The sequence below is a fragment of the Hibiscus syriacus genome, unplaced genomic scaffold (genome assembly GCF_006381635.1).
Source record: "Hibiscus syriacus cultivar Baekdansim isolate YM2019G1 unplaced genomic scaffold, ASM638163v2 tig00111005_pilon, whole genome shotgun sequence".
NCBI lineage: Eukaryota > Viridiplantae > Streptophyta > Magnoliopsida > Malvales > Malvaceae > Hibiscus > Hibiscus syriacus.
In genome coordinates, this window is record NW_024062949.1 from 341,466 (window position 1) to 589,101 (window position 247,636).

The following is a 247,636-nucleotide window of genomic DNA, read 5'->3' on the forward strand; positions in this document are numbered from 1 at the left end:
GTCACCAATCATTTTAAGGTGCGATTGAAACACCATAAAAACTAGGTAATTTAATAAAACATTTTATTTTTATCGAAATACCAAATTTGAGGTCTGTGAAAATCCAAAAAATAGTTTTAAGAGTTGGTTACGCTTGGGGAAGAGTTAGCACCCCACAACCCTCAAACTCGCAATCTTTCGGCATTAAATGCTCACACCCTTGGTGTCGCAACCAGCCCATTGAGGGAAAGGCTGACTAGTTGCAACGATGGGGTTTTGAAATGTTTTTGGAATGTTTTTAATGAAATGTTGAGAGTTGCCACCAATCATTTTAAGGTGCGATTGTAACACCATAAAAACTAGGTAACTTAATAAAACATTTATTTTTATCGAAATACCAAATTTGGGGTCTGTAAAAATCCAAAAAACAAGTTCAGGAGTCGGTTACGCGTGGGGAAGGGTTAACACCCCACAACCCCCAGAAATTGATATATAGTCGATTAAGAATTTAGAAATTTTGAGTTCAAAATTCATTTAATCTAGAAATAATTATTGATGCAAAGTTGAAATAGGTATTCATTTATTAAGGACAATAATATTCACCCCTAACATAAATGCGAAAGATTAATTATTGTCCCCATAAACAAACATTTCCTCGGGAATTGAAAATTTATGATGCAGTTTTGAAAAAGATGTTTACATACTTCAGAAATCACCAATAGTCACCCCTGAGCATGATTGTGGGAGATATACTATTGACTCCATAATAAATGAACATTGCCTTACAATTTAAATCGAATGCAATCAATAAATCGGTTAAAGACCTAATTACACTAGGTGAGTTAATTAAAGGTTTCTTCCTAATTTAGAGTGTCAAATTATGTAAATTGTAGAAACTAGAGGACTAAACTAAAATGGAGTCTCTAATATTGATCCTAGTTTATTTTAGCCAAGTATTGAATCGAATAATCAATTTGAACAATCGGGAATTTAATGCAAAAGCTCAAGTCAAATTATTCCCTAAATTAAAGGACTAAATTGAAACCTAAACCTGTAACATCCCAATCATCAAGTCAGTGACCATAATATAAGAAATTTTAACTTAGTGGTTGAATTAGAATAGTTGAAAAATTCCAGGATTTATGGTCCTTCATGCACTCTTTACTTTGCTAGGTTTTGCCTTTACCTACGCGTGAAATCAACACACGCTAAGTATTTACTTAGTGAGGCATGATAATGTAAATGAATTGTAATTCATACATAAGCATATCATGGCTATTGAAATACTAACTAAATCGTATAATTCATAAGAATCAGTTAACCATCTCAGTTAAACCAAGTTTCTTTCATATAGTCATCAAAACTATTCTTAGTATGCCCAGCATACCTGTTTTTTTGTATATTTTTCCCAATTATCTTTTATTTTGCCCAATGTATATCAAATGAGAATGTAAGGTACATGCATTGCGCCGAAGTGCCGAAATGGTCATTACCTTTTATGAATACCATGAGTGGCACCTTTTATGCCGATAATGCACTTTTATGCATTTAACTTTCATTAATGGCACCTTTTATGCCGAAAATGCACCGTTATGCATTTAACTTTCATTAGTGACACCTTTTATACCGAAATGCACCGTTATGCATTTAACTTTCATTAGTGGCACCTTTTATGCCGAAATGCACCGTTATGCATATAACTTTCATTAGTGGCACTTTTTATGTCGAAAATGCATCGTTATGCATTTAACTTTCATTAATGGTACCTTTTATGCCGAAATGCACCGTTGTGCATTTAACTTTCATTTTAGATCATTTTATACTCTAAAACTTATTCATAATATCATTTCTATATATGTTATGAAAATATACCAAAATGTTGTAAAACATACATTTAACAAAACATTCGAGGTTGACTCATCGTGAGTCTTCCTTCTTTTATTACAAGTACAATAAATGCACTCATCTGATATTCCTTACTAGAATGCTGAAATGATGTCCAACTACTAAACAACTTTATCATTGCCCTTTTTCTTACTTGACTCTGGAGCTTGGTCGCGATCTACACAAACATCCATTAAGTACACATACCATACAACTGTTAGTATATTCCCTGACATTTATACTTTAATCATACTCAAAAGTACTATTATTTTCAATTTCTATTAAAAATTCTTCATATCTTATAATTTTAGGTTCAATAGTATCAGTACCCCTACCATGGCATCCATACTTCTATATTATGGTACTGATACTCCCTTCAATATCGATACCATTTCTGCATTCTGGAATCCATGGTATCGATACCTTCCTCTTAATATCGATACTCACATCAATATCAATACTCACATCAATATCAATACTAATTGCAGCAGTATCAATATTGTTCATCGTATTTCTTCAAATTTAAACCTATAGTATCAATACCGTTCTTTTAGTACCAATACCCTTACCCAGATTTTCCATTTTTCAGCTCGATTTTCACCCTAATTTCATTTAAATCTCTTACTTTTACCTCTAACAATACCATTAAACTCACCATTACTTAACCCAACTAACTTTCCTCCATTTAGCTTCTTATAACACCCAAATTCTATAAAGAACACTCCAAACCAAGAATCATACTACTTTTTCTAACATGTTTTTAATCACATCCAAGGCTTTTAATCTCTTATTTACTTCTTTGACAACTCAAATATACTTGTAAACATTAATAAAAACTCACATTTCAACAAATCACTCAAAAACCTATTTTCTTCAATCTCAAATAAGTCATACATTTCTTAGTTTTAATATTCTTTAACCCTTCCTTAAGCTTAACTTAAGTTTTCAAGAACAAACCAGAAACGAAAATAAAAACCAGTTAGATGAAGCCTTACCTTTGGCTATAGAGGAGAGCACGAGAACACGGAAAGAATGAGAGAAGAAGGGAAGATGACTTAGTTTATTTTTTTCAACTTTTTCCTTTTTTCCCTTTCTTAAATACCCTAATTAAAATGAATTTTAAATATATTTCCCTCTAAAGGACTGAAATACCCTTTCATTCTTCCATTCTTACTAATTGGTCTTAATCATAATCTCTAAATCATTTCTTATACTTTACCATTTATTTAATTTAATCCTCCAAATTATAAATCCTTTCAATTATAGCCACTAACCTGATATTCAGGGTATTACAACCGGAACGACCTAGAATGAAAAATCCTGAGAAATTTAAAATTTTTGTTAATCCATTTAAAACTGTAAAATAATTTATAGATAAAATACAAGTTCGAAAAATCATTTATATATATAAAATAGAATTAAAAAATATCCAGTAATAAAACAAGTTTCAAACTCGAATATAAAACACAATACAACCTACATGCTCTCTAATTACATGCATCGTATTTCGCAAGCAACGCTGGATGAACTTCTTTACTGATGTCGATAAAAGCACAATGACATTTCCTATAACCTAAAATGGTAAGTAACAGAGTGAGCTTTGGAAAGCTCAGTAATACAGAACTACGAGATGAATGTAATAAGTCATCAGGTATATGGTAAAACATAACTTCCTTAGCAGGTCAGACATCATCAAATTCTAGCGGTGAATTCAGATTCCATTAGCTAAGTCTTCAATTACAAACAAGAAAATACCGAACATCGATATGCAATTCCCCATAATTGCATCTATAAGGACTTACCCTATTCCCATTGGGCGTAGGAGCCAACCTAAGGGATTATCTTGGGGCCTGAGAGCCTACCTAAGAGTGTATCTTGGAGCCTTAGAGCCTACCCAAGGAAATACCTTGGGGCCTCAGAGTCTACCCAAGTGTTACCTTAAGTCCATAAGGATTTACCAGCTTGATCAGAGCTGAACCTCCATACTCCAGAATCCTACCCAGACAATATCTCAATAAATCGATTGATACAGTAATCTAATAATTTCCATGATCCATAAATCATGCATAATTATATTTTATAATGAAAACATGTAACCAGAGAGCACATATCATGTAGACATAGTTCATAAACAATCAACAGTAAAATAATAAATTAGTAAATCATAACATTGAGCTGATAAAAGATTCAATAATTTCAGAAAATCACATATCAAAACAGATAAAACAATCATATAGCACATAAGGAACACACTAGAGGATCTAATTATTTTCCAGGGGTACTTGGTATTTATCAGGTAGGGAGCTGTGAAATTTCTGCAAACTGATGGGATTTCAGAACGAGATCTCTATAAAAAGGGAGTTTGATATCTAACGGATTTATCAGTCATTCGGGAAGTGATTTATCAAGATCATATGGTATTCAGATATATCAGCAAGGTATTCCAGAATTGTTGCATAAAAATTTATTTAGGATTCATACATTTCTAAAGTAATTATATCAATAATGCTTATAAGGGCATTTTAGTCATTTAATTCCTGAAAAATTTGATAAATCAATTTAATAAGGGCATGAAGTGATTTACAGAATTCCAGATTTCAAACATCTTAACAGGTTTTCAATTCTAATCGCACTGTACAATTTCCCAGCAAAGACGACACTTATTAATTATGTAGGTAGATAAACTTCACGACTATTCATTTCTTAAAATTATTTATATTTCATAATCGAATTGATCATCTTCATAACCCTCTTTGGATGAATCATGAGGATAAAAATAGGTATTTAAGTAGTATTTATTTAATTCCCGTATTGTAATAGTATTAAGGATGATCGACCTACTTATATCGTACTCTAAAACCCTCATGGGCGTTACATCATTTAAAGCTTCAACGGTATCTTCAGAAGTTATCTAAAGACATTTGCTTAATCCAATTCATGAGGGTATTCAAATCATTATAGTATTCGAGGTAGATTTATTCATTCCAGAGCTTAAGGGTATTTAGTCATTCCAGGGCTTAGGGGTATTTTTAGGTTATTTTACACTTCAGGGGTATTTTGGTCATTTTATAGTTTAAGGGTATTTCAGTCCTTTCCTTCCATCCATTTTTTCCATTTAATTCAAACTTGTCATTTATTTTAGTCATTTCAAACAATTCTGACAATAAGAGTACTTTTGATGAGTTAGTCTTCAGGTGTATGCTCATAAATAAAAAAATTCTAGGTCTAGTGCATTCTCAGAGGTTACGAACTGTTTATCAGAAATCTTTCGAACAAAATAGGAACTTAACAGTTAAATCATTCATTTATCCGATTAGATATGAATTTTTAGGGTACTTTCTCAATCAGGGTCAATCCGGACTATTTTTACCTCTCAAGGGTAATTTCATAAATTCTCATCTAGGTATTTTCAGTGTTTCAATTTTTAACAAGAGTAATCAAATTTTATGAGGTTAAATGCTTCATTGGTTAATCACAGAACTTGGAATTGTTCCTTATAAATCTTCTATTTTCTTATACGAGCCATCAGAGTTTTATTAAGTTGCTTTTATTAAAAGATATTTCTATGTCGTTTTTTATTAAAAGATATCGTTTTGATCAATAATATTATTTATATATCGTTTTACTAAAAAAATTTCTTAAAATAGTATTACTAACATACTATTGTCAATTTGGGATCTATAACCCTAATAAATACCCTAACACATTAGCTTTTTCTAATTAGTCCAACATCAATTAAAACTTAATCATTGATTATTTACACATACATAACACATATTTTATCTAATTATTAAAGTCAAATTAATATTTTTAATGAAAAATAAAGATCAATTAATATTAGGATAAAGTACATAAATGGTCCCCCTATCATAGGTGTTGTTTTTGTTGAGTCCCCTGACTATCAAAAGATACAAAATGATCCTCTGATTATAGGATGTTGCTTTGTTGAGTCCCCCTGACTATTAAAAGTTATAAAATGGTTACCCGACTATTCATTATGTTCCAAATTTGTCCTTTTTCGTTAAAAATTGGTGACGGTCTAAGTTGGATGTTAATTTGTTATAAGAGATATGATAAAATATGATCTCAGATTCTCAAACGGATATCATATCTCAAACATCATATTAACATCCAACTCAGATTACCGTCAATTTTTAACGAAAAAAATGACAAGTTGGAACATAATGAATAGTCGGGTAACCATTTTGTAACTTTTAATAGTCGATGGACTTAACAAAGCAACATCCTATAGTCAAAGTACCATTTTATAACTTTTAATAGTCGAGGGACTTAACGAAGTAACATCCTATAGTCAAAGCATCATTTTACAACTTTTAATAGTCGAGGGATTAAACAAAGAAGTATCCTATAGTTGGGGGACCATTAATGTACTTTACCCTTAATATTAATCATATTAGATCATTTTAATGATTTAATTTTTTTAAGATAATAAATAGCATAAAATTATTTATTTATTATATATGTCACATTCATACAATCTAATATTAGTTTATTTAATTTTGATATTAATTTAAGATCTAACATCAATAGCTCAGTGGTTGTCTGGTAGAGTGTTAGTCTCGAATGCCAAAAATAGGAAGTATGGTATTTATAAAACATAGAAGAAAACGTCACCACCAAAGACAGTTTGGCCGAGTGGTCTAAGGCGCCAGATTTAGGCTCTGGTCCGAAAGGGCGTGGGTTCAAATCCCACAGCTGTCATGTTTCTTAACCCTGGATTGATCAAACAAAGGAAATTTTTAAGACCTCCACCAGCATAATTTCTTTTAATTTCTACATGGACCCAACCAATAGGTTCGAGACGAAACCGTTTCCAGGCAAGTATTGCAACAAAGGTTGTTCCACACTCGAGTCCCTCGTGCTGTCCACAAGCTTATGGGGCGAGTAACTCCAAGGGTCGGAGTCGGTACACGGACCTAAGTGCAACGGCTCGAGCAATGATTTTTTTGTGACATAAAGCCCTGTTAAGGGATGGAAGATCACTTTGTGCAGTTTGGCTTCTGATAGACCCGGACCTGCATATGTCATTGTGGAATAACAAAAGATTTGCATAGAATTTTCAACTAACATCGATATCGAACGTAAAGGAAGTGTTATATGTTGGCTTATCCCGGAAAGGAGATTGGAGAGTTGAAATTCTTTGTAGGAAGCTTGAATTTCTTGTTTCGCACCAGTTATAATTCAAGACTCCGTAGTATTCGTTTAACCCTAAAACACCTTCTCTCAAATAATAGCTCCCAACAAGTGTCCACAATGCCCAATCCAGGTCAAGTTCAGCTGCCACACCCAAGAAGCAGTTCATGTAGTTATTGTCCTAGGCATTGATTCCTCTTTGGTCGATTCCAAACTCGCTAACGAACAACGGGTATCCTTGATCAACCAAGTACCCTGATGTCCTCATCACGTTTCTTGCCACTCTGCAGCACACTTCGTTCTGGTTGCCGATACCAATGCGCCTCGAATACTAGTTTCCCGTTGACTGTGAGTTTTACCGGTCATTTTGGATGAACGATAAGTCCCTATCGTAACACAATCCAGAGAGTATGACGAGAACATTCGGATTTGCCGAGCGCACTGCTTCTGCCCCTTTCTGCATGTACTTATACCAGTCGTTTACATTTTGTTTCTGGCCTCAAAGCTTATTCCTCAAACTCATGCCGACCACATTGGTAACACAGTTGAACAAGGTCGCCATTCGAGTCAGCCTGGTGATACATAGGTCCGGGTTGAAGTACTTGTCGCCGAAGAAACCACTGCCATCAAAGTTGCTGCAACACCAACCGGGGGTGCTTATGTGATTGCCAAGTATGACCATCACATTGTTTTCCCCTAAGCTTACCACTGCCTAGATATCGATATAAATATTTTTATTTTATAATATAGATACTGTTTTATTAATGTAAAAGTAGATTGATAAATAATATAGATTAACTTTAAGATAAATATTGTCTTCAAGTTATTGGTTTGCTTGAATAAACCTTAATTAATCAATGCCGTACAGATTAAGATAACATTAATGATGATATCTAGTTGTTTCAATGCTATAGTTTATTTGAGAGTGGGGTCTTTTAGGGGTTCACCTTTTCTTCTTTTCTAGGCAACCTAATAGTGGAAAACAAGGACTTGAATTCTGTTTTTCATTACCTGATAAGCTTTGACGAGAGTAACGTTGACGATGGAAGGGTTGTTGGCTTGGATTCCGGCGATGGATTCGAGGAGGCCGAGTCTCTGAAACGATTGTCGAACGGTGAGGGATGACAACGAGTCATTGGTGATCAAATAGCGTGGCCAAGTGAACCTAACGCAGTTGAACCCCATTGACACAATTTTCTTGGCCAACGTATTCACAGGCTGCCTGCTGTGCCCTTCGGCGAGTATCGGTTCGAGGTGCGACACCCAGTTTACGCACACTAGCTTAATGCGTCGGTTTCCTTCATCGACAATCCAACGTGAATTCGTCGATAGAGGGAGAGACGCGACAATGGGAAGGAATAGGAAGAGAAGGAAAATGGGCGAGGAAATGAAGCTTCCCATGGTTTTGTCTTGGAGGGGTTGCATTGGAGAACTTGAGTGTCTTTATATAGTTTGTGTATATATCGTTGTCAATTACAACAGCAAACACACAAGTCGTTTTTGGAGGAAGACTGAGCTTTTAAGTATTATTATTTTTATATATGTATTTTTATAGAGGAAAATATGTAAATCGACCTTTGATTATAAGGTATTTTTGTCGAGTTTATTGATTACGAAGAATTTAAAAATTATGGTTAAAAAATAATAAATTGATTATTTTTTAAAGAGATTGAACTAAATAAAAGAAAAATAAAAAGAAGAGGAATAGTTTAATAATATTTTTAGAAAAAAAAGGACACCAAACAACAATAAAAACAATGACAAAAAGGAGACGACAATCTAATAGACACAATAAGCTAAAACATTTTTATTTGTCATTGTTAATCGTCAGATCAATTTGAAATCGAATTATGTTGATCTTTTGACCAAACAAAATATTCCCACAAATGGAATTGACCGATGACCGCTCCATTCAACAAGAACTCAACTTTTGTAGTAATTGTCGATTTAAAAAAAAATTAGGTTTTTTTTAGAAATAGACTCCACATCAACAGTTTCTAACAACAATGATCATGATGAAAACAAATTAAAAGTTTAGTGATTATAATACAAATTCTAAAAATTCAATAATCAAAATAAAAACTTCCTAAAAGTTCAACAACTATTAATATAGTACAAGTTATTATTTTATCAAAAGAGTTTGATTTAAGCTACTTGGAACTTTTATGTTAATTAGAATAAAGTTATAAATTTTAGGGTTTAAGCTTGTAAAATTTTAAAGATAAAAACATATTATTAACAAAAACATATTAAAAACATATAAAAATTTGAAGTTTTTAAGAGACGATCATCCGTCGGTCCAACTTTGAGAAACAGAGAAATCTAAATGATACATCCCCACTTCTGCACTTAGGGTCTCACACACACGTTTTACTTTAGGATTAATATATTATTATGACTGGTGCAGTGCCTTTGGCACCCTTTCAAGGCAATGCATTCCCTTTGCTTTTCCTGTAGGCTATGCCATGTATGTGCGAGGGTCGGCAAAATCACATCCGTATTACGGGTCGAGTGATAAAGAGTTTAGTATTTATTAAGATATAACTTAAAAGAATATGTTCTCTCTTGAATGAAATACGACACAGTTCAATCCGACTTGATTTTATTTTAAATATCGATATTAATGGATTTCGGTTTGATGCAATATCAGAATCTCTTTCAAAATCTTGAAGATTTTGTTCATATAAATATTTCTTAATATAAAGTTCTAATTAAGAAAAGAAAAATATTATCTCGATCTCATTAATCACAAATCTCATCATACGTAAAAAGAAAATCTTCAAATACGGAAAACCAAAGAAGCAGCAGCAGCAAATAACCAATGCATTGTGTACTGTGCTCTTGTTTGCCTACGAGCCATGGTTCGTAGGCATGGACGTGGCCTGAGAATACGACGTCGGCTTTGTACCGGACAAACCATGGCTCGTGCACTACTGTCATGGTTCTCCATCCATGTAATGGAAGATGTAGTTGTTATACCACGGGGAATGTATAAGAACTATCAACCATGGCGTTCCGTTGCCGTTAACTAAGGGGTGTATGGCTTAAAAGGTTCATTTTCACCCTGCAAGAGGGACCATAATCATGTTGTTAACAAAGGCTAAAGTAGTTGGAAATCGAAACTGTCACGAGTCGGGCTGGGTCGTGATGTATGATCTAAAAGTTCTCTTTCGAGGTCCTCCAAGCTCTGATGCCGAAGGTTCATTTTTTGGTACTTCGGCACCGTTTACAAGGTCCGCCACAGGCGAACTTCAGAAATCTTCGTGCTGAAAATCGGTACACTTATTAAAGCAAATGACCCTTTCTACCAATCCTCAGTTGGCTCTCAATTACCTTCATGAATAGGGATGGTTATTTTTGAATTGCCCGTCTAGCTCAGTTGGTAGAACGCAAGGCTCTTAACCTTGTGTTGTGGGATCGAGTCCCACAGTAGGCAATTCATAATTCTGATTGCCGGAGGTCTTCCATGGAAGCTACTCTCAACCTGGCGTTGGGGGCAACCTACTATCTTACCTCCCCTCATCCCGTTACATATGAGAATATGGTCATCTAATTAATAGGGATAGTTATTTTGTTTTGAATTTGACAGTTCTGATTCGCTTGAATATTAGGGGTGATTATCGAACGAGTTAATCGCGAGTTGGATGGAGTTCGATTCATGCTCGTTAAAAAATTTTGTTGTTTAACTTAATTCGTTGCTCGTTAAGCTCAAAAAAATTTTGCTCGACTCGTGGTCGTTAAGAAAATTTGTTGCTCGTTAAGATCACCAATTTTTATTTTATTTTTTAATTATAAATAAAATCTACTAATACTATATAGAACTTAATATAAACATAAATTAATAAATTTAACCAAAAATTATCAAAAGAGTGTACGAAACAAATTTAAAGTCTAAACACCAAAATAACAATTTATTGATATATTAAAAATAATAATTAGAGTTTGATTTTTTGGTGTAGTAAAATAATAATTTAATATTTTTAATTATTTATTAAAAAAATATATTATTAATTTTTTATTATCTATTAGTAAGTTAGTAAATTTTTGAATGAAATATTTTTTTAAGATAACTATTGAAAAGTTATAAAAAAATTTACGAATTGTTCGCGAACTTATCGAGTGGAGTCAGATTTCGCTCGACTCAGCTCGTTAAGGTCTCGAATTGAGCTTGAGTTCGACTCGAGTCAACCTGAATCGAGCTTTTACGGAGTTTTGATCGAATCGAATTCGAGCTGATCACGAGTTACTCAATTCATTAAGCATCCCTATTGGATATAATATTATACTTATTATTTATATATTTAGGTCCTCTTTTACCTAATAAAAGTGAATTATATATATATATATATATATATATATATGTCAAGTAAGTGTAGGTTTTAAAATAATATATCATTTTTAAGTTCGAGTTGAGTGTGTATAACTTCAATTTTTTAATTGAGTTCGGGTAGGTTAAAAATTTGATCCAACCCAACTTATTACCATCCTATACATGAATTCGATATCGTTAATTTGGACATTAACCCTAAATCCGAATCAAATCAAAATCTATTGGATTCAGAAAATTGCTATTAATAAAAGTGTTAAATATTAAATACAATAAGAATCTAATTAAAAATAAAATAAGATACAATTATCTCTAAATATATGTGAGATAATTATAATATTACGTTAGTCCGATTGAATTAAAATTTTCACTTTAAATTCAAACCTAATTCGATTGGCTCCATTTTTAAAAAATCCGACTAAACTCGAACCCGAATAAAAATGATAATTGAGAATGAGTCACTGACTTATGGTGTATTTTATCCGATATTATTTTTTAATATTCCAAAAATATACCATCTGTCCCCAACGCAATACTCATCGAGAGAGAACTTGAGAAAGGCTAAACTCAACCACAGTTATAATTCCAACCATAGTTAATCGACCATTGTCAAGGGAAGAACAAAAATACTAAACAAATGAACGGTCCAGATTAATCCACCGGACAGATCCAGCCGCTCCCCTGAGAACCGAGATTAAGCTTGATTATTTCCTTGCTCAGCTAAATTACGATTCGTAGGAATTGTTCTCCTCACAGATTCGATAAGATCTAAAGAAAATTTAGGGTTTCTGTTTAGCTGGAGATGGAGATGGAGATGGATTATGTTACCGAGTTTCCTCATATTCACATGGATCGACGTCCCATGAAGAGGCCTAGATTAGCTTGGGGTTTTAATCAACCTCAGCAAAAGGTAGCTTTTTTTTAGCTTATTATCTTTTTCAATGTTTTGGAAGGTTAATTTACTGTCTGCTCCGTTAAATTCCCTGCTGGTTTGATCTGATCATTAGCTTAACTATGCGAGATTTTCGCAGAAAGGTGAATCTTTCATCTTTTGGGAGGTTATTTTTTTTGTTTTTTCAATTGGTTTTCTGGGTAAATTGATGATTCTTTTCAATTACTGTGTGGGGATTGTGATAACATTGAGGAATATTAGAAGTTTTCTGTTAACTTTTTGATCCTTTTGATTTTATGCTGTAATATTCATTTTTTTGTATCTCTATTATTATTGTTAGTGTTGATTATCTGAAACTTTATTTCACATGAAAGTTTGTTAACTTGAGCCTGCCGGGAGATTTGTTGCTCATGGTGAGACATCAAAGTAGGAAATTTGATGGAAAGGGGTGATAAGTTTTTGAATTACTATTTATTTTGTGGAGTGTGAATGGAATGGCTGTGTGTAGGCTCAGTCATGGGTGTATAATGGACAAGATGTTGGAAATTTGACGAGCTTTGGGCCTTCAAGGGCTCACCCAGACCACACTTCTCTCTTTGAAAAGGGATTAGATCAAACAGTCTCTCCCCCATGGCGAGATGATGACAAAGATGGGCATTACATGTTTGCACTTGGAGAAAATTTAACTTCTCGCTGTAATTACATTCACCTATTGAAGAGCTTAATTCCGCATTTTGTTGTGTTCTATGGGACTGTTTTATGATCTATTAGAGACTAGATGATATATCTGAATATAAACATTGTAGTATTGCCTCTCTTTCTTTTTGCCATTTTTCTTGATTTTTACTTCCTGAAGGTTTTTTTTTTGATTGATTTTAGAGATTAGCCCAGCAATGAAATTTCATATTGGTTTACAGTTCTATTTTTAAGGATGCTTAAATCTCTTTTATTTCATCGTGCCATAAATTTTTGGAGTAGCTGGACTCTTTTTAGAAACTACCTTCCTAATATGGAGAAAGTCGATTTTTAAACAGCACTAGTTCATTTTCTTTGCTGTTGCTTTTTTGTTCTATTCCACCTCCTCAAACTAATTCTCATTTTTAGAAGGAAAGAAAGGAGGGGGGAAATCTCTTCCCGATCCATGTACCTTCAGAATCTATCTGTGTTTTAGAAACCCAACATTATTACTTCCCTTCTACCGTCAAACTGTTTTTAACAAGATATATATCAACTTATTTTATGTGCACTACTATTGTTTCTTCCCAAAATCGAACCTTTTCTTACAGCTTATGGTTTTTGTTTTTGCAGACAAGATCTACCGAAAAGTTGGTGAAGGTAGTTTTTTACTTCATATCTTGTTATATTTGTTCTGTTGATATCTTTGTTAATGTCATTCACGGGCGGCTATTCATTTTTTTTATTCTACAGGAACCTTTGGTCAGGTTCTGGAATGCTGGGACAGGGAAACTAAAGAGATGGTTGCCATCAAAGTTGTTTGAAGTATCAAGAAATACAGGGAAGCAGCAATGATGGAACTTGAGGTACTTCAGTATCTTGGTAAACATGACAGGAATGGTGGTCGGTGAGTGTTAAATAATTATCTCCATTTTGTCTTGGCTTTTATGTTACCTTTGTCTCATTGGTTGAACGGACTTATCTTTTGCAGCTGTTTTCAATTACTCAACTGGTTTGATTATCGCAATCATATCTGCATTGTAAGTGTACCATCTAATCACAGTCTTCTTGCAACATTTTGAATAGTTTAGGAGTTAAGACTTGTATGTGGATTTAAATGTACTCCACAGGTATTTGAGATGCTTGGACCGAGCTTATACGATTTTCTTCAGAAAAATAATTATTGCCCCTTTCCGGTTGACCTTGTCCGGGAACTAGGCAGACAACTTTTGGAATGTGTAGCATGTGTGTAGATATTACTCCTGCCATCTCTCCTTTTCTTTTCAAAGTTGGTGGAAAGTAGCAACGGTTTTCTTGAGTTGCACATTCCGTGTTTTGCAATGAGAGAATTAGTTGCTGCTCCATTTTGGCACTTCTTTATTATTATTCATTCATTTATACATTTGGTAGTTTATAGCTTTATCTGTTATTACTTTATATGCGGACATTTATTTCCCTTGACGTAAGATGCACACTGTTTAGGTTAAGACTACTTTTTAAATAGTAATAATTGCTTTCATCCGATTCTTATTTGCTTATGTATGTTAATGCAGTTATACATGATTTACGCCTCATCCATACTGACTTGAAGCCCGAGAATGTACTCTTTGTTTCTCCAGAATATGTGAAAATACCTGACGAGGTATATTCAGTGATCTTTGCCATTTTTTATTTCCCCGTTGATAATTTTTTATGTTGACAACACAATCTTTGTCTTTGGCAATCAATTGCTTCTTCCTACCAAGGACGGGAGGTGTATGATGTTTATATCTAACAATCGTACTCTGTTATTTTCTTTGCTTAATCTATTGCAACAGGTTATGACCTGTTCGGCAATAAGGGAAACATGCTACAGTAGGTTACCAAAATCAAATGCCATCAAGGTTATTGATTTGGGTAGTGCAGCATATGAACATCAAGATCACAATTACATCGTCTCCACGAGGCACTATCGAGCACCTGAGGTTATTCTTGGTACGCTGGCATTATCCTTTTCACTGCCCTCGTGTTATCCATCTGTAAGACATTGTGTGAGCTTATCTATCTTTTCAGGATTAGGATGGAGTTACCCATGTGACATGTGGAGTGTCGGTTGTATCTTGGTGGAACTTTGCTCGGTACGTTTATTGTTTAAAAGTATATTATTGAGAATTCCATTCTAGATGGCAAGGAATGGCCCTAATATTGTCGTATACAGGGAGAAGCCTTGTTTCAAACACATGAGAACTTGGAGCACCTAGCAATGATGGAGAGGGTTTTGGGTCCTTTGCCCCAGCACATGTTGAAAACAGCGGAGTATGCACTCTTTTGGATATATATATATATATATGTATATATAACATTCTCATCCATAAAAAATATATATAACATTCTTATGGGTGATGCAAAATTTTATATTGTTTTTCTTATTAACTTAATGTGCAGTCGACATGCGGAGAAATATGTCAAGAAAGGTAAGCTGGATTGGCCAGCGGCTGCTACCTCTACAGAAAGCATTAAAGCTGTTCTAATAGTGCCTGCTAATAGTGCCTGCTAAGCATGTATATTGATGGTAGGCTTAGGCAAGAGGGGCTTGCTGTTGGCGATTGAAAATACTAAAACTCTTCTTATTGTAAGGGAAGACCTACACATGAACATATATGAAAAAAAGTTACTTCATTGACTTAAACGCATCATTAACTTTTCATTTTGTTTCGAGATACCTCTAAAAATTTTTTCGTCTTTGAAATTTACTTTATTCGCTCAAAAAAGTCAACTTTGTTAAAAAGAATTGATAACCAATCAAAATATGCCACATCATTACCTAATTTTTGCTTATTTAAATGCAACATTATTTCTTAGATTACGTTATTTTACGTTAATTGTGTAGATTATAATTTTACGTTAATTCTGTTAAAAATAATAAAAAACACGTCTCGTCACCACATTTAGTTGCTCTCAATCTTTCAGAGGTTAAAAAACAGTTCAGGAAATACACTTAAACCTGATGCTGGTGCTATTAATCAGATCCCATTCTGTGCTCTTAAGAAGCCCACAGTGGGGCCAAGGGCACTGCGTCTCAGGGCCCTATACGACCAGCCACTCCTCCCCGAGCTATCTGCTCGACTCCAACAGTCGTCTTTAGACAGCTCCGCCTTCTTTGCACTCAAGGCCTCGTTAATTTCGTCCCACACATTTACTGCACCATTAGCTGCTAAAGTACATGAAAACTTTACCCGAGTTGCAAATCCAAATAACCTGATATTTAACACGCTGTGCTTTATCCGTACCTTGTGCAGTAGGTGCGGCTGATACAATGGCTGCTTCCTTGCTACCATTTGGCTGTCTTGTTAAAACATCCCGATCCTGCACATGATTGTCATTGCTGACATCGGCAATTGTTTTTGTGGTATTTTGATTGCCATGCTTGACAAGGCGGACGTCAACTAGAGAGGAATAATCTATCTGAGAAAAGAAAAAGAAAAAAAAAGGCTACATTTGTAAGCTTCCTGCACTCTGGAAGAAAGCATAAAGGCAACAAGAATAAAACAGCAGCTGGGACACAACAGCCCTAGAGCATAATTTTTGCAATGAACCTTAATTACAGATACGTGGATCCTAAGATATCATGATTCCATTTATGATACTCAACGGCAATTACAGACATTCCCGGTCCTTTAACCAACCTACTTCACAGGCAGAGGAAAACAAAGGGATCCCTCATCAAATGAGGAATGTATAGTTCCAGTTACATACCTCTAATGACCCATCTTCTCCGTAAAGAGATGTATCTGGTAGCTCAGAAGCCTCCTGATCTATTGTCTCTTCAGAAGCAATTGGATATCCTGGCACCGGTATCAGCTTAATCATGTTGGATTCAGCATCATAATGTGATATTTCTCCAATCTATGAGCAGAATTAAGTAAATAAAAAATTCAATGCCAATAAGATTGGGAACTATAAAATAACTAGAGTTAGATAAGAGCATTACTCGGAAGGAGCAAAGCTCAGGGGTCCAAGTTGATGATAGCTCAATTAGGCGATATGCAACTAAATCTCCCTCCTGCATTTAAATATATATAACGAAAAAATATTGCTTCTATCTCTGAAGAATATTAATACAAAATAAATATATGGTAAAACAAAATATACCTTAGGCGAGATAGAATAGGGCGTAAGCTTGTCAAAGTCCATGTCATCAGTTACAGTGGCGTTTTTGTTATCATCCATCATTTCAGAACTCACTTGACTAAAACTGTTATCATTCCTTTTCGAACAAGGAGTTTTCTCCATACCCCATTTTTGACCCTTCTTCTTGCTGGTTATTCCATTCCATTGAAAGATTTTCTGGCCATGACCAAACAACAAATTTGACATCAATGAAAACATCACAGCCATCTGAATAAGAAGACTTGAAGGAAAATGACAGTGCATCTACAAATAGATGAACCAGATTAAGCAATATCTAAAATAATGGTTGTGAGAACAACTATACACTTTTAGGAAAAAGAAGGGAATGCTAAATTAGTTCTATTTCCCTCTTTTTCAAGTAAACTGTGCACCTGAGAATAAAGGAAAATGTTACGCGGATATATTCAAGATAAGATAACCATCTAATGGAAATAATCTCTGTGCCACCATCACTCTGTCCCCTGATTCCACTGGACAGTACATCTCCTCAAAGCAATTTCACAACAACAACAAAAAGAGGAGCTATGGTGAAATTCACAAACTATAAAAAGAAATACCAATAAAACATACCACTGGAATTTGACTTTGTTGGACAGCTTGTTCTGCATCTTCTGGAAAACAATACATGTCAGAACATTGGAAAGTGGAAACCATTTCTCAAGCTTTATGTTGTAATTCCAGAATGTAAATCGCTTATATCACCCAACTAAGCCTCAAAAACTAGAAAGATATGGAACCAATACCTTCTTCCAGGGGCTCAAAGCGAATGTGTCCTGCCCTAACTACTATTGGAACCACGTTATCCTCGACATCATTATTGCTAATTGGTTGTCGATGCTCTTCTGAAAATTTGAGGTTCTCTTTTGCAGGTGATTGCTGATCGTCTTTTTCATGCATCTGTTTTGATTGCAGCTACAAATCAGATCGAACATAGTTATCATCATAGTCAATGATGTAGGAGTTTCTTTTTTCTAAAGGCATACAGGTATGGACAATCAAACCATACAAATGCTTTATTACTTTACAAAATTTATTGCTTACCAAACAGGGAAAGAAATATTGCATACAAATGTCTGCATGCATTCATATACGAGAATATGTAAGCTGTAACTTTTAATTTTCACCTTAGTATAAATGAAAAATCACACCAACTCTGAATTACATCCATGTCTAGTTTGCTCATAAGCATATAAATCCAAAACAAGAAAAAAAGTATATTACTTGGCCATCTATCTATGGTAAACAAGAAAATTTCTGAATCATTAACTTGAATCATTCGTGTGTAGGCATTATTTCTCTATTGCTAGAACTGCTTGTCTAAAGATCAAAAAAGGCCCAAAATAACTTTACAATATTTCTAAAGACTAAATTACCTTTTCCTTTTCAAATTTGGCCTGCTCCCTCAACCATCGCCTTTTAGCCTTTTTGCGCCGTGCACTTCTACTAGGGAGCTGGACAGTAAGAATTTTTTTTTTTTTGATAAGATTTTCAGGCCTCGTTAAAAACCCCCTTCTTGATTAATAGAGCTTGTAGAGAAGCTCCTTAATCAGCGGAAGGAGGAAAAGAGTGCCTTAGGATTTTATTGAACAATAAAATTACATAAGATACAACCAACAATACAACCGACAAAACCACCCCAATAGAACCAAATAAGCTGGAAACACCCATAAAACACCCTAACTAAAAACACAAAATCAGCGAAAACAACACTAGTAATCCCCTTACAAAACACATAAAATCCAGACACCACCCTAAACAGCCATCAACAACTTTACTGACTCAGCCTATGCCTTCTTTAGCTAAGGCATCAACCTATAAATTGGATGTCCTACTAACCCATCTAACAACACCTTCAAAGGCCTTAAACCTATGAGCAATATCTTTAATCAAGAAGGCATATACAACAGGACATAATTCATCCCCCTTAATCCAATCCACAACCACCTTACTATCACTCTCTATAATCAGACGGTCCTTGATCCTCTGTCGATAGTTTGCAAAGAAAGACAACCCCATAAGAATAGCCTTTAACTCCATCAACGTAGGAGGTCCCGGACCAGCAGTTTCCTTGAAATAGCCTATAGTAGAACCTGAGGAATCTTTTAGAACTCCTCCTAACCCGCTTTTCTTCCAATCCCTTGTAGTGGCATCATCAACGTTTAATTTAACAAAACCCAAAGGAGGAGGAGACCAAAGTAAAGTAGGAGAAATCTGAGTAGAGCGAAGAGAAAACAAGTCCCCAAGAGAAGGATCGGAAATGAGTGAGTCCTTAGGAATAGACACATCTTTATACTTTGCTAAGAACCAAGAAGCAAGCCTAAACCTTGCTAAAAAGAATAATTCTGCCTTATCAAACTTCCCCCCTTCAAACACCACAAAATTCCTCATTTTCCAAGTGGTCCACAGAACGACCCCTGGAATAAAAGGCCAAATCAAAGAGTTAGACTTTAAACCATCCCAAGCTAGAAAGAAACTTTTAGCGTCCGCTGGTAAAACAGAACAAATCCTCCAAAAACTTTAAAACTTATTCCAAAGGGACCACACCATCGAACAAGAGAAAAACAAATGAGAGGGAGACTCATCCGACATCTTGCATAGGGGACAGAACACATCTTCAATTCCTTGAACACCTCTTTTGACAAGTTCAGTCCTAACAGCCAGCTTCCCATGAGCGATCTGCTAAAGAAAACACTCTACTCTTGGAGGTAGTAGACCTCTCCAAATGATCTTCTTCCAGAAAAAGACCTCCTCCGATCCCAAAGTCTCCAATGAACCTAGATTAACAACTAATCTAACAGTAAAAACCGCATCTCCAGTACCTTTCCAGATCACACGATCAGGAAATTCCGAAGAGAGTGGAAATTTTGTAATGATAGCTAACAAGTTAGACTATTGTTCAAGTTCCCAGTCATGAAGATTTCTTCTGAACTTGACATCCCAAGTCCAAACGGAAGAGATATACTCCCCAAATTCAGATAATTTCCCAAACTGATTTAAGGAAATAGAAAATAGTCTCGGAAAAATGACATCAAGTGGATGATCCATAAGCCCAAATATCTTGCCAAAACCGAATATTTTTACCATCACCAACATGAAAACTACTCATGCTTCTAAACTTAGTGCCAAAGAAATCTTCTTTAAAATAATTATTTCGCAGTGATCTCCAAATCCAGGATACCTTAGGTGGAAGCTTACTGTCCATAGTTAAAACTGAAGAATCGAGTCTATATTTGGCACAAACAACTTCCCTCCAAACTGAGTCCCTATCATTTGCAAACCTCCAAGTCCATTTCCCCAAAAGTGCTCTATTCATCAAGTTAAGATTAAGATTAAGAAATTAAACAGAAGGATTGATTGTGTTAGAATTGGAATAGGGATAGAGCAATAGGCTAGCAAGATCGGTTGACAAAACTGAAAATTATGATATTATCAAGCAATTAAGAAAGTAAAATTCTAAATTCTGAGCAAGGAACATTAATCATCAACATCTAACAATGTTATGTAGCATGAATGTGTGCATTAGGTAACTGCATGGCCTGGGTTTATTGCTCCTGCTAACAATCGTTCTGACTCTTCATGGAAAAAACAAACTTCATAAACCATTTTTCTAAAAGATATGATACCATCTCAGGGCATTGATGAATCTAACTAGAAAATACTAATTTATTCCATTCAAAACAATGGTGTCAATGATAACCTTTTTAACATCAGTAGTTGTCATAGGTTCATCGTCGCTCCCTTTACTAGTATTTTGAGGATGGGGGGACCTGTAAAACAGAATCAAGTGAATGAAAAAAAAAACCCTTCCACAATGCAGTAAGAGAAGCAGTGAAAAGGAATAAAAATTCCGATACGAGCATAGGAAGGGTATATCAAATTGGGTTTATTACACACAAACATTTTGGACAAAAGGTGAACCAAAACCAAAATGAGTGATATAAAAATAATAGAACTCCAAACAATATTTTAACTACATTATCAAGATAGATAATACCTCCCCAAATTGGTTTGATCGTCACTACTTTCATCAATATTCAGGCCACTTGTATTCTCTGGTTCTCCCTGTATGTCAATTGGCTTGTCCTTCTCAACAACCTTGTCATTTGAAATAACCTTTTGTTTATGAGATCTTTTCCTTTTCTTCGGACAAATATCAATTCCATCATCTCCGGAAACCGGAGATTTCTCAGAACCAACCAATTTGCTTTTCTTCTTCCTGAAAATAAATTTAGCATAAAGTCAAAACTAAAAACTATAAGCAATTATTAGAGCAGGTATCTAACAAACCAAGTAAAAGAGGAAGTTTAGTGAGATTGTATAAAGTAATTTACCTCGAGCTTGGAAGTTTATCCCGACCCTTCCTTTTCTTAGAAAACATGTTTTCGATTGGTGTGCTTTCAACTTGTGCCTGATTCTCCAATGGCACAAGTTCTCGTTCATCTTCTTCCGATTCACTTTCATATCCACCGGTTTCCTTATCAAATTCCTCATTAGCTAGAAGCTTGCCGCCTGTTTTCACAGCCAATTTTTCTACAAATTCCAATTCTTCCAAAAGGTTGAAATCATTAACACACTCGATAATCTCAGTCGATTTCCTTCCTTTCTTCTTCACACTATTTTCACAACAAACAAAAAATAACTATACAAGAGAAAGCATGCAAATTTACAAGAGCTAAAAAAACTAACCTGACAATATCTTTATCTTTTAAAATACAAATCGATTCGAAAGGAGGGAAAACAAAGCCATCCATCTGTAATGAAAAATTTATGGCGTCACAAAGCTATATATGAATAAATTAGGGTACGAACAGTGTGAGATGGATACAGAAACCTACGTAGAGGATGAGGCCGTTGGAGCATGATTCTCGGAGGTCGAAAATGTCGAGAAGATCGGAGGTGAGATCGGAGATGGTTTGATGTTGTGGTTTAAGGAGAAACCAGCTTCGTTTTAGGCCTTGTTTCTTCTGCGACTTGCTGAGAATGTTCGGATCCTCGAACACCAAACGGAGCCGTGCCGTCTCCATTTCCGATGATTGAGGAAATGCGCAGAGAAAGAAGAAACGTGAACTTTGCTGTTTGGCCTCCGTTTCATAAACCCTCCGCCGTGGTTTCGTGGTTTTTCTACTGTGAGTTAGCCACCGTCGAGAATGATTGACTCACGAGTTGTCTGAGTCCGCTCAAAAGGTTTTGGTTGATGGGTCACTGAGCTGGCTCGTGGATTTATTGTTTTTATTGGGCTGAAACTCAGTGTTCGAACTACGGCCCATATGGCAGAGGGTTGGTATTTGACAAAGGGATACAACTTAGTAAAATACATAAATGAACACTAAATTATGTTGAACTGATCTTTTGGGTCATTTAAGTTTAAGAAGCTAAAAATTAATGATTAAAATTTCCAAAATGATCATCTCCCTTTATCAAAATATTATAAAATGGTCCTTAAATTTTTTAAATTTTGTCACTATTTTATAATGTAAAATGATCATTTTATAATAGTTCATTTAATTTAGTGACCATTTTATAATTTCTAAAACTTAAGTGGTTAAACGATTATTTTAGTATAATTTGGTGAACAATTATAATTTTACCAAACAATTTTTTAGTCCCTAAACTTGATCAAATGAGACAAGACAGATCATAAGGTACTCGAGTTTGATTTAGTCAAAATTTGATCAATAGTCGATTCAAATGGACTCGACAAGTCAACTCGAGTAAAAACGAGTTACTTAATACCTAATTCAAAAAGTTCACAAACAACTTGAAAATTAATAATATTAAAATTTTATTTTTAAATTAAGTTATCAATAATATTAGCATTTATATGTTGCTTTTTTAATTACAATTTAAAGTTTTAATGTATTCAATATTTAGGTTCGAGTTTGAGTTCGAGCTACAACCGAACTAAGTGTAAGGATATTTTTAGTTCAAGTTTTTATTAGTTCGAGTAGAGTCTCAATTTTGATTTCAGTTTGATGTTGAGTTTGACAATTGCATTTATAGAATGCGTGTACATTGTTAATAGACTAACTTTAAAAAATAATGTATTATGATTATCTTAAGATATTTAAAAATAGGATAAACTATGCATTTAGTACATAAGTTATCAGTTTTGATCTGTTTTAATATTTAAATTTTTATTCTTTTTAAAATCATACCTAATGTGTAATTTTTGTTTCATTTTAGTACACTGCTGTTAAAAACTTAATAGACTGGCTGACGTGTCATAGCTCTGGTGGACAGACGACTAATCTGAACGATGAACCACGAGAGAATGACGAGTTGATCAACATAGTTCAGTTTTAGACCCATCAGACGGTGGACCATGGAAATTAAAAGATGAAGAAATTGAAGAGTTTATCGTCTAATTGGGAGATTGAGATGTTTCTTGGTGAAATAGAGGTCAAAGTCGCGTTCAGGGGTCAAAAAGTTACAGGTTGGAAAGTTTGGCTTTTATTAATCGATGGATGTGTCGGTCAACAATTGTAGATACGATGGTCGATGACTATAGATACGACGGTCGACGATTGTTGATACGACGATCGATGATTGTAGATACGACGGTCAACGACTATAGATATGACGATTGACGATTGTAGATATGACGGTTGACGAGCCTGCGCATTATGTTTTTAACGGCGGGTACTACTATGAAACAAAAATTAAACGTTAGGTGCAATTTAAAAAAAACTGAAAGTTTATGTTGAACAGATGGGCGTCTCCGATACTTCGAGAGACGGAGAGTATCCCGTGAACCCTCCACGCTTCGCGGTGAAACTCAACATATCCTCCCTATGTGCCACCAATGTCAACATAAACAGTTGGAATCACATCAACTACCTACCCAAATTATGTATTTTTTTGTGCAAGATATGTCACCTTGTTCTCAATTATTGTTCTTTCATCTTGTTGCTCAGCCTTATGATCTGCTGTAAAGGCTTCAGCTACTCCTCCTCTACTCAAAACAGCCCTGCAATCCCCCAAGTTTGAAACAACAACGGCATCACCTTCTATTAGTGCTGTCACACAGCAGGTGCCACTGACCATATCCTACAGTGGTAACATTCAACTCAGCAAGATTTGATAATTGTTAGCGATGTAAATAAATCGAGTTTGAATAAGTAAAATTGTGTTTATGTTTTTTTATTTTTGGAGATGTTCATGTTCGGTTTGTGTTTTTTTAAATCTTTAATATTATATTTGTGTTCGTTTATTTATCTTTAAAGATATTTATATTCGTTACTTTATTTTTATCGAACATATTCGTTTAACGTCAACAATTTTTAGAAAGATTTCTATATAAAATCATGCACACACGTAACTACGCAAACATGTTCATTTATATGATCCTAAATATATTCATTTAATGTTTACAAATATGTTCTTTATATAACCAAAAAAAATAAAATTACGCCATTAATCTTTTAACTTTTTAAATTCATAATTTGAATTTTAAAATTTGATTTAATCTCTATCTTTATTAATACATAAAATGTAAAAAAATAAAATAATAAATAATAAATAAATTTATAAATGAGTCGATAAATAATTTTTTTTAAATTACAAAACAAAAACCCACAAATTTTGCTCACTGGAAAGGCCGAAAAGGTTGAATTTTTTTCTTTTTACAAAACAAAAAAAGCCATTTACAAACAGTACCTTGTTCGAGTTCCCATGGAGACGAGAAACGATCTTGTGGGCATCTTCCATGAACTTACTCTTCCCCTTGACAGAGTAAACAGCCACACCTAACCGACTGAAGCAAAAGGCGTCGTCCCGTGGGGTAAAGTCTTTAACTTTGAGGGAGTTTGATTGGATTTCTTGTAAGACATTGGGGATCTCGATGGTCGGCGGCCTTTTCCGTTTCAGGGTACATGAAAGAATGTGTTGTTCGTGTGATTTCTCATTTGGCTGAAGTGGATCTGATGAAGGTTTATTGGTCATATTTTAGAAATAAAATTGAAGCAAACGGCTAAAGAAGAAGAAGAAGAAGAAGAACAAGAAGATGAAGAAGAAAGGGAATGCAATCTTGGATTTTCTCGATGTTTTGGGTTTTACTGCTGTTTCTCGAGCCGTTGGGGGCCTGGCGGAATGGGGGAGATTGGTCAAAAGCTTTGAGTCTTTGCTCGGTGGAGACTAGGATCGTTAATGTACGGTTAATCGTACCATTTAGTTTAAATGTTTGATTAAATGTTATAACGGTTATGAGAATTTTTTACTCGTAATCTAATCATTAAGAAACAGTTAATTGTTAATGGTTAATCGTTATTAACGTTTCAGTTACAGATTAACCTACGGTTAATCTATTACAATTATTTATCAATTTTTTTCATAATTCATACTACAAAAAATATATCACTTAACACATATTTACACCGATATAAATATTTATTTACGTAATAAAGAATTTTGTTAGGAGTATTTATTTACATTAATATTTATCTCTATTTATAAAATATGGTTTCGATATACTTTATTATTAGGATATTAATATCAATTAGAGTCAGTGTTTTATATGTACTCCTTATACTTCTAAATATGAAATTCAGAGATAATGTTGTATGCAATTCATATTGAGGTAATAATTAAGTTCTCTCTTTATCTTTATATCTCTTTTTCTTGTTATTCCTATTGCTTCATTTAGATAATTTTACGATAAATTTGATATTCTTAAGAAAGATTTGTTGGTAATGTAAAGAATCTTAGATTAGGTAAAGATTATTTCATTTAATTCGATTCGGTTCATGTGTACTTCTTTTAAATATAATCTTATCGTTAGAATACTTTATCATGATATATCTTTTTGTTATTAATTATTACAAAAATTTAAAATATTTTATGATCATTAAAATATATTTTTGATTAAATCATCAAAATAATGCTAATGATAATTAATTATCATTTAATTAATCCCGAGGTTATTTGGTTTGTACATTCTACAATAATATTAAATAAGCCATGTAATTAAAAAAAAGACATTTAAGCATATTAAAGGTAAATATGAATGAGTCTCAAATTTAGTATATAAGTTCCTTTCCAAGGTTAACAACTATCGCAATGTATTGGCATCATTTTTTTTTATCAATAATAGACTTGTTTCAATGTCGGTGATGATGTCGGTGTCGGTGTTGATGTCGGTTTCTGGTAAGAGCCATACGAGAATGATTGGACAATTTGGTACATGATAAATATCTTCATGATAAATTTAAACATTAAAAAATAATAAATAAATTATTCATCATTTGTTTTAATATTATTTGTGTTATTTTAAAATTTTATTATCTTTTAAAAATTAAAAAAAAAACTTCATTTTCTCCACGGAAGCTGCCCTCAACCTGACGTTAGGGACAATTTACCATCCTACCTCCCTCTTATCCCATTATATATGGGAATAAGGGTCACCTAAATTTTCATTTATAATAGAAAGATAATTTAGGTAATAAATGCATAGTATATTTTAAAAAGGATAAATTCTATGTTTAGTATTTAAATTATTAGTTTTAATTCGTTTTAATATCTAAACTTTTAATTTTTTTAAAAGTATGTCTAATATTTAGTTCTTGTTATGTTTTAGTACATCATCGTTAAAAACTTAACGACTGCATTTTTTATGGGTAAATTACATCATTCTTCACTCAACTATCTTCTCACTCCTATTTTGGTTCTAAAGTTTAAAAATTTCAATTTAATTAGTCAACTTTTAAATTACTCATATTTTAATCAATCTAATTTATTTTATTAATAGTTTTTGTGACATGACATTTTTTATTATTATGTTAGTAATTATAATTAAAAACAAATAAATTTGAAAATTAGAGAGATTAAATTAGAAGTAATTTGAAAGTTAATTAATTAAATAAAAAATTAAAATTTAGTGACCAAAATAAGAGAGAGAAGATAGTTGAGTGGTGAATGATACAATTAAATGATGTACTAAAATGAAATAAAAGCTAAACTTTAGATATGGTTTTGAAAATTTTGAAAGTTCAGTACTAAAATCTACTAAAATTGATAGTTTAAGTATTAATCGTGTAATTTACCTAAAAATAAGGATAAACTATGCATTTAATTCCTAAACTATCAATTTTGATCCATTATAGTACCTAAACTTTAATTTTTTCAAAACCTACCTAATGTTTAGTTTTTGTTTCATTTTAGTATTAAATCGTTAAAAACTTAACACTTTTAGGCCTAAACTATCAATTTTGATTTATTTTAGTACCTAAACTTTCAATTTTTTAAAAATTTAACTTTAAATTTTAAACATGAGTTCTAAAATGAAACAAAAACTAAACTTTAGATATATCTTTGAAAAAATCAAAAGTTTTGATGTTTAAACAGATCAAAATTTATAATTTAGGTGCTAAGCGTGTAATTTACCCTAAAAAATATTATCCTGTTCTACCCTCCCCCTCCCTTTGCCACAAGCTACCACCTCATTGGGCGTAATAACCGTTTACAGCACACGTGCCTTCTCTCCTTTAAGCACTGTTCATTCGACTGAAAACGCCAGCACAACCCAGTTCCTGATATTTCTACCCATTTTTTATTTTTTAATTCAATGATTAATCCTATCATCTTCCCCAAATCCCACACGTGTACCGAGTGAACCAGCCCCCTGGTTAGCACACTGGTTTCTTCCATTCCTCGTGTATATTTATGATTTCATCAAACTCGTCCCCGTACGTTGCTCCAGAGGAACAAACTTTGTTCATGTTTCATACTTCTGTCTTCCTCAGCTGGAAAATCTGAAATTCTTTCCAAGAAACCGTTCTTTTGGGAATTTTTTATTGTTCTTTAATTTATTTAACTTATTTGCTTTGGTGGGACAAAGAACACAACACCATGGGGTTGTCGAATTTCCCTAGCTCAGCCGAAGGTGTACTTCCGGTGCTGGTAGTGAACACGGTTCTCTCGGTGGCTCTGCTGAAAAACATGGCCAGATCTTTACTCCAAGTCCTGGGTTCATATTCTTCCTCGAATTTAGATATCGAGGATGGGAACCAAGTAGAAGAGACGATGAACAATGCAAAGGAGAGGAGGATATCAATAACCCAGTTCAAGTCCTTGTGCCACGACCGGTGCTCGCCGTCGTCGTCACGTGAAGGTTCGGTACCTGAAAGTGAGGCTTGCTGTGTGTGTTTGACTGGTTTCGAAGCAGACGAGGAGGTGAGTGAGTTGTCCTGCAAACATTTCTTCCACAAAAGTTGCTTGGAGAAATGGTTCGGGAACAAGCACAGTACATGCCCTCTCTGTCGATCTGTTGACTAGAATTTCTCTTTTGATTTCTTGTTAGAAGATTCGAATAACGATGTTTAATCGACTACTGAATAGATAGTTGATGTCTACTATAAACAATCTTTGGCTATACATATTTCTACATGTACACAGATATATCAGGTTGCATCAGTACTTATATAGTTAGAAGAATTGACTCGTTTTCTCTCAAACAATTTCCGGATAAAAGGAACTTGGTGTAGACATCCGTTTTTGTCCGGGTCTTTTATATTTAATTTTAATATTATTATTATTATTATTAACTATATTATTATTATTATTATTATTTAATATATGTTTGCATTTTGCAGGCCAATTCCCGGAGCCCACAAAGACAACACTTGAAGCCCAATATTGGACCCAACCCGGTTACAAGTCCAGCAGTCGGCCAACCCAACAACCAAGCGGATCCCAGATCATTGGACCCGATTTGAAACCCGAATCTGGATACTGACCCGACCTGATTGGACAACCCAAATAAATTAGGGTTTTACCCTTTTGTTTCAGCCGCATCTCTCCATGACCGTTGGATCAGATTTGATCCAACGGTCCAAATAGTCTAGATTAGGGTTTCAACCCTAATTTTCTTCCAGTTCAGCTGCCGCCGCTTATTGGCCTTCCAATTTCCCGAGTCACGTGAGCCGTCATCGATTGCTGTCGAGCCCTCTCAAGCCACATCTATCGCCCACAGTAATGTATATCCATCAAGTACCAAATCAATCAGAAAAAGCAGATAAAAATAAGGAATGAAAATATAAAGAACAACCAGAAATCCCGAGGCAATCGGGGGTTATCAATCTAGCCGAAATAGGGTATTCATACCCTATTTCTTTCTCGATGGCAGTAAGAAAATCATATCAAACATGCAAGGACAGCCATCAGCAATCAGAGGCAGAGGATAAAAGAAAGATATAGAACCAAAGTGAAGGGGCATTGGGGTGAAAAAAAAACAGAGAGAAGAACGAGAGAGTATTCGGTGAAAAAACCAGAGAAGTTCGTACAAAGAAAAAAAAGAAAAAGCTTTCGAACTAAAAAAACAAAACGTACCTTTGAGGGAGATTTGACCGTCAGTAGCTTCACCGGAGCTGTGGAACCCGTATCCTAAGGTAAGGGTTTCGTTTTGTTTTGTGGAGGGGGCTCGGTTTTAGTTTGGTGTTAGAGAAAGGCAGAGAAAAAAGAGAGAGTGTAAGGGCTTTTGTCGTGTAACCCCGTGGCCACCGATTCACGGTGGCCGGGGTTTGTGTTATACTCCTTTGGGCAGCGAAGGAAATGACGAGGAAGGAAGAGTGAAAGTCTTTTGGGGTTTAGTTCACTCCGCCGGGGAGCCTCGGGTTTCTTGTTTCGGCAAGGGAGAAGGGAGAATAGAGAGAAAATGGTGAGAACGGCTGTGGGGGGGCTTTGAAATGAGAATGGGTTTCTAAATAACCCTAAAATGAGACTATATCCCAATTTCAAAACGACGCCGTTCAATAGGGTTCAGGGAATGCTTGTTTTTTCATTTGGGATAAATAGCTTTGTAAGTCCCTTGGCATTTGTAAGGTTTCGTTTTAGCTATTAATGGATTTTCCTTTCCTTTTGACTTGGACTTCATGTTTATTCCTTGTTGCATTTTCGTCCTAATCTGTATGTTGATATTTATGATGGTGTTCCACTTTAACCTCCTTATTTGTTTCATGTATCATTTTAGTCCCTTATATTTGTTGTTATATTTATTAAATATTTAGAATTTATATGGTTAATTGTTGACAGTATTCGATTTGGTCACTTGACTATTATTATATATATATTTTTAATGTTAGACTTTGTTCTCATTGTTTATGAAAATTCTATTTTGGTCACAGCTTTGTATTTTTGTATTAAATCCTGAATGTAGCATGTATGTTTACTTTTAATTCATTTTAGTCCTTTATCATAATTTATGGGTTTTTTCCATTTCAGTACCTGTATTATTTAACATTTTCTACTTTGGCTCTAATTTATTTGTAATTAATGTTTTAGTCCCTAAATTTATGTTTCTTCTGTTTTTAACCTATTCAGTTGATATATTTGTTATTTAGTACCTTAAATTCTTGTATTTACTATTTTAGTACATCAAGTTTCTGTTTTTCTTCATTATGATCCTTGTAATTACAAATACATATCTCTTGATAATTTTATCTTGGTTTATGATATTTACTTATTTTTATTTTAGTCATTTATGTATGATTTTATTGTACTTATTATTCGGTTATTTGTATTATGTAAATAATGTTTTTAGTTTCATTTAATGTAAATATTTTATTTCGCATATTTTATTTATATTTATTCTTTGTATTTCTCTATCGTATATTATTCGAATAATTTCAAGAACAATGATTTATAGAACGGGCGTGGAAAACATCGCTTGATCGAAGTGGTGTAATCCGATACGACGTTCGAATAAAATGTTTACTTGAAATAAATCGATTTTATTTTTATAATTAATTCAATTTTATTTTAAGTTCAACATTGCAATGAATGACTCTAAGTGATAATTTATTTCATTTCATGCAAATTATCAATCTTTATTCTACAATGTATATTCGATTTATTTTTTTATCAATTTATTTTGTTGTATGTAAATATCGTTTTTTATATATTCCATTCGTATCTTTGTTAATGAGGGAATATTCTTTTATGGATAAGAAATAGTCGAAATAGCTTTCCTGACGGAGGATTGTTAATTTCGAGGTTTTTTTTAATTAAATAATTTTCCATAACACTCATTAATTCGAAGCAAATTAATTAAATTTCAATAAATGGATTATATTTTAACTTTATATTCGATTCATATTTTCCACCATTTACGACAACGTGTAAGCGATACAGTACCAATTTTGGGCGCTGTGGGGGTGCTAATCCTTCCCCACACGTAACCGACTCCCAAATTCATTTAAATAAATCTTTGGTAACGCAGATCGGATTTTGTCTTAAAAAATGATTTTTCTTAAAATTGTTTTGAAATACGATTTTAGGTATTCGACCTACCTAACCCAAAGGTCGATGGCGACTCTATTCAATTTAATCCAAATTAATCCAAAATACTCAATTTTCCAAAATAAAAGTCATAATCGTTTTAAAAATAATAATTAATTGTTTTACATAAAAATAGTTATTACAGCTTGGCGACTCCGCTGGGGACCTTTTTTAGAGAGTCAGGCTGTATGTCGTTTACATATTGTCATCTTGGTGGAAATTATGATTTCTAGTTTTTAGTTAATTTATGATCCGTTTATTGAAATTTTTAATTGCTTTGTTTTTTTCGTACTAACATTTTATTTTTGGCTTTCAGCTTTGTCAGGATTTTATCATTTTTCTTTGTTTTGTTTTCCTTTTGGGTCGAAGGTAGGTATGTTCCTCCTCACACACATCACTCGCATTGGCATAACATAAGCTCTAGACACGAGCTTCGATCCAAATTAGTTGGGGTGAATGCTTTACTCTCGTAAGAATTTATTCTTCGTATGAGTTTTAGCAAATAACCCATGGGATACATACCTTATACCTTCGTAGGGATTTATTCCTCGTACGGGTATAAGACAGTGAATCCCCTCGAATTGAACCCGTTCCGTTTGAAACCTGTAATGGGTGAGGATCGAGGGTCTGGCAGCCCAAGGGGGCACCGACATCAAGGACAATTCGAGTCCATTTTTTTCCGTTAGAGCCGAAACCAAGCATATAGTGAACCGTCGAACGATCACCCTAGGTATAGTCATACCGAACCTTTGTCCGTCAGTAGGTACCCAAAATAGGTGTACACGAAGGAGGAACGACTCTAAACCTTAACCTTTTAAATTTGTAGAATATTTTTTTTTTCCGAATAAAGCATGCGAACTAGATACCATGAGGTTAGGACCAATTTCTTGAAAATAGATCATTGTGGGTAGAAAGCATGTACGGGTAGGATTGATATCTATTTAAAGCATGTTCGGGTAGATATCATGATGGGGTAGATGTTATAACATTTTTGTCTGTATCAATTATTTTACATGTACTAACTCATTTTTCTCTTTTGTTTTTGCACACTAACTTATTTATTTTGTTTGTGTCGTTTTTCATCTTTCTTTGCATTGCATTGCATCGACATAATATAATGCGAAAATATTGATCCGCAAGGGGATATCCATGAGAAAATCTTCACAAGAATAGATAAAAGTTTTCAATCAAGCAGTCGCATACACAGACATGCATCGAAGGCTAAAGATGTCCAGAGTACAAGAATGAGATTTTCTCGAAGATCGTGCATCATTCGAGACTGATATGATAATCCACTGATCTAAGGAGTAATCCAGCAGTAGATTCTCATCCACAATTATTCCATCGTTAACCATCAGGGAGTGAAGCACAAACTTCAGCATAGCTGGGGTATTAATGGAGTTAGTTTACAGAGCATTGAGGGGCATCGGTTCCAAGTACAAAGATCCGAGACGAAGCAGTGAGCTCGAAGATCGCGCATCATTCGGTACTGAGATGATGATCCACTGATTCAAGGAGTAATCTAGCAGTGGAGTCTTATCTACAATCATTTCATCGCTAGTTATCAAAGAGCGACACACCGACCTCACTACCACCGAGGCATTAACGGAGTCAGATTATAGAGCGCTTGAGGGGCATCATTATTGAGGACGAAGATCCGATATGAAGCAGTGATACATTCCAGGCTCACCATCTAAGCGAAGACATGTCTGTAAAGTGGATTGTCTTGTGATGTGAAGGCTTTCATCTCTGGTGAAAATTATTCTAAGATATTCATCGTTGGGATCAACATTTTTGCATCTGCATCTGCATTTGCATCTTTGCATTATGTATAGGCATTTCATTTTTGAGCATTTTCATATGCATCATTCATAAAAACATGGGATCAATTTGTGGAGAAGTCAATGGAAGTGATCATGATCACGTGACCATATTGAGAATAGAAGTAAGAAGCTGAAATCAACACGATGGAAGTTTGTTCGACTGGTGGTATGATTGAGTCTTCCAGGGTGATCCGAGAAAAGAGTCTTCGTTCTTTGAGGTCCATGATGTTGACACCACCTAAGAAGCTCCATGCATTCCGCTAAGAACTGCAAGGCACTGAAGCGCAAGATCCAGAATCTGATTACGTCAGGGGTATGAACAATCGAAGAATGATGGGGCATTACATCTACCACTTCCACTGAGAGCATTGTTTTGTTTGAAATTGTTTTTGTGACGTCTTTAATATATTCTTAAATATTTGCTTAATGTTTGAGTTTATGCTACATTCTAAGGTTGAATACTTGAACAAATTTTAATCTTGAGTTCTTTGAATATCAAATGAGTTAGGAATTCTTTTAATTCTTCGAGAATTATAGATTTTTGACATATGGCAAGATTAGACCCTTTCTTATTCTGTCTAAACCCAAAATAAAATCTCTCAATTTTTACCCGAAATAATTCCTGGTCACTATCAAATAACCAATTTTTGACATTCTATCTCTTTGAGACCTTGAAATATTCTTTTCGACCTTGAAACATTCCCTCTCTTTGAGACCTTGAAATATTCTTTCCACCTTGAAACACTGTATTTATTTTTTTGAGACACAAAAGTCATACCCATACCTTTCTTTGAGCCAATAAAGTCACCATCGTCTTCTTAGACGTAAAACCAACATTTTCTACCAATAAAACCTACAGACATTGAGTACAAGATGTTCACTTGAACATAAACCTTCCTACAAAGAAGACACAGTGTGGGGCATCTCGCATCAATTTTCTGAAGACGAGCATGAGTAATTGAGACATGTTGAGAGCAAGAAGCGAAGAGAAAAAATAGAATTCATTCAAAATAATTCTATCATGCATTAATTACTGTTTTTATTTAAATAAAAATCAATCCTGAAAATCTATCCCCCTGGGGATACCTCTTCTGCAAGGACTTCTGTGTATGAGATGATGAACGGCTTTCTTTCTTTATCCCTTCAAAAGGAGAAAATATATCCCTTGTGTCCCCATTTGAGCCTGAATGATATTTTCTTCTGATTCAACCATAATCAAGGATCACCCTCCATATTGGGGGGCAAGTTAGAGGAAATCTGCTCGTATGAGTGAAGACCATTGATCCAGATAAGATACCCAAAGGTGAACCAAATACACAGTGCAAAGATCATATTAAAGCGAAGAAAAAAAAAACAAAGAGCAAAGAGAAAAATCAAAGCAAAAATCAAAGAAAAAGCAAAGAACAAAAGAGGACAAAGAACACAGACAAAGAGTCTCCTGACTTAAATGACGCATTGAGCTTCAAACCGTGAGATTAATCAAACACAATCACTCTAGAATCACTTGACTCGAAGATCATAAAACATCAAGAGAAGGACATGCGAGTAGATTCAAATTGAGCAAAATAAGATCGAAGGCATTAGAGTTAATTGATCCTTGGTTCAAATACCCTTAAAACACATGTTTGGGCCTTTTATCCCTTTCTTTCATAACCCTGAACCATGACCTACATTACGTGCCTTACAAGTCCCTTCTAATCATACATGGATTTCTAAGCGGAAGAGACTATCCTCATATTTCATCCCGCCTATCAGGATTAATATTTTACTTATAAAGATTTTCTAAAATCTTTAATGCATGATAGAGAAAAATAACAAAGGGGGGTTAAAGACGTAAAATTCTGAGTAACGTCTTGAAACCAAAGGAGGATTCGAGTTGAAAACCTGAAAGGGTGGCTCGAATATGAAGATTATTACATAGGAGACGATTGCTCAAATCCCTTGACGAGGCATCACACAACCTGAATAAGAACATGAGAGCTGGGAGTCCGAGAACACTTCCAATAAATGAGTACAGAAGCTACTCCATCAGACCAGTGAACATCAAATAAATGAGAACACTATACTTTTGACCAAAAATAACCACTTGAGACTTTTTTTATCCTTCCTTACTTAACCATCTCTCAAAGATAGCATTGATCTTGACACTTGTCAAATAGCTATAATTTATTGAAGGATTAAAAGAGTAATTAATTCTTTGATATCCAATGAACTCTTGTTCTATGATTTGTCAATTGTGAAACCTTAAAAGGGGCAATATTTTCAAATCTTTTGATTAAACATTTTTCAAAACTATTGATATTTTCAGACTTTTGAAAATAAAAGAAGAAGAAAAACATTTTCAAACAAGATAATCTCTCTGGAGGCGTATCTTGGAATTCAACAAATATATCTCTGAAGCTCAGAATCGAAGCTGGACAAGAGAAGCTATTTTGGGGCAAAATTTGATGGGGCAAAGAAAACAAATTGTCTCGGGTCAAGGTTTGAAAGAGTACACCCTGGTGGAAATGAAGACAAACCGAATCAAAGATAGAGTGAAGACTGCTCTCGCAACCATTCTCCTTACAGATTGAGAAACATACATCAACTCATACATACATATATACATACATCAACACATACATGCATGTTACATGATTTTGCATAGTTGCATTAAACATTTATCATCAGGTGCATTAAAGATATTTTTCTCTTGAGGACAAATTCAATAAAAAATCAAATAAATTTCATCTTGACATCCATCGTAACATCCAATATAGTCAGTCAAAAATGCATCATTTTGATCTTTTAGGAAATCAAAGCTCGAAAATGACCATATGTCTCTAACTTGAAGAAACCATGACATCCACAGATGTGACTTCCTGAAGTCAACAATTAGGACATTTCATCCGCCAGCAGGAACAAACAGACTATCAATATCCTTTGATATTGTTTCTATCGAAACAAAATGTTGTCTCACTATAGGCAATTTCTTTTGTAAAACAAATTTTGTCTCGCTTGAGACAGTTTTTTAAAAAACAAATTTTGTCTCGCTTGAGATAATTTCTTAAAAAAAACAAATTTCGTCTCGCTTGAGACCTTTTCCCTTGGATATACAAATTTCGAATTTGTTTCACATTAAGCAAAGTTAATATCACTTGAGATTGTTGTTTCTTTTAAAACAAACTTCGTCTCACTTGAGGTATTTTTCCTTTGAGATACAAATTTCAAATTTGCTTCACATGAAACAAAATTAATCTCACTTGAGATTGTTGTTTATTTCGAAACAATTTTCGTTTCGCTTGAGACATTTTTTTTCTGAGATACAAATTTAAATTTGTTGTACTTGAAACAAAATTAATATCACTTGAGTTTTTCAAAATCGATTCGTCTCGTGTGAAACAGTTTCCCCTTTAAAAATAAACACCTTTGAGATTGTTTCCCTAGAAACAATATCGACAATCTTTGAATCTTTTTCTCTTAAAACGAATTTTGTCTCTCTTGAGACAGTTTCTCTTGAGATAAATCTTTGAGTCTGTTCCTTTTGAATAAAAATCTTTGAGTTGTTTCTTTTGAAACAAATATCTTTGAGTCCATTTCTGTTAAAACAAAGTTTTGTCTCTCTTGAGACAATTTCGTAAAAAAAAATCATTGAGTCTATTTATTTTGAAACAAAGTTTGTCTCTCTTGAGACAATTTCGTGAAAAAAATCTTTGAGTTGTTTCTTTTGAAAAAAATCTTTGAGTCTGTTTCTTTGGAAACAAAATTTTGTCTCCCTTGAGACAATTTCTTTTGAAAATCATCTTTGAGTATATTTCTTTAAAAAAAAATTAGTCTCTCTTGAGATAGTTTCTAATGAAAAAATAACCTTTGGGATTGTTTCCTTTGAAACAAATTTCGTCTCACTTAAGACGTAATCCATCTTTGAGCATGTTTCTTTGGAAACAAAATTTTGTCTCTCGAGACAACTTCTTTTGAAAATACCCACCTTTGAGATCGTTTCTATTAAAACAAATTTTATCTCGCATGAGCCAGTTTCCTTTCAATGTCATCTTTGAGTCGTTTCCCTTGAAACGAATTTTGTCTCTTGAAACATTTTCTCTTAAAACAAGATCATCTTTGAGTTTGTTTCTCTGGAAACAAGGTTTTATCCCTTAAAACAGTTTCTTTTGAAGAAAAATCTGAGTCTCTTTCTTTGGAAACAAAATTTTATTTCTCTCGAGACAGTTTCTTTGAGAAAAATCTTTGAGTTTGTTTATTTGGAAAACAAAATTTACCATCTTTGAATTTGTTTCCCTTGAAACAAAACAAACATCTTTGAGATCGTTTCCCTTGAAATGAATTTTGTCTCATTTGAGACAGTTTCCCATGAAACACCGATATTTGAGAACGTTTCCCTTAAAAACAAATTTTATCTCGCTTGAGACAATTCCCTTTAAACGTCATCTTTTGAGTTGTTTCATTTGAAACGAATTTTGTCTCTTTTGAGACAGTTGCTTTTGAAATATATCATCTTTGAGTTTGTTTTTCTTGAAACAAATCTTTGGGTTTGTTTCTTTTGAAACGTCATCTTTGAGTCGGTTTCCCTTGAAATCCTTATCCCTAAATATGGCCAGCCGTCCTCATCACGTAGAAACCGTGTCATCCCCTGACCAGACCTCCTCATCACGTAGGAGCCGTGTCAACCATAGATAACCAGCCATCCTCATCACGTAGGAACCGTGTTATCATCCCTAAATATGGCCAGCCGTCCTCATCACGTAGGAACCGTGTCATCCACTGACCAGATCTCTTCATCACGTAGGAGCCGTGTCAACCATAGATAACCAGTCGTCCTCATCACGTAGGAACCGAGTTATCACCCTTCCTAAAGATGGCCCGAACTCTTCATCACGTATGAGCAGTGTCGTCCCCAACAACCAACATTATCCAATTTATAAGTTTAAAAGGGAGAGAACCAGACAAAAACGTGTTGTCTTGTCATCTTTGCCCTATTCTTGTTAACACGAGAATGTGCAAAGAGGGGCAGCTGTAGACACCCGTTTTTGTCCGGGTCTTTTATATTTAATTTTAATATTATTATTATTATTATTAACTATATTATTATTATTATTATTTAATATATGTTTGCATTTTGCAGGCCAATTCCCGGAGCCCACAAAGACAACACTTGAAGCCCAATATTGGACCCAACCCAGTTACAAGTCCAGCAGTCGGCCAACCCAACAACCAAGCGGATCCCAGATCATTGGACCCGATTTGAAACCCGAATCTGGATACTGACCCGACCCGATTGGACAACCCAAATAAATTAGGGTTTTACCCTTTTGTTTCAGCCGCATCTCTCCATGACCGTTGGATCAGATTTGATCCAACGGTCCAAATAGTCCATATTAGGGTTTCAAACCTAATTTTCTTCCAGTTCAGCTGCCGCCGCTTATTGGCCTTCCAATTTCCCGAGTTACGTGAGCCGTCATCGATTGCTGTCAAGCCACTGTCGAGCCCTCTCAAGCCACGTCCATCGCCCATAGTAATGTATATCCATCAAGTACCAAATCAATCAGAAAAAGCAGATAAAAATAAGGAATGAAAATATAAAGAACAACCAGAAATCCCGAGGCAATCGGGGGTTATCAATCTAGCCGAAATAGGGTATTCATACCCTATTTCTTTCTCGATGGCAGTAAGAAAATCATATCAAACATGCAAGGACAGCCATCAGCAATCAGAGGCATAGGATAAAAGAAAGATATAGAACCAAAGTGAAGGGGGCATTGGGGTAAAAAAAAAACAGAGAGAAGAACGAGAGAGTATTCGGTGAAAAAACCAGAGAAGTTCGTACAAAGAAAAAAAAGAAAAAGCTTTCGAACTAAAAAAACAAAACGTACCTTTGAGGGAGATTTGACCGTCAGTAGCTTCACCGGAGCTGTGGAACCCGTATCCTAAGGTAAGGGTTTCGTTTTGTTTTGTGGAGGGGGCTCGGTTTTAGTTTGGTGTTAGAGAAAGGCAGAGGAAAAAGAGAGAGTGTAAGGGCTTTTGTCGTGTAACCCCGTGGCCACCGATTCACGGTGGCCGGGGTTTGTGTTATACTCCTTTGGGCAGCGAAGGAAATGACAAGGAAGGAAGAGTGAAAGTCTTTTGGGGTTTGGTTCACTCCGCCGGGGAGCCTAGGGTTTCTTGTTTCGGCAAGGGAGAAGGGAGAATAGAGAGAAAATGGTGAGAACGGCTGTGGGGGGGCTTTGAAATGAGAATGAGTTTCTAAATAACCCTAAAATGAGACTATATCCCAATTTCAAAATGACACCGTTCAATAGGGTTCAGGGAATGCTTGTTTTTTCATTTGGGATAAATAGCTTTGTAAGTCCCTTGGCATTTGTAAGGTTTCGTTTTAGCTATTAATGGATTTTCCTTTCCTTTTGACTTGGACTTCATGTTTATTCCTTGTTGCATTTTCGTCCTAATCTGTATGTTGATATTTATGATGGTGTTCCACTTTAACCTTCTTATTTGTTTCATGTATCATTTTAGTCCCTTATATTTGTTGTTATATTTATTAAATATTTAGAATTTATATGGTTAATTGTTGACAGTATTCGATTTGGTCACTTGACTATTATTATATATATATTTTTAATGTTAGACTTTGTTCTCATTGTTTATGAAAATTCTATTTTGGTCACAGCTTTGTATTTTTGTATTAAATCCTGAATGTAGCATGTATGTTTACTTTTAATTCATTTTAGTCCTTTATCATAATTTATGGGTTTTTTCCATTTCAGTACCTGTATTATTTAACATTTGCTACTTTGGCTCTAATTTATTTGTAATTAATGTTTTAGTCCCTAAATTTATGTTTCTTCTGTTTTTAACCTATTCAGTTGATATATTTGTTATTTAGTACCTTAAATTCTTGTATTTACTATTTTAGTACATCAAGTTTCTGTTTTTCTTCATTATGATCCTTGTAATTACAAATACATATCTCTTGATAATTTTATCTTGGTTTATGATATTTACTTATTTTTATTTTAGTCATTTATGTATGATTTTATTGTACTTATTATTCGGTTATTTGTATTATGTAAATAATGTTTTTAGTTTCATTTAATGTAAATATTTTATTTCGCATATTTTATTTATATTTATTCTTTGTATTTCTCTATCGTATATTATTCGAATAATTTCAAGAACAATGATTTATAGAACGGGCGTGGAAAACATCGCTTGATCGAAGTGGTGTAATCCGATACGACGTTCGAATAAAATGTTTACTTGAAATAAATCGATTTTATTTTTATAATTAATTCAATTTTATTTTAAGTTCAACATTGCAATGAATGACTCTAAGTGATAATTTATTTCATTTCATGCAAATTATCAATCTTTATTCTACAATGTATATTCGATTTATTTTTTTATCAATTTATTTTGTTGTATGTAAATATCGTTTTTTATATATTCCATTCGTATCTTTGTTAATGAGGGAATATTCTTTTATGGATAAGAAATAGTCGAAATAGCTTTCCTGACGGAGGATTGTTAATTTCGAGGTTTTTTTTTTAATTAAAGAATTTTCCATAACACTCATTAATTCGAAGCAAATTAATTAAATTTCAATAAATGGATTATATTTTAACTTTATATTCGATTCATATTTTCCACCATTTACGACAACGTGTAAGCGATACAGTACCAATTTTGGGCGCTGTGGGGGTGCTAATCCTTCCCCACACGTAACCGACTCCCGAATTCATTTAAATAAATCTTTGGTAACGCAGATTGGATTTTGTCTTAAAAATGATTTTTCTTAAAATTGTTTTGAAATACGATTTTAGGTATTCGACCTACCTAACCCAAAGGTCGATGGCGACTCTATTCAATTTAATCCAAATTAATCCAAAATACTCAATTTTCCAAAATAAAAGTCATAATCGTTTTAAAAATAATAATTAATTGTTTTACATAAAAATGGTTATTACACTTGTACTTATCTGCATTCTGCAGATGATGCGATAGGAAGATGAAGAGCCGAGAAAATTATTAGAGGGCGTTTGATTCGTTAGAATCTATTAGTATTAGGGGAATTAGAATCTAATTTTGTCACTTTTTCATGTTTGGTTTAAATTTTTAAAGGGAAAATTGAAATCTAATTCCATTAAGTGAGGGAAAGTATATTTTATCCATAACATGATGAAATTGAAATTTTTGGATGAGTGAATGTGAAATTTGACTATACTACCTTCATCAATCTTTTGATATTCGGGTCGGATTTTTTAAAAAAAATTTGGGATCGGGTTGGGTCGAGTTTTTTTTAAGTTTGATATTCGGGTCGGGTCGGGTTTTTTAAGTGTAATATTCGGGTAGGATCAGGTTTTTTTAAATGTAATATTCAGGTCGGGTTTAGGGTGAAAAATACCCAACCCAACATGGAAAAAAAAATAATTTTACCTTATATATTTATGAATAATTATAATAATACACTTCTATATATAATTTTTTTTAATTAAATCACTGTTTTTATTGAATAAAAATAATTTTTATTATTATTTCGGGTCGGGTCGAGTTTTTAATTCATATATTCGGGTCGGGTTGGGTAAAATTTTATTTTGGTCGGGTCGGGTTGGGTTTTTTTAAGTGTGATATTCAGGTCGAGTTTGAGTTTAGGGTGAAAAATACTCGACCCGACCCAAAAAAAAATAATTTTACATTATATATTTAGGAATAATTACAATATTACACCTTTATATATAATTTTTTCAATTAAGTCACTATTTTTATTGAATAAAAATAATTTTTTATTATTTCGGGTCGGGTTTCTAATTCATATATTCGGGTCAGGTCGGGTGAAACTTTATTTTGGTCGGTTCGGGTCGAGTCTCGGGTGGAGGTTCCCTTGTTCTCGGGTTGGGTCGGGTGGACCAAAAACCCGACCCATGACCATCCCTAATTGGGATGATTTTAACTTATGATGTTTATTAGTATGATTTTTATAATTTATTGAAATAAATAATTAATCAATAAAATGAAAATTTAATATTTTTAAAATTTTTATAATATATTGCTACATGTAAGTTATAAAATAAACTAAAATTAAGCAAAAAAAAATAAGAAGGGCAATTATGTCATTTTATATTACTGAAATCAAATTCATCTAACATGTCTGCAAACCAAACAGAATATGAAATTGAATTCTAATTCAATTTCCTGCCAATCAAACATGTTTCATATTCAGATTCCAATTCCTTCAGATTCTAATTCCTTAACAGATTCTAATTCACTCATTAACATTCCAGCGAATCAAACGTCACCTTAGTATTTTCTTAGAAAATGGAGTGGTTAAAAATTTCAATGTGTAAAGATTTAATAGAAATTTTTAAAATTTTAATGACCAAAATAAGTGAGAATAAAAATTGATGATGAAATTTGCAATAAACCCTTAACATAATCGAGCAAATGTGTCCAAGAAAATCGTGCACCACTCTTGAAGCCCATTCCTCATTGTAACGGCGAGGGATCAATTTGGACATTTATAAAAGATTCAGTATCAAACAAACACAGAAGGCATTGCTCAAGGAGGGCCTGACCTTATACAAGTCTAGTTTAGCAAAACGTTGGGCCAACCCAACCACCGGCCTACACTTGATCTTCGTTACTTATATATTTTTATTAGGCTGAATTATATGATTCACGACTTATGTTTATTTTTTCTTATTTTTTAATTAATTTCAAAAAATATTATATATAGTTATTTTCGTTTTTATTTAGTTAAGATGTGGTATCACGAATCATCTATCGTTAAATATTTAAATATAATCACACATTTGATCTCTGTTAGTTATTTATTCTTTCAATCTAGTCTTATTTTTAATAAATTAAATCCACCAATTGAATGATATCACGTCACTGATTAAGTTGGAGGATTAATTTTATTTTATTTTAATATAGGGTTAACTTTATTTAATTTAAATTCAATTTATTTTAATATAGGGTTAACTTTATTTTAATAAATTAAATATATTAAATTAAAATAAAGTTAGTTAAATTAATTCAACCGTCTCTAGTGACCGCCTTCATACATCAGTAAGTTTTCTTTTTATATTTGAAATCCCCAATTTTCATTTCCACCAAATGTAATTTATTTTTTTAGGATCCATTTTTTTACAATGGCCAAATGTTATGTATATATATATATATATATCTCCAGTGGACAATTTTACTTTGTACCAATTGAGTTTTTCCAATGAAAATTTCTAAAGAAGAAATAAAGAACATAATTATTTAGATTAAGAAAAAAAAGTATTTTTTAGTATAAAGGTTGAGGCTTGGGACAATTAAATGAGAATAAAGTAAATACTATTAGTAAAACTTAATTCGAGACTTGAGATAATTAAATAGGATTAAAGTAAACGAATAAAGTTTAGCCTATCTATTGCAACCCTTTAGATACTAAGGGGTTGTTTGTTTGGCTCTGAATGGAATCATTCAGCGCTGAATACTGAATCGTTCAACATTCAGCGTGTTTGTTTCTCACCTCTGAATGATTCAGTGCTGACTGATTCAGTAAAACAGTGCTGAATGATTCAGCATCAAAGTACATTCTGAATGATTCAGTGCCATTATCAAACAACATGTCACATTCAGAGCTAATTCATACAGAGCCTCTGAATCATTCAACATTTGAATCATTCAACGCTTAATCATTCTGAAGTAAACAAACAACCCCTAACTTTTAAATTTACGAATTATTGTAATAATAATAAGTAGCATAATGTACTCAGTTTGTAAAGATCAAAATTTCATTGTATGTTGTGAATAATGATTTATGTACCCAGAAACGATTAAATGAAATTATGAGTTTGTTTATTATTTATTATGAGTTTGTTATTATCTGTTTATTATTTATCCTGGGAACAAATATTATGAATAACTTTTGAATTTATGAATCATTATAATAATAATAATAATTAGTATAATGTACTCAGTTTGTTATAATTTGTTTATTATTTATTATGAGTTTGTTTATCCTTAAACAAATATCCCTTTAGATTTTTATTTGTATTTTTTATTTGTATTTTCATATATGTCCAGTGAATCACAAAGTTCTTCAACACCTATTGGTATTTAAAGAGTTGAAATTTTGTGTGTGAATGTTGACGATGAACATAATGAAGATGATATTCTTAATGAAGATGAAAAGTGTAAAATAGAAGTTTCTGAATTTACTATCGACGCCACAACAAAAGAAGTTGAGGTTGAAAATCCTTTTCAAGCCTTTAAGATGAAAAGTGTAATATAGAAGATCAAATTCGGTTTAGCGGTACCTATTATGTTGACAACTAATAATGTTTTAGGTAGAAAATATGAAAAACTATTAAAAAATTTGGTAACCGGTAAACTTTGGTTATCGGTAAGTATCTATCATTTTTATAAAAGTGTCCATACTTTTAACATATCAAGTAAATTTTACCGGTTTTGTCATAATGAATCTGGTTTTGTCATATTTTTACCTGTTATATTGTAAATTATCTATCCTTTTTATAAAAGTGTCCATACTTATTTCACTGTGAAAATATATTTATTATTATCTTTAGTTAATATTGTTAAATTTAAAATCTAAATAATATTTTATAAAATATCAAAACAATCAAATAATTTTTTGTGTAAATGAAATTATTAAATTAATATTGTAGGTGGAAAACATGAAACACTATTAAAAAAAAATTGAAACATAAATTACATAACTTTCAAAAAAGTATATATCATTTTTATAAAAGTGTCCATACTTATTTCACTGTTGAAAACATATTTATTATTATATTTGGTTAATATTGTTAAATTTAAATTCTAAATAATATTTTATAAAATATCAAAACAATCAAATAAAATTTTGTGTAAATTAAATTATTAAATTAATATTGTAGGTGGAAAACATGAAACACTATTAAATAAATTGAAACATAAATTACATAACTTTAAAAGCAGTTATAAATCCTAAAAAGTGTCGATACTTTTAAAAAATATATCGATCCAAAACGATATACCAGGTAAAAATATGATAAAACCGGTAACAAAATGATAAAACCGGTAAATTTAAAAGTGTCGATACGTTATATAAGGATCGACACTTTGTGAATTTAAAAGAGAAGCAGTTATAGCGCCTATAATGTGTCGATACTTTAAAAAATATATCGATCCACAACGATATAACAGGTAAAAATATGATAAAACCGGTATCAAAATGATAAAACCGGTAAAATGATACCGGATATATTGAAAGTGTCGATACTTTCGTAAGTACGTGTAATAAATTATCGACACTTTCAAAGAAATAGGTAATTATCCTTTCGAAAGTATCGACACCTGACATAAAAGTATCGACACTTTTGTATTTGTATCGATTAAATATAAATAACATATCCGATGAAAATATAAAGGCCATAGCTAAATATCCTCTGAAAAAAGATAGAACGGACGAGTTTTTGAAATCGAAGAGTAATTGTTGCTGCATTTCAGAAGGCGTTTCTAAAGCGAAGTTTGTTTGTTTGTTGCTGCAGTCGAAACGAAAAGTATGTTGTCGAAACCCTAATTTTTATTTATTACAGTAATCGCGATAGGGTTTTTTATGTGTTGTTTGGGGTTTTGGAGTAAGGAAGCATTTGGGACCGATTGCAGGTAGAAATAGATATTCAAGGAAAAATATAAATGTCGATACTTTTATTAAATATTATAGGTAGAAAATGATATTATAGGTTGTATAAATGTGCCGACACATTTTGGTGTGGCCATTCAAATTCTTTTGAAGAAAACCGTTTTACCACAAGAGTAGTTATCTATATTTGTATATTGAAAAGTGTATGTAACAAAATAATTTGATTTGCGTAAACTGATATATGAAGGAAAAATGGAGTCAATGGGTTGGAAAATTGTTGGTGGAGCAGATGACTTTGAAATTGAGGCCGAGACTCGAAAGCAACCAAAGGGTGGATATATGTACTTCTAGTAAGTATCAATGTCTTTTTGTTATTATTGTTGAAATGGTAATTGGATTAAAGTATCGATAAACTTTAAATTGATTACAAATTTTAAATGTTAACAGTATGGCCGAATGCAAAAGGATGAAGGGAGATGGCACACAGAGCGATTCGGTATGTAAAATGAAATTGACATTGAGTAGTATTAGTATTTAGTGTTAATGTATTGATTAAGAAACGTTTATGTTTAATATTAGGTGAAAAAAGATGTGAGGTCCAAATGGAATTCAATGAGTGATGCTGAAAAGGAACCTTACATCACACAGTCAAGGAATGATAGTAAAGAATACAAAGAACGGAGGAAAGCACATGAAAATAAGGTATTCATTAAACTTGTAAATACGTTGATACAAAATATATAAGAACTATAACATTATATTGTTAAAAAATGTAGGAAGTGTCGACAAGATACAGCATTAAAAGGGTGAATTTATTAATTAAACACCTTAAGGAGAAGGGTCAGTTGAATGTGCTGGGAGAAATAGGTTTTGGATCGTTGATCGGAGTAAGGGATCGACCTATTCGGAGGGAATTGTGTCGATCCTTGATGGCACAATTTGACGTCAGTCAATGTATGGCTAAGTATGGTGATTATTCATTCCCTCTGGGGGTATCGACTGCTGCAGCCGTATTGGGGGTACAAAACAAAGGCAAAAGTGTTATAGAAGTCTGTAGGAGTAAGAACTGGAAAGCACTTGCCTCCAAATATGGTTTGAATCATAAGGTGACATATGCTGAAGTTGAAGAGGATATCAAAAGTGGATCTTACTGGGGGGATGAGCTGAAGGCCCGAGTTCTATTGTACCTTGTCGGGATATTTCTTTGTCCAACGGGTGATACGCCAACGAACAAGGAATATATGAAGCTCATTTGCGATGAAGGCTTGAAGGGTGAATTCAATTGGGCTGAATATATCCATTCGAGATTGATTGAATCAATCATCACCTTTAAAAGGGCAGCCAGAGATACCTCAAAGGGTGCATAGCAATCTTAGAGGTAAATGAGTTGAATCACTTTTTTGTGTTTTTATATAAAAATATAAATTTTATTATAAATGCAGGTTGCACTGTTCGATTTTTGGTCGAGCTGTGAGGCAGTGCTGGCTTATGAAAGAACCGGAGTGGCACGCATCCGTGCATGGGGGAAAGAAGAGGTGGTTAGAGTGATGGTGAAGTTGAAGTTGGATAGAGGGAAGAAGCAAGAAATGGTAATAAATGTAATTAAATAATATTAAGAATATAATCAATGTCTTACTATTGTAATTTAATTTTGAAGGTTATTGGCAAGGATGTAGAGGAGGCAGTGGAGGCAGAGGAGAAGAAAGGAGGGATGGTTGTATTGGGGGATGACGGTGAGTGGGACGACGGTGAAGCAAAACAGAGTAACTTCGACATTTTGATGTCTGAATTGGCTGATATCAAAAAAATCCAATTTGAAATCATGCAAAGACAATCAAGAGTCGAAGAGAAACTTGATCAAGTCGTAGAGAAACTCGAGAGAGTCGAAGATACACTCGAGAGGCATAAGGGGGTAGTGGAAGGAAAAATAGATGGAGTGGTGAAAGAAGTAGAGGTGTTGAGGGGTGAAGTGGTGAAAGAAGGTGGGGTGTTAAGGGGTGATATTAAGATGGTGACGGGAGAAAAATTTGAGGGAGTGGTGAAGGAGGTTGTGGATTTGAGGAGTGAACTTACGGGGGTGAAGGGGGTGGTTGATAAATACTCGGATGAAGGAGCTCAATTAAAGGGTGAAATAAAAGAGATGAAGAGCTATGTAGAAAAAAAGTACGATGAACTGAAAAAATATGAAGAAGAAAAGAGGGAGGAGGAAGAAGAAGAGATGGAAGAAATGAGGAGGAAGGAAGTCGATGTCATTTATACACCGGAGAGTGTTATAGCAGCAGTTTTGGATTCGGAATGTCCTGCACCCCAGAAGAAGAAGCAGAAGGTAAGTTTAATAAAAGAATACTTAATTTGATTTTTATTATGTTGTTGTGACAAAAATTTGTATGCAAAATTGTAGGTTGAAAAAGCGGATATTCCAAGCGGAATTGATGACATCGAAGCTGCAATTTGTGATTATTTATGGAATTGCGAGTTAGAATCGGGGTAAGTGAAATATATTGTTTTGTGAGTGATATTTAAATATTTCATGACAACATATTAATCCTAATGATTCATACAGATATTCTGTAATATCAATGGGAAATCAATTCGCTACTGTATACGACGTTGCAACGTTGAAGCCTACGGAATGGGTTGGCGGTGTGGTAAGTAGAAAGTAGAAAATGTTAAAACTTATTGAATATGTTCTGATTGTGTAATTAATTTTGTTAGGTTATCGATTTGCTCGCCTGGACCATATGCTACGATTCTCAAAAGTCACTCCGGAGGATTGGCTACCTTCCATACCTCTTAGTGGTGAGTTAAATTAATAAATATTGAAAAGTAGTGTTATAGACGGTAAATTAATAATGTTTGTTGCGTAATTACAGCAACAGGCGTTGGAAGCCAACAACAAAGAAAGTGTTGAGAGTATTTCTACCTTCTGGGGTGTCATATTGGATAACTATGTGAAATTCACCGACTGTGAGAAGGTAAGACACCATACCAATTGCAAATGATGTTTTCGGATATAGAATGTTGAATTTTGTCAAATTGGGTGTGAAATTTGTTGCAGATCATGATCACAATAAACTACCATAATTCACATTGGTATCTGTTGGTGTTGGATATGGTAGATCATGTTGTAACAATATATGATAGTATGTTTACAACTGAAGCAGCTAAACAGAGAGTGATGGATGCTAAGAGATTGGTATGTATGTATGTATGAAAGGACATTATGTAAATTATAATGCATAATTTTTTTGGTGCATAACTTCTTCTATTTTAATGCAGATTAAAATATTAGATTCTTATAATAAGAAACGCATTTGGGTTGAGTCCTGTGGATCTCTAGGAAAGTATCCCTTGAAAAATTTCAAATTTGTGGAGCATAAGAAGAATAAGCAATTGAATGGGTATGAGATGTTATCACAAATAGAAAGCTTAATTTATGCAGTATTCATCATAATTGACATGTGTGGTTTTCAAATTTTGTAACAGATATGATTGCGGCATGTATGTGATGATGTGGATGGAATCGATCGGTTCTACAGGGGCAACTGGTGATTTTGTAAGTGGATAGAAAAAATCGTTTGTGGTAAAATTGTTAAAAGTCGTATATTGAATGTTGTAGTTGACAATACTTAACATTCTGACAATTTGAATATAGGTTGTTGGAGACTGGGATCGATCGCGAGTATTAAACGATCTCGTAAGCCACAATCAAAATGAACGAAGACAGGAGATAACAAAAGCTGCAATATTACATAAGAATAACAAAAGAATGCAATGATGTAAATGTAGGGTTAATTTTGTATAAGATTTATAATTTTGTATACGATTTATATTTTCGTATGTGAATATAATTATGAATGAGATGAGAAAAGTTAGCAGTATGTTGTTGTACATGTTTCTTATACACATTAAGGGTCATGTTGATACTTGGAAGTAAAAGGCAAATTTACAATATGGCCAAAAGGATGTAATTTTTCAATCTAACCGGTACAATTATACCGGTTTTATGTGAGAATATGTCTAAATAATGTGTCGACACTAATATAGTTTGTGTCGATATTTTTTTTCCAGAATGAATGGAAAACAGGGTGCACCATAAAGTGTCGATCCATATATAAAAAGTGTCGATCCCAAAATCATCGAACCCAAAAGTATAATGTAATATGTAATTTTTCAATCTAACCGGTACAATTATACCGGTTTTATGTGAGAATATGTCTAAATAATGTGTCGACACTAATATAGTTTGTGTCGATATTTTTTTTCCAGAATGAATGGAAAACAGGGTGCACCATAAAGTGTCGATCCATATAAAAAGTGTCGATCCCAAAATCATCGAACCCAAAAGTATAATGTAATATGTAATTTTTCAATCTAACCGGTACAATTATACCGGTTTTATGTGAGAATATGTCTAAATAATGTGTCGACACTAAAATAGTTTGTGTCGATATTTATTTCCAGAATGAATGGAAAACAGGGTGCACCCATAAAGTGTCGATCCATATATAAAAAGTGTCGATCCCAAAATCATCGAACCCAAAATTATAATGTAATATGTAATTTTTCAATCTAACCGGTACAATTATACCGGTTTTATGTGAGAATATGTCTAAATAATGTGTCGACACTAATATAGTTTGTGTCGATATTTTTTTTCCAGAATGAATGGAAAACAGGGTGCACCATAAAGTGTCGATCCATATATAAAAAGTGTCGATCCCAAAATCATCGAACCCAAAAGTATAATGTAATATGTAATTTTTCAATCTAACCGGTACAATTATACCGGTTTTATGTGAGAATATGTCTAAATAATGTGTCGACACTAAAATAGTTTGTGTCGATATTTATTTCCAGAATGAATGGAAAACAGGGTGCACCCATAAAGTGTCGATCCATATATAAAAAGTGTCGATCCCAAAATCATCGAACCCAAAATTATAATGTAATATGTAATTTTTCAATCTAACCGGTACAATTATACCGGTTTTATGTGAGAATATGTCTAAATAATGTGTCGACACTAATATAGTTTGTGTCGATACTAATTTAAATATGAATGGAAAACAGGGTGCACCATAAAGTGTCGATCCATATATAAAAAGTGTCGATCCCAACATCATCGAACCCAAAAGTATAATGTAATATGTAATTTTTCAATCTAACCGGTACAATTATACCGGTTTTATGTGAGAATATGTCTAAATAATGTGTCGACACTAATATAGTTTGTGTCGATACTAATTTAAATATGAATGGAAAACAGGGTGCACCATAAAGTGTCGATCCGTATATAAAAAGTGTCGATCCCAAAATCATCGAACCCAAAAGTATAATGTAATATGTAATTTTTCAATCTAACCGGTACAATTATACCGGTTTTATGTGAGAATATGTCTAAATAATGTGTCGACACTAATATAGTTTGTGTCGATACTAATTTAAATATCAAGTGTTTTCCACCGTTTACGATATATAGTACTCTTAATCGAGAAACCCTAAACATAAAGGCAAGCAGGCAGATCTTCCTCTTTCTTCTACCGTTATCATAAGTGACGACCAGATATTCAGGTAAATTTATCGATATTTTATGGGTTTGATTGATTTCTATATTGGAGTTTTTATCCTGAATGTGTTTGTGTTCCATTGTAATAGGGGTAGCATCCAACCAAAATGGCTCCAAAACGTCAGCGTCAGAAGCGAGGTCTTTCTCAAAGCTCTTCTCAACCCAGTTCTTCTCAACCACCTCCTTCTGTAACAAACGATTCTTCTGAGGAAATCAGGTCCTTCGAAACTCTGAACTTTAGATCCGACATGGAGAAACAAAGATGGCAGACGAGTTTTAAAGTAAGGAAGATTCGTCCCGAACGTGTCATTGACCTGGGTTTCTTGTTTGATGATAAATATGCATTTAGTTTTAAATCCACATTTACATCTTGGGGTTGGCTTGAATTCCTTGGTGTAGAACCAAGATATTATCCCAACCTAGTTAGAGTCTTCTACAACAATGCTTCCTTACAGCACGAGCCTAATAAGACTAATATAATAGGAATTAATACACATGTCATGGGGAAGGATATATATATATCTCCAGAAACTATTGCGGAGGGTTTAGGTGTAGCGAATACAGGGGATTCAGATGAAAATGGTGTAGATTGGTCTACAATTAAACGGGTTACTAGAAATAGCCCAATTCACCTCGATGTAGAGTCGAGAATGTTTCATAAAATGCTCACATGGTATATCCGGCCTAGTGGGGGAAAACATTCAACGCTTCGAGACAGCGATTATTGGTGGATAGCAAAGTATAAATCCAAAACGGCTCCAAACATTGCAAAACTCATATTTAATACAATTGTATATATGGTCACAAAGGGAGCAACAATTTCAACTACACTACCATATGGATGTGTCATCACCCATCTGTTGAAGAAGAAGGAAGTTGATTTTTCGCATGACGCCCATGTTCGATTAACCCGCAAGATTGACATGGTATTTATTAAAAAAGCGGGATATGATTTTGTTGAAAAACTCGGTTGGAAGCGTGTCAAGGAGGTCGGATTAGATCAATAGAGGGAGGAAATAGACCCCGTTGGCCATGAAGAAGAGCAACCAAGTGGAGACGCAATGATGGAAGAAGCTCCAGTTGCAGAGGATGTCACAATTAAGACCGTGATGGAATACATGGTCAATTTTCGGGAGCATATTGATTCCCTTGTGAGTGGAATGCGATCCGATATTTCATCATTGCAACGTGAAGTCTCCATGTTGCGTAACGAATTACGTCAACGACATCAAACGAGTTAGGTAATTCATTATCTATGTTTCTTAACATTTACACGTTCTGAACTTTATTTTATTTTCTTTTAACAGATGTGGACAACCAAGCGGTCGCAGAAGATGAAGCTGACGATGAAGATGACGATGATGATGACGATGAAGCTGGCGATGAAGATGATGACGATGATGATGATGAAGATGATGATCCAAACAAGTATATCGTGTCTGCAACGCCACATTCAAGAAAACTTTTAATTTTTGATCTCAATGGTGTCCTTGCCTACATCCCAAGACTGCCGGCAGGTTTTAATTCTATTCTTTTGTATCCATTATTTTAACATATAAGCGTAGAACTTTAATCTCATTTTCTTCATGTTGTAGATGTTGTCCTCAGAAGAGGATTATTTGAATTTATGCAATTTTGTGTCGACAATTTTGTTGTTGCCCTTTGGTCTTCAAAGATGAGGTTAGAACATGTTTGAGGCAATTGAATTACTGTAGTCAAAATCGTTAATACACATTTGAATGTTAACATTCAAACTTGATTACAATCTCAGGCATAACGTCGACCATGTACTTGAGAAACTACCTGTATTTTCCGAGCATTTTCTATTCGTGTGGGTAAGATGAATGTCATTACAGTTTGCTGACTTTTCGTTGTCTATGATTCCTACATATTTATGTTCGACTGTTTGTGAACAGGATCAAAAAAATGCAAAACATACGATTCTGTTACCTACTGTAAAGATCTCAATGATGTTTGGAACGCGTGTCCAGATTTTAACGAGCTAAATACACTTTTGGTCGATGATTCAGCGGAAAAAATGATTTATAATCAAGTAAGTTGCATTTATGCAATATGTTTTTCCAGTTGAACAGGTGTTCAGACATTGATGATCCAAACAACTTATGTGTTTATATAGAAATACAATTACATATGTCCACATACCTTTGACGCTGCTTCCCATTCGAACGACAAAGCTCTAGGTATGACACAAATTTATTCATGCTTATGCGAATTTAATTTATTGTTAGTAAAATTGCACCTCATTAGTTTGATAATTGAAATTATTTATGTATGTCCTCAGAAAAAGGCGGAAACATACGAGAGTATTTGGAAAATTTGTTGAAGGCCTCTAATGTTCCGGACTTCGTTAGAAACAACCCTTTTCCATCGGATTAATTTTGTTTGTCGGTACATTATTTAAACATTCTTGTGTATTTATATTTTGGTGTGATTATATGGTGTGTATATTTTCATTAATTATTCCATATTTGCTTCTATGTGTACATATACATTTGAGTGTCTATACTTTTTTAATATATTGTAAAGTATCTATCCTTTTTATAAAAGTGTCTATACTTTTTCCACTGTGGAAAACATTAATTTAAGGTTATCTATTGAGTGAGTTTTAAGATATTAATTTAGTAATTATAGGCGTCTAATGATTTATTTTTTACGTTACGGTATATATTATTATTAAATTAAAAATTCTTAATATTATTTTATAAAATATCAAAACAATCAACTAATTTTTTGTGCAAATGAAATTATTAAATTAATATTGTAGGTGGAAAACATGAAACATACTTAAAAAATATTGAAACATAAATTACATATCTTTAAAAAAAGTATCGATCATTTTTATAAAAAGTATGGACACTTTCAACATATTATAATAAAATAGGTAAATTTGCAATATAACCGGTATAAATATACCGGTTTTATGCGCGAATAGGTCTACAACCTATATCGACACTTTTTAATATTGTGTCGGTACTTTATGTCCATATTGGAAGAAAAATGTGTCGATACGATTTAAAAAAGTGTCGACATTTACATCGGAACCCATAATTATAATGTAATAGATAATTTTGTAATATAACAGGTATAAATATGCCGGTTGTATGAGCGAATAGGTCTACAACCTATATCGACACTTTTTAATATTGTGTCGGTACTTTATGTCCATATTGGAAGAAAAATGTGTCGATACGATTTAAAAAAGTGTCGACATTTACACATCGGAACCCATAATTATAATGTAATAGATAATTTTGTAATATAACAGGTATAAATACCGGTTGTATGAGCGAATAGGTCTACAACCTATATCGACACTTTTTAATATTGTGTCGGTACTTTATGTCCATATTGGAAGAAAAATGTGTCGATACGATTTAAAAAAGTGTCGACATTTACACATCGGAACCCATAATTATAATGTAATAGATAATTTTGTAATATAACAGGTATAAATATACCGGTTGTATGAGCGAATAGGTCTACAACCTATATCGACACTTTTTAATATTGTGTCGGTACTTTATGTCCATATTGGAAGAAAAATGTGTCGATACGATTTAAAAAAGGGTCGACATTTACACATCGGAACCCATAATTATAATGTAATAGATAATTTTGTAATATAACAGGTATAAATATACCGGTTGTATGAGCGAATAGGTCTACAACCTATATCGACACTTTTTAATAATGTGTCGGTACTTTATGTCCATATTGGAAGAAAAATGTGTCGATACGATTCAAAAAAGTGTCGACATTTACACATCGGAACCCATAATTATAATGTAATAGATAATTTTGTAATATAACAGGTATAAATATACCGGTTGTATGAGCGAATAGGTCTAAAACCTATATCGACACTTTTTAATATTGTGTCGGTACTTTATGTCCATATTGGAAGAAAAATGTGTCGAAACGATTTAAAAAAGTGTCGACATTTACATATCGGAACCCATAATTATAATGTAATAGATAATTTTGTAATATAACCGGTATAAATATACCGGTTTTATGCGCGAATATGTCTACAACCTAAAATGTGTCGATACCATTTAAAAAAGTGTCGGTAATTTTAAGTAACGCGGTTTTTCTTCCTTCATTCAAAATATTTATATGTACATACAATAGGAGTCATGTTGATACTTACGATATATTATATGGAGATCGTTATCATTCCATTCCGTCTTCGAAAAAATCAGTTGATGTAGGCTGTGTGCTTGTACTCAAACTGAGCTTGACTTGAGGACATGTTAGTTTGTTATGCCCCTCACCGTTGCAGTACCCACATCGCCTAATTTTCTTCTCGACCTTGTTCTTCGGCACTTCTTTTCGCTTGCGTTGTTTTCGTTGAGGGTCACGAGCATTGTTTACTACAATGCTCTGGTTGACTGAATGATTCAAACCAAACGAGTTTTCTAATTCTTCTATTAGTTTTTTCATCTCATCTCTTGCGGTTTTGAAAGACTCGTCTGTCTTTGATGCAATGTAGCATAACCTACTTGACGTTGAACGTAGAGCAGCGAACCTTGCCATTCGCATCACTTCTGGAGACACATTCAAATCAACATAGCTGGGTGCAGAAGCCTTCGCATCATTAGTCCACCTACTTTGAATCAAAGTCCCGGGCAAATATGTGTAGTCCAATTGCTTCAAAATGTGAAGTTGATGGCGACACGGAAGTCCAACGGTCTCGAATTTTTTGCAGGAGCAAATTAGAGTTTTCGTACGAGAATCAAAACTAATTTCAAATTTCCTATTTTTTTCTGCGTACTTTGACAAAATATAATGTTGACATTCATCTGATAAGGACTTAATCTCTGCCTCAATCCGGTACAATGTCTCCCGTATAAGTTCATCTTGGAACAGACGAAAAGATTCGCGGGTAAAAATCGCAGCGGCATGGCTTTCAAGGTCGACCAGTTTTGTGATCTGGAAGGGCTTAGTATGGGAACTTAAGTAATCCGCTTTCAACTCGTTCATACGCATTCTACTAATTCCATCTTCAATTGCACGAACAACATCTAAATATGTCTTCTTGTGTTTCAGTGCAATAGCTAGTGAAGCATTCATAGACTCGCACCTTTGTGTTGAGCGAATATTGGCAAAGAAATGACCGGTTAGATATGCTTGTGCCCATAAGTGTCGTGTATTTCCCTTCTCAATCACCCATGGATGCTTGTGGACGTTGAATTCTGAAACAATCGAACGCCATTGAATATCAAATTCCTTGGTTGTCCACCAGGAAGCCATGCATTTTGAGAATGCTGCTGTAAACTTTGGGTCACCAATGTTAGCTTGTGCATTGCGAGAAAGATGCCAAGAACATAATCTGTGCTTAGCATAAGGGATAACAGATTTGATAGCCATCTGCATTGCCCTATCCCCATCGGTTACAACAGAAATAGGTGATTTATTCATCATGGCTTCTAAAAAATTCTGTAGCACCCACTCGAAAGATTGAGACGTCTCGTCAGCGATTATGGCAGTGGCAAACACAATTGTGTTATGGTGATGATTGACACCAACAATAGGCATAATTGGTCGACCATACAAATTATCTTTGTACGTTGTGTCGAACGCAATTACATCACCGAAGCATGTGTAATCCGATCTCGATGTAGAATCCGACCAAATAAGATTATACAATGCCCCCGATTTGTCTACCGAGTATGTCATAAAAAACCCGGGATCATCATGTTTCTTATAATCAAAGTAGGCAATAAGCGCATTCACATCCCCATCGACGATTTCCTTTGCTTTACCTCTTTGAAGTGCATTGTAGAGGTCTTTATGTGTAAATCCAACATTATGATAGCCCCCTTCCTGCTGCGTTAAATAGTTCATTACTTGTGACGTGCCAACACCGACCTCTTTCAATATTGTTGCCTCATCGATATCAGCCTTACTTACAGCTCTATTAGAACGCATAAATGGTGTCATAGCAGATGTGCACAATGCATGATTATGTTTCTGATCAGACTTACTTATAACCCACTGATCGTTTGTATTTGTTGCTGTAACTACGACTCTAGCCTTACATCCTGTTCTTGTGACTGGCGTATGAGCACGTTGGCGATCAACAGTATTGACTTTTGAGACTCGAAACCCTTCTTTGGAACAACAAAATTCTTGTGTCTTCACATCCCCTTCCACGTCAAGCCGTGTTGTTCCCTTACGTGCACTAAACCCATGTTCCCGTGCGAATCCCTTGTAAAAGTGCCAAGCTTGATCACGTGAACAGAAGAGCTGACCAACCAATCTGTCAGATTCATCAACATTATGTACTTCATGGCATTCCTCGGTTGGCTTAACATTGTCTACATCAGTATTATCCATGGCAAAAAAATTTTTGTGCAAGTTCAGTGCTCCAGGAGTTGATGGAGATGTAAGCAAAGGTTCATTTTGAATATGTTTCAGTCGTGCTGCTTTCACTATGATGTGGCATTGGTAGTGGTAGTTAAAGGGTGGGTACAACATTAAATTCGCAGTACATATTTAGGTATGTACAATAACTACAAGTATATAATGTAATAGGTATCGTTTATATAATGTAATAGGTAGCGCTTATATAATATATTGTAAAGTATCTATCCTTTTTATAAAAGTGTCCATACTTTTTTCACTGTGGAAAACATTAATTTAAGGTTATCTTTTGAGTGAGTTTTAAGATATTAATTTAGTAATTATAGGCGTCTAATGATTTATTTTTTACGTTACGATATATATTATTATTAAATTAAAAATTCTAAATATTATTTTATAAAATATCAAAACAATCAAATAATTTTTTGTACAAATAAAATTATTACATCAAATTACTTTATTCCAACCATGTGACAAGTGTGACAACTCCATCAACTCACAACTCAGCTTTGAACTCAATCAATATTGTCTTTTAGCTTGATGGTTCATAAAGCATGTTACTTGAACAGTATGAATCAATTATGCAATTTTCATGTTCAATTTAACACTGCATTTCAAATTCATTTCATATGTAATTGGAGTTTGAATTTAAATTTCAATTTGAGTTTGAATTTCAATATATATTTCGGCTCCACTATAAATATTAGCCCAAGCCAATATGCATGTTATCATTGATTATTCCTAATTTCAATTGTTTTTTTCTAACGTTTAAACGCGAGGGAAATCCAGACCATTGTATTTTTTGGTCAACTTTAAAGCGTCAGAAACGTTTCGGGCGTATGATCTGGGTGGTAAACAAATAGCAACTAAAATCTAAGTCCGAAATACTTCTGAGTACCACCCAAATCATAAGTCTGAAATACTTCCGATGCTCATCAAAATCCAAAGCTCATATGGTGCCAAGCAAAAGGAAATCAAAATTCAAATCTCATATGATGCCAAGCAAAAGGAAATCAAAATCTACAACTTGATTTTGAACATTGATATGATATGTTCAGTTGTTATCATGTTGGGATTTTCTCGTTTTTGATTGCTTGGATAGTTGTTCTCTTGCTTCTTCAAGTGTCCTTAGCTTGTAATTTATAGCTTGGAATGTGTTTGATGTTGTATATATTATTATTAAATTAAAAATAATAAACATATATATTACATATTTATTATTATCTTTGGTTAATGTTGTTAAATTAAAAATTCTAAATAATATTTTATAAAATATCAAAAAATCAAATAATTTTTTGTGCAAATGAAATTATTAAATTAATATTGTAGGTGGAAAACATGAAACACTATTAAAAAATTTGAAACATAAATTACATAACTTTAAAAGAAGTATCGATCCTTTTTATAAAAGGTATGGACACTTTCAATATAATAGGTAAAAATATGATGTAATAGGTAGCGCTTATATAATGTAATAGGTATCGTTTATATAATGTAATAGGTAGTGGTTATATTGTAAAGTGTCCATCCTTTTTATAAAAGTGTCCATACTTTTTTCACTGTGGAAAACATTAATTTAAGGTTATCTTTTGAGTGAGTTTTAAGATTTTAATTTAGTAATTATAGGCGTCTAATGATTTATTTTTTACGTTACGATATATTTAATGTTGTTAAATTAAAAATTCTAAATAATATTTTATAAAATATCAAAAAATCAAATAATTTTTTGTGCAAATGAAATTATTAAATTAATATTGTAGGTGGAAAACATGAAACACTATTAAAAAAATTGAAACATAAATTACATAACTTTAAAAGAAGTATCGATCCTTTTTATAAAAAGTATGGACACTTTCAATATAATAGGTAAAAATATGATGTAATAGGTAGCGCTTATATAATGTAATAGGTATCGTTTATATAATGTAATAGGTAGTGGTTATATTGTAAAGTGTCTATCCTTTTTATAAAAGTGTCCATACTTTTTTCACTGTTGAAAACATTAATTTAAGGTTATCTTTTGAGTGAGTTTTAAGATTTTAATTTAGTAATTATAGGCGTCTAATGATTTATTTTTTACGTTACGATATATATTATTATTAAATTAAAAATTCTAAATAATATTTTATAAAATATCAAATAATCAAATAATTTTTTGTGCAAATGAAATTATTAAATTAATATTGTAGGTGGAAAACATGAAACACTATTCAAAAAATTGAAACATAAATTACATAACTTTAAAAGAAGTATCGATCCTTTTTATAAAAAGTATGAACACTTTCAATATAATATAATGTAATAGGTAAATTTGTAATACTATCGGTATAAATATACCGGTTTACTTATAAATTAGGTAAATATAAGCACTACCTATTACATTATATAAGCGCTACCTAGTATGTTATTGTACTTTATAATATTTCCGTTTAATAATATAACATAACCGGTATAAATATTAACCGGTCACTTGTTTAACCGGTCACACCGTATATTAGCCGTTTTTTAGGCGCCGCACCGCAGAACTACCCCTCCTTTAAGCACTGTTCATTCGACTGAAAACGCCAGCACAACCCAGTTCCTGATATTTCTACCCATTTTTTATTTGTTAATTCAATGATTAATCCTATCATCTTCCCCAAATCCCACACGTGTACCGAGTGAACCAGCCCCCTGGTTAGCACACTGGTTTCTTCCATTCCTCGTGTATATTTATGATTTCATCAAACTCGTCCCCGTACGTTGCTCCAGAGGAACAAACTTTGTTCATGTTTCATACTTCTGTCTTCCTCAGCTGGAAAATCTGAAATTCTTTCCAAGAAACCGTTCTTTTGGGAATTTTTTATTGTTCTTTAATTTATTTAACTTATTTGCTTTGGTGGGACAAAGAACACAACACCATGGGGTTGTCGAATTTCCCTAGCTCAGCCGAAGGTGTACTTCCGGTGCTGGTAGTGAACACGGTTCTCTCGGTGGCTCTGCTGAAAAACATGGCCAGATCTTTACTCCAAGTCCTGGGTTCATATTCTTCCTCGAATTTAGATATCGAGGATGGGAACCAAGTAGAAGAGACGATGAACAATGCAAAGGAGAGGAGGATATCAATAACCCAGTTCAAGTCCTTGTGCCACGACCGGTGCTCGCCGTCGTCGTCACGTGAAGGTTCGGTACCTGAAAGTGAGGCTTGCTGTGTGTGTTTGACTGGTTTCGAAGCAGACGAGGAGGTGAGTGAGTTGTCCTGCAAACATTTCTTCCACAAAAGTTGCTTGGAGAAATGGTTCGGGAACAAGCACAGTACATGCCCTCTCTGTCGATCTGTTGACTAGAATTTCTCTTTTGATTTCTTGTTAGAAGATTCGAATAACGATGTTTAATCGACTACTGAATAGATAGTTGATGTCTACTATAAACAATCTTTGGCTATACATATTTCTACATGTACACAGATATATCAGGTTGCATCAGTACTTATATAGTTGGAAGAATTGACTCGTTTTCTCTCAAACAATTTCCGGATAAAAGGAACTTGTACTTATCTGCATTCTGCAGATGATGCGATAGGAAGATGAAGAGCCGAGAAAATTATTAGAGGGCGTTTGATTCGTTAGAATCTATTAGTATTAGGGGAATTAGAATCTAATTTTGTCACTTTTTCATGTTTAGTTTAAGTTTTTAAAGGGAAAATTGAAATCTAATTCCATTAAGTGAGGAAAAGTATATTTTATCCATAACATGATGAAATTGAAATTTTTGGATGAGTGAATGTGAAATTTGACTATACTACCTTCATTAATCTTTTGATATTCGGGTCGGATTTTTTAAAAAAAATTTGGGATCGGGTTGGGTCGAGTTTTTTTTAAGTTTAATATTCGGGTCGGGTCGGGTTTTTTAAGTGTAATATTCGGGTAGGATCAGGTTTTTTTAAATGTAACATTCAGGTCGGGTTTAGGGTGAAAAATACCCGACCCAACATGGAAAAAAAATAATTGTACCTTATATATTTATGAATAATTATAATAATACACTTCTATATATAATTTTTTTTAATTAAATCACTGTTTTTATTGAATAAAAATAATTTTTATTATTATTTAGGGTCGGGTCGAGTTTTTAATTCATATATTCGGGTCGGGTTGGGTAAAATTTTATTTTGGTCGGGTCGGGTTGGGTTTTTTTTAAGTGTGATATTCAGGTCGAGTTCGAGTTTAGGGTGAAAAATACTCGACCCGACCCCAAAAAAATATAATTTTACATTATATATTTAGGAATAATTACAATATTACACCTCTATATATAATTTTTTCAATTAAGTCACTATTTTTATTGAATAAAAATAATTTTTTTATTATTTCGGGTCGGGTCGGGTTTCTAATTCATATATTCGGGTCAGGTCGGGTGAAACTTTATTTTGGTCGGTTCGGGTCGAGTCTCGGGTGGAGGTTCCCTTGTTCTTGGGTTGGGTCGGGTGGACCAAAAACCCGACCCATGACCATCCCTAATTGGGATGATTTTAACTTATGATGTTTATTAGTATGATTTTTATAATTTATTGAAATAAATAATTAATCAATAAAATGAAAATTTAATATTTTTAAAATTTTTATAATATATTGCTACATGTAAGTTATAAAATAAACTAAAATTAAGCAAAAAAAAAATAAGAAGGGCAATTATGTCATTTTACATTACTGAAATCAAATTCATCTGACATGTCTGCGAACCAAACAGAATATGAAATTGAATTCTAATTCAATTTCCTGCCAATCAAACATGTTTCAGATTCAGATTCCAATTCCTTCAGATTCCAATTCCTTAACAGATTCTAATTCACTCATTAACATTCCAACGAATCAAACGTCACCTTAGTATTTTCTTAGAAAATGGAGTGGTTAAAAATTTCAATGTGTAAAGATTTAATAGAAATTTTTAAAATTTTAATGACCAAAATAAGAGAGAATAAAAATTGATGATGAAATTTGCAATAAACCCTTAACATAATCGAGCAAATGTGTCCAAGAAAATCATGCACCACTCTTGAAGCCCATTCCTCATTGTAACGGCGAGGGATCAATTTGGACATTTATAAAAGATTCAGTATCAAACAAACACAGAAGGCATTGCTCAAGGAGGGCCTGACCTTGTACAAGTCTAGTTTAGCAAAACGTTGGGCCAACCCAACCACCGGCCTACACTTGATCTTCGTTACTTATATATTTTTATTAGGCTGAATTATATGATTCACGACTTATGTTTATTTTTTCTTATTTTTTAATTAATTTCAAAAAATATAATATATAGTTATTTTCGTTTTTATTTAGTTAAGATGTGGTATCACGAATCATCTATCGTTAAATATTTAAATATAATCACACATTTGATATCTGTTAGTTATTTATTCTTTCAATCTAGTCTTATTTTTAATAAATTAAATCCACCAATTGAATGATATCACGTCACTGATTAAGTTGGAGGATTAATTTTATTTTATTTTATTTTAATATAGGGTTAACTTTATTTAATTTAAATTCAATTTATTTTAATATAGGGTTAACTTTATTTTAATAAATTAAATATATTAAATTAAAATAAAGTTAGTTAAATTAATTCAACCGTCTCTAGTGACCGCCTTCATACATCAGTAAGTTTTCTTTTTATATTTGAAATCCCCAATTTTCATTTCCACCAAATGTAATTTATTTTTTTAGGATCCATTTTTTTACAATGGCCAAATGTTATGTATATATATATATATATATATATTCTCCAGTGGACAATTTTACTTTGTACCAATTGAGTTTTTCCAATGAAAATTTCTAAAGAAGAAATAAAGAACATAATTATTTAGATTAAGAAAAAAAAGTATTTTTTAGTATAAAGGTTGAGGCTTGGGACAATTAAATGAGAATAAAGTAAATACTATTAGTAAAACTTAATTCGAGACTTGAGATAATTAAATAGGATTAAAGTAAACAAATAAAGTTTAGCCTATCTATTGCAACCCTTTAGATACTAAGGGGTTGTTTGTTTGGCTCTGAATGGAATCATTCAGCGCTGAATACTGAATCGTTCAACATTCAGCGTGTTTGTTTCTCACCTCTGAATGATTCAGTGCTGACTGATTCAGTAAAACAGTGCTGAATGATTCAGCATCAAAGTACATTCTGAATGATTCAGTGCCATTATCAAACAACATGTCACATTCAGAGCTAATTCATACAGAGCCTCTGAATCATTCAACATTTGAATCATTCAACGCTTAATCATTCTGAAGTAAACAAACAACCCCTAACTTTTAAATTTACGAATTATTGTAATAATAATAAGTAGCATAATGTACTCAGTTTGTAAAGATCAAAATTTCATTGTATGTTGTGAATAATGATTTATGTACCCAGAAACGATTAAATGAAATTATGAGTTTGTTTATTATTTATTATGAGTTTGTTATTATCTGTTTATTATTTATCCTGGGAACAAATATTATGAATAACTTTTGAATTTATGAATCATTATAATAATAATAATAATTAGTATAATGTACTCAGTTTGTTATAATTTGTTTATTATTTATTATGAGTTTGTTTATCCTTAAACAAATATCCCTTTAGATTTTTATTTGTATTTTTTATTTGTATTTTCATATATGTCCAGTGAATCACAAAGTTCTTCAACACCTATTGGTATTTAAAGAGTTGAAATTTTGTGTGTGAATGTTGACGATGAACATAATGAAGATGATATTCTTAATGAAGATGAAAAGTGTAATATAGAAGTTTCTGAATTTACTATCGACGCCACAACAAAAGAAGTTGAGGTTGAAAATCCTTTTCAAGCCTTTAAGAGACCAAGAAGATCAAATGTGTGAGATGATTTCTTAGAACCTGAAATCATAAACAAACAATAGAAAGTAAGATGTAAGTATCGCAAACATCCTCTTCCTATTTTGAAATCTAATAGCACTTTTCATTTGAAACGACTTTTAGATACTTGCATAAAGAAGTCAATGTTCTTTAAACAACAACAACAATTAATTAATTTAATACTATCTAATTCAAGACCCGACGCAAACCAATCTGGATTTGCTACTGCTTTACATGATGGTAAAATTGACATGTTGAAGATGAGGAGGGCTATGACTCATTGGATAACAATGCATGAGCATCCTTTTAATATTGTGTAGGAGGAATGATTTAATTTGATGATGAAACGAGGAATGCCAAAATAGATTAGTGTTTTTCGAGTTATTATAAGAAGTGACTCCTTCAAAGTTTATGAGTTTGAGAAGAAAAAAGTCAAAAGCTTTGTTGAAAAAAGTGGATCGAATTATTACATAATAATGATAAACAATCAAAAGAAATTATTATCCAGTACCTTTGAAAAAATCAATAATGTGACAAATTAAAAGGTTTAATGTTTGAATATGCTTATTTTTTTTACTCCATATTTATGATAATTTTATGCTTTTTATAGAATAATTTATTATTAATTATTGTCTTTTACTTTTTCTACATGTGGTATGTATGAAATTGTGATTTATGGGTATGTTGTCATTTTTGTGCACTTGGACATGTTGCTGCCATTATTTGTAAACATAGATATTGTTATCTTTTGTAAGTAAATTTGACATGTTGTAATTTTTCTGTAAGTAAACATGTTGTTGTTATATTTTGTAAGTAAACTTAACTTGATAATGTCATTTTTTGTAAGTAAATTTAACATGCAGTTGCCATCTTTTGTATGAAAAATGCAATATTTTTTTTGTAAATTACATATACTGTCATATTTATCATTTTTTTTTTATAAATTTAGATATATTGTCTTATTTTGTAAACTTTTAATATATTTTAAGTTTTAAACACTTCCAAACTTATATTAATTATCCTAAATGTCTTGCAATTTTATTTCTATCTTTTTTTTTAATTTTTTATAGCTCCTACATTTGCATTATAATGTATTGTTGTTGGTTGATTAAAGGGAAACTTATTTTTATGTTTTAAACGCAATATAAGATTTTATGTAGGTTTAGATTCGAGCTCGAAATCGAGTTCGAGTCTTGAGCTTCAATTGAGCTCTTAAAAAGTTTTTGAGTTCAAACCTTTTCGAGTTTGAATCGAGCTTTAATTTTTTATTTCAAGTTCAAGATGAGTTTGATGATTTTTAACTTGCGAGTTTTCGAGTCGAATCAAACCCAGTTTTAAACTTTTCGAGTTCGAGCTGAGCTCGACTCGGCTCGTTTACACCTTAAGAGGAGCCATTATAGAACTTTTACTTTCTTACTATGAAGAAGACAATTTGATTAGTAAAATTTTGTAGACATGAAATCAACTTTGGAATGAAAAATAAGTGGATCTTGACAATTGGGGTTGTTAAAGTGGCCTAACTTGGTTTGTCCTTAGTTTAGTAAAGTGGGGTTTGTAATGGCTTTAGTAGTGCTTTTAGTTTATTAGCATAGGCTTTGATGTTTGTGTTTGTTGCTTAGTGTGTTCTCTATTCATAGTGTTGGCTTATTTGTGGTAGTTATTATGTATCAGTTTGGGGCTTGTCGAAGGGCGGAGGTTCGGTCTGATTCATGTAAGAGTGTTATGTGTATTTGATTATTACCACCACAATATATACTCTTTTTCCTCCATTTATGATTATGGGTTTTTTTAATGAGGTTCTTAAGGTGGTGTACTTTGTTATCTTTCTTAATACAAAATACCATCTTTCAAAAAAAAAAATGGCCTAACTTGGAAAATCTGCATTTTACCTAAAGATTTTACTATAAAATATGTAGCTTTAGATTAAAGAAACGTGGCATTAACTAACGTGTTCAAATGTTGATATAAAGAAACAACTAATCTAATCCTTAAAATCTCTTTAAAGCGGCATTAGAAAATATAATTATATATGTACAACTATATAATATGTATATAGAGTTTGAATATTTCCATTTTTTTTTATAATTTATTGTTAATTATAGTAATTTTTTTATTTGTTCATAATTTTTTTAATATAAATTTATATTTGTTGATGAGAACAAAATGGATTGCGTCGACCTTTGGTAGTTCATCCTTTTGGTTGGGATAGAGAACCATGACTAGAGCAAATATAATAGTTAATTAGTGGGTTTTAGGAGCATGGGAGAGTGGATTGTTCCAAGGTCAAGAAAGAAGAGTTTTAGAGAGAAATAACCTCAATCATGACATAGAGATAATTATAATGAAATTAATTAATGATGTCATATATATATATATATGATAATTATGACTATTCATCGATTAATAGGCTAAAATTTTTAATTGCCAAAACTCAAATTTTTACTATGATAGATCGTATGGGCATATAAGAAATATTATTTATGCATCGTAAATAGTTCGGAGGCTATGATACTCATGTGTTCAAAACGAGTAGATTCCTTAAAAACTCTAATGATAATTGAAATAGTGTTTTTGAAAATCTCAACTGACAATTTTCGAATATAACTTCTGAAATTCATAATCTTTATCAATAAATAAATAGCGTATTAAAACTCGAAATTGTATCAAATAAAAAATAACCATTTGATCAACTTTTGCACCCAATTTGCTCAACTTTTTCCTTTCGCCTTCCATTTAAACTTTTAACTACAAATCAAGGATGTTGCTTATGAATAACGCAACTATTGATATCAAGAAGAAGAAAAGTTTCAATTTCAAACATCAAACCTTAAAATCAAGAGTCGAATGACACGTATTTGTTCTCACTTTAATAAAGTTGATATGAACTCACAACAACAAATCAAAAGATGGGTCAACCTCAGTCCATGTGCTTGCATTCACAACTAATTGGTGAAGTGAAAAATCAAGTAAATCAATACCCATGTAATGGAATGATACTTTATGTACCAAAATGAGAAGACGGGTATAATTTAAGGGCTAAATTGTATTTTTTTTTTGTTTTCAAGTCTTAATTATAAAATAAGTGTCCAAACTATAACACTTTTGACGAATATGTGCCTAAACTATTTTCTGAATGATCTCAGTGCCTAACTTTACAAATGTTACCACTTTATGTTCCTAGATCGTAAATGACGTTAATTTCTTCCATTAAATGACATATGTCGTCCTCTGGCAATTTTGAAAATTTTAAGTAAGAAAGCTTAAAATTATACATATACATATATATATATATATATATATTAAAAAAGTCCAAAGTTTTCAAAAATCTTTAAAACCTTCCCAAACTTTGAAAACCCTAAATCTAGTCTATATATATGTTCCCACCGTCGCTATTGTCGTCGATTGGACTTTCACCTGGTCGTGGCTCCACCAAAGACTAGTTACCCAACGAACAAATTTCATAATAGTAGCCGAAGACCCCTAAAATCAGGACGAAATTACGAGAAAATCTACCCTGTATACCCAATGAAATGGTGACCATCGCGACTCCACAACGTCATCCGACTACGAAGATTGCAAGGGAGGTGTCGAAGGCGGTGGTCGTGGCTAGAAACGGAGGTGGAGTTAGGATTAGGGTTAGCATTTGGGGCTTTTAGGGCTTTTTTGTAATTTAAAAAAAAATATTTTTTTATAAATATAATTATTTTTATTTTTAAAATTACTTGAACGTGACCCATGTCTATTAACGAAATTTTTTAACAGACGTTACATATCCCGTGTACTTATAGTGGTGACGTTTGTAACGTTCAAAAAATAGTTTAGACACCTATTTGTGAAAAACGCTATATTTTAGACATTTATTTTATAATTAATCCTTTTTTAAATTCGAGTTCTTTCACTTTTCAATAATGAGGTAAAGCTGAGAAATCAAATTTTGAGGTGTCGAACTCATCCTGCCTTTACCATGCGTTGCAAGCGAATCTTTTGACAAGCATGTGAAAGGTGGTGGGTTAGTTGTGCAGCTAAATCCCATCATTTAACAACTGCAATTTGTGTTTTTTCAAGCATTAAAACGCTGTCGTTCATTGACTAATTGCTGCTACTTGTCCATTAACCACAGTAATCATATTATTTACTTAGTAATTATCGTATAATTTGACTAAACAAAAGACATCAACTGCTCAAAGGCCATCATTTTGCTTTAGCATATGGTTAGTGGTCATGACTATTGACTAAGGATGCCGGTCCTTCACCTCTAAAAGTACCCAATTCTCTTCCTCACAATCATTTTCTTGAATTTATCTCTTTCCCTTTGGTTAATCACCGTTTACGATAATTTATACATATCAACAGTTTGGAACATAGAATCCCGGCAGTAAATGAGGAGGGACACCACATTGGAAAAGCTGAAAGTGACTTGGGGGGTTCCCCATGCAAAAGGTCAGGGTCAAGGCCGAGGCCGCTGGTAGTGACCACGCACCACTGGATAAGAGGTCCCCCTGCAACCCTGAAGTTTACACTTCATTAAGTCTCGAAACACAACAAGATTCCGACCACAACCAAGCTCTGGGGTCGTGCGTGTGCGTTTCTACCAATACGTACAAAATCCGAAGCAGGCAACAGACAGCGATATCACCACCACCAGCTTCCGGCACTCGCTCACCAGCAAATCACCAGAACCAGTCAGGTTACTCGATTTGCCTAAGAAAATCCCAGAAACAACAAATGAAACAGTGATGATTCAATTATAAAATTTCAGATTTTCAACAGGACATTTAATGAGGAGCTCAAAAATTCAACTTTTGAGTAAGTGGGGTGGGACGATGGTCCTACACAAGGAGGGTGTTGTCTGCTGTTGGGTAGCATACAAAGAAATATGACCATTGCAGTCTTTCTTCGTGGATCGTCCATTATCTAACGTAGGGTTGACATCAATTTATGCACCCCGACCAACACTTTACCTCTCTCCAATGCAATGCTCTCGTTTTATCCTTTGCTTTCCCTTGAAATTTCAAGATCACCAATCCTGTCATAAGAAAAAAAAATAAAATAAAATACTTGAAAAAAAGCTGCAAAAGAATGAAAAAAAAAGTCATACCAGTAAGAATCCAATGCAAAAAACATGGTTTTGAAGGTGACCGTCAACTGCCCAAGCTAACACATTTCATTCCCTCATTAGCTCATACTAACAATCATTGGACCATTAGGCTTAAATTTGAGGAAAGAATTGTTAAGTGATATTTGAGTGAAAAACATAAACTTTCAACGTCAATAATTCACGAGCTAATGCACTCCCAAAATTAATTGCTCAAATAGGGTGATTCACAGTGTTGGCCGTAGGTCGCCATGCCTTCCGGGCGACCTACTAGGTCGCCATGTCTTCCCGGCGATCTACAAGAGATTGCATGTTCCATGCACGTCCCAACACGTTGGGCATCCGAGGCCATCCGACCGAGGTCATCCGACTGAGGCCATCCGAACGAGCTATGCGAGGGCATCTGAGGGCAACCGAGCGAGCTATGCGAGGGAATCCTATGCGAGGGAATCCGCTACAAGGTCGCCATGCACTCCGGGCGACCTACCCTCGCTCGGTTGCCCGGATTCCCTCGCATAGCTCGCTCGGTTGCCCTCGGATGCCCTCGCATAGCTCGGTCGGAGGGCCTCGGATGTTCTCGGATGCTTTCGGATGGCCTCGGTCGGATGGCCTCGGATGCCCAGCGTGTTGGGACGTGCATGGCACATGCAATCTCTTGTAGCTCGCCGGGAAGACATGACGACCTACGTCCATCACTGTGGATTTCACCTTATTTGAACAATTAATCTTGGGAGTGCTTTATCTCGTGAATTAATTTTTTCCAGAACATTATCTCGAAAGTTTTACCTGATTTTGAAGGTGACCGTCAACTGCCCAAGCTAACACATTTCATTCCCTCATTAGCTCATACTAACAATCATTGGACCATTAGGCTTAAATTTGAGGAAAGAATTGTTAAGTGATATTGGAGTGAAAAACATAAACTTTCAACGTCAACCCGTACTACACTTAAACGCATTCGAATTTACAAGCACGAAACAAACTATCTATTGTTATTATTTTTTGAAGTCACGGATTTTGGTATTAAAATATTAGGAGTGTGATAAATTTTAAGCAAATAATGCTTTGTAATTACTAATATTAATAAAAAAATATTTTTTTCAATTTAATGCATGATATTTCATTATAAATTAGTGTTGGAAAATAAACAAATGGTGTTGCATTATAACAATCATGATTGAGAAGTGGACCACGCTTTTCTCACTACACGCTGGCATCGCATGGTCATAAGACTCATTGCCAAATTGACCCTTCAAACCATATATTCTTTTGGGTCAACTATACCACTTTTCAATTTTATCAATTATAACACTAAATTTTAATTTTCGTTTTAATTATATTATTAGACCGTTAAATCATTAACATCCAAATTAAAATAACTTTGTTTTGATGAGATATCTACGTCGACAACAGTTAATCATGTCGATTGTCGTTAGTCACGTCATCGTTCTATTAACGATTTAACGGTTCAGTGATATAATTAAAACAAAAATAAAGTTTAATGTTATAATTGATAAAATTAAAAGTTAAATAGTATAAACAATAGATACAACATTTAAATTTAGTGGTATCTGATGTAGTTTACCCTATTATTTTCTATGCTGCAAATATATAAAATAAACATTTTAATATTTTTTTCATGTTCATGTTGATGCTTTCTAATTACAGTACCTCAAGTAAACTAGCTTTGGTGAGTTTCTTTACTTGATCTTTGATTCTTCGTTTTGCATGTCAAAATCAGATTCTGCATGGGAGTTGACTGAAAACTCTTGCAAGCTTCTTCATTTGGATTTTTGTAACTATTGTGCTCTATATAAAACTCAGAGAAACAGAGAGAGAGAGAGTGAGAGAGAGAGAGTTTTATTTGTGTTTTCTTTCTTCTTGGATTTATCATCTCCGCCGGTATAATTGTACATTCCTTTTCCAGTTTATTTGTTTTATCTGCTAAACAAGAAGGGTCTTTTTGTATACTTTTCTAGAGTATATAAAGCCCTTTTCTTGGGGTGGTTTCTAGTTGGGAAATTTTCCTACAGGCAAATGGGTTGTCTTGTCTGTTGGGTTGGTCGGAGATCATCTTTTGCTTGTTGTTAGAGAAGAAGCTGTTTCTTTCCAGAAAACAACACCAGAACTGAGTCATGAAGTTTATGAAACTCGGGTCTCGGCCCGACACTTTCTACACAGCTGAGTCAGTAAGGTATGAGTCTCATGAACCGATCAAACCGGGGTTAAAGCTTTGATTTTTTTTTTCTCGAGAAAGATGGTTTATTTTTCTTGATATGCAGGACTGTTTATTGTGAAGTCCCGAGTGATCTTATAATCGAAGTTAAAGGAACCAAATATCTGCTTCACAAGGTAAGATTTTTGTTAAATTATTGAATCTCTGTTCTTGTTTTTTTGATGCAGTAATTGATTCTTTGAGAATTCGTTCTACATATGCAGTTTCCTCTGTTGTCCAAGTGTTTGCGGTTGCAGAGGTTGTGCTATGAAATATCCCATGAAACATCACAGCACCAAGTAATCGAATTACTCGATTTCCCCGGCGGAACCGAGGCGTTCGAGCTTTGTGCCAAGTTCTGTTACGGTATCACGATCACGGTCAGCGCGTATAACATCGTGGTGGCTTATTGCGCCGCTGAGTATTTGCAGATGACCGAAGATGTCGAGAAGGGTAACTTGATTGTCAAGCTTGAAGTGTTCTTCAATTCATGCATTTTACAAGGGTGGAGGGACTCTATTGTGACATTACAAAGCACCAAGGCTTTTCCTTTGTGGTGTGAAGACCTTGGAATCACTAACAGATGCATAGAATCGATTGAGTCGAAAGTTTCGTCACACCCTTCGAAGGTGAGCTTGTCGCATAGTCATTCGAGACGGTTTAGCGACATGTCATGTACCGGAACCGAGAGCCAGCGGTATAAACCGATGATCAAAGGTTGGTGGGCAGAGGACATGGCTGAGTTGGGTATAGACCTTTATTGGAGGACCATGATTGCTGTTAAATCAGGTGGGAAAATACCCTCTAATCTTATAGGTGAAGCATTGCAAATATATGCATCTCGGTGGCTGCCGAATATATCCCGGAAAGTAAAGGCTAACCGAGGACGAACATCCGATTCGGACTCGGCTGATGAGGTATCTTCAAAGCACAGGCTGCTGTTGGAATCAATAGTGAGTTTACTCCCATCAGAGAAAGGTGATGTGTCCTGCAGTTTTCTACTTAAGCTCTTGAAAGCAGCCAACATTCTTAATGCTTCATCGTCTTCGAAGGCGGAATTGGCTCGAAGAGTAGCACTTCAGGTAGAGGAAGCAAGAGTCGGCGATCTGTTAATACCTTCTCTATCGTACTCGAGTGATACCGTTTACGACGTAGACATCGTCCTCACCATTTTGGAAAACTTCATGTTACAAGGACAGAGTCCTCCGACTAGTCCCCCGAGATCGAAGCTGCGGTTAGAAAGGAGAAGAAGGTCCCGTTCGGCCGAGAATATCGATTTCGAGTTTCAGGAAAGTAGGAGATCCTCTTCAGCATCACACAGTTCCAAACTAAAAGTAGCCAAAATCGTGGATGGATATCTTCAAGAGATCGCTAGAGACAGAAACTTACCACTGTCGAAATTCGTTGCAATCGCCAAGACGATCCCGGATTTCTCACGGCTCGACCACGATGATCTTTACCGAGCTATTGACATATATCTCAAGGTAACCAACTCCCTTGAATCGGTAGCCTTTTTCATGATCTTGATCTATCAGTTCTCATTGTAGTTGTTATTTTTGAATGTGCAGGGACACCCGGACCTAAACAAGACCGAACGGAAAAGGCTGTGCGGCATACTCGATTGCAAAAAACTCTCTGCCGAGGCCTGCATGCACGCTGCACAAAATGAAAAACTGCCTCTAAGAGTAGTAGTACAAGTCCTCTTCTTCGGACAAGCTCGAGCCGCCACGGCGGGGGGCAAAGTGACCAATCTCCCTAGCAACATTAAGGCACTTTTAGCTGCCCACAACATCGATCCATCAAAACCTCCAGCGACATTAAGCTCTACTACCAGCATTCGAGCCGACGATCAATGGAGCGTTTCGGGCCTTAAATCTCCCAGGTCGAGAACTTCAACACTAAGGATGAAGCTAGCCGAAGACGACGATTTTGACGAACACAACATGGATCCGGATGGAATGGGAAGACATTCCAAGCTCAAGGCCTTCTGTGCTTTACCTACGGGACCTAAAAGAATGTTCAGTAAGTTGTTGTCGATCAATAGAAGTGGCAGTGAAAAGAACTACTGAGTGAAATTTGTTTCAAAGGGTAAAGGTTTTCTTTTCCTTCATTTTCTTGCTGTAATTTAAGTAAAAGCCTTGTAATTTTAGCTCAGAAACAAATAACATGACGGTAAATTCTGGGACTTAACCCTATCTGAAAATAATGATGGGATCAGTGAAATGATTAGGAATGGGAAGATAGGTTCAATGAAACCATATATCTGCATAGCTTAGCTGTTCGCATGGATGAAATGATTGTTCTCTCAACTCATTCATGTATATATTATTCTTGAGCATGCATCTGAATCATGAGATTAGATCATGATGACGACCCCTCTCCACATCCCAATAATCTTATGTGGGGATTATCAGGTACGAAAATTAAGGTAAACTATACTTTTAATAGTTTAATTATAAGTTTTGGTTCATTTTATTATTTAAATTTTAATTTTTTTAAAATAATATTTAACGTTTATTTTTTATTTCATTTTAGTATTTTATAGTTATTATTAGAAACTTAATACGTTTAGTATCTAAATTATTAATTTTAATCTATTTTAATACTTAAATTTTTAATTTTTACAAAATTTAACATTAAATTTTGGACGTATGTATTAAAATCAAATAAAAACTAATGTTTTTAATAATGATATACTAAAATGAAATAAAAATAAAATCTAAATATGATTTTAAAAATTTAAAAAATTAAATACTAAAATAAAACGAAATTAATAATTTATGTATTAAACGAATAATTTACTCAAAATTACAAAAAGTTATCTCGTGTTTGGTGCGAGGTAGAGAATTAAAAAGGTGTCTTGAGAAGATTTATGTGTGGCAGCGTAAACACAACAACAAGGCGGGTACGTTTCGTTTACAGAATGTAAGATTATTAATGTGAATTTAAGATTATCAAGGAATAGGATTACTGGAATGTTGTATTTTGTGTTTGGTTGGTTTAACAGGAATGTAAGATTACCGTGTTTGATTAAAGGAATAAAAAATTATTAGAATGTATATTTGACCAAATTATCCTTATTATATATTTATTTTTTAACAAGTTGGAAAATATTTATATATTTTCTTTAAAAAAATTAAATTCATAAAATGTATATATTTTTTTATAAAATTAAAAATATAAAAAGGTTTAATTTAAGGGTAAAATTTTATTTTAACCCCTAAACTTCATATAAAATTATAATTATAGATTTTTTGTAAATCTAAAATAGTTTAAGGATAAATTTGTAATTTAACATTCGTAGAATTTTTATTATTCAATGACAAAATAAGGATATTTTTGGAAAAAAAAATTAAGGGCATTTTAGTCTAAAGCGTCGGTAATCCAACAATACCTAAGGAAAGAGGTAATGAAATTTCTGGTAATATACCCCAAAAAATCCACTATTGGTAATGTAAGATTACCGGGAATGACATTTCCGGCCAACCAAACGGGAAATGTGAATTACATTCCTATGGGAATCTCATATTCTCCCAACCAAACACACCCTAAGAAGTGGTGAATGTACGTAGAATTAAGTAAGAAGTGATGGATGTACGTAGAATTAAGAGTGAGTATGAAATTATTACTTTTTATATTATTTATTTAATTTATTAAAAGCATTCATCTTATAATTTTATTCATGTTCATATATATAAAAAAATTTATTATTAATATATATATATATATTAACTCTAAAAAAATATTACTAAATTCGTCACTAAATTTAATTATAGGTATCTTTGGCGACGCTTGGTACTCCGATGGGACAAGTTTGGTTGTCCTGTCCACACCGCCATTATTGTAACATCCTTCGAACACTTGGGTTGTATTCGTGTACTACCTTTTTGCCATCTTTTCTTACCAATTTCTGCCCCATTTCCCCTTCGTCTAGTTCACGCTACTATTTACAGGGACGAAGTCAAGAGTTTCATGTTACACGAGCTGACATAAGTTAATGTAAACAATACGATAATTTAATAATAAATCCTTAGTTTGAAGTATCAAATCTAGAAGTATAAATTAATATAATGTTTGATGAATTATTCGTGTAAATCGATTATTAACGATTCCGATTTTACGCAGGTGGATTACAGTCTGCAACTCAACTTGAGACGGAGTTTTGGAGTTAGCACACCCTAATGAGATCGCGACCCTTTGTTACATTCATTGTAGTTAGGGTAAATATTAAGATTCATTAAGGGTAGAATTGAAAAGGCAAAGATGAAAATTAGAAAATGTGATTTTTTATATTTATTTTATGTTACTAAAATGGAGATAAAGGATAGCATAGGGTAAAGAGAAAATCGCCTCAGTGACCAAAAAAAAGTTATAATATACGATTTTAACCAATTTTTTTTGGATTTGCCAAAATGACCAACAAAATCGCAACGCGAAATAAAAATCGCAACGCGATCCCCAGAATCGCAAATCAGTTTCCAAAATCGCAACGCGATTCTTGAAAATCGCAATGCGATAGTCAAATTCGCATTGCGATTTTCCAAAATCGCAACGCGAATATGAAAATCGCAACGCGAACACATAAATCGCAACGTGTATCCGTAAATCGCAACGCGTATGGGTAAATCGCAACGCGTTTCCGTATATCGCACCGCGTATCCGTAAATCGCAACGATAATCCGTAAATCGCAACGAGAATCTGTAAATCGCAACGATAATCCGTAAATCGCAACGAGAATCTGTAAATCACAACACTGAAATTTTGGGTATATAACACTGAAATCATAAACTAAATCCCTAAATCGCAACTCATTCCATCTCCATCTATCACTCTCTCCGGCGACATCCGTTCCTATATCCAACGACATCCTTCCCAATCCGGCAACAGGTTTTAGTTTCGCAGCTCGTCTGTTTAGTAAATTAATTTACAACCATGAAATCATCTAATGTTGATCATGTTTGGATAGATTTGTGTTTTGGAGGGTCATGGGATAATGTTCATGGTGTTTTACAATATATGCCTTTACCCATGAATCTTCAACTAAAATTGTCTTTACAAAAGTTAACTTATGAAACTCTAATGCTACGTGTTTCAAATAAATTGAATTTAGAGCCCCTAAGTGGATTTAGGCTATCTTATCAGAGAAATGGTAAAGTTTATTTGTTAACCGACAATGAATATGTTGAACGATTCATTGCTTACATTAGGGTTTCACAAGATGATGTTACATTGTATGTTGTTGAACCTAGAAGTAGTATTGTTGGGTCAGTAGCGGGTAGTAATCAACTAAGTTTTTCTCAAAACCCACAACCTTTCTCTAATCCAAATCCCAATCAACTTTCAGCACCAAATTCCGGTTTTCGTATTGACCAGTTAGATGATGATGAGCCAACAGAAAAAATTGTGAGTACTAGTCAGTATTCGAAATTTGGTCTTGGTCAATATCCGGACTTTGATATTGGTCAATACACGGATTTTGATGATGTTTCAGAAGAAGAAACAGACCATGCGTGTAATGATATTGATATTGGTCAATACCCGAATTTTGATGATGAAACAGCCGTTGCCGAAGAATGTAATGTTGATGATAATGAGGAGGAAGTTACGACTGTGAATGAACATGTTGAACATCCATTCTGTAATTTATATAATCCTGAAGAAGAAAAAGAAGAAGAAAAAGTCCCCGAAGAAAAGAAAATGCCACGGGCGTATAACTGGAATATGCCAGAATTACTTCAGATACCGGAAGAAGAGTTGATAAAGAAAGCAGTTGATTGTTACACAAAAGTTATTCGTATCAAGAAAGATGATTGTTTTGATACAAAGGAAGACTTGAAGATAGCTTTATATACGAAATGTGTGGAAGATGGCTATCAACTAAAAGTTAACAAATCAAGCAAAGATCGTTTCGAAACAAGGTGTATGATTGACAAAAACTGTACGTGGCGTATGATTGCAAAGAGAATAAAAGATTACAAAATGTTTCAAGTTAGGACTTTTATTGATAAACATACATGTTCAAGAACCCAAGTTTTTCCTCACCATAGACAGGCAAACAAAAAGGTGTTGGGTGGTTTTCTGGCTGAGTTAATGTTTTTGAATGGCAGGGTATATCGGGGACATGAAATTATGACTGACATGAATGCTCGGTTCAAGATTAGTATATCATATTCTCAAGCTTGGAGAGCCAAATGTTATGCCTTGGAATTGTTGAGGGGGTCGCCAGAAGCATCGTTTGCCCAACTGCCGGCTTATTGTCACAATTTAAAGCTGAAAAATCCTGGGTCGGTAACTCATATCAAAACAGATAGAGATGGACGCTTTGAGTTGCTGTTTATCGCCATTGGTGCTACGGTTAGTAAATAAATATAATTTTGTTGACTCATTTTTGTTAGTTACATGCATTTCACATTTAAATGATTATATTTCTTGTGTATATTATTTTGTAGATTCGTTCGTTTATTACTTGCATGCGCCCAGTTATTATAGTTGACGGAGCACATTTGAAAGGTCGATACCTTGGAGTAAACTTATTAGCAGTAGCCATGGATGCTAACAATGGGATATTGCCAATAGCTTACGGGGTTGGCAAATCTGAAACCTCTGATTCATGGACATGATTCATGGATTTTAATTTATTTTTAATGGCTTTTTTAAGGAGGAATTAAGAGATATTTTTATAGAATGGTCAATAGTTCTCTTCTTTTTCATCAAACCGTGTATAGTCCATGGAAGGTGAGCAAGCTTTTCTTTTTCAATTTTTTTAATCATTTTAGTTGATTTTTTTTGCAGTAAAATGTTGAATAGAAAAATATCCCCCATTAAATTTTCTTTCATTTGGTATAGGTTTGTCATGGTTTTCATGCATCAAGTGTTGAATGGGTGTTTACGGTGGATGAAGGAGAAGTGAGAAATCAACTTTTAAGCTTGTATATAATTTCATAACACTTATAACATCAAAATCGCATAATCTACATCAATTTCATATTCTGACAGTTTGGACTACCTTCAAAGAAATATTATTTTGTATTAATCTAGACACTTAATAAGTATTATGTTTGTACCATTAGAAACTAGACTCAAATATGAATCTAACAATATAAGGAACTTCTTCTAGTTCAACTTGTACAATTTATGACGAATTTCCTAATCTAGCTTACAGAATATGTTTTGAGCATAATCTGCTGCCCAAATTTCTGATCTATCATCGGTTAAAAATTCATATCTTTTCAATCGATAGAATTTGATGTGGATCAGTGGAATTAAGTTGGTTTTTCATGTTGAAGTGGAATAGTGGAATTTAAGTGATTAAATTGAAATTTTGAAAAAAATTGAAAGGGAAAAGGTGAAAATTAGTAAATGTGATTTTTATATTTATTTAATATATTGAAATGGAGATAAAAATGATGGCATAAGGATAAATATTAAGATTCATTAAGGGTACAATTGACTTTTGGACTAAAATGATTTTTTTCATTAATTTTTAAAGACTTTTTTTAAGGAGGAATTAAGAGATAGACATTTCTAAAATGGTTATTAAGACCCAATGTGACTAAAACGAGTTTGAGGAAATGCCATTCGGGTTAAACAATGCTCTCGTAACATTTGTGTATTAAATGAATCAGGTCTTTTTTGTTATGCTTGGATCAGTTGTGGTGATATTTCTTATTAATATTTTGGTTTATTAAAGATAAAAGAAAAACATAATGCACATATTTGTATAATTTTTTCAGACTCTTCTAAAGGAAATAAGAGTAGTTCCCTAGGAAGTACAAGTTATTATTGAATAGGAAATCCAAAGGATGTTGTTGAGTTAATCGATTGACGGAATCAGCTAAGAGGGGGTGAATTGACAATTAAATTTTTTGTGGAAGCTTTTGCAGAAAATTGAAAGTAATTGCACAGCGATTTAGAGTGGTTCGACTTTCTCAATCAAAGTCTACGTCCACTACCTTAGCTATCCACACTAAGGATTTTCCAACAAATTCACTAATTTGTTCTTTCTTTTGAGGACAAAGAGTAACCTTACAAACCCTCAAGAATTATACCCCAAATTCTTGAGAACACTCTCTACCAAAGAGAACAATACAAATTTGCAAACTTACAAAGAAATCCTCACAAGGTAGATTATTTGCACAATTCTAGAACAAAGAAAAGAACACTCAAGAATGAATACAATTGAGTACAAGTAGTGTTCTTGAAAGAAAAATGAATATTGAATGAAAAATAGGCTTGAAATGCTCAAACTTGAGGTTTGATGCTTTCTCTTTGATTCTCTCTTGATTATATTTGCTTGTTGTTTATTGTTATTGATCAATGGCTCCTTGAATCACTTCTGAACGTTGGGATCATTAATGAAGCTATTGTAGCCGTTTAAGTGTGAAAACAATTAATATTTCTGCTTAGAGCGTGGGGGGAATCGGTTCCCTAAATGTAAAATTTAAATATTTCGACCGTTTAAGGGAGAATCGATACCCCTAGGGGGAATCGGTTCCCTCCGAGCATACTGGAATTCTCGGAGCCAAACCATTCAGGGGGAATCGGTACCCCCTTGGGGGAATCGGTTCCCTCTGAGCAATCTGGAATTTTTAGCTTTAAAATGGTTCAAATTATTTTGTAAAATCATTTTGAAATTATTTTAAGATTAAAACTTAATTTTACACTTGAGTAAGGATTTAAAATGAACTTTGAAATACTTTGAGTAATATTTTGATATTCGATTTAATATATCGAATATGCTTAGAAAAATCTTTTTCAAAATTAAAATTCTTTTAATTTAATTTGTTATATCGAAACATCAAAATGTTTTCAACAAATGTTATTAAGACCTGAGGATTTTTAGGGACTTGCTTGTCATTAATGAAGGTTCATGAAGAACTTCTTGATGATTCCCTCCCCACTTACTAAGTTATTAAAAAACAAGTGTCGTTTATTTAGACCGATAAATGACAAGGAAGCTAAAGATGCAAATAGGAAAAACTATCTCAAGAGTTTTGAAACTTTACCTAAAGTTTTGATACTTTGTGTCCAATGGTAAAGTTTTTCCAATGGCTCTTCGAAGAGTTTCGAAACTATCCATAGAATTTCTAAACTTTGTGTGTAAAAAGTCTTCCAACGGCTCCAAACCTTCCAAAATGGCTAGAAACGACTAGTAACTCATTTCAACATATAAAAACAAGTTCAAGACACTTGAAGAAGGTGACCAACAGCTATCCAAACAATCAAATACAATAGAAGAGTTCTTCAATCTTATTTTTCTTTCTCTTATAAATATTAGTGTTTTAATGACACATACATTGAAAAAGAAAGAACAAATTAGTGGATTTGTTGGAAAATCCTAAATGAGGAGCTTAGGTAGTGGATGTAAAATTGGTTGATAAGTCGAACCACTATAAATCATTGTGCAAATTTTCCTATCCTTATACCCCTTACTCCTTAAATAACAAAAAGCTTATTCACCCATTCTTGGATCATTTTCGGTTGATCAAACGAGCTTCATAGATCCTAATAGTAAAGGAACAATATACCCTGACCACCAAGCTAAACACAAACTTGTTTGTGTACTAACAACATCTACTTCAATATCATGCAAAAAAACCCAAGATTTACAGACATTCTCCATCATCGATCTCTGTAACTTTGTCTTTATAAAAAAACTACAGAGAGGTTAGCATCATGTAGAGAATGCTGGAATGACGAATTGTCCGAGGCATCCCCAAGCCTCGGACATTCCAGCTTAGAAGTTTCATTGTGTCCGGCCGGTTTGTACTCGCAGACCTATCGATATCTCAATATTACCAGCCAAGTTTTCACCCGACACAACCAAGGTTGACTGGTTACTCCTCAATCGTTTTGCAGTCTCATGTTTGTCCATAGGGTTTTCCTCATATACTGTCGTCATAGCAACGTCAAACCTGTCTCTCATGGAGACATCAGTTGTTGTTATCTTAAAAGTTTTTGCCACCCAATCTTTAGTTCGACCAGTCTCCCCCTTTGACGTCATTTGAGCATTCTCTCCCCCCTCTGCACGACCAGATGCCCCAACACCACTCACATCATCTTCGCACAACAACAGGTTAGATGCTATACCCCTTCTCCTTGCAGGTGCACGAAGAGAAACATCCCATAAATTAGGTAGATCAGTTTTTTCTTGTAAAATTCGAAGTGGGTAAAAGTTCTCCCCATGTCCAAACTTTTCATAGAGAAAACAAAATAATTTGAGTTTCTCATACTGAAAGTTTGCATAAGAAAATAAACCAGTCGATGATGCAAATTTCTTCTTCCTTTTCAGCGGTTTTCAGACATCCATACATACACGAATCCGAAGACTTCCTCTATGCCCCCAACGAGATCGTATTCGCATCATAATCAAGAAACGTACCAATGAAATTCCCAAACTGTTTGGCCACCAGTTCTGAAATAAAACCCACTGGCAGATCCTTCACCACCACCCAGAAATCAACCATATTAAGATCGACCAACATTGGATCTTCTCCAAGAGACAACCGATGCAAGAGCAAGAGGTGTGAGTTAAAATACTCAGGGCCTTGATGAGTGTTCTAAATCGATAATATTTTCTTGTTAAATCTTCGATCTTATGGATTTATTACTACTGATTTACTTATGTTATGCTTATTTTCGTGCATGATCTTATTTTCCAGACTTAGTAGTAAAAAGTGTGCATTCTGCATTTTTTTATTATTTGGTCACGGATGAAGACATGGGCACAACTCTAGGCATGTCAGTCTAACGTGACAGTTTCTAGAAGGTCTAGTCAATAGCAGTTTTCTAGAAGATATAGTCAGCACCTTCTGGAAGGTGGACGGGCAACGATATTTTACGAGATTTTTTTTTAATTTTAAAGTTTGAATTTAGAAAACATTTGGAATTATCTTTATGATTATTTTTCTTTTAATTTATATGTTTATCTCTAAGATTTTAGAGGTTATAAATACCCTCTTGGGGTAAGATTTAATTTATTTTTCTTTTTAAGTTTTCATTTTTATTTTATTTTAAGTTTTATTTTTAAACATGTTAAATATAACTTTTGTCATGCTTATCTAATTTTCTCATAAGTCGAGAGCTTAAGCGATGACTCAATTCCAACGTGAGAATTGAAAAACACTTGAATAACTTCAGAATATCTCTCTCAATCTTGAGCTTATTTTCAAAATTAAAATAGTTTTCAAAATCAAAGATTAACATTGGTCAAGATATTGTTGCAATTAAATGTGTGGGAGGAATGATCGAATTATTGAAATCACATTCGACTTCCTGGAAATACACTTGGCGAAATTGCCTTGCCAAGAGGGAATAGAGATCAGAATTAGTAGTTATTGAAACAACAATCTGAGTCAGTCTTCACGAACTTAAACAGTTATTGAGCTACGACAATTGATGTTGATCTGGTCAATTTCTGAAGCCGGAATCAAAGATTGCCTTTGGCATTCAGTATACAAAGTAGAGTCACGAGGATTACTCTTGTAGACAAAATAACTGACGTGATTCCCGAAGGAAAAATATAATTCGATAATCTGAAAGAAATTGAGTCAAAGAGAGGCTTGAGGTTGTTTTTACCATATTTATTTTCAACTTTACATTCTCTATTTTATTTATTTTTACTTTAAATTGCTTTTTCTTATTTAATCATTTTCATCAAAAAACCCCCCATTTTCTTTATTACATATCGCCTGGTTTAAGAAATTCAAACAGAAATTTGGAAATTTTCTAAGTCCCTGGGAATCGACCCTTACTTCTCTTTACTACGTATTTCTTTCTTATATATTATTGAGAAGAAGAAATTTATTTTGACATCAAAACGATAGTTGTCAGGCCCTCCGAAATTATCCTGTTCGGATCTATAACGTGATAGAGTAAGAATAAGTAACGACCCTCTCTTAATTCAGTAATTGAAATACCCCCAATGGATGCGTAGTCTATGATTGTCCAATGATTAATGCTTCGTCCTCCTCATCCAGCGTGAGACCCTCCAACTCCTGTTCAATGGCTCCTATAACGGGACAAAGGGTTCCACACAATCTGAAAAAACAAATAAACAAACAAGATACTGAGAACACAACCCAGGATACGTGCCAAAATGGCAGAGAACCCTAGCACAGAGGGTTTTATCAAACCAAATAGTGTTAAATGTTCTTGTTTGTTTTGTTACCGAATTAAATTGAATAGTTTTACATAGGCATACAAAAAATTGTGGATAAAAACTCTTTTTTTTTATGCTAGGACACTTTTGTATACATTTGTTTTTGGTTCGAATGGATATTTTGAACAAATTTAGATATAAAAGTTTAAATATAAAATGGCTCAAATTAGAAAAATCGTTTAAACTCTAAATCTAAAATAAAATTATCGATTATATTTCATTCCCTTCGGTTATCGCTCTTAAATATGATTGATAGTTGGTAATAAGGATGAGGTTTAATTATAAAATAAGTGTTTAAATTATATTATTTTTTAAAATAGGTGTATACTTTTTCTTGAAATATTCAGGTGTCTAACGTTACAAACGCTACTATTTTAGGTGTCTAGACCATCCGTTAATTTTCTCTGTTAAGTGAGGATTCTTAGCCTAATGCTTTCTCATCTCATTAGTCCTTTTCAGTCAGGCCTTTACATTTTGTTGGTTTTATTTAGATTGCTTCGGTTTGCGCAACAAAGAAGATACACAGAACATCCACCCACAGATCCTTAACCAATGCCTTTTTATCGTTTACACGATCACGTAGAACCCAAAAGCCCGACAACATTGGCCAGACACCTTTTCATGTTCTTAAAGGTCAACGCAGCTTAACCCATATGGCTCAAAAAAACTACTTTACTGTCGTTTTTATTGTTTTCCAAATAAGATCCCATGTTCATTACACCATGTAAATCAAACAGATGAAAGATGATTCGCGTAATTGTCCATGGATTGATTACATTTTAAGAACCCTAAAACTGAGCGTGGATTTACATTGTGATGTAATCTGGGAACTGACAGATATCATCCAACATGAAGTCTTGAGATTGACCTAGCTGTAGATGGTTCGCTTGTATCTCATTGCTGTATGGCACCACTTGATGACCTGTGACTCCATTAAAGCTCTCGAACTGTTGAGGAAGATGACCATGACGGTGATCTATATAAACGCCGAAATGTTCGTTCTTCATATGAGTTGGGGGTGGAACAATGGAATCTTGAGTGTAATGAGTGACTGAGTTTTTTGATGTGGGCTTTGGTAAGAATCCTTGAATTATCTCTTGCAACAAGCCTGAATCAGAAGACTCGTGTCTGAAGAACTCCATGGCATCAGCTTGAGGATTTGACATGGCAGCAGACGGTGGCGCCACGGCTGTTGTGTGAGTTGAGTTCTTTTCCTTGTGAGGAAGAGTCATAGTTGAGCCGATGAAAGAACTATTGATATTGTTGACGCTTGTTGGGGAAATCGACGTAGTAGAACTAGGCAGAATCGAGAAAGAAGAAGGAGCAGATGCTGTTCCATTGATCAGTGGAAAATGGTTAACCGGAGACGGAGGACACGCCGGAAAAGATGGATATGAAGGTGAGTTTAAGAAGTCACGTAATAAAAGCATGTCCAAAGAAACGTTTCTTTGAGGCCGACCAGACCCCACAGAGAATTCTCCCACTTGGGGATTAGTAAAGGGTGGCCATTTGCCGTTAAGATCCCTGATGGACGGCTGTGCTTGCCCGGAGAAGTTGAACGGATGAGGAAGAAGATGATCGTTGTTGGTGGAAGGAGGGTAGACAAAATTGGTCCGAGCCTTGATCCCCCGCATAGCACGAGCAGCATAATCATAAGCGCAAGCAGCCTCTTCAGCAGTGTCGAAAGTTCCAAGCCACCGTCTCTCCTTCGACTGCGGGTCTCGTATCTCAGCGGCGTACCGCCCCCAAGGCCTCCGGCGGACTCCACGGTACTTCATAGTCCCACCAGGGCCACCATTCTCTTCCAGAGACCTCTTGTTCGTTATCGCTGCCGTGCTGGTGGTGGTGCTAATCTTCGAGGCAGCGGCGAACTTCTTTGAATTCTGTGCGATAGAGTCTCGCCGATCCGACTCAGGCACACGAACGATGCCGTTTAGTCGCCTGAAAGTCTCCTCCATCAGAAGAACAAGTGAGAAAGTTAGCTGGGAAATCAAAAGCAGAAGAGAAGAAAGAATGCGATGTGGATAGTGGTGGAGCATATATGCTTGTATTTATAGCAGTAATAAATACTGACAACTGAGAAGAGGGTGAGGAGATACCTATTATTCCTCATATTCTAACCAAATAAAAGCTTAAATTTAATATTTTGTTATAGTTAATATTTTTTTAAATATGACCAATTAATAATTAAAGAATAGAATATGATCATGCAATGAAATTTTAAAAATTCAATCGTGATAGGTAACAAATTGACTTTATATAGATCAATATGATCCATATTGAAATTTTAAAAATGCAATGAAATTTTGATTTATTTGTGAAGATTGAGAGACTCTATCAATAAAAAATAATCCATATGAGAGTAAAGTATGAATAGATTTAGGGACAGAATCAGAATTTTAGTTCAAAAAGAGTAAAATATAATTAACAATAAAAAACAAAAGAGACAAAATCAAAATAAATAAAACTTTAAGGTCCAAACATAGATTATACATGTAGTTCTGTCACTGAGTATATCAATAATATAATATAATTTTATTTTTTTAATTAAAATATATTATGTGTCATGTAATATATTTTTAGAGCAACATATATCTTTCTTATAATAAAAAATTGAGTTGAATGATGTGTACCATATATGAAAAGTTTTAGAGTCAAATTGAAGAAAAAAATACTAAAATGATAATGATGCATAATTTTATGGACTAAAATATCATTTAACAAAAAATTGTATTTTAACGAAAATCTTTTGAGTAAGTTATGCATTTAGTATCTAAACTATCAATTTTTTTTTAAAAATCATACATAAACTTTAGTTTTTGTTTCATTTTAATATCTTGCAATTAAAAATTTTAGTTTTTCGTTTCATTTTAGTATCCCGTTCAAAATTTAACTTTGAGTTTTAAATTTTTTGAAAGTTTAGGTACTAAAAATAAATAAAACTGATAGTTTAGATACTAAACACGTTAAGTTTTTAACGAATGATACTAAAATGAAAATAAAATGTTGGGTATGATTTTGAAAAAAAAAATAAAAGTTTAGGTACTAAAACAAACTAAAACTGACAATTTAGTTATTAAGGGTGTAGTTTACCCAAAATCATTTTTGCAACTACAGGATGGACTCAGTTGATATTCGACAATAATTAAATTCAACTTTTTAAACATTGTTTATTTATAAACATTAATTAAGCAAACCCTAGTTTTGAAAAGAGGGATTAAATTTCAGTACCTTCCCCTACACGTAAAACGGACCACCCTCGTCTCTTTACGCAGACTTTTATCTCACAACGTTATTATCCCAATTCTCAACCATCTTTCCTTTAATTCCATTCTCAACGACATTTAATCCCTACTTTAATATTGCAGTGATTATTATAGGTTGATTGTGTTTGTAACCTCTAGACTCGGCCTATACGTTACGACCAAATCTAGTAGATTACGATAAAAATTTTCCAAAATATTTTTCAATAGTTTAAAACCATGGTACGAATAAACATCTTTAAAAATATAGTTGATAATATTAAAGTTCAATTCCAGCAATTAAAGTCGTAAGGGTTGAATAAAATATTCCATAATCAGTATCGAAGCAAATCTAATTTTAGTAACAAAAGCAACATACGTCGTAAAACAAGTATTTTCAAAATATAGGCACATGCCACCCAAAATAAATGCAACTCGGAAGATAAAAACATTACAACAAAATAATCCTGTATGAATGTATCGATCCTTCAAGTGTCAAGTCTGGGTCACCCATCAAAAAGTATCTGAAAGGGGCAAGTTTGGGGGAGTGAGATAGGGAGTTCAATGTGTTCCAGCAGTGCAAAATAAAAACATACAATTAAGTTTCAAAATCGGTTCATTATCAAAGTTATGAGAACGATAGTAGACTTGTAGTTTAAAATACAGAACAATCCTCCAACCATACACCATATGCAATTCCCCAGAACTACATCCATAAGGACTTATCCTAGGCCCAAAGGGCGTAGGTGCCAACCTAAGAGAGCACCTTGGGTCCATAAGGTCTTACTATAGCCGAAGTGTAGGTGCCCACTTGAGGGGTGTGCCCTCAAGCCCATAAGGACTTACCCAATGCACATAGAGAGGAGCCACCCTAAAGGAATACCTTAGGGTCCATAAGGTCTTATCACTAGGCCCATTGGGCCCAAGAGCCAACCTAAGGGTCGCCTTAGGTCCATAAGGAATTACCAGCTTGATCGGTGTTGAACCTATATAAGGAATTACCAGTTTGATCGAAGCTAAAAATGTAGAGACTTCATACAAGATCCTAGAGTACCCTGAAGAGCATAGTTTTCAAATAGTAACTAACAATAGCAAGGAAATCAGAGTTCAAACATATATCAATTCAGAAGAAAAAAACAATAACTAGAGAACATGAATCAGTCAAGCAGGCTTAAAATTCAATAAATAAAAAATCAGTCTTAAAACAAATAAATCATGTGAAATTAATTCATATCAGCTAGACATATTGCAAATCATGTAAAACAGTCTTGTGCACATGATATTTCAAACATGTATATAAAACATATATATGTATATAGCACACAAAGAACACACCTCACAAAAAGAATCAGTCTGGTAGATCTATCGAGCATCAGCTTCACTACGCTCTTCGACTGTACGAGAACCTAAGTCATATCATAATAAAATTATTATCGGAGTAGTACATTAAACTGAGTATTTAACAAGGTTGCAGAACTATACGAGTAATCACGAGCTCTCGCAGACGAGCGGGTCGGGAGGAACCAGACCGAGCAGACGAATGGTCGAGATAATCATGGGAACCTTAATTAAACAACATAATAATTTAGTCCTTGACCCTCAAATTAGATGCACTTAATTAAATCACTTAAATAAATACTTAAATTACATATGCATATTCGAGTTTAATGGTCAATTAGGAGGCTTTCAGGTTTGAATTTGGCATAACAGACTTCAGATTCAGACTCAGGACATTGAAAAACATAAAATATGATTTTTTGAGAATTTTGACTTTTTGGTCAAAGTCAACAGTCAAACTGGTCAAAGTTAACGGGTCTCGTCAACGATCAATGGGTCAGACTGATTTGGGTTGACTCGGGCCGGTTCGGGTTGATTCAGTTTGGTTCTAGTTGAATCAGGCCGATTCAAGTTTACTCATATCGGTTCTAGGAGGTTCCAATACCGGGGAGGAGCTCCACGCGTACGTGGCGGCGCGTGACAACGACGACGGGGTAAAGGGCAGTAGCAGAGCACTCTGAGATCACCAAAACATCATTCCCAACATATATCAGACCCAAATCAGTCATAAACCACAACCAACAATTGAGAAAAATAATATCGGGACTTACCCAACGGCAGACAAACGAAGAAACATCATTGGACGACCACCCCGGTTGGGTTTCGGTCGGAGATGATCGGGGAACACAGTGCTGGGAACGGTGAGGCAAACCGATGTCGGGTGCGACTGGATTCGAGGAAGATAAGATCGACAACGTTTTGGGTTTCGACAAACCCACGATCTATCCTCCACGGCGGACTACTAAGAAACACGACGAGTGTCCAGCTGGGTTACGATCGTAATGACCAGGCGTACCGTATGGGAGTGGCGGTGACGCTTCCCGATACATGACAACAGAGAACCACGATTGGGGGCCAAACAATTTTTCTCCTTCGTGACGATCGACTGTCGATTTGGGTAAACTAAGGGTCAGGGTTGGATCACGGGATGGCTCTGGTTCTACTGGTGGCGGGGGTGATCGCTACGGATGGCAGGAGGATAATGCTCGACGGTGGGGTGATTGTTTGAGGAGATGGGTTTTAGGGGCTTGGGGTTGGTTCACGAACACACGGGGGAGTGGGTTTGAAAATTGAGTTAACACCCAATATATTAAATATTAAATAAAATTTTATTATTTTCAATTAAAATAGTAGCCTAACTTGATTGGTAGGTGCATGGTCGGCCATGCAATAGGTTAGGGGTTCAAAACCCCTCAAATATACACATTTTCCATTTTCTATTTGAAATTAACCCAAAATTTTTCAAAACAGTCCATTTCGATCCCTTAATTAAATTAAAAAAATTAAATATATTTTAAAATAAAATTTGGGGTGTGACATTATTATAGATCAAATGCGTTTCTGTTTCATGCAATGAATAACCCAGATTTTCTGGGAAATTTCTTCCAAGTTTAAGAGCTTTGAGCTGATGGGTTGCTCGTGATAAAGGTACAGAATGGTTACACCGGCAGCGCTCAGAAGCTGTTGCTCCCTTTTGAGATGGCTCAGCGTTGACATTTATTTGCAAATAATTGGGTTTTCAAGGGCAATGACTTTCGGCTCTTGCTGGTTTAGGGTTTGAAAATCAAGGTTTTAAAGGGTCACATGCAGTTGTCCCACGTAGGGGGATTAGTAGGCTCTTTAATGGAGGGAGTCCCCCACACTTTTAAGTCAGAAAAAAGAAGGACGCTGTCCATTATCCCCCCTATTTTTCTATCTCACTTTCTCTGCTTTAATCTCTAACTTTATCTTTTGGTTTAAACTAATTGCACCTCTCGTTTCTTATGGTTTCTTTCATGCACTGTTCGATATATTATTCACGTAAATTTTTAAACACTACCTACGTCTATTCGGGTATTTATTAAACAAAGTTTAGAGTTTGAATCAATTTAGACGAAAAAGATTCAAAATCTTTTTCATTTAAAGAGTATATCATGACTAGATTCGATTCCAAATTTTAAAGACCACATTACTTAAAAGAACTTCATAAACCTAAATATAATAGTAGAACAACCTTAAATAATATAAACACTCAAACCCTAAATCATACACCATAGCATACTACGTTAAAATAGATAATATTAGACTAGTTAATAGGAGTTGACATACACTTTCACAAACAAACAAATATTATTAGTTAGAACTTTCAAAAAAATTATTATTAGCTAGAATAAATTTATTAATTGATCGAGGGATAAAAGATGGCACCAGAGAAACAAAATGTATAATGAGAAAACAAAGATTTTGTAACGACAGTATGAGATTCTGTCAGGTCCCAAAGGTATATAGAATGAGTTTAAAAACACTCGTTTTCGAGATCAGAAAATGCCCAGGCAATCCCTACAGCTCTGGTAATAACCCTACATACTTAGAAAACCTCAACATATACACAGTATATATATATATATACATATGTATCACCTCTATCACTGCATAAACCGCCTTCGATTCTTAATGCAAAAACTGACAATGAGCATGTGGCGAAAGCGCCCGGTCACAGGCAAGCCTACTTTAAACTACAACATAATAATACCATCAAACAGAAGCTGTTTTAATAAAGATGCATTAAAACTGGGCCTCTCTTGTCCCACTGTGTTTTTGAAACCATAACCAAATTGCCTAGCTATCCCCTAGTGTTCAGCAGCACTCGCGCACGTATCAACCCTTTGGCTCTTAAGGCATATTAATTAATGTTTACACGCTTCTTTCTTTCTTTCTTTCGTTTGCTTTTTAAGCACGTAATCTCTGGTATCTGCGACTCTTTTTTTTTCTTTTTCTTTTTCAGAATGTCGAAAAAGAGGTAATGCAGATGTGAGTTTGTTTCCTTATTTGTCTCTTGAGCATGAATATGTGGAGATATTTGTAAGATAAAGAGTGGAGGGGATATAGTGCTATATTGCCATGGGAATAGGATCATGGATGGGTCAAAATTGGATAGAGTCTAGATAGAGACAATACCATTGTCGTGGCTTTGATTTGAGATTATCGATAATTTTTAATATTGTAATTATTTTCTGGGACTCGTTTACTAATACAAATAGATATGTTCATATTTATTTTTGTTTAAATTTTTTTACGTGTTTCAAACATTTTCTTATATGATCTCAAGTGAATAATTTATTATATCAATTGTTTTGAACAGTTTTGTTCGGATATTATAATGGAACTATCTAAATTTACAATATACTAATAATGAGCATCTAAATGTGTAGAATTCATCAATGGATTATAAAATCCATACTACAAATAATGATTAAACACTTTAATGGAATATCAATGGCAACAATCCACTGATGATCATTCATCTATAATCGGGTAGGTGGCACAGTCGTCCCCTGAAAATTTAAAATAATTTTATATTTTATATTTTTTTAGTGTACTTTTTTTGTTAAAATTTATTTTCATCCTCTTCAATTTTTTTTAAATTTTTTAAACCTCATTTATAAATTTCTAAATGCAGCAGCAGCTTATTCTTCCTCAAGACAAAAGACCAAACTTAACCCAAACATCCACTTTTGTCTTCAATCCCAATCATCAACGTGATGAAACCATTTGCATCAGTCGTGCACAAAATCCCCAAAGCGAATTTGGCTTCTTTCAGATCACTAACCATGGTGTTCCAATAGAATAATGCGTCAGATCCAAGGGTGAGAATGCTTTCTTTCAACTCCCATCTCATGAAAAATTATATCATTGTAAAATGATTTAAGGTTTAATTATGAGTCCTGTTAGAACCAAATTATAGTAAATATGAAAACAAATCAAAATCTAATCATATCAAATCATCAAGAATAAAATAATAAATGGGGAAACGTACCTAAATTAATTAATTGATAGGGTTCCCTTACGTATAAACTCTCTTATGAGGATAAGAGTAAATACAATATTATCTATTTCTTAGGAATCATAACCCTTTATATAATTACTTTAAGAATCAATTATTGTATGTACTTATAACTCTTCCTACACTTTTATTTTCATGACACTTCTAATACCTTATGACTTTATAACATAATGGGTTACTTAATTTATGTCATATTTTATGATAACAATATACATTATAAATATGTGCCCATAATTATGGATTTTAATCCAACAATCTTCCACTTGGGCAACATATATTTCCTGATAAATGTATAATTTTATGAGCTCAAAATTTGTTATTATGCAATAGGTATTCTATAGCAATCTTGTCCATCAATTATATCCATATAGGATAAAAGCAACCTTTGTCATATCAATCATGACTAGACACATCAATAGTCATGTATACAAAAACAATCAAATGACATAGATCAATCATGGAGCGTAGCATGAAAATTACATGCATTGTGAACCGCACATGTCTATTTTCAATTGGTCCTCTTTAAACTTTAGTGAGATCAGATTTTACCAAAATCAGAGTGTCGATAATCCAAAACAAACTTTATTTCTGTAGAAAATAACTATAAAATAAATATCCTTAAATTGAAGTAATTGAAGTGTGTTTATATGAGCATTAAAATTACAAACTCCCACTAAAATCAAATATCCTTAAATGATATTACACCCACATGAGTAGTGTGCTCATGAAAGACATTAGGTGACAATTCCTTAGTAAGTGCGTAATTATGAGTTTGTACCAATATGCTCTATAAACACATAACTACTCTAAATTTTCTTTAACAACTAGAAACATAATGTTTATGTGCTTAGACTTAAGGTGTTTATGTTATATATGGAATAAAGGACTACAACTTAGTTGTCACAAAATAACTCAAGTGGTTTTTTTATCAATCCATAATTAGTAGTTCATGTGACAAAATTTTACATCTATATTCCAATAATTCAGAGTCCATAAACCTGATGATTTTTTACTTACAAGATCTTCGTTATGTGAACATGTGACATTTTTGTTTTTAAATGTATTGTATGAATCGATTTGGTTGTTATCCAACAATCCATACCCAAAGAGCTGAAATACCTATTTAATATCCTAAAACCATACACTATGTTTGAATGTGTATAAACCTAAGTATACATTTAACTCTTTATTTTATTTTGAAGCATAAAGAACCTTTCTTAGTTTCCTTAGTTTCAAAATCATCCTTAGGGTACTGATCAAGACTAAACTTGTTTCCTTTAGCAATAAGGGGTATTATTTGATTTACTCTAACTGAACTTATTGTATATACAATTGTCAACCAAATTTATCTCAAAACCAAACGAGATAATCCCTTGGTGAAATATGTTATATAATTAACGAGAGTTATACTTAAACTCATAAATGAATTTCCCTAATTTGCGTATTATTAATTGTGTATCATCAGACACAATTTTGTAATTGCACCTTATAAAACATTTCATCAATGTTACCATTTTGAAATCCAACTTATGTAACTCAAGATTAAATATTAGCAACAAATATAGAGTCTTTCAATGAAACCAAAGAGAAAGTTTCTACAAAATCAATGTCTCACTTTTTAGTATATATATCCTTTATATACAAGACATACCTTATATTTGTCAACATTACCTTTTGTATCCATCCTAATTATAAATATCTATTTATATCCAATCAGCTTTGCACCTTCAGGTAACGAGGTAAGTCCTCAAACTTCATTATCTTGTATAGAACTTATACTCTTCTTACATAGTATTAATCCACTTTTGAGAGACATAACTTTTATGACATGACAAAAGTTGATTAGACCATCTTTCATCATTTTTCTGTTATCCTTATTTCTTGTATAAACATAATAATCTAAAATAACATTTCTCCCATTTCGTGGATCTTACTAATGATACTTGCTTGTTCTTTGAGGTTTTTGAGTTTGTTCTTCCGTAACAATTTCTCATCTTACTAAGGAGTTGTTCAAAATAATATTGTTGGGACTCTATATTCACTTATTAATTAACGACGCGTATGAAAACATTGATATCGTCAAAAGTAATAATAGGAACTGAGTTATAATCCAATTTCTCCTCAAAATCAATTTCTTAAACCTTATTTTCCCTCCAAAATCAACATCCTCAAAAATAATATTATAGATCTCACCTTAAAATTATTCATAATTATGAGATCATAAAACTTATAACCCCTAAATTGCTCAAAATAACAAAAGTAGTTGCTTAATGTTTTAGAATTCAATTTCTCCTCATATTCCCTAACTTATCTAAAAAGATAATAACCTTTTGTAACATATTGTTGTCTCTTTTGAGTTGGACTCTTAACAACCACATTCTATTTTTTTTGTTCTTATCTTTATATGCACTTTTCAAGTGAGTATTTTCAAACTTATTATGCTTCAATCTTTCTTCCTCTTGCACATAATGAGAAATGAGCTCATTTAGAGTTTATTTCTCTCTTTGAAATATTAAACTCTATAGGGAGAGATATTGAATTCACAAGAATAAATAATTCTTCAAAAAAAAACTCGATCTTAAGTGTCTTAAGTCTTGAAGCAATATGAAACATATCCATAATATTCTCTCACATTTCTTTGACCCTTATACTTTATAGACATCAAAGAATCAAAAGTGGTGTCATTTAAACCTAATTGTTTTTGGAAAAATATTTCTCAATTTCGTCAAGGAAACTATTAGCCTCAGTAATATTTTCAGATTATGTGCCCCTAAATGCTTCTAAAATGTTGCGCTTTATGATCACTAGACTCATGCAATTTGAACAAATTTTACCTCTCAAAATTCCTTACACCAATTAAGGATGTTATCCCCATTATAGGTGAAAATTATTCTTTTCTAAGTGCAAAGTCTATGTGCATACAACCAAAACCTTATGTAAGTACCTTTTTTCATTACTTGAAATTTGTCTCATTAAGCATAAGAATAAAATTGATATTAGCAAAAACTGTGACAGCAAAAGAACTAGATGAATAAAATAAACAACAAACTCACGTAAACAAATAATAAATTCAAAATAATGATTAATTCACATCACAAGATATCAAACACTACATCAATATTAAGTCTTTGGATAGTAATATTAACATTAAACGATACTCTTGTTGTAATAATCAAACATTGACAAAAAGTTATGTCGAACAAAAGAATAATATTTGGACTTATGTAATGCTCACATAAAGTACTTCATAATTGTCACATATTATTACCACATGTGTCGTTTGAAATCCGACCAAATATTAACTTTCATTTGGGTCAATTAATAAACGCGTGAATCACAAGAAACACATAATCATTTTTATATTCTAAATAAATTAGTCTACACAAAATTAGTCACTTTGGCAACATTTTGTTTCAATAAATCTATTAATTTATTTCAAAATATATTCTAATAATCAACAATCAAAACTGAATTGAATATATATATTGCATTAACAATATAAATAAAATCATATAAATATTGTCAATCAATCAATTTCTCTTAATTTAATTAAATTAAAAGATAACCAAAATAAATAATAAATTTGAATACACTTAAATCTGACCTCAATATATCAAATGCTTCATTAATATTTCATCTTTAGATAAAATATTCTCTTATGTGATATCTGATGCGGTAACCAAACACTGATAATAAAAATATGTCAAGCAAAAATCTTCCTTTGGGTCGATTTATTACTCACACATCAAGTCGAATAATTATCACATGTTTATTACCAAAGTTGTACATACAATTATGTCAATTGTTACATAACCTTTATATTTTAAAATAAAATATTTCCACAAATAAGGTCAATCGACGACGTATTGCTTTAATTAAGTCATCTCAAAATAAATATTAGTATTCAAATTTAAATTTTATTATAACAATCAAAGGTTAAAATTAAAATTTCTGATTGCACTACAATATCCAAAATAACCCACAATTAGGTTATATAAATGGTGCTATCAGAAATCGAAAAACTAAATGCATAACTACATAAATTATCAAAAAAATAAATCAAATTAAAAATAATCAATATTTAACAAAAAGCCAAAAATAAAAGAGCATACTAATGAATTAAATTTTTTCCAAAGATTAAAAAAATATTTTTTTAATTAAACTGAATTGAATATATCAATTTCAAATATATTACATAATCCATAACAGTCAAAAGTCAAAATTGAATTTTCTAATCACGTCATGATTTCTGAAGTAAAGCATGATAAGGTTATCTAAACGATATTGTTAGAATCCGAAAATCTAAATCTTTTACTACTCCTCAAGGATATCTAATCATGGATTCATCAAATTAAGCCAAAACATGATACAAAAAACCAAAATACGAATCCATTAAAAAAATCAGACATAACCAAAATTCAATTTTATTTATTCTTGAATAATGTCCTTAATAATCAACAATCAAAATTAAAAATTTTGATCTAACCAAATTTAGAAGGAAAAAAAACTTAAATCAATGAATAATTCAATTGCATATGAAACATGATTCCCTTCAAATAATGGATTATAAAACTAAAATTAATATATAATCAAAATAGTAAATCCCATTATTGTCAGGAAAAATCACACAAAATAGAAAAAATAATTTTAAAATCCAAACTCAAAAATCTAAATATAATTGGATTATCCCAATTCATTTGATGTTACATAAAGTGCATGAATCAAAAGAAATTGAAGCAGTTCCAAATTCATATGCAAAAATTCCATAAACAATTGAATGGCAGTAATGCTTTTCCAAATCAATTAGCAAGTAAGAGAAAAAACATGCATTGAACCATCTTAATCTAAAAATTCAAGTATATGCAAAATCCAATGAACCATAAACTTAAGTTTATAATTTATAAGAATTATTCTAAATTTTTGTATAAGAGCTTTAATCACAAAAATTATGAATCTTAAAAATAATTGATTCTCAATGATTCAATATGACGAGGCGATGATACTACTTGTTAGAACCAAAACATAATAAATATGAAAACAAACCAGGATCTAATTATGTCAAATCATCAAGAACAAAATACTAGTTGTGGAAGCGTACCTGAATTAATTGATAAATTGAAATCCTTGAATCTTTTATTTTAATATAAGTTACTGATGACATTAAATTTATTTTTGTTAGTTATTAACGATTTATCCCTTTAGATTTAAATAAAGAGTCGTAGTTGAGAATAATTGTTAACAAATGATTGATTCTTTGTAAAAGAAAGATGGTCATTGAGAATAAATAGAGTGAGTGTGAATTGTAAATAGTTTCAAGTCCTCTAAACTATTAGTTTTGGTCTGTTTTAGTGCTTAAATTTTTAAATTATTTTTAAAATTAAACGTTACATTTTGAACGATGTTCTAAAATGAAACAAAAAAATAAATTTTTTAACGATGAAATATTAAAACAGAAACTAAACTTAAAATATGATTTTAAAAATTTTAAAAACTAAAACTGATCAAAACTGATAAATTAAATAATAAAAATGTAGTTTAGATACGTTTACATCATTACGAGTCGAGAGAAACAAGTTATGTTTATTACTTCATTTATTTGGATCAACAAAATATTACTTTATTTGTCACATTGAGACTTGAGAAGAAGGGTGGCCAATGAACATAAAAAAGAAGAAAAAAACAAAGGGGTTGTTCATGCACATGATAATATGATATCTAATGTATTTAATTTACTCTTGCAGTGGCTGTATGTCAACGGGTAGGCGCCGATAATTACTTAGGGGCCGTTTGGTTCACGGCATAAAGGATTATCGAGAGAATGGAATCATTATTTTTCTGTTTGGTTGGTCGGTAATCTTATTCTTAGTAATATTTTATCACCAACAGTTGATTTTTTGGGTATATTACCGGGACTTTGATTACCCTCTTTCCTTAGGTATTGTTAGATTACCGGCGTTTTGGACTAAAATGCCCTTAATTTTTTTTTCCAAAATTATCCTTCTTCTGTCGTTGAATAATAAAAATTCTAAGAAGGTTAAATTACAAATTTATCCTTAAATTATTTTAGATTTACAAAAAAAATCTATAATTAGAATTTTATATGAAGTTCAAGGGTTAAAATAAAATTTTACTCTTTCATTAAATCTATTTATCTTTTCAATTTTGTAAAAATAAATTTTATGAATTTTATGAATTTAAAATTTTTAAAGAAAATATATAAATTAATTATAGTAATATTATAGTAGAATTCAACTTGTTAAAAAACAAATATATAATAAGAACAATTTGGTAAAATATACATTTCAATAATCTTTTATTTCTTTAACCAAACACAAAATACAACATTCTCAGTAATCTTATTCCCTAGTAATCTTTTATTCCCACTGGTAATCTTACATTTCGTGAACCAAACGCACCCTTAAGGGTTACTCTTTATATTATCATTAAGTCATGGATGGATCTGAGATTCTAATTCGGGGACAAATAAATTAATAAATATATGTGATTGAAATAGAAAATAAAGTTATCAACGATCAATTGATCTAATGAGATGAGATATTAGATCTTTTAAGTAAAGTCAGAGGTTCGAATCCTGACGATTACTAACGGGACAAATTAGGTTGGAAGGGAAGCCCTTATCTCTGTAATATCAGATCCGAATTAGTCGATCAATAGATCAGATATCAATAGTTATACCAAAGTTAAAAAATATATTATTATTTCATTTAGCAACCATTCTATTTTCTAATAATTGATCGATTAGTTCACTGAGTTGAATATTTTGATAAGTTTGAGGTGAACGTTATTAATAAATGAGTTCTCATTTGTGGATTTCTTACTAATGTTATTGGATAACTATGAGAATTAATTGTTTAATGAGTTTTCTGATTTGTTTGTAGAATCTCGACGAACCAAAGGATTACTCTTGTAGCCTTTTTTTAATAAAAATTAGATTTAATTTTTTTTATTTAGGTGACGACTATTTGGTTAGACTTAAGGTAATTATCGCGTAGTGATAGATTCTCGTAATCATCTCAAATAAATCATGTTTAAATTGTGATAAAGATATTTGTCAACCTAATACTATCGCTATATTCAAATATATTTGTGTTTGTGGTACTTATTTTCACTATCGAGAGTGATGTTTGTTCGTGTAATCTATTTGTTCATTTATTCAGTTGAATTTTTAATTAATCTTTATTTGTGTGGTCCTATTTTAATTATTTAATAGTTATTTTGTATAATTTTATGGTCATAGCAGAAATAACAAGATAATAAAATTAAAGTTTAATTAAGGGTCACCTTTGTTCTTAGGGTGCGTTTAGTTCACGGAATGTAAGATTACCAGTGGGAATAAAAGATTATCAGGGAATAGGATGACTGGGAATGTTGTATTTTGTGTTTGGTTGGTTTAGCAGGAATGTAAGATTACCGTGTTTGGTTAAAGGAATAAAAGATTATTAGAATGTATATTTGACCAAATTGTCCTTATTATATATTTGTATAATATTACAAATTGTAAAATATTTATATATTTTCTTTAAAAAATTAAATTCATAATATTTATATAATTTTTTTTACAAAATTAAAAATATAAAAAAGGTTTAATGAAAGGGTAATTTTTTTTAACCCCTGAACTTCATATAAAATTTTAATTATAGACTTTTTTTTGTAAATCTAAAATAATTTAAGGATAAATTTGTAATTTAACATTCGTAGAATTTTTATTATTCAATGACAGAAGAATGATATTTTTGAAAAAAAAATAATAATTTAAGGGCATTTTAGTCCAAAATGCCGGTAATGTTACAATACCTAAGGGAATGGAGGTAATGACATTCCCGGTAATATACCCCAAAAAATCTACTATTGGTAATAAAACATTACGGGGAATGAGATTCACAGCCAACCAAACATGGGAATGTGGGATTCCCATCCCATGGGAATCCCACAATTCTTGAACCAAACACCCCCTAAATAGTAGACTCAATTTATCATTTTCGTCCCTATCATATTTTTGCATCAATTTAGTCCTCAAAGTTGTTTAATTAGATCATTCTATATTCTACCTCTAACTTAAAACCTTAAATATAAACCCGAATTAGGATTTAGAATTAGGGTTTATAGTTTATGTGGTTATCGTTTAGGGTTTTAAGTTAGAAGTAGCGTATAAAATGATGCAATTGAGTAACTTCGAGAGCTAAATTGATGCAAAAATACGATATGGACGAAAGTGATAAATTAGATCTAATACGGAAACAAAAGTTACCCTTTTGCCTAAAATTAATATATTTTAATTTTTGTAGACTTTTCTTTTGTTTTTGTGATTGTTCTTTATAATACGTCTCTTTTATAGGCTCATAGATATATATATATAAACATTCTACATTGATATATTCAATTAAGTCCATGGGGCAGCACTTAGTTGAATTATTGCTATTGTAACACATCATTTTCATCCAAAGAAGATAGTTTCTCGACACATTGGAACATAACAATTTGAGGCATTTTTAAGCTTTCAACTCAAAAGTTTCTTTGACCATCCGTCTTGTTCCTTCTTGCTTGAAGAACTCTTCAAGGAACTCTGAGAAATGATAATCCCTATATATAGGAGGATGCTGCTCATCAATCGGATCCCGAATCGGACCGATAACCGTATCTTTACCCGGGGTGTAGAACGTCGCCAACGAAACTCGAAAACGAGTTTCGTTCGTCACATCCCTGTGGTGCACACTCTTGAACCTTCCATTACTCAGCACCTTGAAGCATTCATACACCATGGATCTTTTTGCAGTTAGAATCGAGTTGAATTTACTAATGATGCTAAAGTTTTTGTAACATATAAATGGGTTTTTACCTGAATTTGATCGCCGATATTGATGACAAATGCATCGGGGATTGGTTCAACTTGAACCCAATTCCCATCTTTGATCACTTGTAGTCCACTTACCCCTTCCGATTGCCTAACGATTGTGAGTGCACACATATCAGTGTGAACATTTAGTCCCAACGTAAGCTCAGGATCTGGACATGGCGGATAGTAGTTCCCCTGTGCTTGAAACTTCGGCTTCTCGCCGATCTTTGTCTCGAGACAATCAGTTTCGAGCCCGAGTCCGAGAGATATCAAGCTCAATAGCCTTTTCATTAGAACATAAATCTCCTTTCCATATTCAGCAACAACCTCGCTGCACACAGTTGAAGATTATCAAATCATAATCATGAAATTCTATAAAGTACTACGATAAAATCATCACAATCAAACATTAAAAAACTAGACCAACTAACCGGTATTGAGGAGGATTTTGGGGCAAAGATGGAGGATATCATCCAATGGACGCCAAGGGTGAGCAAAAGATTCACTCCACATGGAAACCTGGTTTTGGCCATCGCTTTTAACATAATTTTTGAACAGCCTCACTTTCTGGCCTTTCTCGATGTGAGAGTTCAAAGAAAGCGGTGAGAACGGCCAACATTTGGTCGCATAATTCCCGGGTAACGCCATGGTTGATGATCTGAAAGAAGCCATATTCCTCACAAGCTTTCGAGATCTTGTCGACAACTAATGCAGACGGTTCCTCCATCAGGTCGATGACAGGAACCGAAGACAAAAGGGGTGTCTGGTTTAAGTTTGGTCTTTTGTCTTGAGGAAGAATATGGTCGGGGGAGACAGATAAAGGGCTGCTTCCATTGATGAAGTGGAATGTCTGAGCATCCATGGAGTCTGGAGATTTTCTGCAACTATGGTGAAGTCTCAATGTAAACGGAGGATTATAGAGATCCGGAAATGTGATAACAAATTGCAGATAAACAAATTAGACTTATTACTTTATTTAGTCAGTTGGAAAAAAAAAAATCATATTACTTCATTAATCACATGCATGAGATTTGAGAAGAAGGGTTGGCCAATGCCATATAAAACAAAGGGTTGTTCATGCACATGATATGGGTAAACTACGTATTTAATACTTAAATTATTATTTTTAGTCTGTTTTAGTATTTAAACTTTCAATTTTTTGAAAATCATCCAACGTTTAGTTTGCATCTTATTTTAGTATACCGCTATTAAAATCTTAACATGTTTTGGTCAGTTTGTTGCAAACTAAACGTTGGTCTATCCAATTTTTGGTCCAAAGTAAAGATGGAAACCCACCAAAAGTATTAGTTTTGGTCGGTTTTAGTACCTAAATTTTTAATTTTTTTAAAACTTGATGTTAAATTTTGAACGGATCACTAAAATGAAACAAAAATTAAAGTTTTTAATAGTATAGTACTAAAATGAAATGAAAACTAAACTTCAGGTATAATTTTAAAAAATTTAAAATTTAGATACTAAAAAAGACCAAATCTAATAGTTTAGATACTAACTCAGACTTTATCCTATTTTCATATATTTTAATTTATAATTTATATTTTTTTATTTTTTATTTTAAAACTTAAATTTAAATTTAAGTAATTCAAAGATGATATCATTAAATGTTTATCATAATGAAATATATAGTTTAATGCAATAATGTCTTTTCTTTGTTACTAATGTATTAACACAAAGGAAACAATTATTTAATGCATATGCACTCTTAAAAAGAAAAAAAAATGTAAAAAAAAATACATGGCGGCAGAGGATATTATATTAACGAGGTTAGTTTTTAAATATTATATTAATATAGATCATTTAAAAAAAATAATATTATTGGCAGAGGATAGGGTTTTAAATTTCATTTTCAAATATAACATTGTTTCCTCTCCTCCCTCTTTCCCCTTTTTTTTCTTTGAAATTTATATTATTTTCTGGAGATTAAATTAATTTTTTTCTTTGATTTTGTTTAATCGACGAATGCACTAATTTTGATATTGACTGTCGATTGTTAGTTGTTTTTTCTTTTTCTTTTTTGTTTTTAATGAATAATTATGTCTTTATAACATGTTTATCTCTACTTTTATGGCACGTTTATCTTTATCTTTTGGTAGATTTCGGTTTTTGGGTCGTTGGTTCGTTTGCTGATGCAGTTAGATTTGTTCGTATCATTATTTTGTTCGAGTATTTTGGTTAAGTTTTTTAACCTTTTTCTTCTTTGGTGCTTGTGTTATCTAAGTGGCTAGTTTTTGTGTCCATGATTATAGAAAAATATCCTAATTATAATTTAATTTACGATTACCGTTATAATTGTAAATCTTTTTTATAATCCTGATTTTTTTTACTTTTAATAAAACTAACGTTTTTTTATAAAAAAATCATTTTATATTTTAAAAGAACCATGCATTGTGATATCAAACATGCAAATATTTTAATCACAAACAACTTTAAAGCACAAAATTGTGATTTTGGGCCTGCAAAATGGCTACCAGATATTTTAATCAATAAATATCTTATTACCCAAACTCATAAAATTCTCAATATCGTAGGCGGGTTAATTATTTAGCCTAATGCGACACAAAGAAATTTATTTAGGAAACTATGATATTTTCTACATTGTTCTTGAAACTCGTCATGTCAAAATGACGAGTTCTATTAAAAATATACTTTAATGGACGTAGACGTTGGTTCTAATAATTTATTGACGAGTTCCATTAAAAATATATTTTAATGGATGTTGATGTTGGGTCTAATATTTTATTATATTTCATGGAACTCGTCATATCGACATGAAGAGTTTTATTCGGAAAAAAATTATTTTTTATTCATAATAATTAAAAAAACATAAAACTCGTCACGTCAATATGACGAGTTTTAATAGTCATACTGATAATTTTTACTAAATATAAAGTACTTAATGTTTACATTTGAAGCATTAACTCATACATTACATTATATCAGAAACATTAACTCATACATTACATTATAAACATTAACTCCTACATTACATTACATTACAATACAATAGAAGCATTAAGTTGTTACCTACACATCTTAGTCCTTATTAGTCAGTTGACTTGTCAGATGTTATGTTCTTCAATCCTCCTTTCTTTATCTTGTTTCCTTCCATATATAAATAGTTCAAGTTCTTGAAGTTCAACTTCTATATTGTCAAATACGTCTAGAGATTTTATTTTTGATGTGGAATGAGTTGTGGCTTGCTTGTGATACTTGACAAATAAGTCAACATTATTCATTGAACTGGTAATGTATGTGTCAATCATTGTTTGAACTACATCATCATTGTTCAAATATCTCATTGATAATTGTTGTGGAACTAAAGAGGTTGAAAACCTGAACTATAATAAAAAAAAATGTTAAATCTTCATTAGCTCCAACCTTGTTTAAAATTTTCATTATCAAGTCGAATATCTCCCTTGAAGGAGATGATGAAAATTTTCCCCTCACAATAAATTATTTTTGAAATTGTTGTCATGAAAATTTTCAAAATAGGAACTTGAACAATGAAATTGTGTCTCATATGGGCATGACTATATATAACACTGAAAAGTTATAGTGAAATAATCATGGTAGGTGTAATTTTTAAATATGGCCAACAAATTTAAAAATGAGGTGATATATCACTTAAAAGAAAATTGATGTTTTGAATTATTATGATGAGGTTTGATGATTAATATGATTAAAAGAAAATTGAGTTCGAATTTACGATCTGTTTTGTCAAATTCTAACTTGAAAGCCCCCAAATCGAGCATTGAACCCCAAACATGCATATGTATTCAATTATTTTATTTAAGTGCATTTAATTTAAGATCAAGGATTGATTATGTTATTAATTATTGAAGGTACTCTAGACTCTCCCGACAGCTCGTCAGCTTAACCCAGTTCCTCCCGATCAATCTGATCGTGAGAGCCCATGATTACTCGTATAGTTTCATAAAACCTATACATATTTAGATTTTAAATATTTCTTCATTAGTAACCTGAATTCATTGTGGTTTAGGTTCGAGCATTGATGTAGATCGTAGAAGGGATGGAGCTTAGTAGATCTCCCAGATTGATTTCTTTATTAGGTGTGTTCCTTATGTGCTACATATTAATTTAAATGTCTATTTTAAATTCTCGAGTGCACATGACTGATTTATCTAATTTGAAATACAATTGTTTGATTTGTTTCAAATATTGAATGACTTGGATGATATGAAAGCCTGATTCTGCATTACCAATTTATTGAATGTCTAATTTCTGGTTACTGATTTAAATCTCTATCGATTGATACATTCTCTCTGGTTTCCGATATGTACTGAAAAATAATTATGTCTGATTTATGATCTACTGATTTAACTAAAATTGTTTGAAATTATTTTTCTTGGGTTACATATGGGATCTGATGTGAAGTTCTGCAAGTTTAGCCCCAATTAGGCTGATAAATCTTTATGGACCTAAGGCGACCCTTGGGCGGGCACCTAGGCCCAAATGGCCTAAAGGTAAGACCTTATGGAACTCCCAGAGGGTGGCTCCTTCGCTTTGTGCATTGGGTAAGTCCTTATGGACTTGAGGGCCCTCCCTTCAGGTGGCTCCTACGCTTCGGCTAGGGTGAGTCCTTATGGACCCAAGGTGCTCCCTTAGGTTGGCTTCTAGGCCCAATGAGCCTAGGGTAAGTCCTTATGGAATCAATTATGGGGAACTGCATATGGTGTATGGTTGGAGGGTAACTAAACTATTTTACTGAAATCTCTATTGTCAATTTAATACTATACTATTGAACTAATTTTGAAACTTATCTATATATTTTTATTATGCACTTATTGGAACACGCTGTGCTCTATAGCAAATACCCCCAAACATTTCCCCTTTCATATACTTTTGGATAAGCATTCCCAAAGCTAGCACTTGGAGGATCGACACATTTCATACTATACTTTTTGTTGTAATGTTTCTATCTTCCAAACTCTCTTTATTATGGGTGACATGTGCCTATATTTTGTTATACTTATTATATGATATGTTATGTTTTACTACTGCTGTATGAATTTCTACGATACTAATTATTTGGTATTTCGCACGTGGACATGATGCTTTATATTAGCATCAATCGATTTGAATTTTTCTAAATATTTTTTTTATTATGTTTTGCATTACTTGGATTTAAAAGGGTTTGAGAATGTTTTAGAAAAGTCTTAATGTAATTCGCTAGACCTAGTCGTGACGCATATGCTGGATTTAGGGGGTTACATCACCTCTCTCTTAATTATACAAAATATTTATCAATAAGTCCGTTAGAACTCGTCAGGCCCACATGAGGAGTTCATCATCAATTAAAATCTGACTATTTCCCAATGACTATAAATGGCTAGTTTTTTAAACCAAACAAAACTCGTCAAGTCCGTGGTTTTTTTTTAACAAAAAAATATTTTTAAAAAAACTCTAAATTTAGAGGACAAAATAACTTTTTAATGGAACTCGTCATACAAAAGTGATGAATTCTAAAAAATATAATAAAATATTAAACTCGACGCATTTGTCCATTAAAATATATTTTTCTATAAAACTCGTCATATCAATATAACAAATTTTAAAAACAACATAAAAAAGTCATAATTCTTTAAATAAATTATTTTGTGTCGTATTGGACTTGATAAAAATCTCGAATGCCCTGTTGGGCCAATTTTGCCTGATACGGTTGGCTTCAGTGTACTTACAGTTCAGTCTACCCAACAATCCTATCATGCAAAAGGAAATTAGATATCATTTGGTCTTATTTAATGGACGACCCCTTTGTTTTTTATGTTCAGGCTTCTTCTCCATGTGATGTTGACTTTAATATAACTATACGTCCTAACATACTCCATCAATACTTAAATCAGCCCCCACGTAAGAGCACTAGCTATATACTAGATGGCATCACACTAATCACCTAACATACTCAACAAACTCGCCATACATATCGCTTATGCTAACGTGTGATAATGTGCAACTTACTACCACGTTTCTTGATTTTTACAATCCTCCGTTCACCTTTAGAAATCTCCAGACTCCATGGATGCTCAGCCCTTCCACTTCGTCAATGGCAACAGCCCTTTATCTGTCTCTCCCGACCATATTCTTCCTCAAGACAAAAGACCAAAGTTCAACCGGACACCCCTTTTGTCTTCGGTTCCTGTCATCGACCTGATGGAGGAACCGTGTGCATTGGTTGCCGATAAAATCTCGAAAGCTTGTGAGGAATATGGCTTCGTTCAGATCATCAACCACGGCGTTCCCCGGGAGTTACCGACGGAATGTTGGCTGTTCTCACCGGTTTCTTTGAACTCCCACCTCAAGAAAAGGCTCCGTTTGTAGCAACGGATCAAAACCAGCAAGTGAAGCTGCTCAATTTCAATGTTAAAGTGATGACCAAAACAAAGTTTCCATGTGGAGTGAATGTTTTGCTCGCCCTTGGCATCCTTTGGATGATATCCTCCATCTTTTGCCCCAAAATCCTACTCAATACAGGTCAGTCGTCTAGCTTTTTTTTAATGCCCAATTATGATAATTTGATCAATGATTGGATGATCTTCAACTGTGTGCAGTGAGGTTATGGCTGAATATGGAGAGGAGATTTATGTTCTAATGAAAAGGCTATTGAGCTTGATATCTCTCGAAACCAAGATCGGCGTGAAGCAGGCCTTTCGAGCACAGGGGAACTACTATCCACCATGTCCGGACCCTGAGCTTACACTGGGACTAAATGTTCACACTGATGTTAGTGCACTCACAATCGTTAGGCAGTCGGAAGGGGTAACCGGACTACAAGTGTCAAAGATGGAATTCGGGTTCAAGTCGAACCAATCCCCAATGCATTTGTCATCAACATCGGCTATCAAATTCAGGTAAAAATCATTTATATGTTACACAAACTTTAGCATCATTAGTAAATCCAATTCGATTTTAACTGCAAAAAGTCACATGGTGTATGAATGCTTGAAGGTACTGAGTAATGGAAGGTTCAAGAGTATGCACCACAGGGTAGTGACGAACAAAAGTCGAAAACAAGTTTCGATGGCGACATTCTACACTCCGGGCAAAGATACACGATTATCGGTCCGATTCGGGATTTGATTGATGAGCAGAAGCATCCTCTATATAGGGATTATCAGTTTTCAGAGTTCCTTGAAGAATTCTTCAAGCAAGAAGGAACAAGACGGATGGTCAAAGAAATTTGAGTCGAAAGCATAAAAATGCCCCAAATTGTTATGTTCCAAAGTGTTGAGAAAATATCATTCTAAATTTACGTTTATCTTTAAAATATAAAATATTTTATGTTAATATTCAAATTACAATTAATTATAAAATAAACCCCCAAATTTTAAAATATTTTATGTCAATCCTTAATCTAATCCAAGTTATTATCGTCCGCTAGTATTATGTCGTTTACATGTATATGTATCCAAGTTGTCCAAAAAGAGTTCATATGGTTTTCCTTCTCAATGGCAAGTTTCAATAATTCCAGTAATGGTCCCCTTATTCTTCCATAATTCATTGCCACTGCTTTTTCGGAATTTGTTCGTTTGGCATTTTATTAAAAAAAACCATTGCTTGCTTGCTTCCTTCGATGCTGATTTGCTTGTCCTCTCTGCAATTAAAACACCACAATCCGTTAAAAACGAAAGCCATTGATCAGGAGTTGGCCACGGCCCTATATAACTTAGCATAAACAGCAACATAATATCAAATAATATCGGACATCAACATCGTTGTACCGCTAAAGATCTTCCGGGCACACTAGCCATCAACAAACATCACAGTATAGCATAATTGATATAGCAACATGAATAGCTCCTAATCCGACTCGACTTTGGATATAGTCGGAATCCAACAACGACCGGACGCAGAGGATTTTGATGAAGACAGAGATATTTCCGGCCAAAGCCATAATCACCCGGTTCATGAAAGAGTTGATGTACCTGTGAATACGTAAGAAGATGGTAAAGATACAACACAAAAGACCCACATCAACTTGCCATTGTCTTCTTGCATGCAAAGTTCAAAGGATTCATTATCAGCTCTCAAGATGCCACAATCATCAATGGAAAAGAAGAAATTATGGGTCATCATCGATTAATATTTTCTTTTATACAAAATAAAAGTGGTTGCTTTATTTTTCAACTTGTCCATAAAATATTGTCTACTTCTCTAGTAAAGAAAACATGGCAGAAACCAACTTACACAACATCTCGCCATAGCTACCTCATATCATTCAATGGCCAGCTCGGTGTTTCGTTTCAGACCCCAAGTTTATCTTCACTTAAACCTGCAAAATCAATGGAATTATAAGCAAACTTTTTTTTAAAAAAAAGGAAAAATGGGAGGAAGAACGGAAAATGAAAAGGGTGAATGAAGACGACGAGCAACTGCTGAGGATAAGGGAACGGAACGTTGTATGCAAATACTGAACTGCTCAACGATTGCGTTCATATGACGTTTGAAAAGAACGGAGAATGGGGAAAAAAGCTTACCATTAAAAGAAAAGTATTGGGGAGATGATCCAAAACGAAACCTGAGTGAGAGAATTCATTAATGGCCACACATCATGTAGAGCAGTTCTCCTTAAAAAAGGATTTACGGATCAAAATACATCATAGTTTTTATTTTATTTTATTTTGCTTCTATGGGTATTATATTGTTTTGATGTTCTTCGCGAAATTCAAACAGGATCATAACATACATCATGACCCTTGATCTTCCTTAAACCTGCTGCTATTGCCAGTGATTCCTGTTATGAACAAGGTAAGCATGGCAAGGGTTGCCATGGTGAACATGGTAACCGTAGTAAGGAATATTCTTCCCCGCCGCCGAGCAAAGAGAGAAAGCAACGGGAGTCCCCGTGATCTGACGTACGCAGGGGAACCTGGGAGTACTCGACGGAGACGACGACGACGACTTAGAAGACGAAGCCGACGATGGAGGAGGAGAAATCGGTTTTTTGGCGGATTTTGGCAACGGAAGGAACGCTCTGATCTTCAAAGAAGACGGCGGGGACGCAAACCGATCGTATTCCTCGATTAGATTCGCGAGATCCTCATCGGAAGTGATCGAAACCAGCGCGTCCAGATCCTCCGTCGGAAGCTGGCAACGTAGAATCACCGATTTCCCACCATACATCTCTCCCATCTTCACCATCAACTCTGTAACGTCATATAGTATATTTGTACTCATTGTTTCAACAACGCGCATAATTTATTTTCTTTCTAGCACACAACTTTTGACCAGCTTAAACAACGAATACAAACAGAATTAATTAGGTAGAAGAAAAAAAGGTCCGAAGAAGGTACTGACCAGAAAAGGGAATGGAGCGCTCAACGGCAAGAACACGGGTTTCGCCACCTTGATAACGGAGTTTGCCATCAGGATAACGAGGGAGGATTTTGCCGCCGTAACTGCAGAGGAATTTGATGGTGGCGGGGCTAGTTTCTCCGACCATGTTTTTCTTTCCGGTGATTCGGTATGGAAGATAATAGTTGCAGTGTTCGGGAAAAGGGGCGGCGGAAGATGCTTCTAGACTCTGGACAGTGGTGTCTTCAAGCCTAGGCTTTGATATGTAGAATCCTTGTTTATAGACTTGTGGGAGGGAAACTGGGCCCCACTTAACTTGTGTCAAACACCGTATTCCCACGGTAAAAGTTCTCGCAATTTGTCTTTCCTGCCTTCTTCATGGTAACCACTCGGGTCGGATTAATTTTTTTTATTAATTTAATTTTATTGAAGAAATATATATATATATATATATATATATGGCGATTTTTTCGATATATTATCGGTGACTGGTAATATTATCGATCTAAAAAAAAGTGTTTTTGCACTGCGTTATACGATGATTTGGCGTCACGTGTAGTATAGCGCGCCCCTGCACCGCGCTATACGGTGAGCTGGCGCCACGTGAGTATAGCGTGGCCCCTGCAGCGCGCTATACGTCACGTAGGGGTATAGCGCGGATCAGGTACCACGCTATACCTTTACTGCATAATTTTATATAGCGCGTGACAGGTACCGCGATATACTTTTACTCCTGACATAATTTTATATAGCGCGGGGCAGGTACCGCGTTTTGTATAACTTTCCTCGCTATAAATACCATTATCCGCCGGTTAATTTATCACATCTCTCATCTCAACTTATAAATTAATACAACAATTCCGTCAACGAGTTAATAATTCTGGCAATCTTCTCATATTTTATTTAGAAGTTCGTGCGATTTTTCGTTATAAAGTAATTTTGTTATAATTTTTTATTATATTTATTGTTTATTATGATTATTTGAAAAAAATATTATACTAATTATTTTCAATTAATTTTTGTGTTTGTAAAATTGGAAAGCGGGAGCAAACGTCGAAATAGTTTTACGGTGCAGGTAATAATATTAAATTATATTATTTAATTTATTTACGTTGATGTATAAAAATTTTATTGTGTTATATGTTTGTTCATATATAATTTATTAAATTAGGTTTGTTTCATTTATTTTTTTGCAGATATAATAGTGCCGTACTTTTAAACTCAAATAATGGCGCGACTTTCAACTATTGTTTATTATGATGGTGAAATTCGAGAAGATGAAACCGGCGTTGTTTTCGTATCAAATGAGCGTGTTAAAATATCATTCAAGAGAAACATAACTCTTGAGGAGCTGATAACGAAGATTTCGAGGAAGATTCATGTTGGAAGTAGTAGAAGAGTGTCGTCGTTGCAATATAGATTTCCAACATCATTGTTGCCATTAACTTATACAACGTTCAAACTTTCGAACAATGATGATGTTGAAATTATGGTTGAAGCTCAAAGTAATTATTCAGACGCCGCTATTGAGATGTATGTACATTTTGTTCATGTGCGTGTTGTTCGGGGTCAATCATTAAGCTCCCATTATGGGCTGACTGAACAAGTTGATCAAGTTGACAGCCCGACGACAGTAATGTGTAATGATTTTAATGCCATAATGGGGAGACATTCATCCGCAACTCCTTACGATATGTACCGAGGTAGGTCGACGAACAATCCGTATGGCAACATCGCGTCCAGTTCAAGGGGAAGGCATTCATCTGCAAATCCCTTTGACCTTAATATGGAGACGCCATCGACGCAACCATCTGTGCAATTTCCATTTGACACGATGGCTTCAAGCTCTAGGGGGAGGCATTCGACTGCGAGCTTTTTCGATCTCAATGTCGATATGCCTTCCAGTTCAAGGGAAAGGCATGCAAGTAGTAAGTTCTTCGACCTAAATGTGGAGAGCATGGAGGAACCATCATCTTCACCAGAAGAACCGCTTCGCGAGCCTGGTGCGGATAGTGCTGAGACTGGACTATTCATTGACCCAGAATCACCGCAATTCAACTCCGATGATGATGAAGTTCCAGGAAATGTGGCACAAACTGACCCTCCTGCACACATGTATGAAGCTGATTATGGTGCAATGTACGTGCCAGAATTTACGGATATGCCTCATCTCGGTGACTATGGGTATTACTCATCAATAAATAATGGTATTCAAATTGAATGAAATTTGTTTAAATTCAAATTGAATGAAAAGAAATTGAATGAAATTTGTTTAAATTCAAGTTGAATGAAAAAAATCAATTTCGAATAAATAGAAGATTGGATTCAACTCGGATTAAATTCGAATAAATAGAAGATTCGATTCAAGTTGATCGATCATCAACCCTAATCTTTTCACATAACAAGAATATAAGGTATAATCTACCAGCTTGGAGACCATAAGCCCAAAATCCGAAAACCCTAGGATAAGGGTAAACTCGGAAACTAAAAACCTCACCTCCTAAATAAAAGCCCCTCAACAGCCCTACTTTCATTTTGACTCTCGCAGCCGCTCTGAACCATAATTTCCCCTCCCACAAAGCTCCATACCAATCCAGAAAATGACAACCCGCTTCAAGAAGAACCGCAAGAAGCGAGGCCACGTAAGCGCCGGACACGGCCGTATCGGCAAGCACCGCAAGCATCCGGGAGGTCGCGGTAACGCCGGAGGCATGCATCACCACAGAATCCTCTTCGACAAGTATCACCCTGGGTATTTCGGGAAAGTCGGTATGAGGTACTTCCACAAGCTCCGCAACAAGTTCTACTGCCCCATCGTTAACATCGACAAGCTCTGGTCTCTCGTCCCGCAAGATGCGAAGGCCAAAGCCAACAAGGATGCCGGCCCGATGATCGACGTGACTAAGTACGGCTACTTTAAGGTCCTCGGAAAAGGTGTCTTGCCCGAGAACCAGCCCATCGTGGTTAAGGCTAAGTTGGTTTCCAAGACTGCCGAGAAGAAGATTAAGGAGGCTGGCGGTGCTGTTGTGCTCACCGCCTAGGTTAGCATTTTTCAGTTTTCGTTTTGTTTTTTGATTTGAAAGACAGTTGTGTTATGTTATTATCTTTTGTTGTTTGGAGTTAAACTTGAAATGTGATTTTGAATTTATTTTGGCCAATTATATGTCAAGTGCTCGACTATTTGCATTATTGTGTTTGTTTTGCTGTGATCTACTTAGCTGAATTTTCTTGATTTGATCATTAATAGCTTCGTTTTATGCATGGTGGATTAAGTGGCTTGCTACGTTTGCTGAATTCATGCAAATTCTTTATCCATCATCGGGCTAGTTACTGTTTATTTGTTCTATAAGTTGCTTATGATTATGGTCCTCTGTAAGCATTTTTATGTTTTCTGATAGGCTATTTAGTTCCCTAAATGCATGGTTTTGTATTTGCATATTGGGAATGGGCAATTTGATGTTGGTTTTATATTTATTGTTAATAATTTCTAAGGCTACTGAAAGTGTAGGAAGGGGATGCTGGACCTCCTTACTATTCACTATCATGATTAATAAATAGTTTAACAAGAGGAATAGGGTACCCCGTGTTTGGTGGAGTTGTGTTTAAGTATGATATGAATACTATATGTAGTTGTTCAAGTCAATGTAATTACCCTCTACAATCATTAGAATGTATGTTTTAACAAAATCCCTTAAAAATATTACCTGAGAGAACAATGTTTCCATTTTAAGATTTTAACAGCTTCTTTAACTTGTGAATTGGTTCAAAATAAATCTGTGGCCACTTATCTAAGGGCGGTCAAAAAATGGACGAATCATTTCCCGCTAGCAATGCGAGTTTAGCTTGTCTCCGGTGCCAAAATATTCTGATGTTTTTTGTTCTAGCTCTACTTTAAGTTCATTGTCTACCTATCTTCTGAAACACTTATCCCTACCTTGGTATCCATCCTAGAATGTGTCAAGGCCATTCACACATGTTTATGAAGTGTTCCCAGAGATGCATAAAGAAGTTGTTAAAGTCGATCGATTTTGCTTTGTGACTCCAGGGGGACTCTTATGGTGATTGAAGCTCAAGTTAGATAGCCTTGGAGCTAATGGTTGGGAGGCATGGCCATGAAAAATGTTAGAAGGTGAAGAAAATGATCATTTTTCATGTCCATATATCCCATCAATTATCAATCTCAATTGGTCGTAAGAATCACGTGGGATCACGATTTTCAACCTAGGGTTTGAGGGGTATAAAACATCAATTCATCGTCTATTGGTCACAATTTCATAAGAGTTTTGATCGCCGGGGAGGTGAGGTCGGGTGGAGTTTCGTTGACGGGAAAGGGTGGTGGGCGACGTGGGTTTAGGGATTGAAATGAAGATTTTCAAAGTTTTGAGTTTATTTCAAAATTCTTGTATTTTATTTTTAAATTTTATACAACAATCTTTAAAATCACCATATTGTGACACGTGTCAATAAATGGGAGCAATTAACGTCGTTGACGGCCTGGACACCTAAATGGATAATGTTTGCAACGTTAAACACTTAGATGGGTCGAAAAATACTGTAGGCACCTATTCGTGAAAATAAGTATAGTTTGGATACTTATTTTATACTTAAGCCTTTAATTAAATGAACAAGCACAAATAAATGACTCAATCGTTCATTTACGTTCATGAACATTCGATAATTTGTTCATTTATGTTCATTTATTTATATTCATATCAATATCCAGACATGTTTGAAATATTAAAGTCTAATAAATTTTAACATGAATCCATTAATATTTTAAAACTCAATTAATTAAATCCAAATAAAAATACTCAAACCAATTAAAGAAATAATAAATTCTAAAATTATTTGGAAAGAAAAAAACTTTTCTCATATATAAATCCAATTAATTTTATGTTGGTTCGTTTACATTTGTTTATGCTCGTTTGTTTGTTTTCGTTTACATTCGTTCGCTTGCGTTCGTTTATCATTTTAGTGAATGAACATGAATAAGTAATTTCGTTCGTTTAATTGTTCGTGTTTGTCCGATTAAAATTAAACAAACGACTTATCCAAAAAAAATTCAATTAAACAAACGAACATGAACATACCCAACTTGTTTATAGGATTAAAGGTGGAGGTTGTTGCCCAAGGTATTGCAATTTCTTATCCACGGAAGCTGCATTAATCGCCATTTGAACTCTTTTTTGTTAATTTTTTATTTTAAAATACGGTGATCGGCCGTCGATTGGCCGGTTTCTACTCAGACAGTCCCCTATGCTCCATTACCAGAAGAGATTCTTACAACTGAAGAGTTCATGTCTGCTGTATAGCGGTAGCCATATTGTCTGCGACCATTATTATATGACCGCGATACTTGTCATCATCATAATAACATCCGTAATGTCCGTAGTTACGATAAACATGATCGACTAAAAAATACGACTGCAACCGTAACGTGAACAAATTGCGATGGTTGGAATCCATTGCTTTCACCTTTCACTTTCGGCCAGCGTTGATATCCACCAAACCCTCAAAACAAATTCATTGCCTTGTCATTCCCCAACAACATTCTCCATACATATAATAACAATATTTAATATTAGATTCGTTTAGGGCCATATTCTGTTTCAAAATAATGTTGCAACTTGCAAATATTATTGCCAATATTTAATAGCATATATAAATAACAAGAACGTGAACATATATGAGTATTTTTTATATAAAAATTATAAATTATATTTAAAAAAATCTCAACATTTAAAACTTTAAACTGTAAATTTTAAATTTTATAATCTAAACTATAATAAGTACATATAAATATGAAAAAGATGTAGAAAAAAAAAACACATATTTGAAACTGACAAGTGAAAAGATCAAATTTAAATAGTTTTCTGTTGAATTTTTTTAATTGAAATTCAAATAATTATATGCATAACTGATAACATATGTAGACTATCACCGTAAATATCTGGCACTCACTAATTAAAGATTTAATTTATTGTAAATTATATAAATGATCAGTAAATTATGATGAACTGATTTTTTTGATCATTGAATTTTCAAAAATTATAAAATAATCATAAAATTTATCGAATTATTATAAAATAATTATTAAAGTTTTCAAATTAGTAAATAGTCTTTAAAATTTGTCATTATTATACAACGACCGATTACTATTTTGTAATAACTTTGATAAATTTTATGATTATTTTATAATTTTTGAATCTTTGGTGACTGAAAAGATTATTTCATGCAATTTATCTTTAGATTTAGGGTAAACTTTGCATTTAGTACATAACTATCAGTTTTGATCCGTTTTAGTACCTAAACTTTTAATTTTTTTATAATCATACTTGAAGTTTAGTTTTTGTTTATTTTAGTACCCTTTCGTTAAAAATTTAACATATTTAGTACATAAACCAACGAGTTTGGTCCGATTGAGTACCTAAATTTTTAATTTTTTTAAAATTTAATATTGAATTTTGAACGGGGTATTAAAATGAAACAAAAACTAAAGTTTTTAACGGCGGGTAGTAAAATGAAATAAAAACTAAATTTTAGGTATGATTATGAAAAGAATTGAAAGTTTATATACTAAAAGAGACTAAAACTAATAGTTTAGTTACTAAATCCGTAATTTGCTCAGTTATTAATTGAATAATTGTATAGGAAGGAAAGATGACAATGATACAGCTAAAAAGTAAAACGAACAGAGTCCAATTATGTTCTTCACTTTGTCTTGTAGCAAAAAAAAGCAGATATGTTGTTCCGTGAAGATAATCAAAACACCATAACCATTATAACTAAGCCCACTTCTCCTTTGTCTTTGTCTTTGTCCCTGTCGTCGTCTTCTTCAAACCTAACACAATTATCTCTCCTTTTATTGAACCAATCCTTAACTTGAAACCCATCTTTATATTCCCCCGTTTCTTGTTGCTCGGGAAAAACCAAGGAAGCTTTCGAGTTTTGGAGTGAAACACTGAGAATCAGCACAGAAACATAGTATTTGCTGTATGTCAGTAGACAGCTGCAGTGTCAAATACTACGGTGGATACTGTGAGGTTGCTAACCCATTGCAATGGCCTCAACTCAGGAAAAAGCGACGCCTTGTTGTGTTCCCAAAACCAGCAACAACAACAACAACAACAACAACAAGAAGATGTTGTCTTCTTCTACTGAGGTTTTGGATAACTGGAGTCTTGCTGTCGGTTCTGGGGCTGGTCCGGCTGAGGATTCCAACCCCAAGACAGCTTCCATGGCTGCCATGATCCGCCCTGCTGAGACCATCGAGGATCCTCCTGCTACTAAGACCACCACCAGCAAAGGTTTAAACTTTGTACTTCTTCTATTCTTGCTTTTCCTTATTATATATATATATATAGATTGTTCATTTGTTCTTATAATATTTCCTTGATGTCGGGTTTTCATATGTATGAGGTGGCTTTTGACTTGCTTTTTTTGTTTATTTTATACACGATACCTAATCTTCAAACATGTTTATTTTATATATGTGTGTATTTTTGCACAGGAATTTCAATCATGACAAGGGCTCAGACCAGCCATCCTTTGGATCCATTGTCGGCTGCTGAAATCTCGGTGGCTGTGGCTACTGTAAGGGCGGCCGGAGCAACCCCTGAGGTAAGTAAAAGAAAGATGAATCTATGTTTGTCTTGAATTGTTGGTTTAATCTTGATGTTATGTTTTTTTTTTCTATGAATGGAATGGATTTATTTGTTTGTTTAGGTGAGGGATAGCATGCGTTTTATTGAAGTAGTTTTGGTGGAACCGGATAAGCATGTTGTTGCATTGGCGGATGCATATTTCTTCCCTCCTTTCCAGCCTTCATTGCTCCCTAGGACGAAGCGGGGACCCGTGATTCCGAGTAAACTCCCTCCGCGGAGGGCGAGGCTCGTGGTTTACAACAAAAGGTCCAACGAGACGAGCATATGGATCGTTCAATTGTCGGAAGTTCACGCTGCAACTCGAGGAGGACACCACAGGGGCAAAGTTATTTCGTCTAATGTTGTTCCGGATGTCCAGCCTCCCATGGTAAATATATGTCTTCAATCAGTTCAATTGAATTTCGTTTTATCGTTCTCATCAAGATATATTCCCCTGCTTTATTATACCCATATCATGTCCTCTATCATCGGATTTTTTGTCGAGTCCAGCTTATGTGTTTGTTTATCGATGTCCTTCTCGAATTATAGGATGCTATGGAATATGCTGAATGTGAGGCTGTTGTTAAGGACTTCCCTCCGTTTCAAGAGGCAATGAAGAAGAGGGGCATTGAGGATATGGATCTTGTGATGGTTGATCCCTGGTAAGCGTTCGTATATCGATTGTTATAGTTTGCTGTTCTATATAATCATCCTATGCAGGTTCCTTACCTTTATGCTTTTCTATAGGTGTGTAGGATATTATAGCAAAGCCGATGCCCCTAGCCGGAGACTTGCTAAACCACTTATCTTCTGCAGAACCGAGAGTGACTGCCCCATGGAAAATGGTTACGCTCGTCCGGTCGAGGGGATCCATGTCCTTGTTGACATGCAAAATATGGTGGTGATTGAATTCAAAGACCGAAAATTTGTTCCCCTTCCACCAGCTGACCCTTTAAGAAACTACACTGCTGGTGAAACACGGGGCGGTGTCGATCGGAGTGATGTGAAACCACTGCAGATTATTCAACCTGAAGGTCCCAGTTTTCGTATTAATGGGAATTTCATTGCATGGCAGAAGGTGCTTTCTTGTGAAACAAGTTATAACTTATATCAATTCAAGATGTTGTTCTAATATATTATTTTTTATTTCAGTGGAATTTCCGAATTGGTTTCACTCCTAGGGAGGGTCTGGTAATCCATTCCGTGGCTTACATCGATGGTAGTCGTGGTCGGAGGCCTGTGGCTCATCGATTAAGTTTTGTTGAAATGGTTGTTCCTTATGGAGATCCAAATGATCCACATTATAGGAAGAATGCATTTGATGCAGGAGAAGATGGGCTGGGGAAAAATGCACATTCTCTTAAGAAGGTTTGGCAGTTCTTTTCGGTTTTTCGCTTCCATGTCGAGTTTCGAGATTCCATTTCTTTAGTTTAAGTTGACATTTTCCCTGCTTTGCCTTTATCTCCTGTAGGGCTGTGATTGTTTGGGATATATCAAGTACTTTGATGCTCATTTTACGAATTTCACCGGAGGTGTTGAAACAATCGAGAATTGTGTCTGTTTGCATGAAGAGGATCATGGTATCTTATGGAAGCATCAAGATTGGAGGACAGGGTTATCAGAAGTCCGCCGGTCAAGAAGGCTGACGGTATCGTTCGTATGCACCGTGGCTAATTACGAATACGGATTTTTCTGGCATTTCTACCAGGCAAGTTGGTGTCTGCAATGATTTTGTTTGCTTTGCACAAATTGGCTCTTGTGCTCATCTTTAAACTGCTTAAAATTTCAATGATGGATTCTTGTTATAGGACGGTAAAATCGAAGCCGAGGTTAAACTCACTGGAATTCTTAGTTTAGGAGCTTTGCAGCCTGGTGAAACACGGAAATACGGCACAACCATCGCTCCCGGGTTATATGCACCTGTCCATCAACACTTTTTCGTGGCTCGCATGGACATGGCAGTCGACTGTAAACCCGGTGAAGCGTTTAATCAAGTAAGTTGTGTTATTGTTCCGTACTTCCATTATTATGGTTTAGTTTCGCTCCATTCATGCAAATCTGTATATACATTCTTATAGGTTGTTGAGGTGAATCTTAAAGTTGAAGAACCAGGGAAGGAAAATGTTCATAATAATGCATTCTATGCTGAAGAAGAACTACTTAGGTCCGAACTGCAAGCAATGCGTGACTGTAATCCATTGACTGCACGCCACTGGATCGTGAGCGATTTTTCCAACCCTTCGTTTTCGTTGTCTAATCCCGATGACCTGATCCCTGAACCGTACTTTGTATCTTCTATATTAGATTAGGAACACGAGAAACGTCAACAGGACTGGGCAGCTAACAGGATTCAAACTGGTACCTGGTTCGAATTGTCTGCCACTGGCTGGCTCTGAGGCAAAAATCCTTCGAAGAGCTGCTTTCTTGAAACATAATCTTTGGGTCACACCCTATGCTCCCGAAGAAATGTACCCGGGAGGAGAGTTCCCCAATCAAAATCCGCGTGTTAATGAAGGATTGGCTACTTGGGTTAAGCAGAATCGTTCTTTGGAAGAAGCCGATATAGTTCTGTGGTTAGTTTCCGACACGAACTTCCTCCAAGGACTATACCGATTGTTTTTGTTCGTATTTAACTATAAAATCACTTCAAGTAATTTAATGCGCATTCATAGACATCTTTGGTATGTATCACCTACGTTGTTTACCTTCTGTATTAGGTATGTCTTTGGAATAACGCATGTTCCCCGGCTGGAAGACTGGCCTGTCATGCCTGTGGAGCACATCGGCTTTATGCTTATGGTATGTACTCTGATCCTGATAAAGTTCACTCCTTGCATGAGTTTAACGCTTTTGCTTATGGTAAAGTCATTCACCGTGTTATCTAATTTGACGATGTTGTCGACACATTGTCCCCTTTAGACAACATTCACCGTCGTGATAGGTTTGCGTGTTAAATAAAATGCTCAAAACAAATAGCCCAGATTTTTGTGGAGGAGTGTAATACAATACCGTGCATATCAAGCCAGTTCTGTTTACATTTTTCTTTAGCAGCCTTAGTATATAGGAGGAGGTCGACTCACATTTTATAGCTTGGTTGACAAAAGCATGATTTTTTTAAGTTAATCCTTGCTATCTGCAATGCAGCCACATGGCTTCTTTAATTGCTCACCGGCGATCGATGTTCCTCCGAGTGCAACCGATCTGGAGCTCAAGGACAATGACATTGCGACAAAGCCTATCCAAAACGGGATGATCGCGAAGCTTTGAATTAATCTCTGCAGTCTGCAAAATATTCGCCAAACATCAAATGTTTGAGCCATTGGCCTAAAATTATTAAGTATGAATGTTTGTATTTTGTTTGTCCCCATATGAACTATGAATGCTTGTATTTGTTTGCCCCCATATGAACTGCCCTTGAAGTTTTGTAATATATTGAAACTCTTGTGTGATCATTATGTAATATATTTAACTCTAAATAATTGAATCAATAAATAATTGCGATTTTTCGTTCTCGTTGCCATTTGCTCGACTTTTATACTAGCAGTTGACACAGGTGACCTCATATATAAACATGGCTGGGGCAATAACCTAATGGTGGTAGCCTATGGCAGCCACACTTTCCTGTATAAAGTAATTTAAGACTCCAAATTTCATTTCTTCCAATGCAAGTAATGAAACATGAAAGAGTCGAAGAAGCAATTACAGGATCATACGAGAAAGAGAAAAGTTTGGTAACCAGTCAGGGTATTACCCATCGAGATGAAGGCAAAGCACGCCAATTGTCAGCAAGAAGCAGGGCACGGTTGCGAGAAGTTGCTGAAGGATTACATTCTTTGACATGAGTTGCAGCCATTTCACCTGAATGTAGAGCAAGTTCAAGGCGCACTATAGGTTTCATCATTTCCCCTTCCTGCTCAAGTATTATCATCGAAAGCTATATCAGTTTAGATTGCATAAATACGACAATATGACACGCAATCATGCTGTTGAGAAGTTAGTTATTGATCACAATACACAGACAAAAATGGTACACTAACAAGAAGCAAGCCCCTTTAATCCAACCAGAAGCTCAAAGATACAACTTGCCTTTGACTGAATATTGAACTTGCTTCACATTTTCATTCAGTGACTCAATCCAACAATCAGAAGCATAAATACTAGTATTTAAGCGCTTTAATCCTAAATCGTAAAATCGTCTTTAAAGCTCATATGATACTAAGGTGTTAACAAAAAATATGGAGTTTTATGAACAGCTGTGAATTAAATTTGGTGTGGCCAATTAATAGGAGTATTATTCCAATCAGCTATAAGAGGAATCTATCAAACTGAATGCTGCTTGCTTTCTGATATTATTTCTTTCCATCATTTCTCTAACTTCTGCAGCAGCTTCCCACTGTCCTGCTTCAACATACATATTATACAACAATATATATGCAGCTGAGCTTTCAGGTTCTAGTCTCATCAATGCTTCAGCAGCAACTGGAGCCAACTCCACATTATTATGAAGCCTACAAGCACTAAGTAATGCACCCCAAATTTCCTTATCTGGCTCAAATGGCATACTCTTGATTAAATCCATGGCTTCCTCAAGTTGGCCATGTCGAGCAACATTGTCTACCAGGGAAGCATAATGTTCGATGCGAGGCTCAATGCCATATTCACTAACCATTGACTTTAAATATGCCCAACCCCCACCAACTAATCCAGCATGGGTACATGCACTCAAAACATAAATAAATGTAATATAAGTTGGTTGAACATTACTCTTCTTCTTTGATTCAAATAATTCTAAAGCCTCTAAAGCATAACCATGTGATGCATATCCTCCTATTATTGCGTTCCAAGAGATTACATCTTTTGATGATTTCAACCCATCGAAACTGACGTGTGACTCAATCAGTGCCCCGCATCTTGAATACATTGTAATGAGAGAGTTCTCTATAGGTACATCTGGAATTACACTCTTGGAGACCAACTGATGAATCTGCATACCTAATTTCAGATCCACAAGCCCAGTAGAGACACTAAGAACTGAAGATAAAGTATGTCTGTCAGGTTTTTCACCTTCAGCTTGCATTCGTTTGAAAAGCTCAATTGCCCCTTTATAATCCCTGTTTTTCTCATACCCTGCTACCATGGTGCTCCATGAAACTAAATGCTTTTGAGGCATCATCTCGAAATATTCACGAGCACGTTCTAAGTTACCCATTTGAGCATACCCTGAGATCATTGAATTCCAAGACATGTTATCAGGAGTTGGCATCACATTAAAAAGATTTAGAGCCTCCTCCATATCTAGAATTTGAACATAGCCATTGATCATGGTATTCCAAGAAAAAGTATCTCTATCCACCATTTGATCAAAGGGCTCCCTAAAAAATATCAAATTCCATTGTCCTACTTCTATACGACCGATAGGCATAGTGAGTAAAATAGAGCCAAAGAAGGGGACATCAACAATGCATTACGAACTGAAAAAAAGAAGATTTTTAAAGCTTTCATGTGGCCCTCATTATTCAAATTTGCTTCTACTTTGTAGTCTTAGCTTGTTTTGTCAATTGTCATGCCTTGGGAATATTTTTGAATTATGGACCATTCTAGACGTATTCATATTAAAAGTATATATTTATTAAACATTATTAAACATTTAAATTTAAATATTACAGGGTTTAAAATTTAAATTAAATAGGAATTAAATTCATAGAGATAAAAGAAATATCGTTAAATCAATCAATTTGGAGATCGAATCTCTTTCATTTTGTATACAGATAAATTTATTCCTAACAATACACATGATCTGTCACATATATTATTATGTGATCTAAACCAAAACAAATTGACTGAAAATATAGGTTAAAATTAATAAGAAATCTTTAATGTTAATGACTAAATTTTGTGTTTATAGCATATTAAAATCTATAATAAAAGGATTCATGCACTTGAAATTGATCTGGGCCTTTTTGCAAATAACCAATTTATTTGGACCAAAAGAGTTGCTATAAATATCTGCAATAGCTCCATACTCTTTAAAGCCCATAAAAAAGAAGGTTAAAGACTAGAGACATGTTTAGCAAAATATTAGAGTAAGAGAGGGGAGGGTACAAGTAGATTTGGTCATATTAGATCATAGGGTAAATTAGGTGTTTAGTACTTAAATTACCATTTTTAATCCATTTTAGCACCACAACTTTTAAATTTTTCAAAATCATACTTAAAATTTAGTTTTTTGTTTCATTTCCGTACATCTGTTCAAAATTTAACGTTAAGTTTTGAAAAAAATATATGAAAGTTTAGGTACTAAAATAGAATAAAATTGATAGTTTAGGTACTAAATACATTACATTTTTAACGACAAGATATTAAAATGAAACAAAAACTAAATTTTAAGTATAATTTTTTTAAAATTAAAAGTTTAAGTACTAAAACAAATCAAAACTGATAGTTTAGATATTAAATGCATAATTTACTTTAGATTATACTCGTCATATATATAAAGAATTATCTTAATATAGAACTCGTTGAGTGACCTAAGTGATTAAAGAGAATAATTTTTCCCATGAGATCATGGATTTGAGTAAATGTATCTATAGGGTGTACGTGAGATGATAATGATTAAAAACAATTATAAACAGATACTATCATGTAATTATCCAAACCACATTGTTGTATACATAAAAAAATTTATCTTATATATATATATAAAAGGACCGACCTCATACATAAATAAACTTCCTACTTCATCGTCCAAACGATCATGTATCCATGGGATTCAGAATTTAGTTCTTGTGAGCATCCTCCTCGGCTATCTGATTGCACTTGGAACCCAAAGTTTTCAAGTAGGCGTCGTTAATGACGAAAGGAGAGGGCTTGGTGGTCACGGCGTAGACTCGATCGCACTCTTCGTAATCCTTCATGGCTTCCTTGACCTCGGTCTCGAATTCTTTGAACCCTTGGTGCGTCTTGATGCCGCCCTTGAGGACAGCCATGGCCTTGTTCAGGTGCTCATTCGACGCCGCGTAGAATTTATTGCAGTCCCTCACCATCTGGCTGTTGCCCACCGTGGGCACCCTCTCCTTCGCGCGCTCCGAAGCGCCTATCAAGTCCTTCAGGGAGGCTTCGAGTTTCGGATCGGATAGGACGCCGCCGCCTCCGCTCGGGACTTCCGCCTCGAGTTCACGTTTAACGGTGGTGTCGGCTTGAGTGACCAGGAGAATCGTGGCGAATGCAACGAAGGTTAGTGGAAATGAGATTTGTTTCTTGTTGGCCATGCTCTTTTCTTTTTATTATTATTATTTTGTTGTTGTGATGGAGGGGTGATTGGGAGCATTCATATAGGTAACCTGACCTGAGAATTTCCAGGGCTCGGCATTATTTTGGTTTATCTTTGTTGTTTTGTTTCCCAATTTTCTAAATTAAGGAGACCAAATTCAAAAGCATACCATATTATGTGCAGTTAAAATCGCTATTTCGCATCTTATATGCTTTATATTTTGGGGGTAAAGTACACAAATGGTCCCGACTATAGAGTATTGATTTATTAAGTCTATCGACTATTAAAAGTTATAAAATATCATTTGATTATAGGGTATTACTTTATTGAGTCCATCGACTATAATAAGTTATAAAATAGTCATTAGACTATTCGTTATGTTCTAAACACATCATTTTTATTAAAAAAAAATGACAGCATTCTAAGCTGGACGTTAACATACTGATTGTGATATAATAAAATCTTATCCCAGAATCTAAATAGCTATCATATCAACGTCCAACTTAGACGACCGCAAATTTTTGAACAAAAAACGAGTTTAAATATATAAATAGTCGGGGTGACCATTTTGTAACTTTTAATAGTCGAGAAACTCAACAGAGAACACTTTATAGTTGGAGAACCATTTTGTAACTTTTAATAGTCGAATGACTTATTAAGCAATACTATATAGTCAGGGACCATTTATGTACTTTACCCTATATTTTGAAAGATATAAATATGAATTAATTGCATCATATATCTTTAAACTTTTTATTATTTCATTTTCATCCTTAAATTATAAATCTCATTCTAAATTGATCTTTAAACTTTTGAACATTTCAATTTCATCCCAAACTAACAATATTGTATGTTTGTATAATTGGTAGACAATATTGTTTGTTTGTATAATTGGTAGACCAAACTATATTATGTATGTTAGAAAAAAATAGGTTAAATAATGATTGAAATTAATAACAAATTTGGATGAGTTTATGGATGAAATTGGAAGACTCAAAAGTTTGGAGACTAATTTAGAATGAGGGTCACAGTTTGGGGTGAAATTAGAATGTTCAAAAGTTTAAGGACTAATTTATAAGTAGATTCATAGTTTAGGGGTGAAATTAGAATATTTGAAGTTTGAGGATCAATTTAAAATGAAAGTTCTAGTTTGAGGATGTGAAACTAATTAACTCTAATTAATTTATAAATACAAATTTTATATAAATTATCCTACGTGTTATATAATTAAATTTATTCATGATACACTAATTCCATAAAATTTTAATTTAAAGCACATCTTACTAAAACATGTCTTGAACAAAATATGCTATAATACACTAATTCAGGTTATCTATATGTTTCAGAAAAAAAAAGAGAAAAGGATAAATTATGCAATTAATACCTAAAATATCAGTTTTGATACATTTTAGTACCTAATTTTTTAATTCTTTTCAAAATCATACCTGAAACTTAGTTTTATTTTGTTTTAGTATCCTATTCAAATTTATCGTTAAGTTTTTAAAAAAAATCAAAAGTTTAGGTACTGAAATGGGCTAAACTGATAGTTTAAGCACTAAATACGTTAATTTTTCAATGACGAGTACTAAAATGAAACAAAAACTAAACATTAGACATGATTTTGAAAAAATTGAAAGTTTAGATACTAGAACGGACCAAAACTGATAGATTAGGTATTAAATGCGTCATTTACCCAAAAAAGAAAAAGATGCATAGTTTTATGAACGAAATCTTAATATTATCCAACAAACGGGTCTTTGAAAACTATAACACAGCATTGCAGCTTTGTAGTTACATATATCATTCTTGTTTACCTTTTCCAAATACCTTTTCCAGCCTTCAGCAATGAAGCATACAGCAGCTCGTTCCAGGTATCCGGTACTCCAGGCAAACACCAATGACTGCAATCTTGAGCTCCGACCGCTCGATTCCGTTCTTCTTCGGTCTTGTATTCTCTTCTATAGATAGAAGGATGCGCGTCTTTCCGGTAATCCGTAAGCCTGCTTATGTTCAGATATATAACCGGAATTTTGGTTGTTTGAAGAACATGTTCCACGGCTCTCATTTTGGAAGGGTACTTGGTCAAGTGTGTTTCGTTGGTTATCGGCTCGGTTTCCTGGTGACATTGTCCTCCAGAGTTCCATTGGCCTCCCCTGCAACCAATATCCGGATATACATCGGACTGAGTATGCAAGATGAAGAATGCGAAACATAGCAATATAGCATATATTGCCTACTTCAACACAGACATGTATGATGATATGTGCTAACCTATATATATACACAAACAAGAGGTTCGTAAATCGTAATCTTACCAGAAATGGGTAACGGAATATCCCCTGAAGAACACCTGAGTTCGACTGATATCGACATTCTTGTCTACCCATCTCGACCAGGTTGCTAGTGCCTTCTGATAAGCTTTCAGGACTTTGAGCCGCGGGTAAACATAGTCACCCTCTTGGTAATAGTCTTCCCTGCATGATCACAGAAAACGGTTTTGCTTTCGCTTTTCCAAAAATAGAAGCTTATGGCATCATAATGTTGCAAGAACTAGACATTTCGAGTTTACGAATTACGAGTACTCACCCTTTGGAAGTTTTCTCATGAGTCCACCAATGACCTGTATTGAACACCATCAAATCCGCATCATGATACATTGAAGTTGCTGGATCCATGAGATCCAACCTTAGTGTCTCGATCGATCCGTTTTTGCGCTTGAAAGACGATTCTTTGACGAGAAACGGGGCGGCAACAAAGTCCACAGAGCAATTATAATCCTACAAGGACACATGTTCTTGTAAGAAATGCATTTACAGTTGGTGTAGCTTTTGTAACAAGCAACATTAACAAGTCCAAAAAACCAACTTGCCTCAAACCTGAATGCATAAATCCCCTTCTTCTTAAAGTCACTCCTACCGGAAATTTCGTAAACTCTCTTCTTTTTCTTGACGCTACGCCGGAGAATACACACCATGGATTCCCACATGTTCCGGTTCAACGAATCGCCGATGTAAACGAGCCTTTTCCCTCTCAGTCTCTCCAGAAAATCAGTTGCATTCAGCCTGTAAGGTCAATAATGAGAGTTAAAAAGAGCTGTTAAGCATAAGAACAACACTAAAAGCATCCCTTACCTTGGTAATTCACATCTATTTGGCTGCCATTTCCATTTGATGTAGCCATTATCAGGCCTCCCATTGCGCTGACAGTCGAAGTCTTTATCGATATAAGGACACGAACCCGGCCGATAATACGGCTTCGAACGACCATTCCACACCCATCTACCATCAAACAGATCACAAGTCTCAAATGAACCATCCAATTCCATAGCCTTATCTTCAACTGGTAGCACAGGAATTTCCCCTTGATGATTGTTATCTGCAATCACGTTACCAACGAATTCCCCTTCAGTAACATTGGTTGCATTCACATTTTCACCAACCAAAGTTACATTTTTTACAGTTTCATCTCCATTTGAGCCTAAAAGGTTACTATTTTCTTGGAAAACTAAACCATTTGCATCTTCAACAACAAAGTTTCCATCCATGTTAATATCCACACCATCCTCTAAATCAACCCAATCTCCCTCAATCTCCTCCAAAACGTCTTGCTTTTCTGCAACTTCCGACGCATTGTCGAGCCTTTTCTCGGTATCAACGGGCCTCGGCCGCGGTTCCTTGGTCACATTAGCAACCGAGGAACGAAGAGAAACGGCGGCGGCACCGGTGGTGACACTGTAAGACAAGACAGAACCTTTAAGGGAGCTGTTAAGCAAGAGACCGGTGAGTACTATAAGAGACGCCACCGACCCCCAGACGAGCCGCGAACCCGCCTTTCCCCTCGGGGACAATTGGTCTGACAAACCGTGCTTCTTTACATCCATCGAACTTGAACAAAAAAAGGAACCGCAAATGCCTTGAGGAGCAAAAGAGATAAGACCAGGGAACAAAAACAAGTGAACAAGTTGTGGTGGGGAAGAAGAAGAAGACAGGGGTAGTGTGGTCCAGAAATGACAAACGAGAACTGAGGAGAATAAGTTACAAGTGTTTAATTCACATGTGAAACAAATTTGCTGTAAATGGGTCTTTGGTGTGAGCTTCTACACTTGTGCTTGTTTCGAACAAGTTCAGAAGGGAGAGCAAGTTAAAAAGGGTAAACGGAAGGGGTAAATTGGTTTACTGTAACTGGATATCTTGATGCCATTTTCGAGTATTCAAAGTGCAGTAACTGGCGTCATTATCAAATGGTAATTTTCTTTTCGATTTTTACAAGGAATTATTAACAATTTGTGAATGATTAGGGTTTTTTTTAAAGAGAATTTTATATTTTTAAAAAAGTACAAATGTCGTAAAAAATAAGCGAACCAATGAATGAACCAGGTACAAGATTTGTCGGATGAATGAACCAATGGCTTTGATGTAAATAGTGCGACGAAGGTGAGGATATTTTTGTCCAAGTGCTGGGAAAAAGTAACTGCCAAATACATCGATACCCCTGGTGTACATGTTCCCGCTGACACTCGATGCAGACACGTGGCGGAAGACGGAGCTTATATAATCTCGATGGTTATGAAGAGGGTGGGTTAGCACGCCGCACGTGCTGATGTTTACAAAGCACCGCCAACCGCATCGCACTGAAATGATCACACGTGTCAAAACATTTTGATAGAGTGCAGACGCACTTGTGACAAATTCATCACTCTGTGTCCCTGTTTGCAGATTTGCGGTTCCATCCCACTCAAACGTTTTTACATTCTTCTTTTGGTATAGTGACAAGTTTAGCATTCATAGTTTATACTCTTATCAATTTAGTCCTTTATTTTGCCCTGATCTCAATTTTTTTTAATAAATATAATATAATATATACAAATGGTCTTATGATTATAAGACATTATTTTATTGAGTCATTCGACTATTAAAAATTATAAAATAATCTTTCGAGTATAGGATGTTGTTCTGTTGAGTCTCTGACTATTAAAAGTTACAAATTATCACCCGGTTGTCCATTGTGTTTTAAATTCATCTTTAAAAACTTGATGATTATTTGATTTGGACGGATGGTTGTTTAAGATTTTGATATCAAATTTTATCATATCATAGTTAACACGCAGAAATCACTATTAATTTTTTAACAAAAAAAAGATGAGTTTGGATAACAATTAATAGTCAAATGATCATTTTTTAACTTTTGACAGTCGGAGAACTCAACAAAGCAACACCCTATAGTCAGAGGATCATTTTGTAACTTTTAATAGTCAGATGACTTGATAAAATGTCTTATAGTCAGAGACCATTTATGTATTTTACCCTATAATATTTTATCTTTGTCTTAAAGTATTTAAAATATTTTTAAGAACAAGACTCGATAGTAAAAGAATTGTTGTTATTCCTTAATATTTTAGATTTGAACATTAAAAATGTCAGATGTGTGAGCATTCAAAGTTAAATGATTGAGAGTTGTCTTTGAACATATATTACTTTATACTTATCTCATATTAACAAAAAAAATAAATTATTTTAAAAACTTTATTAAATTTACCTTAAAAATAATTATTAAATTTAAAAATATAAATATAAAGTCAAATTTATTATTATGATTTTTTATTCTCGTTTTGTTATTAATTACTCTTATTTCTAAATACTTTACACCTGTATAAAACTTACTGCTTTAACTCGAGATTTTTCTTAGCAAAATTTCATTTTTTATATTATACAAAGATCGTGTCACCAAAGCAACAGTTTACGGGATTCGAGAAAAACTACGTCGTTCGCATGAAAAGGCTAACCCATGTACATTTCACGCCATATGTACAATGATGATTCGTGGGAATGTCTCACGTGCGGCGCCTTAGTATACAACTAAAATAAAGTGTTATCAGTTTTATTATTATTTTAAATAATAAAAATAGTATAAAATAATCGAAAACGTTATTATTTTTATCAGTTCAAATTAACTATATAGGTAAACGCGGTAGAAAAAATTCGATCAAAAAATAATATTTTTTCTACCGCATTTACCTATAAAGGTAATTATAACCGGTAAAAATAATAATATTTTCAATCATTTTTTACCGGTTTTGTTATTTAAAATAATAACAAAACCGATAACGCCTTATTTTAAACGTATACTAAGACACTGCACCGCATAACTCTCTATGATTAGTTAAAACTCTTAAGCAACCTAAAGGGGTCTCCTCATATAGGGTTGTGAGAAAAATATTTTTATTATATAAGTCATCTACCATATTATTTTTCGAAATATGATTTCTTAGTGGTTTAAAGACATCGTGTACTTCTAGGGTCTTCTTCATTTGCCTGAAGACGTTATGCAGTCGTGAGGTCTTTTTCATTTGTCTGAAGACGCCATGCAATCGTAGAGTCTTCATATTTGGCTTAAAGACGCGTGGAGCACCTAACGTCTTTATATTAATACTGTGCAATTCACTTTAGATGAGGAAATAATCCTCAGGTTGAATTATATTGGGAATTAAAAAATCACAGTTACATTATCTCAACCATTTTACCTAAACTTGGGTTTTGATGGTGAATAATATTTTGACAGTCTACCAGGATTATAAGATAATATTTATTTATAATTTTTTAAAAATTTTAATAACGTATATATTTTATCCAAACGTAATTGTTCGAATTTAAGATCTCAATAAAAAATAATATTTTATTTAATCACGAAATTATTTAATAGGTTCATATTAATAAAATATTAAATTATGATTAATTATTTTTTTGAAATTGAAATATAAGAACGAAACGATTGAAGCCTGTGGATAGCATGCATTAGGTATTATGTCAATTTAAGGTTGTGGTTAACGAGAATAGTGAAGTCCATTTCGAAATTAATGCAATACAAAACGAATGAATTAGCATGCATTAGGTATGAGACATTAATGTGAATGTATATGTATTACAAATGAAGATGTTTCAAAGTTGTGAACTAGATTTAATTATTTTGGGCCATGTTGATCTACTTATTAGGCTTTAGAGATCGACCAACCCATAAGGCCCGTCTTTGGTTTGTTTAGGGTTCAGGCTAAATGCGAAGGCAAAATTGACCCATTAGCCCAGACAGTATAATTAATTGACTCATTAGGTCACTTTGAATTTTATTTTGGGATTCATGTCAAATGCTACTGTAACGTCCTAAAATTAGGGTTAGTGACTAAAATGAAAGTTTTGAAACTTTGAGGTCTAATTTTAAAAGATTGAAAAGTTCAAGGATTTAATTAAGAAATAGTTTATAAAGGATTTAATAGTAAAGTTTGAAAGTTATATGGGTATAATGGTCATTTGATAAGAAAGATTTATATTTTTCCCTTTATAAAGGAAAATCACGTGAAAAATGAGAGAAAGGAAAAGTGAAGTCCGGAACTTTGTTTCTTCTTCTTCATCCTCTTCACCGTGAGCTCATTTCAAAGGTGAGTTGGATTTAACTTGAATGTTTCTTTAAATTTAAGGTTTCTTTTTATTCTTAGAGTGATAAGAAAGCTTAAAGGAAGTTTTAAGTGGCTTAAAACTTAAAGAATTTCAAGTTATGAGAGATTAAGAAAAAGAAGTTTTTAAGTGAATTATTGACATAAAAGGAGTTGATGGATTTAGAAACTGGAATTGACTTGTCAATAATTGAATTAAGAGATATGAAGTGATAGAATTGAAATTAGAACATATAGAAAATTTGGTATGATTCTTGATTTCCATTTTGAGCATGAGATTTTGAAGTTAAAAAGGTACTAAATGCATAGGAATTGGTTTGGGTATGTATATGTGAGTTAAGAGTATTAAATGGGTTAAGATATGAAGGATTTAAGTTCATATTGAGTAATTTTCGGGCTTAAAAGGGAAAATATGGGCTATGGGTATCGATACCGATTCATCAGGTACCAATACTTCAAGAGTAAAAACGAGGAAGACATTTATGAGGTATCGATACTTGAAGAACAGTATCGATACCAAGGGTACCGATACCTTAAGGACAATATCGATACCATCTTTGAAACGAGAATTACAGAATGCAATATGGGTATCGATACTTAGGCATGGTACAAATACCACAGTTAGAAAGTATCGATACCCTAAGAAGGGTACCGATACTACTTCAAGTAGAAAAGAGAATTAAACCTTTCTTCTAGCTTAAGAAATTAAGGAACTAATTATAGTATTAGGAATGTTGATATGTATATTATACGTATGATTATGTAGATATCGATCGAGAGCAACGTGCGGACAAATTGATAAGTAATAGTCATAAAAAAGAGATAAAGAATTGGTATTGACTAGTGAGGCCAGGTGAGTGCATTACATTATGTATATGATATGCCATGGAAATAAGAATTGCGATGAGTCTAATTTCCATATTATGTTATATGAATATGATTGCATGTGTTATACGTTATTGTGTGAATTACATGTTATACCATGTATGTTAAATGAGGTATGTGAATGAAGATTGGCGTGTTGATCTATGTTAAATGATATAATGGAATTATATAATGATGTGAATCTGGATTATAAGCTATATGATTATAAGAACAATATATGAGTTATATAAAATGATTATGTAATAATATAAGGATATAATAAAAGTGAGTTCATGAGAAATGATATGAGCTAGGTAAGCATGTGTAAAGGTTATATAAACAATAGGAACATGAGTTGGGTAAGTACATGGTTGTGTTATCATTTATGTAAAATAGTATAATAGAATTATATGATTAAATGAGAAGTGAGATAAACTAAGTAAGATTGACCTATAGGATGATATGAAAATATTATATCAACTAGGAGATTTGAACATAAGTGATGATACGAACATATAAGATAAGCTATATGGGGAAGATTCATGTGCTTAAATAAAATTATGACATATGGGTTATATGATAAAGATCTATGAAGCCATGTGAGAAGGTTATAGTAGCCATATGAAATTGAACTAAGTAAATAGATTAAATTAGTAGATAAATGAAATAATAGAAGTGATATATTTATTTATAATTTATGGCATATGTTATGTGAATATAATAGAATGAAGCATAAGCTGTATCATATGATATAAGTTATTATATACATATATGATACATGTTATTAAACAAAACATGCGTGATTATATGAGGAATGTGTAACACCCCAACCCGTATCCGACCCGAATACGAGTCCGAGATGTCACATTGACTTTTCAAAACATTTTTCTTACAAAATATCAAGACATTTGAACTCTTTTTAAGAAAATACGATAATATATTGTTGAATCATGTTTGTTATAACAAATTTAAGAAGATATACGTTTTATGAATAATAAAATATGGTATGAACATTGAACAATACCGTATGAACAGTAGTGAATAGTACCCCGAATGTTAAAATTTCCAGATTGTAATAGGGGAACCGATTCCCCTGCTATAGGGAATCGATACCCTGCTACAGTGCTGCTACAATACTCCTACAGTATTTCCGTAAAATACGTATAAATTTATAAAAATCTTAGTTTTCATCCGTATAAAATTTCCATTTACAAATACACCTTTAAAACATTACAAAATTCAATCATATGATTTTACAAAACCGGTTAGAACATATCATATTTAATCCTTTATTTACATGCCAACCACTATCCTTATTACAAAATACATACTATACATTTCTTTTCTGATCTGATCTTTGGAAAGGAGAAACTGACCTGTCTTGCATAACTTTTACCAATCTTCCTCTTCTCAGAACCTACGAGTGAAACAATCACACGCTAAGTCGTTGACTTAGTAAGGCATATAAAACATAATTATATGCTAATTGTAACTTCTATAATGCATGAACATTGATATTACCTTATCATACCAAAGCATATATTCTTTTCTGTAATATATACATACATGCACATATTATGTAACATAACATCATTAACATGCTTATCATTTCTCATTTTATCATCAATAATTTCTTTATATACCATATCATCATATAATGTAAACTATAAATCATACCATTGCATAAATAATTACCAATCTCATATAACAAATACATTTCACTTAAGAATACACACAATATCACATATAAATCTTGTAAATACTTTTGATATCTTTTATAGGCCCATGTATATTACTGAGAACTCAAGGTATGTGAGTACTGTGAGGTTGTGCACTATGTTGTCACCACAGCTCGTATAAATTTGCACCGTAGTGCCACGTAGAAATTGCACCAAAGTGTCGCGTATAAATACACTGTAGTGCCATATAAGATTGTCCATAAGGACCACATATAAATTCTTTAAGAATTATATACATATACCAATGATCAAGTAGGTGTCTCAAAAGACCTCATATATGTTCCAAAGAATACATATACGTCCCGAATGTCCACGTAGAATTTGTTTTGAAGGACCACGTAGACCCTCTACTCTTGGCATGCCGACTATACCTCTAGATCTCATGACACATAACATGGGCATTATCTTTCATATTTATTACATTTTCATAGCGGCACATAGTTCACTTACACGTAGAACATTTTTATATGATTCATATTCACATGTCACATAGCTTATACCTTGTTCTTATGTCTTCTCACAGACATATATTCTTTCTCACGTAGTCACATAGATCCATATCATATATCACATATGCATGTAATCATATAAATTGTATCATATAACTTATATTATATCTCATGTGTTCATGTAAACATGCATGCTATATTTTGTTCACATATGTTCATATATGCATCATATAATCCTTTCCTATAGTTCATATTTTATTTTCACATATGGCATATCCCATAAATCACAAGCATATATAAGCACATATCAGTTCATATAATCAAGTATACATACATTTCATGTCATTCACATCCTTATAATCAATACTCCATACACTATAACTATTGGAAATAGACTTATCACAAGTCCAATTCCTTATAATCCTATAAACTAAAATGCACTCATAAGAATCATATCAATCATATAACATTTTAGGAGTCACTTCTTACCATAGTAACTCCGTCACTGGCTCATCGCAAGCCAATGTTTTTCGATCGCATAAGTACAATTAAATTGCACTCACCTTAGCCTTGCTCTGATTGGATCCTAATCCTTTGATTATTCTGGAACTTGTTTAGGCTCAATATCTACATAAATATAACATTTCAAAACAACTATCAGAAGCCTAAACCTTAAACTTAATGTTAATAACTTAAGCCAGTTTAATGAACCAAAATTCTATTTTTTTCTTTAGGGGGAATCGATACCCCCCCAGGGGGAATCTGTACCCCTTGTGTAATCTGTAATTTTCGTTCAAGCCCAGAAAATCATTGTTCATGCACAAAAATTCACTATATCAACTTAAATTCTTCATATTTCATTCCCTTTCATATTCACTCAAATATTCATACTTAAACTAATTTATATTTATTTATTTCATCTTAAACCTCAAAATTCTATTCTCCATATAGAAATCAATAATCATACCAAATTTTTCCATGTTATCCAAACTTAATTCTAACACCTCTAACTTCTTATTCTCATAGATGACAAGTCAAATTCATCCTCCAAATTCATTTACACCTTCCTATTCAAAATTTTACTTCAAAACCCATTTTCTTTATTTTGTCATAACTCCTTTATTTTTGATTTTAAGATAACTTAAGCTTTCCTTAAGCTTAGTTATCATCTAATGATCAAAACCCAACCTTTAATTCAACAAAAAATCAAGAAACAAAGAAACTCTTACCTTTGCCTAGCTTCCACGGTTGGAGAAGAAGAAAGGAAGAAGATGAAATGTTTTCATCTCCCCACGTTTTTATCTCCTATTAAAGGATAAAAAAATATCTTTCCTTGTCAATTAACCATTTTGCCCTTTAACTCTTTGGATAATTCCTAACAACTTTCCGGAAATATTCCCAAATAAATCATTGAACTATTCAACTATTCTACTTTGATCACCAAATTCTGAAATTTTACAATTTAGTCACTAACCCATAATTTGGGATGTTACATAATGATACGATATATATAAGTTAAAATATATATATGATAATTTAAGTGACCACCTAAGATTATATGCCTATGTAAAAACATGAGAAAGTTAAATAAGTTCAATGATATTGATCTATATGATTATATGAATATAAGTACATGTGATATGATATATATGTCTATGAGAAGACATAAGAATAAGATATAAGCAATGTGACAAGAAATGTGAAATGATATGCAAAGTTGATATATGCTATTTGATTCATATGAATATACTGGCAACATATGTTATATGATATGAAATTGATGGTTACACATATATGTGATATGTGACAGAAGAGAGAAAACATGTGATTATAAGAGAAATGATATTAATATAATGCTCATGTTATGTGAAATGTGAGCTAGAGATATAATTGGCATGCCAAGAGTCGAAGGTTACCTATGTCTTTCGGGGCATATGGACACGTCCTTCGGGACATATATTTCATATGCCACTCAGTGGAATTATACGAGCTGTGGTGACAGCATAGGTGCACAACCTCAATGTACTCACATATCTTTAGTTCTCACTTGTGTACATGGGCTAAGACAGAGATAACAACAAATATCTTATATATATATATGTTGTATATGCTTATGTGACATGAGATGAATTATAGAAGCCGGAAGATGATATGTTTGATTATTTACGATTTGATTTATGTGATATATGATGTGCAAACCTAGTAAATGAAAGATCATATAATAAAAAGATTAATAATAAAGCTAAGTATAAAAATTATGATATATGTGCATGTGTGTACTTGTTATATAAAAAGGATTAGTGTTTGTGCATGATATACTCGTATTAAGTGTTCATGTATTATTAGAAACTAGAGTTTCTCTTATAAGTATTATATGTCTCACTAAGTCATCGACTTAGCGTGTGAGTGTTTTACACGTAGGTTACAGAAAGCGAGAAGAGAAGCGAAGAGGAGCAAGACATGTCAGCATATCCTTTACGAAGTTCAAATCAGAAAAGAATTTTGAATCAAGTGTACCTTGTTATATTTAGTTGGCATGTACTAAGAGAATTGTATTGAATATGTTCTGATAGGTTTTGTAAAACCAAATGTTTTAATTAATGAAAATTATTTATTTTCCTGAATTATGGATTTAAATTTTTACCAATTTGTAAATAAAACGTTTTGAAAAGTCAATGTGACACCTCAGACTCGGATCCGGGTCGGATGCGAGTTGAGGGTGTTACAGCTACAGTACTTGAAAAACTTGTACTACTAATGTGACAAGTTTGTTTAAATAATATTTTTAAATGGTCTTAGGTAAGTGGGTCCCGTGAGGTATAATATTATAATATATATTTCTACGAACTCGTCATATCTACATTAAGAAGTTCTTTGATTTTTTATAAATTCAATAATTAATTTATAAATTATAATAAAATTAAAAAAAATAAAACTCGTCACGTCGAGATGATGAATTATAATGGAATTTAAAATCAACTAGCCGTTTATAGATGTTGGCTAACATACATGTTTTAAAATTTAAAAAGTATAGACGTTGGAACTCGTCGCATCGACGTGACGAGTTTCGTCGAATATCATATAAAAATTATTTTGAAAATAGTTTATTATAAACTAATTTATTATAGATTTAAAATAAAAGTTTTATATCATGAGCCTCCTCAGAGGTTAAAAACTAATTGTCAGAAAATTTTCAAACAGATCAGGAACTTCACAGGTAAATCAATAGTCCTATCAGACAAAAATTTAATTCATAAGTTAATACCATCACCAGAGACAATCCGCGTCCTTTTTAAACATTAAGGATATTTTCTTTATTTCTCAACCAAAAATTTATGGTATTAAAACTCTTAACAAGAAAAATCAGAATTTATGGTAGAGAGGTTGACTTCACTCAATTTAAAGATCTATATTGGTCCTATAGTTCCTTACACAAGTCGTTTGAGTCTTAATCAGTTTACTAACATTATACTGAAATCAGAGTATATTTGAAATAATCCACCATAACTCATTTCCAAATCATATTCAATTATGCACTCATCAATTACCAACATGTACTAAATGTCATGCACATGGTAGTAAAGTATTAACTTGATTTCCATACTATATCGGTCAATAATTTAACACCACTTGATCATTCTTGAACTTGAATTTGACATCCTATAATATCTCGGATACATGACAAAAATAACTACATCAGAAATGGAGCTTAAATGCAGAAATGGAGCTTAAATGCAGAAATGGACTCAGAACGTCGAAAAATATCAAGATATGTGCTCTTAGAAAAAGTCAACACTCGGTTAATGGTTTATGATAGACAATGACAGTCAACAAATCGACTTGACGATTCATATTGGTCCAACCGATCAATAGACTTTTTAGGCGACGACAAACCCCACGCGCAACGACGACACCTGTTGCGCGTGCGACAACTCTTGGCATCGAAAAATTTTGTAAAAATTACTACAATTCATTTTAAGAGGTTTTGAGACACTTACCAAACTCGGTTCACAACGATGAATGACGGAGAGCTCGATATCGACTTATAGGAAACTTGTTTTTCCTCACCCCTTCACATGCCGACGGTAATAGTTACAAAACAGACACCGATGGACTCGGGACGACACAAAGATTCCAACGGTACATGAGGTGTAAAAAATGGAGCTTCGATCTACAGAAAAACATCGTTTAAAGTTTCTTGGCTAAAAGTTTCTAAAAAAAGGAAAATGAAAGAGAGAGAGAGAGAGAGGGGTTTTGCATTTTCCAAAAATGGAAAATTTTAGACTTTTGGGATTTTAAACCCATGCCACTTATGAATTTGTGAAATTACTCCTTGAGTCCATGATGTTTTATTATTTTCTAAATTTGGATTTGAATTTAATTAAAAATTCACTTTGGTCATAAAATTTAACTATAATTTCAATTTAATCCTAGAATAAATTTTAAAAAATAGCCCCTAAATTCGGGTGTGACAATATGAAGATATTTCGAAATCAAGATTAACAGATGTAATCTCAAAACGCATATGCAAATATAGATGTTGCTTATTCCATTGTTTAATGTACAAAGGATGATTCCTCGACCAAATCTCTTTATGCTTCCAACGTGTATCAATTATACGAAGCTCGTACATATGATATATTAGCATAGGAATCAGCTCACGGGACGCAAAATGGTGCAACACTCTATAGTGGGGCATACATCTCAACGATAAAAAAATGAAGCAAAGGCGTTACGACACACCACAACTCCAAGCCTTCAAAAAATCCCAATGATAGTAACTGATAGATCTCAGGCTCACAATATAGAATCCAAAAAAAATGTAAACATTAATTAAATTATAAAAATTAGAATAAATTATAAATAAATAAAAATTTAAATAATTTACTAAAATAATATTTACGGCATGTGGACTGGCAATATCGATCCTCATTTGCATATCAATTTTTGTTGCACACGACAACTTTGCCTTGTTAATTTTATGCCGCCATCTAAACAATATAATAAATAAAAATTTAAAAATTTTGTAGAAAATAAAGTTAAAAAAATTACCTTTCAGCCAAAGGAAACTCAATCGAGGCTGATGTAATTGTCATAAGAAAAGGAACCAATACCACACCTAGGACTGTAGAAAGTCTAGACAACCCGCAATATCGACTTTTGACCCCTTTCAACGATTGTACCCTTGCAAAGTTTCTAGTATAAAAATGTCAAAATCATTGAACCCCAACTAGTGTTACAACACTCAGTGAAATTATTCAATATCGGAAGATATTGAGTGTGCATTAAATTCCTAGATTTTATATGGTAACAATATCCCTTAAATCAATTGGAGAAGATACGATCGGACTGTAAATTTAACCTCATCATCGGTACAATCTTCATTCACTTGAAATTTGGATTCAAACCAAGTTATCCGTATCCGCGTCCCATCTAAGACATATGGTGGTGGCCTATTTCCTAAAACTTCCTAAACAATATGGAATTGGTTGTAATTGTCGTGCCTCACTAGTGTTGCACCATTAATGGGAACACCGAGTTGGTAAGCAACATCTTCCAACGTAATTGTTGCTTCACCACTCAGAAAACGAAAAATATACGTGTTTTGCCTTCAACATTCAATTAACGCCAAAATTAGTGTCAAGTTCACCTTAAAACCACAAAGAAATCTGGTTGGATACAACCCGGATTGTTGGAGATATATAGTAATTCATTCATGTGGATCTTTAAGTGTCATTCCTCGCGGATGAATGCTCCGTTTTTCTTCTGGAATAAGATCAATCTAGGAAATATGGACAACATCAAGGCGTAAAATTTCATTTCGGGTAGACACTTTCAGGAATTTTTAAAAAACATTTTTTCTTAAGAGTAATTTCTTATTCTTCTTAACAATATACAATAAAAACCTTAAACCAAAAATCCCTATTTATAACCTCAAACCCAACGATTATAAATGGCTGGATTTTCAAAAATCATGTGAAACTCGTCACGTCGAGGTGGCGAGTTCCAATATGATCGTTGCCCAATGACTATAAAGGACTAGTTGATTTTAAATTTCAATAAAACTCGTTACCTCAATATGACGAGTTCCACAAGATTTTTTTAAAATTTGTTATAATTTAAAAATTAATTTTTAAATTTTCAAAAATAAAAAATTTCAACGAGTCCCACTTACTTTGTACATTTAGAAATATTATTTGGTTAAACTTGTTACGTCAAGAGGACGAGTTTGACATGCACTGTAGCTATGGATGATAACGAGTCGGGTTAGGGTCATGTTTTTGGTCAAACCAATCCTACCCAAAAATATGCACCCTCACTCAAATCTGACCCGACCCAAAAATTTTATATCCTACATCCGACTTGACCCAACCGAAAAAATATATATCCTCCACCCGATTTCAACCCGACTTGATTTTTTAGAGTATAAATTCGACCCAACCTTACCCGACCTAGTACAAATTAAGGATTTAATTAAAAAATAATATTTTTTAAAAAGAAAATTACATTATTATCCTCAGATTGGGTTGGGTCGAGTCAGAGTTTTTTCACCTTCCACCCAAACTTAATTTTTTTTTTTTAAATCTGACCCGATCGGGTCAGAACTCGTCAGATGCGGGTGAAATTACCATCCCTAACCGTAACATTTACCGTAGATCCCGAAACAAAATTATGTGTGACCTAATGGGCCAATTAATTATATTGCCTGACATAATGGGCTAATTTTGCTAATGTATTACAAATGAAGATGTTCTTACTCATTAGGCTTTGAAATTTGACTAAAATCAAGCGAGTTCTATGGTTAAATAAATAATTGTTGTAGCTCTAGATTATGGGTTTAAGCACCAACGATCATAAGGTATTTGAATTTTTATTGTAAAATGAATTAATCACACTAGATTTATCCTATCTTTTTAAAGGGATGAAAATACTTAATTTTGGGGACTACGATATAGTATCTGTTTAGAATTTTCTTAGACAATCAATAAGGAACAGAACTTTGTAGACACACTTATTCAAATTTGAAAGTTCTAGAGAGAATAATATTCCTGTTTATTACTGAGGTCGCTCGATAAGATCATATATTTTATTTATTTTAAACATTTTCTATTGGAAAAGATATGAAATTGGAAACTTTGAGGCATATTTTCTAAAGTTAAAGATGGAGACCCGAAATGAATTTAATGATTCATATTCTACTTCTTGAGATATTTACAATGATATCTCATATGCTCAAAACAGTTGAGTGATGAATAATAAATTGATGCTCAAAATAAGAATACATGTAAATTGTGTTGAGTAAAGAAAACGAGAAAACACATCCCACATCGGTGAGATAACAACCATACAAATGGTTTATATACACCAATTCAGTTTTCATTTTCAGTTTGTTAGTTTGTTGACGTATGGATTCTCCCCCCTAAACTGTACTATTTATTTATTAATAATATATATATATTTTATCTTGAATTATTATACTTGTAACATTTTGTATTAATTTTTTCTAATATTACATAAATCATCGAACTTTTTAAGAAATTACTTAAGTTATTAAATTTTTTCCTCAAGTCCATATGCCCTATCATAATTTATTTATTTATTATTAAGTCCTATAAAATAGACATAATGAGTGATTATATTATATAGTAAACTTTAAAAATTATTACTCTGGAGGGCAACGTACGGCTACATTGGACAATTCAGAAGGTGAAAAAAAAGAAAATGACTGACAAAGGAGCAAAACAACACAATCTTTCCACCCATATCTGGAACCAACAATTGAGATCACATGAGATCTACGTTCTTTAATGCATCAAACATGTTTAACCGCGTGGTAACTGGTAATTAAGCTATTCTCCATGTCAAAAGTGAATTTTATAACTCCAGTCTCCATGATTTGAAGTTACTGTCTTTGACACATTCCTTTTTCGAACAATGGTTTGTGGGGACAACACATGAGATCACATGGGCTGAGACAGTCAAACAACAGGGTAAAAATGAAGTGAAAGCAAGGAAGAAGAAGAAGGTGAAACTGAAATAAATGATAACATGCATAGAGGATGATGCTAGTGCATGAAATTAGTTAGGGTTGAACAAAACTCGAGTTGTCGACACAAAATAATTTGATCTGACTTAATTATATTCAACTCGGGAAAAAAATAATTTTGAGTTGAGCTATAAAATAGAACTTGAATAATTCAATTTTTTAGTAATTAAATTCAAGCTGAATCCTTCAACTATTCATAATATATATATCATATATGAAAAATATGAAGAAATATATATGTATATTATATACGGTTATATAAAATTGTTAAAATTAGAATCAAATGATACCATAACATTATATATATTTACAATTAAATTTAAACATAAACTCAAACAATTTGAGTTCCACTCGACTTGGTAAATAAAGTTTAAGTTATAAAATATGACTCGACTTGACTTTTTAGATTTACATCCCGGTATAAATTCATGTGTTCGTCTCCGTAGGACAAGAACAAAGACACATCAGTGGAAAAGTTACAGAGTGAAGGGGGCATGCTTTGATCTTTGCTCATCAAGGCTCAACCAAAGCTTGCCTTGTTTGAGGAAAGACAACCTAAGATGCCTATTTTCCTTCTCCATACACTCTTCTAGAAACTTCCCCTCCTGTCCTAAATGGTATAAAAGAGCCTTAACTGAAAACAACACATGAAAACCTATAGTCACTGAGTCCCTTCGACAAAACTGGCTCTGCCGGAAGCTTTTTCCACCCTCTAATGGCAATGCCGAACATCAAAACGCCACACACAGAGGCTCAACTTTGCTCTTGTTTTTAGCAATTTAATTAATACAGTGTGTGAATCACAACGTTGACAGTGTTGCTGTGAGTACTGTTGTCAGAACATGAATTGGCAAGAAAGTTAATGTGATAATTTTGTCGAATATGAATCGTAAAACGAACATGAATGAACGGATTATTTAATCCAGAAACTGAATTCGCGTATTTAAATCTGCTGCAACAAGAAGTATCTGTCATACATGAATATCATTTATTGTTCCATGAATGAATGTACTTGTTTTTTGGTTAATCAACAATAATGGAAGCACAATGTTTAAGGTAATTAGAGTGTTTGAAACAATCTATAAATCCCACCCTCCCATGTAATATATCATCCTCATTGTAATCATCCAAAGACCTTCTTTCTCTCTCTCTGTGTCTCTATTTTCCCTCACTTTCTTACGGGAACAGACAGAAAAATGTCGACACTGAATCATCTCTTTGATCTCCCTGAGCAGATTTGCTATGTGCAATGTGGTTTCTGCACTACCATTTTGCTGGTAAAAAAGGAATATGGATCAATGCATGCATGTTGAAGTGCTTTGATCTCTCTTCAGCTGCTGATAATATGGTTTTTTTTTTTTTGAAAATTGCAGGTAAGTGTCCCTTGTAGCAGGCTGTCCATGGTGGTTACAGTGAGATGTGGGCACTGCACAAGCCTTCTTTCAGTCAATATGATGAAAGCTTCATTTGTCCCACTGCAGTTTCTAGCTTCCCTTGGCCATGACGATGAGGTGTATATATATATATATATATATATATATATATATATATATATATATATATATATATATATATATATATGGTTATTACTTATTAATTGATTATGCTTCTCTGAAGCAGCCAAAGGGAGTACTTTCAGAAGAACTGGGTGCCCCTAGGAAGACCTCAGACAGGCGCAGCCCGTCTTTGCTGAGCTCTTCTGATAATGGAGATGAAGATATAGTCCATGTGAATCCCACAGTGAACAAGCGTGCGTTTCGATTTTATAGCCAATGGATTCTGCTCGTTGCTTAACGTCAAACAAGAAACTGAAGTAGCTTAATTATGCATCAGAATTCTAATACTGGTTTGGTTTAAATTTTACAGCGCCGGAGAAGAGGCAAAGAGCTACATCGGCTTATAATCTCTTCATCAAGTAATAACAACTTACAAGCATTTCTTTGACTTAGTAGTTAGTACATTTATCATATATATAGATTCTTTCATTCTTGGTGGCTGCAGAGAGGAGATCAGGAGACTGAAAGCTCAAAACCCAAACATTCCACACAAAGAAGCCTTCAGCACTGCTGCAAAAAATGTAAGTTTCAGACACCCAAAAGAATCAACAATGCGACAAACCAATCCTTTCCTGCATATATTTTCTGATTTACATTTATATTTATGTATGAATATATATATATATATATATATATATATATATATATATATATATATATATATATATATATGTTTATGTCTTACATATGTCTTGATATTTCAGTGGGCCCAGTTTCCTCCCATGCACAAGCAGAACAAAGGAGAAGGAGAAAGTTGTGACCAGGAAGAGGGAGATGCATCATGGAACTCAGAAGCTGCTGAGGTTAATTAATTAGCTTTTCTAAAAGGTCTATTATGATTTAAATGCTTTACAAGTACATCTAGCTAGCGTAAACTGCTCAGACCAGTAAAAAAAAGTACTGTACTCTCAAGTTCATGAGCATATATATCAGTACAAGACAAGTTTCAGACACATGCATGCTTATCCTTCTTCATGCCTTATGATTTCTTATATATGGGAATCAATCTTACAAAAAGCAACAGCAATACATATTGATTTTAAAGGCTAGTTTCCCCATTTCAAAGGATAGGGACAGAGGGTAGTCCTTTAATTGCAGTTCAACTACTACATGTAAAAAAATTTAATAAGCTAGCCCTTTTAGGGACACTTGAGCACACTGTTGACACTTGGTTAGGTCCTAAATGTTTGGGGTAATCTATGCCACTGAAAAGGGTTGCATGACTTTATGGTTTGACAAATTTCAGGCTCACATACAAGGCAATGATTTCCGTGAAAGAAAAGCAACAAGGAGTTCCATTTGGGCCAAGTCACCCTTTGAGTGAAGTGAAAGAAGAGCTATTAATTTCAAGCCCTGGTTGATTTTATTACTATAAATTTTCTGATGCAAGCATATATATAGTTGGGTTTCAAATTTCAATATCATTTTGCCCCTTTTGTGGGAGATGCTCTTGGGAACGAAGAACCCTTTTCACTGCAAGCTGACAGATAGCTGTACCAGTGATTACTGACTGCCTTAAACCAAAGAAAAAACTTCAGTGTTTTCAGAGATTCCAACTTTACTACTGCTAGTATCTTAGCTGGTTCTTTTAAGATTTTAGTTGCCCAAAAATGAAGATTACTCGTATTATTACATCATGCAAAGTGAAATACTAATGATTATTTGGTTACCTATGAATTTAGACCCGTTTCTGCAATAATATTAACTGTCATTCAGTGCTTCCAGTACCGTTTCCTCCTTTCAAAACTCGGCCTCCTTTGAATGTACCTACCTGGGAAATCGAAAACCAAACAAGTTATAAACTCACCAATGCAATCAACAAAACTGCAGAACAATATAAATATATATATGTGTGTATGGATATATGAAAATGGTGAAGATAATGAAGGTTTAGGGTTGGGATTGTAGGGTATATGCTTCAGCACTTACACATCAAGGGCCTGTAGGAAGAGACACCATGAACATATGCTCTAAAGAAGTCCCTATTCTCCTTCTCTAGCTCTCTCCACACTGCAAAAACACATTAATATATGAAACTTTGAAATCCCAAACTCTCGTTGATCACATGTAATCGTCATCGTCATTGTCGAACTTTTTTTATTACCTGTGATTGTAATGCACGGCCGAATACTTGCGTACTGTGCCAATGCCTTGACGCATTGTTGTTGGTTCATGTGAAGAAGCAAGCATCTCTCTATCAGATGCTGAACCTGCAGCGCCATGCAAAACCAGAAAACAAAAACACAGTACTGGTTAAACAAGATGATGCTTCTTTCAGTGCACAAGTTGGACAAGAGATTTTCATTTCACTAACCATCCTGATGTAGCTATGTGGGTGGCAATGAAGACAAGGAACAACATGGCGGCACTTGTTGTGACAGTGTACCATTTTTTTTGGGAACAGAAATGGACAAAAACGAAGAGAATGCCAAAAGAAGAAAGTGAAAAAGGAAGAGGAAATGGAAGTGAAAACAAAGCTGCAAAGGGAAGGAGAGGGGGAAATAATTAGAAATTTAGGGACTTTATTTGAAGGACCAAATGTTGGGGGAGAGTGACTGTTATCCAGAGATAATCTGAGTGAAGGGTCAAAAGAGCATATGAAATCCAATCCCTTATCTTCACTCGAATACATGCACTGACTGCTGCATGCATTTTTGGTCCCTCTAATGAATGCTCTCAAGGCTTTGGATCCATGGATTCCTGACCATTCAAGCCGAGGGTGTTGCTCTTGTGTAGGAAACATGAGACACGTTGGTTCCATCGGTGACACAAATACAAGGACATTGTGTGCTTTTGAATTTGGTGTTTTACACAATCATTGACGCCTTGGAGTGGGGAGGCGTTGAAATGATAGGATTAAATTGTGACTCCAACGTAGTATAATGACCTTATTAATTTTAGTTCTTTTTAGTACCTAAACTTCTATTTTTTAAAAACTATACCTAACGTTTAGTTTTTGTTTCATTTTAGCACACCGCTATTAAAAACTTAACGGATGGGCTGCCATGACATAGCTTCGGTGAACAGAAGACCAATCCGAAAGGTAGACCACGAGAGAATAACGAGTCGAACAACATAGTCTAGTTTCAGCCCGATCAAACAATGGATCATGGAAATCGAAGGATGAAGAAATCAAAGAGACCATCGTCAATTTGGTAAGATTAAGGTGTTTCTCGGTGAAACGGAGATTAGAATCGCATTCAAGGGTCAAAAAGGTGCGAATTGAAAAGTTTAGACTTCATTGGCCGACGGATGCAACCGTCGACGATTGTACATGCGGTAGCCGACGAGCTCATCCGTTAAGTTTTCAACGGCAAGGTATCAAAATGAAACAAAAAAACTAAACATTAGTCATGATTGCAAAAAAAAGTTACGAAATTAAAACGTACTAAAATCTATAATTTAGATACTAAACAAACGCGTAGTTCACTCTAATTATTAATATTACCGTAACAATAATCACATCTATAATTTAAAATTATAATTATTTTTAAAAAATAAATTATTATGTAACTAGGAATTTGAAGGGTTGTAACCCTTTTCAAAAATTTTGATATAATGACATTTTAGATTTTTTTAATTTAAATATTAATTAAATAAGGTCTTCGTCCTTTCTAATTTTTAAATTTAAATATTTAACAAATTTTTTTCTTTTAATATAAAATAATTTTATCCCTTTAACATTTAATCATACCTTCGTCCCTAAAACCTGACATCTATAATCATAATTTAGTATAACAATTGAGATCTATTATTGGACTGCGCGGTCACAAAATATTATATTTGGAGATAAATATGATAATTATAAGAAAATATATTTAATCTTTTTATTGAGTAGAGATATATTATAATTCTTGACCAATTAATTAATTAATCGATCTCAAAAATATATTTACTTGCGCACAATTTGTTGAGACGCATTAATTAAAAATTAATAAAAAAACAAGTTCTAAAAATTAATTATATGTAATTATAGGCCTACTTCGATTCTGTTTTTAAGAATTAATGATGTAATTAAGATTTAAATAAACATAATTTAGATAGCCTATTAATTATAATAATATTCAAAATATTATATCCATATAATTTCACTTAAATTTAATTATTTACTAATTTTTTAAACGAACCCATAATTTTATCAGTCACGAATACGGTCATAGAATCCATATTCGACTAGTTATGACATGACACTATAGGATCAATATTTAAAAAAAAAATGGATCGAGGTGAAATGATTTTTTTAGAATAAATAAAATTAATTTAAATTTATAATAAAATCTCTAACCCGAGATAATAGTGTAATTATTCTTTATATATTTAGATATGGTTATATTAATATTATTTTCTCTATATTTTTTCTAATTAAGTTTCTATTATACCAAATGAAAATAAAAATTATATATATTTGTATCTAGTGGGTTATATATGAGATTTTATCTCAAAATTAGACTAGATAAAAAAAAGTTTGGAGAATAATCGTCCTACTAAGAACACTAAGCAATCTGCCTTATCAGATGTTTCCCTTATCAATACCAATATACCTTATACCATTAGGGGTGTAAATAAACCAAACTTGAACCAACAATGTTATGTTCGTATTCGTTTATTTATTTTTGAAGGTGTTCGTGTTCGATTCATGTTCGTTTAAATTTTCAATATCGTGTTCGTATATTTATTGTTCATGATCATATTCATTTAATGTTCGCGAACGTGTTTATTTAATGTCCGCAAACATGTTCGTTTAATGTTCGCAAACATGTTTGTTTATATGTTCACGAATGTGTTCATGAATATATTCGTTTAGCGTTGTTTTAGTGTTTGTTTATTGTTCATTTATATATTCGATCTTTAATTTCATTTGCAAACTAAAGAAAAATGATAAAATTACGTCATTAATGCTTAAACTCCTTAAAATTCATAGTTTAAAATGCAACTTTTATCATGTGTTCTATTTAATCATTATCTTCACCAATATTTAAAATGTAAAAGAATAAAAGGAAAAGGAGAATCAGGTAAACGAGTTTGTTCATGAACATAAATGAACGAGTTGATAAACAAGCTCATAAACGAGTTTATTCGAGAACATAAACGAACCGAACACACCTCTGTAAGTGTTCGTTCGTTTATTAAATGAACATAATTTTTTGTTCATGATCGTTTATTTAGCTTAACAAACAAACATTATACGAACGGTTCATGAACAATTCACCGAACGCTCTGTTCATTTACACCCCAATATACCATATACTCGAGCTCAAGCCCCCTATAAATTAAACATATGATTTTTATACGAAATCTACTCAAGATATAATTGGTACATGGGTCACATCAACATATGATGGACTGAAAAACAAGTTATCATTAACATCAGCAATGTTTTCAAATTCCCAAAAACAAGAAGATACAGCTATATGATTGATACAATATGCCGTATATGTTCGTATTCAACACGAGCGTCAAACACAAATACTTCAACCAAAATGAAAATTTCAATGCCAAAGATCAAACATGAAATTAACATATCGTACTTGTTCATACCCACGCCAAAAGTATGATCAGATTCTTCTTCTATTGTCCGCTCGTGGTTTTTTCGGTGTAGGCCCAGCTTGCAAATGCTCGGTGCTTGATTGAATCTAAAGCAAGCAAATACGGAGAATACATTACAAAGAAAATAAAACATAACTACTTGATACATTTCCCAAAGACAAGAAAATCATGTTCTGAGATTTATCACCTTATTGAGTTTGTCCCTGACCGTTTTAACTGTCTGATTCATTGACTGGGAGGGGAAGTACTCCTGAAAGCAGTCCCGATATCGGAAATAGAGCAAACAATTGTCAGACAAACCCCACAATCATGTATAGATACCCAATTCCAAAAGGTTCAAGTAGGGTAACGAAAAAAAAGGGATAGATCAAAATACTGACAGAAGGCATAAACTATAACCAGATGACACTGACATTCAATTTTAATTAGACATTGCCACCTATAACCATATGACACTGACGTCCAATTTTAATTAGACATGTATTCTGTCCTAAATTCATTCAACTTGGGTCAGCACTGAAAGTTGGTTAAGCTACAAGCTAAGCCTTACAAATGACTTCATCTTAGACTCAAACAACTACCGAGTTATACCATGTACTTCGAGTAAAGTTCACAAGTCAAATTGTAATAAAGGAAGAATAGAGAAAGAAAAGGAGCTAATTTTTATATTCAAACAGAAAACAAGTCAAAGCATGGGACAGCATTGTTAAAAAGTAATCCACACCTGATCAGATGAAACTCTTGTTATAGGAGCGTTCTTACTGTGAGACTCATACTCTGAATCTCCAAAATTCCTATGAAGATGAGAAACCACAGTTTATTCCGATAAAGAATGCAAAAAGGCAACGATGATGAAGATAACGGCACAAATTTGAACAGAGTGCTACCACAACCTTGAATTTATCTGATTTGGAATAATATGAGATGAAGCCGAAAGTGATGGAGCTTCATTGGAAGAGAGCAGGCGATGAACTGGTTGCCCCTTAGATCTTTGAGCTGATATCACAACATAACAACATAAAGTGTATGAGAATATTTAACCACAAATAGCACACAGTTCTATTTGAAACATGTAAATTCTTTTTTCCATTTATAAATAAAGATAGCTACATTAAAACGCTAAATTTTTAGAGTAATATAAAAGCTTACGATTCAATCTTGCAAGGACTTCTTTTCTTCTGCCTTCTAACTTATCCTTGGTGTCATCAAGGCTCTCAAACTCAGGAGCATATGAGACCTGTAAATGGTTCCCCAAGAAGACAAACTCGTCCAATTTTCTCTTTGCAAACCTAGAGGAGGCTTTATAGTTAATAAACATATAAACCCTATCACTAATCTACATGGTTAGCACTACAAAATAGCTTTCCAGGAGCGGTATATTCTCAACCAAGTACGTGAAAGAGTGTGATAGTTATAGATTAAAAATGTTCAAGAGATCAAGTTTAATAACCTGGCATTGCTGATGAGTTGAAATTTGATCCAATAAACATCGGTAAATTGCTCACAATCTTCAGCATCCATTGGTTTACATCTGAAAGGCAAAACAAAAATGGACTATAGGCATCATCAAAATTCAAATAATAAAAAGTTAAAAGGAAAGAGAACTTACTTACTCTTCAACGTCTCCGTAATTAGCAAAGAGTTTCAACAAATCATCGCCACATCCCAACGCGGGAACGTTCCTCACAATCAAATATCTATCGACCGAAAAATTCAATTTCCTTTCAAAAGGGATAAATTATTGTTTCTAGGAAGCTAGTTTTCGGCCTCAAACTATTTCAATTTTAGGGCTTTCTGATGATGAAATTAAACGAACTTCACATTCTTCCACTACATTAGTAAAAAAATCGACAAAACAAGTGGTGATTGAACAGTGAAAGGATTCACCTGGATTCATCGCAGACTGTGTAGACGCGAACGGCCGGCTGATCATCTTTGTAACGAGGCATGCTGGAAATCGTTTGCCTTTCTTTTTATCTCCTAAACTACCGACCCTCCGATTTCCCGCAATCTGAATGTATCTTTTTCTAAATATTTACAGAATACCATTTTCTCTTCGGCCTTTTTCCTTGACGAATGAGTAATGGAACTTAGGTTTTGGATCCATACTGAGAGGCCCAAAACTACGCCGTTTGAGGCAAAATGGGCATAATACAATACAATTGGCATAATACAATGCGGCCTAATTATTTACCCTAATATGACAAAAAGTAAATTATTTAGGGATCTATAAAATTTATTACATTAATTTGAAACTCATCATATTAATGTGATAAGTTTTAATAAAATAATTTTATTCAAATTTTTTATTTTAATATGATAAATTTTAATAAAAAATATATTACTAGAACTCGTCCGTTTACATGATGAGTTTGAATAAAAAATATTATTTAAATAAACTCTTCATGTGGGCGTGACAAGTTTTCCTTGCACCGTAACATTTGTTATAGATATCAAAATAATTTTGGAGATGATCTAATAGGTTAATTTTTTACCTGTATGGCCTATTGGACTAATTTCACGTAACTTGTTTGGTTTGTCTGAACCCGAACCGGTACTATAACAACAAAATTTAATTTTAGTTCGATCGATAATATCTTTATTTTTTTTTAATTTTGATTTAAAAATTTAACTCCGACTCAATTTATTTTAACATAAATTTTAATTCTCTACCTATTTTTCAATACATTTAAGTTTTCTAACCATTTCGCCCTTCTTTGCCATTACTTCACATTACCTATGGATGTCCTTTATTACCATATGTAATGGGGTAAAGGAGAGGTAAGATAATAGGTTGCTCCCAACACCAGGTTAAGAGTAACTTCCGTAGAAGACCTCCGAATTATGAAATGCCCTTCGTAAGACTCGATCCTACGAGCACAAGGTTCTTAATCTTGAGGTCGTAGGATCGAGTTGACATTTCATAATTCGAAAGTCTTCTACGAAAGTTGTTCTTAACCTGATGTTGGGAGCAACCTACTATCTTACCTCCTCTTACCCCATACATATAGAAAAAAGGACATCCATTCACATTACCTATGTTTTCTTTAATGAAATCGCATTTGATAAGTGGGTTTAATTTAATCTAACGAAATTGTTGCATTGTACTTTTAAGATGGGAAAAGTAGGTGCATTAAACTTGCATAATCGGCAAGTTTCTCTTTACATTTCTCATTGAATCTTGACTCTTGTTCTTGGATTTGGTCGGCATTTTGATGTAATTTGTTTTTACACGTTTATTGCAGTGAAAGGAAAGATCGAGAGCCGACCTTTATTTCTCAGCCTGTTCTCAAGTCCGATAAGCTAAAATAGCTAAAGGAAAGAACTTGATATCCAAGAATGTGGGTTCGTTCGATGGATAAGGTTAGTGCCACCTTGATAACGACAATTCCTGATCTTCATGTGTAAATCAATTCATGAATAAAATATTTCAATCAAATCGACAGTTATATGGTATGTCAAAATGTACCATGGCCAGTTTTGACTCTTTATATGCGTATGGTACTGTATGGCGTTGCTTTGAAGTTGTTTGATAAAATGGCTGATTGGCATTTAGCTGTTTGGAATTTGATATCAAGGGATTCAATCATTTTTGTTCCTTTTTTTTTTTTTGTAGAGAATGATTTGTTGTCTAATGACCTTCTATTATATAGGAGGATTAGCTTTTTTTTTTTTGAAAACATGGTTTGATTCAGGGAGTGTTCTGATTCAGTCAGCTCTAATGATATGTGTGGGTAGGATGTAAATAAACACAACGTTTGATTAACTGTTCGTGTAGTGTTCGTTTATTGAGTTAAATAAATGAGTATTAACAAATTTTATATGTCATTTAAAAAACGTACGAACACGAACAGAGGTGTGTTCGATTCGATTATGTTGGTGAATAAACGAACTCAACCTTGTTTGTTCAAGCTCTGTTCATTTGCACCCCTATGTATGGAAAATGTTGTGACGTTGAAAGTTGTCTATCTGTCAGTATATGAGAGTACTAAGATAACTTTGGCGTTTGTACTAAGATGCATGCATGGTGATGTTTCATTTTTCGATTTACAAAATTGAGTTATATATATATATATATTTCCTTTGCTGATTATTTTATGTACTTCTATGGTTCAGAGATATTTACTGAATCCATGAACATTTTGACTGGTTCATTGTGTCAACTGGTTGAAGAGTAAAGCAAAGAACATAAAAGTAAAATTTCCCTTGTACTTAAAGTGTAGGCATATAGAAAATGTATCACCTTCATCTACTTTTAAGCCAAGCCATATAGCCCACAAAACCATTCATTTCCAAAACTAATCTGCATATATAAATTAAACCAATATCTTATTGCATTTATACAATTTATACAACTCAATCAATCTTTAATAGAAAAAGAACAGAACACAAATCATGGCTAAATTGTTCCTTGTTTCCTTCCTTGGTTTGCTGATAGCGGCGTATGGGGTTGCAGGTAACATGGTATATGACAACTTTAACATACTCGAAGAGCTTGAAGACTTGGACTTGGAAGAAGAAGATACAGACTTTTTAGAGTCCCCATCTTGGACAAGTCAACATGGTGGTAAGGTTCTTGTGAATGTGGATAGCTTTAATGCAGTTGGAGATGGAGTTTCCGATGACACCGAGGTATATGTTTTTTCCCTCTACTCCCTTGCAAATTACCTTCATGATTCTCTTAGGACAACAGAAATCTCTCAAGGATTATATATCTGTGTGTGTATGTGTATGCTGTTAAGATTATTTTTTACTAGATTAAGCATTTGATCTGTCTGGAAATTCATGATTGTTGTATATTACTGTATGACCATATGTATTTTCTTTGTCATAAAAGGAAGCTAATTTCTCACTTGATGAACTGGAAATGTTTACATCAACAGGCTTTTAGAAAAGCATGGAACACAGCATGCTCTACTGAAAAATCTGTTCTGTTGGTTCCTCCTGGGCGCCGTTATTTAGTTAATGCTACAAGGTTTAAGGGGCCATGTGCAGATAAGTTGGTTGTTCAGGTAAATATCAATGTGCATTAAATTGAACACATGCGGAAACAACATCTCGCTTATCTTTACCTACGTTATAGATTAAATGGTAATATATTAGAACCATTATTGTTATTGTACAGATTGATGGAACCATAGTGGCCCCAGATGAACCTAAGAATTGGGACCCGGATCTTCCTAGACTATGGCTTGATTTTTCCAAGCTGCAGGGAGTGTCATTCCAAGGAAATGGGGTTATTGATGGATCAGGCAGCAAATGGTGGGCAGCTTCTTGCAAAAAGAACAAGTCAAATGTAATTCCTCACGCTTCTCTTTATAGATTCCTTCATGCTCAAGTTACAACTCAAAGAAATGAAAATGTGACTTATATTTCATCTTTTTTTGCTTTTTTCTTTGGCAGCCTTGCAGAGGGGCACCGACAGTAAGGATCTTTCTCCACGATTATAGAACTCGTGCTTCCAATAAGTAGCACGCGGTAACTGTGCATTTGAACTATTGATGCATCTTAAATTAGATTTAACTTGTGAGTTTGTTGCAGGCACTGACTATAGATTCGAGCTCATCTATTAATGTGAAAGGCCTTACTATTCAGAACAGCCAACAGATGAATTTCGTCATTTCTAAGTCCGAATCTGTTCGAGTATATGACGTTAAGGTCTCATGTCCGGGAGACAGTCCAAACACTGATGGTATCCACATCACTAAATCGACTAATGTTGTCCTTCAAGACTGCAAAATAGGAACAGGTTCTTAAACATTTTCTCTAGTTCTTAGTTCTTTTGAATGATTTTCTTTACACTTTCCATTGGGAAAAACAAAAACACCAACCGAACAAAGTCTAGATGAATCCTGAGAGGATTTCATCAAGAAATGATAATAGAAATTATTTCATGCATTCGTACCGACTGCCTAAATATTCATGGTGACTGTCCATATGAAATTCAGGTGATGATTGCATATCGATTGTCAATGGTTCATCTACTATCAAGATGAAGAGAATATATTGTGGACCAGGACATGGAGTCAGGTGTATTCCAAACTTCCAGTTAGATTCGACCGACTAATTTAACGGAGTGTTTCCCGATCGCCTCAACATAGTGCTTTTCTTACTGTTCCTTTCCGTACAATCTAAACTGATATACGTTTTACTTCTCTTTTTTTGGTTCTATTTTATGCAAAATTTGGCATCTTAGCATTGGAAGCCTTGGGGAGGGTAACTCAACAGGTATTGTCACAAAGGTGGTCTTGGATACAGCATTCCTCAGGGAGACCACAAATGGTCTCAGGATCAAAACTTGGCAGGTATTATTTTGATGACATGTCAAGATATTTCATTTAGAGGCACTTCGGGTTTGAGAATGACATCTGCCTCTTTGTGTTTCTTCGATAAAGGGTGGTTCGGGCTACGTCCGTGGCGTGCGTTTCGAAAACGTGATAATGGAAGATGTTTCTAACCCCATCATTATCGACCAATTCTACTGTGATTCCCCAAAAGCCTGCAAAAACCAGGTGCAGCATCCTAGTTATTTCCTGGCACTTCCAAATTTCTCTATATATGTATTACAATCGTGTCGGTCTGATTCTTGCGAGTTTCTCTCATCTAATGAGAACATTGATCACATTATTTCTTTGTTCTTCTTAGACATCAGCAGTGGATATAAGCCAGATTATGTACCGAAACATTATTGGGACGACGAAGAGCAAGGAAGCAATCAAATTTGCCTGCAGCGATTCTGTTCCCTGTAACAATATAGTCCTGAGCAATGTAAACTTAGAGGGGAAGGATGGCACAGTCGAGGCCTACTGCAACTCCGCACAAGGATTCGGCTACGGGATCGTGCATCCTTCAGCGGACTGCCTCAGTTCACATGACAAAGGCACTAGTTCCACTAATCAGAAAGACGATGCCGAGCTTGCCGAATCCACCGTAAATCGTATTATTCACACTGAACTCTAAGCTCCCTATAGGCATATCAATACCGATGCCATATGATTACTGTACAAAGGTCAACTACAACAGCATTGGCCCGGCGAGGTTCGAGTCACGAGTCGAATTTTTTTTTGGGAAATTGCGAATTTCATTATTGTTATATGCATAACATGCATTGGAATCGATTCATACAATATAACAAGGATATGTAAAATGCAGTTAATTGATATTGCAGTTTTAGATCAATCTAAAACAACATACGAATAACAGTTTCTTTTTGGGTCTACCCCTATGCTTTTTTCTTACAGTTTTTTTTTACTATATTTGATTGATTTTACAGTGTTATATATTGCTGTAATATTTTCCAAAAATTACTACACGAGTAATTATACCTGTTAGGCTTTGGTTGGTTTTTCAAAAATTAGGTAATTTTTGTTTATCAAATTCAGTTCATTGATTATGAAAATTAGGTTGCTTACATGTGATTTGTCTTATTTTCGTTTATGCCTATAGGGTTTAGCCACAAGCATAGCATGCTTGTTTTCAATGATTTTTTTTGATTGGATCCTTCGGTTTTAGGCAATGGCAGAATTTGGTCACAGAGTTTGGAGGGATCAACTTAAAATTTTTAAAAAAATTAAAGGTTTAAATTAAATTTCGGTTTAAACTAATTTTTTCCCAAAAAAGTAAGGTCTAACTAAAATTTTTTAGGCTTAACCAGAATTTTTAAAATTCATGGGAGGAGATTTATTTAAGAATATTCAAAATTTTTAAAGTTTAATATAAATTTCTAGAAATTTTGATGGGACTAAATTAATTTTTTTTGAAAAAATTAAAAGACTAAATTATATTTTTAAAATTTTAGGGGCCATGGCCCCACTAACCACCTTTAGTTCCGCCACTGATTTTAGGGTTAACGTTTTGCTAAACTCCGTATATTAGTTACTATTATTATGATTGTTTAATATTTTTTAATTATCTATATTTAATTTATTAATCGTAACACGGTGATTGCAAAAATGTTTGATAATAAAGCGTTAACCGCATGTATTTTGTTCGTCGTTTATTGATTTTAATTGATGGTAAATTCAGTTGATTGCTTTTATGAAAATTAGGTTGGGTACATGTGTGTTGTTCCGTATTATGTAATGAATCAGGATGAGTTGAAAGCACAAAATGTTCCTCTATTAAATTTATTTACTATATATAATATATATTCCATTAAATTCGTGATGTATTTCGAGTCTTTATGTATGTAAAAAAAATCTTAATGACATATTTATATATCAAAATCAAATATACTAGATCAATCTAAATTAGTTAAGGAAAACTTTGAAATCAAAATTCCAATATGTATTTTCTTTGTTTTCAATGAATTTGCTTAACTAAATATTTAAATTTCTAAGGAAAAAAAAAGTCAACGCTTGGAGTTCACGTATAATAGTATAAATGCATGAAGCAAATTCATCGAGATAGGGACAGATTTTATTGGGAATTAAAAACTATCACTTACATTATCTCAATCTTTTTTTCATCGAGGGCTTCTTCACCCATATAGGGTTGTGGAAAAAATTATTTTCCCATATAAGACATCCACTGTATTATTTCCTGAACTATGACTTCTTATTGGTTTGAAGACGCCGTGCATTCTTGGGGTCTTTTCAATTTGCCTGAAGACGTCATACAGTCGTGAAGTCTTCATATTTAGCTTGAAGACGTGTGGAGCACTTGGTGTCTTTAGGTTGATAGTGTTCAATTCACCCTAGATGGGGAAATAACCTCAGGGTTAGGAATGGCAAACGGGTACAATTTCATGGATTTCGCACCGTACCGCTCCAATTGGGGTAGGGATGGGTATAACTTTAGTGGGTAGTGGGCGGGTGTAGATTTAGAAAGTGGTACCCGTTGCGGGTAGTGGGCGGGTGATGGGTTTGAGACTTTACCCGCCCCGCATCCGCCCGCCCACATCCTCCCGCCCACTAAATATATATTAAATTTTGGATCATTATGAATTTATGTATAATTTTATAGACTAATTTATAAATCTCAATATTTTATAAGATATAACTTATAATTTTCGGATACCTAATCCGAACTATCCGAAAATTGAAAAACGGATCAGATATCCTAATTTTTGGATCGGATCAACGAGTCAACGGATCGGATCGGTTGGATCAGATTTTTTTGCACACCCCTAACTGTCAGACGGGTCTAGTCGGGTACGTCTCTAGTTGGGTAGTGGGTGTGGGGATAGATTTAAGAATGTACCCACGTGGGCGTGTGTGGATTTGAAATTTTTTACCCATCATAGGTGGTGGGCGAGTGGTAGATTGAAAAATATTAGGTAGGTATGGGGATGTGGGAGGGGGTATCCACACCTGACCCGCCCGTTTGCCATTCCTACCCGGGGTGAATTATATTGGGAATTAAAAACTCCCGCATACATTATTTCAATCATTTTGCCATTGAGATAGTGATGGATTTTAATAAAATAATTTAAACTTTTATTCTTTTAAAAACTAAAGGTTTGATTATTATTTAGTTTTTTTAGGGTTTTGAAACTATGCGTTAGGTGACTTACTCCTCCATTATTAGCCAACTATGCTGAATATTATTTGAGCCTCGTGATTTTTTGGATCAATATTTAGATTTTATAACCCTAGAACTCTAATATTATCCAAAAACTATAATCTTTATTAATATTTGGATTAAAATGAAATGATATTGGTAGTTTGAGGATTGATATAAAATATTTTAAAATTTAAAGATCAATTTAGAATGAAATATTTTAAAGTTTAAGGACCAATTTGAAATAGAGGTTATAGTTTGAGGACCTCCTCCAAGATTTATAATTAAATTGTAACCTGCTGTATTTGTAGGTAACAGAATATTATTTCTCATTCTAGTTGAAAGTTCTTACAATGCATGTGGATAATTCATTTGTAAAATTTTAACTCGTCTGTAAATTCAAACCATATATTTATTTGGTTAGGCTTATGTCTCAACCAAGGTTTTAAATAATGGTTCGTGACCGCGATAGCGCCCACGAAATAGCGGTAGCGCTGTCTTCTGATATACCCACTACACCCGCAATAGCGCCCAATAGTGTCCGCTATGGCCGCAATTGCGGTAAACACGACATGACCGAAAACGTGACCGCGGTTTGAATCCCTGTCTCAACCGTCCTCATTGCTTACCCTCTCCCCTATTTAAACCCCAAACATTCTCTTTGTTTCTCACATTCACAAATGCTAAAAGACAGAAGCTAAAGCAAAAATGAGTTATATTCTCTTGAAAAGGCTCACGTTTATGTTCTTGATTGCTTTTACAGTGTGGTCTTCAAGTTTTGAAACGTGCACTGCTAGAGGAGGCAATGACCGACGCGGAGGATCGAAGCCGAAGCCTCCTCGTAAACCTACTCCGCAACCCCGCCAGGCGCCTTACGAATTCGAAGTGCGGCGTTATGGGGCCAAGGGTGATGGCATAACTGATGATACCAAGGTCATGGTGTTGCTTAGAAGGCTTTGAAATGTTTGCTTAAAATTTCCATGTCATTTCAAATGTACTCTAATGCAATGCAGGCATTCCGAGATGCATGGATGGATGCATGTAAGGTGGTGAACTCGGCGGTTCTCGTCCCGGCTAGATTCACGTTCCTTGTGGGACCGGTTTCATTCGATGGTTCTAACTGTCAACCAAACATTGTATTTAAGGTAACAAAACACATGTGACGTATATGATAATGGCAGCTTGATGATCTGATGTGAATATGCCTGCTGCCTGCACCTTTGTGATCAGCTGGAAGGTACGATTATTGCTCCGGACCCTCGAGCCTGGCATAATGGTACTTCACAATGGATCGTATTCGCAAAGCTTAACCGAGGTGTCACAGTTACGGGACGTGGTATCATTGATGGAAGAGGCTTGGGATGGTGGAATAGGAAAAGCACCAGACCAACAGTAAGGATAAGTTGAAAAATTACAAAACAGAACCAATTAAGTCCATGACGCTGCTTGGATTCCTATGATGTATTTCTGTCTTGCTGTTGCACAGGCACTGAGGTTTTACGGGAGCTCCGACGTGAGAGTCGAGGGCATAACTATTCAAAACAGTCCTCGGTGCCATCTGAAGTTCGAAAATTGTAGGGGAGTCGAGGTGAAAGATGTGACTGCCTCATCTCCTCCGGACAGTCCTAACACAGATGGAATCCTACTGTCAAACTCCATGCATGTGCGAATTTTTTCGAGTAATCTTGCCTGCGGTAATTATTCCGACCATTCTTGCTAGTAAATAACATTGCTTCGATACAGCATTCGTCGTCCTTGTAAATCTCACGTTGCTTCGGCAGGAAGTAAGTTCTTGAACAGAATTATTCAGCTCTGAAGTGAACACTAAGCTAATAATTGGTGCAGGGGATGATTGTGTTTCCATCATAGCAGGATGCTCAAACGTAACCGTCGAAAATGTACGATGTGGACCAGGGCATGGAATCAGCATTGGAAGCTTGGGAGAGAAGGAAACCAGAGAGTGTGTCTCGGACATCATCGTCCGCAATATCTCTATACATAACTCGACGAACGGTGCCCGGATAAAGACATGGCAGGTAATATATATGTGTAAGATGTGCTAAACCTGCTTTTAAATCCAAAACTGGCTTCGGATACTATAATCTCAGACTATATTTGCAGGGTGGATCCGGCTCGGTTCACAATGTCCAGTTCTCGAACATAAATGTGTCCCATGTCGGACGTCCAATTGTGATCAATCAATTCTACTGCGACGTAAAGGACCGAAAGAAATGCGCCAACAAAACAGCTTCTGTCGCTGTATCAGGAATCACTTTCAGAAATATATACGGAACATACACGGTAAAACCGGTGGACTTAGCTTGCAGCGACAGTGTTCCATGTACAGGTGTAAATTTAAATGCCATTGATCTAAATCCATCGACGGGAAAGAAACCGACCCTCGATAATGCACCGTATTGTTGGAAAGCTTCCGGTGAGATGAACTTGACCACCCCGACGGTGCCGCTAAGCGGTGGTTGTTCAAAGACGGACAAGCGGTTAAACAAAAGAGTCCGACCTGATCGTGATGTGTGCTGATTGCTGAACTTACGGGATATTATACAAATGTATTATCCATCACATGTGCAACAATAAAATCAAATTATAATGTCTTCCTTTTGTTCTTCATATGTGACAATGAATCGGCCAATCAAGTAGTAGTTCAGAACTTCAAATTACATACATGCTAAACGTGTTCTTAAAAGCTATGGGTTCAAAAGAAATTGAGTTAAATAAATAGGGACTAAACGATTAAGGCTAAATTATGAGAGGATGAGGTAACCGAGATGACGGTGTAATTTATTGATTAATCAAATGACCCGTTTGTAATTTATTAAAATATAATGACCTATATATAATATTACTAATAATTGAGTTACATTATATAATTTACCATATATAATTATGGTAGTTCTTGAGTTGGACGCGTGCATATCGCGACAACAAGGCTTAGGGGCTGTTTGTTTGCCTCTTAATGGAAGCATTCAGCGCTGAATGTTGAACTGTTCAGCATTCTTTGCGTTTGTTTCGCACCTCTGAATTATTCAGTGCTGACTGATTTAGCAAAACAGTACTGAATGATTCAGCACAGAAGTACATTCTGAATGATTCAGAGCCATTATCAAACAACATGTCACATTCAGAGCTAATTCATACAAAGCCTCTGAATCATTCAACATTTGAATCATTCAGCGCTTAATCATTCTGAAGTAAACAAATACCCCCTTAATACACTTATAACTTCTTAAATTATTGTTTAAATTGAATTTTAGTGTTTAATATTTTTTTCTTCGTTATATATTTAGGTGTCTAATATGTATATACTATGACTAACATTGAATTTCAAGTATAATAGTAGTCGATATAAATGTATCATCGACAAAATACCATAAATAACTGATATCAAATTGAGTTATCTTTATTGATTTTTTAAGATCAAATGATAATATTATGGATCTGCTAACTAAAAGGTTAAATCAATATCAAATTGAGAAAACATATAAAGGAATAGGACTAAAGCCTGCAAAATTTAAATGCGTTTTGTGAAGGAAAATCTTATCTTGTTGACTAGAGATTTAAAGATTTAGGTTCAAAAAGACAATCTAATTGCATAACTCGGGTACGGTCACTGTGAGAGTTTCTTATCCCTATGTTTCTATGATGTAAACAATGATCAAAGTGATATATGTTGAGCAAAAGCTTTTGATGTGTAAAGTCAAAAGGGTAGGCCAAGGGAGGCCACCGAAAATGAAAAAGGGGGAGCATAACGCACAGGCGGATGATTTTTAACACAATGGGCACCGAATTTTTTATTTTTTTGGAAATGGATTAATTACATTTTAGTCACTGCACACTTTAGGGTATTTACAATATTAATCCTTAAGCTTCAACTATAAATACTTTAGCCCATTTAGCTTCAAAATCATCCCAAATCATTTATTTCTCCCAATACTAGAGAGCTTTCTTGTGAGTAGTGAATGTTTTGTAAACACCTACAAATTTTCTCTCTTAGTAAAAGATTTACAGCAGTCCGAAAACGTAGGCATAATTGGCTGAACTCCGTTATCAATTTCGGGTATTATTTTTCCGTTTTTATTTCGCATTCTCACTAATCTGGTTATAGGGAAATTACTCGTTTATTTCCCAACAACTGGTAATCAGAGCCTTTGGTTGTGAATTTTGTCAATTTTTTTGCGAGGTTACTATTTATTACTATTCACATGAATAGTGAATTTCGTGAATAGTAAAAAAAATTGTCGGCGATATGAATTTGTCGACAGAGGTGTTCTAATACATGGTGGTTCGCAAGAATAGTCAGCATCGATCCAAACGAAGCTAGATTCGAGTGGGAGTGATGGCTGCAGACGAAGGGAATGTGAAAATTGAAAAGTTCGATGGTGCGGACTTTGGCTTTTGGAAGATGCAGATTGAATATTTTTTGTACCAGAAAAATCTATATTAACCTCTCCCAGGAAAGAAACCAGAGGGCATGAAGAATGAAGACTGAGCTCTTCTCGACAAACAAGCCCTCGGAGTTATCCGACTGACGTTATCCCGCAATGTTGCTTTCAACATAGCAAAGGAAAAGACCGCGGCGGGTCTTATGGTGGCTCTCTCCAGTATGTATGAGAACTCATCGGCCTCAAACAAAGTTCACTTGATGATGCGATTATTCAATTTGCTACTGTTACAGTCCAAATACCTAAAAGTATAACGTTGAAAATGTTAGACACCTATTTTTAGCGAAAAAACTTTTAAGTACTAAAACATTTTTTTAATAATATATTATTCTTTCAAAATGATCAAATAAAGGTCTAACGTTTTTGAATTTATTCAAGTAAAGGTCTAACCTTTTGAAAAGTCAAATAAGGACCTAATGTTTTCTAATATGTTCAAATGAAGGCCATAATTTGCAAACATTCTCAAAAGGTTAGGCCTTTATTTTAGTAGACTCAAAAAATGTTAGGCTCTTATTTGATCATTTTGAAAGGTTATGCCCTTATTGGAGCAGTTACAAAAAAGGTCCTTCTTCGACTTTCTTAAAAGGTTATTCTCTTATTTCAGCAACTCTAACGATTAGGCCCTTATTGAACATTTAACTTTACCCAAATTTGGGGTTCATTTGTAATTTTTGTAATTTTGTGGGCTGAAATGAAACTCTCATAAACTTGTTATCTAGTTTGTAAAATATTAAAAATTAAGGACCAGGCATGTAATATTCCATTTAAAGCCTAAAAAATGAGATAAAGGAAAGATATCGAAACTTGTTGTTTGTTAATAAATTAATGGAGGAGTGATAAAAAAACTCATATATAAATTCTATTGTTTAAATTGTAAAAAATTGAATGAAATAAGAGATAATAAAATTTAGTAAACAAACTTTATCGGTCATTCACTTAGATGATGTGACACATACTATATTATTATCATTTTAAATAATGACATGTCATGTTATCACTTATGTGAATGATGTGGTATCAATCATGTCCTCCAAAGTGACATGTGGTAACGAATTTATAATATTTTTAAGGATTGACATATATATGTTAATATCATAAAAATTTTGAATGAAGTATGTACAAATAAAATTTTAAAGTAGACAATATTATCAAATAGATAACTAACCAAAGAAAATATAGATTTTAATGCAGGCACGTGTCCACCCTCGAATGCATATGCATCTGTCACCGATGACATAATATATATCATGTCATTACATTGAGTGACATGAGTGACATGACATATTTCACATATCATATTGGGTGACATAGTATGTATCACATCATCATCTTGAGTAGCCATCATCACCTTAAGCGACATAGTGTGGGACACATCAACAATTTAATCAACTAACAATTCCTATTCAGTAATAGTCATTTTAAATAAAAACCGAAATATTAAGAACTAAAATTGCTCCCAAAAAATAGAATATAGGTTAAAATGATCTTAATTTTTTTGGAAATTAAAAACTGTTTCATTCAAATGCCAATGGCATCAAGAATAATATTGTTTTTATACATTCCGGTTCATCAAAATAAAATAAAAAAGGACCATTCCTAGACAAAGCTCAATTTATAAGATTGTGAGTTGCTTGGTTCACTTCTCGATTAATATAGTGAACCTTGAGGGGTGGAGATTGAAGCATTAGTGTCCGTGCCTCGTCCAGCAGCAATCCAACGATCAAAATGTGATCTTGTTGGTTCGTTAATCATTTCACAATGGAGATTGCATCTCCTTCTATGACCCATTTAGTAAATTATGCGTAAAACTTATCAATTAGCTTTAAATATTTCCAAGCCAGTAGCCAACATACTGGCTTGAAGGTGACAACACAATGGTAAGCAAAGCACGTAAACCAATAACCTGCTGGGTAGAGTATCACCTTTTCTGGCTCCGTTTTCTCAACCATTACCTGCAGTGTCAGTAAAATCTCCATAATGAAGCCGAGGACATGAGGTACCGGATTTCCCAAGCATCTATGTAGACAATGAAGGAGTAACACACACGTATCACTCGTCACACTTGGTCGTAATGCACGATATCTGGTGAGAACGACAAGCAAGGTGTCTGGAAGTGCACTCCATATCCCATTTGAGCGCCTCAACTCCCCAAGTCTTGTGAAGATCTCCTTGGAAGAAGATTGCATCAACCATACTCTCAACAAGGGCAGACAAAAGTGAAGCACTAGGAAGCACGGTCCTCGTAACCGTAGAATCCTCATTCTCCCATATCATGCTCCTTCGCTTCGACTGAACGTACTTGATCAGATTAACGACCTGTTGCCTGTTCTCTCCATCGTGGTTTTGAACCTCGTACATCTCCAAATTCCTACCAGCAAGAAAGTATAGTAGGTTAACAAGCAAATGCCGGCAGTGCTCCAATACGATATACTCAGAGCTATCCATTGAAACAAATGTGACATGAAACAGAAGAGGCTAGTGCTCGCGAAAGTCTTCATCGTTCTCGTATGCAATTTCTGCAAGCAGAATCAGTGCTATATCTGCACGAGTCATTGAGTGCTGCTGGTTCCCTTGCAAAGCTGATTGGAGTTCTTTAGCATTGACACCAAGCATACCAACCCCAGTGTGCATTATCTCTTCGACGGAATTTGGAATGTCGATTAGGTAATGTCCACTGTCCCTGGAAGCATGCCCGCTCCGTAAACTTCCTTTGGAATTCCGAACCCCTCCTAAAGGCCCTGGCATGTTTACCAATCCTGGAAGGAGCTGAGCTGACCTGCATGCACTTCCTGGAACAATGCCTAGTTCAGGAGGCATGGGAATTAGTGGGCTTGAGGAATTTCGTCCTCCAACACCAGGTGGACGCCAGTTCAGGTTTCCGGTAGAATTTCTTAGAAGACCGTCCAATGAACCACGGATGAGTAACGGAGAAATATGTGGCAGGCTGTCTGCAAAAGATGCAATCTGGACAGCTGCAGGCCCCTGAGAGAACTCCAAAATAAGTCAGTATGGTTTGCAAATGGTCGAATCGGTTCAATGCTATCTTCCAACATCCGCTGAGACAGCTGATAAACTAGATGATCAATAGTTCGTTGTGGACATATACGTGCTAGATACAAACTTACTCGCTTGGCAACCGAGAAATACGCGGCAAAAGCACCACTTGTTTCAGCAGAGGCGTTTGAATCACAATCCTCAGTTCCTTTCGTAATCAAGAAATCTAAAATCGGCCTAATGTTCCGGGGCTTGCTGGCAATTGTGCTCCAGAGTTAATCGATTTCATTAGGAAACTGATCATCATGCCTCCATGTCACATAGTAAAGACTTTTTAATAATCTTTCACTCCAACCCGAGTCCTTGAGTTTCCAAAAATTCAGATTCTCAATCCATGGAGCATACACGTTAACACCTGATGCTGAGCGATTATATCTACAGCATCAAGCTGTCTCTGCATGATCTCTTCACAGCGGAGTTGGCTCAACTCAGGGTGGTCTTTGGCTAATTTGCATTACAGCTTGTACTGGAACTGTTGGTATGAATCAGGGAGATTATCAACAACAGCAGCTCGATAGCTACCCGATCCTTCGATGCCATCTTCAGCCCATTCATGTACCGAGAGTGTTTCAAGCATCTGAAGGGTATCATCACGGACAGGGCCGGTCCAATGAGTTTTAATGTCCTTGGCGAGATAATAATTTTATGCGCCTATACTTGTACCGTATAATAGACAAAACATAAATATTTTTTTTAAAATAAAAATGTAATAGAAATTATAGTCAAACAACATCAATACTAATACAAACCAAAACCTACAAGGCTACAAATATCAACTAAAATGATGATGCATTCGTCATTTTTTTAAGCAAAAACCTATATTCTTTATCAACAAATTCATTATTCTCACAATCTTTAGAATTATCAACCGAATCATTAGGTGAATCATTGGAATTTCTTATTAGAAGTATTAGGTGAATCATTGGAATTTCTTATTAGAAATATTAGGTGAATCATTGAAATTTCTAATAGGATTATTAGAAGTATTAGGTGAATCATTGGAATTTCTAATCGGATTATTAGAAGGTTTAACCGGTCTAACAATAAATCTATCTAAAGACTCATGTAAAGAATTAGCCATTTCTTGTTCTTGTTTTTTTTCGTTTTCTTTTTTGGGCACCTGATGGTTGTTTTCGAGGTAACATATTTAAAAATAATCAATAAAATAAATATAGTAGCAAGTAAATAATAAAATAGATATATTAGCAAGGAAAGATACAACCTGACCGGTGACCGAAGTTTATGTTGTTGACTTGATTTTCCTCACAATCAACTGATCTGGAAAATTAATGATGAAATCAAAATAATCAGAAGGAATTACTCTAAAAAATGTCTTGAACGGAAATATTTAGCCACTGTTTTTTTCCCCATCAAACTAAGTTTGCCATTGCACAATCAAAATTAAAACAATCAAACAAGCCCATAAACTAAATAATTAATCGAACTTCAGTTGAACTTCCACTTTTCTACATGTGCATCTAAACCCTCGATGTTCACGGATCACCAGTTGAACTTCAGTTTCCTTGTTACTCCATAACCACACTATCTGATATCGACCATAATCAACATAGTTGCATTGGCTAAGCCTACTAATTCACTTAAATAAAAGAAGATAAATTAAACAAGAAAGCTATCTACTGCTAGGCTGTTAGCAAAACATCAAATGCAATCTCATGATCCAAGATCCAGAAAGCACTTGCAAACATTAGCCAGCACTTGGTTGTTCATGGTCTTAACCAAACACGTTACGAATGGAGTCCAATATTGTGGATAACCTCACTCTGCAACATTCTAAACCATTTGGCAAGAACAAACTAATATCATTTCCAAAATCTTCAAAGTGAACATGATTCTTTAGACAAACAGGCCCCAAAGTAAAAAACATTGAGGCACATTCCAAATTCCTTGAAAGTATTTTGATAATGGAGTGCCAGAAATTCATTAATATCAAAATCAACAAGGACAATTAAAAAGAAACACCTAATTGCTTCAATTCAATGCTAAGAACAGGGAATTCATATTGAACATTAAAAAATAAACCCCTGATTTAAATAAAACTCAGATAAGAAAAATCCCGGTCATACAATAAGGTATCTAATCAATTCAACAAAAACCCATAATAACTTTAAAATCCATAAATAATGGGAATTATATAATAGACAAATGAGGGAATTTCGAAGAGGATAGATCAACCAAGTAGGCCCAAGAAATTTGTCTGCGAAGGATCTGGAACAACCGAAAACTAAAAACAACTCAATCTCGAATTTAGTTTTACAAGCAAAATGGGCGTCTTGTTTGGGGAAGCAAAAGAGGTAATAACTTTGGGGAAGGCAAAATATTAGAAACTGATGCCCTCAAACATGCTGCCCGATTTATCCAAAAAAAACCATGTTGTCCTGACTAAGGCCCAAAGGCCAATCTAACACATATATTGAGCCGGCCTGATCACGGATTTGTCTAGATGGATCTACTACCTTGTAGAGGATCAGACTCAAGAGCCTTTGAGTTTGACAATTTGGTATCTCTTGTCGCATGTAGACCTCGGCCAGTACGATGAAGTAACCATCAGCTATAGCAAGATCAGAGAAATAGCACTGAAAATCATGAATTGAAATGATTAAAATACAGAAACATAGGCTTATAGGATGATTCTGCATTCCATAAACATGATAGAAATGTGCTAAGACAGGCAGCAGGACATACCTGATCAATGCAAGAAGGAAATAGATCCAAATTATTAAGAAGATTTTTCAAAGCTAATTTGGCAGCAACACGATGATGGCCGCTTTTATTCCGATCACGAAAAGCAGTTCCGTCTCCTGTGTATTTGGAATAAGATGGAGTTATTTAACTAATGTTTTTCATCGTTAACCGTTATACTACTGACGTGACAGTTTATTATATTGACTTAGTAATCCACAGTAATTAATAACTTGACAGATGACATGATAGTTGGGTTAAACTGGTAACTCAAACATAGCAGATGAACTACTAGTTTAACATCATGGACTGTTATGTCAATATCATGGACTGTTATGTCAGCACCATAAACTGTCACGTCAATACCGTAACGGTCAAAGAAGAAAAATCATATTTATTTTTTTATTTTAAGAGTCATATTAAGAGAAAAAAATAATAGGAGGGTTATATTATTTTTTAAAAAAGTATAGGGACTTAGGATGCTTTTTTCTAAATAAGTAAAAACTCCGTATACGACACCGTTTTATATTTAAAAAACAGAAAAAGGGAATATGCTAACGTGTACGGCTACGATTTGCACAAGACCTATAGAAGATCCAAGAGTGGACATCGACAAACATGAAAGCCTTTGACTGCGCAAACCAGGAAACCACTGTTTCAGAATCCAAACAGATCTCTCTGTTGAGTCTTCTCTCCTATAATCTCAGTTACCTGAATTTCGCTAGCCAGATCTCCGAAGGTAATGACGAACCCTAATTATATATATATATATATTGTTTCAAATCTAGCCATTGTTGTTTTATATCTTCGTTCTTCCCAATTTACAGATTCTTATTATTTTTTGAATTCGCGTGCCTTTTCATTTGAAACATTTACACTCGTTTCCTACGATTCTCTTGAATTATAGAAACGAAAATCAGAGGAGATTGATTCATTAGATCTGATTCATGTAGGTCAGTTTTCTGCGTGTTTCTATATGCAAATCTGTAATTTTAGGCAGACGTTAGGGGTTTTACTGTTCTAATTTGAAATTACTAATTAGGGTTGGAGTTACGGTTCCTATAGATGGAATTTTCGAGATGCAAAAATGACAGATCGAAGTATTTCCTTTCTATGCTAAATTTAACTCTTTTTTTGTTAACCGAATAGTTTAGATCATAACTTTTGTTAAAAAAATCAATTAGAGTTTCTTACCTTTTTGAATTTGAAATGTGGTATATCTTTTTTTTAATCAAAAGAAATGTGGTATATCATCTGCTGTAATTGGGTGGGTTCTTTTATAATGCGTATTCTTTTCTTCTCTAAGATTTTTTTTGTTGTTGTAGTTTTGCTGATGATTTATAATTCTATGCTTTTTCTCTAGGTGCTAAAATGGCGGAATCAAAGCCATTGAGAAAACCTGTTTTCACCAAGGTGGACCAACTTCGCCCTGGCACCACTGGTCACACGCTTACTGTCAAAGTTGTCAGTACAAAAATGGTGTTGCAGAAGGGTCGTGCTGATGGTCCTCAAGTTCGTCAAATGCGAATTGCTGAATGCTTGGTTGGAGATGAGACAGGAATGATTGTCTTTACCGCTAGAAATGACCAAGGTATATTCTTTATAGTTTCTCCTAATGCAGCTTTGTTTATGCAATATTTTTACTTTTGTTGTTGCAACAGTTTTCACTTCCCATGCATCTTGCTGTGTTGCATTTAATCAGTTTTTGTACTCAATCCACACTCAAGAATAAAGAGAAAATATAGATGTGATTTTAAAGTTACCAATTTTTGGGTGTTGTGGGATGCTTTAATTTTTCCCAAACTAATCGACTCTTGGACTCAATTTTGACTCTGGATTTAAATGTAGATGTGATTTTATAGGTGTTTGGTCATACTTAACCTAAAATGACTGATGGGCGATGGCATACTCCATTTTTTCGAAACACAAACAATGATTAAAGAGAATATTTTTGAACTTAAAAACAGTTTCAGCGGCTTCCTTGATCATAATATTCATCATGTGGTGTTACCAAATAATGAAGGTGGCAAAACTTGTTTTGTTTTTAACTACTAACAGCATGGTCTTGTTTTCTGTAGTGGACTTAATGAAAGAGGGCTCTACTGTAACCTTTCGCAATGCGAAAATTGACATGTTTAAGGGATCAATGAGGCTTGCCGTGGACAAGTGGGGTCGAATTGAGGTTGCTGAACCTGCTAGTTTTTCAGTGAAGGAAGATAACAATCTGTCACTGATTGAATATGAACTGGTTAATGTTGTTGAAGAGTGACCCTTTGTAGATGGTGTTTTCTTTGCTTCTATATCGCGACTCAAGAATAAAATCAATGCCGGTAAACATGTTATTCCAATCTACACGACATCTCATCTTCAGAGAGGCTCAGGGAAGAAGAAATCTGGAAGCTAGTGTGGAGTTGCTTGTTCTCTTTGCACCAAATCCAGCGGACCTTGTTGTGGTTGGCTGTAAATTTTAGAGGTAAAAACATCTAGCTTTTGGAACTTGCTTTCATGTTTTTTATTTACTTCTTTTTTCTAGGCTTCAACTGTTTTGGCTTCTATGTTATACTGGAGAAGTTTAATGTGATGAAATGTATGATGGCTGCATGCTTCGACAACCCTTCAACTATTTTTATCTAATTGTTTCATATTTCTTCAAGTGATTTGACATCACACTTTAATTTCGATGACATAATAAATGAGTTATGTTTATGGTATAAGCAGAAGTGCTGCTTTAAACGCATTCTCCTCTCTAGTTTGTTGAATCGGATCATGGTTCACACCAACCTATAAAGAATTGTTTGTTTCATCAACCAGTTGTTACGATGTTGTTCAAAGCACGTCTCACAAGTTGAAATTGATATAAATATCAGTACTTCAAAATTATAAGATATCTCTAAATGTTTTGGATTCGAGTATGATATCTGCAGGGTTATTTGAGTGTTCAAAATTATAAGATATCTCTAAATGTTTTGGATTCGAGTACGATCCTAGAGGCTGCAGTGTGAGGCCCAAGACAGGGATGAAATTGAAACCTGCTGCTAATCTGCAAGTTCTTTTTTTCAATTAACTTAAATAATGTTAATTTACGAGTTATTATGTGTAAATACAAATTGCATGCATAAGAGTCGATGAAGAATTGGCTGACTTGTCTAGTGGATCAATTATAAGATAAGATCCAAGCAAATGAAAGCTATTCTTCAAGGTTTTGTTTGGCACTTCATTACCAAACAACTCCTAAATAAGATGAACCACTCAATCTTGATAAAAAGAAGTTTACTTTGGAATATTATTTACTTTAAATCTCAATTCATTATAATGGTGGAATAAGTTAGGATGAATCACTCAATTTTGATAAATTTTGTTGTGTTTTGGTTGGCATAGTCTAAAACTTCATCCTTAAAAGTTTGGTAAATAATCATTTTTGTTTATATGATGTTATGAAAATTGTTAATTAATATTATTTAATGTTTTTTTACTGGCGTGACAAGTCATATGCGTCTAAATCATTGTCGTAATAAATTATATCCATCCAAAGCATTGACATATGTCTGCAGTGATGACATGACATATATCAATGTTCAAAAGTAATGACATGACATGGACACGTAACACGTGTCACATTATTACTTTAGACATATGTATGTATCATGTCAAAACTTTAGATACACACGTAATAAGTGGTGTTGCGATTGTTGAATTACATGGGTGTGCTCGAGAAAGCTTTTATTTCTAAGGCTAGTTATGGGCTGTTTTGGGCATTTCTTTGAAGTGGAGTGTGCAGTGTGGTGTTGTTTGTTTGGGCATTGGTGAGTGTTGTTTACAGGGGAGTGGTCAGCTTATTTGGGTTACTTTTTTTTCGCTGTAGTTCCTTGTTGGTTCAGCTTTCGATCTTAAAGAGTATTGTTCATAGAGGAGTGGTCTTCTTAGTTAGGTGATTTATTTTTGATGTATTTTCTTGTTAGTCCTCTCGGGTAGAATGTACTCTTTTCCTCCTAGATTCAAGGAGGTTTTTAACGAGTCATTCTACTTTGGCCTTGATAGCCTAATTTTCTAATAAAAATTTTATTTGCTGAGAAAAAAAGTAACAAGCGTTGATTGTTATTCAACTAATGGTTTTCATCCAATCATGAATAATTTTTATGTTAGTGTTAATGGTGTTTATCTTTTATCGTCGATAATGATATTTGTTTGTACCAATAATTTCTCGAGTTGTTTAGTTGAAATTTTAAACATTCTCTTGTATGATCCTATTAAGATATGTGATTTCATGTGCTCTAATTTTATAGATATTTCTCATAATCTTATTATATTTTTTCTTCATCCAATATAACTAACTATTATCATTAGTTTAAAGTATATAGCAGAAGTCCAAAACTAAACACACAAAATCCCACTTGAACTCTCCTCTATTAAAAAGGATGTGTGTGTGAGAGATTAAGCTAAGGTGATTACAAAGTAGTATCTGTTCTAAATACTTTCAATTATTTGACAACGAACGCTTAATCACCCTTGCTACAGTCGTTGGAGCTCGAATCCGAGACCTCTAAGAACATTAACATTCCTTTAACCACTGATGTAAGTTGGTTCGTGCTTATATATATACAATGAGCGTAGGGATGAAAAGCTTTCATGACCAACTTGGTGTCTGCATAAATGTGGGAACCCATTATCGTTTTATGGGTGATCCAATGTGGAAGAAGACGACCGCTCACATGGCTGATAAAGAATCGAACATGATGATAAAGAAAGGGGATGAAAATGAAGGTCGTAATACTGTCGGTCGATGCCCTAATTAACATAAAATTAATATAGACATGAAGATCTTGATTCGGATTTCCATATATAAATGTGTGATATGATGCAACGTTGATAGATGTATCAATGGAAGACGACAAGAAAAACGTTGATACGGTTTGGCTACCCAAAATACTAGGACACTTGTCAATATCCAAGATCCTTTTGGGATAACCCTAATCTATAATTGTATGGATTTTATTTTTATTTATTTTCTATTAATAAAATCTTTACTAAAGTTAATATTACGAATTAACCAAATAATTCAATTAAAATGATAAAAAATATATTTATAAAATTTTAAAGCAAATTAGAAAAGGTTAAACATAAAAAATAAAATTTATGATTAATTTATTTTAATTTTTCTTTTTCTTCTAATTTTAAATATTCTTTATTCCTTTTGTAAACTATATAGGACAACTTTCTTGATTGAAAGGCATTTGTTTATGTAAAAGAGAGAAAAAGAAGAAGAAGAAAAATAAAAAGAATATAAAATAGAATAAAAGGACATTAAAGCATAATGGTTAGCTCTTTATTTTATAAAATTAAATATTTATTCAAAATCAAATTCTCATAATATTTAAATCTATTTTAACTAGAGTTTAGTGTAATTTTGTTAAACTTTAACTTTTGTTAAACATTAATTTATATTTAGAGCTTATTAAATGGTCTTTGATATAATCTATATTAAAATTAAATTTATCGAGTAAATTTATCAATAACTAATAAATTTAATAGGATGAATTATTAATTTTTTTAAATAATATTAATATTTTTTAAAAATTTAATATCAAGATTTATCGTCGTCGGTAGATGTCTTGACATAAATTTATTAGAATGTGGTATTATATGTTGAATTGTTGGTGATGATCTGTTTGGTTTTTGTGCGCCACTTGTTGCACTCACATCTTCAAAGATTTATTGATTGGATAATTTGACCATAACTAATCTAAATGATGGATCGTCCAACTTTTCTAGTCACAAACTATGGTTTACAGATAAAATTAAATTAGTTTATTCCCAAATCATGAATAAAGTTTGATACCAATGCTTCAAATTAGTTTATTCCCAAATCATGAATAAAGTTTGATACCAATGCTTCTTATCCAAAACTTGTAATTATAGGTATAGCTAAGCCAAAAGAGAATTTACAATTTCTTATTGACTTGCTATATATATATATATATATTGGACGGACGCAAGTCGTTAAAAAATTCAAGTTATTATATATTTTAGATTTTATTTTTTATTGATAATATATTTTTGTTCTATTAAAATTTTATAAGTATATCCCTTAATATAAAATCATGTATCCGTCTGTATATATATATATATATATATATATATATATAGTGTTAGGATCCGACCATTTACGTTTTGTGTAAAACTTTTAGTTTTACTCTCTTTTAGGATCATTGGATGAGGGGAATCAAAGGCTGAGATTAACTCATTATTTTTTTTTCTAGTGAATATCTTGTCATTTCCTACTGTTAATATCAGTCTTTGATTTTCCCTCACCCAATGGTTTTAAAAAGGTGTAAAACTCGTAACTTCACACGGAGTGTAAACAGATTTTGCACCATATATACGCAGGATTTAATTACACCGTGTAAAACTCTTTTAGTTTTAGTTTTACACCTTTTTAGACCATTGGATAAGAAAAATTAAAGACTAAGATTAACAGTAGAAAATGAAAATATATTCACTGAGAAAAAAAGTAGTTAATTTGAACCTTTTATTTCCCTCAATCCATAGATCCTAAAAAGGTATAAAACTAAAAGAGTTTTACACAGTGTAAGTGGATCTTATATATATATATATATATATATATATATATATATATATATATATATATATATATATATATATATATATTCATGGGAAATTATATCATACTGTTGTTGGAGTTAAGAAATTCCACAAATAGAATTGAATAAATAATATATGATATTATTGTACTATAATTTGGGGTTTAGGGTTTTAATATTTATAATTTAGGGTTTATGGACATATACATTGTTGTCGACATCGTTTTTTCGCCTGGGTGGGGGAAAATTTGTATGACTTGGGGGTTTTCTTTGAAAAGGTTTTGAAATATGATGAGTCACCACCAATCATTTTAAAGAGCGATTGGGACATTATAAAAATCGGGTGATTTTAATAAAACATTTTATTTTTATCAAAATACTAAGTTTATGGTCTACGAAAACCAGAAAATAGATTCGGGAGTCAGTTACATGTGGGGAAAGATTAACACCCCCACAACGCCTAAAAATTGGTACCCAGTTGATTACCCTATATTTAGAATTGAAAATTTCGAGTTCAAACTTTATCTAAGTTAAAAATCATTACAAATGCAAAGTTGAAAAAGGTATTCATTTATTAAAGCCTAAAGCATTCGCTCCCTAGCGTGAATGCGGGAGATCAACTATTGTGCCCAATAATCGAACATTGCCTCAATATTTTAGAAATCATGATGCGATCTTGAAAAGGATGTCGACCTATTTCGGGAATTACCAATAGTCACCCCCTAAGCATACTTGCGGAAGATATACTAGTGACTCCATAATAAGTAAACATTGCCTTAGGTTTTAAAACATGATACAATCAAACAATTTATTATTAACCCTAATTAAACTAAGAGTAAATTAAGGTTTTCTCTAGCTTAAAGTGACAAATTATGAATAAATAAAGAACCTAGAGGCATAAACCTAAAAGGTGTAGGCTCTAATATTAATCCTAATCATTTTTGGTAAATTATTGAATTAAACAACCAAACGGGAACCTCAAGAATAAGCGAAGACCAAATAAAAAAATTCTCTTAGATTAAAGGACTAAGTTCAAATTAAACCTAAAATGGAGGCTCTAAACATAACCCTGTTCAATTTGAATCAATTATGCAATTCAAGGAATTAAATTGGAACCTCAAGCAAAAGCAAGGACCAAATTAAGAATTATCTTAATTTAAGGACTAAATGTGAAATTAGACCTAAGATGGAGGCTCTTATATTAATCCTAATTAATTTTAATTAATCATGCGATATGAATAAATTAAAAGCTCAAGGGATTAAATCAGAAAGAATCTAAATTTAAAAGGTAAACTTAATGATATGATCATCTAAATTAGGACCAAAATGTAAGATAGTAAAATAAGGTACTCAATAAAAAAATATGAGACATGCATACATATTTACGGGACTAAAATAAAATAAACGAAAATTAAAGTGCAATAATTAAATGACTGAAATTAAATTGCTGAAAATAAGGGACAAAATAAATGATCAAAAAATTAAAGAAAATAAAATGTAAGGACTAAAACTAAATAAAGAAAAATAAAAAAGCATAAATTTAAAGGTGCATAAAATTGAATAACAAAAATAAAAGAGCAATAAAAATAAAACGTTAGTGTTAATTTTTATATTTAACCCATACCGTAAATAATGCGAGTTGTACCCTAGGGCGGGTAGTCGCAAGGTCGTACTATGGTTCGAATATAAAATAAATAAATAAATAAATAACAAGTTAGCAGTTAGTGGTTAGATGTTAATAAAGTTCGAACCATAATAACGTGGATCGTACCCATGATAGGGTCACCACAAGGTCGATTAATAATTGGAACAAATTAATAAAAAAGTTAGAGTTAGAAATTAGTAGAGTCATACACTTCAAAATCGAATCAAACATTAACTACAAATAAATTAATTAAGCAGTGGCTAAAATGCAATAAAATAAAGAGTCAGTGGTTAATTTGAAATAAATAAAAAATGCATATGTGGTGACTAAAATAGAAATGAACAAAAAATTATGCATGAAATTCGAAATATAACCAATTATGAGACAACCAGTGACCACAATGAAAGAAAACATTAAAGTGTAGGGACCTAAAGGTGATTTGACCCTAAAACTAGTGACTTAAATGTAAAAACATGGTGAATGTTGAATGGCTAAAGCGAAAATAAGCCAAAATATCTAAAAATAATCCTAATTAATAATCTAAAAAAACTAAATTAAAACATTTTTTATATTTTCCTCATGAGCTCTCACTCTTTAACCACGTGAACGATGCCCACAAAGACCTTTGTGGCCGCTGCCACTTACAGGCCACTCATCGGCGACCAAATGAGTCTCCAATCAGCGTTACCTCCGATTGAAGAAACCAAACTCGACCTAAAACTAAACTGAACCAGTCCCTCTCTCCTCTCTATCATACATCATTTCACAAAACGAGGACTATGTCGGCCACCACACTTGGTGGTCGTTTACTTCTCTGGTCGAGACAGGTGACATAACACCCGTCAAGACCGAAACCTCACCCCTCTATCTCTTTACTTTCTCCCTCTCCCTTTTATCGAAACCAACAAAGCTTATGGTGGCCGTTTAGACCCATCGATGACCGAAACAAAACCCCCTCCCCCGACGCTCCAACCACGACGATGCAACTCTGGCTAATGAATACCGACCAAATAAGGTAACCAACCCGACCCCTCTATTTTCTCTCCTTATTGTTTTGCTGCTTTGGTTTTTAGAAATAAAAATGGCTACCCGAAGAAAATGAATACCTTGATGAGAAGAAAATTTTCTTTGTATTGTTTCCTTGAATTGTTACAATTTTTTTTCAGAAAAAATGGGGAAATGCCCTATCTCATTCCTTTCTCTTGTGTTTTTATCTTAACACTTTTACATTTTTAAAAATAAATAAAAGATTGTTGCTGATTTTTTATCCTCTTGTTTGCATTCCTTGGTGATGAGGCCATGGATGTGGAGCAGGGGAGACCACGGGTGGAGCCGCTGATGTGGAGGCTTAGAGGTAAAAAATGGTGATTGTAGTTGCCCCTCTTTGTTCGTTGTTGTGGAACAGAAACGTAGCAAAAATAATAAACACCATTTTTATCCGGCCTGTACTGCTGCAATTATGGCGCTACAAGTTCTTCTCACCGGGCGAGTTCTTCTCATTATGACCTCTTTGCTGGGGATGTCAATCCACTTCCTTATGTGATGGGTAAGACCTGATTGAAAAAGTTATTCTCATTATGAACTTATTCTCTCAGAAATGTTAACTTAATTCCTTTGTGATGGTTGACCCAAGGTGATGTTGATCCAACTCTTTTTTGCGATGGGCAAGCGAAATGATGACGATGATCCAACTCATTATGTGATGGATGAGCCAAAGTCGGTGCTGTTCCAACTCCTTATATGATGGAAACGAACTAAGATTGAACAAGTTCTTCTCATTATGAAAGTTTTTTCCTCATCGGATGAGTTCTTCTCATTATGAACTCTCCACTGGAAATGTTGATCCATCTCATTCTATGATGGAATCGAACAAAGTGATGATGCTGATCCAACTCCATATGCGATGGATGAGCCAACTTCTTCTTCCTCATCGGATGAGTTCTTCTTATATGAACCCCTTCATTGGAAATATTGATATGCCTCCTTCTGTGATAGATTTGAATATGTAAAAAGATTATAATATATCAGTAACAATTGTGTTTGAAGTACCCTAAGGTTCAAGAATCTTTGTTGAGTTCCACTTCTTTCAAAAATGAATATGAGTATTAATTCTTTGCTAAAATTGTGAAATAAAATTTTTGTTGACTCTTTGAATTCTTGTCAAATATTCAAAACTTGATAAAAAATGAATGTGTAAGTCCTATTTTGCATACTCATAAATATGCATGCATGATGTCATTTTAGTGTTGCAAATCCTATTGTCTAGTGAATCTTTACCCCTTTTTTTTGCTGAGTTTTCATCTTCGTTAGGTCTATCTTGGAAACGACACTGCTTATTCGCATTGAAGTGATCTGGCCACTTTTGGGTAAATGTCTGACTTCTCTACACGAAAAAATCAAGTTGCAGAAAGATATCACTGAAAAGGTTTATAGGGAGACAATCCTAATAAGGACTCAAACGACATCCCAAAAAAAATGTCCTCAGAAGGACTCAAACAATTTTCTAGAAAATGATCCTAAGAAGGACAAAATAGTTTCTCAAAATAGATTTTACAGGCATCCTCATAAGAGGGAAATCAAAATTTATCACGTTTGTACAAAATGATGAATGTATGATGTAAAAATACAAATTTATGTAATATGTATGAATGTATGTTTTATTGATCTGTTAGGAATGGTTGCAAAAGTAGTCTTCATTGCTAAAGAAGTCTTCAAGCTTTTCCTTGTTCAGCTATCTTCCTTATCTGTCACACCTGAGTGCATTCTTGCAAATCTTGACTTGTGAACAGGCTCATCTTGCCCAGTAAAATTTGGCATTTGATAAAATTAGCTTTTCCATCGCATACCTGACAGAACATTTGCGTTCCTTGACAAGTTCTACGATACATCCATGCCAATGATGATAGTTCTAACCTTATAAACAACTGGAATTGAAGGTGCTTGCTCAATTGCTAACATCGAATTCAACCCTCCAAGCTTTGCATTGATTTTTCAAAGTTTTATCGCCTATTTAGCGAAAAGAGAACTTCCATGTTATCCACTTCTAACCTTGGAGCAGACAATACAAAACCTTTAAATTGGGTGAAATTAGAATTTATAGAAACCCCTCATGAACTCCACATTTGCTCGGCATCTTAACTACTGGTATGAGAAGCATTCATCATTTCTTATGGCTCTAATATTTATGCACAATAAATCACCATAATAATGCAACTGTATATTACGATGCCCGAAGGACTTACTAAGTAAAAAACTTTTGGAAATCGCTTTCTTATTTTTCAAAAAAATCAATTTTCAGAAAAGATTTAAATGAGAAGCTTTGGCAATAGCTTTCTCATTTTTCGAAAATCACATGAAAACATCATGCCCGAAGGTCTTATGGATAGCTCGAAGGACTTATCATCTTGCTCGAAAGGCTTATAGATGACCCAAAGGATTTAGGCATCATGCTCGAAACACTTACTGATGGCCCAAAGGACTTACTAAGTAAGAAACTTTGGAAATCGTTTTTTACCTTTAAAAAATCAATTTTCAGAAAAGATTTAAATGAGAAACTTTAGAAATCGCTTTCTCATTTTTTGAAAATCATGTGAAAACATCATGCCCAAAGGTATCATGGATGGCCCGAAGGACTTATCATCTTGCTTGAAAGGTTTATAGATGACCCGAAGGATTTAAACATCATGCTCGAAAGACTTACTGATGGCTCGAGGGACTTACTAAGTAAGAAACTCTGGAAATCGTTTTCTTACTTTTCAAGAAAAAAATCAATTTTCAGAAAAGATTTAAATGAGAAACTTTGGAAATCGCTATCTCATTTTTCAAAAATCACGTAAAGACATCTTTCCTGAAGGTCTTACGGATGGCCCGAAGGACTTACTAATCAAGAAACCTTGAAGATCAAGCTTAGTTTCTTAAATTTTTTTGAAATCATCATATTGGTTGAGTAATTGTCAAGAAACCTCTTAAAATCAGACCTAGTTTCTTTTGATTTTTTTAAAAAAACATCATGTCAATAAACATCTGAAAATCATACTTAGTTTCTTTAAAAATGCATTTGAAAACACTATGTCAAGAAACCTCTGAAAATCAGACTTAGTTTCTTTAAAGATATCATATCGATTGGGTAAAATGCCTCGCTTTAAAATAATGATCGTTTTATGGATTGGATTCCTTAATTCTTGAGGTTCTGCCACACTGAATGTAATTCCCTCTATCCGAGGCTTGAATTCTGACTTTCCTTTCTCTTATTTTCTTGGAAAATATGTAAGATTTATGTACAAATGTATGCCAATATGAATGCACTTAAATGTCTCTAAATGTAATGCATGACTTTTTTGTATGCAGAAATATTGATTATTATTCTTCTCGTATCAAAGTGGAGACCTTAGTATTTCTTCTCTTGATCATCTTTGTATGGAACTTACCTCAATACAGATGTAGTAACTTTCTAGCAAAGGTTTGCAATCTTTTGAGGATCAACCTGATCATCTTATGGTCTTTGTTTTCTGTCTTCATTTTAGAGGAAATGTTTTCTCTCTTTAATTCTTGTTATGAGCAGGTATATGGCCTTGATGCTACTTTTGTCTCTGGCTCGACCGCTCAATCAAATTTGTTTATTAGGGCATGTCTTCCATCTAAAGCATGAATGGTATGTTTCTCAAGGTAAGCTCTTTTTGTTTTCATCTTTTGACCCTGACACTCCAAGCAGTGAGGGTCATTCACCATGTCTGTTTGAATTGAATCTTGTTATCTCAGTGAGATCTAGTTTTGGTAATGCCCCAATATAGGTACTCATGGATCTTTTCATGCCAAAATCTTAATCTCGAATGGTCTCACTCTTGTGTCACTAATCATCAATGTTATCGAATAGCTTGAGGGTTTTTCTTCATGATACCACAATTAGATAGACACTTAACAAGTGTTCAATTCTTCTAACAAAAATAAATTGAATCTTTACTATGAATTGAGATATGTTCCCCTTTCGAATAAGGCGATCATCTTCTTCTTGATGGATTACTGAAAACGTCACAAGGAAGTGTTAGAAATTCTATCCTCCAGTCCTTCTAATCTCTCAGACTATTTACTTTCAAGATTGTGAAATGTTTCATTATTCTAGCATCATTTGTTCATTTTTCTCTCTCCAATTAAGGCAGAATGAGCCTCACCAGCTTCAAGAGCCCTTTTCACTTGAGATTGTCATGTTTTAAATATTTTCTTCCTATTTCAATTTTAGAAATATGAAAAAAAAATTGATGAATAAATTTAAAAAAATGTTTTCATTTTCTTCAGGCTCACAATCAAAACAAATTGTAAAACAAGAGTCCATTGAATATGAAATAAATGAACTTATCTTTCAATCATTCGAAAATCATATACATTTGACAAGTGTAAAGATTAATGCTGATATAAGGCTTAGGCTGACTTGGTAAGGTAATATATTTTAGGTTAATTTGAGGAGGTAATGAGTTTCTGGTTAATTTGGGGATGTAATATGTTTCAAGTTGATTTTGGGAGGTAATGTGTTTCAAGTTGATTTGGGGAGGTAATGTGTTTCAAGTTGGCTTCTTCGGTTAAGGTCTAGCTTTCTCTATTATGGTGTTCATTAATCTGATAAAGTAGCTTTTATGTTTATCTTCTGGAAATGTTCACCGGTTCCCAGCCCTCGTGAGTACCTTTGGGTTGTGCATTGCTTTATCAATAGATGTATAAGATCATCTTCTGTACAGTGGTTGACAATCTTCGTGTTCAAACAGTCTTTTTAGATTTTCAACTCAAATTCTCCTTTGGTTTCAAGACGTCATCTAAAATTTTACGTCTTGAACCCTTATTTTGTTATTTTTCCTATCATGAATTAAAGATTTTAGAAAACTATTTTTTTGCAAATAAATTTAACCCTGAGGGGAGGAATAAAATTTGAAGATAATCTCTCCACTTAGAAATCCATGTACGATTAGAAGGAACTTTTCAGACACGTAATATAGGCCAAGGCTCACGGTTATGAAAGAAATGATAAATAGGCTCAAACAAGTGTTTAAGGGTGATTGAACCAAAGATTAATTCTTCCCTCTGCCTTCAATCTTGTCTTGCTCGATTTGAATATTCTTGTGTGTCTTTTATTTTCCTTTGGTTTTCCTTGATCTTCGGGTTAATTGATTCTAGATCTTTGAACCACTCTTCTTGAAGTATTTGATCTGTTTTCTTTCTTATTTTTCTCTTTTGCTTTCTTTTCTCTCTCTTTTCTTATTTTTTTTTATTTTTTTATATCTTCTTTTTTCTCTCTATGCAGTCAATTTTATTTGATCTTTGAGCACTTCGTATCTGATCCACCTTGCAGTATCTTGTTATCTCACCATTACTTGCCTCTGTAACAAAATCTAGATTGATGGTTTTTATTCTTGGAAGAATATTTCCTTCACCTTGCCCCCCGGTGTGGAAGGTGATACTTGGTTAGGGTTGAATCAGAAAAAAATACTATATACTCAAATGAGGACAACAAGGGATATATATATATATATATATATATATATATATATATATATATATATATATAAGTATAAATGAAACAAAGACATTCATCATCTCATACACATAATTCCTTGTAAATGAGGTATCTCTAGGGGACGAGTATTCAAGATTAACCTTATTTACATGAAAACAATGTAATTAATGCATGATAGAATTATTTTAATTATTTTCTTTATTTCTAGTTAACTTTGCTCCTAGTATTCCCTAATTATTCGAATTATCTTGTGAAAACTTGATATGTAACACTCCATCTTTTCTTTTTGCAGGAATGGTTCTCGTACACACGACCATCTTGTACGTTGTGCCTCCAAGCTTTATTGAGGTTAGAAATGAATACTAGTTATGTGTCTAGGAAGGAAAATGTGTGACTTTAAAGTCATAATTATGATAATGTAATGTTATAGAAATATTCTATCTAGGAAAGTAAAAGTACATGTTATGGTGTCTCAGGGAGGATAAGGGCATGACTTTATTATTTCAGAGGGAAGTAATGTCAAGGTTCGGTATTTTGGTAGTAAATATATGTTATTTAGGGTAAGAAACCATGTAACGGCTCTTTCAGCTTTGGTTGGGGTATGAAAGGTCTAATTTTGCCACTTGTCAAAAGTATATAATTAATGGAGTAGTAAAAGACCCTTTAATTCATTTGATATTCAAATAATTGCAAGATTAAAACTTGATTTATTGCTCATAACCTTGGAAATCGACATAAGTTCAATCAACAAAATATTTATAGAGTATACAAAGAAAGAATAAAAAACACGTTCAAACAGGACAAAACCATTGCAATAAGGTTTCACAGTGGATGGAAGAACTTCTTTTTTAACTCGTATCAAAATGTTTCATTACTAAAGTTTCATGTTCCTAGGTCAATTGAATTATGGACCTTGCTCTTCGATGCCCCATATATCTCAATGATGTGACTTGAAAATCAGACGGTGCTAATATCACATCCATATCTCTCAATCCTTTTTATGTACGAATGGGATAATATCAATTTACCTAAAAAACTTCTATGTCAATATTCTCCACGAGTTACTCCCAGGATCTATGATTAATACACGTTGGGATGCAATGTATATCACACAATGTACAATGCATAGATGTGAATGCAAAGATGCACATTTAAACGCAAAAATACAGAAATGGGAATCCAAAAATTCAAGATGCAAATGCAACAAAGGAACTGATCCCAAAAATAATTATTTCTTGAACAATTCTTGAGAAATCGATAATTTATCAATACACTAGGGAAGTGAATATCCGGTTCATCTTCTTGTTGTCCAACTCCTGCGAGTGTTTGGGTATTGTGTCGTCTTTCATTAGATTTAGGCATATTGGAAATCTTCAAAGCTTCTACTTCATCTCCTACTTTCAGGAAAAAAAATTTGAACTGGTTCGTAACCTTCAATTGTTGGCTTCAATATCGAATCTTCTTAAGTCCAAATTGTTACCTCAGCAGGTAGATGTCTGGCTTGTCTACTTAGTAAGTGGACTATCTCTTGACATTTCTCGATCTATGTAGAGCATCTTCAAAATTCTATATACCCAATGAAAGACATTGTTGTGGGCTTTGTTTTTCAAGAACCTTCTAAAATATCAGTTATTCCAGGGATCAATACTTTTGAAGGATATGTCATGTTTACGTAAAAAATACAACAAAGCACAAGGCAAGACAAAAGGAAATCAAGTTAGTAGAAACAAGAAATGTAAGCTTAATAAAAATAATTAAATATAACTCAAAGTTGAGACTGAAAAATAAAGATACAAAGGAAATTAAGAGTCCTAACTACATGTGTTCTAGTTCTCCTAGGTTATCCACATGACTCTAGTGGGGTAGGTTTACTAAATTCTCTACATGAGGCTTGGTTCTAGCAGAGGATTCCCAAGCCATCTTTACTACCTGCTAAGGTCGACTCCAATTTTGGCCCATTACAGACCTGCGAATCAGATTTTGCTTAGGGGATCACACCGCTAAAAGCATGTCTTAGAACTGATATCTAGACATGCAACTTAGGATCCTTTCTAGGGGTAATTTGTCAGTACCACACAAGGAAGCCCAATGCTCCTCATGAGGTGTGACATTTCCCCTTACTTAAATAAATCGAGATTGAGCTCGGGTTTAGAGTTATGATATGCATTAATCCTAAATATTCACAGAAGTGTAAGCATTAACCAGAGAGATTTTTTTTTCTTTTTTGAAATAACATAATGAACTGTAAATTAAATAAGATCGAACTCATAATTTTCAAAATCCTAAATATAGGGTAATCAACTCGTGGCTCAACTATCAAGTTGTTTTAAAAAACAAGTTAATCCCCAACGAAGTCGCCAAGCTGTCGACACCGTTTTTCACCCGGGTGGGGAAAGAACTTAGTACGACCTAAGGGTTTTCTTTGAAAAGGTTTTGAAATGTGAGGAGTAGCCATCAATCATTTTAAGGAACGATTGGGACACCATAAAAACTGGATAATTTTAATAAAACATTTTATTTTTATCAAAATACCAAGTTTAGGGTCTATGAAAAACCAAAAAATAGGTTTGGGAGTCCGTTACGCGTGGGGAAAGATTAGCACCCCACAGCGCCAAAATATTGGTACCTAGTTGAAAAGGGTATTTGTTTATTAAAGCCTAAAGCATTCGCTCCCTAGCATGAATGCGGGAGATCAACTATTGTACCCAATAACCGAACATTGCCTTGATATTTTAGAATAGTAACCCCTGAGCATACCTGCAGAAGACATATTGTTGACTCCATAATAAGTGAACATTGCCTTAGGTTTTAAAACATGATACAATCAAATGGTTCAAACATAAAATAAATAAATAAATAAATAACAAGTTAGTAGTTAGTGGTTAAATGTTAATAGAGTCTGAACCATAATAATGTGGATCGTACCCCGAATCGGGTTACCACAAGGTCGATTAATAATTTGAACAATTTGATTAAAAAGTTAGAGTAATAAATTAGTAGAGTTTGGATTGTAATAATATGGGTCATACTCTAGATCGAGTCACCGCAAGATCGAATAAACATTAACAACAAATTAATTAATTAAACTGTAGCTAAAATGCAATAAAATAAAGAGTCAATGGTTAGTTTGAAATAAAAAAAAGTAATGGTGGTGACTAAAATAGAAATGAACAGAAAGTTATGCGTGAAATTCAAATTTTAACAATTATGAGACAACCAATGACCACAATGAAAGAAAATATTAAAGTGCACGGACCTAAAGGTGATTTGATCCTAAAACTAGTGACTTAAATGTAAAAACACGGCGAATGTTGTATGGCTAAAGCGAAAATAATCCAAAAAATCTAAAAATAATCCTAATTACTAATCTAAAAACTAAATTAAACATAAACTAAACCCTTTTTTTATCATCTTCTTTACGAATTCTACTTTTCTAACTATGCGAACTGCGCAAAGGCCTCTATGGTCGCCGCCGCTCACAGACCACTCATCGACGACCAAATGACGCTCCAACCAGTGTCAACTCTGACCGAGGAAACCAAACTCGACCCGAAACTAAACTGAACCACTCCCCCTCTCCTCTCTATTACACAATCGGCATCCTCTCACAAACCCAGGACTATACCGGCCACCACACTTGGTGGCCGTTTATTGCTCCGGTCAGCACAAGTGACGTAATAGCTAACAAGATCGAAACCTCACCCCTCTCTCTCTTTACTTTCTCTCTTTCCCCTTTATTGAAACCAGCAAAGCTTATGATGGTCATTTGGACCCATCGAGGACCGAAACAAAACCCCTTCCCCCGATGCTCCAACCACGACGAACGAATACTAACCAAAGATGGTAACCAACCCAACCCCTCTATTTTTTCTCCTTATTGTTTTGCTGCTTTGGTTTTTAGAAATAAAAATGGTTACCCGAGGAAAATGAATACCTTGATGAGAAATTTTTTTCTTTGTATTGTGTCGACACCCATTTTTGTCCCGCTATTATTATTATTATTGTTTTATTATTTGTGAAGAACCCATTACAACAGACCCAATCAGGCAAAACAATTTTTTTAATTAAACCCGGAGCCCAAAAGAATCTACCTAATCCTTTACAACCCAATCCTAGCTACCAAACCCAAAACTCAGGCCCAAGCAGAAAACCCTAGGCTCTCTTCTCCTGGCGCCGCACAAGTCACAACTATTGGATATGAGAGAGATCCAACGGCCCCGATCACCCTAGACGAAGCTCTACCACTGTCGTTTCTACCAGTCCACTGCCACCGTCGGTTCCACCAACCACGTGCAAGGCAACCCTGACACGTGAACCCCTGTAACAAGCAAATTCACACGCAAATAATGTAATGATGTTATTTTGTTAAAAAGGAGAAAAAGTTGTAAAATAGGGGTTATAAAACTCGAACCCTTGGTTATAAAAAGGGTTCCTCCTATTTCAATTTGACAAAAAGAAAAAAAATAAAAGCAAACAGTTTAAAGGTATTTTTCTGGTATTTGTTTCTCAGTTTTGAAACATAGTAGTAAAATAGAAAAAAACAAAAATTATTCGAGCCTTGCATGCAACCAAAACGAAGATAGGAGAGTAGATCCATACTTGAGAGTAAAGTTGAACCGTATGACCAGTTCACTTTCGCGGTGGCCGGAGAAGGCAAAAAGCCGAAGCTTTGAAGGTTTTTTTTTGGTCTTTTGGAAGCCTTTTTAGTTTTAGCCCTAGATTTAGGCCTAGGGATATAGATCTAAACTTTATGGGTTTTTTGGGTTGATTTAGGGGTTTCGACCGCCATGTGTGTTGGTCAAAACGACGGTCGAGTGGGGGTTAGGCCAGTCGGCAGTGGGTCAACCAAAACGAAATAAGGGAAAGAAATGAGAGAAGATAGAGGTTTTAATTTCTTTTAGAAATTTGGTTTAAATTGAAAAAAAAAACTAAAAAGTGGAATATATAGGAGGAGTTTAGGGTAAAATCAAGCGTAGGTCCTCCCATTCTTAGGGCATTTTTACAAAGTAGTCACCTTTAGGGGTCGGTTATGCAATTTACCCTTTTTATGTATATTTTATAATCTTTGGTATATTTTCTATTTAGTGCCCCTAACTTTAGCGTGTTTTTTTATGTTAGTCACCTGTAGGGACTGAATATATTAGCTATCCATTTTTGTGCATGTTATATATTTTTAGGGTCATTTGTTTTTTAGGCACACTATGTTTAGCGTGTTTTTACATTTTGGTCATGTGTAATGACTGTTTAATTTTATTTTAAATGTTTCTGGACTGATTAGGTAATTTACCCATTTTTCTTTAAAAGCATGTTTTAGGCTAAAAAAGGAATAATTATGAAATGGTCCTTGTAATTTCAACATATTTATATTTCGAACAGTAATATGTTTTTTATTTAACTTAATTTGGCCATGTAATTTTATTTTATTTTAATTTGATGACCATGTTTTATTTTTTATCTTTGAAATTTTTGCACTTAATATTAAAAATGTTCATTTTAGTCACTTTTGCACTTTATTTTTGTTTTAATTTTTGACATGATGATTTGATTGTTTATATTTTAGTCCTATTTTCATTTTATTTTATTTTAATTTTTGTATGTTGCTTGCATGTTATTTCATTTTAGTCATTAATTAATTTTGCATGATACCCTCAAAAGCATTTCTTGACTCGAATCAAAATAATTTGACTAAGGGTAATATTCATTCATTTTAATATTGTTGTAAAGTGATTGTCTTAACGTATAAGAAAGTTACTTTCGATTTTAAAATAAAAGTTTATCTCATTTAGTGACACAAAATAAATTGAATCCATTTTAAAATTTGGGGATTGGAAAAAAGATCATGTTCTTTTAATTAAATTCAACGAGAAAAGATTATTAGAACGAATTTAAGGTCTCGTCTCGATATATTTAAATAATTGAACATCTTTATTCTTATTAAATATTGGTAAAATAAATAATTAATTATACTTGGTTGATGTATGTTTTTAATTTGTTTTATTTTTCATGTATTTTTCAATGGGATTTCAAAATAAATAACACTCAAATTAATACTGAAAATAGTAATATATTTTCATTTCGGTTGGAGTAATAAATGATTGCTTAAAGGTATGAGAAGTCATTTATTCTTGGTTGGAAATAATTAGATATTGTGGTTTTCTTTCGAATCAATATTGAATTTTAAGACGAAATAGTGATATATCTTCCTTTCGATTGAAGTAATAAATGACTGCTTTAAGGCATGAAAGATCATTTATTCTCGATTGGAAATAATTAGATATTATCGTTTTCTCTCGAATCAATATTGAATTTTAAGAAAAAATAGTGATATCTCTTCATTTCGATCGCAATAATAAATGACTGCATTAAGGCATGAGAGATCATTTATTCTCAATTGGAAATAATTAGATATTATAGTTTTCGTTCTTAAAATTATTTTAGTGTTGTTATTTTGAATTAATATTGAACTTTAGAATGTAATTATAATATATCCTTATTTCGATTGGAGTAAGAAGCGTCTGCTCTAAGGTATAAAAGGTGGATTCTTCTCAATAGAAAATAATTAAATATTATTGTGTTTCGTCCTGAAATTCAAAAGAATATTACTTGTATGGGATCTTAAATTAAATTAAACTTGAATTCGTAAATTTCATTGTAAAGATAATTAATTAATCGACTAGGTACCGATTTAGGGCGTTGTAGGGGTGATAATCCTTCCCTATAAGTAACCGACTCCCGAACTCAAATTTTGGTAACGCATACCGCAAATTTATTGTTTTAATTAAAATGATTTTCTTTTAAAATGACAAATATTTTTTGGATTCTCAATCACACCCTAATCAAATATTGATAGTAACTCTTTAAACCACGTTTTATCGTTAACCAGTCATCAAATTATTTTGAAACAAAACCCCTTTTCAAAAATCGTTTCGACATATTGTTTCCTTTGAATTGTTACAATTTTTCTTCGGGAAGAAAAAAATGGGGGAAAAAGCCCTCTCTCATTCCTTTATCTTGGGTTTATCTTAACCCGTTTACATTTGTAAAAATAAATAAAAGACTGTTACTGATGTTTTGTCCTCTTGTTTGCATTCCTTGGTGATGAGGCCATGGACGTGGAGCAGGGGAGACCACGGGTGGAGCTGCTGATGTGGAGGCTTGGAGGTAAAAAAAATGGTGATTATAATTGTTACCAAGAACGTATTAAAAGCATTTTGCCTCAATTCTCACCAACTTTGCACGTTTAGGTCCTTAGGATCATTTAGATTCCCCTTGAGAGGGGCCAGAGCTGCACTTTTTTGAAATTAAAGGCAAAAAAAAAAAAGCAAAGCAATTGGCCAACATCTCTTAATGGATCATCATCGATGAAATGAACATGTATGTACATTCTTGGTCCTACGTTGTGGGAATGCAAAGCAAGATATATTCATGACGTTTCCTTCATGTAAACATATCGATATCGGTATCAAATACGATACATGTCCGATACGAATATATTTCAGATATTTTTTAATCGAACATGTTTAAACTTATACTCTGGATACTTGGCCACTACCATGTGTGACCAATGCAAAAAATTGCCGAGTGCATTGCAATTATCGGCATGAACATTGTGGGATCGGATCGAAAACCCTTTTTCTTTGTTGATAGAATCTTTTCTAAATTCAGCGTTTTAGTCCTCTAAGGATGGAAAATACAACCAATTTCCTTTGTGAAGAATTGTAGTGCATGTGAGAGCACGTGGTGTGATTAAGAAACTAATCACGGAAACTTTGACAATGGACTTCCTTTAATCAATTTTATTGTTTACCATACCAATCTCCCTCTCACATTTTTTTTTATATTTTATGCTTAGAATCTTTTATGTTTTTAGACGAGAGAATATCACTTTCAAACAAAGGAGTATCAAATATTAGGAAGGACAATATACTTAATTTCAAAAATAATAAGGAATTATTATGTATTTAATCTAAAAATTGGAGGAAAACCTAATTTTACTTAAATTTAAACTGATAAAGACTTAAAATGCTATTGAACTATGGCCCCTCCAATCCCTGTATAGCACCGTCCCTAGCTTCAAAGGAGAACGGAGAATAAATTCACTATGATCAACAATAATATTACATAAAGTACACTTGCATAACCCTATAAATCTTAGGTATATATATATACATGAATCTACGAAAAATAAACCCTAAAATAATTTTTATTTTCTCTCCATCTTATTTCTTCGTTAAATAAATCGCACCGTAAATTTTTCAGACTAGAATGGATCTATTAGAATTGGAATTGTAATCTCTTCCATCATCCATTCCAATCTCTAATGGATTAATTTTGTGTTGTTGGTTGTTTTACTACTACTTTTTAAGCAATTTTTTAGTTACTTAAAATATTGTACTTACATAATGAAGTTACTCCCACTAAAATAATAAATAATTATAAAGGAAAAAGAAAAGACCATCACATAGTGACATATCTAATGGAAAGAGGGTGTGTAGCTTCCAATATTAGTTTTTGCTGACGATTTTGTTTAACTCTTGATGTATGAAGAAGAAAAGAAAATAATAGTTCGGCATGGGTATGGACTGAGTTGAGTTGAGTCGAGTCGAGTTTTTAGCTTTATACTATGTAATTAAAATGTAATTAAAACTTAGCCCTATATGGGTTAGGATCCACTTATATTTAGTGTAAATTTTTTAGTTTTATACTATTTTAGGATCGTTAGATGAGGGAAAATCAAATGATGAGATTAACTTATTTTTTTTCTTTTCCGGTGAATATCTTTTTATTTATTATTGTTAATATCAACCTTTGATTTTCTCTCATCCAAACTGTCCTGAAAAGCGTGTGTCGAATATTTTCATCTTAAATCTAACTTGACTCAATACTATTCTTAAAAAATTCTATACGGATTCCACTTTTATTAGGATAAGGAATGCAGGATGTTTCGTTCACTTTAGGTGCAGTCACAAATAGGGTTGTAAATGAGACGAGATAGGTCTTGAGTTATTCGAGATCGACTCGATCAAAGTTTGATAAATACTCAACTTGAATAGACTCGACTCAAGTTCTTAACGAGCCGAAATGAGTTACTTAATACTCGACTCGAAAAGCTCGCAAACAACTCAAAAGTATAATATATTAAGATTTTTTTTAAATATTATTAATATTAAATTAATGTGTTGATATTTTTAAATGTAGTATAAAGTTTTTGTGTATTTAAGATTTAAGTTTAAATTTGAGTTTGAGGCTTTAATTGAGTTAAGTTTAAGATTTTTTTTTAATTTCGAGCTTTTTCAAACTTTAATTCATTGTTTCAAATTCGAGTCGAACTTGAAAATTTTAAGCTTACGAATTTTTTAACCGAGTCGAGCTTTATTTCAAAATTTTCAAATCGAGTCAAATTCAATGACTTAGCTCGTTTACGGTCCTGATCACAAATGGTGTGTGAATTCTACGTGCATTTCAAACGTGAAAGACAATTAAAAACAGAACATGGGTCGTCCATGGTGTCTGAAAATACGCACTTGAATGTCTTTTCTTTGTTTTTTGTTTTTTTTATTTGTGGGTCTGGCTTCGAACTTATAACAGTATGCTTAACTACTCATTTCATGTTCCCTACACATGGTTATGTGGTCCATCAATTTGACTTAAAAATGGAGTTTTAAAAAATAAATATTTTTAATAATAATAATGGAATAAAATACTAAAAATAAATAAATTTCCCACATTTCACCAATTGAAAGTCGTACTGGCGATATGATTACATGAGAAGTTTGAAAAATACCCACATGGCTCCCTATTACTTTTTCCCCTTAATTTTTTGTTTTATTTCCCTTTAAACTTGCCTAGTTGGCCCTTTTTCCTTTGGTAAATGGAATTTGGAATATTTTCAAATTAACGAAAAGACAAAACAGAGAATGTCTAGAATTTTGGGGAAATTCTACTACCGCAGCTTTAATATACGGATAAGAAAAATTATTATCAAAATTATTATTATTTTTTATATTTTCGATAAAAAATTACTTAAAAAATTAATGTTTTTTAACATTTTCGGTAGAAAAAATAATATTTTAGGTAACGTTTAACTGGATATGTTAACAAACCCGGTAAAACGTCCAATAATAATATTTTCGGTAGAAATAATAATGTTTTAAGTAATTTTTTATCGGAAATATTAAAAAAATAATAACATTTTCGATAATACATTTCCTTAACTGTATATTAAGTTGTCGCACGTGAGACTTCTCCAGAATTTTGAGATCTTCCTAAATTAAACTATTATAATAGTGGAAAAGTATCATGCTGGAAAAATTATATTAAATTTTTGAACCTTCGTTTATAGATTTCTAGATCCGTCACTGTTGTTAGTATCTTTTAAGTTGACAATTGTTTGTTAATCTTACAAAATTATCCCTATTTTAAACCTTCAAATTTTATTCTTTTGTATTGATAGGTGCTCCCAGTCACCTCGTATATATTTTATTTGAATAATTAGAACCAAACACGTATTCCATTGTACATGTGGTTCTATACCTGGTCACATATGAGATTGTACGAATTTCCTAGCAATCGTACTGCAATAAATTTGTTGAAATAATTCGAGTTAGATGAAGAAATTAATAAGGGATAAAGTTAACCTGCGAGTCGTAATGATTTACTAAGGCTCGATGGTGAAAGCATGCCCCGTATAACGTATTGGCTCTCATAATAACTATTACCACACCTGTTTCAGAACACCATTGATGGACCTGCAAAAGCACGCAACATGGAATTGGGTTACTTGATGTCGTGACCACCATCAGATATTGACACAAGATTTTGTTTTAGATATAAATTTGAACTTTTCAATTTTAGATGGTAAAGTTAAATTTATAAAAATTCGAGGGTGAAAACATATTTTTATTTGAAAATACATAGTAAAATTTAAAATATATGATAACTTTAAATGTTCAGATGGGACGACTGTCCCCACCCATTTCCTCTACGTCCATCCGTGCCCACCACACACACTCTATTTTCTTCCCTTAATTTTTTTCTAAGAAAATTTAATATCATACAAGAGCTAGAAACCCAACCTCCGTAGTAAAATTGAATATTATTCTCTAAGTTCTGAGTTTGAGCAGTTACGGACGTAGAAATTTAGTTTAATGAGCGCGACCTTAAGAAGTTATATTAAAAATTTTAACAAATGCGAAGGTATAAAATTATAGGGGTGCGAAATTAGATAATCAATTGAAAATATAAAGAAAAAAATTAAAGAAATTTAAAAATTCTCGTTGGATGACTCATACACTAAAATCAGATATACAATGTGAGTTGATCTTAATTAATCAGCACGAATGATTGAAATCGAGAGAGAGAAAAAACTACTAAACCGACAAGTGATCACTTTTGTACATATGAGAAAAGGAGCAGTTAGATTAAGATAGAGTCCCTATTTATAGCCGTTAAGCCCTTTAACATATTTCTCAACCATAATTGGCAGAAAGACAACCATAATTTTGACTTTATGAAAAAAGAGTCCATTATTTTTTACAATTAAAATAATAATTAAAGTAGTAAATAAAATTTTATTGAGAATATTGCTTCTTCAAAATTTGAGTAAATTATATGTTGTATCTTACACTAGTTACAATTAAATTAATAATTTAATTAGTAAATAAAATTTTATTTAGAATATTGCTTCTTCAAAATTTGAGTAAATTATATATATATATTGGATCTTATATAGTAATAGAATATGATGTTAATGACTATGATTTAAATAGGATAACAGTTTAATCAGGATTTAATATGTTATGATCTTATTTTATAAGGATATTTCCTTTTAAAGAAGGAGATGCGGGTCAATTAAGTTCATATTTTATTGAATATAAGAAAAATGATATTTATATCGTATCGAGTTAGATATAAATATAAACTAAGATAATTACGGTAAAATTAACATATGATTAAAGAATTAATTTATGTATACACTAACAGAAAAAAAATTATATCTAAAATGAATCGGCTCTTCTGTTCATGAAAAATGTGTTGTCTTTATATTTGGTCTTCTTTGAAGTTATAATAAGCTAAAGTTTCCATCTTAAAAGACCTTGTACAGTAGCAGTTGTTTTTTCCTTCTATAAATTCTGCTCTTTCAACGCACCCAAACAGCCACACAAGCATTCTCTCTTACTGGGAAATTGAAAAGAAAATAGATTCCCGGGAAAATGCTTCCTCTATGGAGTTTTCTCTTCATCTCCTTGCTTCGGTTCTCATGCTTCACTGTAAGCAATTTTCTGTTTCTTTTCTGTTTTTCATTTTGTGTTGTTTGTAATCTTTAGTTATTTCAACTCACGTCGTGTTATGTTTTCGGACAATGCAGGTGGCTTTCGCCGGTGCCGGAGATTCATCGGTGTCGGGAAATCCGTTTACTCCCAGAGCTTCGTTCGTTCGTTATTGGAACAAACAGCTCAACAGGGAAATCCCAGAGACTCATTTTTTACTGTCCAAGGTGTCCCCATTGACCGCTGTGGACTCCGCCAGCTTTTCCAAACTCGCCGCTGAAAACCACCTTGATTCTCGTCTCCCTTCATTTTGCTCCTCCGCTAAACTCTTTTGCTTCCCCGATTTATCGCCGAGTCTCGAGAAACACTCCAAAGACGTCAACTTCGCCGTCTACCTAGACAAGAACTTCACCAACTACGGCTCGGGCGGTCTAGGTGGAGCCGACACCTTCAAGAACTACTCTGAAAACGACAACGTCATCCTCGACTCGTTCCGCCGATACAGCCGGGACTCTACCGGTCAGAAGGAACAATTCTCCAATTACGCCAGTGGATCAAACGTCGTCGACCAGAGCTTTAAAACCTACGCCACTGCCGCCACAGGCGGTTCCGGGAATTTCAACAACTACAACCACGAAGTCAATGTCCCTAACCTCAAATTCACTTCTTACTCCGATGAATCCAACGGCCATGGACAGACATTCACCCGCTACACAGAGAACGCCAACGCCGGAGAGCAGTCTTTCTCGAACTACGGCAAAAATGGCAACGGCCTTCCTAACGAGTTCAGTAGCTACGGCAAAGGATCGAACGTGATGGGGTCGGATTTTTCCGGTTATGGAAAAACGGCGAACGGAGCTAAAGATACATTCACTTCGTACGCATTCGATACCAATAATCCGGTAAATGGTTTCAAAAGTTACGCCGAAGGTGGAAACGCCGCCGTCGATAGTTTCTCAAGTTACCGGGACCAAGCCAACGTGGGTGACAGCTCTTTCCAGTCTTATGCTAAAGGTTCTAATGCAGCTGAAGTTGATTTCAACAACTACGGCCAATCATCCAACGAAGGAACCGAGAAGTTCACCGGATACGGCCAAGGAGCCGATGGGCAGTCGATCGGATTCAAGATCTACGGAAGAAACACCACCTTCAAGGATTATGCAAAACAGGGTGTAACTTTCAAAAAAATACAACCAGAGTTTAAATTCAGCTGAAACTGGTCAAGTCAAGGCCAGCGGCAGCCGTGTAAACAAGTGGGTGGAGCCCGGAAAATTCTTCCGGGAAAAGATGTTGAAGCAAGGAACGGTGATGCCAATGCCGGACATTAGGGATAAGATGCCGGCGAGGTCGTTTTTGCCACGTACAATCCTATCCAAAATACCGTTTTCTTCTTCAAAGATTAGTGAAGTGAAACGGATATTCCACGCCGGAGATAACTCGTCGCTGGAGACCATAATGCTCGACGCTTTAAAAGAATGCGAACGTGCGCCGAGCCCCGGCGAGACCAAGCTGTGCGTTGGCTCCGCCGAGGACATGCTTGACTTCGCCACCTCTGTTTTGGGGCGGAACGTGGATGCTCGCACGACGGAGAACTTTAATGGATCAAAGAACATTATAAAGATCGGAACTGTACGGAAAATCAACGGCGGGAAAGTGACGAAATCAGTTTCATGTCACCAGAGTTTGTACCCGTATTTACTTTACTACTGCCACTCGGTTCCCAAGGTCCGGGTCTATGAATCCGATATTCTGGATCCGAAATCAGGGAAGAAGATTAACCATGGTGTCGCCATCTGTCATTTGGATACATCTAGCTGGAGTTCGGGTCATGGAGCTTTTCTGGCTTTGGGTTCGGGTCCGGGTCAAATCGAAGTTTGCCATTGGATATTTGAGAATGATTTGACTTGGACAATAGCCGATTCTTGATTAGGAAGATTTGGGGGTTTAACGTTTTAATTTAAGCTTTGGGAATGCCAATTAAATCAAGGATTCTAATTTAGTTTAAGATTATTATATAATGGTAATATTCAAAATAAAGTTGTTAACTTATGCATTTAATATTTATTTTGTTTTATTTTTCTCTGTCTTCCCTTAATTTTTATCTTCTTCTTTTCTAAAATTTAAGACCTTTTTTTAAAAGAAATGAACTTTCTAAGATGATTTAATCTTTTACGTTGATGGTAACAAATTTATCCCATCCGTTGTTGAAATATTTTTTAATTTAAATGTAGAACTGTAATTGATGAAGTAACGATCATTAATCGATGTTTTATGTGAGAGAGGAGAAAGCAAAATGAGAAAGATGCGAATAAAAAAAGAAAGTAAATAGGATTCTTCTCTTGGTCACAACTACGAGGTATTTATAGTGGTCATAGGTAATGATATCAGACACAAGATAATTATGACTACTCGTAGGTCAGTATGCTAAATGAATATGGTTGTCGGACCTTGAATTTTACTTTAACATATCATGTGAACCTATTGGATGTCTTGTCTATGCATTGTAGTTTACTTTGAGGCTATAAAACTCTTATACTTTGATGATATAGATTCCTTAAAAACTCCGATAAGAGAAAGAGTTTGTTCGAAAATCTCGATTGATAGAGAGTTGACAGATTTTTAGAGATAACCTCGGAAAGTATAATATTTTTAAATTTCTAAGAATAAGATTCTTCTCAATATTCATGACAACTATAAAACAAAACTCGCCATTTCATGAGTGAAAATGAGCTTTTATAGTCCACGAAAATAACACCATTTTAAGACATGAGGGTTCGTGCCTTAACTCGAGTTTGAATGGGATCTACTATAACATCTCTAATTTTGATAATAAAAAATTATTTAAATTCCATAACCATAAATCTAGGACTGTAAATGAACCGAACGAGAGTATGTTCATGTTCGTTCGTTTAACTTTAACCGAACAAATGAACGAACAAGAACATAAACGAACAAAAATTTTCTTGTTCGTGTTCGTTCGTTGAGGAATGTAGGTTGTTCGTGTTCGATCATTTAAATGATAAACGAACACAAATGAACGAACATAAACGAACGGATGTAAACAGACATAAACGAACACAATAAACGAACATAAATGAACACAAATGAACGAACGTAAACGAACATAAAAGAAAATATATTTTTTTCTTTCCTAACAATTTTAGGTTTATATTTTATTTAATTGTTTTGAGCTTTTTTTTATTTATATTTAAAATTAATTGAATTTTAAAATATTTATGGATATTAAATTAAAATTTATTGGGATTTAATATTTTAAATGGGTTTAAAGAGATTGGACTAAACATAAATGAACACACATAAACGAACGAACATAAATGAACATAAATGAACAAACATAAACGAACATATTACCGAACGTTCACGAATGTAAATGAGCAAACGTGCCCTCTATTCATATTCATTTATTTAATTAAACGAACAAAAAATATTATTCATGTTCGATCATTTAATAAATAAATAAATATAAATAAACTTCTCATCGAACGATTCGCTGAGCCTTCGGTTTGTTTACATACCTACACTAAGTCTAAAAATGAATTAAACGATTATGTACATTTTTTTCATTGATTTTAAAAAAAAATTATTAAAAAATATTACTAATCTGAGATGTTGACATTAAATATGTTTTTTTGGTAAAAAAGGAAAAGACAAAAACTTAGCAACACTAATTAGTAGCTGTCTCCTTCAACTGCTGCATCCAGTTCCGTTGGTAGTTGAAGTAGTCTGACGCAACAAGCTTTCCCTAGTCGGTTGAGTTTGGCCATGCAGTCCGCTATTTATGTTTTTTATTAATAATTAATGATATTATGGATAAAGGACTAAATTGCACTGAATAAATAATATTACATTTTTGTTGTAAGAACTAAAATGAATAAAAAGAAAATCAATAATCTTTACATGCTTATTAATCAAATAATAATTTATGGATGGTGAGTCACCTATACTAATTATATTATATTGACACTATATTAGTATTTTTGGTATTTTTAAAATAATAAATATTTAATAAAGAAATGAAGAAACATAATTTTGGTGTCTTAGCTAGTGTTAGGGATGAGCATGAGATCGAATCCAACGGGTTTCGACCCGACCCGACCCGATCGGGTCAGAGTTTTTATAAAAAAATCGGATTCGGGTCGAAACCCGTTTGGTTCGGGTCACGCTTTTTATTGAATAAAAAAATATTTTATTATTATTTCGAGTTGGGTTTTTAAGATATATATTGGGTCGGGTTCGGGTCGGGTGGAATCTTGTTTTGGTCTGGTCGGGTCGGGTTTCGGGTGGAGGATTCCATTTTCTTGGGTCGAGTGGACCAAAAACCCGACCCATTCTCATCCCTAGCTAGTGTCCACCGAATTTGAGGGAAAGAGATTTCCATGTTCTTCATCTTCTTCACCTTGTAAAATACTATTGTTGAGAACTTAAACTCTTAAGTGAAAAAAAAACAAAGAAATTAAGGGAAATTCATACATACATGTTAAACATTGATGAACAATTTGAGCAAACTTTAGCCAAACTTCAATTTGATACTAGTAATTATTATTAGGGTAAATTGCACACTTAGTATCTAAACTTTTAGTTTTAGTCTGTTTTAGTATCTAAACTTTCAATTTTTTTAAAACCATAACTAAAGTTTAGTTTTTGTTTCATTTTAGTACCCCTGTTCAAAATATAACGTTAAGTTTTGAAAAAAAAATGAAACTTTACGTACTAAAATGGCGTTAATTTTTTAACAGCGAGGTACTAAAATTAAATAAAAACTAAACGTTAGGTATGGTTTTGAAAAAATTGAAAGTTTAGGTACTAAAATGAACCAAAACTGATAGTTTAGGCACTAAATGTATAATTTATCCATATTATTATTAGACAAGGTAAAATTCTTATAATCTAAATTTTCATCTTTGAATGTATATACTATAAAAAATTCAAATAAAGAAGAAAAGAAAAGAAACTTGACAATGCTTGGTGATTGTTGATATGTTTTTTTATTTATTAATTTACCGTGATTATAAGTGAAAATATCTATTTTAGATATTCTCAATCATTCGACAATGAATATTTATATACTTTGCAGTCGTTAGTACTCGAACTCATGACCTATAGAAATAACAATAATTTCTTTAACCATTAAAATAATTTAATTGATGCTTTTACTATGTGAGTGTAATTGAATTGCTTGATACATGTTTTGTATATGTACATTTGTGGTTTGATATGTGTCTAATGTGAAGGTATGGTATAAATTTAATGATTTTGTGTGATCTAAGTGATATCTATATGTATGATTGTATGTTTGGACTATTAATCAACTATACGAAGCATGCATACCTTCTCTAAATGTGTTGATTGAAAGTTACAACTTATCTGATATTTTTCGAAATCGTTATATGATTCATTGATGTACTATGTGAATATTAAAAAGTATATGATACTCAGTAATCCAAAAATCTAAAATCATATCATGGCATTTTCTCGACTAAAAAGAGACAAGTATTATATATCTATCAACTTCTCTCCAGAAGTCATATCATATTATCATTCCTTCATCTATTGACCGTTGAGTACTTAAAAATTCTTCAAAAACCTTAAAACTTCTGCAACTCTACGCCCTTCAGACAAAATTATAAACAACCTATAATCGCCGTAATCCAAATATTACTATCAACATGTTCGAAATTTACAAAATGATTGTCCCTTGTTCCCATATGTAATGGGATAAGGGGGAGGTAAGATAGTAGGCTGCCCCCAACACCAGGTTGAGAGCAGCTTCCGTAGAAGACCTCTGAATTATGAAATGCCCTCCGTGGGACTCGATCCCAAGACCTCAATGTTAAAAACCTTGTGCTCTACCAACTGAGCTGGATAGCCATCTCATGCTCGAAATTTACACTTTTTGTTAAATTCGTTTTTGTTGATTACAAGCGTTTGAGCGAAGAGTTTCTTCACGGATAGTTGCGGTGAGGTGTGTAACAAGTTTCATGATTATTGTGTTGTGTTCATATTAGCTCTTCCATCCAAAAACCTCACTCTATAGTGTGCTACTCCTTTCTCCTTCTATAAATTCAGTTCTTCCAACGCACCCAAACATGCACACCAACCAATTGTAAAGAAAACCAAAACCCTAGAAATGATTACTCTATGGAGTTTTCTATTCCTCTCCTTCCTCCAATTCACATCCCTCGGTGTAAGCACTTTTCTCTCTTATTAAGTTTATAATCTTTGTTTAGATTGTTTCATAAATCTTAGGGTAAATTACACGTTTAGTATCAAAACTATCAGTTTTGATCCGTTTTAGTACCTAAATTTTTAATTTTTTCAAAACCATACCTAAAGTTTAGTTTTTGTTTCATTTCAGTACCTGTCGTTAAAAACTTTAGTTTTTGTTTCGTTTTAGTATCATGTTCAAAATTTAACGTTAAGTTTTGAAAATAATGAAAGTTTAGTTACGGATACAGACCAAAACTAATAGTTTATGTACTAAACGCGTTAAGCTTTTAACGAGGGGTACTAAAATAAAATGAAAACTAAATGTTAAGTATGATTTTGAAAAAAAATGAAAGTTTAGGTACTAAAATAGACTAAAACTAATAATTTAAATATTAAATGCATAATTTACCCTAAATCTTATTTCAATACATCTAATCAATCAATACGGATTTATACTAAACTTAGGGCGGACATATGTCAAGCTTAAATATTTTTTTAATTAATCACTTAGTTTATTGATTTTGATTATCTAAACATTTTATGGGTAAATTACACATTTAGTACTTAAACTATCATTTTTAGTTTGTTTTAGTACTTATATTTTCATTTTTCTTCAAAATTATACCTAAAGTTTAGTTTTTGTTTCATTTTACTACCTTTGTTCAAAATTTAATGTTAATTTTTTAAAACAATTGAAAGTTTAGGTACTAAAATGGACCAAATTTGATAGTTTAGGTACTAAACGCACTAAATTTTTAGTGGTGGATACTAAAATGAAACAAAAAATAAACGTTATATATGATTTTAAAAAACTTGAAACTTTAAATACTAAAACGGACTAAAACTAATAGTTTAAATACTAAATGCGTAATTTGTCTAAATTTTATTTATACCGAACTGTATAAATTTTTTATGTTATTAATATATGGGTACTAACCCTAAAAAAAATATTTCCTCCTATGTAACTAATGTCTTGTTATTGAACAATGCAGGTGACTTTAGGCAGTGTTGGTGGTGATTCATCAATGGCGGGAAACCCATTTACGCCAAAAGCATCGTTCATTCGTTATTGGAACAAACAGGTGCACGGCCAAGTACCCATTTTTTTACTCTCCAAAGTATCCCCATTGACCGCCGTCGACTCCGCCAGTTTCTCCAAACTCGCCGCCCAAAACAACCTCGATTCTAGTCTCCCTGCTTTTTGCTCCTCCGCTAAACTCTTTTGCTTTCCCGATTTATTGCCGAGTCTCGAGAAATACTCTGATAACGTTAACTTCGCCAGCTACACCGACGAGAACTTCATCAATTATGGCTCCGAGAGAATTAGTGGAACCGACTCCTTCAAGAACTTCTCGGAAGATGGAAATGTAGTCGTCGATTTGTTCAGCAGATACAGTATGGACTCCATGGGTCACGAGGATCAGTTCTCCAACTACGCCGGAGGATCTAACGTCGTCGACCAGAGCTTCACCAACTACGGCGCCTGGGCCAAAGGCGGTTCCGGGACCTTCAACAGATACAACGGCGACGTCAACGTCCCTGACCTCCGATTCAATTCGTACTCCGATGCTTCCAAGGGGCATGACCAGTCATTCACGCGCTACGCAAGGGGAGCCAACTCCGGCAAGCAATCGTTCTCGAATTACGCGAAAGAAGGCGACCGGGTTCATAGCGAATTCAGTAGTTACGCGGAAGGATCGAATGTAATTGGATCTGATTTTTCTAGTTACAGCAAAAGGGCAGTCGGAGCTGAAGATACTTTCACTTCCTACGCATTGGATTCCAATGATCCGTCGACTGGTTTCAATACTTACGGCCGCTCCGGCAACTCCTCCGTCGACAGTTTCTCAAATTACCAAGGCCAATCCAATTGGGGCAGTCCTTTTTTTTCTTACGCTAAAAATTCTAATCGGGGAAAGGTTGATTTCAACAACTACGTCCAAACTTTGACCGAAGGATCCGACGGATTCACCGGATATGGAATAGGAGCACATGATAATTCCATCGGATTCAAGACCTATGGAATAAACTGTTGACTAAGCACCGAAAGGTGCATATAATAAATGCACCGAAAAAATGAGTTGTTTTTGTTGATTTTTGGACAATGGCTAAATCATAATTTAATCATTAAACTTTAGGATATTTACAAATTAATCCTTAGGTTTCAACTATAAATACCCTAGTTTATTTAACTTCAAAATTATCCCAAAGCATTCTAGCTTTCTTCCAATACTAAAGAGAATTTAGAGAGTTTCTTGAGAATTGTTTTCTCCTTTTTATCAAGAGAAAATTATCATTGTTTTCTTCTTGGTAGATCGAGAGAGGTTGTAATTCCTATTTTCTCATAGTGAAATTCTTCTACCGTTACCCGTGGTTTTTACCCTATAATATTTAGGGGTTTTCCACGTAAATTTTGTGTCTCTTTTTATCTTCATTTTTATTTTCTCAAATTATCAGTTGCGATTTTGCTCTATCCTATAGCCGTCTTCCGCAACAACTGGTATCCGAGCTAGATTAGAGTGTGTAATATCTGCTTATTGTCTTTGTGGTTACCACCAAAAGGTGGATCCTCCAACATAAGAAAGTAAGAAGTTATTACCCATTCTTTGAAGGTTCCAGAGAACTATTAACGATAGTGAAATAGTGGGAGCTATCCGTAAACGAAGTAATGACAACGAAATTTGATATTGAAAAGTTCAATGGGAGAAATTTCTCATTGTGGAAATTGAAGATGAAGGTCATCCTGAGGAAATATGGTTGTCTAGCAGCTATCAGCGAAAGGCCAGTAGATTTCACAGACGACAACAAATGGATCGAATGGACGGAAATGCTATGGCAAACTTTCATCTAGCATTAGCAGATGAAGTATTGTCAAGTATCGAGGAGAAGAAGACATCTAAGGAGATATGGGATCATCTCACCAAACTGTACGAGGCCACATCGTTGCACAATAAAATTTTCCTTAAGAGAAAATTGTACACTCTCCGTATGCCAGAATCTACTTCAGTGACGGAGCACTTAAATACACTGAACACTTTATTTTCTCATCTTACATCCTTAAGCTGTAAAATAAGAGAACAAGAACGTGCTGAACTTCTACTTCAAAGTCTACCGGATTCATATGATCAACTCATCATCAACTTGACAAACAGTAATGTCACCAGTCTAGTCTTCGATGACGTTGCAGCTGCTGTTCTACAAGAAGAAAATCGGCACAAGAATAAGGAAGACAGACAAGTAAATCTGCAACAAGCAGAAGCGTTGACAACGATGACAACGATGAGAGGGAGATCAACAGAACGTGGCCAAAGCATCAGTCACAAACATGGTAGATCGAAGTCGAGAAGCAAGAAGAATTTAAAGTGTTACAACTGTGGAAAGAAGGGTCACTTGAAGAAGGATTGTTGGAGTCTAAATAAAAACTCCAATCCACAAGGCAATACCGCAAACACTTCAGATGATGGAGATGCTCTATGCTGTGAAGCGTCAACCACCGTGGAAGGAAGAAAACGATTTGCAGATATATGGCTCATTGATTCGGGAGCAACATATCACATGACCTCAAGAAGAGAATGTTTCCATCATTATGAACCTGTCTCAGGAGGATCTGTGTATAGTTGCAATGATCATGCCTTAGATATCGTTGGCGTGGGAACCATCAAATTGAAGATGTATGATGGAACAATTAAAGTTGTTCGAGATGTGCGACACGTGAAAGGTCTGAAGAAAAATTTATTATCCTACGGATTGTTGGATAATAATGCTAGCAAGATTGAAACACGGAAATGAATCATGAAGGTGTTCCGTGGAGCGCTTGTGGTGCTGAAAAGTGAAAAGATAGCTGCAAACTTGTACATGCTGAAGGGAGAGACATTGCTAGAAGCAGAAGCCTATGTTGCCTCATGTAGTTCAGATTCTGCAATGCTATGGCATAAGAAACTTGGACACATGTCAGGACAAGGAATGAAATTCCTTGTGGAGCAAAAGCTACTTCCAGGCTTAACAAAGGTATCACTTAATATATGTGAGCATTGCATAACAGGTAAGCATCACCGGTTGAAATTTAACACATCAAATTCTAGAGGCAAAAGTATTCTAGAACTGGTTCACTCTGACGTATGGCAAGCACCAGTTACATCCCTAGGCGGAGCAAAATATTTTGTCTCATTTATTGATGACTACTCCAGGAGATGTTGGGTGTACCCTATTAAGAAGAAGTTCGATGTGTTTTCAACTTTCAAAAACTTCAAAGCGCGGGTGGAACTTGATTCTGGAAATAAAATCAAGTGTTTCAGAACAGATAATGGAGGAGAATACATAAGTGAAGAATTTGATGACTTTTTCAGGAAAGAAGGCATCAAAAGACAGTTCACAGTGGCGAACACTCCTCAACAAAATGGAGTGGCAGAGCGGATGAACATAACCTTGTTAGAAAGAACAAGAGCAATGTTGAGGGATGCAGGCCTAGAAAAATCATTCTGGGCAGAAGCAGTCAATACCGCCTGTTATTAGGTGAATCGAGCTCCATCAACTGTAATAGAGCTGAAGACACCAATGGAGATGTGGACTGGAAAACCAGCTGATTATTCAAACCTCCATATATTTGGAAGTATAGTGTACGTGATGTACAACTCCCAAGAAATTTCAAAGTTGGATCTAAAATCCAGGAAATGCAAATTCTTGGGGTATGCTGATGGAGTAAAGGGGTATCGCTTATGGGATCCCACTGCCCGCAAAGTGATCATTAGTAGAGATGTTATCTTTGTAGAAGATAAACTACAAAGAAAAGAAGACGATGATAGTGCTGAAAAGTCAGAGACTACTCAGATACATGTGGAAAAAGAGTTTGAAGAAGGAGATTCTTCTGAAATAGAACCAGCACATGATGAACAAGAACCAGAGAGTTCTGAAGCTCCAACAACTCGTCAATCAGATCGTGTGAGAAGACGTCCCAATTGGCACTCAGATTATGTTATAGAATGTAATATTGTATACTGCCTTTTAACAGAGGACGGTGAGCCATCAACATACCAGGAGGCAATAAACAGCTCAGATGATTCATTGTGGATGATGGCGATGCAAGAAGAAATCGAAGCCCTTCATAAAAATAATACATGGGACCTTGTGCCACTACCACAAGGAAGGAAGCCAATTGGTAACAAATGGGTCTTCAAAATCAAGCGAAATGGTGATGATCAAGTTGAGAGGTATCGTGCAAGACTGGTGGTCAAAGGATATGCTCAAAAAGAAGGTATTGATTTCAATGAAATATTTTCTCCTGTGGTTCGACTAACAACAGTTCGAGTAGTTTTGGCAATGTGTGCTACATTGGACTTACATCTAGAGCAGCTAGATGTTAAAACAGTTTTTCTTCATGGAAATCTTGAAGAAGATATTTATATACTCCAACCTGAAGGTTTTGAAGAAGACGAAAAGAAGAACTTGGTTTGCAGGTTGAACAAATCTCTGTACGGTCTAAAGCAGGCACCGAGGTGTTGGTATAAGAGATTTGATTCCTTCATTATGTGCCTTGGATACAACAGTCTTAATGCAGACCCTTGTGCTTATTTCAAGAGGTCTGGTGATAACGATTTTGTTATATTGCTGTTGTATATGGATGACATGTTGGTTGCAGGACCCAACAAAGATCATATTGAAGAATTGAAGGCACAACTGGCTAGGGAATTTGAAATGAAGGACTTGGGATCAGCAAGCAAGATTCTAGGGATGCAAATTCACTGAGACAGAAGTAATAGGAAGATTTGGCTTTCACAAAAGAATTACTTGAAGAAAATATTGTCACGATTTAGCATGCAAGATTGTAAGCCAATTTTTATCCCTCTTCCTATTAACTTCAAATTATCCTTCAGTATGAGTCCTAGCAGTGAAGAAGAGAGGATGGAGATGTCTCGAGTACCGTATGCATCAGCAGTGGGAAGTTTAATGTTCGCTATGATATGCACAAGACCAGACATTGCACAAGCAGTGGGTGTGGTTAGTCGATACATGGCGAATCCAGGAAAAGAGCATTGGAATACAGTAAAGAGGATCCTGAGATACATTAAAGGGACCTCAATTGTTGCATTATATTATGGATGATCAAACTTACTAATCAATGGGTATGTAGATTCTGACTATGCAGGGGATTTGGATAAAATCAAATCTACTACATGATATGTGTTCAAAGTTGCTGGTGGAGCTGTAAGCTGGGTTTCAAAATTGCAGTCAGTTGTGGCTACATCCACAACAGAAGCAGAATATGTAGCAGCTACACAAGCCAGTAAATAAGCAATTTGGTTGAAGATGCTATTGGAGGAGCTTGGGCACAATCAAGAGTATGTCTCTCTGTTTTGTGACAGTCAAAGTGCTTTGCATCTAGCAAGGAATCCAGCATTTCATTCAAGGACAAAGCACATACGAATTCAATATCATTTCATTCGTGAAAAGGTGGAAGAATGGACGGTAGATATACAGAAGATCCATATAAAAGACAACATAGCAGATTTCATGACGAAGGCGATCAACGCTGATAAATTTACTTGGTGTCGATCCTCTTGTGGCCTTTCAGAGACGTAAGCAACATGATGGTATAAGGTAGAAAGAATGGTGTGAAGATATGATTGTTCCAATCAAATCTTCAAGTGGGAGATTGTTGACTAAGCACCGAAAGGTGCATATAATAAATGCACCGAAAAAATAAGTTGTTTTTGTTGATTTTTGGACAATGGCTAAATCATAATTTAGTCATTAAACTTTAGGGGTATTTACAAATTAGTCCTTAGGTTTCAACTATAAATACCTTAGCTCATTTAGCTTCAAAATTATTCCAAAGCATTCTAGCTTTTTTCCAATACTAGAGAGAATTTAGAGAGTTTCTTGAGAGTTGTTTTCTCCTTTTTATCAAGAGAGAATTATCATTGTTTTCTTCTTGGTAGATCGGGAGAGGTTGTAATTCCTATTTTCTCATAGTGAAATTCTTCTACCGTTGCCCGTGGTTTTTACCCTATATTATTTAGGGGTTTTCCACGTAAATTTTGTGTCTCTTTTTATCTTCATTTTTATTTTCTCAAATTATCAGTTGCGATTTTGCTCTATCCGATAGCCGTCTTCCGCAACATAAACACCACCTTCAAGGATTACGCAAAAAACGGAGTAACTTTTAGTAAATACAACGAGAGTTTAAATTCAAACGAAACTTTTCAAGTTAACGCCACCGGCGGCGACGTAAACAGGTGGGTGGAGCAGGGAAAATTCTTTCGCGAAGAGATGTTAAAGCAAGGAACGGTGATGCCGATGCCGGACATTAAGGATAAGTTACCCCCGAGATCTTTTTTGCCGCGGATCATTCTTTCCAAAATACCGTTTTCGTCTTCAAATATCACTGAACTGAAATGGATATTCCATGCCGGAGATAACTCATCGATGGAGACCATAATGATGGACGCTTTAGACGATTGCGAGCGTGCGTCGAGCCCCCGGCGAGACCAAGCGGTGCGTTGGCTCCGCCGAGGACATGCTCGAATTCGCCGCCTCCGTTTTGGGGCCGAAAGTGGATGTTCGCACGATGGAGAACGTTAACGGATCAAAGACAAAAATAACCATCGGAACTATACGTAATATCAATGGCGGGAAAGTGACGAAATCAGTTTCATGTCACCAGAATTTGTACCCGTATTTACTTTACTACTGCCACTCGGTTCCCAATGTCCGGGTCTACGAGGCGGATATTCTGGATCCGGATACACGGGTGAAGATTAACCGTGGTGTCGCAATCTGTCATTTGGATACATCCAGTTGGAGTTCGGGTCAAGGAGCGTTTCTAGCTTTGGGTCCGGGTCGGATCGAGGTTTGCCATTGGATATTTGAGAATGATATGACTTGAACAATAGCCGATAGCTGATTAAAAATAACTGGGAGTTTTATGGTATTAATTAAAGATTTGGGGAGCGGGTGGTAATTAAATTTCCAAAAGGATTCATTAAGTTTAAGATTATAATTATATATAATTATAATTTCGGAAAATAAAGAATAATGTATTGTACTAATAATTTAATCAAGAGGGACCAAAATTGAAAATAAAATATAAAACTATTCAAAAAAATATATAAAACTGTGATTAGTAGCCTCAGCCGATTTATTCATTTACCTATTAAAAATAAGTTTGACTTTCGTACTTCATTTTAATTTTGATTATTTATAAACTAGATTAACCTTGTTTTTTAAGTAATTAAAAATAATAATAATAATAACTCGACCAGATTTGAAAACCATTTAAAACAAGTGTTAGGATGTTCTAATCATACTGAGTTAATAACTCATTTTATTTGAGGTAGCTTAGCTTAAATATAATATGGGTATAGATTTAAGTATTGAATTTTAAAATATTTTGATTTAACATTAATTTTTTTGGTAAAAGAGTTGTCATGCTTTAAGGTCATAAGTTTGTGTACTATGAATATTGAGAGTATGAGCGTTCAAAGTTATATGATTGAGTTTTTTTTTAAAAAAAATACTATATTTTACTTACCCTATATTAAAAAATATTAAATAATAATCAATGTTTCAATTATGACACCAAGTTGTTAAATCGTTAACGACTTGATAACATGGTTATTTTTCCTTCATTTTTTAGAAAATCATTAATTTCTTTAACTGTCATTGTCAGTCAATCATCATCATTCACTAGTTACCTCTCACGACAACATCGATAATAAAATGTTAACATTTCACTCTTATATTTTTTTTTATCTCATATTGGTTTTTCATGAAACCCACTCAAAATCGATAATTGCATTAATTACCACATGTCCCCCTCCCCTCTCCCTATAAATACCACACTCAACACCCTCAAACCACACTCAAATCTTAAATTCTCTCATTCTTATTATTACCAATCTTTCTATTAAGAAGGTAAAATATTTTTATTATATTATAATTATTTAATAATTTATTATTTTATTCAATTTTATAGTACTAATTTTTTATTACTTTTTGCAGTTATAAAATGGAAGGCGGATTGCTACGTTTAGATGAGAATCATATTTCGAGGCATTTTGTCGATACAGTAATAATTTTAAATTGTGTTGTTATTTTAATTATTCTGAATTTTTATTTATTTATTTTTTAGTATTAGTTTATATTTTAATTTCTATACTATTTATTAAATTAGGAGAGAGACCATATATTAGATTCATTCAGTCGTAGCGTTAAGTTAGAGATACCTAGTCGTGTCTGGTCTTATTTAGCCGAGGATAGATTCAATTATGTAGCAAAATATGAAGGGCACTATAACCTTGGACCAACTTTATTTCTGCATTGGTTGAGAGGTGGAGACCAGAGACACACATTCCATCTTCTGTTTGGAGAGTGCACTATTATGCTGGAGAATGTTTTCATACATTTGGGGCTTCCAGTAGATGGAGATATGATTTTTGGGGTGGCGGTTGGTGACTGACATTCCTTGTGCGAGGAGTATCTTAGAGGTATCCAACCTAATTTTAACGGTGGTCGAATACCGTTAAATTGGTTGGATACAACTTTTCAACATTTGAGTCGTGATGCCTCCGAGGAACAAATTAAAATGTATACACGTGCTTGCATATTACATCTCATAGGAGGGATTTTGATGTCCGACAAATCGCGTAACCAAGTTCATTGTATGTGGTTGCGTCACCTCGCAGATTTTCACGTTACAGGTACACTCAGTTGGGGCTCCACAGTTTTGGCATTTTTGTATAGGAAAATGTGTCGAGCAACTAATTATCGAAAAAAATACTATCGGCGAACGTCTCTTTCTTATTCAGTATTGGGCATTGTATCGCATGACCTTTTTATGTCTGATCGTGAAAAACCTATTGGTCTTCCCACTATTGTCGAGATAATTTCAATATTGAATTCGTATATAAATAATTTTGTTGAGTATATAATGTTTTTTTTTCATTTAATAGGTGGTCAAGTGTGAGAAAAGATCATCGGGATTTACAAGATAAATTGGAATAAATTCGGCTACTCATTTATCAGAAGCCTGGTACAGAGGTATGTATTTAAATTTTATTATTTACTTTTAGTTATTGTTATATAATTATAATATAATTTTGATAAGAATTATATATATTTGTTTTAGTTTCAATGAGCTCATTATTCTACTAAATAAATGAGGATTTGCATCTCACATCACTTGAGAGGCCCATTAGATGTCTGGATGGCGGTGGTCCCTCTAATATGTTATGTTATTCTTGAGTGGCATCCTACTGATCATGTGATCCTCCAATTTGGTTTCGTACAATCTATTCTGGAAGCACCTAAGAATCTCGATGATATGCATATCATCGATAAACGGGGAAAAAAAAGAAGACGACTGGTTGTTGAAGCACATCGAGTGGGTAATGATATGAGAGGATCGACGTGGACGCATTCCCCGTACGAAATCCACTTATGTGGATCATTATTCGGTTATGAATGATTATTATGAGTTGTTCAACACGAACGGGAAACTGTTCCTACTTTTCGAGGAAGCATGAAGCAGAATCATTCATCGGTGTCAACAAAGACGTCCACCGTCATAACATCATCGTCCCTCGACTCGTATACAGAGAGCAGGCGCTTCCGACTCGTCCTTAGCTGTAGTACTGAAACCATCACAACAACCACCATCTACACTAGTGTACATTTTGTAACCGTTTCAGATGACACTACAGCTGGGTCACACGTCATCGTTTCCATATCAGATACCATTGTAGCCGGGTCAGATGCCACCGTTATAAGGTTTTAAGACCCCTCCTGCTGGATATTATACTTCCATGCTTGTAGATCCAGTGTGGGGTTTATATACTACTTATTTGGCGGGTGAAGGTTCACCACATACACAAACACTTTCGGTGCAGTTTTCGCACTCATAGATGTCGGTGTTTTCGCAGCTTTCACAGTTTTATATAAGAAATGGGATAGTCAGCCATTCACCTCCATGGTCCTTATTCTATGGAGGTGCTACATCGTCATATGTCCCTCATCAGCAAAATGTATCTGCTCTTAATGATGATGATAATGATGATGAGAGTGAGGAGGAAGAACAAGTTATACGAATAAATTCTCATCGACACAGACAACCACCGCCCTGCGAAACACATTCAAGACGTAAACATCAATAGAGTTGTTTAGTTTGTAATGTTTTTATTTAATTTTCTTTGTTTACCAGCAATTGTAAAGTTTTTATTTAATTATGGACTTTTTATTTATTTTGTTTGTTAATGTTTTTATTATTTAATTGTCGAATTGTATCTTCTGCATTTAATGTTTCTATTTAGTTGTTTTTATTGTTTAAACTGTATCATTTTCTTGTATTTAGTTTGTAATGTTTTTATTTAATTTTCACTTGAGTAGCCCATTACTCGATCATGCTCAAATGACATTAATTGAAAGTAAATGAAAATTAAATAACAAAAACTTAGATTTCATAAATAATAATTACATCGTCACAACATCAATGGTTACTTGATGACAAAAGAGATGAACAAATTTTTCATATTATGTCATAGGTTTCTACAATGCCCACATCTTTTGTTTTCTCTTGACGTCTCCCGAATATCCATATCACAATGAATTCGAGTGGATTTTTAACGACCAAGCTCCCTTGAAAATGACATATCTGGTATAATCGGAAGCCAATTCTGAACCTCATCAGAGTCTTTCTCATTACCTATGGTGGGAACTCAAATTCATATACCTTAAATACTTCTAAAAGCCTGTATACGTGATCCATAAAACGGTTATAGTCTTGACGGATATGAGAGCAAGCTGCTATGACATATGAGCATGGATACTTTAGAGCTTGAAAAAACCCACAGTCGCACCATTTATCTCATAAATTAACTCTGAATGAGTTAACTTGAATCCCTTGAAGAGATCGTGACATCTCTATGACATGAAGTAATTCATGGGTTCTAGAGAAGATTGTTACAGACATTACATTTGATGCAACAATTTTTTTTTTGTAAATCTGTAACTAATTTTGGGTTATATACATGACCATTTTGCATCCAAGTTTGAGCTTGTCCCCCGAGCTTAGTAAAAAGCACTCCCAAACAAAAATACGTCGTTTTAACCAAAGTCGTTACTGTTAAATGGAGTGCCCCCTTTAAGGTTGAATTGATAGCCTCAATCAAGTTGGTAACCTGAAACATGGACTCAAATGTTTCATGTAATAGTTCGTAACTAAACATCAAATGTAAAACTTACTATTAAGTTTCTATAAAAAATGAAAATGATTGAGAAATAAAATTAGGCATTTTGACATACCCATGCGCACAAGTAATTGGCATTTATCATTTTTCTTGAACTTTTTTTTATAGTTAGCAGTAATATGTTGGATACGGTACTGATATTGGACATAGGGTGGTTGTCACATTGGACCCAAAGAATCCATTGTTGCTTTGATCCCAACATCGCGATATAAAATGACACATATTTTTCCCTTGTGACAACATGTAAGCATAAGTTTATGAGGAAAAAAGCCTAAGAACATGTATATTCTCCTTCAACAAGGGCAAAAGCAACTGGAAGAATGTAGCGATTACCATCTTGGACAACTTCCAATAGTAAATCTTGCTTGTATTTTCCATACAAGAATGTCCCAACAATTTGAACCACGAGCTTGCAGTATTTCACAACATTCAAAAAAAGCCGGTAGAGAATCATGAGCACTCGATCATTGCACCACAATAGCTATATGGAAGCTTGATTTGGCCATGAGCATTATGACTTGACAGATAATATCAGAGTCCAAGTTTGGATGATCATGTTTGATTCCTCCAGTACAACATGTGTGAGGAATGTCTTATAATGTTAGTTCTCATATATTATTTTTCCTCTTCGATACATGAACTAACTAGTTGCATCCGTTATCACGTTGGACACAGTGGCAAACATACATTTTGGTGGTGGAATGGTCGAATCTGTACTGAACAAAATTATAAATGTTGTAATTTTTAATTGCCATTATCGCTTCTCCTTTTGGATGGAAACTCCGTTCCTTTATATAACTCATCATCATTGAGTAATGAGTTACATCTGTAGTCATCAACATTAGGCATATCCGTAAATTATGGCCCATACATTGCACCATAGTCAGCTTCATACATGTGTGTTGGAGGTTTAGTGTGTATCGTATTTGTGGGAACTTCATCTACATCATCATCATCGGAGTCCATATTGAACTACGGTGATTCTGGTTGAACAAATTGTCCAATCTCAACACCATCTGTACCTGGCTCACGAAAAGGTTCTTTTAGTGGAGATGAGGGTTCCTCTACGATGCCGATATTTAGGTCGAACAAGCTGATAGTTGAATATCTTCCCCTTGAACTTGAAGGTATATCGACATTGAAGTCGAAGAAGCTCGTAGTTGAATGCCTCCCCCTGAAACTTGAAGGCATAATGTCAAATGAGTACTTCACAAATTGTTGCGTCGAGGGCATCTCTATATTCAGGTCAAGAAATTGGCAGATGAATGTCTTCCCCTTGAACTGAAAGTAATGTTTCCATACGGATTATTTGTGGAGCCACCTCGGTACAGATCGTACCAAGTTGCTGATGAATGTATCCCCATTGAACTTGATGGGATGACACCATGATGTGAATTTCCCATTAACAAGTTAAAATCATTACACATTACTTGAGTTGAGATGTCAACTTGATCAGCTTGTTGAGCTAGCCCATAGTGGGAGCATAATGGCATACCACGAACTGCAGATACTTCAACAAATATCGCATACTTATGTGTATCGGTGTTTGAATATTGACTTTGAGAATTAACCATCATCATAGCAACATCGTCATCGTTGGAGAGTTCGAACGCTGTATAAGTTAACGAAAATATTGCGGTTGGAAATCTGTACTGAAGTGAGGATAATCTTCTATTACTTGCAACATGAACCTTCCTTGAAATTTTAGTGATCAAATCCTTCAATAGAAACATCACTCTTGAGGAGTTGATCTTCCCAAATTTATGATAGAATGATTTGATGCGAAGACAACGTCATTTTCATCTTCCCAAATTTCTCCATCATAGTAAACAATAGCTAAAATACGCGTCATTTTGAGAGTTTGAAAGATTGAGAGTCTTATATATGAAAAAACAATAACTGAAATACGCTTAATTAAATAAATAGTATATGAATTAAAATATAAACTAATCCAAAACAAATTTAAAAAAATCACAATAATTTAAATACCACAATTTCATATTATTACCGTATCGGTAAAATATCTCTAGGTATGATCCCGCCTTCTAATTTTACAACCGTAAAAAATAATAGAAAATAATTAGTACAATAAAATTTGTTTAAATAATTAAATAAAAAATAAAAAATAGTTTTACCTTATAAAAACAATAACTAACAAAATATACTTAGCTTGATAGAAAGGATTGATAGAAGTGAGAATAAGCAAGTAATTTTTGGTGTGATGATGTTTGCATTTAGAGGAGTTATTATTAATAGGGAGGGTGATCGTTAAAAAGACGAGTTTTCAGGCTCGGGTTGGAGTACCCAATAATTTAACGTGCATAATGAAAGTTACGGATCATGATTCGTGCCTTCCGTACGTGTCAAACGTTCAGCGAAGGCGCTGATGACCTTTCCTTACATGGCACCAGCTCGGACAGAACCCTGCGAAGGCGTGGCTGACGATCCGTGATTTATTGACACCGTGTCAAAAAAGGTGATAGATCAGTAATATTAAAGAGATGATGTCTGACAAATAATTATTGGGTCTAAGAGGAATTTTTCAGTAGAAACGCCTGATTTTTTAGGATGAATGAAAATAAGTACAAAAATAGTTTTGATGGATAAAGAATATTATGAGGTGAAACAATAATTAATTTTTTAACTTTTATGTTAACACGTGTCCACTTTCACTTCAATACCAAATTATCACTGTCATATGGTTGTAAATGATTTAATGATCTAATTAAATTGTAAACTAAAATTCAATGTTAAAACTTAAAGTTTAGTGATTAATAGCATAGTTTACCTAATTAAATTATACAAATGATTTTTTGATTATATGGTACTATTTTATTAAGTTTCTCGACTATTAAAAGTTACAAAATTGCCACCCGACTATTTATTGTATTCTAAACTTGTCTTTTTCTGTTGAAAAATTGGTGGTTGTCTAAGCTAGACGTTAACATGATGACTGATGTATGATAGTCGTTTGATATTCTGGGATCATATTTTATATATCACAGTCAACATGTTAACATTCAGCTCAGAATACCATTTTGTGACTTCTAATAGCCAAGTGACTCAACAAAGCAACACTCTATAGTCATAGAACCATTTTATAATTTTTAATAGTCGACGGACTTAATAAAACAATACTCTATAGTCGGAAGACCACTTGTGTATTTTACCCTAATAATTAAGCCAATTCAACTTTTTCGAATTTATATCTTTAACACATGAATATCTTTCTTACTCTCTAATCTCTTTAAAGTGTTATCCAAACTTATACATAAATCTAAGTATTCAATTCGAATTTGAATAATTTATTTTCTTTTAAAGATATTTTTTCGTTGTCCTTTAGTTCTAAATCTTTACCTTGATTAATCTAGATCGACTCAGGTCGTGCATCTAGCTTTGGTAAGTGAATCTCCCAGCTGAGATTTTCTGCATGCACAAGGATTCGAACCTGAGACTTTTCTTAAGCGATATCAAACTGCTTACCACTTAAACCAAACTGTTGATAATTTTATTTTAATGATTTGAGTATGAATGAAACTACAATTGAATAGTTTGGGAAAGGAGATGATGAAATTAATTAAGCAACGTTGGTGTCATATCTTCGTGAGGATATTGTGTTGTCATTGTATTATTCATTGAGACTTCCAATCGCTAAATGTGGATTTTGTATTTGTCACGTTTCTAATCACAACTTCTAATACGCTCTTATCACATAATTCACAATTGATTAGTGTTTTAACAAACAAAAAATGAATCACTTGATGGCGTAGGTGCCGTGCCATAAATAAATTAACAAATTTAGGAGTTGTTATATCTTTTGTTAATATGAATTCAAATCAATCAATGTTTACACCTATACCTATTATATCTTTTGTGAGATTTTTTTTAATTTTATAATTTAAGTCGTTAGGTCGTGTTGGGCTTAATTGGGTTGGACTTGGACCCAATTAGCCATAAAAAAGATTATTGAATAGTAGGAAGATGGGGAATGACCAATTGTATGATTTCATCTTTTTATGGAGATGAGGGATTTTATAACTCATTCCCATCTTCTTCTCTTCATTCATTCTTCTTCCTTTCTCCATCTTTTCTTCTCCATTTTTCTCTCCTAGTCCCATAGCACAAATGTAAGTTCTTGAGCTCCTTTCTTACTTCAAATTCGTCCATAATCCCTTTGTTTTAAGGATTAAAGCCTGAGTTTCTTTTTATTACAAGAGGAAGTAGGGGTTTTATCATCCAAGCCCCAGAGGAAAGTGTTTGGTGTTTAAAGGAGCTTTATTTTGGGATTCCAACATCAAAGTAGTATATTTCTAATCCTTTAGAGTGTTAAGGCTTTCATAAATATAAAGAATTTTATAAGATTTAGATATTTGAGTATTTTAGGGTTTTATCTTTGAATTCATAATTAAATCACGTTTTAGGCGTAAAAAAGACGTTTTTATGCAACTTTATAACCTTAAGTAACTCCCTAAAGCTTTAGCACATGATTAAGAACCAAACTAAGACATTATAGATGATTCTTAGGTGTTTCCCGAGACTAAATAAGACATTTCTAAGTTCGAGTATCGATATTGGATGAACAATATCTATACTACTACTACTATAAATCGATACTCAGGGTAACAGTATCGATACTGGGCTTAAATTTCAGCAACATAATGCATTTTTTGTACTCATACTCATAGGAGTATCGATATTTGACCCTAGGGTATCGATATTGCAAGTAGAGTATCGATACGACTCACTTTGGATGGTTATATTTGACCTTTTCAAGTCCCATAAGGGTAAGGATGATCCGTGATGAGAGAACTTGGTTCATGAGGGACACAAAGAACCAAAAGGGCTTAAAAATAATCGTAGGAGGGGGTTACAACCAGTGTAACCAAACTAAGCGTACTACATCAAAGTATCATCAGTCGAGCACGTATCAAATAATTAAGGCCTAGGATCTTTATAGAGGATATACCAGTAAGTGGAACGATAAGCAAGTCAGGTTTCGCATTAATGAAGTTGTATTATCAGGAAACGCCAGTGAACCAAGAACGTGTAGGTCATCCCTTCAGTTCATGGGGTACTAAAGAGAAGTACGACAAGAGAGACTAGAGTGTCGCTACCCAGTGATGAACCCGAGTCAGGTATCAAACTAGCTAAAAATCCAACCAGTGAACAACAGACACAATAAACGTCAGAGAATCATAGAACACATAGAGATGTCCTTAGAGACAGAAATGACTAAAACACCCTTAGATAACGGAAAAATGGAAAATAGCAGCCAAATAACATATTAATAAAACCTTATATATCATTATATATGGGAGAATAAGTAAGATAGTGTCAAGTGAGTGGATAACCTCACTTGACTTGATAAGTTTAATAGCGAGTAGTAGCCGAGCTACTTTGATCGCCCTTACATGGCATTGCTTGATGTATGTGTATGTATCGAGACTTTAACTCTATGGGGGGAGCTTGTAACAAAGACAAGATAGTAATAAGATAATAATACTATGTGTGATAATCATAAGAATCTTATAAGGTAAGATTTCATAAAACTAGCCATTGTGTGATGCTTGAGAAACAATAATGACACCATAGTTACTTTAGTAGTATGACGATCATCCTTCATAATGTATTATCCGTATATAGTTTGCAGTGCGTTAGTCACTTTAGTTTCCATCTAGGCGTAGATGCCTCAAGAATCGATAGAGTAAGTTAGTCGGGCACACGTATCCAATGCATGTAAAATTCTGAATTTCACCTCAATGCTCGAGAGCCTACATATAGGCTAGGGAGGTAAGTTTTCAATGTATGTAAAATTCTGGTTCTTACCCCGAGACGCTCGAGTATTCTAGGTAGGCTAGTGTGTTATCCTGGGATGCATAAAATTCCTTCGACCGTATCACTAGACCTTCCTCATGTTTGTTGTTGTTATACTTTTGCATACTCATAACTTCACACTCCAGTATGTTCATGTAATGAATGCATGTATTACTTCATAGTTATTAGTAGCTTAAGACTAAGGTTAGAGACCTAGTATATGTTTACTCATAGCGAGGCCCTTAGCAGAGGATTAAGGGAAATGTGAGACTCCTACTTCAGAGATATAACAGTTAAGCCTTAAGTAGGTAACACTTTATCTATATCATGCATGTACCTACTGCTTAATACCATTTCTTTAGCATGCTTATGTTTATGGAACTCATAATGCTGCTCTAGAATAGCGATAATACTTGTGGGCTTTGTAATCTCAACCTTTAGATGTTTTCTATTGGTAGGTCAGTAGCTTGAGTAGTTCGTGGAGCATCGTCGTAATAGGACTTCCAGCATCTCCTTCAGAGTAATATATTGTATCTTTCATGGACATATGTATTCGTACAACTTTACTCATGTATTCAAATTTATAACTCTGAGTTTGTATTATTTTTGTTTTAAACTATATATCACGGAGCTCCAGTTTATAAAATATTTTATAACTATTATTTATGTTTATTATTGATACCATAGTATGTTTTAAAATGAAAATGAACATGATTTGAAAAACAGGGGTTGTCTGTGACACTTTAGGCCCAATCGAGTTTAGGGTGTTACATTAGTATTGGTAGTTTTCGTTAGTATTTCTTGTTTTCTCATTATTTTCTTATATTATATTTTTGTTTTTTCTTTGAATTTTTAGTTTTTAATAATTGTCTTTATGTCACATATTCTCCGCTTTAATGACACGTTTTTCTCTATCTTTTGAGATGTTTTCGATCTTTCGATCATTGTTTTTATTTATCTTTTTCTCAAGGTTATATTAACATTATCTCGGTTGATCAAGGTGACACTTATTTGTTATCATGTCGATCTTTCTTGTTTTATAAAACCTCATATTGGATTTGGATATGTGATTTGCATTTGTGGACTGATTTGCGGTATGTTGGTGATCATTTAATAGTTTATCTCATTTTGTGGTTGTCGATACAGTCAGATTTATTCATATTTATCTTTTGTTTAAGTTGTTTGGTTAAATTTTTAACTTTTCCGTGGATGTTCCTCATATAATCTTAAGCGGCTAGTTTCTTGTGTCAATAGTAGTTTGATAAAAAAAAAAAATTAGTGGCTTCTATAAAAAAAGATATTGAACACTTAATCATGTTTGATCCTACATTCTCACATAGGAATGGCCAACATTCATTCAATTTGAAAAACTTGATGTTTTTAATTATGAGTTATTTGAGTCAACGCGAATTAGTGGGTCAATTTTCAAGTTTAAGTCGAGTTCAAATTTTATCAATTTAAAAAATTTAATTTTAAAACGACATTATTTTGATATTCAATTCCTCTATCTTGATCAAATTTGAACAAAAATCTCCTAAACCAGTATAGAAGAGCTATTTAGTTTCAAATTATCATTCTGAAAATAAATTTCCTCTTTTTTTAATTTAATCTTTTGATTTTACATATTTTCACGTTTCTTCAATTTCTTATTCGTTTTAAGTCTACTTTAACCAAATTTTAAAAACACGCTCCTATAAAATTATATAATATCTATGTAACTTGAATTTATAATTTTAAAAAATTTCTTTTTTTAATTTAATCTCTTAACTTTATATTTTATTCTATTTGGTCCTCTAACTATTATTATTTACAAATTGTTTCTTCCTATTAATTTCATGACTCCTTTATACTTTCATAATGCTTTATCATTAAAATTCATTCTTTTAAAATATAATATAATAAATACATCTCATAATTTTAGATAATATTTGATTTATTAACTAACATTACAAATAACACTTACACATATGAAAAAGTATATGAAGAATATATATATATATTATCTGGCTAGGGAAACTTATTTAAATTTAAATCAATTTGTACCATAATATCATAAATAAATTATAATTAGATTTGAACAAAGACTCGACTAAAAAATCAAATAAAATTTGAATTAGATTTGTCAACCAAATTAACTCAAAATATTTTGATTTGATTCAATTCAATCAAGTAGTCACTCCATATCTTCACACATACTATAATATATTAGATAGGAGAATTATAAGCTACGACACATTAATATAAGGTTAAAAAATGGCGCAATCGAAAATTTGAAAAGGAACTTAACAAAATAGGTTTAGCGACACCATAAATGTTAACCTATATGCAATATATTGGATTGTAACTATTTTAAAATAACTTAAAATGGTGTAACCGGGAAACCTATCTTACAGGCTAAAAGCGGAACACAACATGTTATAAAGTGGAACCGAGAAAGTTTATCAATGTAGTAACATAGCAGGTTGCACTAAACTTTTATACATGGTAAGAAAATGAGTTATAAATTGCAAATGTTATGAATACTATTAACATTTTAGGTTGCGCCTAAATTGTTACTAGAGTTTAAGCTGATGGAGCCTTAGATTTTCCTACGGTAAGAAAATAAGTTTAAAAGCAAAAAATGTCATGAATATATATAAGAAATACGGTTGCGCATAAAAATGTCATGGTTCACTAAGAAATAGGTTGCGATATGAAATATTAATATTTTTATTAATAAAATAGGTTGCGCCCAAGAATATCATGGTTCACTCAGAAATAGGTTGCGATCTGGAATGTTAATATTTTTTACTAATAAAATGGGTTGCACCCGAAAATGTCATGGTTGACTAAGAAATAGGTTGTGATATGAAATCTGAATATTTTTATTAATAAAATGGGTTGTGCCTAAAATGTTATCAGAGTTTAAGCTGATGGAGCCATAGATTTTCCCACGATAAGAAAATAAGTTAAAAGCTAAAAATATTATACTTATATATAAGAAATACGGTAGCACCCAAGAATGTCATAGTTCACTAAGAAATAGGTTACGATCTGGAATGTTACTATTTTTATTAATAAAATGGATTTCGCTCAGGCTTAATCATATTTCTTATATATATTCATATAATATTTTGAGTTTTTAAACTTATTTTCTTATCGTGTGAAAATCCAATGCCTCATCGACTTAAATTCGGTTAACATTTTAGATGCAACCTAAAATGTTTTCATAACATTTGCAGTCAATAACTCATTTTCTTATCTCGTATAACATTTTAGTTGCAATCTATTATGTTACTCCAACTGATAATTTTTTAGGTTCCAACTTATAATATTTTAGGTATCGCTTTTAACCTATAACGTTTTTTATCGATTATACCGTTTATAAGCCTTATTTTAGACGCCTCACAGGGTAACCTCCTTATTAGAACTGGAAATCACTAGTTGAAATAGTCTCATGACACTTTATAGAACAACATTTAATTTTGTTTTCTTCAAACTATAACGATCGGGTTTAACCACTACACAAAGCTGGTGATTAACGTTCAATAACCCTAGGGTCACCATCATGCTTTAATAATTTGAATGCAGATTTAGCCGTTGTTCTTATCTTGTTATACCTATGGGTTGCACGAAAATGAAAGGCTTCTCTAGGGACAGTGGCCAAGAAAAATATCGATCCCACTTTGAAATATTCGAGGTTTAACATAGCTATCGGATATTGATAATCTTATAAAATACATGTGAATGAATGGGAAACATATGGTTCAGCCTCATTGCATTAATGGTTTGCATTTTTCTGCAGAGGGAAAAGGGGAGTTTTTGGTGGAATTTAATGGCTTGCCACATTTGAAATGAACCTAGGTACATGTCCCTCTTTATTCTCGTCAGCTTAGGACGCGGGCCTGAACCAGCAGGAAAAGCTAATGGGAACCCAAACTGTGCCATCATACATGGACCACCGATTTTGGGTTCGAGCACCATGAATGTCAGGAATATGAACATTTAATGTTAAATGGTTAAGAGTTATCTTAGAACATATATTACTTTGTACTTACGTCATATCAATAAAAAGAAAGACATGGACCACCAAGCCGATCAAGTCCCCTTCACGGCTCCATGCCTTTTAATTCGGCAGCTCGGGAGCTATTTAAAGCATCCTACATCAACAAAGTTCATATACCCTTTTCTATCATAAGATACGGTGAAGAGTTGAATCTACTTAATGATTCCGGTAGTAAAAGAGAATGAATATTTTCTTAAAATGATCCAAATTCGAATAAGTATGGTTTGAGAAAACCATAACATGTTTAGGTGTTGGGTCAACTGGGCTAGGGTTTCTTGCTGTTAGGCTTCCACCAGTTTGGGCTTTGTAAAATGGGTATTTAAAATTTTAATTAATAATATTTTTTATTTGAGTTTGTTAATTGTCGTCCTCGTCATAATAATAATAATAATAATAATAATAATAATAATAATAATAATAATAATGAAACGAAATGGTGATTACATGATTATATTATAAATATATATTTTGGATTAAATACTTTAAATTCAGTTAAGAGGCAACCAAAGCCCTAATCAACATTAGCTTAAATATATTCAAGGTACGTTATAGTAATCTCTTTTGGTCAATGATTCCAAAGTCATGATAAATATATCCAATAATATGTTGAATTTAGGTAATCTCTTTAAGCCCATAACGTGCCTAAATATATTTATTGGATATTATAAATATATTCGGTGTGTGGGGAAGGTTCACTGTCTGGTGGGCTTCTAGAAGCGACCCAATCTGTCTGTATGACCCGACCCGCCTGTTCGATTCGATCCGATCCAATCTAACCCGAATCGTTGATCGTTGACCATTTAAATAGGTAAGTGGTCATGCTAACACAAATTTAAAAATGATAGTAATTTCTCGACCCAACAATTAGTTATATTGTCATTTATTTATATAGTTTACCCTTATTTTAAACATGTTTTGATTGGAATATTATTTCTCGTACTACTTTGATTGTTATCGATAACAATAATCGTTTAAATAATGTCAATATTTTGTAATAACTTAGTTTTAAATGTATTAGATTATAGCTTATCGGCTTAGGAATGATAATGGTTTGAAATTTCGATTGTTATATTATTTCTTATAATGATAATATACAGTATGGGGTTATTTTGATAATTGTACTGGGGATAGTTTTAAACACTTTATCGAATCTCATTAAATCTTATATTTGTTGTTTTCTTTACTGTTCATTTATTTCTTGGGTTACTTAACCTAATTTTTCAACATGCAATAATTTTATTCACAAATATAATATTGTATTTTTGCCAATGGATCACAGTCGAGATGTAGCGATTTCAACCTTAAAAAAAACTGTAAGCAAAACAATACTTTAATTTTCTAACTCAGCTTCATGTGGAAAAAAGGCAGAAGCCGAGTGGATTAGCTCTGTATATAACCGAGCTAACAAAGAAAGCAAGCAATTTACACTGTTTCAGGTATATACTTACATGGAAAGATTGCAGGGATGAACAAACAAATAAGAACGAATAAATGGGTACCAGATAAAATTTGGGTTACCCAATTACGAGACGTGAACGAATCTTTCTCGTGATAGAACCAGAGAACTCACCGGAGCTGATGAGTTATTTTCATGGAAATCATGAAGAATCCTGATGATTGAACTCGCCTTTTTGCTGCCTCGAGTTGTGCCTTCACTGAGTTGGGAATACAAGGATCGCATTAGAGAAGGATTCTTCACCAGATGAGCAACCACATCACCGCCGCCGTTCACACACAGAGCCAGCAACAAGGAAACGCAGTACTCCTTCCCTGTTCTTGAAGCAGAGGTACTTAAAATCGCCACCAACAACGGCAGCGCTCCACGGCATAGAATCGCCACCGCCCCATCGATTCTCTCCGATAGAGTTGATAAAACCGCTAGGGAATCGATTACGAGATCTCCTCTTTCGGTGTCTTTCAAAAGATTTAGCAGTAAAGGAACAGCTCCGGCTGCTAGAACTCTCCAGTGGTTCCCGGAATGTGTTAGGAGACCGAAAATTGCAACTAAAGCGTTTCTTTTGCAATGATTATTTCCCTTCTTAATCAACTCTATCAAACCTGGAATTGCTTCAGGATTTTCACCGATCAAAACCCTGTTTTCCTCGATTGAGGCGAGATAAAACAAGGTGGCAGCCGCGTGTTGTTGAGCTTCGATTTTGAGACCTTTTCTTAAAACATGGACGATCGAATCCAACCCTTGGTTCGCCATTATGACACCTTTGCTTTTCGTGTGCTTGGAGAGATTCAGAAGGGCGGCCATGGAGTTTTCTTGGGTGTTATCGTCTTTAGAGAATAAAAGCTTCAGTAATGGAGGGATCGAACCGGATTCGACCAAACAAGACCTGTTAAAAATGCTCGTTTTCGTAAGAACCCTAATCTCAAAAGCCGCCTTGTTCATCTCTCCACTGTTGCCGTTAACGAGTTTGTTAACGAGAATTCCAGCTAACATCTTCACTGCTTCTTCTCCGGCCAAACTTCCGGCCTTGATTGTCCTCGTGATATCGCGATTCTTTCGGCTCGAGACGACCGAGACGCCGTTCCCGGCACAAAATTGTTGGATCATCGATTTTAATACGAGATTGGGAACCATTTTCGTACTGGTAAGCTTCTTGCCGGTCTTGGGACACGTGGCGTGTCCTGAATTTAACCATTTTAGAATGGAACGACGATCGTAGGTATGCCCCGTCGATAATGTCACCGGATCGGACATCAATTCTAACGAGATCGGACACTTGAGATCATCGCCGTTGATTCCTTTAAGAGTTTCGTTGCAATTACATGAGCCGTTGAGATGCTGAGTTTCGGTATCGATGAAATCAAAGATTACGCATCTGCAATAGCTCATGAATCCCATTAAGCTACTCAGAAGCTCCGATTCTCCGCCGGATTCTCGATCGGAAAATTCGATTTCGATTTCTGTATCTAAGAATTTCACTTCCTTATTGCAGTCGCTCCATTTATGAATCCCGAGTTGATCAAAGATCCGTTTGATTTCGACCGGATCGGGTTGGGTCCCTTCCTCGAATTGGTTCAGGATCCGCATAAGATCCTTTACCGCCTTCTTATCTTCCGGGTCGGATTCAAAAGTTGCTTTCCTAGCTTGCCTGACGATCAACTCAACTAATTCTTTGGCTTCACTCGACACATCAACGTATGAAAGCGGGAAAACATCCAGACCCGTCGCCATGGCCCGGATCAGTATCTGAAACCGGTTCGCAACTCGGTCGGAGTTCACCAGGATCCATGCTCGAGCCCCATCTCGAGTGCAATCTTCCAGAAGGAACCGAAGCTTCTGGAAAGTGAGATGGAGCTCCGAAAAGCTGAGAACGAAATTGGCAGGTGGATCCAACGTCGTATTTCGGATCTCCTGGAGGAAGAGAAGAAGGTTCGTGATTTGTCGAAAAGTTTCGCGCGCGTTTCTCTTGTTGACGGAGAAAAACTTGGATTTGTAAGTGCAAATATCCCGGCCGAGATCAATTATCGAGCTCAGAAGAGTTGCCGGAGAAATGGAGTCGCAAGGATGTATCGCCGGGTACGTCAGAATCCGGCGACTCGACCCGTTAGATTTCTGGATCATTTAACAGAATTTAAGGGAAAATAAAAGAAGAATGAAACAAAAAGCTTGGTTTTTGACGTTAGTATTTGGATATTTGATTTTCTGGTTTTGGGGCATTTAGGCGACATGGCAGTGGTGCATATATATATATATATATATATATAAGGAAACGAGGAAGGAGGCTTTGACTTCATACGCGTGTAATGATATGGCTAAGGTCAAAGGACAGGTGGCGAAAATGCACGTGGCGTGTTGAATATGAGTAAAGGCTGCTTCGTAAATAATCTCGAGCAGTGAATCCAACAAATGAAAATATGACACGTGGTCGTGAATTATGGGAAATACTCGTGCTTACGAAGGTACGTGAACGTGAAGATAGGTGGCCGACATTGTATTAGGATTATAACGAGGAATTTTGAAAACTCGGTATGACCTTACTATTTTTTATTTTATACATATTAATTAAGCTAATTTTTATTTTTCAAAAAGTACAATAATTATTGATGTTAATTTATTAAAATAAATTATATTTAACGTTAAATCTCCTTTGCAGCTTCTAATTCTCCATTTGCATTATACCCGTCGACCACAATTGTCCAAATTGTTGATAAAGTGTATTGTTCTTAAAGCATCTCTACTCTTCTCAAGCCCATCAACCCAACTTTTCAAGTGGGCAACATTTCTTCCAATGGGCAAATGAATACACTTCTCAATCCAATTCCTCGTCTCAATTCAAAATTTTCATATTCATCTAAATCCAATCATATTATTATTATTGTCGTCGTCGTACTCCTCTAATTCCGAGGCTTCTCCCCAACTAATTTGATCCGATCAGATCGCACATTTGATTTTTGATGGGAGAGTCTCCCAATAAAATTTTTTTGCATACACGTGACTCAAACCTAAAACTTTACTTAAACAATATTAAGTTGTTATTACTTAAACTAATTATATTGGTTTATTATTATAATTAGACTTCTCTTATTCCCTCGACTTCTTTCTCGAATTCCAATTTAATCTCATAAATTTGCCCATAAACAGTCTTCTCCCCCTTTGATTTTCAACCGTAATGAAAGCTTCAAAATACGCCTATAAATAATCTTTACATTGTTTTTTATTCTTCACAACTCAATTTCTTATCATTTTTTCCCTTTCTTACGTAATTTTCCTATAAATAATTTTTTATTCTTAGTAAAATATAATTATATTGTTATTTGCTTCTTAAAATTTAAATCTAATTTTATCTCATCTCTAACTTTCCTTACTACGTCCAAAAGTTCCGGTGTTACATTTTCATACTGCAACAACAAATTGTAAAGGGATGTTGCCGCTATGAGTGCTTCATTAAGAGTAATTGGTTGCAAAGACATTGTCTCATCTTCAGTTTCATACTTTCATTCTCAATAGAATTTTCAATAACACTAACTATAATTTCTTCTAAACTTTGGACCTCTAAACATGTATCATTTTCACTCGTGTAATCCAATAAGTAATTGACATCGATTTTATTGTGATACTCAAGGTCATTAATTATCGTATCAAATTCATGAATATCTTCTTTAATAATTCCTTCATTGTAGGTTCGTTGAATTGGGGAAAAATATCTTTAAACTAAAAATTATTAATTTATCAATTAGTTTTTTTTTTTGGGTAAAAGGATGATAATTACAACAGATTAGCTACTGCTATCATTCTCGACAACTCTGCAGCACTCGGTGTCGGACTCGTGCATTGGATTACATCTAAAGAGTCGTAGCAAACTAACTTAACCATTCTGTCGGCAACCTTATTTTCATCCCGTCGAACATGCTGAAATTTGATGGACCAATTCTTCCTGCACAACTCACGAATGTGAAGAAGAATGGTGTGGGGACCTTGTCGAACTTGTCTTTGTTAACGGATTCAATTAGGACTCGTCTAAACTTGACGCCAGACAGAATAGTGATTATCCTGCAAGCGCTCCAACAGAAGATTCACAAGAAAAAATTCGCACAAAAAAATCCATAGAAAAAAAGTCTCTAGGGTTTAATAAAATATTATCAAATCAAACAATCCAAAATCAGTCCACAAGCCGGACTGTTATAGCCAAAAATCGTCTTTATTCGAATTTTGCCAAAAATAACAAAATCCCGAAAATCACTCTAAATTAAAATTCGAAATAAAATAAGCAATCTCCAAAAAATCCGGCCTAAATCGGATTTAAATTGACTTCCTAATTGACAATCGAAATATTACCATAAATAGTAAAAAAATATCTAATTCTAGTGATTTGGAGGGGAAAACGGCAGAATTTGAGGTTGAAAAAAATGCCACATGGAGTGTAGCTCATTTGGAGAGCGTGCGCGTCGAAAAGAGCTTTATGGATTGGGGTCTTATGCGCGATTCTGACACCTGTAGCCAAAGTTATGGCCAAAAGACTGAAACATACTCAAAACGACCCCAATGAGGAACATGTCACAATCAATTCCCGCCTTTGCGCTGATCTGCCAATTCATGGTATCTCAGCGCCATCAAGGTGCAATCTGACAGCTCAGCATCATCTGTCTCGGATCCCCCTACATTAGTCATCCCGGGTTGGAAAGAACTCGTCCTCGAGTTCAGAGTACTGTCATCAGAATCCACAAAACAATGACTCAGGTGCTTCACATTAAAGACATCAGAAGTCTTCAAGTGGCTGGGAAGGCGCAACCTGTAAGCATTATCATTGATCTTCTGCACGACCTCACAAGGTCCAATATTCCGATCCTTAAGCTTATTATACTCACCAACAGGAAAACGATCACGAGTTAATACAGCCCAAACAAAATCACCAACATCAAAAAGTACCTGACGACGATGATTGTCGACCCGAGTCTTGTACTTGGTATTGCTCTCATGAATGGTTTGTTTCACCTGCTCATGGATACCCCAAAGATACTTTGCCATCTCATCTGCTTTAGGACTGAAATGACCTATACGTGGAATAGGGGCTAAGTCCAGCACCCCGGATGGGTTCTGACCATAGACAATCTCAAATGGGCTTAAACCTGTGGTTCTGTTTTTTGATCTGTTGTAGGCAAATTCTGCCTGAGGCAATGCCAAATCCCACTGCTTCGGCTTCGTTCCTGCCAAACACCTCAAGAGGTTTCCCAAACTTCGGTTCACCACCTCAGTCTGGCCATCCGTCTGGGGGTGGTAGGCGCTACTGAAATTCAACTGCGTTCCCAGTTTCCCCTACAGGCTCTTCCAGAAATGACTGATGAACTTAGTATCACGATCTGAAGTGATGGATCGAGGAACACCATGTAAACGCACAATCTCCTTGAAATAAAGATGGGCAATCCGGTCAGCATCCATAGTCTTTCTGCAAGCTACAAAATGAGCCATCTTGGAAAACCTGTCAACCACAACAAAGATAGAATCTGAGACCCTTTGGGTGTGGGGTAAGCCTAGTACAAAATCCATGCTGACATCAAACCAAGGAGCTTCAGGAACAGGTAAGGGAGTGTACAAGCCCGCATTTGTGAGAACTCCCTTAGATCGCTGGCACACATAACAACGGTCCACATAATGGGCCACATCACTAGTCAACTTGGGCCAATAAAAGTCAGAAGAGATAAGGGCCAAGGTCTTATCTCGGCCAAAGTGTCCCTCATTATGGAGTTCACTTATAATTTACTGCCTCAATGAACAATCTGGAATGCACAACTGTAATCCACGAAACAGATACCCATTTTGCAAAACAAAATCATGACGGTGACCCTCAGTTACCTCCTGAAATATCATTCCAAAGGAAGGATCAGCTGCATGCATATCTGTGAACGTCTCAAAGCCTGCAACTTTAGTACTCATGGTGGTGAGAAGTAAGGTACGACGGCTCAGGGCATCTGCGACGCGGTTCAAACTCCCTGCTTGGTGCCTCAGTGTAAAAGTGAATTCTTGCAAGTATACCACCCACTTGGCATGACTTCTACTCAGCTTGTGTTGTCCATTGATGTACTTCAAGGCCTCATGATCGGTAAACAGAATAAACTCCTTCTGTACTAGGTAGTGACGCCAATGCTTCAGGGACTGAACTATGGCATAGAACTCCAGATCATAAGTGGAATAATTTTTCTTTGATCCCGATAGTTTTTCACTGCAAAAAGCAACCGGATGACCTGCCTGACTCAGAACACCACCAATGCCAACGCCATATGCATCACAATTTACCTCGAACACTTTTTCAAAATCTGCAAGTGCCAAAACTGGAGCCTCGGTCATCTTCTGCTTGACCAGTTGAAAACTGGCCTCTGCCTCCTCAGACCACTGGAAATCACGCCCCTTGAGGCACTCTGTGATAGGGGCGATCATAGTACTGAAATTTCTAATGAATCGGCGGTAAAAAGACGCCAAGCCATGGAAACTTCGGATGTCATGTAAGGTCTTTGGTCTGGGCCAGTCCAAGACTGCATCTACCTTTGACTGATCTGCATGAACACCATCAGTAGACACAACAAAACCAAGAAAAGTCACAGAAGTAATGCAGAAAAAACACTTCTATTGATTGACAAACAAGCACACCATTTTCAGCATCTCAAAAACAGCACGGAGGTGATCGAAGTGTGAAGTCCATGTCGGACTATAAACGAGGATATCATCGAAGTAAACTACAACAAATTTCCCCATAAAAGGCCGCAAGACCTAATGCATAAATCTCATGAACGTACTAGGCGCATTGGATAGCCCGAAAGGCATGACCATCCACTCATACAACCCTTGTGGCGTTTTAAACGCCGTCTTCCACTCATCTTTAGGTCTTATTCTGATTTGGTGGTAACCACTCTTAAGGTTAATTTTTTGAGAAGACCTTAGAACTAGATAGTTGATCCAACATATCATCTAGACGGGGAATTGGAAACCGGTACTTAACTGTAATTATGTTGATCGCTCGGCTGTCAACACACATACGCCAAGAACCATCTTTCTTTGGCAGTAGCAGAGCAGGGACTGCACATGGGCTCATACTCTCTCGGATATAGCCCCCTCTCCAACAACTCTTCCACATGTCGCTGCAAATCTTCAGCCTTTTTGGGACTGAGGCAATATGCTGGTCGATTTGGCAAACTTGGCCCAGGAACAAGGTCAATTTGATGCTGAATATCCCTCATAGGTGGTAGCCCAGGAGGAAGATCCTCTGGCATCAAGTTAGAGAATTCTTCTAGTAGACGTTGCACTTCTACTGATAAATCTATATCCACGTCTACTGCATTATTCTCGCAAGGTAGTAAGGCATAGACCACGTCGCCATGCTCAATCTCATCTAAAAACCTGGACATAGAAAGCAGAGTAGTATTATGGGTTACTGGGGTAGGAGTGAGTCCTTCCCGCCGGGGTGCCAACACAATCTTTTTTCCCTTGATGCTAAGGGAATATGTATTCTTCCGTCCATCATGAATGACACTGCGATCATACTGCCAGGGTCGACCCAACAATATATGACACGCATCTATAGACACAACATCACACCAGGCATTATCAAAATATTTTATACCAATTGAAAAAGACACGAGGCATCGCCTATCAACTGTTACCTCACTGCCTTTATTTAGCCATGACAGCTTGTATGGCTTAGGATGACGGTCCGTCTTCAACTGCAATTTCTGGACAACCTCCTCGGACACTACATTCTCACAACTGCCGCTGTCAATGATCATTTTGCAGACTTTATCTGCAACTGTGCAGGTCGTGTGGAAAATATTGGTTCTCAACCAATCGTCCCCTGAATCGCCCTTGGGAGTAAGTAGACTCTTGCGAACGACCATAGTCTCATGATCATCTCCATACAGCACATCATCAGTCTCATCATCGTCATACACGGGTTCGCTAATCTCCTCAGTCTCGTCTTCCGCGTTTTCCTCAATCAACAAATTTTTGCCCTTTTGATTAGCAGGATTCCTGTAATCAGTCGCCCTATGCCCTTGTTCACCACAACGAAAACATCTAATAGTAGGGTTAGAATTACCCTGTGGTGGCTGTTGAGCAGGACGAGAATCCTGAGGACGAACTGGTTGACTGTTGTGATCGTTCATGATCACTGGTCTCCTGTTTTACTGTTTTTCAATAGCAAGTGCACGCTGGTAAGCTTCCGAAACACTCCACAGTGAATGAAGGCTGAGGACATCTTGTAAGGGCTGGCGTAAACCCCCCAAATACCGCGCCACCATTTGCTCCTCTGTCTCAGATAAATCATTCCGGGCGACCAATTGGTAAAACTCCTCCGTGTAATCATCGACTGATCGTGCGCCCTGCCTCAACGCATGAAGTCGCTGAAACAAGGTTTGCGTGTAGCCGAAGGGAAGGAAGTGACCCTTCATCTTCTTCTTCATCTTCTCCCAATCAATGATCTTGGCCTTGCCCTGTCTTTCTCGTGAACGTCGCAACTGTTCCCACCACGCAGATGCTCTGCCCTTGAGTTTGATGGCGATCAGTTTCACTTTCACATGAGCAGGGACTTCCTTATATTCAAAAATACGCTCTACTTCATTAATCCAATCCACGAATCTCTCGGCTTGTAACGTACCAGAAAACTCAGGGAGATCGACCCGAAAACCGAGGTCTCCATGACGCTCTTCCCGACCACGGTGTTCCCAGAATAGAGCACGATTGTGATATGGGTTTTTGAAAGCGGAATTGGTATCGTGATCAGAGGCCTCACGATCCTCGAAATCCTGCGCCGCCAGGCGCTGGGTTAATTCTACGACTTGCCTCTGTAAATCTGCAATCATCACATCCTGAACGTTGCGATCACGGCGTTGGGCTTCCTCATTCGGAACCTGCTCACGACGACCACGACCTCCAGCCATTGAAACTGGTGAAATTTCCCAGGAAGATGTTGAAGCTCTGACACCAACTGACGCCAGACAGAATAATGATTATCCTGCAAGCGCTCCAACAGATGATTTACAAGAGAAAATTCGCCCAAAAAAATCCAAAGAAAAAAAGTCTCTAGGGTTTAATAAAATATTATCAAATCAAACAATCCAAAATCAGTCCACAAGCCGGATTGTTATAGCCAAAAATTGTCTTTATTCGAATTTTGCCAAAAATATCAAAATCTCGAAAATCACTCTAAATTGAAATTCGAAATAAAATAAGCAATCTCCAAAAAATCCGGCCTAAATCAGATTTAAATTGACTTCCTAATTGACAATCGAAATATTACCATAAATAGTAAAAAATATCTAATTCTAGTGATTCAGAGGGGAAAATGGCAGAATTTGAGGTTGAAAAAAGGCCACATAGAGCATAGCTCATGTGGAGAGCGTGCGTGTCGAAAAGAGCTTTCTGGATTGGGGTCTTATGCGCGATTCTGACACCTGTAGCCAAAGTTATGGCCAAAAGACTGAAACATACTCAAAACGACCCCAATGAGTAACATGTCACAATCAATTCCCGCCTTTGCGCTGATCTGCCAATTCATGGTATCTCAGCGCCATCAATGTGCAATCTGACAGCTCAACATCATTTGTCTCGGATCCCCCTGCATCAAAACTCCAGCTCCCATGCTTGCTGCATACCAAGAAAGATTCCTTGTAACTATGCTTCCATAATCGAACATATCCCAATGAATTTTGAAAACCCAACCTGCAAGTTGCATGTATCGTCATAGTCTCTGGTGCTTGAACTCGTGACATCAATTCATTTAATCACTGAAGTAAGTTTACTCGTGCAAAAAGAATATATTTTTAAAACAGAAAAAAGGGGAAATAATCATATTCGACTTTGCTATCACCTCTCTTATGGACAACATCGAATACATCTCATTCAGTTGTGCATACAATTATTGACCATGGATGTTACTCCCAATTGTTCTCATGATATTTAAATTATTATATCAGTCTAATTATAATTTATAATGATTATTTTTAGTAATAATGAATTATATTTATTATTTATAAAAGTTTTAGAAATCAAATGGACTCGTAAAAAATAAAAAAATAAAAGGTTTAGATAGATTATCATATTTTTGGTTGGCTATAAATTATTGATTTAAAATATAAATAATCAATTATATTAGGAAAAAAGGCATAAGATGTCCCTGTACTTTTGCAAAAAAAATTAATGTGATCATCGTATTATTTTTCTCTCAATTTAACCGTTCAACTCAGAAAAATTCAATGAGGCTCTTCAACCAACGTTTTTCTATCGTTGACCATTACGGTGCTGGTGTGACATTTCACAGTGTTGACATGATGTTCCACAGTGTTCATGTAGCAGTCCATCTGTTATGTTTGAGTTACCAATTTAATCTATCTATCATATCATCCATTGTGTTATCAATCACCATGGAATGTCACGTTGTATCGTGGATCGCCACATCAATACAGTGAATTGCTACATCATCACTGTAACGATTAACGATGAAAAACGTTTGTCAAAATACCACATTAGGTTTATTTTCTGAGTTGGAGGGTCGCATTGAGAGAGAAAAATAATACGAGAGTCACATTGGTTTTTTAAGTACAGAGACCTCTTATGCATTTTTACCATTATATTATCTGAATGAGATATTTTTTAATGAGACAATATAAATTTTACTCCCTAAACTTAGCAATCCTTTTCAAACTGCTCTTTAAACATTTTTTGACGCGTCCGTTTGTGTAACTAACAACTGTCATATCAATTATCAAATCCGAATCAAAGACAGCTAAAACATTTCTGGCCAATTTGTTGAAATTTCGTCTCACGACAATTATAATAATAAATGGGAGCAAATAGACAAGTCTAATCACCACCCAACTCCCTTAATTATCCATCTTTATACATTTTCCTGCAAAATCTCCCAACTGGGGTTCATATTAGGTTAAAATTTAATTAATCGATTGAATCGAAATTTTGATTGATTAATCGGTCAGTTAATTTTGATTTCGGTCAATTAATGATTAATAGTTTTTTTTAAATTTAAATTTTGGTTAAGTCGGTTTAAAAGTGGTTAAGTAACTGAATTAACATAATTAGCCGAAATTATTAAATATTTAATATTATATATATTATTTAGCTTTAGGGGTGTTTAAATTTTAGTTTTAACCAAATTAACCGATCGAATTTACCGAATAAACCAAAAATATTTAATATATGATACATATTATTCATAAATTTCGATTAATTTAGTTAACCGACCAATTCACTGAATTTAGTTTGGTTCGGTTAACTTTTTTTGAAAAAAATTAATTTGATTAACGGTTAAAGTAAAAAAATCAATTAATGAAATTTAGATAATTTAATTCAATAACTGAAGTAACTATTTGAACACACATACTCCCAACTAATTACTTTCTCACCATAGTAATTTCTCGGATGGATTATTATATAATTATATTTGAATATTGGCGAAGTAAATTCAAATCGGGTAAATTAAAAGTTCATCACTTAACTTTCTTCTCTCTTATTTTAGTTATCAAAGTTTGAAAATTTTTAATTTACTCACTAGTTATAATTGAACATTTTTCTTTTGAATACTATGAAATGGTTTCAAAAGTTTTTTCTTAATGAAAAAAATCTATAATTTCAAACTCTCTTTGATTTTTCTCTTCTTCTGAATCTCAGTAGTGGGAAGATAAAGAAGGAAATGAGCTATATACCTTAATTCTATGTTGATCGGATGCAAACCTATCCATTAGCAAGTGTAGCTTGTGATACGTCATAGGACCTCAACATATGCAATTATTGTTTGTTATGTTATAAATTTATTTTGCCACTGTGCGCACGCGTGAAGAAAATTCAATGAAAAAAACTTAATTTTATATGTATTTTTTGTATTTTGCAAGAAACAATAGTAATATGATATTTTTTATGTTTTTATGTTTTGTCTTATTATAAAATATGTTACGGACCTCATTTTAAAAAGTAGCACAATATCTTCACATCTTTTGGGACGGACCTCATTAGATGGTGGATACTATAGATCAAAAAGTTTGAGTTTAATGAATTTTGGATTTATGGTTGAGTTTCATGAGTTTTAAAGAAATTTAGGTAAAATATAAATTGATGGAGTGGTGGTACGCTGAAGAATGTTAATCACAACATCGATGTAATACAATCAAGAGAGAGAGAGAGAGATAAAGATCAAGGGAAAATGATAATGTTGACACTTGAATTTCATATCAATAAAAAATATTCTACATCGGTACATGTGACTACCATGTCACCCATGTCATCCTTCTGTTTATGATTTAACACATGAATGATCAAAATAAGATAAAAAAAATTAATTTTTTTAAATTTTAGTGACAAATATAGAAATAGGAAATTGTGGGAAAAATTTATATTTTGCCCATTCAAATCATTTAAGTTGTCTAATTAAGTTTATTAATTTAATGTTTTATTCTCCACTTTAATTCATTAGTGCCATGTATATATAAAATCATTTTTATTATTTGATTTTCTCTCCCTTTCGAAAATTAAGAAAATTCCATCTTTAACTATCGAATATCTCTTTGTCGATATTCTCTCGTGTATTAATATGGCAATGTTGCATGAGAATGTGACCTAGAAATGATTGGCATGCATTGCTTGTCCAACCCAACTTGGCTGATTTATTTCGCTATCTCTAACACTATAATTTAATAAATTACTCATTTTCATGTGTCATCTATGATATGGATTTTTATCCGTCTGAATTTGATTCGAAAATTAAATTTCTTCGTTTATATGTAATTTGATTTTTGGTTATACGTCATCTCATAATTAAATTTTCAAATATATATATATAATCAGATCAGACCAAATCGGGTTAGAACCCACCAAGTCCTAGTATATCAATACCAAATAATGCCATAGAATATAAGGAATAGGGATGGGCACGAGACTCGCACCCAACAGGTTTCGATCTGATCCGACACTATCGGGTCATATTTGTTTTAAAAAATTCTGGTTTAGATCAAGTCGAGTTAGTTTCTTTAGAGATTATATTTAGATCATATTAGGTTCGAGTTTAGGATAAATATAATCTACCCGATCTAAAAAAATATAATTTTACGTTATCAAAGCTTATTAAGGAATAAAACAACCTTATCAAAGCTTGTTTCGGCTACGCTTGTGCTTGCCAATCAAGATTACTCTTTTGTCTGCTCCTTTCATGCTACAAAAACTCTAGCAGTACATTTACACCACAAGCCGCCCACATTAATGGCTTTCATAGTAAAAGCATCAAAATCAAACTGCGGTCCCAAAATCCCAGTTGGAACACAACGAAATATAGGAAACCAAAGTGAAAGTGAAAGCGAAAGCGAAAGCGAAAGCGAAAGCGAAAGCTCAAAGACGCGTAATTCCCTGACAATCTCCTCAACCCGTAATAAACCAGAAGAAAAAAAACCCAACCCATTACAGACAAACAAGTTGTCTGAGTTTTTACTGGTTTGGTTCTTGTTTTTCACTTGACTTTTCCCTCGATCCAAGCTTGAAAGACAAAGGAATTAACTTGAAAGTTCAAAGCTTGAAATGTCGAAATAAAAAAGGTCCCAACTTTTTGAGCAGTCCCACGAGGTTTGCCGAGCATCACAAAATCAACCCATGAGTACATGGTTTCACTGTCACAGATCCCATCTACACATAAAGATACCCCCAAAAAGAGTCGCCAGCTAAATACAACTAAGCTTAGATTACGCTCTTTACTCCTTTCTTCCCTCCATATATATATGATCAAATCTTCATCTCTTTCCCTACATCATACTCAATAAACATGGCTCTAATCCAACACATTTTGTTCCTTTGTCTCGCATTGTTCTGCTCGACAACCTCGGTCTCCTCGCACAGCAGGCATTACTCGACTCCGAGCGTTCCACGTCTAACTGACTTGTTTAACCGTGTCGCGGTGAACCATAGCTTTTCCAACGCTTTTGGTGCACATAACATCAAGCTACTCAACAATGGCTCCATGGTGAATCTCGCACTCGATAAAACATCGGGTTCGGGATTGGCTTCGGTGGAGAAATATAGCTATGGATTCTTCAGTGCAGCAATCAAGCTGCCTGCAGGCCTCACATCTGGTGTTGTAGTAGCCTTTTATGTAAGCTACTGTTTAACGATTTGTGTATGTATGTGAACTTGAATTTGGTTAAATGGATCGTTTTTTCGCAGTTGTCTAATGCAGATATGTATCCCCACAGTCACGATGAGATCGATATTGAACTGCTCGGCAACGATAAACGAATCGATTGGATCCTCCAAACGAATGTGTATTCGAATGGTGTGAGCACCGGGAGAGAAGAGAAATTCTATTTCTGGTTTAATCCGACCCTGCAGTACCATTACTACAGCATTCTTTGGAACAGTCATCACATAGTGTAAGGATAATTGAAGTACTCTGTTCGAAGTTCGAACATACATCGCCGATAATCCAGACTTATCGTTGTTAAAATTGCAGGTTCCTTGTCGATAATATACCGGTGAGGGAGTTCCCGAACAACGGAAAATTCTCGGCGGCATATCCCTCGAAGCCGATGTCTCTTTACGTTACCATATGGGACGCGTCAGAATGGGCAACTCATGGAGGGAAATACCCTGTCAATTACAAGTATGCCCCATTTGTGACTTCAGTTACAGACATGGAAATGGCTGGCTGTACCATAAATCCTAAGCAGCCAGATTCGTCTTGTTCGAATGCCAGCCTTTCGGGCATCGACCCCGTCGGTGGGCCCGACTTCGTTAAGCTATCAAATCAACAGGTAACTGCCATGGATTGGGCAAGAAGGAAGCTCATGTTCTACTCCTACTGTAAAGATACATCCAGATACAAAGTTTTGCCTCAAGAGTGCAAGTAAAATTTACTATTACTCATATATATATATATATATATATATATATATATATACAAATTTTTCTCCTTTTCTGAAAAATTATTTTCTCATCAAGAAGCAATAATGATATGTTAGAACATTAAATATAAATTTTAAATATTTTAGAACATTAAATTTTAAAATATTTTAGAACATTAAATATATATTTATGAGATATTTAAAAAGAATTTATTCATAATAAGTGGTTAAAAAGGTAAGGGCAGCAGGAACATAGAGGCGGGGCCCAAGTCAGAAATCTATGTAAAGTATAAACCAGAAAAGGCAAGCATTAATACCCTTATCTCTACCTTGTCCGCTCATCTTGTACTCACCAAATGGAACCGCTGCATCAAACACATTGTAACAGTTCACCCAAACTGTTCCCACTTTCAAAGCTCGGCTCAATGTGTTTGCGGTGTCGATGTCCTGCATGAAGACACCGGCAGCCAGTCTGTAGCCGCTTCCGTTCGCCCTCCGAATCACCTCATCGATGTCCCTGCCATCAAATCGATCATATCAAGCTAAACTCAAAACTCTCAGTGCGATCGGTTACGGGAAGGCAAACTCGATTTCTCACTTGAATTTCAGGATAGCTTGAACTGAACCAAATATCTCATCCTTTGCAATCAACATGTCTTCTTGTCGAGAAGTGAAAGTTCTTTTTTCATCATTTATCATATTATTACAATGTTTCGATTGCAACCCTGATGATCTGGTTTGAAGTTGTAAATGGCATACCTTCGCATTGGAAAAAACAGTGGGCTGAATATAGTAGCCCTTGCTCCCTATCCTCTCCCCTCCGGCTTCGAGTGTTGCTCCGCTTTCGATACTGGATCTTATGTACCTCAAGATCTTTTCGAATCGTTCTGAATCAATCTGATTAAGTATGCCTTGGTATCATATTTGTTCCTGATAGAAAATCGCTTGATATTGATATATATATAAGAACTGGTATATGAAATGGTTGTCAATTTACCTGAGGACCTTGTTCAATTCCGGCTTTGAATGGATCACCAACTCCGCGATTCAATGCACGAGCCTTTGCCTTCTCCAAGAACTCATCGCTGTCATGTACATATGTACGAGAACCAGCACAGCAACATTGTCCCTGCAAATGGATTTTAACTGTAATCAATATAAAGAAGAGCTATACAAGAAACCGAGTTTGATGGTCAGAGACATACCTGATTAAAGAACATAGCAAAGTGGGCTAGCTCGACTGCCTGATCAACATCAGCATCCTTGCCGATGATAAAAGGCGATTTTCCTCCAAGCTCCAATGTTACGGGCTTGATATTGCTTTTTGCAGCTAACTCGAGGACAGTTTTTCCGGTTTGAGTTGAACCACTGAAAAGCAATCTGCAAATAGTCACCGTTGAACTCATAGGTAAATAGAGAAATTCTGACAGAAAATATAGAAATTCTTGGATGTAATGTACCTTATCCACTTGCATATGACGGCAAAGAGCACTGCCGGCCGTTGGACCAAAACCGGAAACCACATTTAGAACACCTGGAGGAAGTCCAACCTGCAATAACAATTTCCAGTGAAAAAAGTTGAGCATTCAAATCCAATGGATACTGAAGTTTTATGTACTTCTCATCTGAATTCACTGCATTTAAATCAAGAAAACATGAAACAAGTAAACGTGAGATCATCGGTGTTACGTGAGATAATCTGATTAAGAATAAATCATTTGCTTTATTCGTTATTTATTTATTTATTTATTTGGGGTGACTACACTGTAGTATATGTTTAAAGATGACTCTTAATCGTTTGACAATGAACGTACACACTCCTGACATATCTGATGTTCGAATTTAAAACATCAAAAAATAGTAACAATTACTTGATCACCGAGATCGCTTGATTCGAGTTTTATTCGTTTTCCATTTATATAAGATAAGTATATTTAGTTTCAATGACAATGACACGTCAACAAAATTAATAGTAATTACCTGACCATTAAATTAAATGGTTATAAAGTATATTTTTCTAAAAATTAGTTGTTTGGAATAAAATTTTCTATTCTAAAATGTTACATTTAATAAACGAATAAAATAAATTAGTTCGTTTATCGAATTTTTTATAAGTTTTTTGATATTATCTTTTTTTTTCTTTTTATTTTATATATATATTTTATTATTTTGGGTAAATATAAAATAGTATTTGTTCGAATATAACTTTTAATTACCTGACATTGAAAGCTCAAACTCCTAATATTTATGGTGTTTGCACTTTAGACCTCAATGAATAACAACAATTCTTTTATCACCGACATTGCTTGATTTGTGTTTATTTTTTACATTTTAAATATTGATTAGGTAGAGGTTAAATTGAACATAAAATGAACTTTGAAGTTCAAACTATAAAACTTAGAGAGTTTAATTAACGTAATTTTACCATTTTTCTTTGGCATGCAAATAAAAAAGTAAAAAAAGAGTATCACTTGCATAGCGTTAAATGAAAATGTCCACAAACGTTAAACAAACATATCCGTGACTTCTACAACAACTAAACACTAACATCTCAAAAAAAAATATACGAACACGATATTAAAATTTTAAATAAACACAAATAGTACACCCATACTTTAAAAAGTTGACTTTTCGTGAACTTGTGCAAATCATTCAAGAGCTATTTGGCTTTGGAATTTTCTTTTTATAAAGTATTTGCCATTGGAATACTGCAAACATTTCCCAAAATTTAAATGCTGCAACCAACAACTGCAAACATTATCGTTCTACTGAAAGTCCTCTGTTCTTTCAACTTATTCCAGGTGCTACACACTTCATTAAAGGAGTTTCAAGGACTTAAACATCTACATCTCCAACATCTTTTCTTCCAACTTCCTCATCTACTTTCATCTCCAAAATCTGTTTCTTGCAATCCAAGAAATAGATCACCAAAACAATCAATTTCATCAAATTCCCTATGCAGATCAAGCCAGTGCCTCCGAAGATGAACAGCATGCCACCAGCTCTGTCACTGGACTTCTCCAAAAGGCAAGGCAGCCTCAAGAAATTTTCCCATACAGCGAAAACAAGCATCAAGCGAAATCCGCGCTGCGTACTACCCCTTCCGAAATAGGCCGACAGTTCGAAAGCTTCGAACCCATATGTCGTCTCCAAGATCGAAATCACAAGAGCTGTGTTCCATCCTGCACTCCACTACTTGATTAGCAATGCTATGTGAAGATACTAATTTTTTATCCATATTATTATTATTATTATTTTTATCCATATTATTATTATTATTATTATCATTATTATTATTAAATATATATTAAATATATATAAAAATAATTAATTACAGGCCAATTACAAATGGACCGGCCCAGTTACAAACAAACCAGAACCGGTCCAGAACAAACCAGAAACCCTAAACATTTGGGGGTTTCAGTTAGGGTTTCCTAACCCTAATCTAGCCGGCCGCCTCATCACAGCCGTTGGATCTAAGAGCTTAGATCCAACGGTCCAGATTGCCCCAGATGGAAACCCTAGGGTCTAATACCCTAGGGACACGCGGCCGCCGCTGCTATCTCGCCGCCTCCGCCGCTGCCACGTCCCAACCGAAGGCTCCAGAAGCTCCAACGCCAGCCGTCCACGCCATGGCTACGGGGTGAGTCACCACTGGTAGTCCGGTGACTCATCGAGACCCCATCTTCGGACCGGTCCGATGGCCACACCGGTGGTGGCTATAAAAGCCACCACCCCAACCTGGAAAAAAAAACAGAGACAGAAAAAAAAAACGGAGAGACAGAGAACACAGAGAGACGGAGAGAAAAAAAAACAGAGAAAAAAAAAGATATACTAAAAAATATACCAACGATCTCAGTCAACATCAACGCAGCAAGAAAAAAAAGGAGAGAAGAGAGGAAAGAAGCTTACTCTGTCATCGGAGAACCCCAACCGTCGCCGGATACAACGAAAACCGAAGGTATTTTTGTAGATCTGCTCCGATTGAGAGCTTTTTAAGGAAAAAGAACACCGGAAACGGTTTTAGACCGTCCCGATCTATATTTTGGTGGATTTTTGTAATTTCCGGCCACCATTAACGGTGGCCGGCAGCGGTGGTCGGAGCCCGGTAGCGGTGGCTGACCGGGACAGCTTCTCTCAGTTTAGAGAGAAGCCAGAGAACTCTTCTCTCTCTGTTTGAGAGAGAAAGAAAAAAAAAAGTGAGATAGCTGGCCCGAAGGGCCAGCCGGTTTGGGCATTAAATAGCCCTTCCCAAACGACGCCGTTTTGGGGAGGGCTATTTGTGTAATTTTATAAATGTTAAACCCTTTCCGTAATCCCTATGTTTTATATGTTTTACATTTTAGTCATTAAATTGAATTTATAATATTTTTAATTCAGTCTTCGAATTTTAATTTCTTTTATTTTAGTCCTTTATATTAAAATAATATATTTAGGATAAATAATAGATTTAATCCCTTAATTTTAATAGATAATATTTTAATCCCTAGTTTATATTTTTAATTTATTTTAATCTTATATTCGAATTTTAAATAAGTTTATTTTAATCACTAAATTATTAAATAAGAAAATAGCATGTTTAATCCTCATAATTCTGATTAATTATGAATTGTTTTTTTTATTTTTAATTTTACTATAATTTAGTCCTTTATTTTAAGTATTGTTTATTGCTTTTAAATATATGGCTATAATTGTATTTTTTATTTTACTTGTTTATATATATTTAAATATTTTTATTATAGTCATAAATATATATATATAATAAATAAATATTTATTTTAAATAAATTATTTTAA

At 34.0% G+C, this 247,636-nt stretch overlaps 19 protein-coding genes, 1 long non-coding RNA gene, 1 other non-coding gene and 6 pseudogenes across 26 annotated transcripts; 15 read left to right on the forward strand and 12 right to left on the reverse strand.

Annotated features, from left to right (window-relative positions):
* Positions 1-4,252: 4,252 nt before the first annotated feature.
* Positions 4,253-28,349, forward strand: LOC120149468 (probable E3 ubiquitin-protein ligase XERICO). The gene is made up of 3 exons (XM_039162241.1): positions 4,253-4,259; positions 18,545-18,552; positions 27,923-28,349. The coding sequence occupies exon 3, from the start codon at positions 27,924-27,926 to the stop codon at positions 28,347-28,349; it is 426 nt and encodes a 141-aa protein (XP_039018172.1). The 5' UTR covers positions 4,253-4,259; positions 18,545-18,552; position 27,923.
* TRNAL-UAG lies at positions 6,506-6,585 on the forward strand. The gene has a single exon. It is a non-coding gene; the product is annotated as a tRNA-Leu (tRNA).
* Positions 6,658-8,419, reverse strand: LOC120149507 (annotated as a pseudogene).
* Positions 12,106-15,360, forward strand: LOC120149467 (annotated as a pseudogene).
* LOC120149465 (coilin-like) lies at positions 15,822-22,246 on the reverse strand. Of its 2 annotated transcripts, none has more exons than XM_039162240.1 (13): positions 21,917-22,246; positions 21,768-21,832; positions 21,413-21,694; positions 21,076-21,297; positions 20,779-20,848; positions 18,455-18,532; positions 17,825-17,993; positions 17,652-17,692; positions 17,043-17,237; positions 16,882-16,953; positions 16,647-16,796; positions 16,181-16,355; positions 15,822-16,101 (listed from the first exon to the last, which is right to left on the reverse strand). In XM_039162240.1, the coding sequence occupies exons 1-13, from the start codon at positions 22,103-22,105 to the stop codon at positions 15,914-15,916; spliced, it is 1,896 nt and encodes a 631-aa protein (XP_039018171.1). In that variant the 5' UTR covers positions 22,106-22,246; the 3' UTR covers positions 15,822-15,913. The 2 variants fall into 2 exon arrangements, with proteins under 2 accessions (XP_039018171.1, XP_039018170.1); XM_039162239.1 differs by having other exon boundaries at positions 15,822-16,104.
* On the reverse strand, positions 23,303-25,132 carry LOC120149508 (probable protein phosphatase 2C 14). Its single transcript, XM_039162274.1, has 4 exons — positions 24,738-25,132; positions 23,958-24,128; positions 23,758-23,870; positions 23,303-23,330 (listed from the first exon to the last, which is right to left on the reverse strand). The coding sequence occupies exons 1-4, from the start codon at positions 25,020-25,022 to the stop codon at positions 23,303-23,305; spliced, it is 597 nt and encodes a 198-aa protein (XP_039018205.1). The 5' UTR covers positions 25,023-25,132.
* A 32,261-nt stretch (positions 28,350-60,610) lies between the features above and the next one.
* LOC120149395 (probable E3 ubiquitin-protein ligase XERICO) lies at positions 60,611-83,258 on the forward strand. The gene is made up of 4 exons (XM_039162194.1): positions 60,611-61,088; positions 63,792-63,798; positions 65,301-65,311; positions 83,245-83,258. The coding sequence occupies exon 1, from the start codon at positions 60,657-60,659 to the stop codon at positions 61,080-61,082; it is 426 nt and encodes a 141-aa protein (XP_039018125.1). The 5' UTR covers positions 60,611-60,656; the 3' UTR covers positions 61,083-61,088; positions 63,792-63,798; positions 65,301-65,311; positions 83,245-83,258.
* Positions 71,557-74,181, forward strand: LOC120149394 (BTB/POZ domain-containing protein At1g67900-like). Its single transcript, XM_039162193.1, has 4 exons — positions 71,557-71,905; positions 71,994-72,063; positions 72,151-73,410; positions 73,495-74,181. Exons 1-4 carry the CDS (start codon positions 71,847-71,849, stop codon positions 73,993-73,995), a joined length of 1,890 nt encoding a protein of 629 aa, XP_039018124.1. The 5' UTR covers positions 71,557-71,846; the 3' UTR covers positions 73,996-74,181.
* A 605-nt stretch (positions 83,259-83,863) lies between the features above and the next one.
* Positions 83,864-89,395, reverse strand: LOC120149509. Its single transcript, XM_039162275.1, has 4 exons — positions 89,272-89,395; positions 88,332-88,384; positions 84,898-86,069; positions 83,864-83,966 (listed from the first exon to the last, which is right to left on the reverse strand). The coding sequence occupies exons 1-4, from the start codon at positions 89,393-89,395 to the stop codon at positions 83,864-83,866; spliced, it is 1,452 nt and encodes a 483-aa protein (XP_039018206.1).
* An 11,758-nt stretch (positions 89,396-101,153) lies between these two features.
* On the reverse strand, positions 101,154-102,425 carry LOC120149421 (annotated as a pseudogene).
* Positions 102,426-107,617: 5,192 nt separating this feature from the next.
* On the forward strand, positions 107,618-108,783 carry LOC120149387 (annotated as a pseudogene).
* A 141-nt stretch (positions 108,784-108,924) lies between these two features.
* On the reverse strand, positions 108,925-110,069 carry LOC120149391. The gene is made up of 3 exons (XR_005518473.1): positions 109,787-110,069; positions 109,321-109,524; positions 108,925-109,193 (listed from the first exon to the last, which is right to left on the reverse strand). It is a non-coding gene; the product is annotated as an uncharacterized LOC120149391 (long non-coding RNA).
* Positions 110,070-110,248: 179 nt separating this feature from the next.
* LOC120149388 lies at positions 110,249-111,226 on the reverse strand. The gene is made up of 3 exons (XM_039162188.1): positions 111,097-111,226; positions 110,897-111,057; positions 110,249-110,745 (listed from the first exon to the last, which is right to left on the reverse strand). The coding sequence occupies exons 2-3, from the start codon at positions 111,039-111,041 to the stop codon at positions 110,318-110,320; spliced, it is 573 nt and encodes a 190-aa protein (XP_039018119.1). The 5' UTR covers positions 111,042-111,057; positions 111,097-111,226; the 3' UTR covers positions 110,249-110,317.
* A 2,193-nt stretch (positions 111,227-113,419) lies between these two features.
* Positions 113,420-114,080, forward strand: LOC120149389 (60S ribosomal protein L27a-3-like). The gene has a single exon (XM_039162189.1). It carries the CDS (start codon positions 113,494-113,496, stop codon positions 113,932-113,934), a length of 441 nt encoding a protein of 146 aa, XP_039018120.1. The 5' UTR covers positions 113,420-113,493; the 3' UTR covers positions 113,935-114,080.
* Positions 114,081-117,744: 3,664 nt separating this feature from the next.
* On the forward strand, positions 117,745-122,056 carry LOC120149385 (copper methylamine oxidase-like). Of its 4 annotated transcripts, XR_005518471.1 has the most exons (13): positions 117,746-118,200; positions 118,404-118,513; positions 118,619-118,924; positions 119,086-119,198; positions 119,284-119,614; positions 119,689-119,904; positions 120,008-120,244; positions 120,345-120,530; positions 120,615-120,755; positions 120,841-121,142; positions 121,203-121,335; positions 121,681-121,890; positions 121,923-122,056. XR_005518471.1 is itself a non-coding variant. In XM_039162185.1 (12 exons), exons 1-12 carry the CDS (start codon positions 117,954-117,956, stop codon positions 121,801-121,803), a joined length of 2,445 nt encoding a protein of 814 aa, XP_039018116.1. In that variant the 5' UTR covers positions 117,746-117,953; the 3' UTR covers positions 121,804-121,988. The 4 variants fall into 4 exon arrangements, 2 of the variants coding, with proteins under 2 accessions (XP_039018116.1, XP_039018117.1); XR_005518472.1 differs by having other exon boundaries at positions 117,745-118,200; positions 120,841-121,176; positions 121,211-121,335; positions 121,681-121,988; XM_039162185.1 differs by having other exon boundaries at positions 121,681-121,988.
* Positions 122,057-122,738: 682 nt separating this feature from the next.
* LOC120149510 (pentatricopeptide repeat-containing protein At1g62260, mitochondrial-like) lies at positions 122,739-123,958 on the reverse strand. Its single transcript, XM_039162276.1, has one exon. The coding sequence runs from the start codon at positions 123,956-123,958 to the stop codon at positions 122,837-122,839; it is 1,122 nt and encodes a 373-aa protein (XP_039018207.1). The 3' UTR covers positions 122,739-122,836.
* A 3,581-nt stretch (positions 123,959-127,539) lies between these two features.
* Positions 127,540-129,758, reverse strand: LOC120149386 (protein trichome birefringence-like 2). Its single transcript, XM_039162187.1, has 5 exons — positions 128,938-129,758; positions 128,676-128,868; positions 128,393-128,583; positions 128,122-128,280; positions 127,540-127,959 (listed from the first exon to the last, which is right to left on the reverse strand). The coding sequence occupies exons 1-5, from the start codon at positions 129,684-129,686 to the stop codon at positions 127,617-127,619; spliced, it is 1,635 nt and encodes a 544-aa protein (XP_039018118.1). The 5' UTR covers positions 129,687-129,758; the 3' UTR covers positions 127,540-127,616.
* A 15,787-nt stretch (positions 129,759-145,545) lies between these two features.
* Positions 145,546-147,288, forward strand: LOC120149449 (axial regulator YABBY 4-like). The gene is made up of 7 exons (XM_039162227.1): positions 145,546-145,626; positions 145,723-145,860; positions 145,967-146,099; positions 146,216-146,264; positions 146,351-146,426; positions 146,610-146,708; positions 147,152-147,288. Exons 1-7 carry the CDS (start codon positions 145,546-145,548, stop codon positions 147,227-147,229), a joined length of 654 nt encoding a protein of 217 aa, XP_039018158.1. The 3' UTR covers positions 147,230-147,288.
* A 535-nt stretch (positions 147,289-147,823) lies between these two features.
* On the reverse strand, positions 147,824-148,666 carry LOC120149511. The gene is made up of 3 exons (XM_039162277.1): positions 148,220-148,666; positions 148,010-148,115; positions 147,824-147,915 (listed from the first exon to the last, which is right to left on the reverse strand). The coding sequence occupies exons 1-3, from the start codon at positions 148,664-148,666 to the stop codon at positions 147,824-147,826; spliced, it is 645 nt and encodes a 214-aa protein (XP_039018208.1).
* Positions 148,667-151,218: 2,552 nt separating this feature from the next.
* On the reverse strand, positions 151,219-153,482 carry LOC120149404 (RNA-binding protein 48-like). 2 transcript variants are annotated; one of them, XM_039162200.1, is made up of 8 exons: positions 153,340-153,482; positions 153,066-153,149; positions 152,903-152,983; positions 152,602-152,741; positions 152,346-152,448; positions 152,177-152,246; positions 151,640-151,702; positions 151,219-151,538 (listed from the first exon to the last, which is right to left on the reverse strand). In XM_039162200.1, the coding sequence occupies exons 1-8, from the start codon at positions 153,399-153,401 to the stop codon at positions 151,461-151,463; spliced, it is 681 nt and encodes a 226-aa protein (XP_039018131.1). In that variant the 5' UTR covers positions 153,402-153,482; the 3' UTR covers positions 151,219-151,460. The 2 variants fall into 2 exon arrangements, with proteins under 2 accessions (XP_039018131.1, XP_039018130.1); XM_039162199.1 differs by having other exon boundaries at positions 152,340-152,448.
* A 2,327-nt stretch (positions 153,483-155,809) lies between these two features.
* Positions 155,810-158,609, forward strand: LOC120149416 (probable polygalacturonase At1g80170). The gene is made up of 9 exons (XM_039162209.1): positions 155,810-156,084; positions 156,336-156,464; positions 156,578-156,748; positions 156,856-156,876; positions 156,994-157,201; positions 157,401-157,482; positions 157,649-157,757; positions 157,848-157,964; positions 158,098-158,609. The coding sequence occupies exons 1-9, from the start codon at positions 155,848-155,850 to the stop codon at positions 158,410-158,412; spliced, it is 1,389 nt and encodes a 462-aa protein (XP_039018140.1). The 5' UTR covers positions 155,810-155,847; the 3' UTR covers positions 158,413-158,609.
* A 3,255-nt stretch (positions 158,610-161,864) lies between these two features.
* Positions 161,865-163,491, forward strand: LOC120149430 (polygalacturonase At1g48100-like). The gene is made up of 5 exons (XM_039162216.1): positions 161,865-162,098; positions 162,184-162,345; positions 162,440-162,647; positions 162,799-162,989; positions 163,075-163,491. The coding sequence occupies exons 1-5, from the start codon at positions 161,934-161,936 to the stop codon at positions 163,489-163,491; spliced, it is 1,143 nt and encodes a 380-aa protein (XP_039018147.1). The 5' UTR covers positions 161,865-161,933.
* Positions 163,492-171,829: 8,338 nt separating this feature from the next.
* Positions 171,830-173,777, forward strand: LOC120149410 (uncharacterized protein At4g28440-like). The gene is made up of 3 exons (XM_039162205.1): positions 171,830-171,906; positions 172,531-172,758; positions 173,246-173,777. The coding sequence occupies exons 2-3, from the start codon at positions 172,539-172,541 to the stop codon at positions 173,434-173,436; spliced, it is 411 nt and encodes a 136-aa protein (XP_039018136.1). The 5' UTR covers positions 171,830-171,906; positions 172,531-172,538; the 3' UTR covers positions 173,437-173,777.
* Positions 173,778-198,259: 24,482 nt separating this feature from the next.
* Positions 198,260-200,138, forward strand: LOC120149455 (annotated as a pseudogene).
* Positions 200,139-204,308: 4,170 nt separating this feature from the next.
* LOC120149457 lies at positions 204,309-212,310 on the forward strand (annotated as a pseudogene).
* A 15,503-nt stretch (positions 212,311-227,813) lies between these two features.
* On the reverse strand, positions 227,814-230,185 carry LOC120149393 (U-box domain-containing protein 18-like). The gene has a single exon (XM_039162191.1). The coding sequence runs from the start codon at positions 230,083-230,085 to the stop codon at positions 228,031-228,033; it is 2,055 nt and encodes a 684-aa protein (XP_039018122.1). The 5' UTR covers positions 230,086-230,185; the 3' UTR covers positions 227,814-228,030.
* An 11,381-nt stretch (positions 230,186-241,566) lies between these two features.
* On the forward strand, positions 241,567-242,909 carry LOC120149446 (probable xyloglucan endotransglucosylase/hydrolase protein 33). Its single transcript, XM_039162225.1, has 3 exons — positions 241,567-242,092; positions 242,164-242,369; positions 242,450-242,909. Exons 1-3 carry the CDS (start codon positions 241,766-241,768, stop codon positions 242,844-242,846), a joined length of 930 nt encoding a protein of 309 aa, XP_039018156.1. The 5' UTR covers positions 241,567-241,765; the 3' UTR covers positions 242,847-242,909.
* Positions 242,910-247,636: the final 4,727 nt, after the last annotated feature.

Bases quoted from the DNA above. Each gene is read 5' to 3' on its own strand.
- LOC120149465 (XM_039162239.1), bottom strand. From the start codon at position 22,105: ATGGAGACGGCACGGCTCCGTTTGGTGTTCGAGGATCCGAACATTCTC. The intron at 16,954-17,042 runs GTATATTTTGTT...ATTTAAATGCAG, and splicing joins CCTATTCTATCTCGCCTAAG to GAGGGAGATTTAGTTGCATA. The intron at 16,356-16,646 runs GTATGTAACTGG...TTCTTTTCTCAG, and splicing joins GAGAAGATGGGTCATTAGAG to ATAGATTATTCCTCTCTAGT.
- LOC120149508 (XM_039162274.1), bottom strand. From the start codon at position 25,022: ATGACCAATAAACCTTCATCAGATCCACTTCAGCCAAATGAGAAATCA. The intron at 23,871-23,957 runs GTGACATATCTT...GGTGGCACATAG, and splicing joins GAACAATAATTGAGAACAAG to GGAGGATATGTTGAGTTTCA. The intron at 23,331-23,757 runs TTGCACCTAACG...TTCATCGTTCAG, and splicing joins AACTTTCAGTTTTTTTTAAA to ATTAGTCGTCTGTCCACCAG.
- LOC120149468 (XM_039162241.1), top strand. From the start codon at position 27,924: ATGGGGTTGTCGAATTTCCCTAGCTCAGCCGAAGGTGTACTTCCGGTG.
- LOC120149395 (XM_039162194.1), top strand. From the start codon at position 60,657: ATGGGGTTGTCGAATTTCCCTAGCTCAGCCGAAGGTGTACTTCCGGTG.
- LOC120149394 (XM_039162193.1), top strand. From the start codon at position 71,847: ATGAAGTTTATGAAACTCGGGTCTCGGCCCGACACTTTCTACACAGCT. The intron at 71,906-71,993 runs GTATGAGTCTCA...CTTGATATGCAG, and splicing joins TACACAGCTGAGTCAGTAAG to GACTGTTTATTGTGAAGTCC. The intron at 73,411-73,494 runs GTAACCAACTCC...TTGAATGTGCAG, and splicing joins CTATTGACATATATCTCAAG to GGACACCCGGACCTAAACAA.
- LOC120149509 (XM_039162275.1), bottom strand. From the start codon at position 89,395: ATGACTGATTTGGGTCTGATATATGTTGGGAATGATGTTTTGGTGATC. The intron at 86,070-88,331 runs GTAATTCCTTAT...TTGATTTCCCAG, and splicing joins TTTTAGCTTCGATCAAACTG to CTAACTTTCTCACTTGTTCT. The intron at 83,967-84,897 runs GTAAATCCACGC...TTGTTTTTTCAG, and splicing joins TTCCCAGATTACATCACAAT to ATTGTGTGGAACCCTTTGTC.
- LOC120149388 (XM_039162188.1), bottom strand. From the start codon at position 111,041: ATGGTCGGAGAAACTAGCCCCGCCACCATCAAATTCCTCTGCAGTTAC. The intron at 110,746-110,896 runs GTCAGTACCTTC...ATGACGTTACAG, and splicing joins GCGCTCCATTCCCTTTTCTG to AGTTGATGGTGAAGATGGGA.
- LOC120149389 (XM_039162189.1), top strand. From the start codon at position 113,494: ATGACAACCCGCTTCAAGAAGAACCGCAAGAAGCGAGGCCACGTAAGC.
- LOC120149385 (XM_039162185.1), top strand. From the start codon at position 117,954: ATGGCCTCAACTCAGGAAAAAGCGACGCCTTGTTGTGTTCCCAAAACC. The intron at 118,514-118,618 runs GTAAGTAAAAGA...TTGTTTGTTTAG, and splicing joins CGGCCGGAGCAACCCCTGAG to GTGAGGGATAGCATGCGTTT. The intron at 120,245-120,344 runs GCAAGTTGGTGT...TTCTTGTTATAG, and splicing joins TTTTCTGGCATTTCTACCAG to GACGGTAAAATCGAAGCCGA.
- LOC120149510 (XM_039162276.1), bottom strand. From the start codon at position 123,958: ATGCCTATCGGTCGTATAGAAGTAGGACAATGGAATTTGATATTTTTT.
- LOC120149386 (XM_039162187.1), bottom strand. From the start codon at position 129,686: ATGGATGTAAAGAAGCACGGTTTGTCAGACCAATTGTCCCCGAGGGGA. The intron at 128,869-128,937 runs GTAAGGGATGCT...TTGACCTTACAG, and splicing joins AATAGATGTGAATTACCAAG to GCTGAATGCAACTGATTTTC. The intron at 128,584-128,675 runs GCAAGTTGGTTT...GTGTCCTTGTAG, and splicing joins TTTATGCATTCAGGTTTGAG to GATTATAATTGCTCTGTGGA.
- LOC120149449 (XM_039162227.1), top strand. From the start codon at position 145,546: ATGTCGACACTGAATCATCTCTTTGATCTCCCTGAGCAGATTTGCTAT. The intron at 145,861-145,966 runs GTGTATATATAT...GCTTCTCTGAAG, and splicing joins CCCTTGGCCATGACGATGAG to CAGCCAAAGGGAGTACTTTC. The intron at 146,427-146,609 runs GTAAGTTTCAGA...TTGATATTTCAG, and splicing joins TCAGCACTGCTGCAAAAAAT to TGGGCCCAGTTTCCTCCCAT.
- LOC120149511 (XM_039162277.1), bottom strand. From the start codon at position 148,666: ATGGAACCAACGTGTCTCATGTTTCCTACACAAGAGCAACACCCTCGG. The intron at 148,116-148,219 runs GTTAGTGAAATG...ATGGCGCTGCAG, and splicing joins CACATAGCTACATCAGGATG to GTTCAGCATCTGATAGAGAG. The intron at 147,916-148,009 runs GTAATAAAAAAA...GTGTTTTTGCAG, and splicing joins GCCGTGCATTACAATCACAG to TGTGGAGAGAGCTAGAGAAG.
- LOC120149404 (XM_039162199.1), bottom strand. From the start codon at position 153,401: ATGCCTCGTTACAAAGATGATCAGCCGGCCGTTCGCGTCTACACAGTC. The intron at 152,449-152,601 runs GTAAGCTTTTAT...TTGTGATATCAG, and splicing joins AGTCCTTGCAAGATTGAATC to CTCAAAGATCTAAGGGGCAA. The intron at 152,247-152,339 runs GTAGCACTCTGT...TCATCTTCATAG, and splicing joins CAGATAAATTCAAGGTTGTG to GAATTTTGGAGATTCAGAGT.
- LOC120149416 (XM_039162209.1), top strand. From the start codon at position 155,848: ATGGCTAAATTGTTCCTTGTTTCCTTCCTTGGTTTGCTGATAGCGGCG. The intron at 156,877-156,993 runs GTAAGGATCTTT...AGTTTGTTGCAG, and splicing joins CTTGCAGAGGGGCACCGACA to GCACTGACTATAGATTCGAG. The intron at 157,965-158,097 runs GTGCAGCATCCT...TGTTCTTCTTAG, and splicing joins CAAAAGCCTGCAAAAACCAG to ACATCAGCAGTGGATATAAG.
- LOC120149430 (XM_039162216.1), top strand. From the start codon at position 161,934: ATGTCATTTCAAATGTACTCTAATGCAATGCAGGCATTCCGAGATGCA. The intron at 162,346-162,439 runs GTAAGGATAAGT...GCTGTTGCACAG, and splicing joins GGAAAAGCACCAGACCAACA to GCACTGAGGTTTTACGGGAG. The intron at 162,990-163,074 runs GTAATATATATG...CTATATTTGCAG, and splicing joins CCCGGATAAAGACATGGCAG to GGTGGATCCGGCTCGGTTCA.
- LOC120149410 (XM_039162205.1), top strand. From the start codon at position 172,539: ATGGCGGAATCAAAGCCATTGAGAAAACCTGTTTTCACCAAGGTGGAC. The intron at 172,759-173,245 runs GTATATTCTTTA...TGTTTTCTGTAG, and splicing joins TACCGCTAGAAATGACCAAG to TGGACTTAATGAAAGAGGGC.
- LOC120149393 (XM_039162191.1), bottom strand. From the start codon at position 230,085: ATGATCCAGAAATCTAACGGGTCGAGTCGCCGGATTCTGACGTACCCG.
- LOC120149446 (XM_039162225.1), top strand. From the start codon at position 241,766: ATGGCTCTAATCCAACACATTTTGTTCCTTTGTCTCGCATTGTTCTGC. The intron at 242,093-242,163 runs GTAAGCTACTGT...GTTTTTTCGCAG, and splicing joins GTGTTGTAGTAGCCTTTTAT to TTGTCTAATGCAGATATGTA. The intron at 242,370-242,449 runs GTAAGGATAATT...TTAAAATTGCAG, and splicing joins TGGAACAGTCATCACATAGT to GTTCCTTGTCGATAATATAC.